The sequence below is a fragment of the Brachyhypopomus gauderio genome, chromosome 1, assembly GCF_052324685.1.
Source record: "Brachyhypopomus gauderio isolate BG-103 chromosome 1, BGAUD_0.2, whole genome shotgun sequence".
Classification (NCBI taxonomy): Eukaryota; Metazoa; Chordata; class Actinopteri; order Gymnotiformes; family Hypopomidae; genus Brachyhypopomus; species Brachyhypopomus gauderio.
Genome location: NC_135211.1, coordinates 33,461,791 through 33,750,148, shown reverse-complemented (window position 1 = coordinate 33,750,148; position 288,358 = coordinate 33,461,791). Strand labels below are relative to the sequence as shown.

At 46.1% G+C, this 288,358-nt stretch overlaps 7 protein-coding genes and 1 long non-coding RNA gene across 21 annotated transcripts in view; 2 read left to right on the top strand and 6 right to left on the bottom strand.

Moving 5' to 3' along the window:
* The window catches only part of tarbp1 (TAR (HIV-1) RNA binding protein 1), a 13,898-nt gene extending 11,329 nt beyond the window's left edge, over nt 1-2,569 (bottom strand). For 2 of the 4 annotated variants that reach the window (XM_077010770.1, XM_077010777.1), the window contains exons 1-4: nt 697-2,569; nt 508-605; nt 327-396; nt 81-232 (exon numbers count right to left, since the gene is read on the bottom strand). In XM_077010770.1, the coding sequence (XP_076866885.1) occupies nt 81-232; nt 327-396; nt 508-605; nt 697-1,648 (1,272 nt within the window). In that variant the 5' untranslated portion in view covers nt 1,649-2,569. The remainder of the gene's footprint in view (nt 1-80; nt 233-326; nt 397-507; nt 606-696) is intronic. The other 2 variants (XM_077010784.1, XM_077010791.1) reach the window with 1 other exon arrangement.
* A 146-nt stretch (nt 2,570-2,715) lies between these two features.
* LOC143518359 (FERM domain-containing protein 6) lies at nt 2,716-18,753 on the bottom strand. 5 transcript variants are annotated; one of them, XM_077010816.1, is made up of 15 exons: nt 18,155-18,753; nt 17,965-18,002; nt 14,570-14,843; nt 14,291-14,381; nt 12,634-12,713; nt 12,169-12,245; nt 9,166-9,361; nt 8,272-8,427; nt 7,579-7,644; nt 6,767-6,835; nt 6,270-6,444; nt 5,616-5,879; nt 4,618-4,749; nt 4,314-4,384; nt 2,716-3,679 (listed from the first exon to the last, which is right to left on the bottom strand). In XM_077010816.1, exons 3-15 carry the CDS (start codon nt 14,645-14,647, stop codon nt 3,431-3,433), a joined length of 1,704 nt encoding a protein of 567 aa, XP_076866931.1. In that variant the 5' UTR covers nt 14,648-14,843; nt 17,965-18,002; nt 18,155-18,753; the 3' UTR covers nt 2,716-3,430. The 5 variants fall into 5 exon arrangements, with proteins under 5 accessions (XP_076866931.1, XP_076866923.1, XP_076866940.1 ...); XM_077010808.1 differs by lacking the exon at nt 17,965-18,002 and adding an exon at nt 15,137-15,246; XM_077010825.1 differs by lacking the exon at nt 17,965-18,002 and adding an exon at nt 15,174-15,246.
* Nucleotides 18,754-20,443: 1,690 nt separating this feature from the next.
* Nucleotides 20,444-44,274, bottom strand: fam135a (family with sequence similarity 135 member A). Of its 5 annotated transcripts, none has more exons than XM_077010719.1 (22): nt 43,930-44,274; nt 43,140-43,222; nt 39,792-39,920; nt 35,955-36,034; nt 33,676-33,815; nt 33,485-33,555; nt 32,953-33,126; nt 32,504-32,630; nt 31,474-31,627; nt 30,319-30,396; nt 29,878-29,927; nt 28,010-28,168; nt 27,829-27,902; nt 27,578-27,732; nt 25,529-27,389; nt 25,126-25,286; nt 23,696-23,787; nt 23,487-23,584; nt 22,593-22,744; nt 22,271-22,381; nt 22,051-22,164; nt 20,444-21,845 (listed from the first exon to the last, which is right to left on the bottom strand). In XM_077010719.1, the coding sequence occupies exons 3-22, from the start codon at nt 39,866-39,868 to the stop codon at nt 21,640-21,642; spliced, it is 4,134 nt and encodes a 1,377-aa protein (XP_076866834.1). In that variant the 5' UTR covers nt 39,869-39,920; nt 43,140-43,222; nt 43,930-44,274; the 3' UTR covers nt 20,444-21,639. The 5 variants fall into 5 exon arrangements, with proteins under 5 accessions (XP_076866834.1, XP_076866841.1, XP_076866845.1 ...); XM_077010726.1 differs by lacking the exon at nt 43,930-44,274 and adding an exon at nt 43,479-43,900 and having other exon boundaries at nt 39,792-39,919; nt 43,141-43,222; XM_077010730.1 differs by lacking the exon at nt 30,319-30,396 and having other exon boundaries at nt 39,792-39,919; nt 43,141-43,222.
* Nucleotides 44,275-50,337: 6,063 nt separating this feature from the next.
* Nucleotides 50,338-72,967, top strand: col9a1b (collagen, type IX, alpha 1b). Its single transcript, XM_077010762.1, has 32 exons — nt 50,338-50,569; nt 51,001-51,060; nt 51,204-51,239; nt 51,349-51,411; nt 53,116-53,169; nt 53,463-53,498; nt 53,626-53,649; nt 53,771-53,824; nt 54,230-54,283; nt 54,508-54,543; nt 54,640-54,696; nt 56,425-56,478; nt 57,684-57,737; nt 57,815-57,868; nt 57,967-58,020; nt 58,153-58,206; nt 58,380-58,433; nt 58,575-58,628; nt 58,726-58,779; nt 63,288-63,332; nt 63,527-63,580; nt 63,663-63,716; nt 64,163-64,216; nt 65,156-65,227; nt 65,679-65,714; nt 65,986-66,030; nt 66,180-66,212; nt 66,476-66,622; nt 67,129-67,183; nt 68,669-68,857; nt 69,376-69,453; nt 71,654-72,967. Exons 1-32 carry the CDS (start codon nt 50,495-50,497, stop codon nt 71,854-71,856), a joined length of 2,046 nt encoding a protein of 681 aa, XP_076866877.1. The 5' UTR covers nt 50,338-50,494; the 3' UTR covers nt 71,857-72,967.
* On the bottom strand, nt 72,898-171,371 carry LOC143518300 (uncharacterized). Of its 3 annotated transcripts, XM_077010748.1 has the most exons (54): nt 171,165-171,371; nt 169,674-169,798; nt 168,622-168,690; nt 168,126-168,225; nt 162,218-162,341; nt 161,784-162,059; nt 161,336-161,416; nt 160,593-160,712; nt 160,144-160,206; nt 155,791-155,835; nt 154,423-154,476; nt 149,322-149,375; nt 144,574-144,627; nt 142,525-142,560; nt 140,603-140,632; nt 140,373-140,399; nt 139,271-139,324; nt 122,696-122,767; nt 113,561-113,623; nt 113,416-113,460; nt 112,712-112,744; nt 108,874-108,912; nt 107,368-107,412; nt 107,212-107,247; nt 106,934-106,978; nt 105,243-105,296; nt 104,974-105,027; nt 103,940-104,029; nt 101,704-101,745; nt 101,023-101,100; nt 100,705-100,740; nt 100,528-100,581; nt 100,118-100,171; nt 98,500-98,541; nt 93,846-93,950; nt 93,593-93,646; nt 93,075-93,128; nt 92,932-92,985; nt 92,425-92,478; nt 91,477-91,521; nt 90,069-90,119; nt 89,423-89,467; nt 88,710-88,736; nt 87,752-87,805; nt 86,758-86,802; nt 86,452-86,496; nt 86,276-86,338; nt 85,809-85,844; nt 83,692-83,736; nt 83,217-83,360; nt 81,143-81,209; nt 80,735-80,875; nt 77,392-77,469; nt 72,898-76,677 (listed from the first exon to the last, which is right to left on the bottom strand). In XM_077010748.1, coding segments are annotated over exons 1-54 (3,525 nt in total). In that variant the 5' UTR covers nt 171,167-171,371; the 3' UTR covers nt 72,898-76,555. The 3 variants fall into 3 exon arrangements, 2 of the variants coding, with proteins under 2 accessions (XP_076866863.1, XP_076866868.1); XM_077010753.1 differs by lacking the exon at nt 154,423-154,476 and having other exon boundaries at nt 171,165-171,370; XR_013132158.1 differs by lacking the exon at nt 72,898-76,677 and having other exon boundaries at nt 77,397-77,469; nt 78,386-80,875; nt 171,165-171,370.
* Nucleotides 171,372-179,738: 8,367 nt separating this feature from the next.
* Nucleotides 179,739-236,010, top strand: lmbrd1 (LMBR1 domain containing 1). The gene is made up of 16 exons (XM_077010704.1): nt 179,739-179,822; nt 182,040-182,216; nt 184,441-184,504; nt 197,803-197,900; nt 200,228-200,295; nt 202,482-202,570; nt 206,477-206,550; nt 213,722-213,847; nt 214,234-214,386; nt 218,721-218,785; nt 219,181-219,283; nt 221,588-221,692; nt 221,937-222,086; nt 223,152-223,236; nt 233,628-233,719; nt 233,852-236,010. Exons 1-16 carry the CDS (start codon nt 179,754-179,756, stop codon nt 233,960-233,962), a joined length of 1,629 nt encoding a protein of 542 aa, XP_076866819.1. The 5' UTR covers nt 179,739-179,753; the 3' UTR covers nt 233,963-236,010.
* Nucleotides 203,313-205,458, bottom strand: LOC143518252 (uncharacterized). Its single transcript, XR_013132119.1, has 3 exons — nt 204,815-205,458; nt 203,862-204,001; nt 203,313-203,710 (listed from the first exon to the last, which is right to left on the bottom strand). It is a non-coding gene; the product is annotated as an uncharacterized LOC143518252 (long non-coding RNA).
* A 32,848-nt stretch (nt 236,011-268,858) lies between the features above and the next one.
* adgrb3 (adhesion G protein-coupled receptor B3) overlaps nt 268,859-288,358 on the bottom strand; it is a 127,641-nt gene continuing 108,141 nt past the window's right edge. The window contains 12 exon segments of the mRNA XM_077020824.1: nt 268,859-269,055; nt 270,576-270,680; nt 271,366-271,401; nt 271,797-272,455; nt 274,685-274,724; nt 275,657-275,752; nt 276,370-276,541; nt 277,034-277,132; nt 278,300-278,385; nt 279,677-279,743; nt 281,135-281,204; nt 283,563-283,713. Coding sequence (XP_076876939.1) covers nt 268,867-269,055; nt 270,576-270,680; nt 271,366-271,401; nt 271,797-272,455; nt 274,685-274,724; nt 275,657-275,752; nt 276,370-276,541; nt 277,034-277,132; nt 278,300-278,385; nt 279,677-279,743; nt 281,135-281,204; nt 283,563-283,713 — 1,770 coding nt within the window. The 3' untranslated portion in view covers nt 268,859-268,866.

The following is a 288,358-nucleotide window of genomic DNA, read 5'->3' as shown; positions in this document are numbered from 1 at the left end:
TCCAAGCATCTCCATTTACTTCAAAGACAATTATTTGGCAACAGCCATTTCTAAAGTCATGAAGTGCACATGCCAGTCACCTTTGACGCAGACAAGGCAAAGGATGGACACTGGAACAGCCACAACCCCAGCAGGTGGTCCACTCCATCCTTCATCACAGCCTTATTCTCACTGTGGAACATGCGCTGATAGACACACAGCAACCAGGACGGGTGTACATGTGCGCCACCTGCTGGAGAGTGAGAGAAGCACAGGCGTTAGTATTGCAAAACGGTAGAGGCCCGCAGGTTGCCTGAAGATGATGATGATGATGGAAGTCCACGCACCTTTATGATCGGTTGCAGTGGCCTCGGCGAGTGCGTCGATCCGGTGGAGCACGGGCCGGACCACATGAATCTACAAATCGAAGTAGAAATGATTTGTCACGAGCATACAAAGTCGTCACATTGAATATTTCTACTAGAGGTGAGCGTCATGAATGAAGATAAATCAGAAAACGCCGCATACCTGGTTTTCTTCAAGAGTTTCTAATACCAGGGCGTAGTCCTCCCAAAACTTTCGGAAAACCATCCTTTGGTCTGGTGCCCATTTGTACAAAACCTCATCTGCGGAGAGCATGTTTATAGTTAATCTAGAGTATAAAAACAGTCGTTTAATGCGGACACTGGACTGAAGTGTGGGAAGCTCCATGATTACCTGCCTCACACATACACACATCTGTATTCAGCACCTCCGACAGCGAGACGCACATCTTCATAAGGTACAGAGCGCGTTTGCGGGACACACCGTCTCGGTGTGTCAGTCCGGCCTGGGCCAGTCTAAAGAACGCCGGAGAAGTTCGTGGGTCGGGCCGGAGAACATTAGGACGATCTCCTAGAAGTTCCTCCAGAGGGAAGAGGTAGTCCGAGCAAGCGGTCAGGCACAACAAGGCGCGACTGGTTACGCTCTCCGCGTCCTCGCCATCGTGCCAGCGCAGCACATGTCCCCATACGCACTGGAGCGCGTCCGCCCGCCTCTCCGCACTGGACCATCTGAGACATGCGAGCCACACACGGACGATCACTTTAGACACCCGCGCGTCTGAGAGCTCCTTGATGGCGTTTAGGGTGCAGGTCAACGATTTCATGGTTAGGGCAGCGTTTTGGGACAGGCTGGGAAGCATGACAGCCATGATTTCAATGGCCACGTCGATGTCGAGCTCGTCCGTGTGTGCACTGCGCTCATCGCTCTCTGAGCCGGTTAACACGGGTAAAACTACACTCGCCATTTTCTCCAGAGTGTCTGTGTGACTCTGGCTTAAACACAGGCCGAGGAGTCCGCACACGGCGGCGAGCAGCTCCTTATTAACGTTTAGTGCATCGCCTCCCTCCCGAGAGGAGAGGGTAGCGTTGGAAATCATCTTTAAAAGGGGGACGCACTGGTCCCATATAATCGACTGCATTTTGCAAACGAAACGTTCCTGCGTCTTAGAGTCTTGAGAAACTTCTACATTGGAGTGAGATTGTTTAATAAGCTCTTCGATCAACGTGGAAAGGGACTCAACCTTTTCTATCTCGGGCCACGAATAACTAGGCCAACACAACATGTCTAAAACGTTGTCGATGTCAGGGCACTGCGACAGCAAAGCGCTCAATAAAAAAGAAGACATGGTCGAACCGTTGCTATACTTTTGCACGAGTTTATTAACTAGCTAGCTTAACATGGCTAGCCATCCACGCCGTCCCTGCGCTCACCGGTGATCCTCACTTCCTGACGTGTCACGTGGATGTTTCGCGCATGCGTGTTGGAGACCGTGACGTTAGGAGGGCGCCTCTAATCCCGATATTGTTGTAATATTTAGTCAACTAACGTGACTATAAAAATAAAGAATCACCACTTTCGTTAAACTAATATATTTTTTAATTATTTTATCGCTGAGCATTGCTGTCTCACAGCTGCAGTGTTCGGTACCCAGCCTGCCCGCCACTTGTGTGGAAGTACAGGTGCATCTCAATCAATTAAAATATCATCAAAAGGTTCATTTATATCAGGAATTCAATACAAAAAAGTGAAACGCATATATTATGCAGATTCATGACAAGAGTGATCTATTTCAAGAGTATATTTCTGTTAATGTTGATAATGGCTTACAGCCAATGAAAACCCAAAATCATTATATCAGAAAATTAGATTATATAAGACCAACTGAAAAAAAAATAAAAATGTATTTCAGAAATGTCGCCCTACTGAAAGTATGAACAGTAAACGTACTCAATACTTGGTCAGGGCTCCTTTTGAGTACTGCATCAATGCAGCGTGGCATGGAGGCGATCAGCCTGTGGCACTGCTGAGGTGTTATGTTATTTCTTGAAATAGGTCACTCTGTTTGTCATGAATCTATATAATACATGTTTCACTTTTTGTATTGAATTACTGTAATAAATGAGCTTTCTGATGACATTCCAATTGATTGAGATGGCCCTGTATATTCTCCGCGTGCCTGCATGGGTTTTCTTGGGGTATGAGCTGCTGTTGTTGGAGTGGTTAGGGTTACGTGACAGCCCCCCCCCCCCCCCCCCCCCCCCCCCATCCTCAGTGGTATTAAAATGGTTTAGAAGGTGAACAAATGAGAAACAAGAGGTCATAAGCCAAGTTCAGAAAGACAACATGACACAGCCACAGTGTTTGGTCCTGCTGAGTTATGAGAGTGTATGACTGCATTATTACACCATCGTCAAAGATTCATTTGGCTTTATCACATGAAACAATGACAAAAATCATTCTGAACGACGTCTACGGTGAAACTGCCAGCCTGCTGTGTTAGTATTCACACATTACACATACATTCAACTCATTTTTACATCAATCCACAGATGTTGACTTAAAAACCCCTGAATTATATCTTTATCATGTCATTGAAAAACCCCCCACAGAGAGAAGCATACAAACATATTCAGCCTGTATGAAAATGTGATCTACATTCACAGATTGTAAAAACAGAGATGAATCAGTTCACAGAATCTTCAAAAAAGTTCCTGCATGTGTGTCATCTAAGATCAAACGAGGCAGTCGGCAAGGTTCCTGCATGACCATCTACGGACATCCTTGGTTTCCGTGGTATTTCATTCACCGGCTGGAATCACACAACCCAGCTGGGCTCCGCGGGGGTACTTTCTACAGCACGCGGCTGACAGGCCGAACATAATACAAAAATGTCGGTTCCCGCCCAAGGCAAAATGAAAGAGTTGCCACATCTGCTGCTCCACATCTGCTGCTCCACTGTCTCTAGCAGCAGTTGCCACTTTAAGGCTTGCCTGAGTGCCGAAGTGCTGAAGACAGGGCGTCCCCACAGCAACACAGAGTCTGGCCACGCCCACTAGGCCTCATCAGTGCATTGCACTTTGGCCCCTCCCACAAAACCCTGCCCCGCCCCCAGCCTCTCCGCAGGTCGTCACAGGAGGAGCTCCATAAGCTGCTCGTCTCCCAGCAGGTCCAGGGCCAGGCAGTTCACGGAGCGCCGCCCATAGAAGGAGGGTCTAACCGGGCCAGAGGCCAGCTCGGCACCGCCTGGGCCGTCCGGGAGCCCAGACATGCTCAGCAGACGGACCGGACCTGCGTGGGGAGGGGGAGAGCGCAACGGCATTTTGTCTAGACTCAGGCTGTGCCGCTCGGTCAAGCCATGGGACCTCCATTTCAGAACCTACAGAGAGAAAGCATGTGAGGGTTGAGCATACATACATACATGCACACACCACACACACACCCCCACACAGTATTCAGATGCTTTTACTTGTTTCAAACTGTGGATTTTACTTTGAATTGACATAACTGCCATTTTACCCACAATTCTCCACTAAACCACCCATAAAGGCAGTCATTATGTTTTTTACAGAGCTTTGATAATGAATCCAAAATCATATAATTCACCAATGTACTCATACCACTTACTCAGTACTGTGTAGAAGTCCCTTTAGCAGCAATTATAGCAATTACAATCCATTACCAGCAATTACAGTTACGACCCAGTCCACAGGTACATCCACAACACAGTGAAGTGTGCAGCAAATATACATTCTGAATCCACTGTGTGTGTGTGTGGGTGTGTGTACCTAGGTGTACATACACACAACACACGTATGAATATGAAGACAAATAAGCAAGTATTCTTTCTGAACTGCTTACTGCTATCTCTCTCCTGCATATTAATGTATGCATATTGGAGGTGTGGCTATTAATATATAATGACATTTGAAAACAAAATATAATTATGTTGGAGAATAAAAGAAGGGACATCACAGGAGTGTCCAGATGATGAGGACGTGCTGGAGTCTGACCTGCTCCACACGGTCCCAGTCGCTGGCTTTGGCCTCACCATCAGTCACATGACCAAGGTTGAAATCTGTGCCTGCAAAGCAACACAATACATTCTCATGTAGCCTGGACATGTAGCAATATTGGAGGATTCTTATATGTGTAAGTTTGGGGGTTATGCTGTGTATAAGTGTGAACCTGTAATAACACAAGCCTGCCACAAGGTGGTACAGTGCACCTTCCTAATATGTATATGCGATGTGATCAACAGTTACTTTGCAAGTAACTAAGAAGACCATTCGCTGAAAATAATTTAGGTATTCTAACCTGTTGAGCTGAAATCTGAGCTGAGGGAAGGGCTATCCACAGACACGCCCTCTAGTAGCTCAGCCAATCGCAGCATTTCCTCAGGATCGTCCACAGAAACCTCTCCAGGTTCAATCACATGTTCCTGCAATTCTAGAACATTTAAATAGGATGGAAATTGAACATCTGACCACTCATGAACTATCTATGTTAATAAATGTGCTTTGGGGTATTGCTTGATCCAGGACTCTTCAGCTGTAGTTTACAAAGACATGCTAAAGTGCTAACAGCACCAATTAGCATGCTAACTGACTAGTCATTCATTAACCACACTGATGTTAACTATACTGCTAACATAGCTCAGGAAGCACACCACGGGTGTGACACAAGGCCTGAAAAGACATAGCTGCTGCTGTTGCATGAGCAACATTACATCTTTTATCTAAATTATTTATTTTCTGTTTTAAATGCAGTGGCAACAACTGACAGTTGCAAGAAAGACTAAAGTAAGAAGAACTCACAAATGCAACGTTCATTTCTTACTGGAAATACATCACAAATCCCCATAACACCATGTAGTATATATGAGCATGTAGAATGTACTAGAGTGTTTACTGCCATCGGTAACGGTTTACGATCATGCTATAAAACCACGAGTTTCAGAAAGACACTTGAGTGCAGCTAATGCTCCCTAAGACCAACCAGCAAATTAAAATAAAAAGGGTTCAGATGTTCAAACTGCTCCAATTGCTGACTGTACCAGGACAACATTCTATTCAGGAAACCGTCTGTCGATTTATCTAGCGTAGTTTACAGGGAAATCTGTTCTTCCCTGTACAATCTTACAAAACATCTTCAAAGTACACATCGCATGTCTTGACATGTTTGGGATTCAGGTTCTTGCACTTGAGACTCCAGCGATCAGGCAGGTGCTGCTGAAGGTTTATGCCCTACAGAAGAGCTGTGAGTGACTAAGCAAAGACAAAATCAGGCACTGGAGACTCCTCCCTCCCTCTCACCTTCCTCCGCCCACTCATCTTCCTCGTTGCGGGCCTTGCCGCCCATGTCGATGCCGGATGTGTGGGAGGAGCCGCGGCTGGCCGTCGAGCCAAAGGGCTGCTCTCCCCCGGGGAGCATCTGGGCGGAGACGCCCCCCCGCTGGGTGTCGGCCTCGATGCCGGAGCTGCAGGTGGAGTGGCAGGAGAGGCGTGGGCTGCTGTCGGTGTATGGAGTCTCTGGCTCTGCGTCGTCGCTGATGTACGACTCACGGTACCTCTTCTTCTCTGGAAAGGGGAAAAGAAGAGGCCTAGTCATTGCGAGCCAAGTAAAAACTAAAATAACGACAAGACATTTTCGACAGTGACACAAAGGCGTTGCAGAAACAAGGGCAGTGTCGTTTATATTAGAGGAATGTGTATTTTGTGTAGGCCAAAAAAAGTCAATGTTGCTAATAATGAAAGTGAACCTTTTACTAGATATGCTGGTCAAAATGACCCACCCTCATTCTTACACTCACGGTCTAACCTCGTGCCTGAACGAGCCTGAACAGGCCTGAACAAGTGAGCAAGAGAAACGAACAAGAACAAGCAATTAAACAAATCGCCTTGCTGTGAGGGCACTAGCCACCCAAAGCACCCCTGGAGGGCTGGGCATGTGGGCGGGGTCAAGCGAACCTTCAGCTTCTTCCAGACGGCGTAGGTATCTGAGGGCAGGCTGCAGGCTCAGGTGGAGACGGTGACTGCCGGTCAGGTGGAGGAGAAGGTGGCGTGAGCGGAAGGCGGAGCCCGTGTAGTACACCAGCTTCCTGGCCGAGGGCAGGCCGTCGGGCTGGATCTCGAACCTCTTACCCTGGAACCAAGCAACCCAAACGCGAAGCTGCGATTACAGGCTCTCTTAAACTACGACTTGAGCTAACCTTTCTACTTTTGTGTTAGCTTCAGTACAGATAATTGCAAAGTTACGGTTATGTTACAGACGTGTCAAAAGTTCTCGGCTCCATCTACTGCCTAAAACAATCCACTTTCCTCTCTAGCCGTAAGCTTGAGTGACAAGTGACAGCCATAATTGCCTGTCTGACACATGAAATGGTCATGTGTTACAGCGGTCTCTGTACAGGAGGAGTGGATAGAGCGGCCCATTGAAAGATCTGGGGGAATGAACACCAAAGTACCAGAAAGGTGAGTCGTCCCACGTGAGACCAGGGGAAGTCGTAAAGCAGCTCCCGCACGTTGTTCATCTCCTACGTGATATATAACAAACATGTGTTAGGTTTCAACGGTGAACTGCTGGAGTGTGACGGAAAAATAATAACACTCAAGAAAGTTCACAGTGATGTGTCGGCGTTTCGCCCCCATCCTCCCCGACTCTGTCAGACTGGGATAACAAACACTAAACGAGATGGGAAGCATTTTCTGTTTTGGGAGGGGATGGGTGAGTGCATCCCACAATGCACTGGGCCTGTGAAACAGTTACACGCAGGGCTCTCAGTGTAATCCAGATCCAGGCTCTTTTGTCAGAGTTCAGAGGGATAAGAGGAAAGGAATGCATCCCGAATCCTGTTTTAAGCTTGATCAACTTGTGCATTCCAAAGCGGCCTGCCGGGAAATATATTAACCTGATGGGCTCTGACACATAGGGAGACAAAGAAAAACAGCCCTGTTCTGACTCATGGGATGACACATACACACCGACACGTGTGCGCACAAGCACGCACGCGCGCACGCACGCACGCACACACACACACACACACAGACACACACGTGTACACACACACACACACACACACACACACACACACACACACACACACACACACACTGAACTCTATCATACACACTCCACTGCTCTTCGTACAAATACAAAATACTTCCTTTTACCCTATCCACATTCAGCAGCATCTGTCCCTGTTGCATGAGTGAACACACACACACACACACACACACACACACACACACACACACACACACACACACACACACACACCTGATAAATGTGCATTCCTTGAAGGGTGAGTCCCAAGAGGACTGAAGTGCTCTCATCTCTCTTATCCTGCAATAAAAACAAAATGATGAATGATTTAAGATAAAAGAGACAATTACTGAATCCCACACGATCACAGTGGGCCGTGATTCAGCGTTCCGGGAGCGGAGGCTGATACAATGGAGATGAAAGATGTCATCATTCATATTTGCACTTCCACCACGGATATGTGTGGGGTGTGTGTGTGTGTGTGTGTGGGGGGATGTTCTTTCTTAATCAAGTTGCCGACTTAACGCATTGATGTATTGACTTTATTCATCCTAATCACCTTAAGCAATGCCCTGACACTGATCTCACACTCACAGAGGTCAGAAGGTACTTGAACTGGTCAAGTAGATTACTAAAGACGCTGTTCTCAGAACACCCCCAAGTTAAATATGTATTAATATGCAGGTGTGTGTGCGTATGTGTGTCTAGGTTTGGCAGACATGCTAAAAGTGTCCTAAATGGATGCCTAAATTTCTAGCTTCAGGACTTGACATACCTAATCCTTTGAAACAGGTCAACAACCCATAACCCGCTTACGACTCTATGACCTCTATGACCCCAGGGCTTTGATGAAAACGCTCTCAGCATCCCCCCCTCCCACATTCCCCAGCTCAGCACGCTTAACCCTCCCCGGCCGTGACCCCCGACCTTCTGGAGCCTGTAGATGGTGACGGGCACGTCCTCCAGGCCGCAGGCCTCCCTGATGAAGATGAGGGTGGCGTCTCTGGAGGACATGCCCCACAGCTCCTGGTGGATCTCGGGCGTGTGGCGGAGCAGGTACTCCACGCCGCGCCTGGCCACGATCTGACGTCACCACATTGACCCGTCAGCCAAGGAGAAGCAGGAGGATTAGTTCACGTTCGACGTTTTAAAAGTAGAATAATGATTAATGATAGTTCACAAAATCTCAGTTATGAACAAATATAGATTCTGGAGAAAATCTAAATTCAACATTCATTCTATTATATTTTTTCTTTATTGGGCATCTTATGAATTCATATTTCGATAAATGCCTGTATTTCGATGTATTATCGTGATGTTGTGTGATGATGTATTACTAATTTACTGTAGTTGGTTTGTTTGTTTTTGGCAGTGTTATTTCAAGGTCATGTGTTTCAGTCAAAATAAAATCACCTCAGGTCTGTGGCATCTATATCCAAATGTGTTATTTCAACCAATCAGATGTATAACGATGGAGCCTCCACTCCTGCGACATGCCCTCGGCCACATTCAAATATTCAAACGTTGTGTCATTCAAACGTTTTGTCATCGCAACATTTCAAGGGGAAACAGAAGTCACTTTTACTAAATTCAGCTTATTCGTTTCGTGCCATTTTCAGGTGTGTTCACTTATTGGTGATGTGTTTAAATCTAACCATGACACGGTAAAGCTGTTTAACAACTATTTCGCTAGGAAGAGTGACAATGTCCAGACATATATTGGAGTTTAACGTCATCTCTTTCATGCCGTGCTTATAACAAGTTCAGAAACATAACATCTCTGATCATTAGGACTTTGTAAGTGAACCAGGATGGACTTACCCAGGGAGGAAAGTAATCCTTGGGCTGGAAGTAAGAGGCGCCTCCATGCGCGAGGTCTTGGGGTGGGCGGTCCCCCCGGTCGGCCTGCAGGGCGTAGCCCGCCAGCTGGAAGTACACAACCTCTTGCTGCCTGCACTCGGACCGCAGCACACGCTCTCTCAGGTCAGCGTAGTAGAGCCTCCGTACCTTCTGCTCACTGTAGTGGAGACAAGGAGACAGAGAGGGTCTGAGTGATGGAGCGAGAAAGAGAGAAAGAATAAGGTGAGAGAGACAGGATCTGAGGGACAAGTGAGAGAGAGACGGGATCTGAGGGACAGGTGAGAGAGAGACGGGATCTGAGGGACAGGTGAGAGAGAGACGGGATCTGAGGGACAGGTGAGAGACAGACGGTATCTGAGGGACAGGTGAGAGACAGGCGGGATCTGAGGGACAAGTGAGAGACAGACGGGATCTGAGGGACAGGTGAGAGACAGACGGGATCTGAGGGACAGGTGAGAGAGAGACGGGATCTGAGGGACAGGTGAGAGAGAGACGGGATCTGAGGGACAGGTGAGAGACAGACAGGATCTGAGGGACAGGTGAGAGACAGACGGGATCTGAGGGACAGGTGAGAGAGAGACGGGATCTGAGGGAAAGGTGAGAGACAGACGGTATCTGAGGGACAGGTGAGAGACAGACGGGATCTGAGGGACAGGTGAGAGACAGACGGTATCTGAGGGACAGGTGAGAGACAGACGGGATCTGAGGGACAGGTGAGAGAGAGACGGGATCTGAGGGACAGGTGAGAGACAGACAGGATCTGAGGGACAGGTGAGAGACAGACGGTATCTGAGGGACAGGTGAGAGACAGACGGTATCTGAGGGACAGGTGAGAGACAGACGGGATCTGAGGGACAGGTGAGAGACAGACAGGATCTGAGGGACAGGTGAGAGACAGACGGGATCTGAGGGACAGGTGAGAGACAGACGGGATCTGAGGGACAGGTGAGAGACAGACGGGATCTGAGGGACAGGTGAGAGAGAGACGGGATCTGAGGGACAGGTGAGAGACAGACAGGATCTGAGGAACAGGTGAGAGAGAGACGGGATCTGAGGGACAGGTGAGAGACAGACGGGATCTGAGGGACAGGTGAGAGACAGATGGGATCTGAGGGACAGGTGAGAGACAGACGGGATCTGAGGGACAGGTGAGAGACAGATGGGATCTGAGGGACAGGTGAGAGACAGATGGGATCTGAGGAACAGGTGAGAGAGAGACGGGATCTGAGGAACAGGTGAGAGAGAGACGGGATCTGAGGGACAGGTGAGAGAGAGACGGGATCTGAGGGACAGGTAAGAGACAGACGGGATCTGAGGGACAGGTGAGAGAGAGACGGGATCTGAGGGACAGGTGAGAGACAGACAGGATCTGAGGAACAGGTGAGAGAGAGACGGGATCTGAGGGACAGGTGAGAGACAGACGGGATCTGAGGGACAGGTGAGAGACAGATGGGATCTGAGGGACAGGTGAGAGACAGACGGGATCTGAGGGACAGGTGAGAGACAGATGGGATCTGAGGGACAGGTGAGAGACAGATGGGATCTGAGGGACAGGTGAGAGACAGATGGGATCTGAGGGACAGGTAAGAGACAGACGGGATCTGAGGAACAGGTGAGAGACAGACGGGATCTGAGGGACAGGTGAGAGACAGACGGGATCTGAGGAACAGGTGAAAGTGAGACAGAGATTATGAGACAGAATCCAGAAGCACATTTAAATAACACAGACAGTTATGTCATGTCAATGCCTTGGACCACCATTAGGTTTATTGTTTTATCAATGGCATAATGACCATATATCTCAGTCACATTATTAAGATACATGAAATATGTTGTCTATAATTAAAAATATAAATAATTATGTATGGTCTTTACACCATAAAACATCAAATATAATTATAAGACTTTTGCACAATACTGTGATGTGCCATGTCCAAGTCACATTTGGATTTCATTTAATGATCCTTATCGACATACACTATGAGATATTTAATACCTTCCTAGAATATAAAGGTAATTAAATTATAGAGACAAGCCCAGTTCTGCCTAATAATGCTGGATTATTAGACAAGGAACCTCTTAGGCAGGGCACATACTTAGCTGCCTTCTAAAAATAGTTGCATTTGAAACTATATTAAACAGCTTTGGATTACATTGAAGTCCCTTGGGTGCACTAGTGCTCATTTAGTGCACAATAATTTGCTCATTTGGCAGTCCTAGTATGCTTTTGTTTTTGTTTACGTCACTGTGTGTATAACCTGTTAGTACTAAATCCATCCTTGGCTTCATTGTAGCGTTGGTGATCATGATGTAGCAGAAATATCTGCAATGACTTGTAATTATAATGTGACCTGCTGACAGAAGGAACTCCTTGGACACAATTTCAATGGTTTCCAGTAAATAATAAATACTCGTACAAACTAGTAATTACCATCCTCCCTTTTAGGAAATACTGTCAATTCCCTCATACAGTTTCTGGCTACCAGTAAAACATATATAAATTTAAAGTTGGGATTTGGCAAACAGCATTGGCTTTATTTTTAAAGGGCAGATACAGTCTGTCTGACATGGACTGCAGAAGACAGCTCAACACAGAATTTTGCTTGGAACTGATATAAAACATGTATGTCGAGTGTCGGTTATGTAAAATAACAGAGGTTCAAGTTCAGAGCACACATGAGAACTGTGCCTATGAACCCCACTACCTAACCGACACTGTTTATCAGTTTAAGTTCAGGGTTAGGGTTAGGTTTAGGGTTAGGGTTAGAAAATGCTGTTTTCCCAGGGTAAACCTGTCGTGAGAACACTTCAGATACTTGGCATGAGATAAAAGGTGTGCTCTCACATGATGACATCATGAGAGACTTGCCAAAAATAAAGAAAGACATAAATAATGCAGCAGCCACCAGCTATCTGCTTGGAGACTTTTAGTCAGGAGCGGTTTGGAGTCTGACGGGGACTTACCAGATCAGCCTGCCGTTCTCCACGTAGTACTGCACTTTCAGAAAAAGAAGTGGGGGAAGCCATCTCTTCTGGGACCCCTGCGGTAACGTCACAGCGGGGTTAACCAGGTTACCACGGCAGCCCCGTGATTATGCGCTCACTCTCACAGGTCATTGGTCATGCAGTTATTAGCATGGTTCTATGGTGTAACCGCCCTACTAACTGCCAGTCCATTGAGGAGCAGGATGACCTGGTGACTAAAGAAACTAGTTCAGAAGCCAGCAGATCCAGATTTTTTCAGAGCATGTAAATAGCTACAGTTTCAGAGTTTTTGTTTGTTTGTTTTTTGTTATACTGGCATGTTACCATTCAAAGCACATACAGAACCTGGAAAGGAACGTACAACTCATGAGAGATACAACAGAACTAGAGCCAACTATGAGAGATACATGAAAGATGTGTGGACACTCGGGACGCTGCACACACCTTTTCTGCATCACGTTTCCATTCCTTGGGGAAGTACTTGGCCAGTTTCTCTTCCAGGTCGAGGAACATATGCTCGTTGTCTGAGCAGTGCCGAGCGTCGAGACAGCCACACAGGAAGTGAAACAAATGCTTTCACACAGTGGACAAAGGCAGCATTAACTCACGCACGAAATGCAGCCGACAATGGGCTCAATTAGAGCGGCGAAGACAAAGGCCGCGTGCCGCTCGAATGCGCGCACACAAGCGCGGCCGGGGCAATCAGTGGACGACAATAACCCGGGAAAAACAACGGCGGAAAAAGAACACGGGGAGGAGGTGGGGAGAGGGGGACTCGTTTCGAGGAGAAAGAAGTAAGAAGAAAATAGGACGATAGTGGAGGATTTATGTTCTGTTGCAAACTGCTGTCAAATATTGTGTGTCTGTTCATCGGTCATGTCTTACCCATAACTCCTCACTGCATCGTTACTGGACCATCGTGGTGTCTCGGGTTTACAGTGAGGCTGTTAGGTGCCGGCCTCCCTCCCCTCAGTGCCTGACACTGACACCATCCATCCTCCACCTGCTACACCCACCCCTCCAACCCCACTCTCTCACACTCTATCTCAGGTCTGCAATCGATGGAAGGCTGTGACCCCTCTAAAAACTCATCTCTCTGTTGTCTTTTCACAACTTGCACTCTTTCTCTTTCTCTGCCTGTCCGTCTCTCTATCTCTTTGTCTTTCTGTGTGTCACTCTCTCACTCTGTCTGACTAACTGCTGGTCCTCCTGTCTCTTGTTGTTGAATGCCCACACACATGCCAGAGTTAATGAAGTTAATATAGCTGGAATTCAGAATTCAGGCCTTACTGGTCACTGGCCCCCTCTCCACAAAAACAATGGAGGTCTTGTGCAAGAGGTGAGCAACACAAGATTATCGAGGTATTTAAAGGAGGAGAAAGCTGGAATGTGTGTGCATTGGGAAGGGGGGTGGGAGGGAAAGAGGAGGTGTGGTATGTTTGAAAGACTGAAATGAGGGAGAGAAGGAGAGTGGGGGGAGAATCAATAGATTTACAGTCAACCGAATTTCCAAAAGTGCAACAGAACAACAAAACCTTCATTTTCCAAGATTAACCCTTTCAAACCTTCCTAGAAACAGTTCTGGCCCCTCAACGTATGGTGCATGTCCTGGCTGCTAACTGTGCAAGTTACACAGACTAAGGTGGAATAGGCAGAAAGCTCTGGCTGTGAGCTTATGCCTGGGAGGAGGGGACGGTCACTGGGAGGAGGGGCTTGTCCCTGGGAGGAGGGGCTTATGCACAGATATGTCTGAGAGTCAGTGTATAAAAAAATCATTCTTATATATATATTTAGATATTAGACAAAATTATGCCAACTTGAAGGCATTTAACAAAGTAGCTATGTAGAATCCCAAACGCCATTTAGTTTTAAAAACTAAGTTTTAAGGTGCACTTGTAAATTGTTGGACAAAGCTAAAAAATACTAATATTTCTAACTACAAAAGAAGCAGGTCTCTCCGTCTTTCCCTCATTTGCAAAATGCTAATTTGTCTCATTTGCATAATGTTTTTTTAAACAAAATTAACATTCATGGTTAAAGTATCTTCATTAATCCATGTCTGGAAACCTGAGGTCAGAGCCTTTCTTGAATAGCGCCTTACCCTTGACTGTTGTCAAGCCGAAGAAGTAGAGTTCTTTTACACCAAGAAGCGCTGACACATGCTTCAACACCTCTTTTCCTGTGGCCTTCAGCTGGCAACAGAAAAGACAAGTTGTTTTTCTTTTTTTTTTTTTAAAGCCCTGCACCATTTAAACTGCGATAAGCATCTCACCATGGGAATATGAATTTTAGGCTTTTCACGGTAGATCATATCCAGAGTGAGTTTCATTATGACATGGCCCTTAAAAAACATGTCCAAGAGAAGACAATGAAAGCTCACCCCCACGGTGATGTCAAGCGTCTCCTTGGAGGGAAGAAGGACACACACTGTCCTTTCGTGTTTGGCTGAGACAGACATGATTTCCCTCACACAATCACTCACTCAGTCTTTCTCTCACAGTGACTCACAAACATGACCGCATGCACGCACATGCACGAACGCACACACACACACACACACACACGCACACACACACAAGCTACGTCTGTCCTGTCTTCGCGCTCCTTCCCTCTTCAAGCTGATTTGCACACAGGTTCACTTCATGTCTTCACATCTAACAACATACAAAGAAAGAAAGCAAACACAAAACATTGCTGGGAAGTTCTTAAACATGCCAGAAGTATGTTATTTCTCACGCGTCACAAATGGGACAAACTGGCCGATTCAGTTCTCGCACCAACCAAGAGGCGGTTGCATTGCAAAATCCGTTCAGAGACGGTTGCCTCCTTCTTGATAAGAGCCCGAGCGTGTTAAGCCTTAAGCCCGGACGTTCGCGACTCGTCCTCGGGCCCGACCCACTCGGTTTCACAAACACAGGCAGAGCGGCAATCAGATAGATAAGCCCACCTGAGAAAACACCACGAGGACACCTTGCATTCCTTACATTATTTCAATCTTTTCTCATCTGCCTGTCGATTCACAGCTCTTTTCCAGATGTCCAGGGGAAAATAATAGGCCTACAACATGCACAGAATAAAGATTTTAAAATCCTGCTTTAGTTACAGGATTGTTGAAGTGCTGTGGAAGAGGCTGCCTCTCATCGCTATCAGACGGCCGCAGGCACCCCACTGTCACCTAGGGTTCCTCTACAAGGCAGAAAGCCACTCACGCGGTGCATTTGCGAGGGGGTGGGGGTGGTTAAACAACACTTTAGTTTGGCATTTCTGAGAGTTGGTAAGCTATATAATGCTTTTCTGAGTTTAGGAGACTTCAGGTTTCAGCAAAGAAATTATGTGGTTAAACTACGCATTACACAGAGAGAATACATCACAGGGAAGCATCACTATGCAAGCCTCGGTTACTGTTACTCTCAGAAGGGCTTGAATATAACTAGCTGTCACCTTTCATAGTTGACTGAAATCTTAATGGATACAACTACATGAAGAAAATGCAGTGATTACGGCACCACGTGAAATAATGCACTGTTTACAAAGAAGAAAATGTACACACAAAATCAAGTCCACCTGCTTCGCTTTTTTAAGGACAAGAACTAGCTCCATTCACGTGGTGCGAACAGACACAAGTGGAGTCCCCAAGCATGGTCCACACGTGTCCTCAGGAGAAGCGGTTCCCGAGATGGAGAGAGACAATAAGGGTTGTCCCCGAGGACCAGGGGTCTCCAGAGCAAGGACAAAGCCAGGCCTAGTACAGCACTAGCATGATTAACGGAGACTCACCTCTCCCGTTAATGAATTAATCATATTAAGGGAAACGGCTTGCCTATCTGATCTCCACTGAGTCTTGGCTTGTGTTGCGACAGTTAACCATATGGTCTGCTGAAAATCTATTTTGTTTTATTAGGTCAGTGGCTTCTGAAACTACAAAATAAAATGACTTAAACTGATGCATCTGGTGATTTTTCTCCCTGGAAACTATCTATATATAATTTCAGTCCTACTGAAACTGCAAGGGCTTATACACCCATGTTTGAAAGCAAACACAGAAGCTAAATTACTCTTCATTAAGGATTGCTCAAAATTGTGTCAGTCGAATTTTCCAATTCAAGATGTGAACAAATTTTGTAATGGTCTAACAATAAGTGCAGGCAAATGCACCTGCTGTATAATCTCAAAGTAGCTGTTGTGCCACTCAAATGAGATTTCAGAACTGAGATCTTATAACAGATGAAGGCCTTGGGATTAGTGAATAGAATAGAATAGTGAACAGAAGGCTCTTCACCAAGCACAGTTCATATATAGCACAGTATACAGTCCAGCAAATTAGTACCTTGTATTATCATGTTGCAGTGTACAGTCCATGTGAAATGACTACTGTTCCCTGATGAATCCTGTCCACATTGAGCTCACTAAGGCAAATTCCAACCACAACAATACTGAATCTTGACTCTGAAGTAGGTGCATTTCACACAATCCAAAATGGGAATGACAGGTTTCCTTCAATGCCAAATTATGAATGCGTTTGAGAATAAAAGATAATGTTTCATTGAAACAATCACATTCCTCGGATTTCTGCTAGACTTCAATTAACTGTTCTCGAAAAAGTCTGGGAAACCTGGTGAGTGAGGGGTCTAGCACCATATATATAGCACCAAGAAAGATAGGAGTTACATCCTCATGGTTAAGAATGTGACTTCTATTGACACTTAAACCACTGCCCCCAAGGAGAACCTGAACTGTCATGGTATGAGGGTTACAATTGAACCAGTTTAATAAGAGAACCAGTTTCATGTGCATGGCTAAAACCTCCTTCTATTAGTTAACTTAATGCATGAACAGTTAACAGAAATTACACTTTTACACTTCAATAATGCAATACATCTTCACCATTTGTGTCACTACCGTCAAATAGTTTATGAGGAATGAAGACTCACTGGTTATGCGCTTTAACTCCCCTCAAGATGGTGCAAATTATAATCCTAATCCAGCCTCTGACATTATAATCCTAATACCATCTCTCACAAAGACACTACCATGGAAAATCACAATGCAAATGGAAATACTTCTTTAGGATAACTTCAGTGTAAACAGATTTTTACACTACATGTTTATTATATTATGTTTATGTTTAGTATTAGTTGTGTGTTCCCTTGTCCAGAGACTGACAGAATTTAAATTAGCTACCTATTTTACTATAGTGCAAATCTCTTCTGGTTTGAGATGTATTTTCTGCATGGCCCCTGACAAAAAACCATAAATAACCATAAACATGTTAATGTCTTGTTTCTATAGATTAAAACAGGCATGAAAATTACTTCAAGGGAAAATCGCTGACCTTTCTTGAAATATTTAACATTTCTATCATTTTACCCGAACACTGGATTCAAACGCTTTCTTTAAAAATAAAAACAGGTGTGTGAACACTGAAGGAACCCTGAGTGTAGTCTGGAAGTTTGAAAACTATATAAAGAAAATGCCATAGTTTTGTTGTAAACACAGACTATTGTAACAAATTATATGTAAATAACGCAGCGTTCCAAATAACTATTTGGCTTTTTAATATTAAAATAAATGCATATATTCACGAGCAGAAGAAGGATGTGGGTAAAGGATATATATACATTTCCTTGTGCTTTTGCACGATTAAACTATACGCTAAATACGTTAATTCTGCAATAGTGTCCATTCGGACGGATACGAAGGTATAGCTGGCAAAGGCTCATCAAAACAGAGTAAAGGACGGTCAAAACAAGATCAACACAGGACGACAGTACTCACAACTCTCAGAGTCCTGTGCTTTGTAGCCAGGTTTGCAGCTGGAAATTAAACACCATTATATGCTACATAAACAGTAACGGTTGATCTTACGTTAATATAATTAATAGCCTACATATTTTCTCAACGTACACATTTTTGTGCAGCTTCATGTGTTAGCTGGTGTTAAAAAATGGAAATAAAATACGCTCACCTTTTAAAGGAAATGTTGCAAAGCTGATTCAGGTAGATGGTCTCCCGTATTTATAATCACGCGGCTATAATATAAACACAAGAGGGGAACGCAGCATCCGAAACGCACTGAAAACTGCAAGTGGACCATACGAAGTTACCCACATGAAGGGGCGTAACACTTATGAATATTCAGTTTTCCAAATATGACACTACAGCTAGAAAACGAAGCTTAATGTGTGAACTCACAAATTTACGAAGCCGTCAAAAGCAAGACGTCGATAGTTCACACTGTATAAACAGGCAGTATAATCCAACAAAATCGCAGGTTCCTCCCCCTGGTCACGAATATGTACAAACCCTCTTGAGCGGTTGAATGGGAAAACAACAGGTGAAACACCCGTAGTCACTTTTGTTCGAAAAAAGACAGTTACTTTCAACTTATCCTTCTTTGAGTTTATCGGGGAACGTTGGTCATTTTGGCCTTTATATATCGCGTTTGTGGTATGACATTCCCTACAAACCCTGTGCTTTGTGTTTCGTAGGTTCTGTGTAACCAACTGACTTTTAAATGTGTTTTTTTCTCAGTACCCCGTTGGCGAATTCAACGTTTTAGGGCGTATTTCCCACATGTGGTTCGTTCGCTCCGGTTTGAATCAGTTCAAGTGTTTGTGGACCTGGAGCGTTTCGCTGGGCTCGGTCTGTTTTTACACGGGCAGCAGCACCACGTGAGCACGTTCTCTCCGCTGATTGGTCAGACCTTTCTGGCGCGGGAGCAAGAAAGTAAATACGCAAATAAGGTCCTTATGTTTTAGATTAGTGTGTCAGAGTGCGATTAACGTACATGTCTGCTAAATTAGTTCCACCTAGAGTGAAAACTAAGCAGAGTCCGGACTAAAAATGCACCCACTTGCGCTCCCCTTTCGTTTACAGAACTGCCTTCGGGACTGTGTCACTAAATTATTGTTGTCCAGTATGTGAATCATTCACGTGGAAGGTTTTGCAGCAGATAACTTTAATGTAAATAAAGGAATGAATTCAAGTAGACACATAAGCTCTTAAACTAATGCTAGAAATCATAAAATCCAATTAACATGAATGTAGTACTGTTTTGAACAGTTAGAATACAGTGTTGTCTTATCAAACAGCAGTTGGATGAAACCCAGCTTGTCTGCCTCTTGACACAACCTAATCTAGGACCAGTGGATTAGTGCAACTAGAATGAGCTCAGAGATTAGGCCAGTCAGCTATTTCTGGGTTCTTATTAACCCCCACCCCTCCCCCTTTTTTCTCACCACTAAAACTACTTTTTACACAGACACAACAGTACACAGCAGTTCCTCATACATATTTATTTCAAATTATGCTGTCAATCATTGGTACCTTGGAGCCAATAAAAATTCAAATAGTGGAAAGGGGGCGTAAAACAAGGGTTTTGTTGTGAGGTAATAATGGCTTCTGTCACCTAATATCTGCAGTGTGTACTGGACACTGAAAGACGTGTGGGGGGGGGGGGGTGTTGGAGATTGGCCACCTGTAGACCTGCACATACTCAACAAGCTGACTTCCTCCCCTCCGTCGTCACCCCCTGTGGTATCTTCTGCACACCAGCCCCTCCCTGCGGGCTCCATTGAGAAGTCCTCAGCTCCCATACAAAGGCAGCGCAGACACTTTCTCGTCCTGCATCCACGCTCACGAGACCTCTGAACCACTGCCTAACGGCACACTGCCTCCCTTTCTGGCCAAAGGAGTTCCCGCGGCTTAGTTTGCCCTCCAGAACGCATGACATGACCCCGCTGCTCTGCCGGACACAGGAGAGGAGGTCAGGAGAAGCAGGGGCAGGGAAATCAAAAGAAAGGCATTCTTTTGGGTCCTCTCATCACCATGGTGATACTGCATTCCCAAAGTCAGCTGGTTTGGGGAAACCATATGCTAGAGATCAATCTACTTTGATACTGGACAAAGCAAAAAATAAATAAACAAGGATATGGAGGCCCATATTCATCTATATTTCGCATACTAAGCTGAGATTTTTGCATGATTTTGCATTTTAAAGATGCAAAACTTGGAAATGAGTCAAAAGGGTTCTGTTGCCTTTCTGCCGTGCCTGTTCATGAGCATCGTCGGTCAAAGCAGTGCAGACACTGCTCCCAAAAACCTCACATGCACCAAGACAGCTGAACCTGTGGACTAGCAACATTCTCATCAGACCTCACCATCTTATCAATTTATTTATAGTGTTTTTGCCTCTAACTTAAGCAAATACAATAAATAGTTTATTGTAAACTGATAAAAGGCAGGCTAGTTTAAAAACAGTTTAAGATGTTTTTAATTGACCATTTTTCTTTGGAATTCCTTAAATATTCCTGTTGTACACCAGTTTACAGAGTAAAACAGAGCACCCTTTAAAAATTACAAACAGCCATAATTTCAAAGCACCATGAACAGACAAGTTTTGATTTGAGTACATTTAATGAAGTCAATGATATAAATGATAGAAAACCATATTTCAACAAATAAAATCAATGTTTTATTTAATTACAATTATTGTTTTTCTGCTTACAAGCATAAATAAACTCCCCACAAGAAATCAAACTTAAATACTTTCCTTTAATGTCTCATCACTAAATACTGTACTAACGTCACCATCTCGTACTCAAACCAACCAAATTTTGATTACTTTTAAATGTGGAAAACCCCTGTAGTAAAATGCTAATATGCTAAGCTAGTTTGTCATACCCAACGCCAGGCTGGGATAATGTTGTGCAGGACATTGCAATGGCTGAACAAGACAGCGTATAAAATCAAAGCTAAAGTCCAAGGCTGTTTGTCTCAGCTACAATCATATCACATCTGGAGTTCATCTGGAAGTGTTTGTCACCATTAAAAAAAAAAGAAAAACAACCAACTCTGTCATACAAAAGTCATGTTCTCAAATGGCAATCGATTTGATAGAAACACAAAGACCTAAATGCAGTCGGGATGCCAGTGAACCGTTGATACGTTGAACTGTTGAACAGTGCAAGTCTCTGTAGACATGCTGGAAACAAGGACTCACGACTCTGCTCTGCTACCCCGAATAAATATTTCTTTTGTATTTTTTTTTCTCCTTTAGCAGCTACATTTCCAGTTCAGCATTAACAAACTAGATGAATTGTACTGTGAAAAGAAACTGGTAAAATAGAATTTTATAGATAAATAACACTGAAAATATACCACAAAGAGACTTACTTTCTTTACCAACAAATAGAACATTAAAATCAATTTTCTTTTAGAAAAATGGAAGTACAAAAATAAAAATGATACGATCCACATTCACAACAGACCAGATAAAAACAGATATATTACGAAGGTAAAGTAAAAGCACAGACACACAGCTCTGTTTACTCCAGACATAAAGGCAAAGTCATATTTAAAAACAGTGAATAAAAAAATAGTGAGACGCTGTTGACAATGTCCATTTGTGTTGTGAGGTATTTGTGTCCTTGTCCCATCTGTTCTTGTAGGCTACTGAAAGAACTTGAGGCCTGCCACCAGGAAGAACTTCTCCAGGAATATCTCGGAGTCAAGAACTGCGATGTGAGCCGCCCGGCCGATCAAGGAGTTGGCGGTGTTGGGCAGGGCGTGGATGACATCGTAGCGCACCAGGTTGCAGTCTTTGTTCTGGAGCACAGGCACCAGCAGGTTCTCAATCATCTCGGCGTACACGGGGCCTGCGAGACAGACGGATGTAGATACAAGAGATACGGTGAGACAAACATGGAGGGCGAGAGAGAGAGATTAATGAGCTTTAAGAGAATGCGAATGCGCGCACGCACACACACAAAAAGTTGAGCTATCTGTGAGAAGCAATGTCAACGTTTAAGCTCAAAAGGAGATGGCTCTCAGGACGGGCGCCATGCGGGCCTGTGGACTCACCGGTCTGCTTGTCCTTCAAGGCCGTCTTGCACATCTCGACGCGGGCCGAATGATAGGGCACGTAGCGATCCTGCAGCGAGCCCACCAGCACCACGTTCCTGAAGAACTGAAGACCTGCGTTGGAGAGAGCAGTTAGTGTCCCGAGAATCAGACCCCTCCCCCACTAAACCAACCGTGTCCGTGGTGGGAGCCAACGCCTCCACCCCACCCCAAAACTCACCCGCTTTCTTGCTCAGCTTGTAGAGGAAGGTCTGGCGTGGGTCTGAGTGGTCACGGCAGGTCAGCTGCAGCAGCGAGCCCGACTTCTTCCACTTCTGCATGAACCACAGTCCTGCGGCAGAGGGAAGCAGAAAGCGCTCAGCCCGGTCCAGAGCCAGCCTGTTGTTAGCAGAGTCCCTCATTTAAAGCTTGGTTCATTTAGCTTAGTTCCCAACAATGTCTTTTGCTATGGTGTGGCTAGGATGGTGCATGCACACACACACACAACACCTAATGACTACTCTTCATTTTTCCCAGGCCCAGGCATGGGGGCTCCGGCGTACCGGTGTTGACGAGGGCGGAGCTGTTGTAGAGCGTGCCAAGGTGGGGTCCAGAGAGCGAGAGGAAGGTGTGCAGCCGGCTGAGGTAGGACTTAAACCTGGGCCTCGTCAGCACGGACCGCACGATCAGGTTCCCCAGGGAGTGGCCCACAAAGCTGGGGGGACAGAAGATGAGAAGGTGGGCCTGACTCTTAGACGCCGTTACGGCACGTTCCCACACCAAAGCAAACACAAAATAATGCAAACAAAACAAAAACGATTAGTGTATGTGGGTGAAAAAGTAAAATCAGTCAACTTGTGCACTTTCTGTGGATCATTAATGAGCTGCAAACGCATTAAACAAAACATGACATCAACATAAGCTGAACAGACAGGGGTACAGATCTTAAAAACTCTTTAGACAATTATTAAATTGTCTAACATTGTGCATTATATAAAAAAATCTAAAAGCATATATAGGTAAACATTACTGAGATACAGACACTTCAAAAGGGAACCAGTTGCAAGATCATACTTGTACAATATTCAAGAGGACGTATTTAAAGTTGCTCCAATGGAAGAAGTACCCTACAGGCAAAAGAAGGTACCCAGCACCACATATTTGTGTGTAAAGGCTCATTCTCATTCTCACAAAGCTTTCACTTGCCAAGAAAACATGGGCTACAATATCCACCGACCGTAGGCCATGGTTGTTCACCAGCACCACCTGCTGGACAAATCCTGTGCTGCGCTGTAGCTATAAATGACTGATATAGTGTTGCACACACACAGATGCAGATGTAGTAACTGGGCACTACCCCTACACATTAAGCCAACATTGTTAAGTAGTGAAACAAGAGTCTGGTTTCCTTCCTCTTTAAATCTGGCTGCTGTTCCGTGTGAATAGACGTGCGTTACCTTATCTTTGAAACGGTGAGACTGTAGATTTGTATGTACTGCACAATTTCGTCCAAAAGTCGGTCGGTCATGGACTCGAAGTCGGCGAAGGTGTCATTCTGAGGAGGTGGACCCCAAACAAGGCAAACAAATGCAAGTGTTTTAGACACACCTTCCTGTCCCCCGCGTGTTGCACTACATAGGACGGGCCATGGCGTGGTCTCACATACCTGGTTGCGTTCGGACATTAGGAACTCTATTCGGGACCCGGGCAGGCCGAGTTCTAGGTAGGTCTTCACCAACCTTAAATCAGCACTGTTGCCTGTCGGGTGACAGAAGAGGGGGAGGGTTGCACAAACGGTTTTACTGTACTGGGTGAATGACAACACCACCTCGATGTTGAACTCAGTGCGCCGTCTTGAGGGACGCAACGCAATGGGCTGAAGGATCTTAAAAGAATCTTAAAAAGGCGTGTGGCTATAACTGCGTGTCCGAACAGGCTGGCCGCCTCCGCATGTGACAAATTTGATTGCGACGGTTCCCTCAGGCAGCCATGCACGCCCATTAGGCCACGTTTCTGGAACTGGTCCGTCTTTCCTCTCCTCAGTTCCTGGGACAAGCTCTTTGGCCAATCGTAACACAACCAGTACTTCAGCAAACCGTTACGTGACCTTTTTGGAGCTTGTTTACTAAAGGTTTGCCTCTTGTAAGCAAACCTGGTCAGGTTTTATCAAAACAAACACTGGAAGTCTTCCACACGCTACACCCATCTCCACCTATCTCCACCTGCACCTGACCGACGGCGCACAGAGCTCTCGAGCTTCTAGTCACTCTCTTGTACATGAACTACTGTCGCCACAGCACACGGCCTGCCAAGAACCTGCCAACACATGCGACTCCCCCTCGATGTAAAGGGCTGTAAGTATGCAAGTATGCCATAACCATTGTAGTAAGTATGCTGTAAGTACGTGAATATGCACTATAACTTCACGGTCACGTCGTAATTTTTCCGTGCCTGTCCCAATTACTTATGCGTCGCAGTTTTTGAAGGGAAACAATGTCCAGAAGTCCCAAAAGGGACAGACGTTGCCACAAGGACCTGTACAAGCTAATAAATTAATTACATGCTACTAAATGGTTCATGCACCCTCAATAATTCATTAATGCTTTCGGCACTCTCTAGACTCTGCTACAAAGCTCTGCTCCACTTTTGAAAAGCTCGAGACCAAATGTGACTGGCTACAGGACGGCGGGACATTTGAGAATGTTTCATCTCAGGAGCGTTGGCCTCTCTGACGGGATTGTGCAACAGACGGCAGTGAAAGGCCCGTTAGCAGGAGATATGGACCGCCGAGTTGGCACGGCCCTGATGCGCGCAAACACGGCCATGCAGATTGGAACCGTGCGAGTACCGTCGAGGTTACATACTGTAGTCCCACTGGTAGCAGTCATCAGACGTGTGATTGGTTTCTGACCTCGTACAGAGTGGTGGACCGCACCGCGCAAACAGCAAGACCAGTGACACGGCTAGTCGACTTTCCCAGGCACGGCGGCGTTCCTCGTCGTTCTATGGGCGTGCGGGGTTAGTGAGCACGAGGCAGCGTGCGTGAGCAGAGGTCTGCGAACTGTGCGGAATGGAAGCGAGGGCAACCGTCCTCACCGTCCAGGCCGTGCACGCACACGATGAGGTGGACGCCCTCCTCGCCGCTCTCGTCCTCGTCCACGCTGAAGTAGGGCAAGGTGGAGGCCAGCTCCGTCACGTCGCTGTACAGGAACCCTGGCAGCCTGAGCTGCTTCAGCTCCTCCCGGCCCTGGATAAACCTGCGATGGGAAGGAAGGCGTAGCAAGGAAAGAAAAGGAGGGATTTGACTAGCTTATGAGATGTGCACTAACAGAGGTGCGTACTGCATCTTGGAGGCCTTTATGCAGCTTTGTCTAGGAATGAAAACATTTAAAATCAAGCATTTCAATACATTTCTGCTTCGCTCATGGCATGGAGAAAAAACAAATAAATCAAAACAAAGGACTGAAAACCAAACAGCACTGAAGAAGAGGAAACTCACGCCTTCATCTGGGCAGGATGGGCGCTCTCGTACCAGCGCAGGCTGCTTCTACTCAGCGCGGGGTCTTGCGGGCGGATGCGGGGGGAGTAGTCCTCCTGGAGGAGCTCCATGCCCAGTCGCTCGTAGAGGAGGCTCCTGGCCTCAGCTCCTCCACCCCCAACCCCCTCCGCGCCGTGCCCTTCGTCTTCCGGTAGGCCGTTGACGTAGACCGGTCCGTCCGTCTCCTCGTAGTAGCCATTCTCGATCATCTCGTGCTCCTGCTCCTCCTCCTCCTCCTCGTCTTCATCCTCTGCCGTGGTGGAGGGTTCGGGCCGGATCCCCAGTGTGACGGCGGCCGTCTCCACGGGGCTGATCTCAGACACGTCGGTACTGGAGCGCGAGCCGAAGTAGTTCTCCACCAGGCCCTTCTTCACCAGGTCCGTGCTGCTGGTGGCGGAGGCGCTGGACTGAGCCGCATTGTGAGTCTCAACGGGGACCTCCGGGACAGGTCCTCCTCCTGATGGGGGGCCAGCCTCGGCGGGCTGGGTCAACTTGCCAGGGGTTAGGGCTTCGCAGAGGGACAGGAGAACGGAGAGGTCGTCGTCTCGGAACACGGACTCGTCATCGGACGTCACCCGGTGAGCGGAGGGCCGGGCCGGGATGGGGGCGGAGAGCGGTAGGCGGATGTCGGCTCCTCCCGAGAAGACCAGGGTCTGCTCCTGCACCACCACGCTGGACTTCCTGCCCGCCCCCTCGCTGTCTGGCTCGTCGTCGGAGGGCAGCGAGTTGATGGACGTGAGGGACGACTGCACACCGCTCACACCGCTGGTGCTCTCGGCGTTGGGTGCCTCTGGCCCCACAGAGCCTTTCGACGCTGGACTTAGCTGAGGAGCCCTCGGGGCAGAGCTCGGGGGCTGCAGTGCAAAACAGCCTGGCTCCGCCCCCGTGAGGGCAGAGAACATAGCTGGGCCCGGCGCCAATTGCGTGGCAGAACTGGGCTCACTCTCGATGCCCGAATCCGACAGGCGCGAGGAGGCATTCTGTATGCAGTCTCTCCTCAGCGCCACAGCGCTTGCCGGGCCTGCCTCCGCGGCCCCTCCCCCACCCTGGATCTTCCCGCTCTGGGGTTTGGGCTCGCAGCAGTCCGTCTGTGTGATCTCGGGAGCGTCCCTCTTGGGGGTGGCGTTGCTGGGGCACGGGAAGAGAATGGTGACCTTATCGCCCTGGTAGGGGTCCTTGTTGCTGGGCTTGACATCGATGCGCCGCAGTCCGGCAGGCCCGACGGCAGAATCGGCTCCGTGTGCTGCTTTGATCTCCATGGCTCCTGCTCCAGTACCTGCCTGGGGCCTGGCCTGTGCTTGCAAAAGATTTGTGAAATTGTCCTTCTGGATACTGGCATGAGCTTGGCTGTCATTCACAAGACTACAGTCTATAGCGAGGGTGGTTGTAGTGTCATTCTGATGAGCATGTTGGAACGCTGAGCATAACCTACTGCTGGGATCCCCCGACAGATCTTCACGCTCCTCTTTCTGATCACACTGAGGGTTGCCTTCTTTGGACTTGCTAGCTGGTTCTCCATGAGGAACCTTCAGGTTCTTGTAGCCCGTGAGGACCACAGAGTCCTTGGAGCTCTGTCTGATCAGTTTCTTGGAGTTCTCAGCCTTGGCATTCTTCTTCAGTTTGATGGACTTTGCCTTGGGTTTGATGGGAGGCTCGTTCTGTTCGGGCCAGGTAGTCAACATGGAGGCATGTCGCAAATCCGGGTAAGGGCTAAGGGCACCTACACCACCAGTGCCCAGCTCCTTTGAATGGGATTTATCTGCTTTACTAGACACAAAGCTACCCCTGGTGGTGTGGAGACCAAGCCATGGACCATCTCGATCTTTTGGGGGGGGGGGGGGAGCATTCAGTCACAACCAATGAAAATACCTAATTATAATCAATAAATAAAAATGTACCATTCAACAGAAGTTACATGTGCTAAAATCATGTTCTCATTTCTACACCACCCAGGCAGAAGCCTGGGAAATTACATTCATCCCAAAGCCTGTTTGCTAACTACATACAAACCCTCTGTAATGGACTCCAGATATCGATCCTCAAAGATGATCGGTAAGGAGTTGACATCGCCGTCCAAGTCTACGCATTCCACCGGTAGGGGCGGCAGGGCCAGGAAGTAGGAGGAATTCTTAATGGCTGTGGTCATCTGCTGGTGGCTGTGTGCACTGTCCGAGTGCAAAAGTGGTCACAGACACGTTTTGGTGCACGAGAGGAGATCTCTGCAAATGCAAAATGTGACAGTCTGGTGTTGAGATACTCACTGCAACTCCTGGAAGGCCAGTGCAGCTTGTCTTGGGTGTTCGAGGCAGAAGAAGGCCTCTGCAAACCTCCGCACCTACACCACATTCACAGCCATGAAGAGCAGCCTTGGAATGCAATGCTGGAGAGAGAGAAAAGGGAGGGAGGGTGGGGGATGGGTGGGTGGGTACCACACAAACTCACCCTCAGGGCGTGGTGCTCCTGCGCTAGAAGTGCCGAGACGCTCTCGTGCAGGGAGACGGCCTCCAGGAACTGGCCCCACAGGGCCATGAGCAGAGAACATAGCTGGGCCAGGTTCATGTTCACCAGCTCGGCCAGCTCGTCTGGGCTGTCGGCCCTCTGCTGCAAGAGGACACACGCGCCCAATTTCAACAAGACAGATCGGCCACGGTGAAGGTCAGAGTTTGTATTTTACTTTAGGGCAGAAGATGCAAATGTATTAGGCTTCGTCAAAGACCTGCCAGTTGCAAAAATTCCAGATTAGTTTGCTTAGAACTATATATTTTGCTTCTAAGCAAATTTAGAGAGTACCATGTATTGCGATAGGTTATAACAAATAAACTGAACACTTGAAACACAAGTTCTGGTAATGTACCATGTACTAAAAGTCAAGAGGGACTGATGTCACTTTCCTGACCAAACATGCCTCAGTCAGACTGAGTGACAAAACATTCTGCAACACGACTGCGAGAATGAAAATAACAATTATCTGTTTAAATTAAGGGCCGCTGGACTAGACAGTGATGCATCCAAATGGCTTAAGAACCAGTGGTTCATTGACATCGACGTGTAGCCAGGAATCGGGTTTCCCGGCATTTAAATATAGCCTGCTTGATTCCACGCCAGGGAAATATACAAAGCAAAACCTGAAGGCATACAAAAGACTCGCGCATTGGTTGTACTTCAAGGTGGGTTTTGTTGGTGAAATTAAAGTGATGGTGCCAGTGGATATCCTAGCGGGATGTGGGTAGGTTTGCACATATATTTATATTTTATTACAACTTTTATTTGGAAAACTATAAACCAGCCTACTTTGTTAATACCTAAAACAGCCTGATACCTTCTGATACCTAAAACTCAGAAATGATAATGTTCAATGTTTGCACAAACAATACAACCTACGACTAAAACTGACTTATAAAATAAACATTTTTATGGTCACTGTGATATTTAAATGTTTCTCCATTACAAGTACAGCTAAGTTCAAAATCTACAAAGTTATTTGGCTGTCTGAACTGGGTCTGTCTTGGCTAGCAAACACCGTCTTCTGTTTCTTTCTTTCATCTGTCTCTTTCAGACATCTGTAAAAAGACAGTTCCGAATTCATACCACGTTGTACAGTTATTCACACACTAGCCCTTTCCCACTTCACAGGTTTGTGCAGCGATCACACTGCACACCAACAGTGCCACTCAGTGGGCGTAATCATAGTGACTACCACCAATTATGACATCACATGTATACCTTTTATGTAATAGTGGCCAATTATTGCATCATCACACTACATCACAGAAACGGTAAAGTACACTGAGGGGTGGGTTTCCTGCATTGTGGATAATCGTATCCTTCCATATTGCCTTTACACAGTGCTGAGGACATGGTCCAGATAGCATCTGTGACTCCAGCGCCATCTCCGACTCACAGGTGGTGTTTGTACTTGCATGTCATGCTACATTCCAGTAAGAGGTTTAAACATCAACAACTACCTCTATGCACCGTTTTATATCTTCACACACTATGGTCTGATGTCTAACCACAACCTCCAGTAATGCAGAAATACCACAGTACGGGATTCTAAATTTGTATTTTGCTTCAGATAGGAATCACTTAACAGTCACTACAGTGTCAAAAAGAAATCAATTTACTTAATTACATAAATAAAAACAATACTTGGATCTCATTTACAAAAGTGAATCATTATGCCATGGATTACAATCCTAACATTCCTCTACACTATTTACGACCTCAATTTGAGTTCTGGCTGTTGTTTCAAGGCACACTGTACAGTAAAACTACTCACAGACAGGTATCCCGAGGCATTTTGGACATACCTTAACTTGTTCACAAAGCTCATGAAGACGGGCTTCCACATCCAGTTTTTCTATAATAAAAAGAAAACCAAGGTGGGGGGGACAAAATCAGAACAGCTTCCATAACATAAAGGGTGCTAGAGAGAGAAATTTGTCTTTCTGAAGAGCTTGTGTTAGAGCACATGTGTTAGGGCAGAGAGAGAGAGAGATAGAGAGACGTAGAGAGAGACAGACATACACAAGTTAGCATAGAGGGATAAAGGACACAGAATAACAGCATTGCTACCAAGAGATGAGAGGTTAGTGACGGGCCCCCATGATTACATGAGAACCAATCACCAGTGCGTAGGGGCCCCCTACCATACTACCAGTCCAGTTAGGAAGAAGATTAGAGGGGATGAAAAGGGGGGAGAAAAAACAGGTACAAAGGAAAGGCGAGGGTGGTCTTTCTGAGGGACATACCTACGGAGACGTGTCTTTGGCTTCGGGGGAAAGGTCTTCTGAGAACTCGCTCATAAAGGACTTGCATGCCGGGCTTGGCTAGTGGTGGGATTGCACATATAGGCATGTTTAAAATGGTCCTTCTGCCCTTTCATGGGCAGAGCTGGGTTGTTAGCCCTCTACATACATATACGATGCCCTCGCACCAGGCGTCAGGTCAAAGGCAGCAGGGCAGTGTGGTTTAGTACGGAGAGGTATTTGAGGGTGAAGGGCCACAGTGATGAACAGCCAAACCTTAAGGATGAGGCTTATGTTTTCTGACAGCGTTTAGGAAGATCCCGCTTAGTTTGTTTGTTTACCAAGAACACATCAGCTAAACTTGTTACAGATATTAATCATTCAAATAGTTTAACTGAGAGAAAAAAAAAAGGTGCCCCACTGTCCTGGGCTCCGTAATCAGCACCCAAACATTTACATCGTTAAGCCATCTTAAACGATCAGGAAAGTCTTCCGTTAGGAGCTGGTGTTCCCTGCCTGTTGGTTAGTATCTACGTCCCTCCTGCAGCCAACTCTGGCCAGTTACTATGGACTGTTAGATTAAATATAACAGCATTATCTACGTCACTGGATCAGCATAACGGCAAAAATGTCATCCTGGTTAGAGGCGATGGGAGGTGCGTGTTAGAATCAGATTTGATCATTCGTGGTGTTTTTGTGCTGCTGGTCTGCAGCACAGCGCTGAATGCCGAAGCCTCCTTCACCAATAGCAGCGTGCACGTTTACATTAAACCGCATCGTGGGCGGAAGCGTTTTTAAGGGGGAGGGAGCAGGCAGTGCAAGACACGCGTGCAAATTAAACCGCAGCCTTGTGACCTAGAGAGAGACTTCTACCACACTGTGCTGCAGAGCTGTAACAAGAGCCATCTGAACAGAAAACAAACTCAGAAAAACAAAATTTCACTTGGATTCCTGCGGTATGAGGTTATTACCACCATTTACTCTGGGACTTACTCTACATACTTAGCTTAGTGAGAACCAACCAAAACCTAAAACTGCTGATGATGGCAGCTTCAGTTTAGATATAGCTTCTATGCTGTGCGAGATGATGCTGGTTTGTTGAACCCTCATCAAGCCCACCCCTCCCCCACCATCACCACCCTCGGCGGATGGACGTACCGAGCTCCATACGGTGGGACGAGGGAAGGCTGTGGGTGAGAGCCATGAAGAAGTCGAAGAGGCCTTGGTAGGCGAGCAGCAGGGTGGCACACAGGCTGTGGTGCAGGCTGAAGGCGTGTTGCAAGCACGACTCCGACACCAGGAACGTCTTGCCCTGCGGATATCAGACATCCTGTGGCTTATAAAGCCATCGTCCACGTTTGGCCGTCCGATCTCATCCGCGAATGCCTCCGAGCGGCGCTTCGAGGAGGAGAGCGGACCCCCCCCACCTCCCCAGGGCTCTGCCTGCACTCCAGAATCACAAGACGTGACGTTGGGGAGTGACTCGATTAGCGCGTGTTCTGTGGGTGCAAGCTGAGCGGTTCATGAGGCCAGCTTTGATCGTAAAAACATAAGTTCTACCGTCTTAAAGCCCATGCCAGAAGCAAAGATCGGTAATCTACCCAAGAACAGATCTGCCCTTGGGAATAGACTCTTCCTTATCTGGTTTACATCTGTTTGCATACTGCTGGAGAAAAACTTGCTTATAAATAAAAAATACATATTTTTTAAAAGGGCCGGATCAGTTCTATGCAATATGGACTCAAGCCTATAACCACGGGCCCATCTCGTCATCTTCACAGTATCAGCTCGAGTCATCGAACTCCGTTATACCCGTTACACAACACAGACAAAATATGAACAGTAGTTCTCAAAATACAATCACCACCGCAGTCAGCTGAGCAGGCCGACACTCTCTGGAGGCACAAACACGACCAGTGCGGTGCACTTATATAATTTCAGTTGGCAAAGACTACAAGCTTTGACTACAGGCATCAAAGAAAACTCATGAGCAGAGAGAATACATGGTCAAGGTTCGTACCAGGCCTGCTGGTTCCACACCTCTTGCCTTACGTGTGTAAATGAGTTTGTCCATTACCAACCATCTAAGCTTGGACTTTTGGACCAATCATCTAAGCTTGGACTTTTGGATGCTACCTTCATGCACATTGGCACACACTTGCATGTGTGTGTGTGTGTGCGTGCTTACGTCGGGGGAGAGCTGCTTTACATAGCTGCCGCCAAACACCACGGACTCCAGTGGCGGAACGAGGGAGTCTTTGCTCTGGGCCGGCGCATTACGGTTCAGCCAGGTGTTCTTCACCAGGCGCGGGAAACTGCACCGTAAATGGTCAACACATATGGTCATTAGCTTAACCTACCGATGCTTTCACACACCAGAGGCCTTTATGCTCATAATACACACACGTATGCATACTGGCAAGTGTTCCTTTATGATTTATTATGTTCATTCATTCAATGCATGACAAAAATGCCACTGCAAGCATAAGGACTATGGATACTGACAGGACAATATGGCGGCACCATTTTCAAGACGCAAAGGAAGTCTGAGATGCAAGAAATGCATAATGCATTCATAATGCATAATTCATGATCTCGTGAACAGTGTGAAAGCAGTGCCCCGCCCCCTTCTCTCACCTAATGAGGGGCTGATGCAGAGCAACCAGGGAGGCGTGGACGGTGACGGAGATGACGGACAGGTGGAAGTAGTCGAACATGACGTTGATGTGCTGGTGGAGGCCTCGGTGGAGGCTAAAGTGCAAACGCAGGGTGCGACTGCTGATGCTCTGCAGGGAGGTGGGCTCCTCTGGACTGCAGCGCGCACACACACACACACACACACACACACACACACACACACTTCAATTGTCTAATCTAATCCTAAACAATACTGCCATTCAGAACATAATTCATGACAGTGGGATTTATTTTGAATCCAATCTGCTACTGTGAAAAGGACTAGAGACAATCGATGTTATGCTCCATAGAATAATTCAGCTATGACACAAGCTACTCTACAAACCTACAAAGAAACTAAATTTAGTTAACGATATTTAATATCTCATTAAACGAAGTCTGTAATATCGGTTTACATCCCGCTAATATTAAACACAAATTAGAATTAGAAACTAGAAAGAAATTAGAAACTTGTAATGGACACCAAACGTACGTGTAGTCGCCGTCTGTAAAGAACAGGTCTAGACACAGCTGAAAGTCCATCTCATTTAGGGCCTCCTCCACCTGGAAAGGAACGACATGCTCAGAATTACGATGCATCCTTCGCGACCGCAACTCCGCTAGGCGTCCTGAACACGTCACGTTTAGACGGTGATGCCGAGTGCTGTTGCTGGAATCCCTCACCTTCTTCTGCTCCACCAGCATCATCACCTTAAATACGAGAACGTCGTTGACAACGATTTCCTCGTTCTTGTAGAGGATCTGAAAAGTTTTGCTGCAGATGACATCATCTTGCACCGAGGCGGGAAAGGCTAGCTCGGAACCTGGGACGGAGAGAGCAGGTTTTGAGCAAGGACCCTGCAAGGGATTGTGGGCCATGGAAAAACCATTTTTCCATGGCCACATGGACACATCACATTGGTCGTTTTTTTTTATCTAAAAGTTCTAATGACTTAAGACTCCTGTGAATCACAGTCGCTTGGAATGGTCCCAACTCCTCCAAGCTTTTACACCCAAGCCATTTTTAAGGCTACACTCAGTAAGATTTATTAGCTTGTGAATGAGCTGCTAAGTGCTACTGACACTACCGGAAAATAAAATCAGAAATCACAGTTTACAAGCTGGGAGAGTCACTGTATTCATGGTGAAACCCGATCTTTCTCGACACCGTTGTTCACTTTTATGAGGTCTGCAGTTCTGTGGAGTATTTTAAGCACCTAGCTTCTCTGGATGGATCTGTTCAGAGGTCCCAAGTAGAAGTTCAAAAGGTAAAAGTCTTACTATGTTTCTGTATTTCCCTTTTTAATTTTTATTATTATAATACAAAATATTAGTGGCAGCTTTTACTTTCTGAACACCAAAGATATTTGTACACTGGACACTGTGACTCGTTCATTGAGAGGCTGTACTGAAATGTTCACTACTATGTGTTCATTTTCAGTGGTTAAAATTTCAGTGAAGTAGTAATAGCTTGTGCACTTCAGTGTGATTCACACTCGCTCACTCTCACTCTTACATTACCTTCCACATGTTATCAGTTGAAAGGTACCGGATATCAAAGCGCATACCGTTTACACTTGATCCATCTCCAAAGGTGGTTTAAGTGATCTGCTTGCAATTTGATCATAATCTGTTCTATGGTGTTTACACCTGGCTGTACATGCGGTCAAATGAAAATTGAAAAGGGATCTGATCACCAAAACCATGATAATGTAAGGTATAAACATTTTATTATAATGGAACTTTTATTGTAATGTTAAGAGACATGCACAATATATCTACGCTTTCAAATGCCTGATTTTCTGTATGAAACAGAACAATAACATTCTGTGCTACGTGCCATCTGCTGCCACTATTTAAAAAAAAAACGAGACCTAAAGCTGCTTCTAAAAATGTTACTGAACTGCAGGGTCTATGAAAGAGATCAACAGGCGTCGCCTGCTACCCAGCCAAACGATCACGTCCTAGCGCTGCGCTAACCGCTACACGCCCCAGTCTCCACTGGGGAGCCTGCTGGGAGTGGGCGAGAACCCCGCGAGAGGCTCCAGATTCCCACAAGCCCACGGTGTGTTGATCTCCCCGGGCCTGCGGGAGGCTGATGCAACGGGCCTGAGCATCTGATGTAAAGCGGAGCGGCCGGTTCCGTACGGAGACAGCAGGTCTGTTACGGGGTGTGGGGTGTTCTGTCAGAGGGAGTCAAACTTTGGGAGAGGAAATGGTGGCGTTGCAGTTCACCCACTGGCTAGCGGGGCTCATAAAACTCGCACGGATGGAGCGGGTGGAATTTGGGGCATGTGACAAATGATGCAAGCTTTACTTTCCTTGGGGGGGGAGGAGGGTACCATGGTTTATTTAAAGGCTGTTTTCAGGATCCATCACGTTAAGGATTCACAGAAGCCTTTTTATTAATTTAGGGCAGGTGTGAGTTAAAAAAGGAGAAAAATAAATAAGTCTTAAATAATCCGGAAAGACAAGAACGCATAGGTACACGTTTGATGAGTGAACGTGACGAGAACTGGAGACCTTACTATAATGATCATGACTACAAAAAATGATCTTGCTCTCAACACAGGTGATATATATGGTAAAGGTCAGAATATGGTAAAATTTTCTTGATTCTCTTGGTTTTTATATCAAATCATATAACCTATACCTGCTCTAATCCTCTTTTCTTGGCATGCACATTTCAAATCCTTCAGTCTTGATAAGGATTAATTAATCTGATGTTGGGAGTCTTTTCAGTTGCTGGAGTCTGCATCAAAAACCCTGAGATATGCATGACTCTCCTAACCTGCTTTCATGTTTTAAGCTTCATTCAATTTGTAAATGAAGGTCTTTTTCGAGAATGGCTTTAGTCTTCTCCAAGTCGCGCTTAAAGAGAGCGTGCTATCTAGTGTTTTATCGGGTATGAAGAACAGCGTTGTTAAATGGGTGAGAGAGAGAGAGAGAGAGGAGGGTCTCACCAGAGGGATGAAGGAGACTGGCCTCCACTTTGTGAGGGACCCGAGGAGGTACCTTCATGCTGCCGCGCACCTGATAAAACCTGTAGGGACACAAGGAAAAGATCCCAGAGCCATCAAAGTAGAGGAAAGTTTCAAAAATGTCATAACATTGTAGATCATCAGGGTTTCATAGCGGAGGGAGAAGAATCTTTCAGAGACTCAGTCCACATTTCTTGACAATGTATATGAATTAATACTCCCGATGAAGATTAGGCCTACGGTTTATTCTGTGATACAAAACATTTAATTACAGTTGGATTCTTTCAGCAGACAGCTTTAGCAATAGTTTTCAAATATGCTCTTCAATAAACTCCCATACAATTTAAATAAACAGACTCTGGCAATGGGAGGAGCTAGGGACAGGCACGAAGCAGACGCCCAGCTAGAGAGGAGCCAGACGCCCAGGTCTCCAGACACATAAAGCACACCGAGCAGCACTTCACTGCTCATGAATCAGTAATCCCTGCTTTCATAACCTCCCGGAGGCCCACGGCTGCTCTACGGCCAGGGGCAGCCCGTCTCCCCACGCCCTTTGCACTCCGCTCACGGAAGGCGACAGGGGACGAGGCCAGAAATAGGATGGAGATGGCAACCGCAGAGAGGGCGTGGCCAGCCTGGGGATGGGGGAGGGCCACAGTACTGGGGGGGCTGTTGTGAGACGCACTGGCCGGTTTCCACTTAATTACATCATGGCAGCATTTCAATAAGATGCAACCTAATATTTTACGACATGAATGATATGCTACAAATGCAATCTGCTACGAGTGTAACTGTCCACTTTCAACTTCTATTTAAAGGCTTCAAAAATGAAATGTTTGCTTTAGATGGGCCAAAAGATGACTAACACATTGGTGATTTGTAGTGGGGAATGGAGAACACCATCTAGTGAGAACTCAACTTTGGTAGTCTGTTGGGTATTTGAAGTCAGAGTTCTCCATGATGTTTCATGAAACCTGATCACAGGCATAAACACCCTTATATTGTGTGTGTTGTAAACATGAGCAGCATCTTGCTGAATAGCCTCTAAAAATACAGTCTGTGTTAAGTAAACACATCACGAGTAATAACTGGTTAAGCCTGACTTTTTTTTTTTTTTTTTTGTTAAATACAGAAATTTTACAATATGAAACCATTGCATATCCATGCAGTGTCAAACCATATTGTGATGTGGTATGGCACTGCACAGATAATCGATACATCAGGAACTTGATCCATAAAAACAGTTTCTAGGTCAGCTATTTATTAGTCATTCAAAAGGAAAGGCTAGGTGAAGTCTGATCCCAGATCAGGGATCCTTTAACAATACATACCAGGCCCACTGAGATGAATCTGTGTGGGACAAATCATAGCCTGATGCAACATGATGTTAATAATAAAAGAGATCGTTAACTGTTCTCAAAAATGTCCCAGACAGGATCCTTGCCTCAACTTGCCTTGACATAAGCATTAGGAATAAGCTGTTAAGTCTTGATGCATGCAGAGAAGCAAAAAAGGACAGAATAGACTTCTAAATGCACAGAGAGCTTAAACTACTTATAACATTCCATCACCGTACACCTCTCACTTCTGTAAGACGTTTATTTATCAGGAACAGCTTGCAGAGGCACAGTTACGAGACTGCAGCTCATCCGCCGTCGTACAGAATTGGTGTTAGACACCCACTGGCTCCATGAAATAGGCTTCTCACAACAGGGCTGCTGCAAAATGGATATTTCAGGGAGGCGGACAGCGTTCAGACCCGGAGCCCGACGCGCTCGTGCCCGCCCTACAGCCCCTTCAGCAGCGCCCACGCCGTGTTCGGCAGACGCGTCCAGATATCGTCACGCTGGCGACGGTCCCGTGGTCTCATCTCGACGGATGGAGACACAGGGAGACGGTTGCTCACGCCTTTAAGAACATTCGGCGTCCTGTGCTAACCGGAGAGACGGCATAACATTTGTTGATCGTTTGCATAATGACATAGAAAGCTGCCCTCTACGGCTCTATTATGAGTCACTAAAGCACGACACGCTGGTATTAGCTGAAGCCGTGTAGGTCGCCTTGCTTGCTTGCTTCTCTTCCCGAGCACTGGTACGGAGAAAGTTGAGTGTAATTCAATTAAAAGGAGAGATTAGACCTGCCTAATTCATTAAAAACAACTAACTCTGTTTCTTAACCGTGAAGAGATGGCCAAAAACCACTTTGGTGTCTCTGAAGTGCAAACTATGCAGCAACCGGTGGAGATTTCTGCAGAACTACTACCAGAGGACTCTACATGGAGACTTTTCATTTCATATTCAGATGTGCTACACGACGGAGGGGGAAAAAACCACTTGCACAACAGCAACGGATCTAAACCACAACTTCATGTTGAGTAAACCAACGATGCAATATCCCCCCGAAAGGGGCGTGCCAGCTTCTGATGTTGAGAAGGGCCTCTCGACGGTCCTCATGGATGCACGGGGCTCCTCTGCCCTGCTCGTGCTTCTTAAAAGATTCAAGAGTGCTGCCTCACGATTCTCAAAAGACACATTTGGTGCGTGTTACACTGTGGTTTTGGGGTGGTTTGTGAAATCCATTGTTTTTTTTGTTTAAAAATGAAAAACAACCTTCCCCAGGCTTTTCAGGGGGTATGAAACTTTGTGGACCTAAAACTGCACAATGTTCACGTCCATTGGTAGGCATAAAGGCAATACAGCATTACACCATTGGGCTACATGCGAATTACAAGTGTTTATTTTAACGCATTTACCTGCAGACCAACCGAGATTAATCCATTAGCTTGATGGCTAGTGGTCTGGCTAGCCTAAGCCCACACACCCCATGGTCCTACATTCCCTGGCTGGTTTGAATGCTGAAGGTCCCATGAGAGGCTGCGCTGGTAGCACACAGCAGTTTGAAGCTCACCTGCATTCTAGTCTTTAATAAAGTTTTACCATTACACAGAAAAAGCTGCATAACTGAGAATACCGTCATGGCCGTAGGAGTAGGGGGAAAAGGCGGAACAGCATGTGCGTGTGAGGCAGGCGGAAATAGACGGAGATAATAGATACAGAGATCAATAAATCTGCAGAGATAGACTCACTATCGAGATTCACTACTGGCTAGAATTCTGCAGTGTGTCTGAAAAAGGGGAGGGGTCTAGAATTACAGTGAGACAAAAACAAAAAACAAAAAACAAACCCAATCTCCCTGCAAAGCCAGCACAAAAGGACAGACACAGGCCAACTAGACTCAGTCTCCCCTTGCTCAACACCTCCTGCACACCGGAGGCGTTTGGGATCGGCTCGTCTCGCTCTCGTAGTGGGAAGCCGATAATACACCAGCTGATAGTTTCCACTGCCATTCTGCATACAGTATCATTTTAATGTGCCTGGGTTTATGTAAACCGCAATATAATAACACCGTTTATAAGAATAGCTCTGGCCCATGTTCCTGGCCCCTTTTAAATAGAAAGATCAAATCACCATTTAGAACCAATTTCTATGTTCAGGACATTTTTTCACAGATACTAAACATGTCAGAGCTCTCAAGGCTGAAGGCGGAGGTATGCTTAACAGCTGACAGATTGGAGTCTCGGACTGATTCTCAGCATGGCCATCTGCTATCCGCTAGCATTTTTGGTTTTTTTTCCTTTGCTGGTCATAAATACCATAGCACTTCCCAGATTATTCATGACACGGTCCATTACGGAGTCGTTATTTTAATAAAGGGTGATACCATTAGCTCTACCATTAGGACAAAGACCTACACACATTTAGCAGCTAAAAGCCCTGCGAACAGGAAGGTTGAGGCAAGTTGTGGAAGAGATGCACTTACCCTCTCTGGAAAAGGTCCACGTTGTAGAACTTGTGAAGCTCCACAGAGAACTCCACCGTGGCCTGGACCTCACTCATACTGAGCTACAGGGGCTTCAGGAGGCCAGCTTCAAATCATCTCCAGCATGACTGCAGAGGAACACGTAAAACAAAGTTAAGGCCACAGCCCGGCAAGATCTTCAGAAGCACCATGACACAAGTTTCATTCCATATCACATACCGAGCCCGTTACTGGTTTGATTATTTGATCGCTGGCCCGATTCTTCAGCCATGCGACATGCAAATTAGAACATAGCTCCAGCTGAGCGACTGGACGGAAAACACAGTCAGCATACCGTCACTGAGTATATGGAGCATAAACCTTAAGTGTGATATTCTGCATTTTAATCACATTTAGGGATGAGTGTTTATGGCTACGCAGCGCAGCCCTTACCCACCTGCAACCAATTAATCAGTTCTGTAAAAATTACATTTCCTTAGCAGCTTAAACTAAAAAAAAAAAAAAAAAAAAAAAAACCAATTAAGATGATGGATTATCTTGCCCACCAAACAAACAACAACAAAATATCTTACAGACTTCAAGAATAATTTACAGAAGACAATAAAGCAGAAGGTTCTGCGATGTGTAAACGTGTTGCGTCGGACGTACATCTGAAACGCTGCAGCATCAGAGAACAGGGAGTGCTCGGTTCCTGGTTCTCAAATACGCATTTAACCAACAGAAAATGTGCACACCAGCAATACGGTGGAAACATGCAGCCATGTGTGGTGAACCTGTCTTGTTACATGCCACAATTTCAGCCAAGCTTTAGAATCTGAATAGATGAGTAGAATAGTGTGGTATAGAGAGGACTCTAGAATACTTTGGTATACACAGGGGTTTGTTCTTGCCTCAACGAATGCATGGTGCCTAGGTCCTGTGGGTGCAAAATAAGTCCATGTCATCACGCCTCCACCACCACATATGAAAGCTGGCAAGAGGTGTCTGTGCGGAAATGCTGTGTTTGGGTTTCAACAAACGTGGCACTGGGAATTATGGCTAAATGTCTTCGCTTTCATTTAGCATGTCTGAAGGACGCTGTTCCAGAAGTCCTGCGGTTTGTTCCGATGAAATTCGGCAAACAAGCTGTGATGCCATGTTTTTTTATAGAAAGAAGATGCATTCTCCAGCCACCCAGTCCAAACCAGTCATACCTGGCTAGTATTTTTCTAATTATGCAGTCGTGAACTTTTAACATTTAACATGCTAACTGAGGCCCGTGTAACTTAGGGCGTTTTTTTGTTTTGTTTTTTCCTTTTGCAACTTCTTGGAGCATTGCGTCGTCTGACCATGGCATGAATTTTGCTTGGATGTCCACTCCTGGCTAGACTGGAAACTGTCATGGGTGTTTTTCACTTGTGAATAAATCTCTCTGACTGGAGAATGACGGGACCTCAAGTATAAACTCTTCACAGATTGACTGGAGGAAACATTTGCTTCTCATTGCTCATGTCTTTCCTCTCTGGCATCGTGTTATCATGCCTGAATGCTCCGGATGTGCAAACTGGCCCAAGTTCTGCCATTATAGAAGCAGCAATCAGTTAATGAGGGGCATTTTATTAGCTGCACATGACTGCTACTAACTCTCCTAATTCCTTAACTACTTTATTTGCCATTTTTGTTCAATGACACCATAGGTTGTATTTATCTAACTTTAAGACCTGCTAAGGATGATAGTTTCTCATTATGTCCTGATATATAATACCATAGAACTCAAAGAGGGTGTATTGTGTTTTTTTTTTTTTTGCATAACGGTACATAAAACCGGGGTTGATATTAACCTAGTGTCTGCCTATTGTCTCTGTGTTCCAAACATGACAATGGTGTTTGTCAATAACAAGATGCATGAAACGTTAGGCACAATTGTACAATTCCAAGGCCACCCGTTGAGAGGAAAAGCTCTACTCCACTGCACCGGGCCACTTGCACAACGGGGCCTGGAGGACGTTGGGATGGCAGGACGTCGGGCCGCATGCAGCGGTGGAATCTACAACTCCAAATCTCTGATCCTAATCAAAGAACAACGGCAACTCCAGCTATTCCATGTGCAATCTTAGCCATGCTGTAAATATCACTCCTTTCCTAATTGGCTGGCCAAACATAGAGGGAGATGAGTGGTAAGAAAGGAAAGGCAATGAATCACTACTCCAAAATAGTACTGAAACAATATCTGTGACCGACACCAAGTCAGACAGTTTAAATGTACAGTCTGTGGAATAATACCCACGTTTTTATTGAATTTCATTTATCTTTGGGTGTACAGGGGAGGGATCTACAGTGATCAAACCGTCTGGTAATTAAGGGACTTATTGGAATCACATTCCATGATATCAGTGCCTTAAGAAAATATTCAGTTGGAAAATACTTGTGAGGAAATTCAGTATAAACAATATAGCAACTTTTGTAAGTCACTCTGTAAATAACTAACAATATAGTGTGGAAAAAGTAGAATATAAACATATAAATGAACTCATATATAGGCAATCAATTGACCCATTTCTGACATTAACCTATAAAGGGAATGCTAGTATATAATACTTATATTAGAACGCACCAACCTACCCATATTAAAATGTTTTTGGAAACTAATTCACTACATTTCATGTGTGATGAGGTCTCTGTTACCACAGTTACTGTGTTGAATTATTGACCTTGAGCACCACCTTTCCATGTTTAAACCTTGCAAACACAGAAACAACTGCTGACTCTGATTACAAACTGAGGCTTGTTATCTGACCACGTGCAAAAGCTCAAGGAGACGTTCTCCTCCTGGACGTGTGTTACCTGGGAAGACCTGTACTCAATACACAGGCCTGGGGAGAATGAGTGGTTCAAGCTCATTTGCATGAACATCACTGTAAAGTAGATCACTTACCTAATAGCCTTGTAAACTTACCAACTTTGTACAACAAATGCAAATAAGAACAAACATACACAGAGTGTCTGACCATCAGAAATAGCAACATGTACTCAATAAACAAAGCTGATCTGTGGTCACATGAAGCGTTTCTCTTGCTCCATGACAACAGGTCGGATTAACAGACCGCAAAGTAAACCACCCGATGCAATAACAAATGGATTTCCCTCCGAACTCACTGACGGGACTAGGACCAACACTTTTCACTTGGCAAGACACCGCCACCACCACCACGCCTGCATAGTAATGGTTGTAGAAATGCAAAGCTTGGATGCATGCAAGAGAGGTCACCTACTGTAGCTTTCTATTTTATATTCTTATTTTGCCAGGAGTTACCCAGTTATTGCCATGGTTATGATGTGGTACACGTGATGGTGGTGATTGAACACTTACGTCTTTTCTGCTACCGTGTCCTTTGCGTTGTGTTCATATAAACCCATTATCGGCTGTTGAGATCATGGCTATGCGTTCATCCCTATAGGGGCGGACAAAAAGGGCAAAACTACAGTAACCTCAAAGCGTTAACAGTTTAACACATTTCCCTTAATTACCATACATCACACACATATTAACATTCAACCTGGCAAAGCCGGACAGCTGTGGTAAGTTTACATAACTGCTCAACACAGGGCATCAACTTTTGACTAAAACAAATCAACCCCATCATCCATAAATAAATAAATATCGAGCAGTAGCTGTGTTTATTTGGTGAGATGTTTTAGATGATCTACCTCTATAATTGAGTAACAGTTAGGACGGCTGCCTCGCTGCCCAACTTAGGTTAGCCAGTGCAGAAGAGACCAAACCTCGGCTGAAGATTTTTAGTTTAATGAGGTAAACTTTGGATTTACCTGCCCCACGTTAACCAGCGTAACATAATATTTTTCGACCGTAAAAATAATTTAAAGTATAAAGTCCTGTACGGCTAGCCTGCTAACGGGCTATCTGCTTAGCTGGTTTTCCTGCTGTGTGTGGTAGCTAGGCTAGCTAGCTAACTTAGCGGCTAACCAGACAGCTAGCTAATTTAGCAAGATAGCTAGGTTAGGTGGCGCAATGGTTAACAGCCCGGAGACGTTGCTTTCCCCTCCATGACGTTTCCTCTTTTATCGGTTAATAAAAACAGCACAGGCAGACATGAATACTATAAACACGAATCGAGTCTTCGGCGTTTTGAACACATACCTTGCACTGATGTAGTTCGGCGCACGGATATGAGATTTGGGGCCAGGGTTCAGGCTCGGTTTATAGGACCGACTCACTCCCTCTCACCACAGATTCTTCTCCCCGCACATCGCCAGCTGCCTAAATCCTGGAACTCCTTTCGGCTTCGTCAACACAAACTCGATTATCCTTTCAGGGTCCGCTTTATTTGTTAAATGCATTAACGGAAGTCCTGTAGCCAACATTAATCAACACTGATTCAAGTCTCAGAGTTATATCTACAACGAAACGACATATATGTGGCTATCTTTCTAACTTCTCCTTTAGGGTGGCGAGCACTACAGTCCAGCAGTGGCAGAAGCTGAATGACAGGGGGCGGAGTCCACTTCTTCTTGATGATTCTGATAAATGCATGTTTCTAAACTTGATGGACTGGAGAAGTTATGCCAAAGGTCATGCCAAAGAATGCACGTCCATTTAATGAATTATTAGTTTATTTAAGTTTATTAAGACTGAGTTGAATCTATTTATTTATCCATTGAACACGGGTGTGTGTGTGTGTGTGTGTGTGTGTGTGTGTGTGTGTGTGTGTGTGTGTGTGTGTGTGTGTGTGTGTGTGTGTGTGTGTGTGTGTGGGCGGGCGCACGCACACATGTGGGACTGTTGATTATGTATTCAAGTAAATTGTATTTAATATATAGCAGTGCTGTAGATAATGATTTTCACTATATAAGGAAACCATATGGGATTTGGGATGACTATTTAAGCCATTTAATGCTATGTAAGTTGGCAAAAAACATGAAATCGATATCTTGACTATTTGACTGTAAAATTGGTCTAATAGATGACTTACTGAAGTCTGTGGCCAGATACCAGATACATCAGCAGATACTGGCATTTTCAGTACTTGCTTCTTACAGGTGCTTTGCCAGGGACTGTGGATTTCACCTTAAGAAAATGTTCCAGCCAGTCAAGAGCATTTCTTCTCAGAAAACTCCATTACCACTTTTGCTGCACTCCTGAGTTGTTCACCTCACAAATGAGCTTCCAGGCCTCTGATTGGTTCCAAGCAGTTCCGCTACACTTCAGAATTTGAGACAAGTGAGCCAATCCTCGTGGCAGGTGGCAGGTATAACCACAGATGAAGTGTCGTTCTTTGGAACAGCTTTGATTCAGTTGTGCCTGCAACAGTGTTTCTCTTTCCATCTTTCTGATACAGCTACATCCTTCATCTTATTTATCCAATATACTCTTCCCCCAAAGCTAGAGGCTTTTAAGCACATTTCTGTAACAAGCAGCAATTGTAACCTATGCTTTCAGTGCTTGAGGTAGTTTGCGACTGATAGTAGCCCCTCTGGGATAGGGTAGCTGTCCTTTTATGCTTTGTTGACACGTCTATGTCTACACCCCAGAGTGCTATAATGATCTATTCAAAAGATTATTCCTAATGATTCAATTATTTTCAGTCCTGCCCTCTTGGGGGCAGTATGTATAAGAAGCCCTGCAATTCCTGCCCTGGTATACAAAATCAAATCTGCACTTTAACTTCATAATCACTGTTTAATTAAAATGATTTGTTACACTAGGGAACCAAAACCTGTAAAACTGTTGCTTTTACTTATGAACTGCACCGCACATAAACAGTATAACTCCATACTATTAGAAACACTGCCATAAACATTTAGGCATTTAAATACAGTTTATAAAGTTTATACCCCATTTACCGAATTCGTGCAAGACAGTCTTCTGGCCCCAGGAGAGCCTTATCTGCCAAGGGCTGATCTGGATGGAGGTTTCCATCCAACCAAGCAGGACCTAATTCAGTCCATCTTCACACAGGCCAAGAGCCGAGTCTGCAGTGCTGCTGTTATAGGGCCGAAAACCTGGGACCCCCCGGCCCTTTTCGAACAGGATCCCAGCTTTTCGTCAATGGTTCATGATCACGGGACGATGTAGGCTGGATAGTCCAGGGGTGTCTGATCCTTCTCAGCCCAGCAGTGATAGATGTTAAAAAACAAAACAACTTCAGCTAGGGTTCTGTACCTTGTGTGCTCCAATACAACACCCTCAACCATGACGCTGCCATGTTACTTTTTACACTGTGCTGAGGATGGTCTATAAATACTCAACTTACATAACAATAAATAAAAATAATATCAGTTATAATAATGGTTGACAGTGGTCCTGTGGTCAGAAACCTGCAACGAGTGAGACAGAGACATGTCCAACTGTCCATAACATCATATGTTCTGTAGTAACTGTCCTCTTTACAATGCACCTAGAAGTTAAGTCTGTCCTAATAAAAAGTGGCTTGTGGGTGTAGATTGTCCACCATACACCCCACAGTAACGGGTCCGCCACCAGGCTCAGCGTGGGTCCAGATGGCAGATGGCCGTCTGTATAGCTCCGATAAATCCGCCCGCTCGTTCCTGTCCTTGTTCTGACTTTCATCCTCACCTCCTCTGACACGCTCGGCTGAAACAGGCTAACACGGATGCTAACACTAAAGGCATCAAAAAGACGATGTGATGAAAAGCTGTTTTGGCCTGTTTGATATAGTACATTTGTGAAAGTGTGAGATGTAGAAAGTTTGGTTGGAACATTTTTTGCACTCATGGTCCCACACTACAGACTACTGAAATGCCACTGATGGATTATGGGCAAATGACCCTTTGTTGCGGTACACAGGGGGCTGTTTGCACCTCCTGCCTTGTGTTAGTAGACCCAGCCATTTTCCATTTCCTTCTGCAGTTTCTGGTGACACTAGAAACACAGTCCTGCAGCACGGATACAGACTCTAAGCTACGTATACATCAGCCATGCCTGAGACGGTGCCTAGCAACACCATTATTAACTCTATGTATTATTTCCCTGTGTGGGGTTTGAAGGTCCTGTTAAGAGTACAAAGCTGATAAGATATGCAGCGTAGATTGAGCTGTGGGTTCACCCGCATATGAGATGAATTAAATGGGACCTAATTGTCATTATTTGTTAATTAATCATCTGACTTGTATTTTTGATTGCCCTCCATGGTAAAGCCATTAAGAAATGGTGATTTGTTTGACATTTTCTCAAGAAAGTCAGGAAATACAAGATGTTTATGATAAACACAAGTGTCAGATGATGAGTTTGCATCAACCAAAAAAATGTAATATCTTATGCTGTTTCACATCGGTTCTCAATAGCTTACGAAACAAAATCTCCATCTATAGCATTGAATAAAAACTTATTCAATGTTGAGCTTTGCAACAACTCTGCAAAGCTCACACATTGAGCAGTTAATTCAGCATTTTTATTTTGCAGTAGGCCTACCCTAATAAGTCAACCTATTTATGACTCTTTATTTCTTATTTCAGTGTAAAGAACATTAGAGTGTTCAATTCTCCTTAGTTGAATTTCCTTGGCCATCGCTATTCAGAAAGCAAACCTGTGTTTAAGCCATAAACCCCAGCCTATAGAAAAGGTCTAAACCCCATACATTTGCATACGTCTAGTAACGGTATCGGCGTGGAATCGGAGCGTAGAGACATCATCATTTCGTCGCGCTGCATGTCAGTGTAGTAAGCAGCAGTAAGGATCTGACGTAGAGTACACTGTTGACGGGATGCTCGTGAGGTAATTTTCTAATATTTTTTTGTCAGTATTTTGGATGATTATAGATGATCTGTGATCTGTGAACATTTGTCTCAACAACTATACGTTTACTATGTTATTTGCAGGTTAACATTATAGCCGTGAAAATCAACCAATGCGTGGTAATTCAAATGTAGGCCTATTATCAGTTAATACCACTGTGTATTTTCCTTTCAAATATTCTACTTTCCAGAGAAGCGGTATTTTACCTATTGTTTAATGTTATCCCACAATGTCTCGGCACTGGTCTTCATGCACAACGTGAGTGTATTATGCTTTATTTACGTTGTTTATTTATGTGAAAATTATATATATGTTGTACGTTAGTATTTTACGCTAAATATTTAGTTGAACATTTTGTATTATTCTTAACTTCGCTGGTCTGAGAGTGAGCCTGGATACACTTAAAGCAGCCTGGAACCAGCTTTTCAAACACAAACTATTTTTACTGACCACACTGTCAACACAGCTTTCTCCCCACGTCCCGGCACACTGAAGGCTGAGTTTACCAAAAACGTGTGCTTGGTACACACACGCACAAGCACACGCGCGCACGTGCGCGTACACAGTGGTGTGAGAAATGTGCTAAGAATGAAAAAGACAGAAAGAAAAATAAAGAAAATACACTGTAGATGTTTTAATTCACAGCTTTTAGTTTTTATCTAATTCAGTAAATCTAAATCTGGATTTCACAGGAGTGCATTTCCCCAGTAGTAGCCTACAAACACACCAAACCATGTGTCCACGAGCGAAGGTCGGGGACATCCACTTTCCAGGTAACAATCAAGCTATAATTGCATCGTAACATTGGATAGAAAGTGATAGTTCAAAGCACTATATTAACTAATTTAACGTGGAACAGGGTTTTATATAATGTCTCAGTTCCAAATCGCCGAGCTTGCCAGAAGGGGAACTGTCAAGAAGGTACCTGGAACGACCTCTCAACATGCAGCCTACAGGATCGGACCAGAATTCAACTTTAGGATTAATACAAGGTAACTCAAGGACTCGGGGAAATCGAGGCTGTCAATACATCGGCGTCTGGCGTCATCTACTGGCCCATCCTGGTATTTTCCCTGTCCATGGTGCTGAAAGAGTGCGCTTGCGCAAGAGCGGTAATGTTGTGTACAATATTTTATGGTAATTTAGTGTATTAATTGTGATGCCATTGACAACACACGTAAACTTTGAACTTTCTCTTAAACAATATTTAAAAGTTTAGCGTTTTCATACAACATATGAGGATTGCACGCAAGTATTCCTACCCAGGGAACTCCAGGGAAGTGTATTTCACGCTTTCTTAAACAGGTGTTGTTTATATTTTTATATTTCAGGTCTGCATACACCATGGGACTGCCTCAAGAGTTCACATTCTTGGCTATTTTTCGGATGGATGCATATACCCTGACTAAAAACTGGAATATTTGGCAAATGCAAGACCCAAATGGCAATATGCAGCTTTCAGTTACACTCAATGGACAGGCGCGTTCCCTGGAATTATCCTACATTACCCCTGAAAACAGAGTTATGACCGCTCTTTTCCCATATCTCCCATTTCTCTTTAATTCTCAGTGGCACAAACTGTTATTAGTTGTGAGAAAAGCCACGGTCTCTCTCACAGTCGATTGCATTTTAGTGGATTCCCAACAGTTGCCAGCTAGGGGAAAGGTGAATTTGGATGGCTTCACACATATCGGGAAATTAAAGGACAATCCTGCTATATCGGTGCCGGTGAGTAGGATGTCTGATGGTTAAAACAAACAAAAGCCCTCCTCTCCATTTAGATCGGTTTTGTGTATATTACCTGATTTGCACTGTTAGAAGGGTTAGACCAAAGGCTTGCAGTGGGAGTTGACTGTACGTGTTTAAGGGGAGTCTGTGCCCTGCCACACAAATTTCTACACATATGTGAGAATATAACAGCAAGGCTCTAGTCCAACAGCAGCTACGTAGCAATGGAGACAGGGAGACATGTTCTACACTTCTAGAGTCTCCTTCTCTGGACACAGATTACATTATGTACTGTTGGCAGTCCTTACCTGCCTCTTATTACCTGTAGAGTAATAAGAGACAGTAATAGTAATTGCACTAATAGATTAAATTATACCTAATAGATTTTTCTGCTTTCAGACTTTCTCAACAAAACTGGATTGCTTTATAAATACTGCTGTATCAATAACTCACAGTCTCATGAAAAAAAGTGGTACCAGTCTGATTTGATCTGTATCTGCCCATATCTGCAGAATCTCTTTGAAAGTGTTTAACACTTTTTGAACGTTTGACTGTGGATGGCATTATAAAGACATTACAAGAGTGCAGATACAATAGAATTTGTTCGTTGTGCAATAGCATTTGGTCATTCAGGCAGTCTACAGAGAAATATATCCTAATGATGTCGCCTATGAGTGTTTGTGTTTCTCATTTCAGTTTGAACTACAATCGATGCTGATATACTGCGATATTAATGCACTACAGAGAGACACCTGTGTCGATTTACCGGCCACTCGATCGGTGAGGTTTGTTATGAAGATTGTGTTGGAATGTGGAAAAACGCTGCGTATTAATCTCGCATACGGACGACCCCTAATTCACTATTCTAATAATTTTTGCCACAGATATCAAACCTGGAATATTGTATTGTTTATCAGTATGTTGTGTCATTGAAAGGTCAGGTGTGACGTCTTCGTAAGGTTTCCCGCTGTAATTTTGAATGCGCTCTGTCAGAGTTCTCGAACCCCTCCTCGCGCTCTCTCGCTCACATCCTCCCATTCTCCTCCAATCACTTCCCACAAAACAATGTCATGAATATACATGAGCGCTCCGCGGTTATGGTATCCTTTGACGTTGAGATAGTCGAAACGGATTTAGTTGGGTGGTTTGGTCGGGGGTCCGTCTACCCAACTGATTCCAGAAATCGGGATTTGTTTGTGCAGTTGTCACTGGTGGGGAGACCATGGCTCGCGCTACAAGTTTGCGCGGGCCACTCTTGGTGCTTTTGATGGGGATAGTGGTCACCGGTTCAGCTCAGGTAAACTGATTTATGTGTTTCGATGTATTTTGCAGATATCCGAGGCTGAATTTAAGGTAAGCATGTGTCTTCGGCACTCTTTACGGACGTTTAATGCACATAACTTTGGAAACGTTTCCCAGGAACAATATAACATCATAAAAAACTTCTGAATGTTCGTGTCTTCATAAACGTACGACGGTACTGAGTTCAGCTGATCCTTCATTAGAAGACAGAACACGGTCCAGACTCCTCTTTCGATTGTTGTTATTTTGGATATGAACAGTGAGTTTGTGTAGGACTGGTAAATGCATCAATTTTGTTATGCACACCTGCTTCTGGAGTAACTATATTTTGCAACTGTATATCAATGCAGTGTGGTTTGGAGCGGTTTTTAGAGTGATTTCTCCGTTAGAACGTGTTGATAATGTTAACCTTTTGACGCTGAACAGAGGAATGCTCCGTCTGGCCCGCCAGGCCCTGCCGGTGTCCCAGGAATCGACGGAATTGCCGTGAGTTGAATAACGTTCCACTTTATACTTTACCCATTTAATCATATGTCGATACAGCGACCTACATTAAGTAATTGGGCTGAAGGACACGCCCCTTTGTTATCACCGCTAGGCTGGATGACAAGATGAGCCTTTTTTTTTAGGGAGAAAGAGGTGATGATGGAGACGTAGGCTCAGCTGTAAGTGCTGACCCATTATTTAATTAGGTCATAATTGCTCTTCGACCGCCCTCTCCCCCAGATAGATGCGTTAAAATAAATTATGTTGTGTTATGGTGTCAAATTGAAGGGACCTGATGGTGAACCTGGCAAACCTGGCTCTGCTGGACTTCCTGGACTACCTGGAGCTGATGTGAGTACATCACTGCTGGATTCATAGAGGGCATATGGCCTGCTATGGCAGATAACTCCCTTATTTCTGCTGTAGTGTCATAGGCAGACATTCAAACAGGTAGAAGGACTTTGTATGAAGGCCCTGTGTGTGTGTGTGTGTGTGTGTGTGTTGATCCTCAACAAATGGGTCAGAAATGCAGGGTATTTCTCACGTTGGGATGAGGTAACAAACCCAAGGATAGCTTCGTTTTGTCCAGGCCTGGAGTCCTGAAGTCTGGACTTCATTAAAGTCTTTACCCTGTGAAAACAGTAGCAGGGTTAAGAAAATACGGCTCCTCTGCACTTAGCCGATCTCCCACAAAGACTGAATATTCTAAATAGCTATATGCTAATATTTATGCTCACTGGAACTGTATGTGTAATATTTTAGCATTTCTAGAAGCCATGAGGCAGGTCTTTTTCTCTTGTGACTCTTGGTTACTCTGAGCTTCAAAGAGAGTAATAAACAGGCAGCTTTTAACTTGAATACACTAGATGTTGCGGTTTTATAAGCATAATTGACATTTTCTTAATTACTTTCTACATAGATCTGAATTAATTATTTTCTGCATAAATTTGAATACATCTTTTCCCTGTGGTTTTTGAGATGAGGTTAGGAGCCTCAATGGTGTCTCATCTCTTAGCTTCATCAAATCAGCTTTGGGCAAGGACGGAGAGAGAGAGAGAGAGAGAGAGAGAGAGCTCTCTGTGTGCTTCTCTTCAGAAATTCTCAGGATAGTGAGGAATGATAACTGAAAGGGGCTTGTTTGAGAAGGTCAGTCAGCATACACCTAAAACGTCCTGAGATATCCAAACATCTGGATCTCAGGGCTGGTGTGTATGGGGGAGAGCTGGAGACAGGGAGTACGTGCTGATGGATCTCTGATGGAGGACGCTTTAGTCCTAGTGAACACTGTTCATTCTGCCCTGTCCAACAAATCACCACTTCAAAGTGGATATATGGCAAATTAATATTCTCTATGCTTAACCCGCTGTACCGAATGCATAATTAAGTGTAAACAATTTTTTTAATCAACTGACCTGAAAAGTAAACAGCTATGGATGGTGGTGTTTGTACTAAAGCCTTTGAAAATATGCCAGCAGTTATTGGTTCTAACGCAGATTTAGGAGCAGCTTGGCAGGACTCACATCCAGTTTAGGTTTTCCATGTTGTATTTGTGTCAGTTTCTTCCTTTTCTTGTGGCCTGCCATGCCCACTTATTTTGCCTGCATCCAGCTAAATGGGCAAAATATATGGATATGGATATCTCAAAGAGTGGATGTCTAGTATAATGTCCGAGGATGTCTAAGTAAATGACTTTGTTGCATTGAATTGCACGAAAACATTACATTTAACAGTATTAAATTGCACGAGAGTGCATCAGCTGAAAGTGTGTAAATCTGTGAAACACATTCAGTCGAGTTTTTTTTTTTTTTGGCAAGCCTTACTTGATAGAAACTGCTCTAAAAAGCTTGATGTCAATCTGTGTAATTGCATCGTTACAGGCTTCGAAAGTTTAAAAGCTCTGAAATAATGACTATGCATCCTAGCAGATCCATCTCGCTAGCACAATGATCTTCTGAACATAGACTGAAGAAGACAAATATCTCCTCGTGTATGGGTGTTGTTACGACCTATTATTTGACATATCTAACTATGTATGAATTCTCTGCTTATCCTCAGGGACTGACCGGCCCAGTAGGAGACGCGGGCCCGGATGGCCCCCCCGGACCAAAGGTGACTGGCTAATAAACCTCTCCACTTTGGAAGTGAGCCAAAACTGTCCCTCTTTGCCCAGTAGAAGGATTTACTGTGCAAAAAAATTCCTCCTGACAAAAACTTAAATGTTAATCCTTTCCTATAATCCCTTTAATCTCTGTGGGGAAACAGAGGACCTATTGTTGGCCCCATTGGCAGTGAGGTTGACTCGCTTTACAAACATTACAAACGTCAGATGATTGTCATTGCCTGAAGTTGTGACAGTTATGTTTGGATGAACCAATCCTCAAGTGAGCTGTGTTGTGATTCAGGGAGAACCCGGGAAACCAGGACCTCGCGGACAAGCCGTAAGTTGGAACATCTGTCCTTCTGCACTGGTTACTGCCATTTCTCACTAACAGCGAAGCACGTCTAGCATGTGCTGGAGTGTACGCTCCCTGTCTTTTAAAAGTAACGCTTTTCATTCTGTTCTAGGGCATGGGCCCTGATGGACCACTGGTAAGTTCTTCTCGCTTGCTTTCTGAACGCTTAGGAAATGGAAGGTTCGTGAACAGGATGTAGATGGTTTCCCACATGTAGGAGGCGCTCAGGAGCTTGTGCGTTGTGTTTGTGTGAACAGGGCCCGCCTGGACCTGGAGGACTTCCAGGTGAGCTCGGCAAAGTGGGCCCCCCTGTGAGTACCTCTTTCACTTCGCGCCATTTATGTATTTGTCATGTTTTGAGCACATTTGGAACTACATTCAACACTGATATTAGGACTTTTTCAGTCCAATAATAACCATAAACGCTGGTCCTACACTCATTCAGGATTTGTACATATTTCAGTCGGGAAATGTATATTTATGTATTCATGCTTTCAGGTTGTAAGGCATGCACATTGAAGTCGAGCCTCACAAATAAGGTGTTTTCAGTTTGCCAGACAGGCAATACCCCAAAGATAACGATGCAAATCCTGCACCGTTTCTGAAGATGGAGAGGCTTATTAGAGCAGAAATGAAAAGGCTTGGAAGGAGCATGTGGTTAGGCAGTGTAATTTGATTGACAGTGAAAACTACCAACTGCATTATTTGTGTTGTAGGGGGCCATGGGTGTCAGAGGGCCACAAGGACCTCGTGGGCCACAAGGACCTCGCGTAAGTGTCCACCCACTTTCCATAAAACCCATGACAGTAGTTTTGAACTCCCCTACTACCATAAAAATTGCATGCAATCCAAAGATATCAAAGTTCACCTCCGTCCTATAATCACACCTCCATCACAACTCGTATAGAAGGTGATATCTGCACTGCAAATTTTTTTGGGGCAATTCCACCAGCAAAGCATGAACCCTAAAATAAATCCCCCTATGTGTTGCTAGGGAGCCGCAGGCATACTCGGTGGGACAATGGAACTGGTGAGGATCCTCTTTGGTGTTTCCTAATCCTGCTGTGTCTTTTGAGTGACGCTCTGATGTGTGTCTCACCAGCTGTGTTTTTTTTTCCACCTTTAGTGCCCCAACGCGTGTTCACCTGGTACATCCGGACACCCCGGACTTCCCGGCATGAAAGTGAGCTGCACAGTTTTGAAAAACAAACAAACAAACAAACAAACTCGCTCTGCCACACAGCCTAGAGTGTAGAGTTTCCTTCATTAGGCACACCTGCGGCGCTGTATTTCTGCTGTTCCTAGGATGGCACTCTTCTGGACCGAGAGCGATGGTGTCTTTTCTGTGATCTGTTGGATCTGTTGGAATTATCGCCCCTGTTGTTGCCGGGACAACCTTGGTGTTCACCTTTCAGTTCCATGTGTTTCTTTTGCTTCTCCTGTTCCTTCCTGAATGTTTCACCTGGGATCACTTGGGACCCATTACCACTGCTGCTTTCCGGTTCTTATCTATTATCACGGTGTCTGGTTGGTTCACTATTACTTGTCTGTCTGGAACTGGAGGTCCCACAGGATCGTAGCCATGTTGATCCCTGCCACTCTATGGCTCCTCCCACTCAAACTTGGGTGTGTCCAGCTTCCAAGATTTGCATATGTTGCTACCACTTGGTCTCTCAGCATATGCTGTCTTGCCACAAAGTGCAGGATTGTCTTGGGTATTGTCCAATGTCATTTACTTATTCAGTCCTGCCTCAGTCACCCCTGCTATCTGTCAGTGGTACATTCCTTAGAGGGGCCATGGCACCTCCACCGTTTCCATGGTATCCATGTCCCCCATCATTTTGATATACTGTCTCATCAGCTCATCTTTTGGAGACCAATGAACTGAGCAATGAAGTTGGGAAACCTAAGAATGAAGAACTGGTCCATACTCTTGGGACTGTGGAACCCGTGGAGGTAATTTAATGATTTCAACACCTTCAAGGTTCCCTCATCAGCTATCTGAGCAAAGTGCTTGTCTGAAACATACTGTTTCTTTGGAAACCGTGCATACCATATTGCACATTTCACTCTGTCTACAGGTTCCACTCCAGCACACTGCCGCTGCAGACACTAGACTACATTACATATAGTCCATGTTGGTGCAAAACCGCACAGGTCCACAGCTGGATGTGTAAGTCCATAAGGATGTAGTTGGAGGTCTGAAAATGAACAACAGATGAACAGTTCAAAAATTAATAGTCCATAAACAGCAGACAAGTGTTAGTGATCAGCACACAGATCTGACAGGCCTGTCTGGAACAGTGAGATATCAGATGGTGTTAAATGCTGATAATGTGTACACAGTGCTGGACTGTGGTAGAGCCAGTCAGCTGATGTACCAGCAGTGGATTCAAATTTACTGTGAAATGAATGGCAGTCTATTAAGCCTGTTAACCTATTGATTCTATAATGTATGTCAGCGTATTAGAGCTACAGCATAGAAATACCCAATATACTCAAATTGTTAAATGTTTTTAAAACTTTAAAAATTTTAAATGTTAAATAATATTCATTTTTATATAGCCTTTGATGAAACTTGTGAATGTTGCTTAATACATTAATTGTAGTAGTTATATAGCAGATGTCTTCTACAGTGAATCATACATTTAAGAAGCATCCATTGGATTTACTCCAAATGAACCTCCGGCTATAACTACCACATGTGTTTGTGTTGTTTCAGCAAATGAAGTTCAGACATTAATTTATTCAAATGAAAACATCATTAAATAGCGTTTCACTGCATTTTTAGAAATACATTTTTTCCCCTGTATGGCTGAGCGACTGTAGTTTGCTTGTTGTTCAAGAGTAAACATAACTGGGGTTTGGTCAAATTCTTTTTTTTAATTTTTTTATTTTTTTTACTTGTCAGGGTCACAAAGGTGTGAAGGGCGACGCTGGAGAACCGGGTAAACAGGGACACAAGGTGAGGACTCATCAGACCCTCTGGCTCTCTGTAGGCTGTAGGCCCCCAAATATAACTGATATGATCTGGTACACGAGAGATAATAAAGCCTTCGAGACTCTGTGGACAAACATAAAAAAACTATCGCAGAGATGTTTATCAAAATCTATATATGGAGATAATGGCTTCAACCTTTAGTGTCGGTAGCTAAAGGTCAGACGGAATGATCTGCTGACATCATCAAAGGGCTTTTCTGTGATTGTGATCTTTTGGAAATTATTGTGATGCAAATTCTATCGTGCATTCATTTGTTTTGCCGCCCCCTCCCCCTCCCCCACAAAGAAAACAACTGCCACCTGCCAACACAAATTATTATAATTGAAGTTTTCTGGACATTTTGAAGTCTTGCTGTGGATTCAATTACAGTGCCCTTTTCCACCAGCGATCTCATCAGCACAGCGGGGAGCAAAGCTTATGCCATCTTTGCCCGTATAGTCGCTTCACCTGATGCATAACTCTGCACACCTGCTATTGTCTGGTTGCAAAATAAAGGCCTATTATGTTTGTATGATATTGCATATGGTGTCAAAAATATATATTTTTTCTCAAAAAACCGCAGCGAATGAGCGCAAACCCCAGCCTGAAAAGATCCATTACACTTTCGATGTTTTCCACTACTTTGAGTCTGTAGTAGGTGTGTGGTATGATTGCACTCAGCCCCTGTTGTACTTTTTCATTTGAACACCACATTCTTCGAGAACCCCAGCCTGGACAGCACATGGCGCTGCTGGGTTTGAATTGTGAGTCATGTCTGAGGATTGCTGAGGAGAGCTTTTGTTAGATGCAGTTTCTCGACCCCTCAGGGATGTGGAGAGCTAAAAACATGGCGACCCATGACAGGCAATTGGCGTTGTTATGAGAAATCTTCAAGAAGCAAAGTAGACTTACATTATGTTAAACTTTTACCTCTGAGCGTTTAAAGTCCTGGTTCAGTCACCGGTTAGACAAGCTTGTTTTTATCTATCACTGAAGGATCACACTCTTTAGGTAATACACCATAAAACTGGCTCTGATCTCAATTCAGGCATTGTTTTTGCACTTCTGTCTGAATCATTTAGAATCATGGGACATTAATGTATGTGTGAAAATAGAACCACTCCATCTCCAAATAGCACCGCTCAATCTGGCTGTTATATTAAACATAAAGTTTCCCACTCTTTTGTCAGGGAGAGGAAGGTGACCAGGGGGCCCCAGGAGAGGTTGGATCACAGGGCCCAACTGTGAGTACTTACAGCACCTTTATGCAATTGGCTTTTTCTTGAAGGCTGTGGCTGAGGGTTCTGTTTTGTCTTTACAGGGTTCCCAGGGAATTCGGGGGGCAACTGGAATGATGGGTCAGAAAGGAGAGATGGCAAGTGGCAGTTTGAGATGGCTGCTGACAGCTCCTTATGTGGTTTATGTGGTTAGTGGTTAAACTAAATCACCGAATCCCTTTGTTTTTTCTCATAGGGAGCTCGGGGCAACGATGGGAACCCAGGTACTCAGGGTGTCGCCGGTGCTGCTGTAAGTTCCACTCGTCCTACTTCGCAGAATCCAATTGGCCGTCGTCTAATCGTTGTATTAACAGCCGTAGAACGGCCCACATTGAGTTCATTGAGAATTGTGAGCTGATGCAGGCATGTTCCTTTCCGGCAGGGGGATCGTGGCCAGAGGGGCCGGATGGGAGAATCTGGCCCTAAAGGCGAACAAGTATGTATTAAGAGCAGAGAGTCCTACTCTGTCCTGTTCCCGAATCCATGATATAGTATCCAACACAAAGCCATTACAGTCGACAGGGTTTGAGAAGTGGATGGCTAAAAGAGCAGGACTCGTACTCGTTTGGGGTGGGATATTGGATGAATGATGCTAATCTCTGTTTCCAGGGGCCTCAAGGATCCAGAGGCATCACTGGCCTTCCAGGTCCTAAAGGGAGCAGTGTGAGTAAATGTTGGACTCTGCAATTGACGCTTGTATTACCTGTGTCCTTATTTGGATTGAATGCACTCGAGCATGGCTTCATATTTGTAGAACATTTGTTGTTTAAAGGCAAAGCCATCTGGTTCATGATTGGTTCTTAGGGCTTGCCGGGTGTGGATGGGCGTGAAGGCATTCCTGGCATGCCTGGAGCTAAGGTACAGTAATGGGCAATAGTGTTTTGAGGTACAATGTATAGCATAAAGTTCTGAAGAAGTCATTCCATTATAACCAAGAGGACTCCATTTCCCACAGGGCAACCCTGGAAAACCTGGTTCCCCTGGAGAGGTTGGACTACAAGGTCTTCCTGTAAGTTTGATGCGTAAAGGCCCTAAGAGATCCCCACAGTCTTGCCATTCTGGGTTTATTTCTCAAACTTATTTTCAAGTTGGAAATATTTAACGACAAACAGTAAACACATAAAGGAGGCCTCTATTATACTTGGTAATTTTTTATTGTCAGACATTTGCTGGAGAACATTAAGAATTGTTTATCACTGAACATTTTATTATTTTGAGATATATTCATTCATAATTATGCCTTGCTGTCTCATTAAATGACATACTAAGTCATAATTATGAGATCTTTTCTTGACTCAGTGACATTACTGGCAAGAATAATTAGAGCTATTCTCACTGCTTACTAATGGCCAGAAACAGGCTTTCATAAATAGTTTTATGTAAAAATAACATCGCTAAAAGAGTCCTCGAGGACGGGTCCTGCGTGGTGCGCTTTCGGCCCGCAAACTTTACTCGTCTTTATGGACGGTGGGAGTGTGTGCAGCAGCATGAGTTCGAAATGTTTTGAGTAACTGTTCAGACTGACCACCTGAAAGCTCGCTACGTACCATGTTACCTGGCAGCAGGCCAAAGGTCTAAAACACACTCCTAAATATTCTCGAGTCTGTTGGATTAGGGCACGTTCATCACCCCGTGCATTTTCCCTTGCGGCCCATTTTGCTTAGACGCTGCTGTATTCTACGCTTGCCTTGCCATGCCTTGGCTGTCATGTTATTTAATTTCATGCTTCTGACAGTAACTTCGGGGTAAGGAGTGTTTAGATATTGTTTTTGCAGTTTCTTATTGTTACTCATCCTGATTTTAGGACCTCAGATTTTAGGCCAATCAGGCACACCATCTTTTGCTGGAAGAAACATGTACGTGTGAATAACGGACATACGGTATATTGGCCTGGTATAGCGGATCTTAGATTGGCCAGTGAGAAGCTGTTTGATTATTAAGACAAGTAGATTCTGAAGTGAATCTTGCAAAAATGCAAAAGTTTTATGCTTTAGGAGCAAGTTGTAGCAGAACAGACCCAGGAAAAAACTGGGATGACTCAGGAAAACAAACATCAAAATGAGAGAGGCTAGAGGCATAGCTTACAGTTGTAGTAGACACACATGGGGAGGATGAAGAGGGATAGCAGTGGAAGAGGTGAAGGGTCATCGCCATGGGCCCCGACGCTCCAGTCTCAACAGACCTGAAGGTGATGGGGCGTCCCTGTTGACACTGTGTAGAAAGACAGAAGGAGAATGAGAGAGAAGGGCAGGTGAAGGTCCATCGAGCCCAAACAGAAGTGAGAGGGTCCAGTGTGTGGAGCAGGGGGTAGATCCGTCTCCATAGGCTGGGGTGTGCAGATGCCAGCTTCTCTGCTCCACACCTCAACATCCAGGAGCAATCTGTGATATGAGGAAGCAACAGCAGACGATGGGAGAGGTGGTGCCAGATGCCCTAGACACTAGAAATCCACAATGATCCCATGTGAACATCAGCTGCCACTGTATATCTGGAGAATGGCATGAGTCCAGGAACCAAGCAGTGGCAAGGATGTGGCATCACTTCCTGAAAGTGCTATTCTTGCCTTTAAACAAGGTCTCAGGGATATAAAAGCCATAGGAGGAACTAAGGAGCAGATTGGACCAGACCCTGGCTCTGGAGATACTAAAATGGCCATGCCAAAAAGCCAGTAGGGAGTTGAGGTTTGACTCCTCGGGCTTCTCATCAGAATGCGACTTAGCAGCAGGAGAAAGGAAAGGCCATCTTGGTCTTGGCTTCACTTCGGTCCTGTTTAGTGCAGAAGTTGCCAATTTGTGCTCTCTACTACCCGCTGTGGTTATCTTACAGAATGCTTTAACCTCTTGGTACATGGGTTCCGTCTGAATAAGGAGTACCATATGAGCTACTTAAAGAAGAGAGTCGCTTCCCTGTGTTGTTTCATGTGTGCCACATAGAACTTTGTGATGGGTGTTTTTCATATGTTTAGATCCTATGGTTGTCTTGTGCAGTGCTGCAGAAAGGTTTGTTAGGAGTGGGCAGCTTTCTTTAACACGACGAATCTCAACCTGGGTGGAGTTTTGACTGTGCGGTGTGTTGTTCCTGCTCTGAACACCCGAGTTTTGTTTGTGCATCAATGTTCTTCTTCGCGTTGTGAGAGGAAGAGAAAGGACAGATGAACAGGGCAGGTGTATGGTGGCAGCAGGATTAGAGAGTGCAGGTGTACGGTGGCACCAGGATTAGGGAGTGCAGGTGTATGGTGGCAGCAGGATTAGAGAGGGCAGGTGTATGGTGCAGGGTACCCGCAGGTCCTTAAAAAGTCTTAAAATGTCTTAAATTAAATTTTACATATTCAAGAAAATGTCTTTAAATGTCTGGAATTTTAGGAGGGGAGGCATTAAATAAGTGTGTTGCTCAGTTTTTCTGTTTTATTTTACCGATGTATATCCTACAATAATTATCATTTCCGCAACGGCCGTATACTCCGCCTGCTAAATGGCAGTAGTACGTCACCTAACAGGTGGAAACAGCAGAACAATCAGGGTTGCCAGGTCCTACAAAAACATCCTGCACAAAATCAGTGTAAAACCCATCCTTCAGCAGCCTAAACTAGCCCAAAGCCCAAAGTTGTTGACAGGGGGAGTGGGGGTAGGGGATGGCGAGTGAAAGTTGTCGAAAGTTGTCAAGTTATGAACTTGCCAAAAAACATTCAAAGTTGGTACAATGGGCTGTAAAGCGCTGGATTCTCATATGAAATCTGAAAAACACAAGCGATATGATAGCACTCGTAATAGTAATATGCATATCAAGTCATTCGCTGCTAACTGCAGTTTAACTGTAAGTACCAAAAATGATTTGTCTACTGTGTAGTGCGACCAGACGTCCGTATTTCCCGGGATGTATTTCACCCCCCCCAAACCCCCCCCCCCCCCCCCCGTCAACAACTTACGGTCCCCCCCCCCCCAAACAATTTACACTCGCCACCCCCTCCAGGTTAAAATCTCACTCCAAGCGATCTTGAAAAGTTGGCAACCCTGGTATTATTTTTTCTTGTGAGAGGTATTAAAAAGGTCTTAAAAGTCATTGAATTTGAGATTTAAAAATGTGCAGATACCCTGATGGTGGCACCAGGATTAGAGAGGGCAGGTGTATGGTGGCACCAGGATTAGAGAGGGCAGGTGTATGGTGGCAGCAGGATTAGAGAGGGCAGGTGTATGGTGGTGGCAGGATTAGACAGGGCAGGTGTATGGTGGCACCAGGATTAGACAGGGCAGGTGTATGGTGGCAGCAGGATTAGAGAGGGCAGGTGTACGGTGACACCAGGATTAGAGAGGGCAGGTGTATGGTGGCAGCAGGATTAGAGAGGGCAGGTGTACGGTGACACCAGGATTAGAGAGGGCAGGTGTATGGTGGCAGCAGGATTAGACAGGGCAGGTGTATGGTGGCAGCAGGATTAGACAGGGCAGGTGTACGGTGACACCAGGATTAGAGAGGGCAGGTGTATGGTGGCACCAGGATTAGACAGGGCAGGTGTATGGTGGCACCAGGATTAGACAGGGCAGGTGTACGGTGACACCAGGATTAGAGAGGGCAGGTGTATGGTGGCAGCAGGATTAGAGAGGGCAGGTGTACGGTGACACCAGGATTAGAGAGGGCAGGTGTATGGTGACACCAGGATTAGAGAGGGCAGGTGTATGGTGGCACCAGGATTAGACAGGGCAGGTGTATGGTGGCACCAGGATTAGACAGGGCAGGTGTACGGTGACACCAGGATTAGAGAGGGCAGGTGTATGGTGGCAGCAGGATTAGAGAGGGCAGGTGTACGGTGACACCAGGATTAGAGAGGGCAGGTGTATGGTGACACCAGGATTAGAGAGGGCAGGTGTATGGTGGCAGCAGGATTAGAGAGGGCAGGTGTACGGTGACACCAGGATTAGAGAGGGCAGGTGTATGGTGGCACCAGGATTAGGGAGCCACGCTTGAGTCCTGGCTAAAGATTCATGGCTAATTACTGGAACCCACTGGAGTTAAGCAAGGAATGAACACTGGCAGGGACGGGACGTGTTATTAATGTTATTAGAAACACCTACGCTGCATGATCCCTCACTGATGATGTTATTAGGTTCACCTATCAAACAGGCACCTTCAATAAATGTACGGCTGCAGGTTAAAGATCATCTATTGGTGCAAACTGCTCGTCAGTCAACCCATCCCTCTCTGCTTAGAGGTCACAGCATCAGTGTTGACTGTATGATTTGGACAGAGGATGATTTTAAACATGGGATTCCCACTAACACAGCCAGAAACTGAGCAATAATCAGAAACTGAGCAATAATCCGGGGCTAGAGGTTGGCTAACACAGCAAGACAGGCTTAAGTTCACTAATACAACATACAGGAAAGGCTACTGCATGAGAGGTGTGGAACTGGACATAACAGGTCCCTTGTATTTAGTTTTTTTCGTTTGACAGAACAAAAACAGAGTTTGGAATCTCATCCGTGCATGTATTGTTTTGGTGATGTCCTGTATGTGTTTGTGCAGGGCTTACCCGGCGTTCCAGGACCGAAGGGAACAGGTGGTGAAAAGGTAGGTGGTGTAGGTCGGCCGTCTTTTGTGACCCATCGATGTGACGTAATTCTGTTCAGGTAGGTAGAGTCTGTCGACTCTGTCAGAAGAAGGCGCGTCACAGATATCTCATGTTGATGAGCGGTGTAGTACGAGCACAGGAGTCTGCAGACCCGGGCATCTGGATGCTTTCAGGACATTTGCTTTGATTGCAGGGCGGAGCAGGGCAGCCCGGTTTCATCGGGACTATGGGATCTGCAGGGAGACAGGTGAGTGGCTCATTAGCTTACAGCTCAGCCGTCGTAGATAACGGGCAAGATCAACCGAGTCATGTTTCGTGTCTTGAACCAGGGCGAGCGTGGAGAACAGGGAGAGGTCGGACACAACGGACCCATTGGTTCACCCGTGAGTGTTGGGCCTGGTTTCTTACTAGGGATGGGATAGTGGCTGCTTTTAATGATATATTGTGACATAAAAGCCAAAGGTAATACTTCTGTTTTGGATTTTAGTCATTCCAATAACGAGCATTACCTTTGCAGTGGATATGCATAAAATGCTAAGTGTTCATGGTTATTTGGTGAAATGCATTGTGGTTTAACGATTATTCTGTGCACCTAAAGGAGCAAAATCTAAAGTGCACATGTCTTTTTATTCAAAACATTTTTGAGTGAGGTAAAATTAAGTAAAAGTACAGTATTGCATTGATTTGTTGTGATTTAATAATTCTTCACAAACATTTACAAAATATTTGAACTATATCAGCATTTGTAAAAAGTGTTAAACCAGTCAATAATATACATGTTGTCATCACATCTGTATTGGCTGGTGCCTACATTACTGCTTATGTTTAGGGGGAGAGAGGAGAACAAGGGCCATCTGGTCCTATGGGGAAACCAGGAGCCAGGGTAAGTGTGTGTGTGTGTGTGCATGTGTGCATGTGCGCTTGTGCGCGTGTGTGTGTGTGTGTGTGTGTGTGTGTGTGTGTGTGTGTGTGTGTGTGTGTGCTTTTAAGATCTTTCATTTTCTTTGGTCACTTATTATACCACTGTTGTGTCTTGACGCCAGGTACCATATATTTCACATGATTTATTACCAAAGAGTCGACTATACTTGTTTGTGATAGGATAGTTCCCAGTGCAGAAATTCTCACTTAAGCTTTGCTACCACCTGTGTGGTAGCAGCTTAGGACCCATAGCAAGAGGTATCCGCTAGCTAGCTAAGAATTTAGCAGGCAGGGGGAGATGCACTGAAGGCTGGGCAGGGAATACCAACACCGCCGTCTCTAGAGACCGCCTCGCAATGGGATTGCACCACACACATTTTTTCACAGTTACGGGAAGCTGTCTTAAGGCCCTGTCCTGTCAAAGAGGCTTCTGTTCCTTTGGTATTCTACACACACATGCACACATACACACACACACACTTGCAAGCACTGAGAAAAGGGATAAAAGAAATGGCAGTGTATACACAGACACCCGGGCAAGGTTCTGCATATGTTTGCTGGAATGTTTCCCCTTCTGGGAGTATGTCTTCTACCCTTTAGGAAGCTCAAATGTGGGTTCAGTTCATTGTTTACGCTTGAAATGCAGCATCGTGTCACATAACTCCCTTATCAATAATGAATCCATTAATGAATCGTATTCTGATTTCTAAGAGTGGCAGGATGTGACCGCTCGCGGATGTACACCACGTCCCCTCCCCTGAAATAACCTTGAAACCTCCGAGCTCCCCCTTTAAATTCCCTTTCAAGCCGAACACCGCGAATCGAAAGGGAATTATCTACCACAGTCCCACAGAAATGGAAACCGCTCGTCCGTCACATGCAGTATTAATGCCGTTCTCAGGGCCCTAAAGGTGACCTTGGCCTGCCCGGACTTCCCGGACCCCCAGGCGTTCCTGGAGAAAAAGGAGAAAGGGTGAGTAACTGGAACTTCAAAGAACTCTGACTTGAGAAAGGAGTTTGCACTTTGATGTTAGCTTGAGTGATGGGAATTGCAAACATTACAGCCTCAGTCGCATAATTGGCACCCAAAACAATGGAGCCTTTGATTCAGCCATGGCGACGAGACCTGTGTGATTGTTTATGCATGGGTTTCATAATTTTGCTCCCACGTATCTCTCTCTGGTGTTGTAAAGCCTGCAAGACAAGTGAGAGTCCATAGCAAGACATTCTCGATGTACTTGTAGACAAGTGTGTATGAACAAATCAGTCATTTTTACTCCTCTAAACAACCAAGTAATAAAGATGTTTCATCATAAGCATGTTTAATCACTCGGAAAATTAAAGATGTTCTCCTCAGCAGCTGTCATCTGTTTAATTAAGGTTCATTACTTCATATAAACACATTCCTGTGTTTGTCTTCCCAGGGTGTATCTGGTGAACCTGGACCGAAAGGGGAACAGGTGAGAGCCCTTTCTTCACCTCACCTCACCCCATGCCAGATCCACTCACATGTGTCACAACATTCAAGTGTGTTTACAACTGATTCGGACCAGAACTGGTGCCCGAACCTGAAAATAGGTCACAACTACACATCTCACCACATCATAGGCTCCAGACTTCATGACTTCAGTCATCATAACTTAGGGCTTATGATGAAAGACTTCATATAAAGCATAAAAAAACATGGTGCAAAATGACTTCATGTTCTTCCTCGTGGTATCGACTGCCTAGGGGGATCAAGGAGCGGAAGGCAACCCTGGAGATAAAGGAGAAGTCGTAAGTAGAATCGTTCTAACTGGAGCAGAAGAAAAGACTGCATAGGCCTCAAAGTGCCACGTGAGATGTAATTGGTCGTGCACGTGCACGTTCAGAGATTCGACGGCGTGAATAAACCTGAAAACGTGGTGTGTTGTGTTTGGCTTTAGGGTGCTTCTGGAGAGAGTGGGCCGAAGGGGGAGGTAGGTTTCTGATGAAGAGGATGTTACACCATACTCCTTATGGCCTTCTGGATAGATATAAAATACATGTACCGTGTATACATGTGCAACTGAAGCCTGCATTTTTAGCCTTTTTTTGGGTAATTGCATCATTCTTGGCAACAGCCAACCTTTGCAGATTCTCTGCTTGAGTCGTGAGTGATTCAACATTCTTGGAGCTCCAGTCTGTTAGATTTGTCAGGTCTGAGTGGCTTCTGCCGGGGTCATTTTTCTGCTGATTCCAGACAGGTGTTCCAGGAGAACCCGGCCACAGGGGACCAGAGGGCACACGTGGGCAGCCCGGCATCGAGGGGCCCCCCGGCAGCCCTGGCCCCCGCGGCATGCAGGGGAACAGGGGGATACCAGGTGCTCGTGGCTCCCAGGGGCCAGCGGTGAGTGTTGGACTCTGCAAAAATGGACGTTCGATTAACGATCAGACCCTCAGGAGGTTTGGTCCACACTAACCCTAACCCTAATGACCACATAGGTTTGGCATTGTTCTTAGACTTAAAGATTGAATGAAATGCTTAGTGAATATGTGATGTGTTTGAAGGATCCTATATGTAAATGTACACGGTTTTACCAAGTGGGGGCGATATAACAGTGGCATATAAGCCTCAGAATCTTATTAATATCAAAACTGAAATCTATTTTTTCCACTTTATACTAATCTTATCTAAGTGAGTGAGGAGAAGTGTCTGAACGTTGCTGCAACAGAAGGATTAGCTCTTGTTTTCATTCCCAACACCACACAGCTCCTGCTGCACATAGCATATCACTTTTTTCAGCACTTTATCCGAAATCGTACACTTCAGATTGTTTGAAGTGAGACTAACTTTTGTGGTCAAAGGAATGTCAGTGTGATTTAACGTGAGACAAATTCCTCCCATGTTCCCAGGGAAAAGGACCAAGCGATCAGAATATTAAACAGGTTTGCATGCGGGTAATACAGGGTAAGTATTTTCAACATATTACTATTTGGAATAAATTCGTACACATATACATACACACATATATACTTATATGTATGTGTGCATATGTATACACACACACACACACACGCCCATATATATATATATATATATATATATATATATATATATATATATGTGTGTGTGTGTGTGTGTGTGTGTGTGTGTGTAATTACGTGTGTGCGAGTGTGTTTGTGTGTGTGTATACACACATACACACACAGGAACAGCTCAGATCTCGTTTCCACCCCCTAAATTGCCTGCTGTTTGAAGTGTGGTGAGACCTCGGTGGAATATAGACACCCACTCTGTCAGAACTCCAGACAAGGCAGGCGGGAAAAAAGAAAATGGAGGGAAATGAAAGAAGAGGAGCTTCTGTTTTGTTTGTGGGGTGGACGAATGCCTCTTTAATAAGGCCCTCCTCCTCCCCAACGCCCGCCCTCTCCTTCTCTACTTCTACACCTCATTTGTGGTCTCTCTATCCTCCTGTTTCCATCCGTGACTCCACCCCCTCCACCCATGTCTTTTTCATCCATGCTCGGCTGAAAAATTCATTTTCCCCCATCGGGCTGAGCAGCACCAGCAGGACTGAGGTTGACACCCCCCCCCCCCCCCCCCCCCCCCCCCCCCCCAGACGGAAGTGGTGGCTCAGCTTGCCCATACAGGCAGCGACACCTGCAGCGCCGGTTTTTGCCCTGTCCGCCGCAAACTGAAAAGGAAAACATGGTGGTGGTAGTGCGGCTGGGGGTGGGGCTTGACAGTGGTTGGTTACAGAAGGCGGGGAAATTATACAGTTTCGGTTGAATATTCTAAATGCCGCTTGCCTAATGCACTAGCGTATGGCCACTTTACAGGGGATGTAAGAAACTGCAAGGCTGGTAACTTTTGAGCGAGACCGGCGTGATTTGCCAGCAATACCGGCATGGTGTTTTAGTCCTATCAGCATGGCGTGACATGGGTCGGGGGTGTTCAAGCATGGAGGCATTAGGGGAAATGGCTAATGGAGAATTACAGAATTATTTTGCTTACTTTATTTAAGTGCTTTCCAGTACATTATGCACTGTAGCTATAAATAAATACAGCAAATGTGTAAATGGGTGTAAGATATGTTGTATGAAAGCATATTAGACATACCCATAGGTTAGGAGTTCAAATGTTTGTACACTGTGAATTCTGTGTTTTTGCCTACTGATGATACTGAAAATGTACTAAAATGTAAATGTTAATGCAATAGTGAAAGAGTGCGAAAGGACCCGGGATTCATGTAGGCTTACTGAAACATACCACAGAGCAGTAGCCGATGTACAGAGCCTCCCTGTTTGAGGTGGGCTGAACTGGGATGAGGTGTAATGAGATGTGATGAACTGGGCTGGACTGGGCTGAACTGGGTTGAGGTGGGATGAACTGGGCTGAACTGGGCTGAGGCAGCGTCAGTACTTACTCTGCTCTTTGTTTCGGCTTCTCCAGAGCAGCTGGCCCAGTTAGCGGCCAGTCTGAGGAGGCCCGAGACCGGTGCCATCGGCCTGCCAGGCAAGCCCGGTCCCCCCGGTCCTCCTGGGCCCCCCGGGGACAGCGGCTTCCCTGGGCAGGCTGGAGCAAGAGGGCTCCCTGGCCTCAAAGGACCCCTGGGGCAGATGGGTGGTAAAGGGCCTAAAGGTACGTGAGGGTGATCTGTTCTGTGGATACTGAGAATACTGTTGTAAGCTGATCTGCGAGGTCTTGTAAGTTCTAAAAATACTATGTTTAGTTTTAACAATCTTAATGTTTAGGTTTAAACAGTGTTAAAATTTGTGTTAATATTTAGGTTTGAACAACATTAATGTTTATATTAATTAATGCTTAGGTTTTAACAATGTTAATGTTTAAACACGATAAAAATTAGTCTTTAGGTAATGTTTCAATTTTAACGGCAGTATTTAGGTCAGTCTTAACACTGTCAATGTCTAGGTTTTAACAACGTTATTGTTTTGGTTTGAACAGTGTTAATGGTTACAGTTGAATAGTGTTAATGTTTAGGTCTGAGCAGTTTTCATTTTTAAGTTTGAACAGTGTTAATGTTTATGCTTTAGCAGTATTAATGTTTACATTTGAGCAGTTTTAATGTTGACGTTTGAGCAGCATTAATTTGTAGGTTTGGACAGTGTTAGATCATCTCACCTCTGTGTTTATTTCAGGGGAAATGGGAGACAGAGGAGACCGAGGGCCGGCTGTGCGAGGGCCCAAAGGGATGCAAGGACCACCTGGCCTGCCAGGTTGGTGCCCACACACACACACATACACACACACACACCACAGCCCCATAACACTAGGGTGCCATCGTACTGTTGCCTACTCCTGGCGCTGTGGCATTTTACAGTGGATTTGCTTGGTATTTATTAATACAATGAAACTAATATGCCAGTATCAGTATGATATTTTTATCTTCGTTCATAAAAAGAAAAAAATGACAGACCTTGACAGGAGCTGCCATGTTCCACTCAGCAATTAAAAACAGAAAACAACTCATCCCTTCCCCTAGAATGAAGCGTGAGTTATGTTGGGGGGGGGGTGTTTGTGGGGGATTGACACTGAGCAATATTACCCAATCGAAAACTGTCAAATTCAGTGATGCAGGGGCCTTGTTAGAGTACACGCGGCGTTGTCCGTCACTAGCTGTTAGTCCTGCTGTCACTCAGAGTCGTACGTCTGCATAAAACAGCACCGGGTGGCACTTGCACCCTGACTTGATGAAGAATGGCGGAACCATATTGGAGAGGAAGCAACGCAGGGCTTGGTTTCTTTCCTCCAAGATCATAAAACACCGGATCAAGCTCGGGCTGTAATATGTCAGCGGGACGTGCGTCTGAGCAGCTGAAGTTGCTTGTGAGAAATCACTTGTCAGCTTACGTTTATTATGCAGTCTGACATGTCTGTAAAAGTATGGTTATTTCCTGAAGTGGTCCGTTTGAATTATGAATATAAAAGGGCTTTAGGGAGTAGTTTCCCTTCAATACTGAACAATATTATAAATGTTGTTCATATAGTAAACGTTGAAGCCTGTACTCTATGAATACATATAAAAGGCATAGACAGATTAAAAGTGCACTTCAATAGGGTCAACATACATATGTCCAGTGAAGGGTAACAGAACCCTCTTAGACTCTTAGAATTTTTCAGTTTACTGACCATTTCACCAGGCACCATCTGGGTGTTGTTAGGTGAAAATCCGCACACTAAACAAACACTTCAGTAACAGACGCTTAAGCTCCAAGTTGTCCAGCTATCTAGGGCTGGTGCCCAACTTAACAAAGCCCAGTGTACTGGAAAGGATGTAACTGCACACCAGTGTATGAGTGGACAGTGTTAGGTACAAGATATCAGGTAGATGGACACTCAGAGTTTTTTTTAAGTGTTTTCTTAAAGAGGCTGTGACATGCATCAAACATTTCCTTTAACCCTCATCCTTGTTTTTAACTCTCAAACCTCACACTCCAGGGCAAACTTCAGAGCTGTGTGAGATAACATGACACACACGCCACATGCTTAGTACAGCCGTACAAAAAGGCATGAGATGAGTAATACGACTGGCTATGAAGACAAACGAATCACCGCAGCCTCCAAATCAATCACCACACTAATGATTCTAATTAATGAATTAATTAACTGACACATCTAATTAGTACACTCCATTGATCCACTTTGTACACAGAACATGAATCACGTGCAGTTCTCGGAATGAAGATACTTTAACGAGATGCTGTCCTTGTGGTCTTGTGACAGTAATTGGCCAGAAGCCCAGTTGTGAAGATTGTTGCGGCTGCCTGACGGCGAGAGCTGCAGTACTGCTGAACAGCCTCCTGCTCTGAACAAGTTCGTTTAGCTTGTCTGATTTGTTTAATTTAATCCTCACAGGGGTTTAGAAAGCACGACCCATGGCCTGTTCAGCTTTGCATGGTTTCCGTGGGCAGAGTGTTTGATGAGAGCGTAGATTGTTGAGGGCAGTTCGTGTGCAGGTCGGTTTTTATGGCTCCAGACCTCGGACCTGACAGATATTCGTTTGCTCCGCGTTTGGTCCGTTTGTTTTTACTCCATTTGATTTCTCCATTGATGACTTTTGTTTTAGAAAATTCTTTCTTTCTTTCTTTCTTTCTTTCTTTCTTTCTGTGACCTTGTTTCTGACCTACAAAGACTTCCTTCCAATACAAATGTGCTATCGTTGTTTTTTTGTTATGCAATAAAGGTTTACGACGTAATTATTTTCTCCAGTATGGAAGCATTAAGTGAAGGAGGATGATGTCACGCCCGCAGCTGTTTTCTGCAGTCAGATTCAAAGTGTCATCAGCACTCCCTGGAAAATCTGAATTCATCCATGAAAACCAGCTTCAGCAGTTTCATTAGTGTGCCTAATGTAGCCTACAGGTGCATTCACAGGTGGGTTCAGATGAATGACCTACTTTCTCCTGGTTCCCGCAGGAGAACCTGGCAAACCTGGTTATGGCCAAGATGGCCGTGATGGGGAGAGAGGCCCCCCCGGCCCCTCCGGACAGCCCGGGGTCCCGGGGCCACCAGGCTCCGCCGGTCCCCCTGGCTACTGCGACCCATCCGCGTGTAACCTCAGCCCAGGAGTCGCCCAGCAGGGCCTGCAAGACAACGTTAAGGGACCAGGAGGCAACTGAGCTCCCTCCAAGGACACGAGGGGGACATGGACCGAGGCAGAAAGACGGGTGGATGGCCCCGCCCCCACGGGGCCCATAGCATTCCTTACCAAAGCATGCGCCGCTGTCACCATGGTGATGCAAGAAGGCACTACCCCCATCTAGAAACAATGACAAACCTTCACAAGCACCAGAGCAAAGTGCATTCGGGAGTTTTATTTTATTACTTCTTGTACTTCATTCAGTTGCAGGGAAACAGTTACTCTTGTCAGAAAATGCTCTGGTCACTTGGTCTCTGTCTTTTAAAATGTGTACCCTAGTTAGTAATTGGCCCCCACAAGTAATTTCCTTTAGACCTTCCAGAGAGCCCAGATGGTGTTGTTTCAAACAGCTTTTGGTGCGAGCTATACTCTTTGAACTCACAGAATAATCCCCTAAAGCAAGGAGACACGCCATCAAGTGCTTCTTCGATTTCTCATTTGTAACAAATGTACTCCACCCTGTGCTAAAGATAAACTCACTGAAAAGCCTGCCGTTTTTAGACTGTACAGAGACTTTACAGGACCGATATTCTCCTGAAATAAAGAAGGGGGGGATGAAGTTTTGAACGAAGAAATGGGCCTGTGCTGCAATATCTCCCAGACATTTCTGTAAAGGTTTTGAATTGTGGTGTTGTATGAAATTCTTGTTTGCAGCTGCGTAGAACAGATTAGATGATTTCTTAGCTGTACTGACAAGAAGCGATGTTCGGTCTAGATTACGAGGGCAAAGATCTGCAAAACACCCAGATATAGGATTCCTTGGGATTAGTATTTATTTTACATAGGTATTATATTAAAGTTAACACTGAAGATTGTACAGAGTGACAAAGAAATTCACATTTAAATAAATTTTTGAACTTTTTTGTATGGATTCTAAACAAAACTAGGCCTTACTATGTGTTTCTAAATGTAATGATTTGCAGATGAATATGATAGGAATTTTTGACCTAGCACAAAAGGATATGTGGACATTAGCAAACAGAAACGCGTTTCAAGCAATAAAAAGGCCAGCCAGCCAATGTCATTCTTTTCCACAGCAAGCACACGTTATTTTATTGTGTATGTTTGACACAAAATATAGTGTACACATGGAAAAGATACTAAAGAAAACATCAAATGCTATATCAGGCATTAAACAAAACATTAAATAAATATGTTGCTACAACATAAACCTTAGTGTTAAAACATAATATAATGATCAAAACAGAAACTTTATTTGGTGAAGACTGCTCAGTCTGAACAAAATACACAGGTTAGGACAGAAACACTCCATTCCATGTAAAAAAAATAAATAAAATTAAAATAATGTAATGAGAAAGAAAAAGAATAAACTCTTTTGAGTGACAAAACACAAATAAAACCCAGTGGGTAAACTTAGAAAACTGAACTGAAAACATTAGCACTGATTATGTACATATATGTTACACTCATTAGGTTAACAATCTAGCTTTATCATTTGAATATTTTTAACATGCTAAATAAGCATACATTTACATGGGTAATTAGTAAAAGCATGAATACAAACACAATCAATTTAAAAGTCACAATACATATTAACAGAGCCTCTTGGAGGCTTCTATATGAAAGGATCATGTTCCGAAATTATATGGACGTTGCCACAAACATGATCAATTCAGGATCATGCAGAAACACATATAAAATGGTTTATATGCATGATTACAAAAAGTCATGATCAATAAAGTAACCACCATGATGGATTTTATTAGTATGGTGCAAATAGCTTTAATCAACCCAACACTTCCATGGATGTACAATATCAACATGAGGACAAAGAAAATAAAATCTTTAAACGAAAATGAAAACCAGTCTGTTTTAGCAACATAGTGCTGTATGTTTCTGTAAACATGATCTCCATCACAAAAATCACAGAACATATGATGCTATTGTCAATTTGTTTGGCACTAATCTAAACCATTACTGAAATATCAAAGCAACGTCGCTCAGGGTTAGATGTAATTTAGGTCTCCCTACACTTGATGCTTTTACTGGTTGTATTCATATGAATCATATAAACTTGCCATTATTAGTAATGACATTTAGTGAGCTGAATAACAACACTACTCTTTTCCATGGGACCATGTGAAATGGATTATTTTACACCTTTTTACTAGATACTGTGATAAAGTATGTTGGGGTGGTCAGCTCTCATAATACACAGTTCAATAAATTCCATAAATTCTGCTCTGATTCAGCTAATCATCAGGTATTTAGCTAGAACTGGGATAAGACTGAACTGTACTAGTCCCCACCCCTCCACAACTAGTACCTCTTTAGTATACACAGGTGCTTATGGGATAAAATATCATTTTATACTTGTAAATTGGCTATTACACCAGTTATTAGCTAAGTGATGACTAAAATGCAGGTGAGATTTTCATGATAAATGGAGAACTTGGAAATTCAGATTGCAGGCTGTCTTAGCTTGTCTCAACTCCTAAATCGAGACCAGTGCACGTATAAGCCTGTACAAGAATGCTGATCAATGATCAGCCCTTTTCTTCTCTCCATTATGACCCACGTGATTTAATGATCTAGATCTAGAATCAGAATTCCTGCATCTGCAGAACTCCGATTTGTTGTGAGCAAATTTGCACAAATGCAGCCCACAGAGGTACATCTTTGGTTTGGCGTGTAAACCAGTACTGAAGACTGAAAGGCAGAAGATGAACAGTCACTGGGTAATGGATCCAAAACCATGGCCATCATCATGACCACACGGGTCACTTCAGAGCCATCGGTGACGGACCTGACTGGGTTTAAAAGCAGCCCTCCAAACTCTTTGGGCACAGAACACCGCACGTTCCAAAACCCTTCCAGAACGTTCATAACCCTTCGCATAAATTTCAGGTAAATTTGCAGGGCCATCACAGCGATCCTGAACCGAGATGTAAACTTTAGAAGACACACATAAATACACAGTCATCTCTGACACTGCAGTGCATCTGACAATAGACCTGAGCCTGTTCCACTTGAGAGAAGCAGCACCCTGATACGACACGCACGACCCCAGCTGAAGCACAATGGAGTTCTGCCTTCTCCCACTTTAGTCTTTGGAGAACAGTTGAAATCAAGAAAGCGTGATTATCAAAATGGAGGCTCAAAAAGAGGAGGAGGGGGGGATCAAAGGAAAGTCCTCCAGTGTCATACACGCCACGCACATCGTGGATTTAACGCCCGTGTCAGTCAGTGCCATGTTGAAGGCTCAGGAAGGCAAGGCGGAAAAAGCAAAGGCCTCAAAGAAAGCTCACTGACTGATGCGCACACTGCTTGAGCTCGGTGTTTCAGAAGAGATGCTGGGGTAAAAACACACACACACACACACACAAAGCCGAAATACACACATCTCTGAAAGGCTGCTTTTTAAATTAAAACACAAAATGTTGCTAATTCCTAACCTGTTGCAAAATCAAAGCGCAAATAAATAATTTATACAGAAGTATGCGCTTAAGACACATTTTGCGTGTATGTAGAAAAATGTTCAACAGTGGAAAAGAAATAAAACATGTTTGAATTGTGTAAAAATTAGAAAACAACCAAACAGACCCACCAACAGAACAAAAAATGAATTTAAGTACCTCAAAACAGTACCCTCACAGAAAAAGAAACTTCATAAATACCTTGAAACAATAATAATGCGATGTTAAAAACAAACCACGGGGTCGCAGTGTTCACACATAGGAAACAGGCACATCAAAATATACAGTACATATCAGTGAAGTATTGAGTGTCGTACCAGTAAGGTGGGAAATCACAGATCTGTGATCCACTGTAAACAACTAACTCTCCCCACCACTTTTAAATCAGGAAAACAGTCCAGTGCAGTGTGGTCTTCGCTATAGGCCTAAATTGCTGGGTTAGTCATTCCAATACTAATGCCACATCATACATCATTTTCCACACAACATGCTTACACACCCTTGGGTCCCTGTATTCTGAGAAAAAAATGGTTATGAAAAGAGAGAAAACAAAAATATAGGCAATCGAGTTTAAGCAGTGGGTTCCATAAGACCCACAGTAATTGCTTTGGCTGTAAATGAAGGATGTGTTGTGAGCACACTCATGAACCATGAGGGTGAATATGTAGCCATCACCCATATCTTTCAAATCGAATGTTCTGCAGTCTTGATACAAACAAACAAAATCATATGTACATTTTGAACTAGATCTGCTGATATTTTGCACAACATTCGTTATTATACACATGCTCTTTTAAAAGTTGCATAACTCCTTCGCAATCTAACCTAAACGACAAAACTCTTCTTCTCAGCTGGCCAAAAACAAGAAAGAGAGAGAACTGAGGTAAGTAGGATTTGCTGCTTCGTCTAGCTTACACACCCTTTACAAACAGAACCAGTAAATATGGAATGCATTTGTTTGCTCGAAGCGGAAACCAACGCAAATCTGTAAATCATTCAGTTGTAATTGCAGTGTGGGCCCAGTGATGCAGCCTACTGAAGGGGACCAATCACTGTGCAGGATGGAGGGTTGTAGCTGGGCTTGGAGGCAGACATGCCTGTCTCCTCTGTCAGTGGCTGCTCAGAGAACGGGTTTGACCCCGAGCTCGAGGAGGAGGAGGCCACGCGTGCTGGAGTTAGGCTGGAGAGATGCAGGGAAGGGGGCGGGGTCTGGGCGGGGCAGTGCCCTGAGAGGGGCAGGCTCTAGGCATGGCGGCGGGCACGGGGGAAGGCGTGGGGCAATTGGTGCAGGCAATTGGCTGGGTCACACCGACCAGGCGGGCCCTGGGGCCCCGGAGGGCCAGGCACACCGGTCCCTTGTGGACCTGTGAGGAAAAACAAGTGGAAGAAACATTGGAGTGTCAAGTAGGGAATCACTCAAGGATATATTTTCTTTTTCTTTTTTTACATTCTTGTCATGTTTTAACAAGGCACTCAATTTATTTTTTTTAATTAGCTATATAAAGCATTACAGTGGCCATGTTTACAGATTTTGATATGGCGTATAAAACATTGGGGGTCCAAGCACTTTAGCAAATGATCAAAGCAAATTAGAAGATTCTTGCTATCTAAAAATAACCCTCACATGGTTATGCCACATTCATGTTAATGCAGTGAGCACACACACATTCTCTCTCTCTCTCTCTCTCTCTCCCATTTGCCTCAAATAACATGACTTTTCCTCTAATCTGTGACCAGATTTAGGCCTCATGTGAATTGCCGCCGGCAGGATTTTTGGACTTTTCTAACACGACACACAGTGCTCCAAAAACGATCTGGAAACTTCTAGACTTGTTCTATTCATTCATCTATTCACATCAAACACTTTGTTAAAAAAAAAAAACTCGTTTGTTAATTTTTTTATTTTTTAACAAGAAAGCTCATGAAGAAAAGAGGCTCCCGGGTGTGTTTAAAAATTCACCTGAGGGCATCGTCTCCTCACAAGCGTCCTCGCCTGAGGAGAAGGACGTTTAGGAAGACTGTTGCATTTAACTTCAGTTTTGCTGGATAGGTCTAGCTTAATAGGAAGAAGTGTGTACCTGGTGCACCTGTAGCTCCTGGATCTCCTGGAAGCCCCAGGCCCAGCTGACCCCTCTCACCTTTCTGCCCTCGATAACCTGAACACAAACACAGTGACCCCAGTTACACCAATCAAACAGCACACTTTACACTCTGGACAATCCCACATACATTAGCCATACATTATACGAGATACAGACAGACAGACAAACAACTCCCTTACAAAACTCACCCTGTCATTACCCAGCCTTAGGAATAGTTTATCTCTAAATTATAATTATGTAAACAATTAGTGGAATTAATAACAATTAATGGAAGGAATAACAAAGTTGACTGACATGAAAATTGAACCGAAATGAAAACATTTTCTTTGCAATATAGTCAATTTGCATAAAACTGTTACATTTTTGAGTACATTTGAATACATTTTTGAGAGCAGATGGGTACTGTGGTATGGCAACCACCTTCCTGATGACCCCTTTAGCAAGGGGCTTCTGGTCTTTAACCCTTGCCTTTCCACACATGACCACAACACTACTGCAGGTGCAAGACACACAAATGAACAAACAGTACAGGCACAATAACAAACACAAACAAGGAATAAAAAAAAAAGACAAAACAAATGAGCAAACGCAGTCCACTACAGTATCACGCACTACCACGTTGCTATCCCAGCACTCACAGATAGAGGGACTGTGAGCATGCAGCCTACAAGTGTGACAGTGCCACTACAAAGTGTGAATCTGCGCATCACATCAGTCCCACAAGGCCACAAGCACGTTCCTCGCTGTCTGTTCAGTGCAGCATCTCCGCACGCACTACAACAATGCGTATGGCACCCCTAGTGGCCTGGAGGTGAAACGGCACCTGAACCATTCACTTAAGTTACTCTAATGGGTCACATACACACACGCGCGCGCGCACAAACACACACGAGTGCGTGCCTATGCTGGGAGCACAATGAGGCACATTCAAAGAGAGAGATGACATTCCATGGGGCGATCAACACTGTACCTTCAGCATTAAGTCACGGTTCCCCGCGGTTGCACAGACTGCTTGAGACTCGGGGTGGTGAGCAGGGGGATTGGTCAACACAGTGGCTGTAAACTGTGGCTTTGCTGTTCTCTACGGACACTGGACTTTTACTTTAGATTCATTTGTAAAATATATGTACTGTACATTTTCTCCTCAGCTTTATGGGAATAAATGTGTATTTTTCAAATGCTGCTACACATTATTACCATATTAGCACACAGTTCTTGTTTACTGCCAAATTAACCCAGCCAAATTTATTTACATGCGACTGTTATCAGATGGATGAAAAAAAACGTGAAGCATTTCAAAAGTGAAGCCTGGTACATTGCTTCTCATGAAATCCCATTATCTGATATGCTACAAGAAACACTCAATTAAGTCCAATACATTTAGTTAGATGTATTCCTGTCATGCAGGGAAAACTTCAGATGATGAATGTGATATGTTTGAATTAAGAGTATTAAGAGTAAATGTGGTAAAATAAATAATCTTAATACCAAAGTTATATATACAAAAGGATGAAAAAAAACATAAGAATAAAAAAAATACAATTATTGCATAAATGGGTTTAATTTTGTAACATTGTAACAAATAAAACATGCTAAAAATATGTCTATATATGTATATATACACACACACACACGTGTTTTAAAAAAGTTAACAAAAAAAGTCAACAAATTCAAACAAAAAGAAAATACACATTGAAAAACAAAGAATAAAAGTAAAGAAAACAGTTTAGTTGAGATATTAGAAGATGAATTAGACACACTGCAGACCAAAAGATAAAAAATCACTCAGAAACAAAGAGAATTAAATAACAGGTGTGGCATGTAGCATGTGAATGTAAAGCATTATTTACAGTTTCCTAACAGCACGGCGGCCATGTTGTCAAAGAACAAGATCCTTTTAGACACTGAAAAAAATGGCTTATACAACCAATACAACAGAGATCACAGGAAGGTGCATAGAGACCGCTGAAGTCTGCATGTCTGAGCCAGGCTTACTTCACAGCTGACCCAAAAGCCAAACCACAGCATTTCTGGTGCAAGGAAGACCATAAATATCATTTTTCTCCATAAACTATTGAAATTGGATTTTCCAAGACAGATCCAAACCCGGTGAAGGATGTCGAGGAATAATGAGAACTTATTATAACCCACCTCAAAGTAATAAGTCAACAAAAAATGCATTAAAAATTGTTAAATTACCGACGTAGCAAGGGACTAAACTTTCTCACCAAGCTTCTTCTCTGCTTTTGTTTCCTCTCTATTTACTCCAAATACAACAAAGCATAAAAACAAAGGAAAAACAACCCCAAGAAGCTCGTGAGGTCAATGCGTGAGAACCTCGATGCCTTCACACAGCACCGGACAGCCTGGCACACCTTCTAAGGGCAGCGCCTAGCTGTACCATCCAGTACTACACACGAACACTGCAGGCTTTCACCACGAGGTAGAGGGGTGAGCCTTCACGTTCATCACAGCAGACTAATTCTACACTGCTGCGCATGCAGCACAGGTCGCGGGGCCAACGGCGTGTAAGCTCGCTAACGGGGTCGGCCCTCGCCATCCATGATGGATGTGCTGAACGGGCATGGAGGACACCCGTTCAGGAGGGAGGTTGGCGGCCCGGTCGACCCAGGTCTGGGGGACCACTGCTTTGTTTATCTCTCTTTTCTCTTTTTTTTCGCAGTTTCTGGATCCAGAGTGAGATATTGCTGAGATATATATATTTTTTTTCTGGCCGACGTTACATTTTCCCTCTGCTCCCTGTGTTATTCTCAGGCAGTTTCGTCATTTGTCTTCGTTCCCTCTGGACACTCGGTGATGCTCTCTGCTGTGACGCAGAGACTGGCAGGGACCCCGGGATAATTGCGGGAGGCGGCAGAGGCTCCGTTTAAAGTGCTCTGACGGATCGATCCCGGCGCCAGACCTCCGCTCGCGAGATGGCGGCGCCATTTTTGAAGTCCTGTCTCTTCCCTCCCTGGTTGAGCTCGGGTGAACATGGAGCTACAGGCACATTTCCTGCCTCCAGCAAGCCGACCTGGAAGAGCTTCGGCAAGGCAACAGACCGAGGCTGCCAGAACAGAAGCTCTCTCTCTCTATATATATATCTTTTTATCTCTCCATATCTTTCTCTCTCTCTCTCTCTCTCTCACTCACACACACACACACACACACACACGGTAGATATGATCTCAGTTATCAGGAGCTTTGCTAGACTTCTGTGAGAATACTTGAAGGGATTCTGGGTAAGGTTCTCTCGTGTTAGCTGGCAAGGGAGTAGACAGGGTCACAAATCTTCAGTCCGATGATTATCGGCTCCTACCTCGAGGGCCCGGGGGTCCTGGCTCTCCAGGGGGCCCCGGGGAGCCATCGTTGCCAGGGGGCCCCGGGGGACCCTCGCGACCGTGTGCGGCCAGTATGGCTGCTGGCGTCTTCTGCAGTGTGCCGTAACTCGACAACCTCTCTGTGAAATTACCATTAGGGATAGGTAAATTAAATAAGGTTTATGACATTAATGATTATAAAAAATATTTTACAATTATAATAAATGTAATGAGCAGTGTTAATAACAACTAACTGCAACACCAGTATACATTTCACACATAATTCCAAGCCCTTTAATCTTCTAGTGAGCTAATGCTTATGCACAGAGCATGTGATGCACAAACAGGCAGACGTCCAAACGGAATCGCCCATCAGTCGAACAAAATGGTGGGCGTGACATACGCACCTTCGATAATGTGCACCACTTCGTTTTGGATGAGCTTTCTGATTTCCTCCACGATGCTGCCGTCACTCTGCAGACGCACGACAAAGCGCAAGAGGCGAGTGTCAGCGTGACGGTTGGCACAGATTAAAGCGAGGCAATCAGTTAATGACGAGAGCTCATGTTTTATTCACAGCGGGTACGGAGGCGCGAGAAGCTGCGGCCACATCGGTCTTCTGGGTGGCACCTCGCAGGACCCCGTTTATCGTCCGCACGGGCGCAAACTTTGAGGTGACGGTGGAACTGCTTGGTTAAAAACAGGAAGGACACACCTCCACCCATCCCTCCATGTCGATACACACCGCTTTATGTTGAAGCATACGTTCTGATCTCTAACGTCCAGAAGCCATTTTGTGAATGATTTATAGTGAGTTGTAAACAACTTTTAGGCATCCAGTTAAATTGCCCGTGGCTATGTGTGTGTGCGTGGGGGGGGGGGGGGGGGGGGGGGGCAGTGTTGGTGTGTTTGTTTATGTCTTCCAGACTAATCTGGCATGATAGCAGAGTCCTGCTCGAGTTCTTGTGGTGTCTAAGTTTCCTGTTCCTCTGCTTTAAAACACCATGTTCCATTTCTGACATCGTTATGCAACACTTTTCTCTGAATGTGAATATGGAGGTGGTGATGTTTGGGGAGGGGGGGTTCGTTACAGAGTGCCAGACACCACTACGCACCCACACACAGACGTGCCAGACTCAGTCACAGGCAGGCACACACACGCACCACCCACACCCAAACAAGCCTCCCTCCCCCTGACCCTGATGTACACCTGATCGGACGGAAGGTGGGTGGTCTACAAGTCCCATACGCCACTGGGGGGGTGGGGGTAGCTGTTGGTAGGGGTGGGGCAGAATCTCCGCACCACCCAAAAAACCCCACAAAGCTTTAAAGGCACAAAGAACGAGATGCCAGCCTCGAGTAATTGCATAACATCTCCCAGAGGCGACGGCCTTGTGAAGAACGCGTTTCTGCCGAGATACCAATTATTTCTTCCGGAAAGTTCACGGGTAGCCCGCCGCACGCGGGTCCATCAATCACGCCGCGGAGGCCCTCCCGCATCCCGCCGCGAGACGCCGACGCGTCGGGCGGAGAACGGGCGGTTTATTAAGCCGCCGAGCCTGACTTCAACCTTCCGTCCTTGCGCAGCGTATCGTAATAATTACTGGGCTCCAGCTTCCGGATGAACGGCCACCTCGGCGAGTTTGCAATCATCAATCAGACTATTACGATTTAAGGCTGCTCGCGCGCCGCTCGTCTAGCCAGCACGGTTTCCCTTCACCCGACCGCCTAATTGGCCGGTTTAATTAACCGGCTTCCTGTCCCGCGCAATCTGATGGAGTCTGTCGGAACCCTCGGCTACGCTGGTACAGCACCGTGTCTCCTCCTTTCACATATCTGCCTTACTTCAGCCATGATCGGCACACAAGTGCACCAGGACACTGCTGCGGCGTTTCCCTTACGCCGTCATTAAAAACACGAAGCGCCGCTTCACGATTTCGAGTCAATACAGTGTCCTCGCATCTGTTTTTAGCAGGAAACGTCTTTGACTCGCAGTCTGCTAAACCAGACCCACCACACACACCGTGTGATTCTAACCTCAGGGGTGTTACTGTAGTACTGTGATGCCTGGCGGTTATTCGGGTTGTTGTGCTGATCACTTCCTGTCTGCTTCCTTTTGCTTTTGCATCCACCCACATACAATTGGATGATGATCATTTCAAACCTGTTGCAGTTGAACAGGACCGCCAACGCTGCATAGCATCAGCTTTCAGGATTATACCATACCATAATATTCATAATATTCATAATATTCATACCTTTAGAGTCACAGGAGTTATTTTCAACTCCATCATTTTAATTGTACATCTGAAAAGTTTCAAACAAATATATTTGTGCATGCAAGTTAGCTTTGACTCATCTTTCTGTTTACATTAATTATAATATACAGTCATCAACAAAAGGACCTTTTTCATCACGTATTGCTTTTTCAAACCATACTGCTGCCACGATGTCACACAAGTCATAACATGGGACACATACCAGTGGATTAAATGCCCCCAGTAGACCAGGCAGGCCCGGCTCCCCTCTGTCTCCAGGTGGCCCCTGCAGTCCGGAAGGGCCTCTGTCTCCGGTTCGTCCCCTCTCTCCCTGGACGCCCCGCTCGCCAGGAATTCCCGGATCACCCTGCAAACATCAACAGATGGTCAATTGGGTTGGGGGGACACTGGACGTGGGGCCTCTGCTGGCCCTTACTCCGACCGTTTGTGGTGTTTCGGTGGAGCAGACGTGGCCTTCCCGCCTTGCTTGGGATCTCCCTCTCCAGGAACTGCTCGCTGTTCTGCTGCGGGACATTTTAATTACCACCTGGCGCGCTGCTGGGATTCGGGGAGGCGGGATAGATGGCGTGGGAGTGCAGTGAAGAGAGTGACGGTTTGCTGCTCCTGAGAGCCCTTATCTGGGCTGAGTACCGGGGCTTTGAGGGGAGGGGTCGGCATTACCGGGGGCGGGGACTTACCCGTTCTCCTTTGGGACCTCTGTCGCCCGGTCTGCCGGTGGCCCCCTGTGGGAAAGAAGGAAAAGCAAAATGAACTGAAGGTGACGGAGCATGGGCAGAGCCGGTTGACAGAGGGGGCGGAGTCTTGAGAAAAGGTCAGCCCCTACAGGGTATAAACCTTTCTCCTGTACCTCTGCCTTCAGTGAAGCAGGTACGAAAAGCTCATCATTATCATCCCCCTGCACAGGCCTCTCCACACTGCTAGTGACCTGCTGCTGGTGCTGAAAGTGTACTATGCTCAATAGCCCCGCCCCCAACCCCACCTATCCCTCTCTCCCATCCTACTTCCCCTCCTCTCTCTCTCTCTCTCTTGCTCTCATGTCAAAGCCCCTACCGTGGCCTCCCAGAGCATGTCTGAATCAAAATTCTCTGGCCCCATTACAATAGCCACAAAGCAGGGTGACCGTGAACGTCCTGTTCTCCCCCCCCCCCCTCTCTATCCCCCAGCTTCCGATGGAGGGAGGGGGCTTAAGCCCCTCGCCGTGCCTGGTCAACAGCTCTTCCCCCGGCTGCATTTGCCTTCTCTGGCCCTGATTCATGACGAGTCTGCGGAGAACCTTCCTGCTAGATGGCACTGTTGTACCACCGAGAGGGAGAGAGAGATGGAGCGAGCGAGGGAGGGAGCGAGGGAGGGACTGGTAGGGGCAGCGAAAATAGAGAAAGAGAAAATCTTGATGAGAGCCCCAGAAGCCCGTGAGCACAGAGTCATGCCATTTGAGAGGAGGATGACTCAGATGGATGTGAAAATAATGCCAAGCCGACCTACAGTCAATCTTGGTCTAATAAAGAGATAGCCACCACACCTCCAACATGGCCTCCACGCCGCTCACCCCGAGTTTATCTCATTAGGGTTTGTAGATGTAAATACAGCACATTTAGACAGGCTCTCTGTTTATCGCTCTGGCAAACACATCAGAGCTGAACACACATGCATGCATTCATGCTTTCTCTGCCCCTGTGCAATGCATCTCCATAGGTTTACATGTATGTGTGTGTGTGTGTGTGTGTGTGTGTGTGTGTGTGTGTGTGTGTGTGTGTGTGTGTGTGATCAGCTCTTTGATATGTCTGCCAGTCAGTAATATGCTGCAGTAGCCATCCGACTGAATGCATCCACCTAGCAGCATAAATCTAGCATCCCAGAACAGCCCGTTTTACAAACTATACAGCAAGTTACAATTTCCGATTTGGCATCGGAACATTTAATTAGTGTCGAAGTGCATTACTCATGAAATACTGCCCTGTGTGGCTAACACTTAATCCCCTTAAGAGAGTGTTAGAGATATGATTAGGGAGGAAAGTTAGCATTAAAAGCTCTGGAAAACTAATAACTCATGTGGTCTCAAGTGTGGGGAAAGTCTCACCAGCCCAAAAACAGCCCAAAGTTAGTGAGATCAGTACAATCCCCTCCTTGGTTCCCAGGCAGTAGTTTCAAACTGCTTCTACTCAAGAAAGCAGTGCTTCAGCAAAGTTACATCAGCACACACACACACACAGAGTTTGAGTTTGTTCTTCTTTGCTAACTAGCAACGCCGCTTCAGACACCCAGACACGACTCAGAAGTAAAAGACATCGAATCACAGTACTACAGCTTGGATCAGGTGCATCTTTTCTTTCCATCCTGATCAGAAACATTTTCCCCTCCCAGCACACTATTTCACGAACTACATTCCCCATAATCCCCCTATTCGCTCCCAATCCCCTATCTACTGAATTCCTCCGTTGTCCATTTCCTGTGTGATTTCTCTTGTTTGCCAAGTCTCGTTCAGAGTTCTCTATTGTTTTTCATCTGTCCTGTCTTCCCTGTTTTGTTTAATCTTCTGGGTTTTGACTCATGGCCATGTTCTCCTGGTTCTACCTTTGTGCCGTGCCCTTGTCTGGTTCATCCGCCTGCATTGTTGGTGTACCTGTGTATGGCCATTGGCCTGCTTTGTGACAGTGCAAGTGTTTTTAAATATTTTAATAAATACATAGTATAATAAATAGTTAGCAGCTGTGCATGGCCTTATAGCTTGTGTGAATACATCATTCACACAGATGTCTCCTCTTTTCTGCCATATGTGCTGTCTAAAGCCTCTCACCTCATATCCAGGAACTCCATCTTTTCCAGGTCTTCCCTGCAGAAAGTAAACAACACCATCAGTCTTCCTACTTTTGATCTACTTACACACTCACAACGAGCCAATGGGCGGCAGTTAGCGTTATGCAAATCGGGTTATGCTGATTGGCCGTCACTGTTAGCGCCGTGAACATTGCTGGGTAAGGTATGGCTTCAGAGATCATCCTATCACATGCGATCTGAGAGCCAAACGGAGATGAGGACCATAGCTCGGAGCTCCGATTCTCATTCCCAAGGTCTCAGGATTCCTTTCTCTTTTATTTGATTTATTTGTTTCATTTGCCCTGCTCTAAAACACCTGATTCAATCCCTTTGTGGGAGAAGTGTGTTAGAGAAGTGGAAAAAGGGCCCCCAGGCTGGTGTGTGTGCGAAGCCCCGCCCCCTGTCACCGGGGTGGGGGTGGTTTCAGAACAGCGCGTAACCTCTTACAGGCGTGCCTGGTGGGCCCTCGGGTCCAGGGAAGCCGGTCTCTCCCACGGGCCCTCGCTGTCCCTGGGGGGAGACAAAGGAGACAGGAGGAAGCGTGATTGAAGTGGAGCTTCACAACCCCTCCACGAGAACTTCCAGAATCTGGCACACGAGAGGCGGCCGCGAGCGAAGCTCACCGGCTCTCCGGGGGTCCCCGGGTCTCCACGGGCGCCAGGCCGTCCCTGCCAGCCGCGCACCACGAGACAAGAGGGAGACACAAAGGGAGAAACAGAAAGAGAATGCAAGGAGACAAAAATTAGAACAGGAGACGGATCAGTCTAGAGGGGCCATCCGTTCTTCACCATTCGAGCTGTGTATTGAGGCAAGATTACACCATGTGCTGGAGATGAACTCTCCAGTGGACTGGTTAAAGGCTTGCGCCATCGGTCATGGAGACCAAACAGGACTATATAGAGCGTGGCGTATATGTGAAACACACTCACAGCAGGGCCCGATGTTCCGGCTGGACCAGGCATTCCCATCTCTCCCTGAAACAAAAAATAAAAAAGTGAGTGACCACTTTTCCTGGACTTCCTTTGCTGGTGTGGTCATGGCGGGGGATCGGCGTGGTGCGATGCCACACCGCCAGCTCCTGTTTGCTGTAAGCCACTATAGCGTTGTGAGGCTGCGGCGTCTCTTTAATAGCAAGCTGCTCCCGGCTTCCTGTAGCTTAACCTCTCGTGCTCCACAGTCAGGGCTGCACTCGTGAAAGCAGACAGGCTGTCAATGGGCCCTGGGTTTATACATATAAAGCTGTAAAAACAAGTCTGAAGGGGAACGTGTGTATTTACTATTAGTTCTTCCTTAACCAGTTATGCGTGACAAGCCAAGTGTATGTGAGTGTGTGTGTGTGTGTGTGTGTGTGTGTGTGTGTGTGTGTGTGTGTGTGTGTGTGTGTGTATGTGTGTGGGTGTGTGTTCTCTCCTCTTGTCTCCTCCACTCTGAATTTATGAACCTCTCTTTGGGGTTCTGGTGACTGTAAACAGCTCTTGTGGTTGAGATCCGTGACGCTTCTGAGTGTTCCCGTGAGCTCCTGCAGGGAGGATCAACAGTGTGGCAGCGAGGGGAGGAGCTTGGAGTGTGGCAGTGAGGGGAGGAGCTTGGAGAGTGACAGCGAGGGGAGGAGCTTGGAGAGTGGCAGCGAGGGGAGGAGCTTGGAGTGTGGCAGCGAGGGGAGGAGCTTGGAGTGTGGCAGCGAGGGGAGGAGCTTGGAGTGTGGCAGCGAGGGGAGGAGCTTGGAGTGTGGCAGCAAGGGGAGGAGCTTGGAGAGTGGCAACGAGGGGAGGAGCTTGGAGAGCGGCAGCGAGGGGAGGAGCTTGGAGAGCGGCAGCGAGGGGAGGAGGCCGTGCGATCTCACTCTCTCACCATTGCTGTCTCATTGTGTCACTCACCCCTCCTGTAATGTGTAACCCATACACACGAGAGCATGTCACGTACCTTGGCGCCTGGCAGTCCTTCAAGGCCCGGCAGTCCCATTGGCCCAGGATCCCCCTACACAAAGAGAGAGGATTATGCTCACCCAATCAGCCAGACATGGACTGCGTATGGCTGTGCAGCATGGTGGGGTTTGGGGGATTAGAGTGGTGTGGGGCGCCCTTGGAGCAAGGGATCGGGATCTTAGAACAAGGAGTGGTGGATATTTGGAGCATGGAGGGGCGGGGCCTAGGAGTGTGACTCTGGAGTCACGGGCCAGTGCGTACGCAGGGCCCTAAAGACCACCCTCTGCATAGTGAAGAACTAACTGTACACAGCAGGGCCTCAGATGCCATTACTACTGCCATCAATAATGCTCTTTCTTTATTAATGTCATTTTACTGTAAATTTGTTATTAGTTGTATTATTAGTAGTAATAGTATCAGAACTGGATTATGCAACAGTGCCATAATACTTTTTTATTGTTGTGTTTTGCATTTTGTCTTTGTAACTGAGAAAGCTGTTCATCCCAAATAACAGCTCTGTAGACAGAAGGGTGTCACAGCACAGCTGCGGCTGTAGGCAGCAGGAGGCTGGGACTGAGGCCCGTCTGACAGACAGGCCCCGAGGTTCAGCTCCACGGCCATAAGGACCTCCCAGGGCAGCTCGGCGAGCGGGCGGGGTGGAGTCATATGATGCCGCTAATTATCACGCACGGGTTCCCTAAAGGTTTCTGTCCAGAGAGTTTTTCTGTGCCATCGGAACAATACATCTGTAAAACCCGCTTTGTGATGACGTGTTGTAAAAAGGAGCTACGCGAATATGTTTGATTTGATGGACTGGTACCACTGGGATCCTGCTCTCCGTCCCGCTGCGGGACAGACGGTCACTGGCCCAGCGAGGCCTGCTGCGCTAAGCTGTCCAGTCTGAACACACGACGGCAAGACGAGGGAGAGACCAGGAAGAGAAATCGATAACTCACCACTCTGCCTTCGTCTCCTTTGGGCCCCTGAAAACAAAGCAAAACCTGGCGTTACCGCAATCAGACAAGTGCGCTGGCACTATACGTCTCCCTCCACGTCTCCCTCCACATCCTTTCAATTGGATGGAACCACCGTGCCGTTTGATGAATGCGTTCTAAAGCTTTGTAGTGGCTATTTGCATGCAAATGGATGGCACTCGAATACAACATCCTTGAACCCATGCTCCATATGTATGCAATCTATATGCAGACTAAGGTAACTGCAAAATCATAGACGCTTAAACAGTAGTTCTTCCCTCTCTTACAAATTGAGACTGTGACCCACAGAGAGATGGTATAGTATAGCCTCTTCCGATCCATGTTAATGAAGGCTTAAAAATTCATCAGCGCTCGTACCTGAAAAGTCTCATATATATATGCTTGCGCCCTTGAATAGTCAAAAGAGCCATTTGTCACAGGTAAGCTAAAATGACACTAGCCGTGTAGGCGACGGGAGATCAGACGAAAGCTCGTCTGCGGCCTAGTTTCCCGCTCTTTTGCACAGAGCGCATCAAAGCGGCATCCTCGAAGGGAGACGTCACGTCAGACATCTGGCGAGGTCTAAAACGCTGACGGATAACGGGTCCCTCAGGGGAGACCTACACATCCAGATGCTTTAGAAACGTCTCGCCCCTCATTTTTAAAACAAACTGTAGTCTTTATGTGCCACATACCGGAGGTCCTGGTGGTCCTGGAACTCCTACTGTAGCTCCTCCACTCTGTTAAAAGCACAGCAAAATGTACCATCATATTTTTGATCATTATATGCACATTACTCTATAATGCATTATATATATGCCATATATATATATATATATATAGATAGATAGATAGATACACACACACAAACATATATGTATATATAATTAAATATGTTCAGATTTTAATGAAAGGTTGGAACATTCAGAGAAGCCTTGTGTCTAAAAAAAAAAAAACAAAAAACTTTAAGACAGGAAAACAAACTTGTATCTCGCACTATTTTGACCCAACTGACAAGCACTTAAAGGAATTTTTCTTTTTAGCTCCGAGGGATTGTAAACAACCCGCGCTATGTAAAAGAGGATTCAGTCAAATGTGAAGGCAAGATTTTCCTGGGACTCTGATGATATATACGTGTCAGCAGAATGCAGAAATGCCTCTGCAAATGCAAAAAAAAAAGCAGGTGACTTTGGGACTATATCAACAGCGCTTCTCTGAACCGGTCCACTGAGCTAAAGTTCTTAGTTTGAGGATATTTTCCACTGCATCTACAGGCCGACATAATGGAGAGAGAGAGAGGGAGAGAGAGAGAGAGAGAGAGAGGGAGGGAGGGAACGTTACCTGGAGTTTGTAGATACTGCTCATCCCGTTACCTTCCACATAGGGCACACCCTGCAGGGGAGGATAATTACAGTCAGCCACCCACAGTCTCTCTTCTCTCAGGACGGGGTTTGTAACGACCCCACCACCGCCTCCTACGTGTGCTTACGGCAGAATCGCCCTGTTAGGTCTTAAAGACGTGGCGAGAGATCGATATCTCAGCTGTCGTGTAATGTAACGGTGAAGAAGTTGAGAGAGAAAAAGATTTAAAAACCTGTTGCCTTAATGAGGTCGGTTTATAACACTAGTATAGAAATGCAATTCCAAAATAGAAACAAAAAGCCAAACAATGTATTGATTTCTGGGGGGAAAAAACAGCAGAAGGGATAAGGGATCGATTTCGTTTGAGTGTTCGAAGGAGCTGGAAGACGGTGGTCCGGGTTGCTGAGGAGGAAGTTACGAAATGTTTAGTGAGAGACTATCAAGAGCCATTGGAACCCAGCATGGCCAAGGGTCTTACACTCCTGGAGAACGCATCTCTTCTTCTTGGCACAATGGTCTGTCCGTGAATCCGTCGGTGGGAGCAGTTTATGGAGAGAACGTTTTGAAGATGATCTGAGAGTGGGTAGAGGTTGTACGAGACGTACACCAGGACATTTGGCTTTGGGCTCAGGTGCCTGAATTACTATGGTACATGTGTATATAGGTAAGCGTGCTGGGAGATAATACATTAGAAAACCTCTGTATACAAAGGGGAGAGGTCAGAGGTCATTGGGCCAGCTTAGAAACCCGCTTTAATTGCACCGCATATGAAGAGATGCAAGTAGGCTTTCTACAAAGCCTTTTCAACAAGGCAGACTTGTACTGGACTTGTGTGTGGGCGTATTCCTGCGTACACGTGTGTGTAAAGACTGGGAGGGTACCTCTAGGGCCAGAAGATCACACACAACGTCGTTTGCTAGATGCAGTGGCTACAAAGAGTACAACCTTTAGAAAGGTCCCCGCTGAGTTCTTGATGAGCTCCTGAAGCTAGTTCACCAAATGAAAAACCTTTTGACCTTATCGGAGGTTTCAATGAGGCCCTCGCAGCCTGGAGAATCACCAGCTGTAGTTGTAGTAATACAGGATGTGAAGAATCGTGAGCTTATAACTACCTCTGGAGGTACTGTTCTCATAATTCTCTCTCCCATTATTTTCATTATGTAACAGTTGGAAAAAAACAAACAAACAAAAAAAACTTTAGTTCCAGGGAGAACGATTGCATGAGGGATGTTTTTGAGTTTTTGGCAGATGGCACCATTCCATGAGGGCTGTTTTGAGGTTTTGTGAGATGGTTCTCTAGGACACAAAAAAAACAAGGTCCCAACAGGAGAACGCTGGGAGAAGTTCCACATTGTTCCAACCTTGAAGATCAACTGAAGACACTTACGGGAGGTCCAGGAAGTCCAGGCATTCCTGATGGTCCCTCGCTGCCCTACAAAACAAACACACACACACACACACACACACACACACACACACACACACACACACACACCATCAGAATCATCCTCTCCAGCGCACCCACACTCCTCCCTCCCCTTTTCATTCCAAATTCAGCGGCGTCTGCAGACCTTTCTGTTATTTTTGAGACTGTACTGCACGGGCACGGAGGTGTCAGCTTCTCAAGCACTGTCTGCACACCAGGTGAATTCCAATGAGCTGTCAGCCGAACGGCCCTGGAACTCCGCGGGGAGACGGGAAGTGTCCCTGCTTCAGTGGGCTGACACTAACGGTTAGAGGATGCCTCTCTTCTCTTTCAAGCGCAAACGTGCTCCCGATCCCATACACCGAGAGGCACATTCAATTTCTAACTCATATTTTTCCGGGAACATCATACTTGTGTGCGCAGTTCATTCGTGAGAGGGCATAGTGCGCGTGAGCCGCTTGGAATACCAAACAGTCTTCAGACTGGAGATGAGATTTAAGAACAGACTTTAAATCTGAGATGAGCTTTAAGATCTACCTTTAAACCTGAGATGACTGCTGAGCTTTAGAATTACTCCAAACAGCAGCTGCTGTGTTCTCAACTTGAAAAAAACTACTCATCTGAGCACCGAATTCAGGTGCATGGCCTTTTTTTCTATGGTAATTACTGAGGCGTTCCTGCATATTTATGGTGGAAGTTTAAAAGTTGGAAGTTTATACATGTCAATTCAAGGTTAATACACATTAGTTAAGTCTTGAAAGCTACGTGAAAGTCGTGTAAAAGCACCATTTCGTTTTTTACTGTGTAAATCGTCTGGAAATTTGCCTGTGGATAAGTCAGTCTTGAAACCAAAAATAATAGAGGCTCTTGGAAGTGTGAGGTGATGAGGAGACCCGCACGGGTGCTTACCCTTTCTCCCTTTGGTCCAGCAGGGCCAGGGGGTCCCGCTCTACCCATGGGGCCCTGGATAAAGGCAGGTGCGGTAAGGCAACGATTATGTACAACATTTAACAGTTTCGAAAGATCTTTTAGCTGTAGTTCCAGGAAACGCATTAAGCCTTGTCGCTTACAAAAGAGCAACGTTGTCCAGAGGGAGCAGGGAGACTGAGAAGTGACGGTGCAATTTGGTCCGAGCAGAGGACATGAGGACAAGCTGCCAGTGGAGGTCCCAGCAGGACGGCCAGGACGCTAACGAGTTTACTCGACTCGGCTGCTGCGAGTCGCCGGTGTCACCTCGAATTCACTTACGTGTCAATCAGTCAGAGACGCATAGAGCATACGCGACGAACGAAAGCAGCTGTCGTTAGAACGCTAGCACGACGCGTCTCACTGCAAGAGCGGACGCAAGCGCTACGCGGAAGGATCTGGATGGAAACGCGGCCAGCTGAAAATGATGATGAGAATGGACGGACTTACGGGAGATCCGGGCCTTCCGACCGCGCCCGCAAATCCTGGGACGCCAGGGACACCCTGGGAAGAGACGCCGCCAGGTTAGACTTAAAGTGTCTCGCACTCTCCGAGAAAAGCCGCAAATGTGCGAGCGTCTGCGCGAAACTCACCTCATCGCCTTTGTCCCCTATGGGGCCCGGGAAGCCTCTCTCCCCCTTCACACCCTGCCAATGAAAACAAACCAGTCAGAGTACGCTGGAGTAGGACCTGCGCCAACCTGACCTATGACCCCTGCCCCCTGGCTCCTCAGAGAAGAATTACATGCATTACATCACCTTCCCTGCAAAATTCCCCCTGCAACCCCCCCCTTTTTCCTTTGCTTCCATGGCAACAAGTGGCAGGAATGCCCGCTCCTTGGTTAATGCAGGGTGCGGTGTGGTAGATGCAGTGTGTGTCTCTTTATAATAAGACAGCATGCATAATCTTAATGACCCATAACAGTGCAGACCGCCTGTGTGCTTTGGTTCCTTAGGAGGGGGTGAGCAGGGGGTTTCAGATTTCCCACTTTCTGACGTGTTTTTTGATATAAAAGGCAGAAGAGGAGACAGACACACAAGCAGCATCAGCTCTGAGCAGCGTCTGTGAGACAGCCAGCCCCAGACCCAGCTGTCCCACTGCTGGCATTCACCTTGGGGCCTTCTTTTCCGGGATTACCGACTGGGCCTCTCAGTCCCTGATCACCCTGTTAAACCCGAACACACACACACACACACACACACACACACACAGCACAGTGCAAGGAAGGTGTGACATTTCAATATATTATTAGGCAGTAACAGAGGACTAGCACGTGGTTACTCGTCAGTCTGTTGCGAGGGTGAGTGTGTGTGTGTGTGTGTGTGTGTGTGTGTGTGTGTGTGTGTATCTTGTCTGTCTCTTACTTTCTCTCCTTGCATGCCCTCTAGTCCAGGTAGTCCAAGAGAACCCTTCTCTCCTTTCTGGCCTGGCAGCCCTGGTACTCGTGTCTGGCACAAACTGCAGGCATTCTACAGACGCAGACACACACACACACACACACACACACACACACACACACACACACACGTACAGAGTTGCATCTCCATGAGCTTCAGCACTACACCTGCTCTAGTGAAAAATACTGCAAACATTGCATGAGAACCACTCTGAAGTCACTTGTTCTACTACTTTAATGTCACACCTCCATCAGATCTTCCATCAGACCTCAATCCTCCACCACACTATGTTTATATTTCCAAACTCCTATGCATTGCTGTGTATACATTATAACCCATCTGACCCTCTCCCATTCATAAGCTGTGTATTAACCCCCGAGAGACCTGCTGCATGCCCATGGTTACACGGTCCCCGCTGGAAAGAACCTCTTGTAAATAAAGTAATTACGAGCCTACAGTCAGAGCAGCGTTTCTGCCTCTGCCTCCACCTGACCGTATCTGCAGGAAGAAATGGCACGCATTAGCCTCGCGTCACCGTTTCCTCCAGTGTTTGCACGGGCACTGACCTTGCTGGGCTAATGCACTCACCACGACCCCCACCCCCCCCTCTTTTGGATGGTAAGCGCCCCGCTGTCGGTAACAGCCCTAAACAGCCTTGGCGGGGGGGGGGGGGGGGATACGTGCTCTTGTAAGCCCTGGCTGTCGTGCACGCATAATGCGACGTAATGAAGGCTTCTGGGTGATAAGTGTGAGACAGGATGAACGGTGTTGGCATGTCGCAGTGACATTTCACACATTTCGCAGCCACTTTGGAAGCAGGCGTTTGCCAGGTCGTCAGGCGAAGGCCGCGGAGGAGACATCGGGGCTGGCGCGGGTGGAACAGGCACTCAGAGAAGCTGCAAGCCGCCTTCGGAGGCGCTCACAATTAGCAAAATTGCACATGACCGCGACAGCAATGGAAATATGACAGATCAGTCATTAGGGAGGTGCTGTTGTGGAGAGAGAGAGAGAGAGAGAGAGAGAGAGAGAGAGAGAGAGAGAGAGAGAGAGAGAGAGAGAGAGAGAGAGAGAGACTTTTATGTGTCTTAAACATTTCGAAAGGTTGCCTTCACACTGAGAAGGAGATGCCTTGGACATAAAAAGTTCAATTTTGTTAAGTGCCTTGAAGCTTCCGTTTAAGGCAGGAGAATATTATAAAGCAAAAAGAAAAAAAAATGAAGAAATGTATATAAAAAAAACCTTTAAAGTGAATCCCAAGGAGGCTGTCAGTCAGAAGAATTCACAGTCATCCTTCAGATTGACACATGTCAACAAAGTTGCACTCACTGTCAGATACTGTGAAACTGTAGTGTCACCAAAACCCGACTCTCCCTCCATCTCTCTTCCTCCATCTCTCTCCCTCTGTCTCTCTTCCTCCATCTCTCTCCCTCTGTCTCTTTATTTTGGTGTCTGAGCTCATTTTTCTTCTGATGGGAAAGAACACACATCCATTCTTTGGTTCTTCCTCTTAGAAGATTTCCATCAAATATTTCCAGCCTGCGTCAAGTCGTGCATGTGACCCAGTGTGTCTTGTCCCCTCAACCCCGCCCCCTCCCTCATGTAACCTCTGCGGTGCTTTGTGGGGTCGGGGGTCAGGGGTCGCTGTGATCAAGGGTTGTGTTTTGTTCTTTAAGATGCAATCGCCGCCAACCGATGGCATACCCAGCCAGAGCAGATCTGGTGGGGGCGTTTGGGCACCTCCGCCCGAATAAAGCCCTGCTGACGTGCCATGGAGCTTTTGCGAACAGGAAGCAGCATAGTGACTGCGGGCCTGGAGAAAGGAACCCCAGAATAACTCCGTAACAGAGGAGGCGTAACAGAGGAGGCGTAACAGAGGAGGTTACGGGGGGGAACAATGGCAGCCAGACGGCCGCCAAAACGCACGCCCGCTCGGTCGGGCCAGGCTTTCGACACGTTTGCTTCCATCCGCTTGCAGTGCAGCCGTGCCTCCTTCGGGAGGCGCAACAGGACTTTGCACGAACCGCCTCGGATTGCCCCCCGCCCGAACCTCACGGAGGAGTAAAATAAATAAATAAAAATCGACAAAACAGAGTTCTCAGGCTCACTGGAACTTTTTGTTCTTTGAAGAGGCGCACAAAGGCGTCTCTCTCGGGACATGAACCAAACACCCAGAACTGGAGCGCGGGGAAGCCTGCGACAGAGACCTTAACGATCCAAAACGCGTTAAAGATTTGAGACACCGGTACCTGTCAAGGCTCCTACCATCAGCAAGGTTTTTCTTCTGCGTATGTAATGAAAACACGGTGGCTAAATTCATCAGTGCGTCTTGCATGTACTCCACACGTCCTTTGGGAGCCTTGAGAGGCTTTTATTTTGACGTTTAATATATCTTATTGTAACTGGTGCTTTTTTGCTTCTTTTTGAAGACTTTGGCATTTGAATGACCTGTGCTTGGACATTATACTGTGAAAGATCAGCTCAGTTTAAAGAATAAATCAATGTAGTGAAATGTAGTTAAAGTAAAAGAGTCGGTTATAGACTCTACAAGGAAAGAGACTCTACCTTCTTCAGTACGGTTGGTGGATGTCATAAAAAATTACATGCACTTCTAAATATGTAAATTTTCCATTTGTCTGAGCACTGTGTGTGGAAATTTGAATGTCCGAGATTAAACAGCAGCGTAACCTGTGAAAACCTGACAGAACCTATAGTGACTCTTTAACTCAAAACAATGTTAAGTGTCAGACACGAGCTGTGGATATAATTATTATATATGATTATTATTCATCAGATATAGCTATATAGAATAACGTGTAAAATGGTAAGCCAATAACAACAGGACTGTGTCCTATAAATAATAATAGAGCAGAAGAGACCAGACTATTAAATGCAGTGTGCTGTGGATAAAGATGTCTAGGTAGGAAAAAACTGCAGTGTAGTATAACAAGGTTTCCAGAGGAGCCTGAGCTCCTTCATCAACTGTGAAGAACTTTGCTTGCGCAGCCGATGAGGGACCTGTGTCTGAAATGTCTTGTTTGCAAACCTCGTGTGTTACAGTGAAATATTTACTACCTCTACATTACATCTCTCTCTCAAATATATATGTGTTTGTGTGTGTGCGTGTGTGTGTGTGTGTGTGTGTGTGTGTGTGTGTGTGTGTGTGAGATATATATTCACCAGACAGACCAACCTGCGCCCTCTCTGGGTTGACAAGCCAGTATATGATTCAATGACCCACACAGATTGTGCAGTGATTGTGGCTGTATAAAAGGATTCTAAGAGCCTTCATCAGAAACCCAATGGGGCTGTGGACGACCACCCCAGAGACCAACAAGAGCAGGACGAACCAAAATGATGCCCTGTTCCTGCCACAATGCTGTGGAGCGGATCGTCCATTAACCTCCTCCTCTACATGGATGGCATCAGGCGCATGTCAGACGTGAGCATGCCTGTGACTCACTAGACCATCTCACCAGCGTTTTACAGGAAGCACATCGGAATGGCATTCGGACTGGATTAGTGTGGTCGGATGACTGCAAGCAAAGAGACAGTACAACAAGATGGTAACAGATCTTGAGGGCAGCTATGGACAATATGGAGAAAATCCTGCCATTGGTCAGTACAGGCTGGGATCTACCACACCAATCAGGAGCCCCAGAAGCAAACTGAACAATCAGACAGTCCAGCACATAACAGCAGGGTGCAAGTGTCTAGCAGGCGGAGCATACATGGATCACCATAACCAAGTGACTGAGAGAATGGGTAAGAAGTTCCAAGATCAAGGTTGGACACGCCCGAGAATCATATGGCACTTCAGATACAGACTGACAAAATGATAACGACCTACCCACCGGACACTGTGGTGATGGAGAAACAGAAGAGGGCTTTTGTGATAGATGTAGCGATCTGACAGCAACATCAGGACCAAGGAACATGAAAAGCTTGAGAAATACTGAGGGCTGACAGAGCTAGAAAAGATGTGGAAGATGAAGGCTACAGTGGATCCCGTAGTAATGTGAGCACTAGGGGCTGTGAGCCCAGAACTGGTTCTAGCAGATCCCAGGGACAACATCCTAGATCTCCACCCAGAAGAGTGCAGTCCTGGGAACTGCTGAGATACTGTGCAGGACCCTGAAGGTCCCAGGACTCTGGTAGGGGACGCTAGCTCTCTAGCTCCAAGGATAAAGACAGAGTGGGCACTTTATATACATGTGTATGCTTGTGTGTGTGTGTGTGTGTGTCATTAAGAATGTAGTATAATACTAATTTAATAGATAATATGATAAATAAAATACTAAAATATACTAAATATAATAAGACAGTACAGAGAAGGGAAAGACATCTCATATCCTGTGCAATGAGCATAATGCAAAGGTCAGACTTTATAAATATAAATGTTATGCTACTTTATTATTCTAATTTATCTTATTTAATTGTTTTGTTTATAGTCTTATGTTCCTATTGCAGTTTTATTACCCATGTTCTGAGCATATAGTTACAATTAATTTCTCTTATAGAGCAATAAAGTTGACCTAGACCTTGGCATGCATGTTGATATTAAATCAGCTGTGATATTAAAAACAGTTGTGTCACAGTCTGGGAGGCCAAGAGGGACAAGTACCTTCAGTAACGTGCCCATGTCTCCGACGATCGGCAGTGCCGTCTGGAAGAAGAAGACATGATGATGCGTTAGCAAGTGCCTCTGCGCACACTTCCATCAGTCCCGTCACAGTCCCGTCATAGTCCCGTCACAGTCCCGTCACAGTCCCGTCACAGTCCCGTCATAGTCCCGTCACAGTCCCGTCACAGTCCCGTCACAGTCCCGTCACAGTCCCGTCATAGTCCCGTCATAGTCTCGTCACAGTCCCGTCATAGTCCCGTCACAGTCCCGTCATAGTCCCGTCACAGTCCCGTCACAGTCCCGTCATAGTCCCGTCACAGTCCCGTCACAGTCCCGTCACAGTCCCGTCATAGTCCCGTCACAGTCCCGTCACAGTCCCGTCATAGTCCCGTCACAGTCCCGTCACAGTCCAGTCACAGTCCCGTCATAGTCCCGTCACAGTCCCGTCATAGTCCCGTCACAGTCCCGTCATAGTCCCGTCACAGTCCCGTCACAGTCCCGTCACAGTCCCGTCATAGTCCCGTCACAGTCCCGTCATAGTCCCGTCATAGTCCCGTCACAGTCCCGTCATAGTCCCGTCACAGTCCCGTCACAGTCCCGTCATAGTCCCGTCACAGTCCCGTCACAGTCCCGTCACAGTCCCGTCATAGTCCCGTCACAGTCCCGTCATAGTCCCGTCATAGTCCCGTCACAGTCCCGTCATAGTCCCGTCACAGTCCCGTCACAGTCCAGTCACAGTCCCGTCACAGTCCCGTCACAGTCCTGTCACCTCTGACCACAGCATTGCGGTGGTTGACGTGCTTCGCTTATCAGTGATCATAGCAGGAGACTCTGAGACGACCAGAATACTGTTCTCTTATATATCCTGCCAAAATAATCCCAGCCCTAATCTCAGTCTTAACTGGCACTCGTGCTATTCCCCAAACCTAACCATTGTAATAACCGCAGAGATATGTAGTAAATGTTAACATTAAAACACAGATGACCCACCATGCTAAATCATCCCAGTTCATTCACTGGTAACTCCTGTTCATGCATGGTTTGGTCGCCGTGCCATAAATTGCTTCTCACGTTTGTTCAGGATGATTCTGGGTGTGCAGATTTTTTTAATCTGTAGGATAGCAACTTAACCTCTTCCATCTTAATAAGCTCTAGGAAAGCAATGAATCCACCTGGGAGTCTCCAATCATGAGCTATTCACCTCATCGAAAATGTCATCTATTATTTCAGCGACCATCTGACATCGTTTTTTGACTTATTATTTATCATTATGACTAAGATGCCAAATACGAAGATGCCAGGATTCAGTCGCCAAAATCCCACTTTTCCTGAGACTATGCCGGCTGCTCCAGATCCACACGGAACCTGGCCTGGGCGGATATTCCATCAGAACACTCGGCAGTGCGCCGTCTTTCCCCAAGACCTCGGGCACCCAGGGGAGCCGGTGCCTTTTCCTGTCTGCTGGATAAAAATTCGTCCATGCCGATGCAATCATTTCTGGGAAGGGTGTGCACTCAGCTGCCTAAACATGGGAATGTTTAATCCCAGGGATGACCAGACCCAGGACTACAGACGCAGTATGGTGTCTGAAACATATGAATTTGCACACTAAACTCACCGGTTCCCCAGGGGGTCCTGGAGGTCCTGGTCTGCCTTCACGACCTGGAGTCCCCTGTAGGTAATAACAAGAGGACACAATGGGAAAGACATTCACAGACACATATAAGCCACAGTTACAGAGTGGAAGCTGTTTGTAGAGAAAGGCAAACCGATATTTTCACAAATCATATCAAAATCATTTTTATGGATTTCTTAACCAACTCATAAATCAGCCTGTGCAGTTAAAATTGATGCACTTTAATTTAGGAAATTCAATGCTGGGGATCGTAGCCTGAGAGAGAGAGAGAGAGAGAGGGGGGGGGGGGGAGACAGAGGGAGAGAGAGAGAGAGAGAGAGAGAGAGAGAGAGAGAGAGAGAGAGAGAGAGAGAGAGAGAGAGAGAGAGAAGGGCACAGCAAAGATTCCTCACCTGGATTCCTGGGATTCCCGGAGGGCCTTGTAAACCCGGGAGTCCACGCAGACCCTGAGACACAACAGATATCATTCCACACTCCTCTACTGTGTCTAGCTTTGTTATGGATCATTGTCAATATTGCGTTGGATATAATGAAGACAGTGGATAAAGGTTTTGTCTTTTGGATAGTACCTCCATTCCAGGCTCACCCTTTGGTCCCATGATGCCCTGAAGATACAGCAAAAAATATATAATAAATACAAAAACCACACACTTTCTCCACACACTCCTAACAGAATATGTTGTAAGACCATTCCTCTAAAGGTGCTCTCTTCTCTACGCCTGTATATTTATACCAGTCATTGTATTGTGTATTCATCATCTGAAATTCCTTTCTACACAAAGTCACACAATGCACATCTTTGGTACTACCGACTACAAATGGCCAGTTTGCAGGCGTCAGCATATGACAGAGAAGCAATAAGATGAATCATTTGGACCATGACTCACAGGAGGACCGGTGAGTCCCACACCCTGATCTCCTTTTTCTCCTGGTTCCCCTGGTAATCCCGGGACTCCCCTCTCACCCTGATGAGAAAGAAGAGAGGAATGATGACGGCTTAATCCCAAACGGGTGCTGTGCAGTGTCTCAGACCCCAGTCCTGGACGGAGAAGGTTCGCATAATCCCTAGATTAATGAACATGCTCTAGGGAGGAGCTTCCATCATCTCTGGAGGAGTACACATCATCTCACCTAATCCGTCACGCAGGGGTGCCTGTTTAAAATGGGTTCCTTTGTGTACAAACAAGCAGGAGTTGCCTGATACAAGACAGAAGACATGACGGGCCACTGTGTGGCGGCTGCAGGATTTATTTGCTATGACATGTTTTATTAGTTCACCAAATGAAAAGCTGTGTAGGACCATTTGCAGCAATCATTTTCCCCATTGAACAGCTGGCAGTCTAAAGTCTACCACTCTGCTAAAATAGCTAAAACTGAATTGGAGCCCAAAGAAATCGCCCTTGATCTAATCTGTCTGCAGATTAGAAGCAGACAATGACGTTCAGATCGTCTCCGCGAGGATGTTGATGGGGAGAATACAGGGGAAATATTGCAGGGCGAGGTGTATTCTGGAAGCTCGCCAGCTAAAGCATCACTGGTCCACTCTCAGAGAGGCTGTTGGGACTGACCTTTGCCCCCCGTGACCCTCTTGCCGCCGCTGCACCCTCCCCCTGCCAGAGAACAGAGAAAACAGACAATCAGAGGGAGAGCGAGAGAGAGAGAGAGACCATCAGAGATACTGGGCAGAGACAGATCCTAACCAAGTACAGGCTCACTGTGTGCACAGTCCTGCTATTGAAAAGGGCAGAAAGAGACAGACATGTCTGCCCAGAGAGGAAAGATATGGTGACATGACAGGGGAGGTGGGCACAGAGGCACTTTTCTCTTTTACTGTGAACATTTCAAAGCTTATGCAACATTTTCACATAAAAAATGCAAAACATAATCCCAAATTTCAATAATATAACCCAACATGTTTTTGACTTATTAAAGTTATATCAAAACTGCTTTGGCAATATTGTATTTTGTACATGCCAATGTCAAGCCAATAAGGCCATCTTGAGAAAGAAAGAGAGAGAAAGAGAGAGAGAGAGAGAATGAAAAAAATTAGAGACAGAAACACAGAGACAGAAACGGTGAAGGAGAAAGAAAGTGAGGGAGTAAAAGATTTAGAAGGACAAAACAACAGAAAGAGAGTGAAAGAGGTTTAGAGAAACATGAAAGAGTGAGAAATGGAGAGAGAGAGAGAGAGAGAGAGAGAGAGAGAGAAAACCCACCACCAAGCACAGGCGCTTGTGGAAAATGGGGCTATTAACTTTCTTTATACTTCGACGCAGGCTGCAGACATTTCCAGCCCTCTCTCTCTCGCCTTGCACCGATGGAGCTCAGAGCAAACATTTTTAATAGTTCCCCTGCTGTGAAGTGCAAGCATGATTTTCCCAGGTTGGACAGCAGGAGCCCCTAATTGTCAAAAAGAGTTACAGTAAGCATCATTTAATGTGTCCCGCTGATGGGAAATTAATTTCTGTGATCAGCATGTTGCAAGGCTGTAGGCGGCATCGGGCGGCCCGCGCTTGGCGAGCGGGTCTGCTCGTCGGATAATTGCGCCGCGCGGTCGAATGTGGCGGAGTCTGGCTGGCTGGGACCGTTTCCGTCGTCTGGCTGTCAGCACGGAGTCCTGCCTCACCTTCACGGCCACCCGGAGGGGCCATCCGTCACCTCCCTGGCTACGGCAGGCAGCTAGCTCTGCGTTTAGCTGGTCCAGCGACGTCTAATAAATGTCTTACTAATGGTGGGTGCTGGAGAGGATTCGTACAGAGGGCAGCGCTTTACCGGATATAGTGGTAGGTAAGAGGTAGTTCCACTGTGATTTTGGATTCATCAAAGAGGTCGTAAAGCTGTATCAAGACTTAGCCGATTTAGAGACTGCACGCGCTGCTGGTAATTAAATTTTAAATTGCTAGGAAAAAGGATGTCTGAATCCCTCAATTTCTTTCTGAGTCACTAATGAATAATAACTATGAGCTATAGTGTGTCAAGATGGATTCAGTAGACATCAATAGACCTCAATTGTATTACCAGGAGCGTAGCTTGCACACTACCCAGCATGCTTGTGCACCTGTTCGCACGCACGCACGCAGCTTTGATAACCCGACTGAGCCCGTCACCACCGCCCACCGAGGTAGTGCGGCTCATCTCTCCCGTATTTGAACAAACAGAACAGCCTGGAACGGGGTGGTGGTGGTGGGGGTTAACACAGAGTGCGGAGACACCGTCCGATCCCAGTCAGGCCCGGTCGGGCGAGCCGGGCGTCTCTGGAGGCTCCTGTGAAGGACGGTGATACGGCCACGCCTGCAGGAGGCCATCCATAACGCTCAAACTGCGCCGACAGCTGCAGAATGGAGGAGACCTGAGGGGCGAAGGGTGGAGGGGTGGGGGGTGGAGGTGTAGGGGGTGGAGGGGTGGGGGGAGGAGGTGTAGGGGGTGGAGGCGTAGGGGGAGGAGGTGTAGGGGGTGGAGGGGTGGGGGGAGGAGGTGTAGGGGGTGGAGGGGTGGAGGCGTAGGGGGTGGAGGGGGTACTGCTAGCAAGCTAAAAGCATTTCCTGTAGATAACGGCAGTGTCACCTATGGAGTAGGGGGACCACTTAATGGCTGCTTCTGCTGTGTGTTTGAGTGTGTGTGTGGGAGTATCTTCAAAATTTTTGTTCAATCTACTGCTTCCTAAATGCCCAGCCAAAACGGTACTTTTCCATGGGGCAATTTCTGAGTTCCTGGGACCATGTAAGTGTTGGCGATGGTTGATAGTGACTGAAAAGAAATGTGGCATTTCTCGTGAATGGCATCCTGAGCAGTGCTTTGACTTACCATTTGACCAAGGGCCCCTAGACCAGGGTCTCCAGGCTCCCCCTTGGGTCCTGGTGGCCCCTGTTGGCCTGGGGCTCCACCTGCATCACCCTACACACACACACACACACACACACACACACACACACACACACACACACAAATGTGTATAAGAAAACATACTGTCCCCAAACCTCTTTGCATAACACCACAGATGTTGAGTTGGGACTGAGCAACACCCGCTCCACCAACAGCAACCTGGTCGTGGCGCACCACGCCTGTGAAGCTCTTGTGCTAATGCCAACTCTATTATGAGGCGCGGTGCTCCCCGAAGCCCTGAGGAGAGCGTGTCGGTGCGTGAGCCCACACACTGCTGATGAGAATGTCTAATCACGGGTAAACAAACACACAAGCAGCACAAGGAGAAACCGGGAGGCGTGGCCTGAGACTCAGTCGCTGAGAGGGCATGGCCAACCCGAGCGTGGACCCACTAAGGGTGGAGCTTTGTGATCTCAAGCCTTTTAATCTCGAATTGACATACTATATACTATACTTTTCTGTTTCTACATTCAGAGTTTTCAAAGCTCACTGCTGTGAGATTTTATGAACCTGGTTTTTGGATGATTGCAATGACTACAGTCATACAAACTGATACATGCATGAGCACAATGCTAATTTTGTACACAAATCAACTTACTAATTGATTAATTAATTAATCAACTGAAATCCTTCCTTTAACAAAACGTGAGAAACCGGGGAAGCAACTTATTGCTCCAAAATGAGCAAAGCAATCTGGGCCGGATCAGGCCGATCCATGTCAGCCAAGCTGACGTACCCACAGTGCACCTGACGCTAATTGAACCTAAATGCACCTTAGAAGGTAGAGCGAGAACATGGCTGAGTGCTCATCAGATAAGAACATCTGAGTGGAGCATCCGGTCTACTGAGATCATCTTGACCTTTGATGTAATGCATGTAAACACGCAGAGCTTTTAGAGACAGGCATGCGTTCGAGGCTCAGGGACAACAGGCGGCTCCCAGCCGTCGGTACCTACCTTCTCTCCTTTGGGCCCCTGCATCCCAGGCACTCCCGGAACTCCGACCGAGCCCTGCGAATCATAACAGGTCGAGCAGTCTGTCAATCATAGCTCGTCCTGGAGCGGTCCGGCCCCCGAGTCAAACTTCCTTGTGATTTTATTTTTCACATGTGTGCGTGTGGGCTTCCAGATGCTGCTTCATTACGGTGAACTTGTTCAGGCTACCATCCTGATTACACAGCCAACGTGTAGATGCGAGAGAGCAGAATGAACGCGCATCCTCTTACCTTATCTCCAGGAAGCCCGAGAAGTCCCGCCGCTCCCGCTGGCCCCTCTTTACCCTGAGAGCGAGACAGTTTGAAAAGCCATTAGCCATACCGGAGTGCTTTTAGCATTATACGTCTGCAGACGAATAACCAATTACACATTCCTCCCGATAACCTTCCTCCGTGCTGCTCTGTTGTTGCGCGTCCCATGACCTTTCGTTCATTACGGAGTCAAATGTAATGGCGGCACACTGAAAGCGATGCTCTGGGAGCCTGACAGTTCTGCTCGAGCTCGTTCTGAGAGGAAGGAGGCTTTTAGAGGAATTGCCGTGGCGCCTTTGATTTCTTCCCAGCTGTGAAAATTGTGGCGATCTGACCACTGGTTGCCGGAGCTCAAAAGGAGGATGAAAAAAAGGTTTTTTCAACGCCGGTTGCATGTCACGACTCTTCAAAATAGCGCAGAAATGGTTTCAACGAGTGGCCTTCAACAATAATCTGTAAAGCACCGAAAATACAAAAAAACCAAAGACACTCTCTAGATCAGAGTGTTGAGACTAACGGTTCTACTGGGAGAGCAAGAAGCATTTTTCCGTTTTGTTCTCAGTTTTAAGGTTTCGTTGTTGCAAAACAGGGCAGATAAAGCAAAGGTGTCACTGACTGCAATGAAAGTGTGACCTCAAACAGATGAAATTAAATAATGACTACGAGTTAAAATGGAGATGACCCAGTTTCATTTGAGGGCAAGTACAGGCCTTTTTCCCATTGTGAAGTACCTCATTGACCTGGCTTCTCTCTCTCTCTCTCACACGCAACATAATTCAACATAAGGGGCTGCTGTTAGTGTTGAAATAGTTTTGGTGCTTCGCATTAACAAGACTGTATGTCCTTGATAGGGGACCAAAGTTGGAAGGACAATAACTACTTAGTCACTTTCTACAATTCCAAGATCTAGAATTGACTTGTCTGCTGACATTTGTATTTGAAAAGTCTCTTTATATGATAACCAAGGAAGTGTCCAGGCAGCAAAAAGCAACAGAGCACACCATAAAGTCATTAGTTTCCATAATGAGGTCATCAACTCATTACACACATTTGTTGTGATGTCAAACCAGACTTTCAGATGCGAAGAAAGCCATCTTCAGCAATGTTTTTTTTGACAATGGCAATCACCTGACTGTTCCTGCCACTTTCTGCACTGATGACATTTAGGGTATTTAGCAGATGCTCTTATCCAGACCGACTTACAAAGTGCACGGTAGTGATCACTAGATGACTGTGGTACCCTAGCCCAGTGCAAGGGGAACAGTTAAGTGCCTTGCTCAAGGCTACTTCAGTCATGGCCTAGGGCCTGGGAATCGAACCCACAACCCTCCGGTCACAAGACCGGTTCCCTAACCACCAGTGTCTAGACATATCTGATGATAACACATACTAAAGATTTTACTTAAGGCTATTTTAATTTGTACAACTTGCACAGACACTACATTAAAAATGGTTTTCATGCTTACACTATTATAATTTCACATTCCGAACTTTAATCTCAGTCTTTGTTTTGCTTTAACGTGATGAGTCAAAACAGCAGGAATTGTGTTGGTATATAGTTTATGGGCTGTGGCATATACAAACGACTATGATGCTGAGGCGTTTGTCCATTCATCACTCCGAGAGTGAACAGGAAATGAAAACCATAAATGAGGTAGGGAGACACATACCTGTGGACCTGGATTCCCCGTCGGCCCCGGCAACCCAACGGTTCCCTTTACAACGGTGGGCAAGGGTCATTGGTTGTGAAGATGAAGAAACAGCAACAGCGGTGACACATGAGGACAGTCCCAGAAAACAGAGCGGTTTGTTTATCGCTAAAATCACAGACTAGCCCGCTTAGCCGACTGAGTTTATCGAGGTGATGACAGCTCTGCGCCTCAACCAGCCCTACGTGGCTGGCTGTACGCACTTCACCTCTTGCGTAATAATAATCGGTTTTGTGTACCTGGATGCCCGGAGAACCCTGAATCCCCTTTTCACCCTGGTGAGAAAAGGAGAGGGAACGATGGTGAGCAGAGCGAGTGATTCCCACGTGGTGATCGTGCTCGTTTGCCCCACGGAGACGCTATGATTGGACGGCTCTTTTTCTCACGCCACTCACCTGCTCTCCTTTTTCTCCTTTATCACCCTTCTCTCCTGCTTCAACCTGGTGGTAGAAGAGAGCAGGAACAGTGGTTAGTCATTGGTCTGCAACACGTTGAATTTGAACAAAGATGTTTTGTGTGTGTTGAGGTGGCTCTATTTTCTAACTGCGAACAGCATGTCCAGTTCATAAACAGAAGCCCCCATGATGTAAACATTAAAGCAAGGTGTTATTATTGCATAAACACCAGCCTTGTACTGACCTGGCTATTTGTAATGTTGAGATTTGTTATTGAGTTGGCACGGAGAAAGGACTGTTATTTGCATTTGCAGCTTGGGGATTCATTTTTACATCAGAACCAAGCCCCGTCATTCAATAAAGTCCCAATAATGCACCATACAAATTAATTCACAGGACAGTGTAGCACTGAATGTCTCCAGCTGAAGTGTTTATTTAAACAGTGATGCACAACTAATGCACAGGTATGCATCAGGATGCTCAAGAAGAATACAAATGATTAAAATGGGGAAGGTGAAGTCTAGACCTAAACCCCAAAATGATCCTGTGGCAAGCTGTGTGGGAACCAAGCCACACTCAGAACCCCAGAATAGCCACATAGTGCAAATGTAGCGTGAAAGACGTTATCTCAACCTGTTCTTCATCCCCAACGTTTCTCCTGAAAATATCAGTGCAAGTTCTTCAGCTTGAAAGTGTTGAGTTTTGAATGTCATTACTGAAATAATGTATGCGTGTATTGTGTGCTCACTTATATGCCTAACAGGAGGAAACATTTACAACAATATCAGGATCCTAACAATTGCTGCATTTTATGGGAACATCTATTCTCTAAATTTATTCCCAGTGAGGAATGTTTTGATATCAAATATAGATGAGTTTTCCTATTTCATAATGTAAACATACATAAAAGTGTCATTAATGAGGTTAGTGCACCTCCTCACACCCAAAATAAAACACCATAACAAATCACATTGATTGTAAAAAATTAAGGACAGGTTCACCAATTTTTCAAAATCTCTCCAACAGTAAATAGCGAAGGCAGGGTTTATAAATGAGCATTGCCTACAGAGTTCGGAAATGCTCCATTATTTGTTGTTTACAAAATGGAAATATAGAAGAATGATTTCTGATTGGCTGATATGTTCTTATACCTGAATATCTGCCTTTTGATGTTATGCTACAACGGCCCCAAGAGTGAGAAGAGCCCCTCTGAGTTATTCCTCCCTGCCTCTATTACTGCCTGATACTGGAAGCTCCACTGGCCGTTATCTCTTCCTTAATGAGAGCATTAAACGTCTCGCGGTTCAGGACACCGGGACAGAAATCTTCGCCCCCCCCCCCCCATTAACTAGTTTATGGTCAGGAAAAGGAGAAAAACTGGTGACACTATTGCTTGCTATGCATGCTAGTAAACATATGACATCAGACAGTAAGACCACACACTGTGTTTAAGGGGTTTTTGCAGACTGTATGTCCTACTGTATTAGTACAGAGGATCAAACCTACTGGTCCAGAGAGGTGTCCAAGTCCTTGCGTGCTGGTCGCCTGTAAGGCAACACAGATGAAACGACTCAGACGATAGAACCATCATCTCGGTATTCTCTCGGGGAGAGGGACACATCAGGCTCGCTGAATGCAACGGCTCTTTTAAAAAAAATAAAAATAAAATAAATGCTGTGATCAATTACGCTAGTCTCTGCTCTCTGACGGAAAGGCGATCGCGGTCCTGCTTGGCCTGCCGAAATGTGACTCAAGTCTCTCAGCGACATTCGCACAGAATGGACGGGCCGTTCTTTGACTATCCAAAATGGGCCACGTTACTTGTTGCAGACTTTAAATGCGCAAACGCGCCCGCGCTCTTGAAACAAACGCAGGAACATGAAACATGACGCGTGTTTAGAACCGTGCAAACCCTTGCGAAGGTGACGGTCTGGTGCCAAAACCATGTTGGCCTTGCTGCCGACATGGTGAACCTCTGTTAGAGGTTCAGTTCCAGCTGAGCTCTCGGTTGTCATCTCAAGATAAAGCTCGTGAACCCTTTTTGAATGCCCTGGATTTCTGTGTCTAACCACATGGCATTTTACACTGCTGTGTCTTTATTAGTTATTGTGCAGACTGTCAAGGTCGCTGGTGGAAAACAAACGTGAACCTCTAGGGAACTGACCTCTTTAAAAGGGTAATTGGAGTCAGGTGTTCCAATTAAATTGCAAGCGAAATTGACCCAAGTGCCGTTTATAAACCGCAAAACACAATTTTGGCTACACCCTCTGTGCGGCAGAATGCTGGCACTATGTGTAAAATACTGAACCATATGGACTGATTGGTAGGGACTGTGGAAGAGGACATTGAAATAAAATAAAAGGTGAGGTTGATAAAACAGGAAGGAGGTTTCTAAAAGTCTCCCGCCGAGTTTGCAAGTGGGAGAAATTTGGCTTCTTTGCTAGAATATTTCCTAGTGAGAATTATAAGGATGTGCGTATGAAGGCACTTGTATCTGTATGTGTGGTGTGTAGCCCAATATGTAGTAATCCTAAGAACTGTTCGCTGCTAAAGTCCACATAAGACAAAAGTCGAACTGTCGGCTACATGTACAAAACCTCACGTTTGGTGACACTAAACATCAAACGCTGCACAGCAGCAAAAGTGAAAACCTCACCCCAAGCGTGAAGCAGGATCAAGGGAATATAATGGTATGAGGTTGCTCTGCCTGGATGAATCTCGCTCAACAATGAACTCAGAGCCGTACGAGGAAATTCTACAGCAGAATGTCAGGGTGTCTGTCTGCCATCTTAGACTGAAAAGAGGCCATATGCAACATGACAATAATCCAAAACACAGGAGTTAGTCAACGATGGAGAGAGTTCACCACAAGGGGCGCTGTTAGTACCGACATACTCTGGTCCATTGGCTAGGCTCTGACCTCAGTTCCTCAGGTTTGGTTGAAGTCACTGCCAATAAGCTAGAACATAACTAAATATAGGTTGTTGAGATTTGTCCATAAGTGACTGCATTGTTTGTTTTATAAGTGTAACTTTGAGAAAACTGCATTTTCGGGATGTTTCAGATATCCAGGTTATTCAGAGTTCATAAGCTTTTTGTTAACTGTAGGGGCACCGTGTTCAGAGACAGAACAGCACCCATGTCACTGTGGCCATGCAGCTGGACTTTTGTGCAGGTGTCCAGCATTGTGAGTCCAACACAGCAGAACCCTGTGGGGTGGCAATGGCAACAGCCTCTAACAGCTTCGCCCTTAATCAATTACAGGCTAATGTCGCACCTTCAGGAGCCGTGGCGAAGTGTCAAGGCTGGGAAAGCGACAGATAAGTGAGTCTTGCCCCCCCTTGCGGCCGTCTATCTCTGACGCCTCGGGAGTTCAGAGTTCAGCGTTAATCCACGTCTCATGGCATTTAAAGTAGCGAGGTCATGAGGCAGCATGGCTCTCCGGGCGGCCCTGGAGATGAAGGATCCTCTCTCTCTCTCTCTCTCTCTCTCTCTCTCTCTCTCTCTCTCTCTCTCTCTCTGCAACTCCCTGTTATCCTCAACACGTTTTTCGTCTGGGGAAAAGGGGGTTGAGGGGAGGGGGGTGCCATCCCAGTGGAAGGACACGCCTCCCAATGGCTAATCAGAAATCAGCGGAGGTTTAAGGAAGCCGAGAGCAGCGATCCAAATGCTGGGGGCCCTGGGAGAGTTGGTGTAATATACTGTCAAAATCAAAACACATTTTCTGGCCATCACATGCTATATACAGCAGAGTGGCTCTCGGATGCAAGTCAGTGCCAAGAACGCAACTTCTCTACTGGCGCACTTCTCAAATGCCTTGTAATGAGGGTCGGGGATTGGGTATTGAGAGAGCTATGAATGGTGCGAAGCACAGCAAACACGAAGCATGCTGCTATAATTCAGACAAATGAGACAACACCGGGCCTGGACGCCAGCTACAGCGAGGTTGCAAGGTTACTCCGAATGGGTCAAACACAATGGCACATTGATTGCTTTTAGTAGCCGTGTTCCGAGGTTCTATTCAGCTCAAAAAAGGTATCTTAATAAGCCAATTAATGGATTACAATTAAATCCTGGAATTGGATTTAGGCTTAAGTTCAAAGGCATGTGACTGCATTAACAAACCCTTTCCATAATTAAGTCGTTGGGACTCGCATGCATTCAGCGCAAGCTGCAATCAAATTAGACACTAAAAAGGAGGAAGCAGAGTGACTTAACGAGGCTCTTGAAATTTGGCTCTTGAGTCACAGGCTTTTTAAATCAAAGATTAGGGTTTTTTCCAACAGGAAGTAATGGGTGCTTTGGTTTGCCCAACCACACAAGACACTGCTTATCATTTCCTTCCAGTTTCTTGTCAACGTCAGTATTACAGAGAGAGATGAGTCCATTGATTTGGGCCTGACCTGTTGACTTAAACGTCACAAATCAGACATAACATGGAACTAGAGAGCAGAGCACAGACGAGTAACCAACCAGAGAGCAGAGCACGGATGAGTAACCAACCAGAGAGCAGAGCACGGATGAGTAACCAACCAGAGAGCAGAGCACGGATGAGTAACCAACCAGAATGCAGAGCACGGATGAGTAACCAACCAGAGAGCAGAGCACAAACGAGTAACCAACCAGAGAGCAGAGCACGGACGCCTAACTTCCAGGCTGTAATCAACTCTGACTGTGCCCATCAGGAACCAATCACCTGGATTTCAACAGATTTCATATGAAGTGGAGGTCATGAGCTTGTGATCTTAAGGTTGTTAGTCCCTTCAGTGTATTGCACAAGGCCCAACAGAAACATTTGTGATATTTATATTTTAAGGCGTGTCCAAGCCTGGGTCCTAGAAGCTCACGGCGGTCCACCGTTCAACGTTTTCCACGATCTTTTTCAACCCATCATCTAATTATCGAGGCGCTTGAGAACTGAATCGGGCTAGTTAGCCGGATCAGAGGAACGATTATACACATGCATACAAACACACACACACACACACGTACAAGCACTGCCTGGGGGATGAGGGGAGTTTCAAAGCTGGATTCAAAGATCTGTAAACAAATTCAGAGTTTTAATTCAAAGTGGTGAGCTGAGCTCTGGGCTAGCTTCAAGTTAACACTGCAACTCTAACACAATAACACAAGTGTAGAGATCGTTCTGGATGGCAAGGACACACGTGACAGGCAGGTAAACACCAAAGGGACGACATTACAACTAGACCAAGGCCTGATCTGGGAGGGGCGCTGGAAGAGAGCGACTATGGAACAAGGTAGCTGGTATGAATGGTCAGTCTCCCCCGGGTCATATGGCGTGTGTGAAAGGTCCCTGAGAGGGTTCTGACTGCAGGATACTCACAGGGCCTGGAGGTCCTCTTGGGCCAACATCACCCTAAAAAATATAAAACATTACATCAATCAAAAAGGCAAGGGAGGGTTTTTAACACATAACTGGCAACCACAATAACAGAAATGACCACGGACGAGGTACGGCGTCGGAACATGGCCTGAACAAAACCTCAAGGACACCACGGAGCTTAGCGAGACGTTTCAGGGGCATCGCGGGCAAGCGGGGTATGACGGGGATGGTTCCCTGAGGATGGTTCCCAAGCGCCTCTGTCTCTGGCCCGGCCGTCACGCGATGTACTAGACCCAGCGGTTATGGATATGGATGCCCCCTCGCCGGGACTCGCCACCGCTTATGGAGGACGACGACGAGACTCACATGGGCTCGTTTGGGATTAATCTCCCTCTTCTATTTTAACCAATCTGTTTTGCCGCACTTAAACTAGAGAGCGCATGGAAAGTGCCCTCATCTGCATTCCCATGAATATGGTGATAATGTCCTACAGTCTATTTATTCATTTGTTTTTAATTTTGAGTTTTGAATTTAGTTTAGTCATTTAGATCATTCCATAAAGGTTTTTGTGCAGTGAAGTTAATTGACTGTTCTCTTTTTTTATTTGCTCTTTATTTAAGAGGAGCCACACACACACACACACACACACACACACACACACACACACACACACACACACACACACACACAAACGAGTGCTGTACCTTTTGTCCTTTACTTCCACTGGTTCCCTCTTGACCAGGGACACCCTGTAAAGGAAGTTGGGGGTGGTAACATCAGACTGACACCAAGGTAGCACAGAGCTGTGTGTGTGTGTGTGTGTGTGTGTGTGTGTGTGTGTGTACATACAGCATCGCCTTTTTCTCCTTTTTGTCCAACCTCTCCAGTCACACCTGTTTCTCCTTTCCCCCCCTGAAAAAATACACAAGGACAAACCACACACACACACACACACACACACACACACACACACACACACACACACACACACACACACACACACACCATAATCAGATGCAGAATAGCATCTCCTCTGTTGCAGTAAGTAAAATTACAAAATTATGCTCCTCATCAACCCCACATTCATAACCCCCCAAAAACCAACTACCCCATGGCCCACTAACGATACAAACATCCAATCAACGCTTGGCTTCTCTCCTTCAGCCAGCGATGGTGCACGTCCTCGGCCAATAGATGGCACTTTCTCACCGCCCAACTGGCTCTGCATTTGTTGCCTCACCGCTGGTCTCTTTCTTAAGATGCTTTCTGCTCGGAACCCAAGCAAACTCGTGCGTCAGCGGGCAGTAAACAGACTACACTCTTCTCCTAACCCGCGTGTGAGTCAGTGCTTCATGAACGCCGGAGAGGTAATTCGGCAGTTTGTTCAGTGGAATTTGGATCGTCACCTCGAACTTTCCAGAGCACTGACTCATAATATACGCGTATGACACACGTATGCGTATGTAAACATGTACTCTGGGTAAATGGATTTGGAAAAACAAAACAACAAAGTAAAGTGAACAAATTAAATAGATAGAATAATCCATATGACTCATATGATGCAATCAGATGCTGGAGATCTTTTCCGTTTCCTGTCTCTGCTCATTCCGTTGTAGTTTTTTTTTTTTTTTACCATTCAGGTCTTTAGAAAATGGAAGGTCAGTGGGCTTCTCCCTGGACGAATGCCGTGGTCTGTCAGGAGCACCACACGTTTGACCGCCGAAAAACCCACAGTCACCTTGGGGCTTGGCTTTCCGCCGCTGTCGGCACCCTCGTCGTGGGTAACAGAGAGCACGCCCTACACGTGACGTAGCGCGCCCTACACGTGACGTAGCACCTTTCGGGTTACGTGCTCTTCTCTCCCTCTCTACTTCTCCTGTGATGTCACCCCAGCCAGAGCAAATCTCTGTTGCGTCCACCCCATAAGGCTTTGCTCCAGCCTGCTTCATGGCAGTTAGCGTCACATTCATAATGCCCTGGATAGAGCTTCTGCTCTATGTTCCTTCACAACAGAACGTGGTCTTCGTTCATCCACTACTGTTGCTTTCCATGTTTTCTGTTGACAAGCTTATGTGCTAATGACATAAACAGTTGATTTTAATGCACCCAGATGAGCATCTGCTTGGTTTATTCTGATTTCTTTGGCCACATGATCAGTTATTTGAATGGGTGCTTATATAGTCCTTGTGTTGAAAAACAACACACTCCAGATGCAAATTCCCCATCTAGAATCAGCATCGAGACCTTCGGATTGCTCTTTTCTGCATAATTTTATAACGCAACGATGCACAGCTGGCACACAACAACAACAACAACAACAACAACAACACATCTCACCTCATCTCAACATGCTCATCTCATTTCTGCTCAACATAGTTTGTACAAATGTCCTGTAGTTCTAACCTTTACTTACTTTTACTTTCAGTGTGTTTCAACTGAAGCAGTGTGCTGCTTTGGTAATGTCATGTATGGCTCCATCTCCATCTCTCAGTCTGCTTTTCATGTCTTGTTTAGACCCTGCTGTCTGTCTGTTTTGGTTTTCCCATGTGTTTCTCTTGCTACACCCTGTCATTTGTAACCCCGCCTCTCATTATTGGTTCAATGTGTTCCTAGTTTAGTTCCATGTTCGGCTGTGTATTAATATTCTGTGTTTTGTCACTCTGGTTGTGGTTCATTGCTCATGTTCTTTGTTCTTAGTATCTGCTGGTCTTGCCATGGAAACTGCCCAAGTATGTTCAGCCATTTGTTTTGGTCTGTTTCATGATCCCTTGTCTCTGTTTCATTTTAGTTCTCTTTAGTATCTGGTGTTTGCTTACTTTAAGTCATGTCTCTTCATCTTGGTTTATGTTCTGTGTCTGATCGCCATCCCAATATGACCCTGGCCTGTTATAAGGACCATTTTTGGATTTGCCCGTAATAAATCTTGCTCTGCTCAGCATATGCATCCGCCTACTTATTGCTCAATGCCCACGGCATTACAGGTAACTCTAACCCTAGATTGCCCTAAACTATTTAAGCGTTCACCTTTAGCCACCAGTCTTCTTATTTACCTTATGTAAGGAATTTCGTGTAGTTGTAGATATTTTTTGATGGCAGCTCAGTATAGGAGGTCACACTAATGTCATATTGATGTCACGGATTGAGATAAAGGTCTGGCTTGTGTGTTTTCACACTTTGGACCTACGATCTTAAATATGGCCCAGAACCTAACCATAACTTGACCTTATCCTTAACCTGACCTTAACCATCCCCCTCACATCTCTTCTGTGCTCAAAGCATAATGACCACTGACCTTCTGTAATCCTGGTCTACCCCTAACCCCCTGCTGCTGTGACATTCACATAGTTCCTTTCGGGTGCTCCAAGCACCGTCCGCTTCATAGGCTGTGCATCCACAGACACACAGCGGCGAGACGTCACACAGTTCGGTCGGCCCGTCTGTACGGCAAGGTAAGACGACGGAGGGGAATCTGGAGCTTTGGCCAGACTGTGTCATTAAGGACGTCTGATGGCATTGGGGGGTGGTGGGGGGGAGGCTATTTGTGGCCTGTAACCTAGCCTTGGCTGACAGCAGTCCGCCATTTCTGCCGTGTCATCCCACCAGCTGCTGTCCACAGGGCTTGCAAACCCGGCTGGCCCCATCAGCCCTAGACAGCCTTATAGAGGTGCAACCTAGACAGGTCGTCTCTCCGTCTCTCCCTCCGTCTGTCTCTCCGTCTGTCTCTCTCACGCTGCTTTTTTCTCCTTTAAGTATCGGTTGTTCACAGTCCACCGACTATGCGTCAAGAGAGGGTTGAATCAACACACACACACACACACACACACACACACACACACACACACACACACACACACACACACCTTCCTGGAAGAGCATACTGTCATGCTGTGAACACCCATTCCTTTTTGTGCGAATTCGGTGATGCACAGAGGCAAATGGGTTTGTCTCAGGTCGTTTGGGCAGGAGCCTGCTCTGTACCCCCTGTGGCCCACATCCCTTTAGGAAACGCTCTTGGAAGCATCACAGGAAGCCATCTTTAACTGCCAGCTTAATTAGTTAAACGTGCCACATATCATCAGATGATGGCAGTAATAATGCAAAAATTTCAGCATAGTCTCAGCACTAGACACCGGGCACTGCAAATATTCAGTACTTGTGTGAAAACTTTGCTGTGTTTGAACACTCTCACAGAACGTACCATAACACATTCCTTTTTATATAAAACTGCAAACGGAGGTTTAAATATATATCGGTATGCTTCAAGAAGAATTATTCCTTGGGTTTAAGGGTTTTGAAATCCCTCTTGAAAGATGCTTTGGTTTGTTCTGACCGGCTGTTCCATAGAGCTCAACGTCGCCTTTGCGTTGTCCAAGCTTACGGAATCGCTTCGCCGCACAACGCTAACACTGTTCATTAACACTTTTCGCCTGTGCTCCTCAGCCTTCTTTCGCCGTCAGCTGCATTAACACCAGTCAGATTCCTCTCATCAGGTGCCTGGTGTTGATGTTTGGCAAGGCTATGCCCGATACTTCTATCACAGTCACCGTTAGATGATGGGGAACACAGGGAAGGCATCCTCTGGTATTCCGAGAAGCCGGACGTCTCTAACGCGCATCTCCTGGCGTTGGAAGGAGGACACAAATACAAAGCAGGAGGGTTTGATGCGGTCTGACATCCTGTTATTTCAGCCATTAGGCTCCCTGGACTTTAAATGACACAAAAGAAACAATCCACTCGGACAGCAGCGCCAAAATGCCAGACGTATTCGTCACCGCCGGCCTGGACGACGGCGCAGATCACTCCTCCCTCCAGACACCGCTCGTGGAACATGTCTACACGAATACAGGAAGGATTATGGGATGGGAGACGGTATCAGGGGGCCGGCCAGATGTAACCCTCGATTTCGAGGTCCCGTCGATTAAAGGTGACGAATTTTTATGTCTTCTTTATTGATGCAGCGAGCGCGTTTGTGATGTTTTCCGTTTTTCGTCTCCTCATTAGTTCTCTACGCCGCCTGCCCCATCGCCCTTTGGTGCTAATGGGCAGATCTGGGTGGATGTGGGAAGATGGAGAGAAAAATGATGGAGCTACTGTATCTGGTGTGGAAAATCAGCCCTTTTCCTTGTCCATCTCGCATTTGCATGAAAAGCCCAAACGATATATATATATATATATATATATATATATATATATATACAGTTGTGATCAAATTTATTCAACCCCCACTGAAATAAAGTGTTTTGGCCAGTTTGACATTGATTTTGATCATTTCAGTCATCTTATTTACAATTATATCAAAGAGGCACTTATAAATTAGACAAACATAACATAATATTTATGATGGAATAACCACAAATGTCTTTACTGTGCTCACATCATTATCAGTTTTATTCAACCCCCTAGTGACATTATTTTTTAGTACTTAGTACAACATCCTTTTCCAGTTATGACAGCTTTCAAGCGTGAAGCATAGCTTGACACAAGTGTCTTGCAGCGACCTATGGGTATCTTAGCCCATTCTTCATGGGCAAAAGCCTCCAGTTCAGTCACATTCTTAGGCTTGCGCACTGCAACTGCCTTCTTTAGGTCCCACCAGAGGTTCTCAATTGGATTTAAGTCTGGTGATTGCGATGGCCACTCTAGAATGTTCCAGCCTTTCATGTTCAACCATGCTCTAGTGGACTTGGATGTGTGCTTCGGATCATTGTCCTGTTGGAAGGTCCAACGTCTCCCAAGCCGCAGGTTTGTGACTGACTCCATCACATTTTCCTCCAAGATCTCCTGGTACTGAAGGGAATTCATGGTACCCTGCACACGTTGAAGCTTTCCTGTACCATTAGAAGCAAAACAGCCCCAAAGCATAATTGACCCCCCGCCATGCTTCACAGTAGGCAAGGTGTTCTTTTGTTCATAAGCCTGGTTCTTCCTTCTCCAAACATAGCGCTGGTCCATTGTCCCAAACAGTTCTAATTTAGTTTCATCTGACCACAGTACACTGTCCCAAAACCTTTGTGGCTTGTCCACATGACTTTTGGCATACTGCAGTCGACTTTTCTTGTTCTTTGGAGTCAGCAAGGGGGTGCGTCTGGGCGTTCTGGCATGGAGGTCTTCGTTATGCAGTGCGCGCCTTATTGTCTGAGCTGAAACTTCAGTGCCCACATCCGACAGGTCTTTTTTCAGTTCCTTAGCAGTCACGCTGGGATTTTTCTCCACATTACGCTTCAGGTAGCGCACAGCAGTCGCGGTCAGGATCTTCTTTCTGCCACTACCAGGTAACGTTTCCACTGTGCCCTTTAACTTGAACTTCCGAATGATACTTCTGATAGTGTCTCTTGGAATATTTAACAACTTCGCAATCTTTTTATATCCATTGCCATTCTTGTGAAGAGCAATAACCTCTTCTCTTGTCTTCTGGGACCATTCTCTTGCCTTCACCATGCTTGGAAACACACCAGTAGATGTCTAGAAGGAGCTGAGTATCACAGTCCTTTTAAATCTGCCTAATTGGTGCTTATCATGCTTGATTGCTGCTCGTTGACATCCACAGATGTTTTCAATACCTGATGGAAAACACTGGAATGAACCTCTGTTCTTAGGAGTGGTAGTCGTAAAGGGGTTGAATAATTGTGTCAATGAAGAAATCACAAAAAGGCCATTTAATACTTTATGACAAAAAAAATTGATGCTATCTTAGTTGCATTTAGTTCTTTAACAAGTCCTTGTAAGATTTCATTATGAACACAATTACAAATGTGCACTGAATTCCATAAAACCCTTCGCAGCATTGGGGGTTGAATAAATTTGATCACAACTGTATATATATATATATACTGCATATAATTTCAAGGCTGAATTTCAGCACTTTATACACCAGTGGCCTGTGCTGTGGACAGACTCCCTGTTCCCTTCATGGCCTTGCCCTCTCTAACAAGCCCATGTGGCATGCGGAGCTCGCGAGACCCACGTTCTGCTCACGGAGTGCCTGTCAGGCGGGCGAGTGCGCCACAGGCTGATGCCTCCCGTCACCTCGTGACCCTCCTTGTTGCTATGGCGCTTGTCCTGCATCAGTGAGGATGGCGGTGTGGATGCACGTCCTGACCACGATCTGTCTCTCGCTCCATTAATACGTATATTTTTATATATGTCCATATTTACGCAGCTCATGCGCCCCAAGTGAGCTACTACACCCCGGGGCTTCGTAAAAATTATTACAGACCTTTTGCGAAAGCACTGCACATAATTACCATCTGTCAGCACAGAGTGAGGAGTGATTCAGTGTGTGTGCGTGCGCGTGCGTGTGTGTGTGTGTGTGTGTGTGTGGCGAACTGTTTAACATGCAGGTAGAGGAGTGATCGACGGAGGGAAGCCAATCGTCAGGACAACGGAGTGTGTGTCCTTCTCTGTCCTTAGAATGGTGGATGTGGTGTAGACTAAATCTCTTGTGTGCATCAGTTCTGTTTGTGTGTGTATGTGTGGGCACACACACTCGCACGCGTGTGTCTACAGCACAGGCAGCAAAGCAAAGCTGTGTATTAGAATTAGAGCGTAATATGGATACGTGTAACGTTTTGATCTGTTTAGTCAGTCAAGTTAAAGAGGAACGAAACTGGATGGAACTGGATGAGACCACAGGGTGCATGCTACGCCATTCAAGCAGGAGCTCATTCACCTATAACTCCAAAACACCTCCGTAATGGGTGCCTGCCTATTCCTTATAACCTCACTGTACCAAGCCAAGCGCTGCGGAGCTGCAAAGGCCCGTGGAGTGGAACAAAGCTCACCTTGGTGCCCCCACCTTCCCATGACCCTGGAGGTCCCTGCATTTATGAGAAGGCAAAGAACCATTAGATATCTGTCTCGTGCAGTCGCACCCCGGAGGCCTCGGAGAGAAAGAAGGGAAGTGTTCTCTGCTCTCTGTCAGGCATGGACGCGTTAAGACGAGAGCTTCTTTCATGGACAAACATCATTTTGAAGTAAGCGAGTGAAACCTCCACAGCTGAATTCATTTTCGGGATGGTTTAGGTTTACAGGGGGAAAGGTACTTCAGCAGGAGATAATCTGACACCTTGACTTTTCTCATGTATGGTAACTATTCTCTAAATTCATCTGGAAACTGTTTTCCATAATCCGCTTCCTTAAAGCACATGGCGTGGGTTCCCCTGTGCTGATTGACGTGCGTTACGGTGGCTTTAAACACCCGGGGCAACGGCGGCGGGGGCGACCGCGATGTTGAACGCTCTCAAACGGCGAACACAACGTGGCCAAAGCACGCAGGTGGAATCTGGAGTCGAGGGTAAGCGAACTCGTCAATTGCCTATGGCTGCTGTGTGGAGACCCCTGCCAAAACGTCCACGTGTTAGTCACCCTGCGTTAAGCACTGTTCCTCCCGCCCACATGACCAACATCTACAGGGATCTGCTCTTCCGGCTCTTAAGGAAGGTCATCTGACACGTTGGCTTTTTCGCTCTGGATTGATAAGGGCACGTGGAATGCAGGGTAGCTGATGGGGTCGTGGGGTAAAGCCGAGGGCAGAGGAGCGGCCCAACTCACCCCCCACGTCCCCGTCGCACTCCGGCGTGCCGGGACAACAGCGGGCTCCTCACAAATGCCAGGTATTATCGGGACTCTGCGATTTCAAAAGATGAGAAATGTCACAGTCCGTCATCCGTCTGGGCCCCCTTCAAATCTGATGAAGCACAATGAGGTGGAGGATGAGGGGTGACGTGACGGTGATGGAGTCACACGTGCATTGGGGGGGATTCGAGGCACGTTGGGGGCGGGGCGGTGCCCACCAGAGCGGCCCACTCTCCCAACTGGTGAAAGGCCCAAACGGGCCGAAGCAGCAAGTGCAAAACTGAGAGTTGTTTTGAGTAGCTGGGGGGAGGGATGGGGGTGGTTTGGGGTTCGAGGTTTGCAACAACACAAGAGGAAGCGGCCCGGCGTCGGCTTCTGCTTGCTGACGCGGCCCGTTTCTAATTCGCACCTCGCTTTTCCATATTGATCGCAGGGGCCTGATGAGAAGACCATATTTTTGAGAGTGTAGCAGGCGTCATCAGCGCCATCAATAACAGGCCGGCCCGAGGAGGCCAGCGGTGGGCACCCAGACTGTTCCGGCTGGTAATTGAACTTTGCAACACAGCGTGTGTGATGGATATGGCATTGCTGGTCAATATGCTACAGCGAACTCCCCCAATCAGCCATTGTACTCTGAGCATGAAGGCACCAAGAACTGCCACCTCCTTTAAAGCGTCTGCAAAGCAACGCATCTCATGTGTCATAGCAATGAATAACATGCCTTCTATCTCTCTGTCTATCTATATATACTGTGTACAGTGTCTACATCTTTGACTATAGTACACTGCTGGCTGTTATTCAGTGACTGTATATATTCTGTGTATATGGATATACACTACTCACAAAACGTTAGGGATATTTGGGTATTGGGTGAATAGCCCTTCAGTGGGATGTCATGCCCACTTGAAAAGCAAGAGATGTCGTTGTCAAGCTGTAATTGATGCTCAAGGGAACATGACAAGTTATTGAGACATTTTTGTTGGGGAAAACCCACCACTATTATGGCTTTTGTTTTAATAAATTGCTTGAGTTGAGGAAATCACTATTGCATGCTTAAATACTCGACTTGTATGATACTCCTTTAGCGTGAACTTTTTACATTTTCTATACATTTCACCCAAAAACCTAATATCCTAACTTTTGTGAGTTGTGAATAATGTGTTCTGTAAGTCAAGTCAAAAATCATTTAATTTTGTTTTTCATATGGGCTCCAAACACACATTGTTTCATTTTTTAATGATTCTATTGATGTGAAGGGCCATGAGGTGTGTTGAGAACGGCAGTAAGTTGTCATGTAATCTCACTTGCAAAGCTAATGTGAATCAGCTGAGTAATACTGCCTATTAGATGACAATGGAATAAAGAAAAACTTGGAAAGCCATCGGACATAACGGCAGAGGAACCTCTTACCGGTGGTCCAGATGGGCCCGGTGGTCCTGTCGGGCCCGGTGGTCCTGTCGGGCCCGGTTGTCCCCGGCGGCCCTGAAAGGCAGAGGGAACGAATGTTACAGACAGATGGCAGACACACACACACACACACACACACACGTGCAAAAAGAACAACAAAGTAGAAACCACAGGCTCACACCGGCACAGCCGGCCCACACACAGGCACCGGCAATTAGAGGCAGACGGCTCCTCTCGGCACAGCGGCTAATTTGCCTTTAATTAACGAGAAGGAAAGGGATTAATTGGCCAGCCTTTCCTTCACGCCTCAGATTGATCACCTCGTGGATGTACACCTGCAGGGGCCACATCACTCAAAGCCCAGCCAACAGGCTCAACCAAGACCGGACCCCTCTACTCAGCCGGGAGGGCTAGCCCAGGAACACCAGACCATTCACAAGCACAATTACCACTGCTTTGCAGTTAACCCTAGAACTATTTTACTGCTGCTAATAATAATCCTTATTTATGCTGTACTTTTCAAAAGGTAAACAAGCACATTTTGAATCTGAGTTTAAACATATAGAACAGTGCATTCTACACTCTAAAGTAGTTTAAGTTTAAGCAGGGTACACGAAGGATGACGCTCACCAATCTAGACAGTGAAAGCCTGCTTATGGAGGGAAGAATACATCGTACTTTCAAAAGGTTTCTTGAATAGTAAGAGGGATCTTTAGACATTATCCTTATATGCGGGCCATTCACAACACATAGGTATGAGGGGGGGAAAAAGCTTGTTATGTATCGCGGCCGCTCTAGCATAAGTGCAGGCCCTTGATGGAGAGCCACTCAGACACAGATCGTCTGAATGATTCTATTTTGTGTGTTTCTCTGGGTTGAAATACAGAGACGCCGGGTCGTCTGTGGCAACAGGTCGAGATCGGGCGTGGTGTGACAGGCGGTGGGTGGAGCTAGCGTTTGTTGTGGGCGTGTTCTAGCGGCTCCGGCGCATTGCGGGGGCGTGCGGCACGCAGAGCTGTGGCCTCTCGGCAACCTCCAGCTCCCGTGCTAGCAGAGGCTTTGATTCCACGCAGCCCGCTTCAGCCTGTAAGAACAGGGCTGCCTCTGCTTTTAATCATCACACAGCGCGCACCCGGTGTGTGTGTGTGTGTGTGTGCGCTCGCACGGCGTGTACAGCGCAGAACACAGCCAGAGGGACTCGTGCAGCAGAAAAAAGCACGAAAGGCAAATATCAACCTTAATGACGACACAATGCAGCCGAGGTGTGCGACTTCAAAATGTCCCGACCTGTGTGAAGCGGGAACCTGTCTGGGGCTCCCGTGCGCTTTCACAAGGCATGACATAAGAAGTTCTTTCCACTTCCTTTAACATCCAAACATCCATAACAACACTGAGAAGATCTGTAATGTCTGATGCGCGAAGAAAAGGGGCCTCAGACTAATTCTCTTTCACTTTAGTTTAACTTCTTCTTACTTCTTAAATCTTATATCCCCAAATCATGTCTTTAAGCACATAATTTTCTTTCCATTTTTCCATTTGACATTCCCACAGAAGATTAAACAATCACATATTGCTAGCATGCGACGTTAGCATGGTTTGGTTTGGTAGCCGTGTCAACCCAGGATAAACCACAGCCTAATGCAGGAGATCACTTTGGAGCAGCAGGTGGGGTTACCTAGGCTGCCACAAAGCCCGATTCACTTAGGCGGTGCGCTAATGCCGCTTAAAGCTACGCTAAGCTCTGTGCTAAGCTGTATGTTAAGCTGTATGCTCGGGGGGGCGTGTCTCACGTGTATTGCTCCTCCCCTCACCTCTGCTGCTGCCCACTTCTGAGCTTAAGACAATGAAGCACAGGCAGGAGAAATTCAAACAATGAATATTTCAAATGCCTTTATTCCAGTTCAAGAAATGAAATATGCATGTCTGAACGGTCCTCCTTTGCCTCCTGGAGCCCAGTTTGGAATTCCTCGCATACTGTCGACCCCTGTCCTCCATACGCAGAAGAATTTAAACTTGCACAGCAGAAGGTGAATGGCGGGAATGGAAATGTTGAATGTGTATAGTGAATAGACGTGTTCAGTTACAAATGGACGTATAGACAATCATTTAAACACACACACACACACACAGACACACACACACACACACACACACCTCATGCCTATCTGCCTAACCATGAAAAAGCCATAGAGAACCATATAACATCTACCTAAATAATACCCATTAGCTTTCACGCGTTAGTGACATTAGTTGCTATCAGTGACAGCTGCACTGTGCGGTACACCATTCCTTTCACAGCAGGAAGCCCGTCTCCTCAGTGCTGACCAGAGGTCCCATGGGGTTCCAGCACGGGTGCCCCTGTGCACACTCTAACGTCGACCCTGTAATCCCGCGCGTGGCGGGCGGTCAGGAGCGCGGGACAAAAACCGCCTGGTGCTGGAACTGCACGCCGAACGCTGGAATCAGAGGGAGGATGACTGCAGGAGGAAGATCAATGCCTGCGAGCTGTGGTCACGGTTGCCAAGGGCGCAGACCTCTCTACCGCGATCGGCTCCTTGATGCTGCATCGCCGAGACAACCTCGGTTGCTATGCAACGCCGGATGGCCTATAAATTTGATGATGTCCCAGGTTTTGATTATTATTTGAGCACCTGTGGCGAGAAAGTTCTCCTGCAGGTAGGGGGCGCTGAGGTGCAGAGTGAGACAGTGGGTGTGGGAAATGCGTGTGTGTGTGTGTGTGTGTGTGTGTAAAACAAACACTGCACATGTGTTAGCATATGTGTGTGTATGTGTGAAACGTGATATGTGCTGGTGTGTGTCGCAATCAGTGCAGGAGCGAGAAGAAACAGAGAGGCACCACTTGAAGAAGAAGCCATGCAAATCAGTGAGGAACCAGACCCCGCCCCCTTACCCCAGACCCCGCCCCCACCCACAGGTTCTCACCGCTGTGGCGAGTCTGTCCAACACAAGCGTGAGAGCCAGAACCTGATACCAGAAGAACAGAAATGAACCACTGTGCTCTACACCAGATTCTGGCTTTGCCTCCCACACAGTGGGGCGGGAGAGGGGAGGTGAAGATGGGGGAGCAGGCGTCGCCCCTTTGCACTTGACAAGGAGGCGAAGTAAGGCTCTGGTGGCATAATCCTAATCCCAAATGTCAACAGTCCTCTGAGAAGTGGAGGTTTAGTCAGGAGGAGGAGTTTGCAGGGGATGTGTCCTGAAGACAGGGACACGGAGGGGCAGAGCCAGCATTTCAAACACTCTCATAATCCAACACACACACACACACACACACACACACACACACACACACACACACACACACACACACACACACACACACACACACACACACACACACAGAACCCTGCCAGAAAGAGGTCATGCGATAAGCCAGTGCACCAGCCTATAATGTATGCCATTAAGGCTGTCTAATCCTATACAAAGAGGAGGACTCACACACACACACACACACACACACACACACACACACACACACACACACACACACACACACACACACACACACACACACACAGACACACACAGCATGATCTGCTACAGATGACTCCACAGGAGATCTTTTGTACTGCAATGTATTGCCTGAGATATTCCTCTGTCAAAATCAATGTCACACAATTTGTTAACAACAGAGAAAAATGCTGTACTTCACACAGATTTGGGGGATTTGGGTGGTGGGTCCTGTTGGGAAGCATCCCATTCATCTAAATGACATCCATTCGATGTCTAGACAGACTTTTCCCCCAGTTTTGGGAATGATTAAATAAAAGCTCCTGTGCCTGGAGAGTGGAGAAGATATGCTCACAGACAATGAGATTTTTTTTTCAGTACAGTTTCCATAGTGATTGAGATGGTGGTTTGCTACATACCAGTGCCTTCATTTCCCTCATGCCGTTTTCTCTCTCTCCTCTCTCTCTCTTTTCCCTTCATCTCTCTCTCTCTCTCTCTCTCTCTCTCTCTCTCACTTTCTCTCTCTCCCTGTGTCTTCCGGACACCTTCTGTGTTAATGCCAAAGGACGCAGAGAAGGTCAAGCCACAATCTATTTGCTTCATGATCGAATCGATAACCGAACACGGCACATTCCGTGGCGGAATGGATTTAGCTGTTCAGTAACCAAGTCCCCCCACCCCCGCCCCCCCCCTCCCCCACAACCCCTTCCTCCCATGGACACTTGTTGAATTTCCTGGGACTCTACTGTGATCCTCTGCGTCTCTGACATGCCCACGCGGTTGTGGCCAAACTCGCTCAAACACGACGCGAAACCCTGGGAGACGGAACCCAAACCAGACCTGACAGTCACCGTGCGGCCGCTTGTCTCCATGGCTACGCTTCCGGTTGTGGGATGTTTTTTTTTTTTTTTTTTCGCCTTTCCTTCCCCAGGCGCCACCCAACGGAACGCGGCGCCGTTTTGCGCCAGTCGATCTTTGGCTGACGGACAGACGGCTTGAGCAGGACGGCGAGGCTCTCGGGGTGGGCGTGCCCTCCAGGCCCATGCATGCATGACTACAGCACACCGCTGAATCCTCGACAGAACAATGTTAAAGGCATTCGGGCCTCGGAGGGAGACTGTCATGTGCAGAGTTCTAACCAGCATACAGATTTACATAGTGAAGCCTTCTGCAGTACTGATATCGCAAAGGGCAAAATCGCGATAACAATTAACAAGTGATATATTGTCCCACCCTATTGTGTCGTACCTCCTCCAATAAAATAGTGCACGTACAAACAAACCAACACACACACACACACACACACACACACTCACACACACACACACACACACACACACGTACAAACGTCTGCACAATAGCCGCCAGCAGCAGGCAAACAGAGCCACTTCACTCCACAATGAAGATTCATTCACAGCTCCGTCCACGTCTGGACCTCTCAGCCCATTTATTGGGCCTGGTCCTCTGAACTCGGCCAGATTCTTCACATAGTGCCAGTTCAGATTACAGCAGATGACACAACAAAGAGGGAGAAATGCACCAGCACAACAACAGAAACATTGAAGAAAACAAGAACAAGAACCCCAGCAGGGGGCAGTTCAAACACCAAAGGGGTACAGCCTCTAAACTTACAGCATGTAGCAAGGCTCCATGTGCTCTTATATAAGCAAATAACCATTTGGAACCCAAATTACACTCTGATAATTTAAGTAGGTATAGAAAAATAAGAGCATTTTAATTTTTTTTTTTGGCTATGCACTTGAAGGGAGGATTTTTTTTTTGGAATGTTAAGTTCAGCAGTGGGTTACGATAGTAACTATGGCTTGTGGAGCAGGCTGACAGACACAGGATCTTACATTACGACATTACAGTCACCAACATCAACCACGACAAAAACAGCTCACAGACTTGCTTACGCACCACATAAACAAATCCTGGAGAAACGACAACGCTCAACGGCCCTGTCAAAGGCCACCGTCTCCTGTCATGCTACCTCTGTGCTTGTTTACAGCACGGGCAATGAAACGTGGTAAAATCTGGGAGGGGCCATCACTGATGTGGGGGGGACTGATGTTGTGGGGGGCTTTTACACTGGTGGTTTGAAAAAAAAATACAAGTGAAAACTCACTAAGCAGTGGAGGTCACGGGTACCATGGCACGACAGAGCAGCTCAGAGAGGGCGAGAGAGAGAGAGAGAGGAGAGAGAGAGAGAGAGAGGGAGAGAGGGAGAGAGAGAGTAAGAGAGAGAGAGGGAGGGCGAGAGAGATCTACACACAACAGCTGCCTGGCAGTCACTCAAGAGCAGCTTAAGGCTCTCTCGCCGCTCTGAGAGGCTCTGACAATTCCAGCATGGGCGCGCCCTCCTTATTACACTCCTTATTACCCTCCTTAGAACAGCAGACGTCGGTGGGGGCGGGGGAGGGGAGGGGTTACGGGTCAACCCGGCCGAGATTGCAGTCGTCCACATCCCCCCCACCCCCCGCAGTCATTCCAGCCTTCATGCCGATGCAGCAAGGCGGGCCCGGATTCAGCCACTAGGTGGCGAACCGATCCCACGAATGAGAGGCAGGGTTCTGGAGTAGTGCACAACCAGGCAGCAGGGAGCCAATCTCCACACATGAAATGCAGTCGCATATTTGAAAGATGGCCATAGCAAAGAGTGCGGTGCTGGGATGGGTCTGAACCAAAGACACAAGCCGGTATCCCATCATCTGCCCCGCTAGCAGAGTGCGTGAGTACAAAAGGATCACTAGGAAAAAGACCGGTTAGAAACATTCCACCACCGCTCACTTTTATCAGGGCATAATGCAGCCATAGCACGTTATCTGTGGACAAAAAAAGCTATTTTCAGTTGCTGCTTTCTCCTTTGTTCACCATCTCCTGCTTTTACGGTGTTACAAAAGGCCTGGCAGAGGGAGAGGAAGTCCGTCACGGCCCAGGCTGCCTCTGCATGACCCCCCGACAGCTTTCTAAGAGCCCACAGACACTGACGAGTCACATCAAGTCACCGTGTGCTAAAGGCAACAAGCAAAGCCAGTGTGGGAAGAGAACTAATCTTTCATTTAGTGCCAAGTCCTGTTTTCACCCCTAGACTCAATTACGACAAACTTCCCTCCTCTAATCCCAGCCCTTGCTTATGGGTGTGACTGAAGGGCACGCCCCTCCCCCAATTGGTGCACGCTCCTCCCCCAAACCAATCACATTGGAGAGTGTAGCACAGCAGCGTCATCTCACCTGACAGGTGTATTTATTACAGTCCTCTGGGAATCTGTGCAAGGGGCAGCGGGAGGATGTTCCATCCTGCTGATTCACAAGCACCGATCGACCCCAACCACGCCACGCCACGCCACCCCACGCCACGCCACGCCACGCCACGCCACGCCACGCCACGTCACACCACGACCTCCTCGCTAAATCAGCTGGGTGCGGCGAATGAAGATAAGTGCTAATTTGTATGGGGCAGCGCCCATGCCGATCCCGGGAGACGCACGTCCCGTGCCGCTAATAAGCCGCCAGGCGTAGCAGATTAAAGCACAGTGCGTCCGCCATCTGGGTAGCATTCTGCACCGGCCCCAGAGATCCACAGCGGTGTGCTAGTTAAAATGCATCTTCAGCCCTCAGTGAAGAGACGCGAGCTGGCTTCTGTCCAACGGACTGACGAGGGGCTAAGAGTTCAGCGTTTCCTTCTGTGTGTGTGTGTGTGTGTGTGTGTGTGTGTGCACGTGTGTGCAATGCTTTTACTTTTCCATGTGCAGACATGAAGCCACCGGTCAGACGATACATCTTGGATCACGCTGGGCTGTTACAACCTATTCTTCAAATGGCAGATATAAAAGTGACATACTGCTTAATATGCAGTCAGTACATGGGCATGAAACCGAACCGCTGCATGTAAACCCAATACTCCGAGACGTGTCGCGAAATTCGATAGTCAGATTTCATTAGCATGAGCGCTAACACTCATGTCACTGCTGACACCTGGCATTAGCTGACACGGTGTTGTCGGAGATTATAAAGTGGGCCAGCGTGACTTCATGGGAGGTTCAAGGAAAATGTCATCCATCTGTGTCTTCGGCAAATACTGCCCTCACTGCGGCTTCATAGCGAGACCCCCAGACCCAAACCGGCTGAAGGGCTTAAGTCGCGCCTAGCCAGACGCCTCGTGCCCCTGGTGCCTTAGGGGCTGTATTGGACCATGGCCTCAGGTTCGTAGGTCTAGTATCACAATGACCAACAGATGCCACAGCAAGGCTTTGCTGACCTTTACCTTGATCCTAAGCACACATGGCTTTTTTTCACAACTATATTCAGTGTATACAACTGTATGAATATATGAATACAAAACTTGTTATTGTGTAGTATGTATGCATTTTAAAACCCAAAACATGTAAACGTGCTAACATGCTAACGTACGGGTAAATATTCTCGAGCTGTAATCCAGTAAGCCTAAACCAGTAATGATTTCATTCCCAGCCAAGAACAGGTTAGAGAAATGCTGATCCTAATGAATTAATAAATACATTCCTTTAACACCACATGAACAGGTACTCAGTGACAGACTCAGAGCAGCTTCTCAAATTGGGCTACAGGCTCAGGTGACAGAGTTCACTACTGACTGCTGTCACCTGTTTTATCCAAAGCCGGTAGGCGAAGGAACACCGTATTGATACCAAAAAGGTCAAAGAAGGCTTTGGCTCATGATGAGTGACATACATGACACTGACACATGACAGTGACTCATGATGAGTGACATACATGACACTGACACATGACAGTGACTCGCTTAAAACGTTCAGGCAAAAGCAGTTAGCATGCGGCCAAAGATTCGGGCTAGTTCGAGACTAAATGGAAATTACAATGAAGAATTAGTGTACATAGTGTAATGTGTTTCTGAGAATAGGGTTGATGTGTTTTTGGGAGTCCAGCCCACGAAGGAATTAGATGAATCTGGCTCTCTCACAGGGTTGCACTTTGCATTGAATGAGTGTGTGTGTGTGTGTGTGTGTGTGTGTGTGTGTGTGTGTGTGTGTGTGAGGCCGGGAGATCCACATCAGCCAGGACCTTCTCTCTTGGCTGAGTTGATATACACACATGAATTCACTCCCAGCTGAGCCGTAGTCATTCTTCGCCCGCGAGCCTCATGGCACGATCACGCGCACATCCAGCGTGCAGACAGCACCACGAGAACCTCCAGCTCTCATAAGCCCCGCCCACCCCCTCCCCCGGCACCTCCTGTAATTAATTGGCCGCTTAATGTGTGTTTATACCACGCGAGCTCATGCAGCCTGTGGCCACTCTGGGAACGAGCGGAGACAGACAGATAAATCATCGCTCCACACATCTGTCCCCTCATGCATACCCATCCATCCCTCCACACTCTCTCTCTCCCTCTTCCCTTCCCTCCATCTCTCTTCCGCCCTCCGAGACCAAACTCCAGCTCTTCTTTCAGAACCCCCCCCCCCCCCCCCCCCCCCCCCCCGGCTGCAGCAAGTTTATACCGAGCATTTGCATCCGCTGCTGGGGCGATGACCACGAGGGTCACGGCATGAACTTTATGGCATTAGGGATGCGCAGCCTATCTGCGTCCGACCACGGCCTGTTGCAGTACGCCGCTCTTTCGTTCTGATTCAGGATCAGTTTCCCCTGTCCAAATCTAGGCCCAAGCCATTAGAGACCTGACATGGGGTCCGAATAAAAGCGTAACACCCAGCAGCATCTTCAAGCTACTTTACATGAACTCACAATGTAAAACCACGATTAGTTCCAGGCTAACGGCCCTTAACTACACACTTCTGAGGCGTCAAGCACAGATGAAAGGCAGAAGTAAGCGACCACAGAGAAAATAGCAGGGATGCTCCTTTCAAGGAGACTGCGTCCCCTGCGTCACTAAGGCATAAACAATAGGTGGTCTGCGGCATCGTTCTTAGAATCCGCGTTATAAATAGTGGGCAGGAATACAGAGCATGTTGGTGCTGTTCAAACGTGAATATAAATAGCCATAGTTCCGGTGTTGCTACCCCAACTTCAGAGTACAGCACTTAAATGAAAGGACATTTTGATCATTATGCTAATGCCACCGGGGACGTTAGAAATGCTAAGAACATGCTATTCATAAAATGCTTTACGTCTTTTTAACACTCGGGTTTAGTCGGTGTGAGGAATGACACCTGTGTCCCTGAGGAAGCCTCTATCCGTCACACAGCGTATCCTGGGCCGCAAGACCCTCACAGACGTTTGTGCGAGGCTGTGACAGCCCCTATCGCCAAGGTGGCACGCTCACTAAACGAGCAGCGATTAACACACTTCCATGCGTGGGGGTCCGTCTCCGTGGTGACGGAGACGGGTGGAACAGCCACAGGATGCCCGTGTAGTGGCCTTGATCACCATTCACTAGTGGTGACTGGTCACTAGCCATAACTGTAGTTCTGTGTTTTACACCGTATCAGACGTCTGTGCAGTGCTATATACATCTGGAGCTGCGATCTGCCCCAGGGGCCATGGGACTGCGTCATTGGGGGGGGTTGTTGCGAGGCTGAGCGTTGGATAGGTGCTTTCTGCCCTTGGTGTTTGGCCACAAGCCTTCCCAGGGCAGCCGGGCACTTGAGCACTGAGAGCAGGAGTTCTCTCTGTCAGCACTGACCTTCGGACACCTCGTCTACCCACAGAGAATCCCAAGAAAATGGTGTGAGAATCCGTATTAGTTTCTGTTTCCCCAGTCGGGAGGGGCCGGGGGCCGGGGGTTCAGCGGGTGGGTGGAGGTCGAACATGAGTTCCGCTCCCTGAGGAGACACACACTCTACAGCCTTTAAGTGGTCCTCATGAGCAGAGCGTCAGTGAGACACCAGGAGGGCAATGTTTAAGACACATGTCAGCGAGGAAGCAGAAGTCTCACAAACACACATCTGTTCTCTCTCTCACTCACACACACATACACACACACACACAAACAGCTGCCATGGAGTGGCTGGGTCACTCTGGACAGCCAGCTAGCACCGCACTGTAAACACCAGTGTCAGAACAGCCATATACAGTTACCATTCTCCTCTCTGCTCGGGCGACGAAGGCCGCCAGCTCCGCCCTGACGGGTGGAGCAGCCGCCGGCACTTTGTTCTGCTCGTAAAACAAGTGTCGAGCGCAAGCTCGGGCCGCAAGAGTAAAAATGGCAAAAGCAGGAAAATGGCTTCCTTAACTGAGATGAAACGAGCCCCATCATTTACACTTGCTGCAAGCGAAGCCAAACGCGTTTCCCACCAGGACGCTGCTCCATCAGATCTGGGCCGCGGAGGAAGGGGGGGGGGGGGGGGGGGGGGCATGGCATGGCAGACGGGGCTGTGGTCCATCCGTGCCCCGCCGTCTCGCCCCCACCCCCACCGCGACCGCGCTTACGATCAATTATTTAAAAGGGCACGGTGCGATGCCCCAGCTGTCCGGCCGCCTCGTTACGGGGCTGATATTGTCTTACGGGGCCCCCGCCACCTCTGCCCGACAGCTGGGGGGGAGCTGTCCTCGCACGAGAAGGAGAGAAGGCGGCCCGGCGGCCTGAAGCCGCACACGGTGCGGCTCGGTCACGCTCCCCTGCCAGACCTAACAGCATGTAAACAGGCACGTCAACCCGCCTCCAGCTGTTATCAGACTCAGGGGCTTAGGAGTGTTAGGAGTGTTAAGAGTGGAGGTGGGGTGGGGGGGAAGGTTGCATTGCGCAGTGGATGAATGTCGAGGGTCTGAGCTGGACACGCCACACCTGGTGACATTTAGTACAGCTCTGCACTCTAAGAAACGAGCCCCCGAAGACTCAGGTACTCAGGGTGAAACCTCAGTGATGCATGTGCCTTCTGAGCCTTGTGATTCTAAGCAGACGTTTTGAACTAGTGAAGGTCCTGCACTCACCAGGACTCATAACTTTGTTTGGGTCATTTTATACAAAACTTTATTCTCAAAAGGGAGGTCTTAAAAAGTATGGGGAGGGCTGTTGATGAGGCAAATATCCTTCAGATGTGTCCAGCGATAATCTTGATTGAATTGTCACTTTGTTGGTGTAAAATTAAATTAAACCTGAGTAGGCTAAGTCATTGTTGGGACAGCAAGATCTGACTACATTCAGTCCCCTTCGTTAAAAAATGTGCTCAAACAGTTGTGATTATCATAACATAATTAAATAAAAGGAAAAAATAAATAAAAGAAAATGCTCAATGTCGGAAACACAAGTTCATAACACAAACTCTCAGCAGTTTATATTAATTTATGGATTATTTTTATTTAATGGATCTAAATCTCTTGTGAGATTTAAAACAACGGATATAAACCTTTCAGGCTTGAAACATGAATAAGACTGAATGGAATGTCACCTGCTCATTCACAGAGGACATTATACTAGTGTTTATGGAGATGAAGCAGGTCAGACTCGCTCGGTGGCTAACTTGGGAGCTAACGGCTTAGTTCCTAACTTCATCATTTTCCGTGAACTACACCATTAAGCAAATCTATTTTTATAAAAATGATTCATGAAGCCTCCATAAAGGCTTTTTCCGACTCTTCAGAGGGAGCGCTCCTAATTTTGGTACATCCATCTTTGGGCCTGCCCCCACGAGCATTCAGTAGTCGACTCACAGACGAGGGTGTCTCAAGGGTTAAAGCCAGAATGCCAGGCCGTGACAGAGGGGACCGTCTCTTTGGAAAAGGCCACGGCACTGTCAGGCATGCCGGCATCTCTTTGTCTCACTCGTAACGTCTCTGTCAAGCGAGTGTCAGACTGTAGATCACACCGGCGTTCAATCGTGCCGCCGCTCCGGGGGAAGGCCGCGACCTTCTCTCTCTTGTTGTCACCTGAAACGCCGTCTCCCGAAGAGGGGGGGGGGGGGGGGGGGGGCTCCGGGGACGCCCGAGGACATGGCCAGAGGGCGTCCCGCTTGACGGCTGACTGAGACGGGCCAATTCCCACGGCAAAGTATTGACATCCATTAGGCGCCCACACGGCGGACCTCGTGTGAGCGCTGCTGCGCTCCTTCTGTAGCGCTCAATCTTCATTACCCCTCTGACTCCACTATAATTAGCCCCTAGAACGCTAATTACATGCGCAACTGCAATTAGCGATTCCATTATGCCCCTAATACATTATGTAGCACGTTCTCCAATATTGGAAAAATACAGTAGCGAAGCATATGCAGTACAATTACAACGTTATTCCCGCCATCAGGCATTCTGGGATGGTGTGGAATCCTGTTTAGCTTTATGGGAGAAATAAAACATATGGATCTCCAGCACATAATTTATCGGCCTTATGTCTGTTTCTGGATGAGCTGAGTTGTACCGTGTATTAACTGAGCATGGTGGGAACCTAAAATTCATTCATGCATTTCATTACACAATGGCGTGAATGGTTACAAACACCGGGGTGTGTATGCGGGAGTGCGCGCAGGCCGTGGATCTCGCAGGCCTGCAGAATGACCGAGCGCTCGCGTCCGCGTCCTCGTAGCCTTGTAATGGTAAAAGTGGTGTTTACAACACGTGGGGTGATGGAGGAAGGGGTGGAGACTTGCTTTAGTGACATATGAATAAGGGGACAGCCGGCGCGAGTGCCTTGCATATGAAAGTCTTGCAGCGGTCATCTTGAAACGTGGCTCGTGTGCTTGGTAAGGGGGAGAGCAGGGTTCTGTCTAGGGACCGGATTGGGCCTGGAGTTTGTAATGAATGGCCTTGGGTTGCACCGTGCATAGATTTTGTTCAATAACTGTTTACAATGCGGGAAACCCTTTTGGGAGCAAAAGGCACGTGTTAAGTGTTGAGCTCACAGTTAAAGCAACAGCGCTGCATGTTATTACCAAAAGGAACGAATTGAAGTGAAGCAGGAGTCTCTGTCGAGGTTAAAATCGGCAGGCTCGCATGGCGAGGCCATCTTCCACCCCCAACCTTTTAGTCCAGCAGGTGATCCAGCAGCGTTCAGTGTTGTGCACACGCAGGAGCACATGGACACGTGCCTGGCACTGAGCACACGTCCATACCGAACACACGTGTGCGAACACAAGCACGTGCAGGTGAACGCACACCCGGCACGGAAGCGGTGAACGCCGGCGCACCTTGGTGGGAAATAAAATGAGAACATGTTCCGCATCTTGTTTTGGCTCAGGGACAAACACACCGCTGATACCACATGCAGGCTGTACAAGGCATTTTTCTCCCTGCTCCTAATGAGACGCGCCAGGAAACCATCCAGCGGCAGGGTGTTACTATGGACGTCTGTGACCTTTAACATGACTCAGGCTGCAGGAGGGAATGCGTACGCATACGCACGCACATACAAACACATACAGGCATGCACACACACACACACACACATACACACATACACACATACACACACACACCATAACGCCACAGACTAGCTACACAGGTGGATGGGTGCTAAAACTAACAGCTGGCAGTTGGTGGTAAAAATTCACTAGTCCTCTACATCGCCCTCTATTAGGCCCTGCAGCCAAAACAAAACAACGCAACAAAAGCAAGACTGCAGGAAATGGTGAAACAGCCAGTGAAACAGTCAGTGAAACAGCCAGTGAAACAGCCAGTGAAACAGCCAGTGAAACAGCCAGTGAAACAGCGTTAAAGACACTGATGAATTTCAATGCCGCAGGAAAGGACAGAAATTCTCAGCCCCGCCTCAATCCCCTTCCCCCTCCTTCCTGTATTATCTCTGTCGCATGCTCCTCACAACTCCGTCTCAGTCCTCCGTAATGACATCTCCCCTGGTCCAACACTGTACTATTTGAATTAAACTCAAAGCAAACCTCCACTCATCCACATACCTTCTCCTGGCGTAATTAACACGGGCATTCGAGCGAACAGTGGGGTTTTTTTCTTCATTCTCGATGTGCTCTGATGTAACAGTAATGGGATTGGGTTATTATGCTCCATAACTGACGCGCGGGGGTTATTAATTAAAAGTCAACGTGGCGGGGTCAACCCCCTTGGCCGCTCCAGGGCGAATGCTCGAGGACCGCTTCTACGGAAGCTGTGAACGAGACGTAGCCATTGCGGCTCCAGGTTCGGGAAAGGGCGTGGTTTTAGTTGTCAGAGTAACAGTGGCAGGAAGCAACAGGCCTTTTCTGATTGGCTCTTGGCTTTTTTCCCATTCTGCTTGGAGGCCAACAAGAGGACAGAGCCGGGGTATCTATGTGGTGCCGGCGGGTGGAGGCCGCGTGGTGTAGCGCTGGTGCGAGACGCTAAGTGGGGGGGGCGGGGGAGCGTGAAGTGTGGCCGGCATCGGCCAGACCCTTGGCGAGGAGGCCCAGGATAATGATCAGTGTCGTCTTGCTCCTGAAATAGCGTCCAAGACTGCAGTGAGACACCGCTCTGGTCAACAACGCCCCCGCACCCCCAACCCCCGCCTCGCTCGACACCCCCATGTCCATGTGACTTGTCACCAGCCAAAAATAACCGAAACCGCAGTACCTCCCTGGTCACCAACAAGCAATGCAGCCATGAAAGAAATCATGTTAATAGAGCCAAGTTATGTATTCTGCAACGAAACAACATTGACACTAATTTAAATTGCAGGCTATACAGAACTTGCTCTTTCCACTTTCCCAACGGGCACAGCGATCTGGAAACCGCTATGAATGTTAGCATGTTCCCATGCGGGCCGATGGCACCAAGAGCTTAATGAACTCATGGTGCCTTCCAGAAAACCATTACAACAGAGCAGTTGGACCTTAAACAGTCTCCTCCTGTAGCTTTGGCCAATTAAAGAAGGCTCATTTGGGTAAAGCTGACAATATCTTAAGATTCCCCAGGAAAAGGTCATGGGGCCATTAGCTAGCACTTCCTCGCTGTTCCCACAAGGTCAGAACACTGCAAGGATTCTGTTGGATGAAGCGTGCCTCTGAAATTCAACTCAAGCAAGAAAACCATCTCCAAAGGCCTCAAGCCCTACGGGCTCTCCAATTAAGTTTGGAGGCGGGGGAACGGAAGGAGCTCTGCAGTCATTGGAGGTAACGCCGCAGTGGCTGGCAGAGATAAAAGCTCAAAACGTGGTCCAGATGTCCAAGGTGTTGTGTGTCTCTCTGACCCTCCCAGAGGGCAGAAAGATCCTGGGCCCTTCTATGAGTGGTGCTCTGCAGTCGACACCAACCCGGGCAATGAATATCCCTCCAGCCAGTTAGATAAGCTCACTGTTCCCCTCCCCTGTTCTTACCTGTCCTCTTCGGGGGAGTGTTCTCCAGTAGCAAAGGCCCTACTTGGCACATCCAAGGGGTGTGACGGTCAGACCCATTTGCGCATGTAGAAAAAAAGCCAATGACAGTAGGCGCTGAGTTAGAGTCAACAGGTGCTCGGCCGCAGCGAAGGTTCCTAGCGTCGCAACCAATTACTCAGCACTGACGGGGATGCAAAGCAGAACAGGCTGAGATCCTTTTGACCTCTACACTGAATTGTGCTGATCTGTGAATAGGTGCTTCCAAATGTACTCTGAGCAATTGGAAGCATTGAATCAAAAGACAGTAAGAGGTGTCGAGTTGGTTAACTTGGAGTTAACATTAACCAAGTTAGTTGTACTGTACTGAAAATACTGAATTGGAATTTTGTTGAGCAACAAAAAGGAACAACCAAATATCCAACAAGTCCTGAAATTCATGAGTTTGCCTACAGGAAGGTTAAATTAAGTCACTTGGCCCCCGCAGCTGGAAACACTGATCACGCTACTTTAGAAACATGGCATAAAATCCATATTGAAATACTATCTGTTTTTCCAATACATTTGCCCCCATTTGGCCACAGACACTAAATCACCTTTAGGACAGCTCCCTGCTGGGATTGGCCACGTGTTCTGTCAGTCACACTCTTGAAGTCTGACCCAGGCCATTCAGGCAGGAGATTCATTGTCAAGCTATTAGCATTCCCACGGGGACAAAGCCCAAACAGAGACCCTCCACAGCTTCCGTTCAAGCCGCCTCCATCTCTCTCTCAACGCGCTGACAAACACACTCACTCGGAGAGCAAAAACGCTGGCAGTTTCTCTCTCCCTATCTCGCTCTCTCTCTCTCCATCAGCCGTTGCCTGGCTACTGCTGGAGTCACACGCACTCTGACCTCGGCTTGACGGCCCCTGCTGACTCACCCTTCTGCCGTCCTTTCCCTGGACGCCTGGATTACCGGCCACCCCGGCTTCTCCCTGCGGAGCAAAGGAACACATTTAGAAGAAAAATGCATTGGTATTGGCTGTTCCACTCTGCCCATGAATGGTGTCTTCACAGTCATCGTTATTATATTGTATCTGATGACACAATCCATTGATTATTTTGTTACCACTCTAATAAAAGTGTTGGACATTCAGTGAGCCACTGATGTGTTAGTTAAGAAGGGTATAGTTACAACCTTAAATCTACACTACAGTTAAAACATTTAAGTACAGCTAATTTAAGTATTTTTGTTCAGAATTAACAGTATTTTTGTTGGTAAGGTTTTTTTCATGCAGGTATAAAAACAACCAAGTATCAAAGTGATGTTTCGAAAATTTCAAAATTGCTTGAGTGCTTCAAAACAGCCACCAGTTGTCTTAACAACCGCATCAATCATGAGGCACTGGGTTAACAAGTCTCAGCGTGAAACCAGCCATCCTGTTTTCCCAAAATTTCAGCTAAAATAAGCTTAGAACTGAAATTCTCTTACTTCAGTTAAGTTTACAGGACATCTGTCTATTTTAATCTTTTTTTATGCTGAAAATCAAATGTAAAGCCACTTTTACAAAGTTTACATGTCACATTAACATAATAGTTATTCTTTGCGTCATGGGAACAGTCCGTGCGTTCATTACACTGGCTCCAACAGTTGCTGCACATCCATCCTTTACTGACGCTTTGTGGAACGGACAGCAAACGCGCTGCGGAAAATCCGATCAAAGGATTTGATTGTATGCGGCGGGAAGCCGAGGGCGAACGTCGCCGATCGAGGGCCAGGTTCTCTCCACGCCCGCTCCCTAATCACACCAACAAGCCAAACAATGCTTCGTCCCTTCCAGCAGCGCCGTACGAGTGAAGGCAATGTCTCTAAATTGCTCGGTTGTAGCCGGGGCAGTTTACAGTGTGTTGCTTGTTAAATGGTGGGTGACAGACCTTCATGCCACATGGCCTGGATGGGGGTGGGTTGGAGGGGACATGCGAATGGAAATAAAACACAAGACAGTCAGAAGTCTCGGCTTCCTTTGTGCTGTTAACACTTACCTTTTCGCCAGCGATTCCTGGGGGCCCCTGTGAAGAACAAATTCGCTTTGAATTCTCTGGGCACACGTCTGACGTGCAAATTTCTAAATACACATTACACTGAGTCACGCGAGGGTCTATGGAATTCAAACTCTAGTTGAGTGCAGGAGTGTTTATGATTTATGGTGCCAGTGTAGGCATTTCACTTGGCAAATGTTACATGGCCACTGGAAAGGACGAGACTCACTTACCCGATCTCCCTTCGGGCCTTCCCTTACAGTCTGGAATGAGGACAAGATCAGACGTGTGAGGTCAAATGGAAATTTGAAAGTTGTTGACAATCAACAGAGATCACTTTCAGAGAAATGCTTTCAGAGGTAAAAGATGGAGACAGAGAGAATGCAAAAATGTATGGGACCATGCGTGCTCTCCTTGACAGGCTCACAAGGACCCAGCATCTTGAATTTCGTGTGTTATTTACTATACCCACTATCATGTTCCTCAGGAACTCATGAACTTGACATTGACCTTCTGTGATCTCCTACCCTGATGTCTGCAGTCCAGCATGGTCAATACTCCGCCTGGACCAGCATCACTTATAATCCCACTTATGTCCAACCACATATATTTTTTCCCAAAATGCCACCGCCTGCCTGCCGTAGCCCAGGGGAGGATGGCTTCCCCTGTTCAGTCCTGCTTTCTCAAAAGTGTCTATGTTAAAGAGCACTGAAGCCAGCTGAACCGAAGGAGTAGCATTCTCTCCTTTAGGCATATTCACAGCCACATGCTTGCACCACACACACACACACACACACACACACACACACACACACACACACACGAAGAATGCCCTTTCCAATTGTGAGGGGTGTCACCTTTCATAAATACTAACACTTCTCGGGAACAGCTGTAAAAATAGCTGCTTGCCACATGTGTGAACGCAGGCTTAGTGTGGCACACCCCTGGTCAAAACCATGCACGCACAACCATGCCGCCATACGTAAGGATTATGAGAACGGTGTATTGATTAATTCAGCTCGGTCCTGGTTGCCACTATTTTGAGGCTCGCTGTGAGGAACTGTGTGTGCAAGAGCAAAAAAGCATTCAGAACGGGCGCCCGAATCACAGGCATCTTGGCACACCCTCATCAATGTAAAATTACCGTGAGTGAGCGTTCGTCCCACCGTGACATGATTACAATGGGTTTAGTAACTGTTCCAGTGGTTAATGAAGGTGGTGGCACCACACACACACACACACACACATCGCCCCACTGCTTGATTAGAAATGGCACTCCTTGCTAACAGATGAAACGCAGGCTAATTAGCTAGCCACCCGCGGTACATTTGTAATCTCCTGTGCCTGTGGACTCCCCCTGGCAGAGGATGTCCCCCCGGAGACTAACTCCACGCATCTCCCTTGCTGTCCCCGGCTCCCTGAGGTGCTTCTGGAATTTGGAGACAAGTACGCAAAAGGCACTGCACCAACCGACGTGTTCTCCAAGCAGCGGAGGGGCCTCTTGGGAAAAATCACACTCACAGACGATCGAGGCCCAAGCAGACGGTTCAGGGATAATTTTTTTTACAGTCCTCCATCCCAGGTGTGTGACCAGTTCTCACTGCCTAGGGGGTGGCGTAGCAACGGGGTCCCTCCTCCTCCTCGTCCCACCCAGCGTTTGCCTCGCTGTTGCCGGATGAGGTTATCGTTAAGGGATTACCTGCTCACGAGTGCTGGCTCCCCAGCTGTGCCAACCAGATGTCCTTAAACCACCTCTCCACCACTTGAACACAAGTGTGCCCCCCCCCCCCCCCAAAACACACAAACCAAAGGGTCACACGTATCGAACGACTCACAGAGCACACGCTGATCTCGGATCAGTTTTCAGCTCCACGTCTTAATGAGTATGACAGCACTGTCGCTGGATCAGAACTTACGCTCTCAACATAAGTGGGCGCTCAGGCTGAACATTCAGGCATGCAATAAAGCAGTCAGCCTGTTAGTTTAACCCCTTCCAGCTATAGTGTACTGTATCACGTAAATCAGATCATTCAGGCAGTACCTTTCATGCTTCCATTCCATGTGGAATGCGTGGAAAAGCAGTGTCAGTCATTATGAGGGGTGATTTAACGTCAAGTCACTAAACGTTTTACCGAACGGTGAAAGGGATACTTACAGTGAGCCCTGGTTGCCCCGGGAGACCTGTATCACCCTGCAAGAGAGAAAAGTCATGAGTTTCAGGTGCTGCAGCGGGGACATGGTGAAAGACGAGGCCGAGGAGGCTCAGCAGTGCGGAAAGTCGCAGGACGCTCACTGGCGCTTCTGACACTACGTTCCAGATCTTTCCCGCACTTTCAATGGACATTCTTTCTGCGAGTTATTACAAAAATGGCTGGCGGATATTTCTGGAACTTCTGCGTGCCGAGGAACTGGAGGGCACCCCCCTTGTAAAACTCAAAGGTCAAAGGAGTGAAATATCACCTGAAGAGCAAAGCACAGACCCCCCAATCCCCCCCCCCCCCCCCCCCCCCCCCCCCAGGCCGGCACGAGCATCAGGGTCCTGGGGGGGAGGGGAAGTGACTCACACGCCTTTGTCCCATCGTGATGTGTAAGGGTCCTTCATGGACGCCAGGCCCAATTCGTGGGCCGTAGAAACCCCCTAACGTGAGCAGACATGTCGGAGAAGATGCGGCTTTGAAGAAACGCCGCTCTGCAGTGCCCCGCCGAAGACAGCAGCTGGAAAGGTGCCGGGATCAAAGCCGTCGTTAGGCGCGTTAGCCCTCAGCAACGTCAGACCTCCGCCTGCCGCTTCGTTTGAAAGCTGACGAACCGCTGCGCTTGGGCCGCCGGTGTCCAATTACTTACGACCTGCGTCTCAGCCTGGAGGTTTGTAATAGGTGCCAAACCGAGTGGAAATGCCACAGGCTACTAGCCAGTCTCGGTATGAGAACTAAACGAAGTCAAACATCATCACCAAAGCAGCGTCCAGCAGCTGGAGTTTTTTTTTCACGACGTCCGTGTTTGTCGGCGCTCAGCTCGTCTCCGGGACGCACCTCGCCTTAAGCCAGCCTTTTGATGGAGAATTCAGAAACTCATTACTTTCTGGGCCAGGAGCATGATGGGTAATGGGTGACAGTCAGATTTAATCCACACAATGCCCCCACCCCCCACCACCCGATCTATGACCAGAAAGTGAGATGAAATAACTGGCGAGCCTCTGGCAGTAACGAAGAAGGGCTCGTTAGAAGTGGCTCGTTAGAAGTGGGCCGAGGCATGGCTTGTCCGCAATTAGGCTCGATCCCGGTGCCTCATCAGAACAACAACAACAACAACAAAAAACAATAAGCTCAACAGGAGAGAGCTCTGAAAATAACTAATTAGATACATCAGGGAGATAAATGTGGTAAATGATACCCGAGTCCTGCGTTTATGTGTGTGTGTGTGTGTGTTAGGATAGAATATCATTGTTTCGGTGTACTTCAATTTTTAGAAGGGACTGATGGATTTCATTCAGATCTCTATTGTGTGACAGGTTCATTAATAAACCCAGCCATGGAAGAGCAGAACCGGGCATTCTGTCCTCCATTCAGGTTCTAGCTCTCTTTTCAAGGCAACACTGAATAGCCAGAAGTTATAGCCAATCTTCAGAAACACTGAAACACTGCAATACTGAAATATTTCTATTTCTTAAGCCCTGAAATCAATCCTTTACAGTGGTTTCTGGGCGTAAATGATGTCATGCTGTGGACTGACAGAAGATTCTAGAACGTGGCCTCAATCACGGAGGGTCCGTTCTACAAATGGCATCAATTGTGTGACAATTACGTCCACTTTCCTTATTGAAAAGTCAACCAATTAGAAACTAAAGATGAAGCATGCACAATGTACCTAGATCCGAGGAGAATACAAAATCTAATGTGACTGGGTACTGTGAGGTTTATGCCAAAGATATGTGCATGCACTCTGTCCTATGCATAATGATATGTTCTACGCATAATGTTTTATGCATAATGTGACGTTTTAAGCATAATGAGACTTTCTACACATAATGAGATGTGCCACAGTAATATGAAGTGTTCTATTCGACATGTGGTCAATTGTGGTCTTCGGTTAGAAAAACTGCACACTCAGATGTTGGGCAGAGAGCATACAACCAGAGCATGTGCTCGTACTGTATTTGTGAGTGCGTGTATGTGCGTGTGTGTGTGCACGGGCAGTCACGTACCTTATCACCTTTGGGTCCAGGTGAGCCCTCGGTCCCGGGGTCCCCTTTCAAACCCTGAGCAGGAAATGAGACATGTAGTGTCAGCAGAATGAACGGCCTCTGTATAATTCATACGTCCGACTTCTGGCGGAGCAGCAGAAAGGATCTTCTTTTCCACACTTTTCCCAGTTGCCTTGGGACTTAGGAAAGTATACATAATGTGACATTTTCAGCACCAACATGTTCAGCATTTTGCAGAGGTTATTATCCACAGCTCCTTATCTCTCTCTCCGTATGACAGCACATGTGCTCTCTGGGACTGACGGTGCTCGGCTGCACCAGCCACTTTCTCCTTCCTGCTCCAGCCGCTGTAGCATCACTACAGCACGGTTTTTCCTGACCTGGTCCACACCTGGTCCCAGGACCCACCAGCTGGTCCATGTTTTTGCTCGGACCCAGTTTCCAGTACCCCTCTCACAGGTTTTTGCTGCCCTGAAAGATTGGTGTCGCCATTGCTTGGTTCATGTGTGCTGGAGTTCGGGCTGGAGCAAAAACGTGGATCGGCTGATTTGCTCCAAGGAACGGTTTGGGAAATACCCTAAAGCAGAAATGTTGGTTAAATACTGGAGTTGGGCAGAGTGCCTTCTTTTACAACAGCTATAACAACACTGTGCAAAGTGTTTGTAGTAAAATTTCAACAATAGTTGGACTGGATGCTGTTGTGAGTACAGCCTGCATCCCTGAAGGGGAACTAGACCCTATGACATCAAGCTTTCGATTTGTGCCAAATTAAAAGACTAATTAATCATCTGGTCATAACCCAGTCACAGATTACTTCAAAAACTGTAACAGATGAGGGTTAAAATCGTACAGGTTAGCTCAAGCTTAAATGGCCATGGTATACTACTCTGAACGTGTTAAGCCTATCAAATCCTGCAATGGTATTGTTGACAGATGTGCTGTTAGGAGATAGCATGCCATGTACCTATCTCTGCCCAACCAGGCCTTAAAAACTACATCCACACCCTCGCCACACCCCCAAGTCCCATACACACGCACACACACACACACACACACACACACACACACACACACACACACACACACACACACACACACACACACACACCCCACACACACACACCCCCCCCCCCCCCCACACACACACACACACACACACACACACACACACACACACACACACACACGCTTTCTCCCCCTGATCCTCTTTGGTCACAGGCAGGATTAGGAGTCTCCATCACCTCAGCCACAAACACAGGCGGGACGTGATCGGAGATGGAAGGGCCACGGGCAAAGTCGAGGTGCTCTCAGCAGCGTGGTGTGAGAAATAAGGAGACGGGCGAGAAAGAGCTCGGGGGGAGGGGGTTAAAATGGAGGGAAGGAAGAAAGAGCTTCGTGGCTACGAAGGCTGATGGATGAGTCCTGACGCGCATCGACAGACCAAACGTACTGTGGCCCTTGTTAGGTGTGACACATGGAGCCAGCCAGACAGAGAACGAGAGAGAGGTCTTTAGAATAAGTCAGAGGGTAAGAATCGGAATGGACTCCGAACAGTCGTTTGTCTTAGTTAAGCGTTTGACTGAGAAGGCGATTACCGCTGAATTATACGGGCCGCAGACGAGCGGCTAGACGGCCGCTGGGCCCTGTCTCGGAGTTCGCGGGCAGACATGCGGGACTAATTCACTATTACAATTCGGAGAACTTGTCAGAGATGGACGGGTCGGCCGAAGATCTCTCGGAAAGCGGCGTGTGGAAGAGAGCAGCCGCATCGCCGGTGACAACAGCTCACGGCCATGACCTTCGCTCTGTTTATGAACCCAGGATGGTGAGCTCAGGTGATGCTGGATTTGGAGTCTTGTCCTCATCCCAAAGCAACTTCCATGTTGATATGACAGAATATAACAAAATGTCAGTATTTATCAACTGTGTGTATTGCAAACACGGATAATTAGGACCTGCACAAAACACTTTTCCCCATGCAGAACAGATCCTGCAGATCTTGCACCTACACTCAGGAATTATTTTCACTTCCTGAGTCCTGCCTGGTGGCTTGAATTACACAGGCATTGGCGGATCAATAAAAAACATAAGAGTGAAATTTGCTTGCGGATGACTGATTATTTCGTTAACACCCTTAGCCGGCTCTTAACGTATGATGCTGCATTCCAGGCAGTCGATATTTACGAGGCACTTCATAAACAGGAGAGGTCTAGCTTGACTTACGGTTATGTTCTTGAGCTCTCAGAGACGTTTCATTATGCCTTCTGTCCAAAAAGATTGCTGCTTTGTTCACGCTCCTTGTTTCACAAACTCCCTCTTGTATGTCTGGGTACGCTGGTGCAGTGTTAACTTCTCCTGTGAGAAGTTCATTCATCAGTGGGAACGAATCGCTCCCGAAGGATTCCCGTTTCCCATAATGCTCGGTTTCACACTGCCAGAGATCAAATGGCACTGCGGAAAAGCCGTCGATTTCCAGGTTTGCAGTCGGTCGCTGAAACAAAGTGGAAGGAAGAACGCTGCAGATGTGGGCTGATCTCAGAAGAAACTCGGAGTGACTGGGTGGCAATCGCTCCCAAGGCAGCCAATGAGTCATCAAATCTCTGTATGATCAGACTGGGCCCACAGCAGACAAAACGAGTAAACCACCCATGGAACAGTGATTTACCACTACGTCTTAATTGGGATTCATGCACTGGGAAGATGTAGGGCAGGGTGAAGAAGACTCTGGTTGAGGTTGGATGAAGGCTGCTTTTAAATGATGAATGCTGTTGATCATCTGTGAGAGCCCCTGCTTGGTGGTGTCTAATGACCCCTTTAGGGACAGCGCGGCTGGTCGCCATGTCGGGCCACCTCCCTGGGATCACTTCGGTTAAGTCGGTCTGGCGTGGCTCCATCCTTCAGGGAAATCCCTCGCTCGTAGGCCGGTCTGACCTCGGCGAGACCTCGGCGGGACCCCAGGGAAGCAAGTGCGGGAAGGCTGGCGATATCGTTAGCCTCTTTCCCTGCTCAGGGCGTTGTGGCTGGAGGGGAGGGTTTGAGCGGAGGGTTCAACGGGAGGACTCTCTTACTGTCTCTCTTCCTGAGAAACTGTCTCCATCTCTCTCTGTCTCTCTGCTCTACAGCAGCACAGGTCACAGCGCTGTAGGGAACTTGGCCCAATCGTCTGCTAATTATGCACTGGAGAATGCAGCCTGCTGCTTACAGAGCAACAACGCTGTTTCACATCTCACTGAAGATCTGGGTGACCACACACACACACACACACACACACAAAGTCATCTTCCCTTGTTCTTTGATGGTTTCTAACCAGCACAAAACATATACTGTATGGGCAAATTTAAAACTCACTCACAATAAATTCACTTCACTCCACAAGCTTTAGGGTTCAATGATGAAAAAGATGAAGAAAGTGTTAAGAAAGAGTCTGTGTGCCCAGAAGGTGTGTTGGTATGTTGAACATCTGCAGAGCTCCGTGGAAGAAGATCCAGCAGAGTAACAGAGATGTGTCAGCTGATGTCTCGCGGATGCCAATGAAGTCACACCAGGAAGTGCTTTTCATGGCTTTCCACTTGCTCAGCCTTTTGTGCAGATGTTTGTGGCCCAAGAAGACGCCAGCCACGACAAATTCAACCTGGCACCGTGGGGCCACAGTCCAAAGGCACCAAATGCAAGACACACCAAGGACCCATGATGGCACTCTTCCTTTCTGTAAGCTCAAGTGAAGGGTAGATAAAAACATTGCAAGGCTTGATATAGAACCAAATACCTTCAGCGAGGAAGTGGAAAACCTTCTTGTGTAACTGAATATGGTGGTATGCGTTTGGGTGTGAGGGCTCCCATTGCTGAGCTGAGGACAGAAGGTCCCACCTAATCTTTACGACTACCCAGAAAGCCTTTCCTTCAAGGACTTTTAACATGCTTCTTTTTTGCTAGCTAAAAATTAGCATCTGGTTTACTAGTCAAGGCTAGCACGACTAACACATAACAACAGTGCGAAGCCGATTGTAGTGATGTCGGACTTCGCACGCCATTCGGTGCCTTCTATAGTAACTACAATGGTGGCTGACTATTTCCAAACGAGACGTTCTACACTGGGCTTGTGGTGAATGCTTTGTCTGCTAGACGTGCCCCTGTGCTCGAGCCAATGTGCTGCCTTCACGTTTGCAGGACATTTGCCCAGGACGAGCATAAATCACGTCTGAAACGCCACTTAAGAGATGGAGTGCCGCAAAGTGTCGTCTGAATCCCCCGGCGGTCGCCAAGGCAATAGCGGAAAGCCTGGAATACGTGGCAAGGAAAGCCAGTGGTCTGTGCATCCTATGCACCTTTTTATAGCTCCTGACATGTACACTGAAGTCATGCAGGCGTTAGCTGAAGATGGCCGATTCCTGCCACGAACACAGCAACATGACTAGAGGTCTAGTCTTATCTTCCCTTGCTGCTCTAAGACACCACGTTCAAGAATCAGGCAGATACAGAGGCAGACAACGGTCAACAGGCCTCAAAGCAGCCACCCCTTACTCCTAAGGACAACACACTGTTGAAAACAGGACACCTGAGCCCCACAAGGATGCACACACTGAGAATTCCCCCGTGGGCTTTAGAGATCAAGTATCAACTTTAAAAGACATCAGATTACAAGCTTGGTGTAAACACTGAATAAGAATTTGGGTCCATTTCAAATGATGTCCGTCCTGAACCTGATTCTGAATACATTTAGTCGAGACATCAAAAGTAAGATATCTTACATTCAGTCCAGGTGTTCCCATGGGACCAGTCTCTCCTGCAGCTCCCTTTTCACCCTGGGAAGAACATGGAATAAAAATACATTAGACAAAGAGAGACACTGAGAGAGACCCTGAGACAGACACTGATACAGACACTTTGTTTTTCTTAAAGGGGGTCCATAATTTAAATCAATCAGAGCTTGGATCAATACACTGCAGCATGGAGACATTTTAAAGAAAAATTGGATGTTCCATCCTCACACAACAGGATCATACACATCAAAAGCATGAAAAGATTATACTGGTATATTGGTGAGTATACTGGTGAGCATTACTGCTCTTCACCCAGCACTTACAACAGCACCTAACTGAAATTCATGCCAAATTAACTTGAGTGTTGCATGACATCATGACAATATCCATTGTTAGCAGAATATAATATGTGAGGAACCGTATTACATAAATCCCGCATTAACCCTGCTTTTCAGTACAGAAATAATTCCAAGCTACTTAACATCCAATTTACCAACCACGAACAAAATTAAAAGCTTTTTCAGACAAGAGTGTTAAATACCAGCTAGCTAATTGCTAACTTAATTTAGTTTTGCTATGAGCAGGCAAGTGAACTCCATGAGCAGTGACCTTTGACTTCTGGAGCACTCTGTGCCAATACTGCATCAGTGGTTTTAAAAATTGAATCACTGCTGATTTCACCATCTCATGGAAATACATCTACAACTTGTGTCAGCTCTCTTGTTTCAGTGTATATGGTGACAATGGTTATGTTCTATTCAGATCGCTTGCAGTGATGTGAGCAGCATTATATTTAATGAAACTAACCCGTTCAAGGGGAGCGTAAACCTCTTAACGCCATACATACAGAGCATTTCATCCTAAAATTGGGCAGTCTCAGAAGGAAAGCAATATCAATAAATGCAGTAGTAATAAAGTGTTGAAATGTGCTATTGCAGTTTGCTGGTTTAGCTCATAAAGTGCTGTATTTTAGTGCAAAGTTATACTGTTGAAGTTTTATGGACACATACAGGAATTAAGCTTTATGTGTTTTGGTGTCTTGTTGATCACATTTGAGTATCATGTTTCATTTCATTTAATAAGGATTAAACTTAATTGTAAAAAAATGGCAGGGCTAGAAGGATAATGCAATCCATTAAACTTGTCTTGATGAAAATCACCCAGACAGGTCATCTCAAGCGTTCCCATGTTTAACAGTGTGCGACCAAATGAAAGGGTCTTGGCTTTTTCCTTATCTTCAGTGGCACTGTCAATCATCTTCATGAAATGTCCATTCATTATGGTGGAGGAGAGCTCTGCTCTGACCCAGTGGCAACGTGAAAGTAGTCTTTGTGTGCTGCGTCTGATATTACCCACCCACGCCATGACACGGTTACGGACCGCCTTCCCAAACCCGACGGCTTTCGGCCGGCGTGTCCCGTCGACCTACGCAAGAGGTGCCGCTCAACCAACATCACGCTCGTTTCCATCGCAAAGCGCACGTTACAGACTCAACGGCGGCGGGAAGCCTAAATCTCCGCAGGTTCCTCAGTGATCACTCGAAGCCACTTGCGCAGAAGCACATGACCTCAGCGTGGGTCTGATTACAGCTGAGGGTCCATGAGAGGGGCAGCTCGGTTACGAAGGCGTGAAGTCATTAAAAGCCCCTGAGCACATTTAGCGTGAGGAGGGATATAAATTAAGTATGCCCTATTCTGTGAATCACTTAAGCATGCCAGTCTGATTATATCCAAAGTAATATTTGTCACCCAGTGGAATAAATTAAATTACAGACAAGTGGTAAAAGAGAGAAAGGGGACTCTCCAATAACGGAGAACTGCAGGTGACAACTGTGTAATTCCACATAAAAAGCCCTGATTCATTATTCTAAACACTAACACCTCTGTGAGTTAGAAGCTTGTAAAATCTGAACATCACTGCCTGAAATGATGTTTTGTGGCACTCCAAAACCAGATCCATAACATCTTGGCCCAAATAGTTCTTACATGCTAAAAAATCACATGATGACAAACTATGATGGCACAGCTTTCAAGTTGACGGCATCTCCTGCAAATCCCTCAAATAAAATACCAAAGAAAGTACATTTAGAAAATTACACCCAGCTCATTACAATGAAAGGACAAATATCCCAAACCCTTTTCTCTCCTAAAGCACGGGTAGCATTCCTGAACATTCCCACTACAGCATAGAGGATACCGTGCTGGCATCATGCCTTTTGAAAATAAACATTTTTAAACAAAGGAAGAAAAAATGAATTTTTCATCAGCCTTCATTAAACGTATACCCCGGGGAATGTCAAAGCTTCCTGTAATGATAAAACAAACATCAGTGTGTTTCATTTTATTTGGCATTAATTATGAAATTTCCCATAGCCAGTGGTTAAGACGTGATTATGGTTGTTTTTGTTTTGTTTTTTTAAACAGTCTAAAAACCCAGCAGTGTTTTTAAACATGTCCTGGTCCTCAGGGGCGACATACGTTTTCCTGCTCTAAGCATTTAAACCTCATGGTAATTAGAGTTGAGACAGGTGTGGAAAAGGAGGACTGGGGACGTAGCACTAAAAAACTTTCCGGCCAAACAGGCTGTGCCAAAATCGCAGCTGTACACCTAAACACTGGCACGGGGCAGGATGCAGCCCTCCAATTGGTTCATTTAACATGTCAGTTTTGCAAGTAGCTCACCCTCCAGTCCAGTCTATATACCATGGTGTCTGTTTCCCATTTTCACGTGTGAGGTCTGCTATCTGTGAGCCGCTCTCTGACAGTGTGTTTGCAAAACACACTTAATTGATCCTGATTAGCAATAACAATATGCTAGCGAGCTTGTGTTGTTTAGCACACTGCTACAATTATTGCCCAACTCCCTGTTACAACCTCCATAACACCCCCCCCCCCCCCCATACCCCTCTGCTCCCTGCTCTCCACCTCCAAGTGAACGCCTTGTTCTTTCTGTCCCAGTCGCACGATCCCTGATTGCTGGGAGATGATCATGAGCAGGGTGTTCTTAATTAAGGCACTCTAAACTGCCCATCTGCTTCAGGATTCGCCAACGAACAAATGAATATGCATGTGCATCGTCTGCATGGCTCGTATCGCTAGCGGAGCTGGGAGACGAGTCGAGCTGCTGCTCACGGCCTCTGCAGACGCGACGGCCACGGCGGCCGACGGCAGCTGTTTAATGTCAGAGCTGCGAGAGCGTGCCGTGTCACTGTATTTGTCTTCACAATGAGACCCATACATCACTGTCTGCATCACAAAAGCGCCCGGAGCACAAATCACGACGCTGCCCGCCCACTACGGCGAAACGTGATATTCAATGGCGGGCGACGAAAAGCTTTTTCTGCCGAGTGCCACAAACGTCCACAGGCCATGTCTGTGACAGACCCGGGTATGGCCGCCACGACAGGGAGGCGGGCTTTACTGAGAGGCAGGGCCTAGTTCTCAGGAGTGTGTTTCTCTTTAGCGGGGTCCGTTCAAAAGTCCTCACTGGTCCCCGTTACGCACATTTGGACCATCTGCGCCACACTCTCCGTACGGCCCGGTCTCACCCTGTAATGACTATAAGGGAAGAGTAAAACGGACCGACCCGAAAGAGAGTCAGCAGGAAACGCTGGGGTTTGTGCAGGGATGTGTGTGATTATAGGCAAGGCATGCAAGACATGGTGCATTTACAGATGGGCCCAGTGAGCCCGTCCCTGTCAGACCAGGACACCCTCACCCCTATCCCAAAGGCCCAGTGAGTCCGTCCCTGTCAGACCAGGACACCCACACCCCTGTCCCAAGGGCCCAGTGAGTCCGTCCCTGTCAGACCAGGACACCCTCACCCCTGTCCCAAGGGCCCAGTGAGTCCGTCCCTGTCAGACCAGGACACCCTCACCCCTGTCCCAAGGGCCCAGTGAGTCCGTCCCTGTCAGACCAGGACACCCTCACCCCTGTCCCAAGGGCCCAGTGAGCCCGTCCCTGTCAGACCAGGACACCCTCACCCCTGTCCCAAGGGCCCAGTGAGTCCGTCCCTGTCAGACCAGGACACCCACACCCCTATCCCAAAGGCCCAGTGAGTCCGTCCCTGTCAGACCAGGACACCCACACCCCTGTCCCAAGGGCCCAGTGAGTCCGTCCCTGTCAGACCAGGACACCCTCACCCCTGTCCCAAAGGCCCAGTGAGTCCGTCCCTGTCAGACCAGGACACCCACACCCCTGTCCCAAGGGCCCAGTGAGTCCGTCCCTGTCAGACCAGGACACCCTCACCCCTGTCCCAAGGTGTCATTTCTCACAGGTGTAGTTCCATCTTGCTGAAACCACATTGCATTGTGACTCATATAAAAATAAGCCTGCATGCAAACCTCCTTCTTTGCATTATCAGACGTCTGGCTGAAATGATCCCTGAACACCTGAGCACGGGGCCCCTGTTATCCATTACGGTATATTGTGGCATACTGTGCCTTCGCACAAAGAAGTCATAGCAGGTTCAATCTGAAAGTATAGCACTCCAAACGCGGTAAATCTCGGATTAAGGGCAGAGTTGTCCCCCAACGACCCTCTTCCTTGTTTAAAGCCCCATACATCCTCAGGCCACCTCCATGCTTGGCTGCATTATTTCACACAGACCCCACCCACCCTCACCCTCCAATCCCCTTTAGAACAAAGCAACATAAAAGTTTCTGCCAGCGTGTTATGATTTAAGCAGTGCTCCCGAAGCTTCCGACAGATTAATGTATGTGTCACAGAAAGGAGCTGTCTCGTAAAATTCCAACTTCGCCGGTTGCCAGGCAGAGGAGACCGCTCTGATGGTTCACAGTTGGACTTAAAAAAAATGAACAATAAGAAAAAAGACAGAGAGAAGAAAGAAAAAGCTTTTGGGGTCCTTGATGGAATTTGGAAGTCGGTTGTTGGCGCACTCGGCGAGGTACAGTGTCATAAGTTTGTCAAGCTGAGTACGTATTTTTCCCAAGCTATTTCAGGGTGCAACAGAATCCATTTGATAGATTTCAAAATATTATTTGGGGGCTGTGGGGATGTGCTGGAGCTCGTGGGACATTTACCAAACATGTAGCGCGCATACGAGGAACCATCTATTAAACGACACCCACCTCATTCCCCGGCCGTTCGTCTGACCCAGGAGAACCCGCAGAACCCCCGCTGCCCTGAGGAAAGACGACCAGCCTTAAGGGGGGTGGGGGAAATGGCAGCATTTATCAGACGACTGCTCTCCCCCCTCGCATCGAGGTAACGCCACTTTGAGTAAACACCGGGGGCGGCTGTTTAACAAAAAGATGGGTCTGCTTAGGGTTCGAGGAGAGCGTGTTCTGGTGGGTGAGTCTGCATGCGCTTAAAGCACAGGAACCCATGTGCAGACACCACGTCTTCATGATGTTCCTGTTTCGGTGGGCCAATATGTCAACATGTGCAGCTATATCAACACCCATAAATTATTATAACATCCGGCATAACTCACAGTTCTGTTTATAGAAGACATGACTTGCAAATGCTAGGTTTTGCTGAGGATTGTTTGCTGAGGATATATATGTATATATATATATATATATATATGCTAAAATACTGTATATATTAGTGAATATGTATATTTATATATAATTTACATCTAAAGGCTTTCAAGTAGGATGTTGCCCAGAGCACCACACCACCTCCACCAATGACCCAGATGTCCACATGATGTAAAAGAGAATGTGATTTGTCAGACCACACCTCCTTCTTCTATTGCTTCATGGTCCATTAGACCAGAGAGAGGAGCCTTCTCTTCTTGCACGGATCAGTGAGCCTTAGGTACTCATGACCCTGTCACCAGTTCACTGGTTGTCCTAGGTACTAACCTCTTCAAACTGGGAACAGCCACTCTGATCCAGGTGGGTATCTAACACAGTTTGGCCCTTGTCAAAGTCACTCAGAAACTTGCCAGTTTCTCCCCCGCTTACAATAAATAATCAAGAAATGAGCGGTCACTTGCTGCCTGAAGTATCCCACCCCTTGACAGGTGTGAGGTAATCAGTGTTATTCACTTCACCAGTCAGAGGTTTTAATGTTGTGGCTGATTGGTGTATATATACATATTCAGAACATTATGCTACATGTATAAATTTCCTGGTGCTCTGTTTTAATACGAGACATTACCTGAGGCACAGTTTAGCATCCAAATTGGGCTACAGCTGTGACATTCACTTTCCACAGTAATTTCGCCTTGGTTTTACCACGCAACAATGGTCATTGAGGATACCACTTTCATAACACCAGTGTCCCTATAACCTTCAGAACACCAGGTGTAAACATAAATCCACACCCAGAATGTTACTTTTCTTTAGTAGCTTGGAGACACGCTCTAGATTAAAACTACTGGGTCCTTCAAGGACACCCAGTAGACCTCCTTGTGTGACCAAGCATACTACACTCCTATAACAAGCCTTTTTTGTCGGTGAGAGCCGTTTGCTGGGATTGAGACGTACCTTCTCTCCGGGAACACCAGAAAGCCCGTTCTGCCCGGGGTCCCCCTGTAGAAATAGACAGGCACTTTAGTGACTGATTCCTTACACAGTTCAGGTGGTGAGCTTTAAGGAGCCAGTGCAGCAGGCGTACACAGTTGCTGAGGGCCTCTTTCTAACACAGTAGCCAACAGCTGCAGTGGCGGATAATATTACCCGATAATTGGGAGCGTACAAATCCCAGACTAGTGCTAACCTTGTTGAAGTATAGCTCGGTAGGGGGGAAGTCGCTCGACGTTAACCGCACCAGGGATTTCACAAAATTCTCCCCGGCACTAACTTGCTTTCTAACTCCCAGTCAGACTAGCAACTGGCCTGGACTTTGCATTCCTCTGCAGGTGAAGCAAACCAGTTATTGCAAATGGTGAGTTATTTAACTAAGCCACAGCTCCTGACTTAGTGCTTCATATAGCCATGACTAGCAAAAATACATCAGCTCCATGACTTGATGACTTCATTACTTGATGGGGTTTATATATGTGAGATAAAATTCCATCTGTCTTCAAAAATACTGCAAAATAGGCATGATCAGGACAATTTGACTGTCCACCCAAATATTCAGAAATTCATGCTCCTCATGCATGTCCTCCAAAAATGGGAAAACACTGGAAAATTAACCTTGAAATTTCTCTTCCCTTGTGCAGCTAAAAGGTTCTTAAATAAATTACAAAAGCATGTGTTTGTATTGAGTTATGGATTTAATGTCACTGAACTGCAAGGACACTGACAATACTGTCACAGTCCAGAATAATCTATACATTTCAGGAGACTTTTTCTTAGCCCTAATAGTTCTGTAACATACATCAACTTGGGCTGTTTTAGAACACTGAAGCTCCATCTAGTTCAGCTTCATGAACACATTTCATGTTTCGTCATGCAACGACACAGCATTGAATGTTGCATCTACAGATGCTGAGATTTCTTGAGCACTTCAAGCACCACTTGAGCCCATTCCCTACCTCCAAATCCTACCACCCAAGTCCATAACTGGCTCTGGGTTTAATCCCCGACTGATGGGAATCTGGTACACCACCACATAATACAAACATGTCTATCTTAGGAAATCAAACAAACAAACAGCCCCTACATTTTGGATAGTCCCACAGAAAGCTAATGCTGTAGGCTGCTAACAGCTAATGCTGCTGTTGACTGTTCACCCATAAGGAACATTCAACACCTCTGAGTCTGTAAGCTAAATGGTGTCAAAGGCAGCCCATGCTGACTCTTACTCATAACCAACCCACTCTTGAAAATGAACGTGGCCTCTGGTGTTAACCAGCCACTTAATAACTGTTGATTCTTTGTCCCATTAGCTCATTGTCTAGTGTTTTTTTTTTTGTTTTTTTTTTTGTTTTCGGAGCAAAGTCATGTGATCTATGGCTTCTAACGCATGCTGGCACTGCTGTCAGCCAGTCGAAGTGAGGGTTTTCCCACAATGCCAAGCTGTACACATTTAGCCTCTCTCCCCGCTTACATAACTCAGCAGGCTTGACATCTGCCTTTTTTCTAAAATGAAGAATGAATGAATGTGTGAGAATGAATGACGAGGAGAAAATTACACCTTTGGTGAGGGGCACAGAAATACCGTTTGAGCCCCAATCGGTCAGCTGCTGGGGATATTCAAATGTCATTTTTCCTCTTCTGGGATGTAATGTTGGAAACACAGGATGGGCAGGTGGTGTGCTGTGGGAGGGGAGGAGGGTGGTGCAAATCCCCGGTAGGCTTGAAAACGTGCACGTTCCTTTCGAGCTTAATATGTTGCCGTGACAGGGAATGACGAGAACGCTATTTGCGAATTCCCACACCAAGGCAAATGTGGGTCAAACTACTTTTTTCTGAGAGCATGAGATGAACCTCCAAATGTAAACTGAAGTTAACTGGCAAAACTGCATGTGCTAATAAAAGGCAAAGATTCCTGAGCTATATTATTCAAGCATACTCTCATACCATGTAATAGGCTTATATAGGGGACTCCGAATATTTTACATAACTCTCGCTTCTCAGTTTATGATATTCATTCTTATTTTTTTTTGTTTGCCCAGAAAAGTGTGCAATGAAGTAAGATTTTCTCTTCGTAAAGCTTCTGCAGCCTTACGGCTGATTAATAGAGATGTTATCGGCTTGGGGATGAAAACATGGAAGAGATGTCTATTTTGATTTCAAGAACGGTGAAGGGATCTATTACATGCCCTGTTGTGTCCTGTTGGCTTTTGACCCCCTTGCGAAAGGAGATTTAATTCTCTAGAGGGATTGAATCCGATCCAGCTGTATACCAAAAGAGCTGTCTGCGTACACTCCTGGCTATGTCATACATTCTTATATCTGCTTCCAGAACACACACTCATAAGCCCCACTGGAAACTACTGCTATGGGGAATATGAGAGACTGGCTAAGCTCGATTAACAGGGTTACAGTAAGAATGCCTGAGCCAGCTATAATCTTGAGTACTATCCACCAAGAAGGTACTTCAATTCCATTTTCCGTCTTCTGTTCAGCCATTAGGATTCAGCAGTGACATTAAGGCTTCAACAACTACCCTAATTGTATGACAAGATGGTGTCATTTAAAGCACCGATGATCCAATGCTCACTAATAAGAAAGCATCGCGTTCTTGTCGAGATTTAACTACGCTCACCCGATCACACTTGAGCTGTGCAGAATTACAACACGCCATTCACGGTGCGCAACAAATGAACACAAGATGCCCATGGCTGTCCCTTTAACAGTTATCTCCTCAGGTTCCGGTTACAGAGCACTTTGACTAATGAACAAGCCTTGGTGGAGTCAAGTCAGCTCCGTCCCACGCTCCTCCGTGCGTGAGCCAATCACAGCATGGGGGAGGGAAAACCAGAGGCAAAAAGTGGTTATTTGGGGAAAAACCCAATTAATATTGACATTTTTAGTGACACTAGCTTATTAATATTGACATTTAATACACAGTGCAATTTGGTACACCTCTCACAGATACAGCAGGTTACCACCTGACAGTTCTCCACTGTAAGGTATTTTCAACACAGATAAATTGGTGTTTAACATCGGTGCTGCACATAACTGCTGAAAAGATCAGCCATATTAACTTTGTTGAAGCTCCTGCTCCAGCTGGATTTGAAAACAAATGTCATGCCACTTTCTGGAGGAGACCATACTAATTACACGGAAAACTGGGCAAACATCTCAATTCCTCCGGCACGGTCTTTGGCCCCGCAGGCGTCGTGATTTAGCGGCCAGCGCGCCGTCTCTCCCGCTAGGAATTCCTGAGGGCCTGCCACAAACAAACACAAGTGGCTGTCCACGAAAATAACCCCATCCCAAAACACAACACGGTAATTAGTCCATTGACCCCAAAGGCCATCTGGCCTTAATGGGCATACTGCCACCTGTTCCTTGTAATGGATGACTACGATTCCGCCTGTGCTAGCCCATACTCTCTCCATGTGACACAGAGGCCGGAATGACGGCACTCTCCATCCTAAGAATTCACAGGCAGGGGTCTGTGCTGTGTTGCGCATATGACTCTATTACGTCCACTGCAAAAAATGTTAGTTTTGGTGGCTAGCATCAGTGCTATACAAAAGTTACCAAGGCAATTGAAAAATTATGCCTTTTTTAGTAATGCAAAATTTCTATGTGTGTTATATTAATTCCTCATTTTAAACAAGTGCATCTGAAACCATTAAGTACTTAAAAGGTACGCAGCTGAACACTATAACTCAATCAGTTATAGTCGTTTTTATGTTAGCCGTCCTCCAGGTGGTCGGGCTGTGTGTCCAGTAGTTCATTGCTGGTACAGGCCCACATTTCTTGCAGCTTGACAAGCCGCATTTGAGCCTGTAGTGACACTGACAATTTGGACCAATTTGGTCTGCAGAACCCGACCTGCTCACACCAGTGTGACCCCTGATTGCCACGCCGTCACCATTTGAAGGTCACCGCTGTACCAGGATACAGACATCCACCCATGTAATATCGGGTCAGTGGTGGGCCTGTGGTCCCACACCGAGAGGGTGCTGTGACCTTGCATGCAGCATCAGGCGAATTTTAGTCTATAATTGTACTTATTTTTACCTTAAAAAACGGGGCACCCAAAAAAACTGGGTTGCCTGAATATCGGCGCAAGGTAGGTGTTTCTAATAAATGGGGAGGGAGGGGGGGTGTCTTCATCACATAACGAGGATGTTTGAATCTTTTCAAAGAATGGAAAGAATGTTTGAATCTTATTCTCACCAAAATACACACTTATATGCCAATTTATATCACATGACAACAAAGCTTGAAAATCAATGTCATTTAGCAATGTGGACCGGCAGCAGACGATACCTTTACGCCTTTGTCCCCCTTCAGTCCGGGAAGTCCCGCCACACCTGGTAGACCTGGGTCTCCCTTCACAGCAACAAACAACAAAGTTGAATGGTGCGACTTAAACAGGACAGAAACACACATCCATGCTCATTAACCCTGGAAAGTTGTGATCTAAATTCAGAGAAGCATTGCTGCTTGAACTTCAACATTTTGTTCTTCGGTTGAGGCCATAGAAAGATCCCAAATGAAAAAGGGCGTGTCTTCAAAGTGCATGCCCCTCTGCCAAAGTGCCGCTAATTAGCCTTTACCCCTTAACTCTCACTGTCGTCCCAGAACACTGGCCGGCATAAAACGCACCCTAATTGGTTTTGCATTTGCATGCCACGCCAGTTCGCCATTGGCTAGTGAGAGAACCAGACAGCTAATTCCTTTGTTCGAAGGCACATCTAGGCTCCTGCTAGTGTTACCTTGACAGCCGGGCACTGACAGTGGTCGACGGGCGGCTGGGCCGCGTTGGAGACCATCTTGTGGAGGTAGCCCATGATCAGAGAGGCAGCGGTGGGGCCTTGGCTGCCTCTATCCTCACACTGCCCAGACACAAAGAACATGGAGAGTATGATGATTCCTCAGGCCATTCTAGCTGGCCTAATTCGAAAACTTAAAGCTGCAAAACCACGATCAAATATTGTTGGGTATTTGACATAGAAATATATAATTGATCAACAAAACTATGATTATTCTGGGTTCTTTTATTTAATTTCCATTGAGTATCCTTTATGGAATCTTGCCTCTAACACATATTGAGGTGTAATAACATACCACTGTAACACAAGCCTGTATTAGTGAACAAATCTGGCTGCTTTCTATAAAGGATTCAGTTTTTCATTGATCCAGTGCTACTGATAAGGGCAACATGAACTAAGGGCATTCCTAAGGGCTTTAGACGCATTAGAGGGAATAAGAGGGAGAGGAGCACACTAACACTGGACACTAACACAGTTTCCTACTTTTCCTACCATTCAGTGCTGGTAGCAGTTGGACATTTGGGTCAAAGTGAACAACTGGCATCAAACAACACATCTCTTCATAAACAACTGACCTGTCTTCCAGAAGACAACAGCTACTGCCCCAACTACCACAGCATAATTACGAGACTGCAGGAGTGGGGTTAATTTAATGGAAGTCATTACCGTAATGATCTGAATCTTACATTGGCTCCTGGCGCACTGCAGCACTGGTCCTCTTCCGCCATGCTGGGGTCACAGAACACCACAATCTCCTGAAGCTCAATCTGGAAAAACAGGGTAACTCCACAGTGATTCCGATTTGGCATGAAAATACCAGACACAGCAGGTTAAGCTGTGATGTGGTACTGAGTACAACTGCCAGCCCCTAAAGTGCACAGATGTCGACGTGGAGTGAATCTTCAGGTTTGTTTTGTTTACAGAAGTCTAATCATGCTACGTCACCCTTGTTCTTGTTCTGTGCCCAGGTGCACTTTTCATTATGCAAAATCCTGTCAAAAAGTGTCTTCATGGGGTCTCCTAATAGTTCACGTTAACCCTTGAACAGAGATTTATGCATTAGCATATAACATGTTAGTATCCTTCCCCCACAGAGGAGTGTAGGGTCCTCTCTGGGCCCGGTTGAGAACTCACGTCCACTGGTCGGCCGTCCTCTGCCCTTGTGGCGATGAGGGTGCGTCCGCTCACGTCCACGGTGTCCCTCTCATCGATCAGACGTCTCTCGATCAGCCTGCAGTCCACGTAGAACGCTACAGTGTTGCTTCGCACGGCCAGGCCGAACGTGTGCCACTGGCGGTCGAACAGGGGGTGCGCGTCCCTGCTTTTGAAAGCGAAGCGGAGGCTGTTCTTCAAAAGCCCCACAGCTGAAAACTCCACCGCTTTTTTGGCACCATCCACAACCACGGACACCTGGGAAGAGAAGAGAGTCACATACGGCCTGCGCAAGGGCCCAGCGATGCCACGTGACCTTATTAACATGAGACACAATCGGCTACAATCACGGTAATGCCGCAGCGGTGCCAAACGCCAATGGGATTCAATTGTGGTTCACAAACGTCTTCCCGTACTTGGGGATCTCCAGCTTGATCGAGGACCTGCCAGAGGAACCAGCGATCCTTCTTTGTGGTTTTGCGTAGCCGGAACGTAGCTACCAGGGAGTATTCACGGGAGAGTCCGGATGGAAACACCAACCTACCATGGGCAAACACACACTTGAGCAACACAGCAGAGGTAGCCTGACATTTCTCATTAGTTAAAACAACTTGTGTACTTAATGCATCAATGCGACTCCTTATTCACAGGTAGAGAAAGAGATGGAAGCATCACCTTTTATACTGTTATTATATGATGAAATAGGATGGAAAATGTATAATTAATTGAAATTCATATATTTTAACTTCTGGGGGTGATTTTTGCTTTCAGCGTGCAGATAAAGATGGAGCAGAAGTTGGATTAGGTTAACTTCAACCTTTTCAATCTTTTCTGTATTCTGTATTGCCATATAAGAATGCTGTATCATACCAGAAGGGTTTGCTCAATACTTTGGCTTTATGGCAAATATGATCCATCCAGCCTAACAAAGGTTGTTATGTGCACCTCCAGTATATTACAGCTAACAAAACAAATTATTATTGATCCAGACCTTGAATGGATTTGGCTAGTCTAGTTTGCAGTGAAGTAGTATAACGGTCAATACAAGCCTCGTGCTATGGGGCAAAAAAAATCTATGAATCAACTGCATAATAAATACAAAATTTTTCCATGTTTAAAAGGCATATTCATGTGACTTAAAGCATCCAGATTCATTTGCTGTAACATTTGTAAAACTCACAGCAAGTAATTAAATACTGAAGGAATCAAATTACACTTATAAATGAATAAGTGGACAATGCGTGTTCTGAAAACTGAATAACCTCCATTTCTCTCCGTCCAGCTTGGAGAAGCGCTTTCAGCACTTTCATAAAGCGCCTGCATAATTACCTGGAATGTTAGATCAAGTTGGGGAAAAAAGCCTTTACAGCTATAACTGAAGAACCAAAACACAATAAACCATAATCAGCAAAAGTAATAATGGGAAAATCTAATCTTTGAAGTCTATAAAGGGGAGTGAGGGAGTGGGGTAAAGAGAGAGAGAGAGAGAGAGAGAGAGACAGAGAGAGAGAGAGAGAGAGAGAGAGAGAGAGGGAGGCACACATGAGAAAGAAAAAGTAAGAAAGGAAGAGAGAGACTATGGGAAGAGGGAAATAAAAAGCAAGAGAGAGAGGGGAAGAGAGAGAGGGAGAGAGAGAGAGAGGTTGAAAGGGGAGAGAGATACACAAAGTGAGAAAGAGAGAAATATAGAAAACAGAAAGAAAGAGGGAGAGAGAGATAGGGTTTACAACAGACAGGCTGGAAATGAGTTTCTGCTCTAATACATCATCCTCTATTCTGCCTGAGCAGTACCTTTCTGCACAGTGCGTCCCCTCCTTCCACAGTGACCGCGGGGAAAGTGTACATTATTAAAATGACACATGCGCTGACTTTACACCAGAGCAGGATCAAATGCTTTTGTGCAGGGGAGGCAGACAGGGGAAGGGGTAAAAAAAGGCTCTGGGGCTTAAGGCAAACAAGCACAGATATCATATAGGACAGTGGTCAGGTAATTTGTTGGTGCAACAGCATTTTATTTTTTTCTAAACCACCTTCATTGGGATTCTGTCCTACAACTGACTGCGGAGGAAACGGGTATCACAGGATTTGAGTCCAAAGCAATGCAAAGCCTCGATGTTTTCAAGTCTGCTGAGCCGTCAAGTTTTATGGACACGACCCTTTCAAGTGAACCGGAATCAGATGGCGCGGTTCCACGGTCTAGACACCAGAACGCCGCTATGATCGGAGCGACTTCACAGAAGACGTGACCACAGGTGCGTCTCAAGGCCCCAGCTGGACTGCATTTATTGAATGTCGTCAAGCCATCAGCCAAAAACTTTTTTTTTTTACCACCGAAATGCCGCACGTGATGCCTCGCTCTAGAGCACATATGTCAAAGTCAAGGCCCGCGGGCCAGATCCGGCCCGCGAATTGATTATCTATGGCCCCCTGGATGATATTTAATTACTATTAGAACCGGCCCGCAGGCCACAGCCGCCCGATGGTGTTTTGCACGCACAAACACTACATTCCCCACAATGCAACGGTAGCCCGTGAAGTCACTGCAGCGCACACAAGCGGCGAGGGTCTGCGCGGCGAAAATGACGCAATCGCAGTGGCTCCGCCCGTGCGCGAGGGCGTCGCACGCTGTCGATTCTCAAGGTCGTGCACCTCTCGAATTTTGTAACAGTGCGCGCACCAGTTAAACTTAATTAAGTTAGATATTTATACATATAGTCGAAATAATTCGAAATCATTCGCTTTTTTATTCACATTATTTAATGGTTATTTTCAAAACGCCCAATCTTAACGTCTTCACGTTCTCTCATGTTTTGTCCTGGAATTACAAGAGGCTCGTATTTGTTAACGTAATACATTTGTTGTGAAACGAAGTCGTTACAATTTTAAGCATTTTCAAGTACTTTAGCCTAAATTCCAGCACTTTTCAAACCTTTATTACTTTATTAATTTAATGTACAGGACATGTTTTATTTGAAGGAAGTTTGTTTTTATCTGTTTGCTTGTTGAAAAATGTTTTCACTTGAAATTACTGACAGATCCATAAGAAAATATTGCTTTATTCATTTAAGCATTAAATAGTATACACTGTGTTGGGTCTTGGTTCAATAGGCTATGTGCAATCATTTCAATATGTTTTAATAAACATTGAACCAGTCCGGCCCTCGGCTTGTAGCAAATTTGGTTTTTTGGCCCTCGGTGTATTTGACTTTGACATCCCTGCTCTAGAGTAAAGCTGGAGAAGTATTTACTGCTGTCTGAAGAAACCCACCACACTGCCAACGAAGTGGAAAAAAGGCCAAACAGTGAAGATCTCCCATAATGCAACTGCCACACCCGATACCCAGAGGAGGGATCCGCGCATGGCCAGGAGCTCGCCGAGCCACGCTGCAAGACCAATGGAACCCGATCTGGGGGCGCCGGGCCCTCCTTTTCCATGGAACGCTATGAACCAGAAGCCAAGTGCAGCCAAATACGATACTGGTCCAGCCGAAAGGCGAGCCCTGCTGCCCATCCCGCGAGTAAAGTGAGAGATGTTTGGGGATCGCAAGGGGCAGGAGGGAGGGGGGGGCTCCACTGCCACACCTCGAGACTCAACCGCACCTCCAGCTGACAAGCACCATCACCTGTCAAAGCTCGGCCGTGGCTGGGAGGGGAGGAGGGGGTTTGAGGGGGGTGGGGCGGAATCCGCCATCTTTGTCTTGCGGTCCACTGCAGGACTGGAGTCTCAGAGGTTTGTCCTGCCGCCACCCACCCCCACCCTTCCACCATCTCTCTGGAAACCAACAGTATTTATAGTTGTGTAAGAAAAAAATTTACAAATCTAAAAATATCCTTCCCATTTCGACGTAATGTTCTCTCTCCGCTGGTGCTAAGCGTGAATGCACAAACATGACCCAGCACCGTTTAAAAGGTCAACACTTAGTCAGCAGGGGTTGTTGTAAACAAGGTAAATGACGGTAAATAATAGGTAAACTCAAATAATACTTAATCAAGCCGTCCCATGCATATCATGAGGTCTGCAGTTGGGTCGAGAATCTTGACATTGACACATTGGGTACATTTCTGATATATTGGTACTGTTCTGGTACCAAAATGTAAAAAAAAAACAAAAAACTAAAAAAATAATAATACAATCCATGCATACATAACTGAACAGTAAAAGATGCTATTAGAGCTCAGATAAATATCTGATATATCCACAGAACAAGCACCAAAAGTGTCATATGTATGTAACTGTAACATGGAAGACTACAGTATGGCCTTCTGACAAATCCATCGACCACACTGAGAACCACAGCTCAATGGCTACGCGTGGACGTTCTTATGTCACTTGTGGGCGGCGCATTTCGTTCGCCTGATTACACTCACTCCTTGGCCGAGTTGCTATCTCATCTGCAAATGAATACCAGGTAAATGAGTCAGCATCTCACGGCTCACCTCGCGGTTTACCCTTAATAGCTGACACGAATTGAATTATCCCTGTGAGCTGGCGATAAGTGGCTCATTCCATGTGATACTGTCAACGAACCAGGTGCTCGTGGGCCAACGTATTCTTCCGACTCTCAGCTAAACGGGAGGCAAAGTTATACCCTGAGAAAATACTGGTTGTCAGTGTGGAAGTTTTATGCCTTCGACCCTCGAAAAGGCAGGTCCCGAGACCCCTAACGCACCAAGGGCAAAGGTCCGAATGACTGTGGCGTTACGACACCATGATTGGACAATGCTTTCTTCACTAAGATGCAACTCATAAAAAAGGCAGCGCTCCAGAGTGATTTAAATATGCCTTCATTAATTAAGAAAGAGCCAGAACATCACTGATGTGGTTTGCCTTCAGATGCATTTTTCTTACATATGTGCTTATAAATGTGCTCACATTTAAAGTAGCAATTCACAAACTATGTTTTTACAAATTATGTAGGCTGACAAACTGATGCTCCTACAGTAGCATCCCGGGACAAACAGCTATTCTTAAAAACATAACGCTAAATACTAGTGACGCAAAATAAATGCATGGCAGAGCTGCAAAATATTTAGTGTTGTTACAGTGCACAAAACAAAGTTATCACTATGCTAATGGCTGACATGCAAGTGTTACAGGTAAAAATAAAATGTAAATGTGCCATATTTTTCAATTGTGATTTTTCACTGCAATCAAAATCTGTCCTCCGCATTCACCTATCTGTGTAATTGAACACACACACAAACACACACTAGTGATTACTAGGGGACTGTGGTGCACACATGCCCAGAACAGTGGGCAGCCCTAGCCCGGCGCCCGGGGAGCAGTTGGGGTTAGGTGCCTTGCTCAAGGGCACCTCAGTCATGGCCTCAGGTCTGGGAATCGAACCCACGACCCTCCAGTCACAATACGGGTTCCCTACCACAGGACCATGACTGCCCCAATGGGAAGCAGTTCATCTCAACATCTGACATCCTCCTTGCAGACTCAAACATATATGGATTTTTTTTTACATGTTAATTTTATATGAGACATGGAAATTTTATGCCTTAAGCCTCACTGTGCACCAGCCAATCAGAGCAGGGCTCATCAAAACATTCATGAGCTAAAATAGGAACAGCTTGTTTCATTCCAGGACTAAGTCATAGGGTTGTAAATGAGCATGTAAAACTGCAACTGCTGAATTTTTGCCCTGACCAAAGTTACACACCTACTTATGTAGAACAATTTTAAACACTAATTAAATACATCTCACTGCACCTTTAATTTTGTATTTTCTGGAAAGCTAGAAACCATGTTTTTCCTCATGCTCAATGAACCCTAGTCTTGCATATATTGTATATAACACTGACTACACTGCTTGAATAGCACATGCAGTATTTGCTATCAGTACAAATGTCCCACAAAACCACGTCAACCACATAGAACCAGCAGAATTTCTCTACGTGTCACGACCCCCATGTGTCCCCTCCTCCACGTGTCCCCTCCTCCACATGTCCTGCCCTCCACGTGTCCCGCCCTCCACATGTCCCACCCTCCACGTGTCCCCTCTTCCACGTGTCCCACCCTCCACGTGTCCCCTCCTCCACATGTCCCATCCTCCATGTGTCCCACCCTCCACATGTCCCATCCTCCACGTGTCCCCTCCTCCACATGTCCTGCCCTCCACGTGTCCCGCCCTCCACATGTCCCGCCCTCCACGTGTCCCCTCCTCCACGTGTCCCCTCCTCCATGTGTCCCACCCTCCACATGTCCCATCCTCCACGTGTCCCCTCCTCCACGTGTCCCCTCCTCCACGTGTCCCGCCCTCCACGTGTCCCACCCTCCACAGTGCTGAAAACTTAGAGCTCCAGCTCCTGACTTACACAGTGCTTTTGATGAGAGGCTTGCTACCCAGTCGGAACAGAGGCCTGTCATCTGTAGCCACTCCTTTCCGGAGAAGAAACTTTTCTGCCAAATCAAATCCTAAAGAGAAGAAGCAGGAAAGGGCTATAATTTGTTGTCCCAGTGCCATCAAAGTATTTGTGTTTTTCTGGCTTTTTGAAATGATGTTCTTTTGACACTTTTAAGATGCAGGGAAATACATCAGACTGGAAAATGCATTGCTGAATAAACAACATTAAGTAGTTTTATTACTGTGCATGTCAACTAACCAGTGAGTTTTCCCTTTGAGTCACATCTGTGGTGTTTTGTGGAAGAACAGAGTGCTTCAAAAGTTGTTTGGGGATATCAAGGGGATGGAATATTTTTAACCTTATTTGCTGTGACAGATTGCTCTATATGCAAATGTGTCATCATCCTCGACTCCAAAGCTGAAGTGTCAGATGGTAGTAAAGAGACAACAGCATTTTTCAACCATACCTGTGTACTCATGATGGTGGCTTATGTTGCTGTACCATCTTTCCTCCAGTTTTAAAGGTGGACATGGATCTAAGAAAGGATGTTATAAATTAAGATTTGTACTAAGCAAAGAATTCTCATAAGTTACAAACATTTATGACAAGTCTGAAAGAAATAAAAAGGATATAAACACACATGATATCTAGCCTGACCAAGCCCAAATGTAACGTTTTAATTTCACATAAAATGTACAAATGAAGGAACTGTGAGTTCAAAGCTGCAGTAAAAGTTAGTTCCTTACAGGATGTCCACATTTTCAGCTTGAAGCTTGAAGAAAACTTCCCTAACCTTTTTCATTGATTAGATGCTGGCAGCCTTGTTCTAGATTAGCAGTGTCCTAAATTACACTGTGGTGTAATTGATATTGAACGGAGTCTCTTCTTAAAATCTTTTTTATATTGCAAAAGAGCTTGCATCTTGAAGCGAGACACTCACTTTAGAAAATGGATGCAAAGGATGACCGTCCTGTTCCTTCTAAATAGAGGTTCTCTGTTTCGACAGCGTGTCAAACCACTGGTGCAACCGTGACAAAACCAGAGCATTGAATGACCTCTACCTACTACAGTCATGGAGTCATGGAGTCCATGTCGTGAAACCGGGGCCAAATTCTTGTTGGTGCCTTACAGGGGATGCCGCAAGTCTCTAGCCAGCGATGACTCATTTGCACACCTCGATTCTGAACACGAGTGCTAAACAAGTGTCAATAAAAGGCTGTGGGAATAGGTGGCAGGAGGCTAGAAGCATTTGCCACAGCACAGAGGTCAACTCTGCCTTCTTCTGCAGCACGCGCGAGCTAAACTGGTAACCTAAGCAGCATGTCACAACTGAAACAACACCAGGGCCCACAGTTCGGGCCCTGCTCAGTGGTAATGAGTAGCCGTAAAAGCACAATATAAACCAGTCACCTATGTTTGATCTGGGTCTGGAATAAAATTAGCCCGGCAAGTAAGAAGAGTGAACACCATTTGAAAGGTATTCTGGCGGTCCGGGTCACATGCCGGCAGGTTACATACCTGTTCTCTCGTTTACAGCCATGCCAAACGTAGAAGGAACGGCATTTACTACCCAGAAGAAAACAGTCCATCTTAGCCAGTGACCCATGTCTTCTTTTGCACATGAGAAAGGGCTTCCTGAATGCCTAAAATAGAGTACAATGTCACTTTTCAGAAGCCTTTAAGGTTAACCAAAGCATGCCTGACACATGATAATGCCAAAATAATCAAATAAACATGAAACATAAACAGATAAAGGGGGTAACCAAATTAATTCTTTAAAAGAGACATGTCCAACCTTAGAATGTAGGCCGGTATGTTTACTATTTTCATAATATGAAAAAGTTTTTTTATATCAAATTTCAAATTGCTTTATGTTTAAAGACATAAGTATACGCTTGAATTACAGACTAAAAAAATATCTTATTGTAAACTGCACAAAGTTTACAGTAAATGTCGCACTTCTGGGAAATAAATTCTCGGGTGAAACGAGCTGCTGTCGAGAAGTAGCAATGCGTAATGACGGACGTCCTCAGACAAGTGCCAAATTCGAGTAAACAAACAGCCTCGCCGGCTACCACACGGCTTCTTCTCATGCGTGAAACTAATATATATATATATATATATATATATATATATATATATATATATATATATATATATATATATATATATATATATATATATATGACCACCAAAAGTTGATATTTCGCGCTCAATACGTTTTTTCCACAGTTCACCACATTAAAACAGTTGCGTCATATGCGTAAAATGTGCAGCTGACCTGTATTTTGAACTTGAACCTGACACATAACTAGGGTGTCTTAAAATTCGTCTCGGATATGCAGTAACATATTCCATTAATAAATGGCGATCAAGGATCACGTGGATCTAGACTCCGTGGGGAGAGCCAAGTATCCGTTAGTATGTCTATCATCCACTTGTGCCAACGAAGGTGTCACATCAAGTAACAAACACCGTTTTCGTAATCAATAAGAGAATTACAGGAATCATGTCGAAAGTAAATTTCGTCTCGAACAATACTCAAATATGCATGATCTCCTGTTATATTTTATTCTGCATTGGTGTTAAACATCTTAAATAGTTTGATTCCACGCTTCGAGCATGCATGATCTTCTCTAATCCACCATGTAAAACGTCGCCTGTATTACATACGGATGCCAGTTACATGACAGTTAAGTAATCTCAAGATTGTACACAAAAACAAGCACTATCGTTACCGAGAAGTCCTTCGACCTGTTCATTTTCATTCGTAACGGAATGATTATATATTAGATGTCGCGGGCAGTAAACCTTCCCCTCTCACCCAAGTAGGGCGCAAGAAGACTTTATAACGGACGCGCAACTCCGCTGACAGGACGCCCACCTCAAACGACACATAAAAGCTTAAAGATTTATCATCCTTTATCAATGACATCGGTGGGAGGTTTGACAGCTGGAAGCAAACACTAATCAAGAAATAACCATGCGACAGAACGTAGCCTTACTTACATCTGCTGGAAAAGTTTTCTTCAAAGCACAAAAGGGCACTCCTTTACGCGTTATGAGCGCATGTTAAAGGCGACTTCGGTTGCAAACCACACTTGCAAATAAAAGTGAGAATGAGAATGAAACCTCATGGAGGAACAGTGTCCTTATTAGTCGTACCGACTGACCCTCCCACTTACACATTAGGGTACTAAAAGACATTAGACAGGGCTACCACAGAACCATCACTCAGAACTTCCATCGCGAGGAGATGGGTATCGCTTTTAGGTGTGATTAGTGGGCTACGTTGTAGAATCCCACTCGCGTAATTATTATTATATACTCTATAAATCAACACGCACGAGCAGTGGTGTTTAGTGGTCTGTTTTATCAAATTAAATGCAACATTACTGTTGCATCTAAATCGCTGTAGGCTATACTGATCTAACTCGGACATTCATCCGTAATTCCATGTGGACCTTATTATGTTCACAAAATGTTGTTTTTTTATATATAACAAAGCTGATGCAGATTTTCAGCTACAGTTTTCCCCGCGCGCACACAGGAGTTCCAGATATCTGTTTTTTTTTATCTGTCGTCCCTTCAAAGACCATTACAGACTGGCTCACAGTCTAATAGGAAGCTCTGCAGAATGAGTAAACACTGCGTTATAGTGAGATTCAACTTGTAACTCAGTAATGTTTGGAATTCTTGCTACCGCCAGTTGAGACTAAGATCACATTGGCAGCACGACCTGCTGTGAGCAAACAGAGTAACTACATACTTAACAACCATTCTCACAGCAGGCTAGTTTATACAGTGGATTACTCATTTTAAAGCACTCATTAGGTGAACACATTTTCAAAGGTATTTTTTACTTCAACACCTAGAGTTAACTGTCTACGTGTTTATGTGGTTTTGTGACTAGCTCTCCACAAATAAGTTTCTATTCCATTTTATTTTTTAGTCATATCAGCACCATTAATAATTATGGCATTAGGTTTTTTTTTGTGTGATACTGAATTTGTAATTAAATACTTTCGTACCACTTCTATGCATTTTTAATACTTTTTACCACCATTTTCACAGTCACCCTCACATATGCTCTTCTATATGCTTGTATTTTGAAGGACAACTATAATTCAATCTGCAGCTTCAAGAACAGAAGCCTAGTACACAAGTTATTGTTATATTTTCATTAGTCATTATGACCACTAGCAACCAGGAAGGTGTCACGTTTAACCCTTAACTGTTATTAGCTCTGTAGGTCACATAACATAATCTTCTACACTTCCTCTTCCTGACGTTCTGATGCCATCGATGTGCAATAATCTGCTAACAGATGATAATCCAGAGTTTATTATAAAATGTAGTTGGACGTTTAAAAAATCTCGGTCCACAAATGTCAAAGATGGCGAAACAGATATGCTCCAGTGTAGTACAAGCACTACATGCAAAGTTTGTTTACTATTACTTTGGTCTGAGACAGATCAGGTCTCAACATAAATTGGAACAGCTTTCATGTTGTCGTGCATTTACCGAGTGAGAACTGGGCAAAGAAACATGTTTACGCCTTAAGTTGATCCTGTACGCTTTCTTCTGTGCCCTAAAGGGAATATATGGTCAAGTGAAAGTCATCCAATCATTTACGCACATGGTCTTTTTCAAGAGCAGGCTAAAATATCCGCGAGCGCAATCACGTTTGATTGAACCACGGTCTCCAGACGGCCACGTGAGACTTGAAGTTAGCAAAAAGATTTGTGGTTTAGCTTTGGGCAGGAGGACCAAGGCTGATGTTAAATGCTGGGTTTTATGGCTCCCTTTTCCCAGTAGGCTATAAGATGCCTAAATATGAGATCAAGAGGATGGCAGGTGCTTTGGTGGCATTAGAGCTCCGGGGCCCACGTCACCCTGCGGCCCCGGGGTCACCCTGGAGCGCTGCAGCGTTTCATGGCCGATGGCAATTACCTTTCGCTCTCTATTTAGTGTTCCGAGTTGATTCTGAGTTGTGTTCTCTCTTGCCCAAAGACTGCACAAAAAGCCATTTTCCAAAGCAAACAAATCTGACGTTTCCAGCCTATCAGGCATGAGCACCTGTTCCCCTGCACCTGTCAATGCACGAGTACTTATTTTGCACTATTTACATTATTCCCTGAACTTCACATATCCTGAACCCTTCTCAACGTATTTCAATACCCTGCTGGCTGTATGGGCTTTGTTACCCTGCCTCGCTGAGCAAACCTTGGGCAAAAAAGCATGCTGTATCTATCTAAAGTGCTTCCCAAACAATTGCGGTGCCTCGCCTTGTGTTGTCCGATTCTGCGAGTGGAACTGGATATGGCGAACAGCTGGAGAAGAGAGGCGGCACAAAGGCGCATTCACGCGCCTGCCGGTGGAGAGCTGACGCGTCATCAGACTCGAGCTGGAAGGCAGTAGTGAAGGAAAGACCAGGGACTCCCTCTCCCACATCCACCGCGCTGGAGTCCGGCGCCGCGCTCCGTCTGACCCCCACAAGGTGAAATCCAGCACTGAGGGTTGTATTAATAGAATTCCGCAGTACCGCTGGCTACAGATTCGGCCTCGGTCGCGAACTTAACGCAAGCTGTCTGAAACATTGGACGTCATTAGTCTCCTTCTAGGGTATTGGATTTTGTGTTATTGACTTTTCAATTTTCTCAGGTTTCACAGCGTGGATATTAGGTGGAGAGGCAGTCTTTTTTTTTCAAATAACAATTTTAGAGATCAGTAATGAGTTATTTAGCTTGGAAAGAACAGAGCGCAGTATCTGTAATTGGTTGAAATATATTCTGTTCGTGTTTGAAGAAATTTGTTTGAGGTGCAAGATAGAGGTTATTTAAAGTCATGGTAATCAGACCAACTAAAGAACAGTGCAAGACATTCTGGGACGTAACTGACACATGATGCTCATTGTCATGTATTTCAATTAAACAGATTCAATCCAAATACAATAAAATGTGAAATGAATAGATGTTTGCTTTTAAAATAAAGTTCACCTGCTTGGCTGCTATATTTATATTTAAAATCTATATCTATAAACACACAGTTTATACAAAGGCAGTAATAGGCTATATAGTAGTCTGTAGCCAGGTGTTTGGATATATGGAAAATCAAACACATATAGGAAATTGCTCTCAATGGATTTGTCCACGTTCTACTGTCCCACCCACAGCAGAAGCAACATACTGTATACTGTGGTTAGAGAGTTTGATGATGATATGAATGTGTATACAGTCATTTCTGAAAATGTAATCAAGTCTGTATTTTGATTTAGTCTTTCATCTCACCATTCACAAAAGGTAACCTGAGAAAATGAATCGATTTGAAACATGCCAACAAGGAAACAAATAAGGGAGCCGTTCAGCCACCTGAGTGGATCCAAATGTAAATTACAATAAAAAATGAAATCTCATCTCAATGAAGACTGTGGTAACTCTGAAGACTGGACTGGGCACTGACTGTATGTCTGTGAGTCATCGCAGAATGACAATGTGGATTCCAAAGGGCCTACAGGACCTACTGCAGAAGGTGAAGAGGTCTTTCACGTCTGGAGATCCGGTGGAGATCAAGTTGGCAGAGACAGGTGATGGTAATGAAACAGGTTCAGGAACGAATTGGGAGCAGGAAAGGACGCAGGACATGTTTGTAGCAAAAGCGGCAGAGTAATATGAAAGAGCTGGTGAGGAACAAAGAACATCACTGGAATAAAACAGGCTGGAAACCTGTGCGAAAAGAAACGGGGCTAAAAACGGGACAACGGTGCCTTTAAAGAACACACATTATGGCTTCACACATTATGAAGACCTTTCACCTTTGGACTTGAAGCAACTTCATTCCATTGTTAAAGATCATCTGGCCCTCATGCAGCTGCCCTACCTGGCACAGATAGGTGTTGATGATGCGTGTATCCACATACTCCATAGAGTCTTCTCATGCCTGGACAGAGCCAGATAATACCTTCTTTGATTTCTCAGCCAGCACAATCTGGGTGTTAACTCAAGGTGATGTCACATGGATAAAGGACTACATTACCCACAGGCCCCAACTTGTAAGGTTTCAGGTCTGTGCACGAGTGAGCAGGTCTATGGCACCCCATGGAACTATCTCACCTGCTTTCTTCCCATTCTGTCAGTATAGAGCAGACTTCCAGTACCTCACCAGTTAATCCCACCATAAGAAGTTCACTTTTTTTAATTACTTCACGATTGCAGAGGGCATGGGCAGTGTAACTGAGACAGAGTACAAAGGGATGGCAGAGGACTTTCATCTTGTGGAGAAAGTCACCTGCAGCTAAACATCAGGGAGAAACACAGGAGCCGTAGTGGGATTCTGGCACAGTGGGAAGTCTCTGAGACCATCCTGGAGGAGTATGAGGAGAAGTTCCAGACATAGTAACAGGACTTAGTAATTAACTGTAGGGTCTAGTTGAACTTCTGGGATGGACTAACATACCTGTTGACCAACGGATCCTGTCTGACTGCAGCAGGGTGATTGGGTTATTCTATAAGTCCATGGTGGCCAATGGCCACTCCTTTGCTGTAGCCTGTTAGGGAATCAACACTCCTACACCTTAATGACTTGATTAGAGTGGTGGCTTCACAGGACTAATCCTGCACTAGAGTCAGGGATAGAGACGAGGACAAACCTGGAGAATGTCTCAATCATTTCTGTCCATGGTGTGAAATGTTAGAGCACTTTTAGCAACCAGTTCACTTCACCATATTTCCCCATGAGTGTTACTGGGGATTTTTTTGGCAGTTGCCAACACATTCTACAATGGCAATCTTTTGGCATACTGCCTCAATCCTAGCCTTTCACAATATACAATTAGCCTGTATATGGGTTCATAATGTTTACGAGAACAGAAACCTTATATGAGCACATCAATATTGATATATTTTAATATCGATATTAATTGCATTTTGCCTATTTAGCAATCAACCATTATATTCTGTCTATTGACCTTTCACCATTGCTGTTTGTGTGCCAGCTACCCATGCCTCATAATGTGTTTGATGTTCTTCAGGCTGATTGTCGTGACCTCTTTATATACATATGTCATCACACTGTGTGATTAAAATCAAATCTATCCTTTAAAAACTTGAGTGGGTTCGCCTTCAAATGTGGTAATTTACCCTTAAATGCATGGAGATTGCATCAAATATTTCTACGTACTTTGGGTCATACCATGGAGCAAAAAACGATTTGCAGACTGTCATGATAATGCTGTTCAGTCATGATGGTGTTGTTTGTTCTTCACACTGACTACAAATGTAATTATACACATGACGAGAGGTCAAATATCCCCCCCCCCCCACACACACACACACACAGTACCAGGTCCACTCGTGTCATACCCTCCTATAACAATCCTCTACCTCCCCCAAAGACTTTCACGGAGATCACCAGGTAAGCACCTTCCTTCATCCAATTAAGCCCACGTATGTCGAATGATTTCACGGTCGCATGTTAATTACAGAAGGAAGCACATTACCTTATTATATTTTCACATATCAAATTGTAAATGTTAATTATTCTCCCCCTATCTGTGTCCATTTCCTGCGGCCCTAGTTTCAGGGTGTAGTCAGTGGCATACGGAAAGTGCAGATTGGCCATGCCCTGCAGGGGATCTTCAGCTGTGGATCAGGAGGTGATTGTAAATAAAGCAAAAACTAATTAAAAATGCTCCTTGTGGCTTGTTTAGAATTTTTCATTCTAAATGTTTCAAAAAGTGTTGAAATGCTGACAATTCGGTTGTTCAAATATTCTGGTAGTATCTAAATTCAGTTTTGAAGTCTGGAAAACCTTAGGAAGCCTTTTGCGAATGTTAATTTAAGAAGAGCTTTCCTTCTGATTAGAGGGCCTGTCTGTCATCCTTTTGTGTGAGATCCCTTCTAAGCGTTATCTTGTTGTGAACATTATTAACTCGAACCTTTCACACTTTTAATTATCTTTGTTAAATCTGACCGTGTTCCCTTGGCTACTGTAAGACCCAGATCATCTGAAGGACTTCAAAAAGTAACTGAGAGGAAAATAGTGAACGGATTATGTATATAATGTATGGCAACAGAGGAGTGTGCTGAGTTCAATCCTTTCTGAAAGTGAGACCGTAAAGAAAGCTCAATTTACTGATTTATAATGAGCTGGATAAAGAAGTATGTGTGTGTGTTTGTGTGTGTGTGTGTGTGTGTGTGTGTGTGTGTGTGTGTTTGTGCGAGCATGTGCATGTGTGCGCGTGTCTGTGTGTGAGTGTGTGTGTGGACAAAGAGGTGGTTGTGCTTCATTCTGGAGCTGGGGCTTAATTCAGCATGCGGGAGGGGAAGCGTGCCTCTGTGGGTGACACGCATTTGTGACTCAGCGCCCATGATTAAGGGGCCACGGGTGAAGGAGCTGGACTCATGAGCTCTCACTGCACATGTGACCCTGGAAAAGAACCTGACAATTATCCTGCGTTGTGAACACATCACCTATGTGAAATGACTTCACCTTCAGATGAATTGAAAAAGGAATTCATTTCAGGGTGCATACGAAAGTTCCATTGGTGCAAAAATTGATGACACGTGTGGTATTGTATCCTCTGAAATGTCCTGATTTGTCAGAATAGAGATTGGTCACATGGCATTACCCCTTCACAAGGAAGTATATTCAGTATTTTTGATGGGCTCCAAAACTCACATGACACCCAGTGCGTTTTAACCACTGTAAAATCAGAATTTCCCAAAAAAGATATCCAAGAGAACAGTCAGCGCCATGATGACTATTAAACATCTGTGGTAGGCATTTTTGACACACAAAAATAGCTCTCATTGTCTTTTACTTGTCTCGTCAGTGTAGCCAATTTAATTTGCACTCAGATAGCTCACATTAGGTGCCCTACAGGAAAGAGGAATGTTAATCAAAAGGGCGGCGTGAAGAAGGCTTCTGTGTCGCGTATGCAGACATTACTCGCCAGGTTAGTGCGCTTCAGAAGATCGATGTCCTCTAAGGACAGTGGTACATGCCACTAAAAGGCCTTTAAGACCATTAAGACATTTCTTCCATCCTGGCTTGCTTTTTTATTTTTGCTTTCGGCCTGTCTGTCTGTCTCTCTGTCTGTCTACCTGCCTGTCTCTCAATGAATTAATTACTTACAGTTAGAAATAAAAAACCTGAAAAAAATGGCTCATGTCTCATATTGACTTACTTTGTTACTTGAAACGCCCTAAGGGTCTTACAGGATTAACACTTAGACATGGAGGTCTAGACAAGACGAAGACCGTATCAAACTAAGTAGAGCTACTCAAGCTCTCAGTGGCAGAATGTGCAAACCTTCAAAAAATCAAACCAAAGTTCTATGGTACTAACTGAGATTTATTCAAATTGTTTCAAAAAATCATTCTATGGATGATGCATTAATCATCATAAAAATACTTTTTTGCATCATAAAAGTTTTTGCATTTTTGCATTACTTTACTTTTTATTTCACAATTTGGACTTTTATCTTTGGGAAGCTAGGACCACTAAAAATATGGTTTACAAAGCTACCAGACACTCAGCACAAGCACACAGTACGAGCATCTGTAGAGAGCAGTCACACTGAAGCTACTTCATAGAAAGCATTAATCACTGAATTGCAGCGTGCTTAATAACAGCAGAATGCCACTGGACTCTGCTGTAAGTGAGCACTCACACTGGACCACCCACGAATGCTCAAGAGCTTCATATGATGACACACACGAGAGCAAAGTTTCCACTGGACTGTGATTTAAGTGCTTGCTGCTTTTTGATGGACTTGTTGCAGTTGCCACAAGCAGCGTGTGACATAGCCTATTTAACGCCTGTAAGTTTGCAAAATAAATAGACTCCATGAGACTTTTCTGGCTCGACTGAAACTATTAAACATAGTCGGTGACTGCAGTAAACATAGCGTGCAACTCAGAATTGTGCAGCTTAAAATAGAATTCCATACAAAAGACGCATTTGAATTTTTTTATCATTTGTTGATGCCATATTGTAGACCAGGCGTAAAGTCTGTTCTCAAAGTATATTTTAATTTAAATGTTATGTATAAAATATGAATATATGTATATATGTTATGCTGTTTGTTGAGTATTTAAATGACCACTAACACCACAGATAGCACCTGATTTCCTTGTACTTTACAATATTGTATGTCTATTTATGTCTATGTTTATTTGCACTTCTAATTCCTGTAGTTTAGTAGTAGTCTGGTTCTAGAGTATCTTGAATTCTGACCTATCTACACTACTATCTGGGATGCATTCTGTGAACACTTTGTAAAAGTCACTCTGGGTGAGGGTGTCTGCTAAATTACCAAAATGTAAATGTAAATGTACATGTAATACTCAAATTTAAATAATAAATAAAAAACCAATAATAAAATAATCATAAAATAAAAATAATACAAACAATAATAAAGCAGGTAAATGTTTATTACATTTTAGATTGAACTGTTTTAAATAAAATAATACTTTAAATATGTACTGCACGTCTCCTCTATGTCAGTGATAGCCTGTAACGTGTTGCAGGTTTGTTTCCCCAACACTGCGAGTGTTGAAATGAAACACGTGGTTTTGTTGCAGGAAGTGAATCAAGATGGCGGCCTCTACAACACTGCTGTCCGAATCTGTGCTCGGATGGTCTATTTTCACCCTAGTACTGCTGGTAAGACAAACGTGTGTGATGAGACCTTATTGTGTGTGTTTAGGCTACTCGGTAGGTACACTGACTGTGTATTTCCCCAAACACGCTGTCGTACGGCTCCTCAAAGTTTTGATTTGCTCAACATGTTAACGTTAGCTAGCTAATATGCTAGAATTTAAGCCACTTGATGTTAAATAAAACGAATGTACAATTTATTCACGGTTTGGGGGATGCAAATACGCGGTATATTTTCCTTGTGACAGGGCATGTATTTATGAAGTGTGTCCATATGTAAGCTTAGCTAGACTAGCTAGCTGGCAATGGTAGATGTATGTTATGTAAGTACATATGCGATTTATTTAATTAACTACCTTAATAATAGTGTACCTGTCTAATAGTGTAAAATACATGCATCTGTTGTTTTATTAAAAAATATAAACGCAGTACTGCATAGTTAGCCGTTGTTATAGGTTTTGAGTACATCATTGTCCTGAGCTGCAGGAAGTGCAGTTTAACTAAATACAATTATAATGGGAGATCTTTAACGCGTACGTCTGGCTTTAGAAGTAGCTGCGCTCTCCCAACATCCCCTCTGATTAGTTTGAACTAATTACACATAACCATGTTGTGCGATCAGTGATCGATTTCATGTTCTCATCTTGGTCGACCTGGAATCCGAAGTCCGAATTGAAGTGCACGCTTAACGTTTCACACGCAGCGCGTTTGAGTCACGCAGCTCGCCGTAGTCCTGCGCGTGCACGTCCAGCACCGAGGCTTTAGCGCGAGGCCGTTTGATTGATCCTGCACCAGCACTGCACTTTTGATCGGGCGCGCGCGGGGTTAACGCGCGCGGAGTGTGTCTGGAGCGCGGCCTGGTTGCACGCGCGTGATCAGAGCCGCTGGTTTAAATGCCGCGTTTAATGAGACGGGCCCGTCCGGAACCGTCTGGCTCCTGGGACCTGCAGAATGAACCCTGGCGCTGGATTTTACTTCTGGAAGGACGGAGAAAGACACGTTGCACATGAATTATGTCAAAATTAGTGGTGGTTAATCCGAATTTTAAAGGTCTATTACTGAAACGTTGATTGGTTCAAAAAAGCAAAGTCATTTTTTATTTATTTGTAAGTCAAACTATTGTGCTCTTCTGTCTTTATGTTTTATAGAAATAAGACTAGATATATAATGTGATTATTGATACAGACTGAAAACTACACATAAACACGACATTACAAATTAAATGTGTCTTATATAGACAGGCTTAAGTTAATCTTTACAGGTGATTATTGTAACAGTGTTGGGATAATGTTACTCTGCTACTGCAGCTCCTGAGATAAACACTGTTAGGCCCACATGCACAAGTATATCTCAAAATGGCGACACCCCGGTCCTGGATGGTACTGGTATCAGTTATTAGACACCCCCTGCTGCAGTGGTGTTGTTGTCACATTGAGGCTCGTCCATGTATCTGGTCAGCAGCGGTCAGACACTGAAAAGTGGCAAATGGTGTGAAAGATGGCCTGCAGACAGTGCACAGTGAACTACAATCTTTAAAAGCACACCTTTCAAATGAAACAGCAGGCACTTATAAAACATGTGTGCCTTAGAAGTGAAGATGCACAAATGTTTAATCAAGTCGGTGGAGAGAGAGCGTGTGTGTAGCACAGTTCTGCATTGGTCTGCATGTCATTAGCAAAAGTCTTTGCCATTTTATTTTTAAGAGATGGGACAATATTAAAATTAAATTTTATGTAATCAGTAAATTCAATAGGCTATTTGATTTTAATGTGTACTAAAGTATGTTAAAGTATTTACAACAAAAGACTAACGTTGAAAATGAATGACATCACATTTATCAAATTATTGTTGTAGGAAATATTATAATAAATATATATTCACTTTGTTGGGACTTGGTTACAAAATGTCTTGAGGTAATACCCCTTTCGGAGCTGCTTTGCCAATTAAGACAGTTATTGGGATTATTAAAATGTGAAACAATTTTTTGTAATCAGTCTATATGAATTATACTGCAGTATACGGAGTTTCACACTCTAGTATATCCCATCCTTAATGTCTTTATGAATATGGTATCTTTTCATTAGAAGTTACCGTAAAAAAAAGTATATATATATTTATATGCATTTCACATTTCTCTTTTATTACTTCATTTTCTCTCAGTAAATGGAATGACGTACCTTGTAAACTTAAAAGCGTAAAGTCCTGTTTACGTCCCACTCGCAGGTGATTCTGGCCTTCTGCTGGGTGTACGTTCGGAGGTACCAGAGTCGTCAGGAGAGTGAGGTCATATCCACCATCACAGCGATATGCGCTCTGGCTGTCGCCCTGATCACCTCCGCTCTCCTCCCGGTGGATATCTTTCTGGTGTCCTTCATGAAGCACCCAAATGGAACTTATAAGGTACCAGCTTTTTTTTCTGGATTGCTTCGCCATCTTGAGGCTCGATGAATGTGGATGGGGAGAGCTGACAAATGGGGGTGTTGCTCCCAGGAAGAGAAGCTTTCTGCTAAAACTCTGGTTATGTGACGGCTTCCGATATGGTTTAGAAGTTCTGAGACGTATGCGGTAAAACATGATGGTTTTGGTCTTAATGGCTAGAACTGAGAAGATGAAGGAATTCTTGTATGTCTTTAGAGTACTTGGAGCCTTAATGATAAATGCTTTGATGCACATAAGCTTCCATACACATTTTCTACTGTTAATAATATATTCGTATTAGTAAACCACAATGTCCTATAAAGTCTTGTTGGTTTCATTTGCTTTGATTAGAGGCGATAACTGAATTCATGTGTGAGAATCAAGGGACCTCAGGAATTAACTGAGGTGGAGGGATTTTTCCTGACCCAGATTTTGAGAGAAAATGCTAACTGTTGTCCACAGTTTGTAGAGGACTTGATCACGTCTAGAACTCCAGCCAAAATCTATATATTACATTAAAAGGCCCATGCCAGGAAAATAAAACTGACAAAAAACCCCCACAAAAGATGTAATTTACAAGTAGAAATATGGGTTTGGTGTGTTGGAGAGGGTGTGTGTGGTTTCCTCCTTCTCTGTAGACCAGAGCTTTTGCACTAATCATGTCAATGTTGCACCAACAGGATAAGTTATGTTCTCTGTGTAGGAGCTTAACACTCATGCCTAATTGGAGGTGATGTTTTCTTTCTTTATTGTGAGCATGATAATTGAATTTTGGGTTGTGAATGGTGAATAGTTTCAGCCAGAACATTTGCTTTTGTTCTATCTTTCAACACAAAAATAATGGTGTACAGATTTTCACAACATTACAAAGGAGGACACACATTCCTACATAAAAAAACAAAACTGAAAAACACTGATAAGCTGAGAAAAATGAGTGAATATCCCTCCACGAAACCCCTCTATGAATATTCCTCTAGTCAAAAGCAAAACACCTCCTGGGGCCAGTTCTTCTTCTTCTTATAGGGCGTAGTAAACGGAGGCCACAGGTGTCTGGTGTTGCCCAGTGGGGCCTGCTTGGGGGGGCGTGGGCCTGCTGAATAAACACAGATGATACTTGAATAGATTATGGGCAGTGATCCACTCCTTTGACGTCGGCAGCTGTGGTAATCCGTTTATTCTCGCACGGATGCCCTGCAGTTTGTTTCCCTTCCGGAGCAAACGGCCGAAGGAGCCTTCCACAGTGAATGTGACAGGACGGCGGGATGCCTGATGGCCTGACGGAAGCTCAGTGCTCAAGGAAGAGCACGCTTGAACCAGCCCAGGCCTGATTGGAGCGAGGCACGAGTTATCAACAGGTGTCCAAACGTAAGCTGGACCCAAATGTTGCAGATCTTTGGTTTAGTTGACACAAAATCACTCGTGTTGCAGGAGGATAATTGCACAAAGCGATTATTGGGTCATCCTGATCCAGGTTCAGAGTGCAAAGGATCTTCCAGAGTTTGTGTTCCAATTAGTAGTTCAGTCTTTTAGGGTGAGAGGGCGGGGGAGGGGTGTGGGTCCTTGGATAAGGGTTCACCGTGAGGCCCGCACCACAAAGAATGATTTACCATCCACGGGTAGACGGCAGTCCGCCCTGGCATTTGGATCAGTTTCGATAACCTATGAGTCATCAAACTGTCGGGTCACTTTTTTGATAGGATCTCTATCATCACGCTCGCTCGCACGCCCGCGTGCAGCGAATCACCGAAGGAACGCTAGTCCTACATCTCCTAGTATATAAAGCCTGTCGCATGTTGTCATCCAGGCTCCACCGTACTGGTAGGTGGCAGCTTCTCGATTGGTCTGGTTGGAGCCCTCGCCTTGTTCCTGCGCTGTAGCTCGTATCGCCGTGCAGGTGGATTGTAAATGCAGGGCACATGCGGGGAGTCTGGCTGGCCTTACGTATAAATCTGGCTGTGATTTATTGCACGTTGACTGCGCCATCATATTCCACTCGTGCACTGTAGCGAGACTCCAGTTTCCGTTAATGAGATGGAGTTCTGAAGGACACCAGCGCTCACAAATATATGAAATATTAAAACAGCAATCCATATTCTTAAGTGGTAATTTTTGGTGTAAATGTGCTCTTTTTAAAATAAATGAATAAAACCCACCACGCACGACAAAAAATATAAATAAAAAAAGATCCCTGTTTTCTCAATTTCAGGACTGGGCAGCAAACAATGAAACCAGGAAGCAAATCGAAGACACAGTTCTGTATGGCTACTACAGTAAGTATTTCATCCCAGACACCTTTCTCTACCAGATAAAGTGTGACCGATGAATTTCAGAGCCCTCCGCTCATGTGGAAACTGGTACCATTCTTTAACCTCTATCGTCTGCCCCCCCCTCCCGTCGTTCGAACGGTGCCGGAGCGGCTGGTGTTCAAATCGGATGTTTCGTATCGATTAATGGATGCCGTAAATTGCTCCACGCATGCAGTCCGCCCTCGGGCCTGGGAACGTGAGCCATAAAGTTGGTGGATGAGTTTATTTGCGCGGTTCAGCTTGGTTACATTGAGCAGGAGTGACCAATGGTGCCTTCTGCGACAGTGTATCCTGGCCAGCTAAGAAACCTCATCGGTTGGCCATTACATTAAAGCTGTTGCAAAAGCTCACGGAGCTTGTGAGTATTACACCCTGTCCTGTGTCGTACATCTCCTCGCTGTGTATAGTTGAGTGGGTAAATTTACAATGAAATGTATTTCATTTTGCACAGTATATTTGTAATATTCAAAATGGCAAAAAATTAGATTTAATTCAATTTAAGCCTCTATGCTTTGAGACGTGCAGAAATCACACGCCTTTGCTTATGGACACCTCCCCCAGTTAAATGGGGGACCATAAGTAATTGGACAGCTCAGCTGCTTCCTGGGCAGCTGTGTGTTTTTGCATCATTAGGTCATGCACAAGCGAGCCAACGTCTGGACTGGATTATGTACGTGGCCTATGCATCTGCTGCTGTCGTATCTCCACCGTCCCCATGTGGGCTTTTCAGAAATGGTGGGCGGAGCTTTGGGTGTGGCCCATGGCCCCCCGACCCTCCAGGGGACTCTGGATTCTGGGGCCTCGATTTGGAAAGGAGATAAAGCAAAACAACAACAAAAAAACATTTGACCCTCCCGACGGCTGAAAGCGTGAATCTGGGGCGCTCTCGAGGTGCGGATCGAAAGACCTGATCTGCATTTGTTTTATGGCTAGCCAATCCAATCATCCCTGTGCCGAGAGTCTGGGTATGGAAGCTGAGCCAGCATTTGAAGCGTCCCATCAAACGAACGCTGATTAAAGGAAACGAGTGCTGTCCCTGTACTTGAGACCAGCAATCAAGGAGACTAGTCCAATCACAATGCTCCAAATTGTTTATTGACAAGCGAGCCTCGGAATCTTTTTGTTGACTCACTATTACTTCTACTAGTCGATAGATGGGGTCTTGTTGAAGTGGCAGGCACATGTTGCAGATCTTTTTAATCTTGTGTTTCTTTTTTGTGACACCGCGACACCACTTTGGTGGTGGAAGCTATTTAATGTTTAAACGGGAGGATGCCGCTCTCGGCTCAGGAAGGCAAGACCAAAGAATCTTCGATACCAGCAGAGCAGGCGCTTCCTGAAATGAAGTCATTGAACCAAACAGAAATGGGTGCGTTACCAGGAAAGACACTTCAGTATATTTCAATTTACAATTGTCAGTGAAAAGCAGGTTCACATTTAACATTTGTTAGTGATTAATTAATTATTTAATCTCTGCTGAATGATAACCCTATGTCAGTTACCATTTAACAATGGGCATCATTTTGATAATGTGTTGAGCGTTATTAATCAAACTAGGCTGCTGTTTTTTTTTAAGAATCAGTTCATCGATCAGCAGCAGTGTATGATGCCCGTGTTGCCAGACTGTTCGTGCTGTGTGTGTTTGTGAGGCGGTCGGGACGTGCAGGGGTGGCTGATGTTGAAGTCACGCCATGATCACTGGGTCCTGAGCGGAGTCTGACAGGTCAGAGGTCAGCCCTGTGCTGCGGGGGGGTTTGTCTGGTCTCCGGGTGCCAGAGCACGTTGTGGACCCTCAAAACTCATTTTATTCCCCCTCCTTCACTTTTCCGTAAATGTGGGGGGGTAGGGGGTCAAATAAGAACAATATCAGTATCTCGTATCAAATCAAAATCAAGTCGAGCAGAGAGACTTTCCGTTTTTTTTTGTATTTGTTTGCCTTACAGAAAAGATGGAGGTTGTGTGTGTGTTTCCTCTCAGCTAACCTGAGATAGTAATTATGAACACTCCTCCTATACTGCTTTTTTTTGTCACTGGCACGTTAAAAAAAGCAAAATGACAACATACTCGGATTGTAGTAGAGGAAAAAAATATATATATATTTTATGAAAATGACTGAGAGTGGGCCTCCGTTTCCCTGTGATACAAGTATCCCGCTTAACAACCGTGTCCAAATAGGTGTTTCACACCAGCAGGTTCGACAGCCCCCCCCCTCGCCTTCTCTGCCTTTGATCATGTCTTCCCCTCTGTGATTGCTTGTGTTGGGGGTTTACATTCTCATCTCTCTGCTGCGAGGGCACAGAGTAGATGGGAATATTGGTCCCATCATTTCAGAGGCTCCTACCCTGCACGCTATTCATAGGAGGCTCTTCGCCGGCAGATGGATGTATGGGTGGAGTGGGGGGGGGGGGGGTGTGTGTGATGTGACCGTGATGTGGTGCCCCGCCGTGATGCACTGGATTTGATATGCTGAGTGACGGGTGAGGCGTCCAATGAGAAGTGAGAGCACGGGCGCCCTGCCCCTTGCAGTACGAGTGGATTAATGGTAGGAAGTGGAGTGTCAGCCATGGACGGCACCGCCAATGCTCCTCTAACCTCTGTCCAAGAGAGGAGGAGCCCCGGGGTGGAGTGGGGGGTGGTGCCGAGACCGCCCTCCAGAACTGGATGGTTTAATAACCGGGCGTCTCTGCCCTGGTACCCACAGGCATGTCATTTGCATCACAAAGGCTGAAGGCAGCGAATGCTGTTATAGTAATTAATAGATTGTCCTCTGGTCAATGGCTTAGTTTGCAACATAGGTTGGTCTGTGTCATGTTGGGAGTCCCACACACACACACACACACACACACACACACACACACACACACACACACACACACACACACACACACCCTCCTTCATGGATGCAAATCCAGCAGCTCGAAATGAAGCAGCCCTGCTTATTCGCTGCCTCTGCGTTGTGGCCCTTCTCCCTGCTCTGTGGTTCACTGTGAATTAGACTCATTGATTGCCTGAACACCCTGTCCCCACACACACACACACACACACTCAACCAACACTGCCACCTCCCTCCACTGCAGCATTCAGCAAAAATGTCCCCTTCACCCGCCACTAGGTGGAGCTCCAGCTCCGTGCGTGTTGGCAAGGCTGAGCCCCAGATATTTGACGGTGCCACAATCTCTAAAAACCTTTACAGGGCTGTGCTCAAAGGCAGAATCTGACAACCCCGTCCGTCCATGTCAATGCAAATGGAATAATTACAGGGCTGACAGCGAGATTGGGCTGCTCTGCTGAGCGATATTTTTATTTATTTCTTTTTTGCAGGGAGAACTGATTTGTTTTCAGCCCAGGACCCATTTAATGGGCGCTCACGTGCCCTACATCGATGGGCGAGCACATCTCTAAAAAGGCTATTTGAATCCAGACCCATTCACCCAGCACTTGGCTGTAATTATTTGATTGCTCCGTATCGCCTTTGTTTAGGGTGCCGATCACCCTTGATTACTGATGTTTCAGGGCATCCTTTAGCTGTCACAGACCTCATTCATGCCACAGTGTGCAGCGTACTCCGTGACTGGCTCCCCGTAACTGGTATCAGGATCCACTTGGCGCTCTCTCCCCGCGCGCGCGATGCTCGTCGACGTTTACGAACCGTCCGCGTTTGATTTTAATCAGCCTCCACGAGGCAATCATCGGGTGTTTTATAGTTGTTTTGCTGATAATAAGAGGCTTATGGTCCATGATCGCTGCTGCAGCACTTGTTTGGAAACACTAGAACGTGAAACGCCTCGATTCTTCCGGCAGTTTCTGGGCAATGCAGTGCTTGGGAATACATCACATTATGCCAATATAGGGAAATACAGGAGTGTGTTCTTCTGCAGAGAAAACAGTGCTGACAACAAACAGTTCAGACAGGCAACGGTTTCCTCTCTCTCTCTCTCTCTCTCTCTCTCTCTCTCTCTCTCTCTCTCTCTCTCTCTCTCTCTCTCTCTCTCTCTCTGACTAAATTGCCTGGAAGAAGGCTCCCCATTATTTAAAGGGTGCCGTTGAGCGTCTAAAATGGCTTCCTCTGATCTCTCCTGATATTTTGAGATCCCTCTCCCAATGTGCATCAGTATCCATTTGTACATCTGCCCTCACTGTGCTTCATAGCCGCAAATGCATAGAGGCCCAGAACCACGATAAAGACACCCCCCCCCATGTTAGGGAATAGAGTGCTGGGTGTTGTTATGCACTCCACTCTGTAGGCTGTATGTGGTGGGGCCTGAAGACGAGGTTAGAGGTGAGCAGGCTATGCTCTTGCTCGATTTTCCACATAGTCAGCAGGGCTGAGTCCTTCTGACCCGCTTCCCACTCGCCACGCCGCCATTGACAGATTGAGGCGTTATCGAAACGGGCGGCTTCCCGACCCCGCCCTGCCAGCACCTGGGCTGCAGCCTAAACGAGGAAGAGGATGAGCGAAGGCCCATCAAACTGGTCTCGGGCTCCGTCGCAAAAGCCAAGCGTGCCTCGTGGCGTGAGTTTCTGATCATCGGTACAAGCGATGTTGAACATAGATGGACAGTGATTAAAGCCCTGTCCGAGGCCCACTACATCAGCGCAGATTAACCTTTCAGGTTAAGCAATTAAAGGGGAGATATATTTTCCTGACTGGCCTGGTGCCAGGTCCCCAGCCAGCTTTTCCATTTAGCATTAGTGCTCTGCGCTGCCGATTGGCCCAGACTTTGGCCACAGACCGCAAGGTTAAGTGGGAACGTACAGTTGAAGGAGGCAGAGATGTTCTCCAGATGGGCCCCATATTTTCAGATGGGGCTTTAAAGGCCTCCCGTGAGAAGCCCTAGGTTCGTTACTAATCCGGTTGCGTTCGAAATGTCAAGAACGCTTCAAAGCGCGAAGCTTCTCGCAAAACTTCTTAAGCGGCACTTTTGAGATAGAGGGTGCTTGAGATTTTGGGCTCAGATGAAGCAGAGGAAGAAGGAACTGTTGAGACGACGGTGGGGCACCAGCCGCTGTTCACATTCAAATTGAAGTGTCAAGACTACCTGCCTTGCTCTTGGTTCTTCTGCTCACACTCCACTGCATTTATTCACATCTTCTCGAACGTGTAAGAATCTGCGACAGTCTTTTTTTAGCCAGGCTTACCCAAGTGCGTCAGGAGCCGAAGATGACGAACACGAACCCTTCGGGAGGTCAGCGCACGTAGCGCTGTCTTCGTTTTGTTCTTCTTTATTCCGTTTTGCTCTTCTCCACATTCCGTTGCGTCATTGTTAATCTTCGTCTTCTGAAGAAAAACAAGTGCTCGTGAGTCGTTTACCAATTAAATACCGCCGTTGGGCACATCACGCTTTGGGGAGACGATGCCTCTCCTCTTTGCGTTTGAGCTGTTTTCTCGATGTTTCTAAGCGTTTCTAAGCGCTGTGCAATGGCTTTGAGGTCACGGGTCACGCCAGGAATGAACTGTAAAAAAGAAATCAATTAAGATAACTGTTCGGAGCGGCAGCCGTCCAGGTCGCTGCCTTATTTCATCATGTGTTGCATAAACACGACCTTCCTCTCCCTCGTTACCTCGCATTTAATTTGACGTTCGCGACTCGTGTTACGTGCCCACTTCATGCCCAGGAGAAATTGCTGCCATATCTCCTCCTGTAAAGGCAGACGAGGAAACCCGCGGTGTCCGCCTACTCTGCCATGGCGGGGGGAATGGCGGGGATAGCACTTACTTTTCAATCAGATATCAGCCATGCTCCACTACAAAGCAGAATCAGATGATGCCGTTCGAGTGCTGCCATTTTTAAATAGCGCTGGAGACAATTTCTTTTCTTTTTCTCGCCCGTCCCAAGCACCGAGTCAAAAGCGTACGGTCTGAACAGCCATTGTTTGGGTTCATCGAGTATCTTCCTCATATATTCCACATTCTGGTCTCTCCTCCTCCACTTCTGCTGTCAAGGCTACCAAACCGCACGGAGGCCGTGAAAGCCATGGTTATATGAGCGCTGTACAGCGCCCAAGGTGAATGTCTAACGACTGGGTGAAACCTTATTAGACACCTGCTGCCTCCTCTCTGCATGTGTCTTATTCAGAGATCAGTTTTTCTTAATCTACAGACAGGCCTTTTTTGACCAAGTAAAGGACTGGAATCACGTCGTAGCTCGTGGCTATGTTCACGCGATATTGATTTCTCCTCCACTATAGCCGGGGCGATCGGGGAACGCGTCGTCCCTGGTCCTATGGTGTTTTATATACATCAGTATTCCTTTGCTGCATTTTTCGGAGGCTGATGAGCCCTCGGGGGGCGCAGAAGCGAGAATCCAATACGACGGCAAATTATCATCCACCCTGATATTTAATCGTCCTGGCCCTGCATGGTGCAAAGGGGTAATCCTCCAGTAGTGGCAGCCTCTACTGATTTACAACCCTTGTGGCAATCAATCGCAAATTTGGCCTGGCCACCTGCTATCAGTTATATATACAATTTAAGAGACCTCTCCAATTTTTCTCTTAAATCAGCTTCTCCGTATGTAGCTGTGGCATCCATTTCTTTCCAGTGTCTGTTGAATTCCCACATTCGGCTTAATTAATTGGTGTGCGAATAGGTGATCACTTGAACCAGACTTGACGTAAACAGCAGCACGAAAGACCGCCAAGACGCAAGAAAGCTGGGATTGCAAATCTGGGTTATTCCACCAAGTATTGATCCCTAAACTTGTCTTAAGTTGAAGCCTTAGTACTGTGGGGTTTAAATTTTAATTACACACAGGACGGATGTCGGATGCCTGTATGTGTATGTGAGCAAGGACTTTGCAGGACGTTTCATTCTGAAATCAAATACAGCAGAAGACCGACATCACAAACGAGTGCTGCACTCTTCCTTGTGTGGAAATGATGTGTGATACAGGGCCTAGCACAAAAAAGAACATGAACTTGTTTTCTTTGCATTGTTGGAGATCTGAAAACACTGAATCTTATTTTGCCCATTTGTAATTTTCTGCAATAAATGTTCTAAATGACAAAAAACATTATTTGGGAGAAATGTTTTCAGTAATTATAGGATTAAATGAAAACGTTTGCCTAAAAACATACCTATAAATAGTAAAACATGAGAGTGTGTGTGTATGTGAGAGAGAGAGAGAGAGTGAAAAACAGAGACAAAGGAGGGCCAATGGAAAAAAAAGTGAATTAGGCCCAAATGAAAGAGAAACATTTGTACAACGTTGTCATAACCTTGGTCAGTCTTTAGCAGTGATTCTCACTGTAGGGCTTTGAAGAACAGTATGGCAGGAGCCCTGGCTAGAAAGAAAGATATTCTTTACAGAGCCTCCAGTTCAAACCTGCATAAAACATTCATTTAAATCCGAATGATTTCAGTGGACTCCGGCACAGATATAAAAAAAACTCATCGGGAAGACTTGACGTAACCGAGCCAGTCTCTCACGCAGTCTGTGCTACTGTCTGGGCAACCATGAGCTTCAATAAAACACTGGTACCTTATTTCCAGTGGCAACACAGCATTAATGATTCATGTCACATCGAGATTCTGGATGGATCCGTGGAAATTCAGAAGAAAGAGTGGCAGTGGTGGCGTTCACAGGCTGCAGAGCGAGCCGGCGGAAGCGTCTACCAACGCTTAGTCACATCGCGCCACATATTTGTTTCCTGCCGTAACGTTTTCCCATGAAAGGACCATGTTTCCTGAAAGGTCCCCTCGGCCCGGTCCCCTCGCCACAGCCTCGGTCCCCTCGACACAGCCCCGGTACACCGCAAGACTCCAAAAGATCCACTGGGTCTCTCACCGGGGTTCTCAAAGCAACGCAAACCGGACCAGGGCCACACGCAGTACGCAAGTCCACTTTGGCGGAGTTCCGTCCCAGCGCTCCGATAAAAGCCAGGTGGCGGGAACAAGGAGCCGCATTTATCCGTGTCGTTAGGACAGAACTAATGAATTAGCTGCAGAGTGATTTGCTGTGGCAGGCTAATTTGCAATTCCAGGCACAAAGTTAAAACGTAGCGTGTTTGTCGCCGTGATTCGTCTGGGCCTTAGAAACCGATCACAAAGGCCTGTTGTGCTATCAGTATGTATGAAATTAACCGGCCGCACAAACAGTCTTTTGTTTTAAGTGCTCCTAATTGTTTTTCCTAACACAGTTGGCATCCCTGTCTAAGATGCGCAAGGTGTTAATGCCAAGCACTGGTCGTTTTAATCAGAAGTAATAATTTTGTAATTGTACTTTAATACCTTCTAATGGTTTTCCTACCTGCTTCCAGGAACAACAGCAATAGCTAACATGTTACATGTAGTCGTAACAATAATATAGTCTAATAAGTCTATATTCTGTAAACACTACAGACATATTTGGTTTTCTGTGTGTTTGGTGTTGTCACTTAAGCAGAGTCCTGCATACTTCCAGCCGCAGGAAGGAGTGTAATCTCTCAGCGTCTAGTGGGCAAGCTTACACCTTTGCTGGATGCTTCAAATTCACCTAGCTGGTGATTCCTGAGCGGTTCTCAGGGCTCAGCCCGGATGCGTGATTCCCCCCCAGTCCCCACCCGACTGTCAGGAGGGGCGACCGGCGGAGAGCTATAAAAGGGGCCAGAGCCTCCGATGGGCCGAGCTTGGCCGTTTAATTATTTAGCCCCCTTTCCACTGTGTCGGGGGAATTAATATGCTAAACTTCGCTCCACGGTCAGGTGCTTTCCCTGGCATTAGATCTGGTTAGAGAGTAATGGATGAACCGCAGCGACAAAGTGCGGTCCAATCCCCCCGCCGTGTTAATATTCATGCTGTTATGATTAATATGACCCATCGGTTCGGCACCGCGAGTGTGCGGGGCTAGCAGGGGACTGGCGGCGGCCACCGCTTGCCTCTAGCAGTCATTTGTTAGCGGCACGCCGGCGTGGAGTCGACTTGGAGAGAAGTGGCCGTCGGCGCCTGTAGGGAAACCACCGTCTCCTGAGCGATTAGACGGCGTTGCGGCTTATTGAAACTAATGCCTTCCTGCCGTCGCCCCCTGCTGGTCTGGAGCTGTTCTTTGGTGATTTGATCTAGATAACGACTTTGGTCGTGGGCTGGCAGGTGCGCGGCGTGTTGTGCGGATGCTTGCGGTCCCTGGCCAATGTTCCATCCGCAACGTTACGTTTTTTAAAACGCCATCCTGAATCCTACTCTGGTAATGGAGGCTTTTTGTGACAATGCAACCTGAAGTGGTCTGATTAAAGCTTTTTTTTACCTTTTGATCCATCTCAAGTGATCTGATCCTGAGTGAGTAGCCGAAACTCGTGGCTGATTACACCTGCCTTCTCCGGCGCTACCGTCTGACGTTATTTCTAACTCAAAACAAGGAGACCGGTTTGCATCGCAGGTTGTGGTGTTCTCATCTTCACAGAAATATAGGAGATGTATTTGCCAACTTTCGGTACAGAGCTAATATTTTATCTGATTCCATGTTATCTTCTCATGCCAGTCACATGAGAACAAAGTGTACAATTATAATGCAAAAAGGAATTCATCTGATATTGGAGTGTGAAATCAATTTCGAAGTATCTCTCTACTCTGTGGCTTCTGGTGTGTGATGCAATGGCCATGCTTGAGGTTGTCCAAGGCTCAACGTTTCTATTAAGTTTCCTTCCTTTAAGCAGAGTTTGTGGAGAGAGGTGAGGTCTCATTGGATGGTGAGCACTAGAGGAACCCCGCATTAATAAAAGTGCTCAATTTGAGAATGGAGGAAAAAATTGCTTTTCTCTCTCCTGACTGCTTCATTCATCTTTATCAGGACTCTATTTGACTGATGAGTCACTAGTGAGGCCTGTAGCACGAGTAATACTCCTATTTAAAGCTGCATCGATTGCGTGGCGGCGCACACGGGCGCCGTAGTCCAGACGCCTTCATTGTTTAGCGTTGCTTTCCCAACTTGTGCTAACAAATTGCATTACCGTGCGAAGGAGATGTGATTCTCTCCTGGAGTCACTGGTCTTTATTAATGTCCTTTTGGTTTAGATAGGAAGTAACCCTGCATCATGCCTGCAGCGTGGCGCTATGCCGTCTCCTGCGGAGGAGTTCATCACACCTCGCGCTGTTTGAGAACGCTCACTCCTGCAGCAAGCGAGGAGAATGGAGGCTGGAGCAGCGTGTGGAGGCATCTCCTGGGGGAGGCGTGCAGAAGGAGGTGGGGGTGTGGGGGCGGATGCAGAGGTGGAGAGTCCAAGCGAGCTCCTTACAAGGAGCTCCTGACATATCGCAGCCGGCTGGCGTTAGGACAGAGACTGATTCTGGGTCAGGGTTCAAACTTCTCTAGCTTATCGGTTGGTGACGTGATTTAAAAACGTTCACTGGTTCAGGCGTCCGATATGTCCTGGGGTATCGGTGCCGTCCTCTGCGCCCTCGAGAACGCTACAGACGGCCCACGTCTCGTAATTTGGCTCGAGGGCGAAGGTCATATGGCATCCATCCGAGAGCCATTTGCCATATGGCTGCGTAGCGGCGGGCATGGTGCGGTGAAACACCCCCCCCCCCCCCCCATGGCTGCCCGGCCCTGCAATGGGGAGTGAGCCTGCTGAAAGCTTCACACTCAGTGCATTGTGCTCACTTCCCCCAGACACGCTTTTATCACACAGCGACTCTGGTAAATAAATAAATAAATAAATAAGTGCAGCAGGGCGTGCTGGTCATCTGCCACTGGGGAAATAGCGCCGGCTATGCAGCGGGAACGAGTGTGGAAGAGCATCGCGAGCCCCTTTGATCAGACGTAAGGCTGGATACAAGGCACCTGACACTGCTTTGCAAAAACAAAAAAGAGAAAGATCTCAAACGACAGCGCTATAAAAGGCAATCAACGAGTGCTCGACCAGCTGCCGAAAAATCGCCATATCTCTGCTGTTTGGCTCACAAAAAACAATGCTAGCAGTTTCCAGCGCGTTAGATTTTGTTTTGAAGCAAAGCCCCTCACACCCCTCCCCCCAACCACCACAACTCCTTTGCCAAATGCCCTAAAGGTGTCGCACAGTTGCAGCACTAATATGTTAAAAGCCTTCGTGTTCAGACTGAAGGAAACAATGTGATTCATTTCATCTACCGGTGCTTCTCAACTCAAATCAATTATCATACAAAAACATATGCCCACATTTTGGAAGAGCAGTTTAATTGCTTTCCATGGTTGTAGAGAGGATTTATTTATTTCTTTAGCTTTATTTTTAACCAGCGTGCTGTAATTGAGGACAGGAAGGTGATTGAAAACATGGCGCCATAGTCCTCTGGGGGGCACAACTTCATTTGCAGTGTTGGTACTGCAGCTACAAGCACAGCGGGTTTGGATCAGTACCGAGCCAGTTTTTTAATATAGAAGCAACGAACCTTAAAAGTCTGCCAATGCCAAATACGAATGCATGAAGTTTCCCATTAAAAAAACCGTTTCTTACATGATTGGGGTTGATTGTAAATTTCAAAAATAAGTAATAACGTTAATAAGTACACTGTTAGTGTAATATACTGCAGAACTGCAATGATAGCATATGAATGCAGATAACTCATCGTTAAAAAACATGACAGGCTATCAGGGCATATAGTACCAAACTTGCTAAACGTCGGTACTTGCTACACTATACTGTAATAATTCTGTAGTTACACTGCAATATTATGGTATAATGACTGGCTTCCCAAGACTAGTATTTGAAAGTTTGGTAGTATTTCACTGAAGTGTGCTAATCCACCTTTACCGAGTGCTCACATCCGTAAATCAACATGTACACTTGGAAACTACTGCAGATTATCACTCTCGGCCTCTGTCTGTAGGTCCTGCCAATGTATGTGCTGCATAATCCCATGTTATCAATCTGACGGTGATTTTTAAATCTAATTTCTCTGTGTAAAATGACTGGTAATCAGGTTTCAGAAGAACAAGCCTTTAGTTATAATCCTTGACATTGCTTTCGCCCCATCTCAGAGTCGTGAAGAATGGTGCTGATGCAGACATGCAATTTGCAGGGTCGCACCAGGTGATCCTCTCCAAAGCTGAAACGGGCCAGACAACTCTGAACAGAAAGAAAACCAAGGCTGTAATCGTCTCATGCCCCGTCACTCACATTCTGCTCTCTAATCAGCAGTTCTTACCAGACGAGAGCTGAGGTAAAAATTAGCATGGTAAACGCAAAACGCAGTCAGGAAAGTCGATCTCGAGTCTTCGGGTTCTGCTGCCTGCGCATCGCAGAGATATGATGGCCAGGGGCGGTGAATGGCTATATGTCGATATGAATATACATAATATACATTGCCTGAACAGTCAGACAATACTCGAAACGTGTTTCGCAATGTTACACCACCCCTGTGGCCTCCGTTCCTTTTGAACGACAACGGGCCGCGATCCGTTAGAGACGAGGAATGAGATCTTGCCTGAAATATTGCAGCCTGCTAGGGCCTGATCCCCCATTCCTCATCCCCAGGTTTAACAGTACAGCACAACCAAACGCTGCTGAGGTGAAAATGAAATGAGATAAATTGAAAACTGGTATAGTCAGCTGGCGCTAACATTATCTGCCTTGCAGTGTTCCTGTCTGCGTGAATCCAGAGTTAGTAGCTTTTTTTTTTCCTGGAAAAAAATCCCGTGGGTTTACACGGGCCACAGGTAGCCTGATCTGGGGGATAACTCAAAGAAGGACAACAAACACTGGACCAGCATGCATGATGTTGGCATGATGTTTAGCCAACTTTAACATTTTGTTTATTTATTTTTATTTTGTAGCAACGTCAAATCCCAGCACTTCCATTAAGGACAACTACTCTCAAGCCAGAATTGGGTTCATGATTAAAGTTCTCCATTCCTAAAAAATAAGCCCTATTTTAGCAAATTTCAAATGTGCATAATTTTAAAGTACATTTTGATGCCTGAGTGCTGTTTTATAGAGCTTACTAGTTTCCATAAGAAGATTAAAACAATATAGTAAATACCGCTCATAGTTAAAACAAATGAGTCAGATGGATTTAAAATAATAATCCCATCATTCATATAGGCTGATTGATATAGATTTGCAGGCATATTATGCTATATTCAGGTGACAGAATACCTTCCAGTGAACATGCGACTCAGTAGAGCAGAGCAGTCAGATTAACCGAAAAGCCTTTGTACGTTTTAATCAATAGTTCTTGGGTTTCATTGCAACTGTTAGTTTTATAGCTGCGCTGTAGTGACTCAGTTGAGTGAAGACATTAAACAGGGACGTTACACTCAGCAGGTATGACTGAGAGTTTTTTTTAATCGTTATTATTTTCTGTCCAACAGCGTTATACTCCATCATCCTCTTCTGCGTGTTCTTCTGGATTCCGTTCGTTTACTTCTACTATGAGGAGAAGGACGAAGATGACATCAGCAAGTGCTCGGTAAGATTGGCTCCTCGGGAGGTGAGCGCCGCTGCTCTGAGTGAGTCTGGCCTCTCTCCCTGAGGGAATACTTTTCTGTGTGGCTCACACAAGAGGGCTCCCATTGTCTGGTAAATAGCCACACAATACCGCGACCTATAGCGAAATGTAATATCACCAGCCTTTCCAGCTTGCAGGTAAAATGGAGCTCATAATCAAAAGCTGGGGAGAATGTTAAGCTAATCCTATTTCACCAATGAGGTCTTACAGATATATTTAAATTAGTAAAAATTGCCTGATTATAGATATGACAGGCCTCCTATATTAACTCCCGCGAGCTGAGACTACCTCAGCAAAAAAAATGGACCGTGGCGAGGTGGCAAAGCATATGAAAAAAGGCCTTTTCTTCTCTAGCAGCGGACGCTCGCGGAAATTTCAAATATTTGTCTCCAAGGACAGTATAGTGATGTGCAGATTACATACTGAGGAGCCTTCGCCTCTTCTGTAGTGTTGATTTAGCGCTGACAGGGTCTCTTTCTCTCTCTCTCTCGACCACTCCAACTCCCTTTCTCTCATCAGTATCTCAGGAGTATGGCTGGCACCACTAAGTCTCAGTTGTAGAGAGATGACGAAGGGCTGCTTGTTTCCTGAGCAGCATTTGCTGAAAACGGCACAAAATAAAAAACCCAAACCCACATCTGTCCTACTTTACCGTATGTTCAACAGGGCCTGGTTTCCCAATTCACGGTGGAAGCATGCAATCGATACAGCCTCGGAGCAAAACCTTTTGCTGCAGAATTCGGAGGACGACCTCCGGATAGATACGGTGCTTTGTTCCGAACTCATCTTCAATTTCCCCAATCATCAAAGCAAATTTTGTGCGAATATCGTATTGATCCCCTGCACTATAGTTAGAGCTTCCTTCAGATACGAGTAACCTGCGCACATGTGGGTGTACTTCCAAATGTTGGCCCCCTGATTAATGTACCAAGGCCCTCCCAAGAAAATAAAGGAAACATATTACTATCTATTTTCACTGAAACTGTTCAGCAAGAAGTTGCTTGGAAGTTGGAACGCCTATTAGCTACCTACTAGGGAGAACTCAGTTGCATTAGAAAAGGAACAGGGTCTCTCCCTCGGTGAGTGCGGATGCTTCTGGAACAACAGTGTGCATTTTTCAAGTTAGTTGCCAGGCCGAAACTTACTTTGCTGGATTATGAAAGCAGAAACACTGCTGTTTTAATGCTCAATTGCTGCAGTAAAACAAGTCTTGTGTGTCGCATTTGTTACAAATCGCTGCAAATGTAGCTAGCTAGCTTAGCTTAGCATATGCTAGCATATATAACTATATTTACTGTTTGTTACTTTATGCTCATCTTTTTCCTGAAACAAACGCATCATGAATTAAATTCACCCCCTTTTAAATTCTAAGATTAAGGTTTTTGGTTTCATTTTCACTATGCGGACAGTCACTAACTGCTCTCTATAGCAAACATACGTTATACGATGGATGCGTGTGCCGGATCAACCACTTCTCCTTTTGAAGCTGGTGGGATTAAGGAAACAAGAGGCAGATAAGCAGAATTGTTTTCATGCACAATGCAGTGTCGTATTGTTTATTGCTGCAATAACAGTATGAAAATTCAAAACCAAAATCAATTTATTTCCAAGGATTCTAGCCCCCCCCCCATTCAGGATGGGCCCTGTTTAGTCAGGTATGCCATTAACCTCGGTCTGATGCGTTCGCACGCACATATTAATATTTGTTGTTGTGTATGCATCTATAAGGATTCTATTAATTCCACAAAATAATGCCCAGTTCTTATTGTGAGGGCCCAACATGTAATCTGCATTAACAGGAGATTAACAAATGATTTAGGATCACACCAGTATAGCTTATATAAGCTATAAAAGGTAAACCCTCTCTACAATACAAGCTATAAAATCCACTTTTTTAAAATGGTGCTTGTAGTCGTAGCATGTTTTTATGACTTTATATACTTTATTTCTTATGGCTGTATCTTTTCCTAAGACATCTTAGTAATTGGCATTTCTTTATTTGTGTCCTTCTTTGGTTAAATGCTCAATTTTTATGTTATTTTAATAGGTAGTGATCGGTGCCCAGGCTGTGTTTTCTGCCAGTGTGTTGTTGTGGGAACAGCGTGGATAAACACCTGTGCTCACCCTGACATTTTGTGAACCGAGCATGATAAATCTGCCCCTTCATTATCCCTCTTGTGCATCCTTAATGTGGTACCACCGTGTCCATACTGTGACCTCACGTCCCAGCTGCAGCAAATGGCATTATTGCCTAATTGAATGTCGATTCATTTCCTTTCTCATTACAGCAAGTGAAAAATGCCTTGAAGTACACAGTCGGGTTTGTCATCGTCTGTGCCGCGCTTCTTCTGATTGGGTAAGTGCAGGGCTCTGAGACACGCCCCTTTTGGGAGCTTGTTTATTTGAAAGGGACTGCTGTTTATCCATTTTCTACATTAAATCATTTCAAATGCCCTCGCGTCGCCCTTTTACATCCGTATGTCTTGGGGAAGCTCTTAACGGAGTCACGGCGTCCGTTCTTTTGAAAGCGCGGCTTTCTTTATTGGTGTGGAAAGACTGTTGTATTTTGCTCGTTTTAATGTCACTGCATTCCACTTGTGGCGTTAAGTTCCAATAGAGCCCTAAAGCTCCGGGACCTGGGGATCTGTGAGGTGCTCGAGACTCGTGCACTCAGCTAACGGTCCTAGCTTGAGTCGCAGCAGTCGCCTCGTCCTTCGTTAAGCGCCTGAACAGATGACTCGATCCACAGATCTGCTGCGACTGGGCTCCTGTGACACGTGTCCCGTTTAACCTCGGGTTTACTCGCCCGCCGCTCGTCCTGCACTTGCGCTGGCGCAAACATAATGGATTTCCCTTTCCCCACACATACCGCGCGTGTGCTCCTCGGGTCATGTAATTTAATGTTCTCTCAACCAGTAAATGGCGCTCTCATAGGACGGGATGCCTTGATCAGGGAGCGGGGGGGGCATACGAGAGAGACATGAGACACGGCCTAATTTAAGAGTCAGGACGGGGATGCGGGCAGGAGCAATTTGGCCTCCATTTTCCCTTCCGTGGTGGCCCGCTGCCCCTGTTTACCGGCGGGGATTGTAGCGTGGGTCCCTCGATGCGCAAGGACATTATGGGTTTTGTCCCCATCAAGCCGGAGACATCAGTACGTCGCCTCTGCTGATTGGCTGTGGATGGTGAGACTGAGCACTCTTGCCAGACAGAGCCTGGGCCTGGCAGACCTTCTGTCTGTGGGGGAACCTGCCCGAGCCAGGGGTCCCAACTCTTCAACTCCTCGTCTAGCTCTCGCGCCGGGTGAATTTGTCAAACACAGGCCCAGAAACACGGTCTGCGGGGTTCTGGCGTTCAAGGGGAACAAGTTTACAACACTTTGGCTGCAGCACTGTAGTATAATATTACAGCTGAATATTGAGTCTTGTGTACAATGGACATAAAGCTCTGCATCCTTCGACCATCCAAGGGAAGTTATTATTCCTTAAAGAAGCATTAAAAGCAGTTCTGGGTGCCTGAACATGGGTGCCATGTTCTCTTATTCTTATCCTCATTTCCCCCTTTCCAGCCTGTTACTAATGTAGACGCTTGTGTGCACTCGTGTCATTTTGAGTGGCATTTTCGCTAATTAACCTGGTCTGCGGTTGTGGCTCCTAACCGCTGGAAGCAGTGGAACGAATAACAAGGCGCAGTCTTCGTTCGGCAGAATATCCCTTTTCCTGTCCCTGCTCTTTAATAAGAGACATTTAGAGTGGGGAAAGTAGACGGTGTACTTAAATCCACTTAAAGGGCTTTAGCTTCTGTCCAGTGGCTATTTCTAAAAGCGCAGCTCTGCCGGCGAGCTCTGCATCCCAGGGGCCGAGGTGGGAGATAGGCTCGGAGTTTTCACTCTGCCATATGCTTTTTTTTTTTTTTTTTTGACCCACTCCAGACTTGGATACCACACCACCTGTGGGCGTTCTGAGCTCTGAATGCGCAAAGCACGGTGGATTGAAGCAGCCGTGTGCTATATGCGGTTTTGGCAGTAGATTTAAAGCTAATGCGAAGCGCGCTGTATTACTGTATGCCTTCGCGTATCCGTCCTTACTGATGCTTTAGTGCTTGAGCCCTAGGGCCTTGACTGGAGGATCATATGTGATGTGAGGTAAAGCTTGTGGGTAGGATGTGAGTGTTTGAATAGTGTTGCATGATCGTTATCGGTTCAGTAACACGCGGTATTACAATGGGTATAATGTGCTATGCTGCAAGCTTACCGGATTAGCCAGTGCTAAATATGATGGCGTGTTGGATATGGCTTCATTAACAGCAATCTGTGCTCTACAAAACACAAAAAATAACTCTTTGAATGCCTTACTAGCACTTGGGGCTACATTGTATATTTGCATGTATACACTTAAGTGCCTCATGTAAAAGCTTTTAATATTAAGGTTGGTTTTAAAAATTTTTTTCCAATATTAAGACTGAATTTCCAACTCTGTGTATTAATCATGACAGTTGAATCATACGGTAATGGTGAATTTCTGCTAATCTGTCATCTCACAGGGCATTTGTTCCACTTCAGCCTCCACCCAGGCAGAACTCCACCCAGTGGGAGAAGGTGCAGTACCTGTTCGAGGAGCTGGGCAGCAGTGGTAAGCTCCGCCCCCCTTCCATCTTATTCTGCCACTGTTCTATATGAACCAATCCTGGGCCAGAGCAGCCACATAATCCACAATTTCATTTCGGTTCCATGTGTACGCGATGTCATGCTTGTCACAGGTGACTGTCACAGGTGTGCTGGGGGGGGCGTGTCGGAGAGGCTTGGGGGCGGGGTTATGCGTCTCTTAGATCCTCTCAGGCGCCTGTTAACACCTGAAGATCCGGTGATGAACGGCCGTACCTGTCGCAACCTCTCGACTCCCTTCCGTCTTCTCTCACCACTGAGTTCAAACTGTAAAAGAGAGAACCGTCTTCTTTTTTTCTTTCTCCAGTTCTTCGTGTTCCTTTATGCTCTGCTCCAGTCAGGAGGTTAATTGAAGGAAGTGACATGGGTGATTGCCGCCTTGCAAACTCTTCGTTTGTGCCCGACGCGCTGCGAGGTCGCTGGCTCATGCTGCTCTCTGTGGGTCTGTGCGGTGCCCCTCCCCCCCACCTTCGCCTCCAGTTCAAACACGTCTAGAGGTTCGGGCGTCATTTGAAGCCCACGTGTGAAGATGGGTAATGCCCCGTCACGCTGCAGTCTAGTCACCGCCCGCGTGCCTGGTTGCTTGGCGCCGGGCTGTTTGAGGACGTGGGAGCTGCGGCTCGTTATCCGGGGTGACGCCTTCGCCTCGCCGGCCGGCCTGTGGGCCCTCCGAGCAGACGGAACCCGTGTCCTCCGAGGCCTGTCGGAGGTGTCACTGACATCCCTCGCCGCCAGTCACCTGCTTTTAATGAACAGAGGCCCCTCACTGATGGCTCAGAGGTGTGTGTGTGGGGGGGGAGGGCGGAGAGCAGGAGTGACGCATCTTATAAGGGAAGGCCTCTTTGTCGCAGCGGATTGGCCGAAGGCACTGCTTTGCTCTTCAGAGATTGGAGGGCAGTAATCGAACACTTCTTCCTCGGTGGTGGTTCAAAGCACCGTGGGAAAGCCCGCATGCCATCCTTGGCCCTGGGACCTCCGAACTGAAGAGCTCTTGAAGAAATCCCCCGGTGGCCCCGTTTAATGGCTCAGAACGTCCCAGTTAAGCGGCGGCTAAGTTCGGCGGACACCGCGCCACTGAGGCCCACTGCTGGCCCCGCCATTCTCCTGTCTGAGGAGGGAGGGGATGGTAAGGCAGCTAATCCCCGAGAGTGTCCCAGTGGGCGGGGCCCGAATGCCCAACCCTTCCTCGCAATGATGGGTTCGTGAGTGCCATGGTCTATTGAAGAAAGAGAGAGAGAGACAGACAGACAGACAGGCACCTGAATATTGCGTGGTGCGGCTGGGATACAGCCGGGTTCGTCTGCTCTTCTTTATTCTGCCAGAGCTCAGACGCAGTTCCCCAGTCAGACAGCTCCTCTCTCAGTCTGCGTCTGGCCTCCTGCCGAGTCCCTTCCACACCCTGGGTGAGCAGGAAGCAACCAGAAATAACATCATGTGAGCACCAGATAGCGTTGCAGGACCTCTCCAAACCTAATCTGCCCCCACCCCTGCAGGCTCCTCCCCCCACTCTCGCCGGCCACACCCCCCCACCCTCATTAACTTTTAGATGCTTTTCGCTCTTGGCGGCATGTGGCAACTTTCAACAGGCCTGCATTTGAGAGGCCACAGAGAGAAGACTACAAGCCCCACGTGCAGACTGAAGCTCTTAAAAACACCGCACCGCCACCCTCCAACTCTCTTCTAGCTCTTCTGAGTTCTTTACAGCGCCGCCACACCCAAGCGCCTAACCCCAGACTCTCCCAGATTGAGTTTAGTGGTCCGGGCGCTTATCGGCGCGGGGCTATCATTGGCTGCTTGGCGTGGTGGAGAGGTGCGGTTAAGAGCTGGCTTAATAAACATCTCCCGGTGCCAGCCGGCTCCGAGCCCCCCGGGGGACTCCAGTCGCACGGAGATAAGGGCCGCCCCACCCCCGCAACAACATACGCCCGGGAAACCTGTCGCTCCGAAAATCCCTTCTGATAAGGGTGCACAATGCGCCCAGCCCCGCCCGATCCCCGTGGAATCTTAACCCCCACCCCACCCACACACACACACACACACACACACACACACACACACACACACACACACACACACACACACACACACCCCTTGCCGTGCAATGGCTACGTGGCTGCCGGCTGTCTCCACCACTGAGCTGCGTCTCTCGACAAAAGCCCGTAGGGGGAAAAGAATCACCTATTCACATGCTAATGTTCCAACCCCAAAGCACCTTTTTCTTAGACTTCCCACGTGCCCCGGTACAGTGCAGGTATATAATCCGCTCCATTCTTCCCTTTGTTTGCCTCTGAGTATTTTATTTTATCTTGTGTTATTTTGCGAGCCGGGATGCCGCGCTCACGTGTCCGGACCTCGTGCCTGCGTCTCGGACGACCGAGGAGGAATGTTCCCGAGGGTTGCGTGATGGAAGCCGATAAAAAGTCGCGGCGGGTGTTTTTCTGTTTGTTGCTGTTGCCGTTGTTGTGTTGGTGCGCCGACGGTAGGGGGCGCTCCGCATACAGCTGTGCGAGCGGGCGGAGGCGTTTGCGGTTGGCCGCACGGGCGGATGCTCCTCTCTGCAGCTCCGTGTGACAGGTGGGATCCCGGCGGGGCGTGTGGTGACGCTCACGTCCCCTCAATATGCCTCGCCTGGCCTCTGATCTGACAGTTGGCGTTATGCCCTCTGTCTCATCTTGTCGTCTCCTCTGTCTCCTCCTGTGTCTGTCTCTTTGTCTTCTCCTCCTGTCTGTCTCTTTGTCTGTCTCTTTGACTTCTCCTCCTGGCTTCTTCTACTGTCTTCTCCACTGTTTGTCCCTCTGTCTTCTCCTCCTGTCTTCTCCTCTGTCTCGTCTTCTCCTCCTGTCTTCTCCTCTGTCTCGTCTTCTCCTCCTGTCTTCTCCTCTGTCTCGTCTTCTCCTCCTGTCTTCCCCTCTGTCTTCTCCTCCTGTCTTCTCCTCCTGTCTCCCCCTCTGGCTTTCCCTCTGTCTTCTCCTCCTGTCTTCTCCTCTGTCTCGTCTTCTCCTCCTGTCTTCCCCTCTGTCTTCTCCTCCTGTCTTCTTCTCTGTCTCGTCTTCTCCTCCTGTCTTCCCCTCTGTCTTCTCCTCCTGTCTTCCCCTCTGTCTTCTCCTCTGTCTCGTCTTCTCCTCCTGTCTCCCCCTCTGGCTTTCCCTCTGTCTTCTCCTCCTGTCTTCTCCTCTGTCTCGTCTTCTCCTCCTGTCTTCCCCTCTGTCTTCTCCTCCTGTCTCCCCCTCTGTCTGTCCCTCTGTCTTCTCCTCCTGTCCTCCCCTCTATCTTCTCCTCCTGTCTTCTCCTCTGTTTCCTCCTCCTGTTTCCACCTCTGCCTGCTGCAACACAGGCAGGCCACTGTAGACCACCCACTCACACATATCCTGTCCTGCTCTCTCGCTCCCTCTCTCTCTTTCTCTCTTCCTCTCTCTCTCCCTCTCTCTCTTTCTCCCTCTCCTGGCTTGTCTCTGCACACGCACGGTTGTCATCACCCGAGCTCGCCAAAGCACACAGATATACACAGACACACACTCACAACATACACGGTATAGTACCAGCCCACAAACATATGCATTTTTTGCTGAGAGTAGCTGTTTGGGGAACATTTCCGTTCTCTCCTGTCTGCGGTAAGAATTCATTGATGATCTTTATTTAAGGGTGACCTTAAGCAAAATAACACTAGACTTAAAAACAAAGGGGAAAATGACTGTGAAATGGAGAGCTATGTTGTCCATAGGGGACATGGCACCCTGACAAAGCCAGAACTTTATATATATACTCTCTCTCTCTCTCTCTCTCTCTCTCTCTCTGTGTCTCTCTCTCTCTCTCTCTGTCTCTCTCTCTCTCTCTCTCTCTCTGTCTCTCTCTCTCTCTCTGTCTCTGTCTCCAGATGGCCTGGCTGCACTCTCCTTCTCCATCAGCTCCCTGACCTTGATTGGCATGTTGGCAGTAATCACATACACAGTGAGTAGATGGGTGGATGTATGTAGGGGTTTTGTGTGGCTACGTGCGTTTTCATTCTGGGGCCAGTGCTATGCTGATACCCGCACTCTACTCAGGTCATGAGAAACTCTGGTCTTCTCCATCTTGTCTGACTTGAAAACCCCTGGGCAGGTGGACTTCTAGAAGGTTCTGCTCTAGCATGCAGCACAACTTCCTCCACCCATCTTCACTCTCAGCTGAAGGGGCCATGCTTCTGCGAGTGGAGTGTGTGCCCCGAATTAGCTCTGAGTTTTCTTTACGTAATGGAAGTTTCACCACTTCAGACCTTCTTCCTTAACTGGTCAGGTATTGAGCTCTTGAACTGCTATTTGCACCCACAGTCACTCTCACTCACGCTCTCTTGTCTCGGCGTGCATCGGTTTCAGTGTTGTCTCCAACAAGTCCATTTGGGGCGTCTGGGTTGGCTTCTTCATCTCGGTGATCCTCCCTCTAATGTTCAGGTCTCAGCCTGCAGTTAACCCCTCCCCCCATGCCACGCCCCTCCTCTAGCCCCACCCCTCCCCCAGGCTGGTCACCTCTATCCTACATGTGCTTGTATACCGCATGTGCCACATGCACGTCATCCGCCCCGGATAGAACGGAAGAAAAAGTCTGAACACCCTTCTTGCTGTAATGCTCTCTAATGCCTTCCATCTGTCACCGCCGCCTTCGCGACCAGCTGGGCTCAGACTGTCGCCCCAGCCCGGAGAGATGTACCGGAGAGATGCGCAGGCTTCGAAGAGGCCTCCAGATTTGCTGGGCCGCTGTAAGGAGGCTAACGCTCTTGGCTCGGTTCTGGACCCATGCTGGTGGAAAGGCTCTGAGAGCGGCCCAAAGGAGAATGTTTGCCCACACACCCCTCACCCCATTGTTCCCATCTCTCTCTCTCGCTCTCTCTCTCTGTCTCTCTCTCTCTCTCTCTCTCTCTCTCTCAGGCGGTCTTCTCTTTTTTTTTTTTTTTTTTATATATCTACACGTGTGCATCTTGCGTGTCTGACGTACTCACTCAGTGTCCCTGTTACGGTGTCTGGCGAGGACGTTGTTACAGGCGTGTGCTGCTGCTCTCCTTCTGAACCCGTGTCGTCTTGTTGACAAAAACATCAGGCGCCGATGCCGCCAACACGGGTCATTCCACCACTCCTGTCGCATGCATGTTGTTCTGGTGACAGGCGATTTATCTTACAGGCCCGTGTGTTATTATTATGCGCGATTAACCTAATGGAGTCAAAGTGACGGGGGCCCGGATGGAGCGTCGACATAAGCCGCGGCCCGGCAGGTTCATTCATCACCTCACTTTGTGCCGAGATGGTCGCTCCTTCCTAATTCAAACAGCTGGCCGGGCTGTAAACTCTGCACAGCAGGCTCCGCGGGCGTCCGGGTTCAAAGCAAATTCAAGAGCGAGCACTTCTGACCCTCCTAGCCCGGTTGATGGCTCTTCCTTTTACCCTCCGAGGAACGTTCGGCCGGAGTGTCCACCCTGCTAGGCCCTTCTTTTTTTAACCCCTTTTCTTCCTCCTCAATGGGCCTTCAAGGTGCTGTTCGTCTGAGGCGGATGAAGCCGGCCTACCTGACGAAGCCCCGGTGGCTCTCGAGAACCAGTCGTGGCGGGAGGGCTAAGTGCGTGCACGCTGAACCGCTTTTCCCATTCCCCGTACCGAGGCCCTTTGCGACTCTGCCCTAGAACGAAGGCCGTGTTTATGCAGGCGGCAGGCATCAATCAAACGAGGCCCGCGGGCCATGGGTCAGCTCCCTGGACTTGTGGACCAGTTCCGCAGGTTGCCTGTGGTCACCTGCGTTGGTGCGTGTTGCCTCAGAAACGCAGGCCTCCCGGATGTAGATATATCCAATAAATCGGTCCCAAGGAATGTCATAAAATCACTTAAACCATATAGTTGTAACATCTTGTGACTTAATAATGGTGTAAATATTCAGAAATGGCATAATTTAATTTCTAAATAAAGCAACTGAAATCAATTACGGGTTCCGTTGGCATTTATATTCGCTCGTTTGGCAAATGGTCTCATCCAGAGCTACTTACAGCAGGGTACAGTAGCGGCATACCAATGATAGACGACTCGCGCTGCTACAAGTGTCATTTTCTGTAATGAATCAGATACAAGGGTGTGTCAGATGAGGAAAGCAATGGAGTTATCCTACATGTCAGACACTAGAAAGTCCTTTTGTCAGATACCGGACGTATATTTTAAAGTGATGTCGAGATGGACGAATAAGTGGACGAAAGAAGAGACTCGTCTATTGAGATCTATTGACTCACAGAACTCGGTGGAAGGGAACAAATGCGCTTGAAGGTTGTCGTTTTATTCTGAGTCACTGTTTAGCTAAAGACGCACAAATTGCTTGATGAGAGAAACGTCTGTTTGGGTCGTGGACGGTTTGTAGAGGATGTTAGGGAATCTGTCTGCGGCTCACGCTTTTGTCTGACTGTAAAACGAGACGTATGTGGCGCACACTCGGTGTTTGAGGAGAGTGGCAATAAGGCTTGACGGTACAGTGCAGAGAGTCATTGCTTTTGCAGGGTTTTCTTTTTTTTAACCTTTTACAGAAACAATGCTGACTCATGTGTATGATGAATACTCTGGAGTAAAAAGAAGATTGCTTGCCACACCATGGAGAACACTTAGATCACTTCGATAAATGCATTTTGGCTTTTCAAGCTTAAAACGCTTAACCAACGGTGGGTTTAACGAGCACTTAACGTGACAATATGAACGCAGAAGGAAGTAATATGAGCCTATTGATGTTTTAGGCAACACGTTAACGTGAGACGCTGGTGTAGCGATGTGCGGTTGTAGCTGTGTGGATACACGCTGTAAACGTGTCTGTGTGTTGCACCATGCGGGAAAGAGTGAGCTATGGTTCACAATTGAGTGTTTAAAGCAAGCTGGGATGAGGCGTGATAGGCAAACCAGCGTTAAGAGAGAATCCTGCCGTGTCTTTAACTCTAGTTTTTGTGGAGGCACAGAACATTTTAATCTGGAGATTAAATGCGGTCGCCCTCGAGCGGCTTCATTCGTAAACGTGTTTATTTAACCTTTTTTTAATTCTGCGGCAGAAACCTTCGTTTCGGGCCAAGCTTAGGCTTTTTTTTGTTCACCTCTAACCTCATTTTGAGATAAGTGGGATTCATCCGCGTTTGCTAAACGTTTCTGACCCGAGACGGCGGCTGCGAAGGCCGGGCTTGTCGTGGGGGACGTGTGCGCAGGTGCTGGGGTCGGTAATCTCTTCTGTTCGACCTCCACCTTGAACTGTCCGTCTCCGACACGCTGACTCTGCCATTTGAGCGCGGGGGTGGAGGGGTGTATTGGGATGTTCATGACCTTGCTGACATTCACTCAGGTTGTTTTGAGCCGTTGCGGTCTCTGAGGTAAGGAGACGTTGTCAACCACGTGAGCACTGAACCGTTTTCATAGCTCTCACAGGCACTTCTGGAACCGCTTATAATGTGGCCACAAGTAGATTAGTGGGGAAAGTCGCAGTTTAATTAAATAAATGTGTTCTCCTTTCTTTGTCAGTAATAGGGGGGGAAACATCCCATTCTTTTCAAGCACTACACAACTGTGTCAGTTTTATATTGAGGATATTTACGCATGCAATGAAACCTTGTAGAATAAACATATTGAACATAAACATATCACCATTCTTCATGATTCCTAACATGCCTGCCCAGTGCGTGAGTGACATAGACAAACTGTGGTTGTCCAATTAACTACAGTCCCCTGAAAATGGATGACTGTGCTTAAACAAGGGTTTAACGCACGTCCCCTTGAAATCAATTGGTTCTATAAGCATACGGGCAGTGTTGGCCGGCCACAGGAATCAGCCTTCAGCGTTGGAAGTTTTAGAGTTGCAGTCAAAGTTGAGATTTACAGAGTGCAGAGTGACCATATGTTTTGGGCAGAGGCCCTTTATCACATGTGCAAGCACACAATTCTGCTTTATATATATATATATATATATATATATATATATATAGAGAGAGAGAGAGAGGTGGGTGGGTCTGTTGCATTATTCTTTCCCCTCTGTGATTCCACTTGTTGACCAAAGTGATGGGCTCCAGTTTTCTGTGCCTGTTTGACCTTTTTGACCGTTCTCATCAGATCACACTGCTCTGCTTCTTGGGCAGAAGCCAGCCAATCACATCCATGCTTTTCATTTGAGTCCAACTCTGTCTCCGTTGCCTGACTGCAAACGCCCCAACGGAGCGAGCTTTGGAGCTCCAAACGAAAGACCAAGGGTCGTTGTTGGGGTCTCACTGAAGGTGCCAGGGGTCACAAGGTCACCAGGGGTCGTGCTGATGGTGGAGACGTGCTGGACTGAGGTGTGCATAGTGAAACAGGCCTGGGGCCGCACTGTGGCTTTTGCCCTTCCTTACAAACCGTCCACCCGAGTAACGAAGTCGGCCCTGATTGGATGATGGAATTAGAGAGTGTTACGATGAACCAATTACGGCTTGCGCGGATGCTAGCACGCGACCGACTGCATCTGCGACTTTTGCTATGTGTCCGCACCCAAAGGATTGATGGGCGTTCTAGCAGATGAAACACCTGGTCCTTAAGCTATCAAACACAAGGTTGAACTTCAGAGATTGTAGACTGTAAATCACAATATATTCCACCTGCTAAGAGTCGTAGATGGTGGAGATGGCGCGGGCGGTTTTGATGCACCTGGAAACCTTCAGCTGATCTGCTCAGGTTCCTAGTCTTGGAGCACACAGCTCCACCTTCTAACGGCTTCAACAACTCAACATCAGTGTGCTGTATTAAGGCCTGAACTAATCTGCCCAAGGCAAATGGCCAACAAGAGCAGGGCACCCCTACCTTACACATTTTCAGTGTGAATATGGCTCTTTTCTAAAGGATTATGTTCTTTTCAAACTCCTGTTTTGGTGCCTGTAGGTGTTATTTGTATTTGTGTTTTAGCTGGTGTTATTTTAATGTACCATGGTTATTAAGGCACCACGTATTTGCATAATTGCACTTAGTCCTTTAAATCACTCTAAAAAGAAAAAAAAACACATTTGATTTGGATATGTACTTGATTATCTCAAATGCATTAGAGGTAATGTTAACTATATTTGATTCTCAGCAAGGGAGGGTCAAAGTTTTGCTAATGTAGCTAAAGAATATTAATGTAATCCATGGATGCAGAGTGAATAATAATTGAAGACATAAATAGTGCAAAATTACCAGACATGGCTGTAAATAAATAATTAAATTTGTTAAGCACGTGCGCACACACACACATACACACACACACACACACGCTTACACTTTCTCATGAAGCCCAGAGAAGACAGATCTCAGCCTTGTGTGGGGTGGTTTGTGCCTCTACGTGGGTTGTTTTTCCTCACCAGCTAATCCCTTCCTCTGTTTATCTTTCTGCTGGTGATTCTGCTCTCTTCATCCCTCTCTCCGTTACTCCGTCTCCTCAGCCTTCCCGTCCCTCCCTGTCCTCCCCGTCCACCCCGTCCTCCCTGTCCCTCCCTTATCCTGGACCCAGTCCAGGCTTCCCGGTCCACTCTTTCCATTTACCGTTTCGCCGTTCTGCCTCCCCACTTTTAATCTCATTTCTGTTTACATCGTCTTTTTGTTTTCTGTCTCTCTCTCTGTCTGTCTCGCGCTCCATCTCTGCCCTGTCCTTCCATTCAGCGTCTCACCTCTGGTCTCCTTTTCCAATCAGCGCTCAGCACACCTGGCTTTGTTCGAGCTCAGAGCGTCTCCCTCCTTCTTATTTTTCTCATGCTTGATGGACCTCGAGCAGATGAAAGGAGGGAGGGAGGGATGAGGAGAGGCCGGGGGAGGAGGGGGGGGAGGAGAGGAGGAGGAGCAGAGGGGGTGTGTCTCACTGGGGATGCAAGACAGATTCCTCCTTTATGATGAGCTCTTGGTATTCGGGACATGCACTGGCCTTAAGAGCCTCATGATTCATGGGGAGGGAGGGGTGGGGGGTAGGGGGGGCGTGGCCAACAGGGGCCCATAAGAGCAGTCCACAGCAGAGACTAATAATAGTGCACCGTGTACCCCCCCTCCACCCAGAACTCTTCTGCAACACTGCTCTGCCCTGAAGAAAGCAATGGAGAAGTTGCTTCAGAACAGAGTTTTTTTTTTGTCTGTGTTTCTCCGAGAAGATATAAAAAAAAAGGTCAAGCTTGTTTTTGGCTGGTTTTGAAGGTCTAATTGTGCTTTCTGTATATGTGGCTGAGCGCACTGTGTGTGTGTGTGTGTGTGTGTGTGTGTGTGTGTGCGCGCGAGTGTGCACGTGCGTGTGCTGTCAGCGTGCGTGCACACCCCAGACTGTCTCCTTTATTCTCTGCATGTATTGATTAGCCTCCACATGGGTATTGAAGACGGTCCTCATTTTTAATTAAAGTTCGGACACCTCGGAGCGGCCGCTAGCACACTGGTGAGCGGCGCCTCTGCTGTCTGGCAGTCCGTCGGGCCCGCCCTCCCTCATGAAGGAGGAAATCACTATTGATGTGCACCAGGGTGGTTAAATTACATCAGATGTATAGCATTTTGAGGCCTGCACCGTTCAGGGCCTTTGTGATCAGTTAAATTATCATACTTTCTCCCGACTTGATATCAGGTTTGTTTGTTTTGGTTTTTTTTCTTCACGGTGTATGAGAGTGGTGTGTGCGCGCGTGCGTGCGTGTGCGCGTGTGTGTGTGTGTGCGTGTTGGCTTTCCTCTTTGGGTAAGAGCTGTCACATGGGGGCACTGTTTGGCTGCAAACTGGTCTGCAGAGATGGAGTCGTACTCACAGTCACAACCACTCAAAATGGTTGCTACACACACACGCGAGTTTCACAAGTAAAAACAGGCATGCACCACTCACTCTCTCTCTCTCTCTCTCTCTCTCGCTCTATCTCTCTCTCTCTCTCCTTTACTGTCTTCACCTTTCTTCCTCACCCTCTTTCCCTGTCTCTGTATCATGTATAAATATATATATTTAGTTAAACTCCGTGTTCCCAAACGCTCCTGCCTGGAAAACAGAGGGCCTAATGCACATGGTTAACTCTTGTCCACATGTCCAGGCATATGTCTCTGTGTTGTAGAGGGGGGGCATAGTGTGTAGGCCTTTCAGGACGCTGGCAAGTGAGTGTAATTGCCGTGTGATGTCTGGTCCCCCCCCAGGCCTACGGGATGTCCGTGCTCCCCCTAACACTGATCAAGGGCGTGCGCAGTGTCCGCTACGAACGCCTCGAGAACACGGAGGATAAGGAGGAGGTGGAGCACCGCATCGACAAGCTCAAATCCAAGGTGCGTGGTGATGGAGGGGTGTGCACAGGTGCGTGGTGATGGAGGGGTGTGCACAGGTGCGTGGCTGGGGGAGGGGTGTGCACAGGTGCGTGGTGATGGAGGGGTGTGCACAGGTGCGTGGTGATGGAGGGGTGTGCACAGGTGCGTGGTGATGGAGGGGTGTGCACAGGTGCGTGGCTGGGGGAGGGGTGTGCACAGGTGCGTGGTGATGGAGGGGTGTGGCTCCTGCGTTGATTTGTTAATGCAAACCAAGAGATTTTTGGCTTTCTTTCCTCTCTCCGCATCTCATTCTTTAGTCACTGTTGGATCCACTTTACTGGTATGAATAATAACAGCACGTTTGAGTTGTGAAAGTGTGTCTGATCAAACCCACCCACCCTGTGCAGTGTGAGGACGGCAGGCCTCTCTCAATGCGGGACCGCAGGACCCTGCAGGACCTGGAGGCCAAGCTCCTGACGCTGCAGCGCCGGGCACGCCACCTGGAGGTGGCCGGACGGGACTGCTGTGCAAAGGCGGGCGGAGTCCTCCGTCCTCTAAAGGTACTCAAATGGGGCCGGTCCTCACTTAGCAGGTCCTCGTCACACACACACACACACACACACATACACACACACACACACACACACACACACACACACATATACACACACACACACACATATACACACACACACACACACACACATATACACACACATATACACACACACACACACACACACACGGCTGCCTGCTCTCCGCTCTCCCCTCGTTCTCCCGGCCGCCTCCCCTCCATCGCTGTGATTTGCTGAGACAAAGGAACAGGAATGCTGGCTTGTAAGCAATATCAGTGTAGCAGTGTAAAAGAACCATTTATTTTGTCACTCAGTCGTCCTTTATTATTAATCCGCCGACCACACACACACACACACACACACCCACCCACACAGTTACACATTTAGACATGCTCTGATATTTCAGCTTATAAATGACCACACCAGTTGAAGTTATCCCTTCTAAATCTCATCCCTTCCGAACCAGAACGTTCTCATGGGCCCTCCTCGTCTGTCACGTGCCGTCCTACAGCGCTATATTAAACTGATCGCCAAGGATAATAGCAAGTCTGACTCTCTTCTCTGTTGTGTTATTGTTTTCGGTTTTTTTGTTTCCCCCGAACCTCCCACACAGCTGCGCTCGGCCTTTTAACAGTGTGATGAGCGCGATGCTTCGTGCTTTACCGCAGTCGTAAAACCTTCCGGCCCTCCTACGACGCCCTCGGCTCACCCCCTCATGGCTGGGTTTGGGCTGGAGCGGTGTTTTGAAACGCCATCATTTGTTCTGACCCGGACCAGCTCGCCCGTGAAGACCCGTTTCAGAGCGGCGGCTTGCGGCGCTTGCGAAGGGGGAGGTGTGAATTGGAATTAATTTTTCTTTGGTGGCTTTGAGGTGGCACTTGTGCGCTGTGCGAGCACTTCAAGGAAGTTATTCGCTGTCTCTCTTTGGCTGTCTCTCTCTCCATCTCTGTCTTTTTACTCTTTTTCTGTTCCCTCTTTCTGTGATTATTTTTTTCTGTCTCTTTGACTTCCACTTGCACAGTGTTTTATCAAATGAGCTTTTTTTCCCTGTGCGTGTTGGTGACGACACACTTTGATTTTATTGCCCGCCTTTAAGTTATGCCTTCCTCTGCCCTTCTGTAGACTCTTGAATTCCTGAAAGCACGCACAACACCGGCAGTTCAAGAAACGGTGCGGCAGACACTAATGTAACCACTGTATGTTGAGGCACGCATTTCAATCCCGATATGACCATTTCTACCTACAGTGTGCGATAACGAGGCGTTCTCCGGCGTGTGACATGCACTCTCAGAGTAAGCATAATTCTTATCCTAAAGACGTTTTTGATGAGCTGTGTGGTTCGTTGGGGGGGGGGGTATTGATGCTCGGTTGTCTTCTCCACACATCATAAACTACCAGGGGGTGGGGTGGGGGGTAATGGTAGCCCACTCCCCAGGGCTGTTCGCACCAAAGTGTAATTTTCTCACCTCTCCACTCTGGCAACCAACACCAAAATGCCACTGCTGAACATGGAGGAAGTGCGGCATTCGCTCTCGAATCCACCGCCATTCCTTGATTGGCCACCACTTTAGCGTTGCTACTCTCAGTAATCTTCAGGGGTTTATTGCAGGTTTGCTTGTGATTTTTGGTTTAAATATAGAGCCTTTGAGATAGTAGCCTAATTAAAGGAACCGTAGTGCAAATATTAACAGATTTTTTTGTGTGGGTGTGTACACGCCTCACGTTTACATAATGCGATGGCTGTGTGTTAGCAGTTTTGCTCTTTCACAAAGTATTCCATCAAAGCCATCTTAGACTGCTTCTTTTTGCTGCCTTGAAAGCTTTGCAAATGCTTTAATGACTCAAAGATTGGCTCGGGAAAGTTATTGTTTGAGTAAGCTGGATGTAAAACACTCAGTGTGGCGGTGGGACCTCACACTACATTCATACCAGTCTGAAAAGATAAAAATTCATTTAACTCCCAAAATGATTCAAATTTAACAGTGAACTACACCGGGGGTTGAGTTTTATTCAGTCCAACACAGTTGAGCATTGAAACGCTGCTGAAATGATACTAATGCATGTATGCAGGTGTGTGTCACCTGCTCATTTTCGGGTTCTAATCACAGGTGTGGCACAAATGACGTATGGATGTGTCTAAGTGGATGGATATATACAGGTGGTGCATTTTCTCACAAACAACATGACAATAATCAACAAACGGCGGTCTGCCATCCCGTGATTCCTAAGCCTGATTTACGTTCGCCGGAATGGTGCCGTGACCCTGGGGGAGCTGTTGCGAATGTCCCCTAGATCGGTGGACCCCTTCCCTCCCTTGACTCGGCCCCTTGTTGTTGGCCAGCTCGCACGGGGAGGTGCACGTTTACCGCCAGGCTCTGACGATACCATCAGGAGGTGAAAGAGCTTGATAGTGCGCTGAGATGAACCTTGCCGGCAGCGGTGGCCCTGAAGGAGCTCATGTGACAGCTGGGGTTGCTCTTGCACAGGGGCGGAGTTAATTGTACCTGAATCAGACCAACTGATTAAATTTGATTGATTTTTTAATTGTGTTTATCATCCAATCCACCACGTAAATTGGCTCGGAAAATTAAAAGTGGCGTTTTGGAAGTGCATTAGTATTTTAGGAGTGCATAGGTGGTTAGGTAATGAGCTGCTAACCTATTTAGCCCGTTAGTGATCGTTCGCCTGGCCAGTACGATACCCCATCCTGCATTTCTCTGGTGTACTGCCTAGTCAGTTTGCACTGGTCTGTTCTGTGCTCCAAAATGCCTGATCTGTTTAGCGTGTCATATTTGCTTGTCGAACTCTGTGTTTTCGATCCAGTCACCCTTGTAGTCTATCAGTGTCTTATGGGTGCAGAGGTGACGCATGAAAAGTGTCAAAGTGAATCATGGCTTGTTGGCCTTTCCTCAAGGGAAATCTCGTCCCAAACGTTTGTCGTGGCCCCGGGAGAGTGCTTGCGGAGGACAAATATTTTATATTCCATTTCCTCCAATTCTTAGAAGCTTGTTACGAGTTCACTGCAGAGTGGAACTCAATTACAGTACCAGACCAGACGCTTGGTCAGGGACGACCTCCACCTCGCCGAAGGATGTTACCGGTCCTCCAGGTACAACGTGGTAGCACTTTCCCGAATGCAGCTGGCGGAGAGCTGAACGGGTTTCTACGACATGTCCGATCTCTGGGTTCTCTCTCCCCTCAAAGTGGGTAACATGACTCCGGCGCCAGGCCTTGTGCATAGGGCAGCACGTCTAGGTCTGTGTTCGGCAGGTAAAGGAGGGTAAGACGGCACGGGCCGTGATGAATGATCTCGCCCCGGCTCACGTTTCAAGAGGGTTCAGGGTAAGCTGTCAAAAGTGGTCCGAGAACTACAAAACCCATCTCCCCAGCTGCTTTCGGTAAAAGAAAACGAATCACACGTTTTCTGCCTGAGAGGACTTTAGGCCTGAGATAATGATTCCAATGCTTTTTTTTTGTCCAATGTGCATTAACCTGCAGGCTTGGAAAAATCCGGATTGTCCATTTATTAAAATCCTGATCTGTACTGGACCGTGACCCAACCATTACCATAAATGAGGCAGTGCAACACGCGGTATAAAATCCCCCACTGAGGGAATGGCGCTGGCGGTAAGAGCCATAGATGGGCCCTGCAGATTGCCCGGTGCAGGTGCATTAGCCCGTGCCCGCATTACGGACTTCAGGGCGCGCTGGTTAAGTTGGGGCTTATTACAGGAACGTGCCTCCACTCCAGAGCCAAAGTCACCGGCCTATATTCCCCACTCATGCAGCTTAATGTACTCTTTCTCTCTTCTTTGCTTTACTTTAGCGTGTTCCTTTTGTATGTTCTTTCTTTTGTCTCTTTTCTGCTCCTCCATTCCTTCTCCTGGTGTGTGTTTCTCGCTCCTCTCTGCTCTGCAACGTCCTTTCTCGCGTGGGTCTGTATTTTTAGACAGTGCTGCTGTCTGCTGGAGGTTGCTCTCTCTCTTTCTCCATCTCCCTCTCCCTCCATCTCCCGCTCTCCCACTCGTTTTCCCACTACAGGCCGCGAGAAAGCAGGGGAGATGTGCGTTTACCCAGCTAACATCCCTGGCCACCAGCCACACCCCCGGATGCTGGCATTAGGCTGACATGGGACGGAGCACAGGGCTGAGCGCCCCCTTGTGGGCAGCAAGGGAGGGTGGATATAGATACCCCTCTGCCTGCATCGTCAATAAGGCTCTCTCTCTCTCTCTCTCTCTCTCTCTCTCTCTCTCTCTCTCTCTCTCTCTCTCTCTCTCTCTCTCTCTCTCTCTCTCTCTCTCTCTCTCTCTCGTCCACAGATTTTGCTGGGAGTTTTCTTCTTCCTGGTGGCGCTCCTGTTCGTGGTCGCCTTGTTCATTTCCAAGTAAGCCAAATGTCACACACTCCCACTGCTGCCCTCCATTCACCTTTCCCCACCAACACACACACACACACACACACACACACACACACACACACACACACACACACACCTGCCCTTACTCAGACAAATGACTCAACAGAAAGAAAGGTCCGGCCAGTCAGTAGCCACCTCACATCTCTTGAGCACTGAAGGGCACGGTGATTATTGAGTCTCAGCTCGATGGCAGCCATGTTGCCTTACGTTGCCTTCCTACCCCAGTCACACCTGAAACGCTGACATGGAGCCTTTTCACACAGCTCCTCACGCATTATGGGCCGCGCTCCGAGACTCCGGCAGCTGTCTGGCTTTCCTCCGCATTTCTTGGCATGATGCGGTTTGTGTTTATCTCGTTTCAGCCTCGACAAAGCTTTGCACTCGGCCGGAATCAGCACTGGATTCATTATCTTCGGCACCAATCTGACGAACCCCCTCAATGAGCTGCTGTTGGCGCTGCAGCCGGTGAGCGCGCCGCCATATCTAGATCCGTATTTACGCAGTGTTGGGTAATAGGAAATCCAGGAAGATCAAAAGCCGTTTGCTGGTTTATTATATTAGCAAACCCAACATGTTGCTCTTGGGGTGTGATTGGACTCACTGCTGTGCACCCAGTCGTGCACCGAGGAGCCAATCTTGCAAATGTTATTTTATGGTTATCACGAAACAGAACCATAATCTACCACAAGATATATTACCATGAACATGTCAACAGTTTTGAATAATTGGCTTTGGCGTGTAATATAAGGATTAGTATGCAGGCTCTGCATGATCCCACGTGGGCTGGCCACCTCATGAAGAAGATTGTTCTCTCCTAAATCATGGGACGGGAGGACATGACGACCGCTGAATTAGATGCAATTACACATCAGCAATAACCGCGCCATTCATCACGGGAGCCGTCCTGAATCCGTGTAAAACCCCTACGTCTCGTCCAACTGGCGGCGTGGTCAGCCGCACCGCACCTGAATAAAGTGCGATGGCTCTGCTAAGCCGTCGTCCAAGAGCACTTGATTAAACGAAATTGTTCGGAAGCTCCGACCATCGATTTCCCACAATTATCCCGGGCGGTGGAGGCGGCGGGGGAGGTGTGGGGTTGGGGGGGGGGGGGGGGGGGGGGGGGGGGGGGGGGGGGGTGCGGAATGAAAAGTAGCGCGTCGTCGCAGTGCGGCGTGACTCCTGAGACGGTCACGTGATACTCTGGCTCGAAAGACGACGGCCGGGGGGGGCGGGTTTGAGGGGGGATGGTTTGTCCCCCGCCCTGTCGGTCAGCAGCCCCAGAGTTATGGCCATCAGTCTGCCAAAGAGGGGGTGGGTTGGGGGGGGCATTAACGTTCCAAAGGAGTGAGATGGAGCCAAAGACGCTAATAAGAAGAGAGGAGAGGGCACGTCCGCAGCTTGACTGAGTCCACCAGAGAACTTTCTCCTTTGGAACATTTCTCAGACGCCGCGTACGAAAGAGAAGGAGATAGAGAAGAGAGTTTGTGTTTTTGTCTTTTTTTGGACATTATTTTTCAGGTTTTTGCGAGAACAAAAGGTCTCCGCCAACCCTGCCAACAATTAGACACTGTTATTATGCTAATGAATGGTCTAAAGTACATTTTGCATTGCGCTTTTACACTCCTGTTCTCTACCAACACCCTTGTAAAGGGCAGGGCACCTCACCAAACAATGCCTTCCCCCAACCGCGATAGACTCAATTCTCAGTCACTCAGTACCAATGCCATCTCTGTATTTATAGTGGTGCGAAGTATTTGACCCACTTATATTTGCCTCTGGGTGTCGAGACTGATGGTGCAAGTCCCTTTGGTGCATTACAACACGATTCCTTTATACAGGTTTTATTAGAGCTGCAAAATCTTGTGTGTGCATCTCCTAGCTGCCGCCCCTCACCGCCTCTAGCATTTTGTAGTTTGCACAGGCCCTACCAATTAAAATGCGCCATTAAGTTATATGGAGGAGGCCAGCAAAGACCACGATGGTCTCAGGCACCTGACTTTGCACTGCTCAGCTGTCCTTTTGAATGTCACTTGGCCCACTTTTCTTTTGTTTGTGTGTGTAGAAGCAGTAATTCTCTGTCTTTCGGTGCCTGAAAGTGATGAATGATGTGTGTGTTGAGATTTTAATAATGGGAGGATGTAAAGAACAGTTCAGCCAATCACATGAACTGACAGCATTTAACTTTCTGGAGACAGGGTGTGATTGGTTAGTTGAAGGGGAGTTCCTTTGAATTTACATCAACCTAAAGAAAAAGGTTCAAGAGCTGTCCAGTTGTGTAGAACCATTACCTTTATGTAATCACAGCACCCTGTTTGGGTTTTATTACAATAACGCAACAATCGGTTACCAAAACTCCATCCGTAATGTTCCCGTTACTGTCCACATGTGATCTTTCGCGTCTTATTATCTGTTGAAACATGATAACTCAACGAAAACAGTGCGATTGTTTATGCTCTTTGAACGCTTAGAAATAACATGTTGCATTTAAGTCCAGTCTTTGATTGGCTTAAAGCATGAAGTCCAGCTTTATGATTGGTTTAAACCATGATGATCAAAACATGCTGCTAGCTAAATGTTAGACAAGTAGACATTTCCTGGTCACTATGCGTGCCCTCGTATTCCACATCGTTTTCAAACAGGTCTACAGACAGATCTACAACCTGTCACAGCTTTTGTGCGTATGAGAAACCTGAAACATGTTCATATGTACATGTAAACTCAACTCCCCTTTAATGGAGATGACCCAACAGTTTCTGTGATGCTTTACAGGTGTTTCCACTGGACTACGTGCTGATCACGTTCATCACCATGTACTTCGTGTTCACATCTATGGCCGGCATCCGAAACATGGGCATCTGGTTCTTCTGGATGAGGGTGAATGCCTTTTTTTTTTGCTTATGCTTAACGTGTCTCCTTTTATGTAAACCATTTCGCACCTGATTGGGCTGTTTCTTGGGGGGGGTATGGGTGTCCACTCCCACGTTGTATCCTCGTTTCATGTACTCCAATAGAAAGTGATCACAGTTTGCACCATGGATGAGGTGTGGTGTGGGCATGGCTTATGACTCCTGTGTTTTTTTTTTTTGTTTTTTTTTTGACCGGCGGCGGGGGGGGGCAGCTGTATAAGATCAGGCCTGAGAGGACCCGGCCGCAGGCCCTGCTCTTCCTCTGCATGATCCTGCTCCTCATCGTCCTTCACACCAGCTACATGATCTACAGCCTGGCCCCGCAGTACGTCATGTACGGCAGCCAGAAGTACCCGGTGCAAGTAAGAAAGTGTGTGTGCGTACGTTTGTGTGTGTCTGTGTGTGTGCGAGCATGCATTTTGGAGATACGAGGAGCTTTAGGTCTCTGGGATTATGCCACTGTGTATAATGTACACTCTGGCATCTGTGGTGTAACAGGGCAGGGATTATGAGAATGATCTTCAGAGGGCGTGAGACTGTGCACACGTGGGTGCGTGCGCGGTGGATCTGCCTCTGAAACCCTACGAACCCGCTTGATTTCATCCTCCTACTCACTCAGTCGCTAGTCCAGCCAGGCAGATGGTTTTTTTTCTTTCTTCTTTTCAGCACACAGACTTTGTTCTCCATCAAATTGTCAGCTAGGCCTGCTTAGTCCAGTTGAATGACAATTTGTTCAGAGTCGAGCTCGCAGCCGGTGATCCGGCCGGGGGTCCCGTCGCCTGCGGGGGACATAAAGGCAGGAACATGACTGGTGCGTGGCAGTAACTAGCCTCCTAGGGCATCCAATAAACAGCCCAGCGTGTGCCTGGGCTTCACCAATTAGCAGCGTCGGACTAAAACACCCTCTCGAGGCATGCCTGCCCTGTTTTGGCTGTAGAGTTCAGATCACATCTGCTCTTATGCGCAGCATAAGGTGCCTGGAACTGTAAGGCGTTTGTAATGAGCCGTCTTTTGAAGCATGCTTTTAAAGGGAGATGTATAAATCAACAAGTCCTTTCAGAAATGTGCGTGGTGTAATGTTAAGGAAGCATTTACAGCTGTTAAGGCCATTAAGATCTGATCTGGAATGGAATCTTTTCAGTAATGTAAAATGGTGGTTCTGTCTGTTGTACCAAATTGGTCTCTCTGTACTGTCCTTGAAATAGTAAAGATGTTGAGAAATTTGCCATTAAGGGTCCTTAAAATATTCTAAAACTGCTTGAAAAAATGACTTGGAATGCTCAGAATAAAATAGTTTGGAAAGGGTCCATTGCAATTGGATAAATGAGCCACATTTGAATAAAATAAAATATGAGCACATGGCAAAAGTTGCTGTTGAACCTGTATGTGTGAGTTCAGCAGTTGTTTGTCCTGTTCTTTGTCCTTAGACCCCACTAACAACAGCTCATCCCCTGTGGGGGAATCATAGCACAGTGGTCAACACCAAGACATGTGATGCAGACGCCCCTCAAGGTAGGACACCTGTCCTCCGTCCACTTTCTCCACCTGTCCCGTTGCATCTCGTTTTTTTTTACCTGAGAAATGTCCCGGGGTTTCATTTATTCGTAGCCCGCCATTGGTACGAGATGTGTCAACGCTGAGGTTCCTGTGGAGTCTTATTCCAGAGAGTTAATGGTTTCCTCTCAAGTGCTCATCAGCAGTTCGGCGGAGCTTGTCCGGAGACTTCCTGTTATTAATGAGGAGGGCACAATGTTTAGGAGGGGGCGGAGCTTGTCCAGAGACTTCCTGTTATTAATGAGGAGGGAACAATGTTTAGGAGTGGGCGGAGCTTGTCCGGAGACTTCCTGTTATTAATGAGGAGGGGAAAATGTTTAGGAGTGGGCGGAGCTTGTCCGGAGACTTCCTGTTATTAATGAGGAGGGCACAATGTTTAGGAGTGGGCGGAGCTTGTCCGTACCAGCAACAGTCACGCCCGTCAGCTCCACCCGCCTCCATGTATTATACTCTCAACCAGTGATTATTGAGAATGGCTTTTTTTTTCTATTCTGCCTTAGCTTGACCCGATCTCATAGTGACACAAGGCCCCACGGAAAGAGGGCAAAAACAAACAAACAAAAAAAACAGACAGATACCAGAATGGGAGGGGTGGCGTCGAGAGAAACCCGAGAGAGATGGATGGAGTTACTGAGATCAGTGGAGTGGTAGGTGTGGCCACCGGGGCAGAATCACTCCACCCAGCAGGGCACCGTCTGCCATTGCTGGCCCACGAGCATAAGGGACAGCCGGTGTGGCGTGCACGTGGCCCCGTGGCCCAGCTCCAGACCTGGCTACCGCCCAGAAGGGTCCCCGCTGAACCTTGGATGGGTCTGCTTGATTTTGAAGGGCCTGACTTAGAATCAAAGAAACAAAACATCATTAGAGTAAGATGTGCATACTGTAGAGGAGAGAATATGTGGTTATATTTTAGTACATTTTAAAATTTCTTTGTAATTTAGCACATTCACCTTCAATGGCATTGCATTTAATGTAACTTTGAAACTGCATACAGGGCACACAGACTTTACAGAGTAATGTCTGCGTGCTTTGTAAAGTGTGCGTGGTCTGTAAAGTGTGCATGCTCTGTAAAGTCTGTGTCCTGGAGTCACAGGACAGTCCTGAGTGAGGACCTGCAGGGGGAGATTACTTTTGATCATTTAAGGATATTGGGTTCATCCAGCAAAACTGATCACAGACCTTGAAGGTTTGGGAAAAAAGAATTCTGGGTCTGCGCTTTATAAATGATGCGTCGCAATTTGACTGATCACTGTTTGGTGCTGCTAGATTCTGTTTTAGCACCAATAAATTTCTCCTGTGTGCAGTGTTGGGCCTTGAAACGGCATATTATAAGAAGTATTACTGGACGTAGGTTTTACTGCCAGTTGGTAGATAATTACATTTAAATAGTCCCCATTGAATATTTGATTATATAAAGGTTAATCCAGATGATTTGTCAGTGGAGAACTCCTGCCTTCTGGTCATCTGCCCATGCATGTATTATAAATGGATTTAAGAGCAAAGAACACCATGCTCCAAGGAGAAAACCTTTATTAATTAAAATGTGGGCAACAAGCGCTGGTAACGAGCAAAAGCATAATTACTAACTCCGAGGTTAATTGTGACCGTGCATTTGCAGTTCGCCGCCGACGAGGCTGCAGCTTTCCTGGCGGCGTTTGAAGCGTCCGCTGAGTCACGTAGCGTTTTAATTAGCGGACGAGAGCGAGGTGCGAGTCAGGTTCGCTAAGCACGTTGCATAAACACTCGCGCGAGGGGCTGGGGTGGGTGCGGTACCGGTACCGTTTCTGTGGGCAGGCAACAAGTCGCAACACCTGGGTCCTCGTAATGGAGACGTTTGCGGACTCCGGCCGTTCAGGGTGTAGTGGTACTTTTTGTCGGCTTTTAAATATTCGGAAGCTGATGCTGAATTGAAGAACCGCCTCCATTGCACTCAGCTGTTTTTGTTTTAAACAAGCTTACCGCTGCTGGGTTCTGGGTAGCCTGCATAAATGTGCTTTTAGTATCAGCATAATGTTTTAGCATGAGCACCAGCAGTTCTCTGTTTTGAGGTTGTTACTGGGTCATTTGCAGTACTGGTAGCATACCGCATCTTAACTTTCATGAGTAGACGAGTAGATTTGTTTCATTTCTCATGATGGACTGTGGCTGGATTATAATACTGCTCTAGATCCAGAGGAGGGCACTCTGATCTAGCACTCCGATCTCACTGGAGGACATTAGGATAATAGTGCGGTCACACTCGTATTATCTATTTAGATGAACAAGCCAAGGAGAAGCTCCTTCTTCTTTTCTTCCCTCTCACGCCAGAGAAGACGTCGTGCCAGCAAAGAAACCTCTCGGTAGTCATCCACTAACCACCGCAGCCTCACATTCGCTTGCCGGCTTTGTTTGTTTGTTTGTTTGTTTGTTTGTTTATTACCCTGGCCCCTCCCCCTCCATCAGACAAACTCTGCTGTCCAGCTCCAGTATACATGTGACACATCACAGATACCAGAGGACTCCCTGGCCGATGAAGGCAGGCCCTTGATGATCTCATTTTGAAGGCCGTGGTCATGGGAATGAGGGAAAGGGGGAGTTTTGGCCACAAATGCTAATGTCCCTGTTAATGACCAAGAAGCGGTAGATGCTAATTAGCATTATGCAAATGTGAACATGCCCACTACTGCCTGCTAGCCTTAATTGGGTAATGGGCACATTAGCATTTTTGGGTTATGGTCTTTTAGGAGGTTTAGACTTTGTCTGCTGATAGCAAAGAAGTGATGCTGTTTGCTAGTATATAAAAGCATCTGATTCAAGTTTTTAGTTTGCACTGTGCATCACCAGTGCAAAATAATGATTCTGTTGGTGACTAACTATATTCACACATATATTCACGTGTGTGTGAGTATTTAAATATGTGGGGAAAACAACACACACACACACACATGTATACTCATATATAACTTGATATTTGATCTGCTGTTGTGCACGCATTGCCCACAAGGCATAAATACTGTTCTTTACAAAACTGCATGGCTGATAAGTCAATTTTGAGCAGGAAAACAAAGTGAAGATTCCCATTTCATCAAGAACCTTGGAGCTTTAACATGTCGTACAGTTCGGACCGAGTTGAAAATGGACCCTTAAAGATTACTACACTTAAAGGATTAGTAAGCCAATAAAACCTCGGCTCCTTTCTCCACTAAGACATAAAGCATGTGGAGAAGAACTAACGTGGGTGACTATAAAAAGCAACACATTTCTCTTAATTAAATCATTAATCGATTAAAAGCTCTCCCCAGCCCTCCACGGGACCTACTCTTTTCCCATTAACTGACAACCACACATCTAATCAGCATGACCACCAAGCACTCAAGGATATACTCAGGCTGAGTACCCCACCCGCACCCCACCCATGCCCCTCCCGCGCCCACGCAAGGCCAGCCCACCACCGTTCTAACGAGGGTAGTCCGGCAGACGGCAGGACAGACCTCTACCGTAGTTTCTTTTTCATGCATTCTCGTGTATCTACAGTATAGCAAAGCATCACTCTTTATGTCGTGGTGACTGTGCACTCTTTAGATTCAGCAGGACGTGGCCACGTTCCCTCAGTGGTTTATGGACCTGCATGGAACATCTCCAAGGGAAAACAAACAAGCATGTCCAGCAGGGAGGAGACGTGTGGCAGGGAGGACTTGTCTGCCCCAGAGGGGGGTATTGGGGTAAAGAGGGGGTAGGGTGGAAGGGGCTGGTTGCACGCTCTTCCTCGGGCTGGGAGAGAGGCTGAGTGAGCTGCCCCCAAACCACCATGGAAAGTCAGAGTGAAAAGTGGCAGATAGTCTAGGATTTAATGCCCCAGAAGGCACAGTAGGTGCCTTCTGGGGCACCTACCGCTTGATCTGTTCTCCGTGGCTCTTGTAGAAAGACGTAGTCTCTGAAGGAGTTAGGAATAGTCTCCCAAACCCCTGGATCCATGTAACCGTCTGTAGTGTTTGTTCTCATATGTCTGCAAACTATCACAGAAGCTCTAATAAAAGAGCCCTTAATGCTGTTCTACTCGTCCCTGACCCCCGACCTGCATCTAATACACGCCATCGAGAGTCTTTAAGCGCTGCGGAGAAACCCGAGGTTTGGAACATTCTCGTTTGAGACGTCTGCTGCGCACCTAGTTGGGTTTTAAAAAAGCACATATTCATCGTGTTTTTGAAAAATTAAGAGATTTTTCTGATTTTCACTTTGAGGGAGAGTGGCGTCTTCTGCTGCTCCCCGTGTCACGTCTCCTCCTCTTCTGCAGAGCCACCTAATGATGTTACGTCTGTCTCTTTTCCCGGACTAGATAGATGCACTGTATCTGGAGGATCAAGTGCTGTTTCCATGGCGACGCTGCACCGAGTCACCCACCTCGATATTCCGATGTGCTCTGCAGCTGCAAATTAAAATGGAATTTGCAGTGTTCCCCAACCCGTGACTTTACACACGTGCCAAGCGCAGACATTCCCTTCCTGTAATACTGATCTCCAGCTCTCTGTTAAAGGCTGAGCGTGTGGAGGTCTGGGGCGACTGCGATGGTGGGAGCTCTATAAGAGGGAGGCATGAGCCCATAGGAGCCCATAGGCTTCTGACTGATCTGCACAAACGTTTTCGTTCTTCTAATACGCGCATTCGCCTGCACGACGAAACGTCGCCTTTTCGAGTTCAGCGAGACATCGGTTTGTTTTCCGTTCTGCTCCCTTGAGAGCATTCGGTTCTGGCCTGTCGTACTTCGGACACCCAGCCCAGCAAGCAACAAGTTGGCCAGAATGAAATATTTATGGTCTGGGATCCTACGTGACCCTGCCCCCACCATCGGTGGTTAATAGGAGCAAGTGTCTGTGTGAGGGAGTGAGTTTGTGAAGCAGTAGGTTAATCACATATGCCCGTCTTCCGGCGTAAGCGATTCTGGGTGACGCGCAACAGTCCGAGGCAAAAAGGCCCAGACACACAGTACAACACGCAACACTCACATCCCCTCACAATACCTTCCAAACCTGCTGCCCGTTGTATAGGTTCCTGATTGGGGCGAAAACAAGTTACTTTCCCATTTTGTTTGCCGTCTCATTCTCTCCTAATCCACAGCTGTTATCTGATCAGGCATAATGGGCAGTCCTCCCTATCTGCTTTACTGGTGTACACCGGGGATTGAAAGCCACAGACAGTACCATATACACACACTCCCGAGGGCAGGCCACTTAACTGACAACAGACCTATTATGGGATATCGTAGTGTGCAGAACCGACCCATGCAAACGTTAGTTTAGCTTGCAAGCCTTCCACATGAGCAGTGCACTACCTGATTTTGCATTCACTTGTTAAGAAACTGGTGGGATGTTTGTCAAGTGCTTAGCATTTTGGTTATGTAAATATATTGCTTCTCTTGATTGGATGGACGCCATACAAAGTGGTACAAAGAAAAAGAAGGAAATTAAGACTGCTGGCCCTTAGATCTGTGGGTAATGGAGTCATTGCTGGACATGTTGAGTGTTCCACCAGTCCTACCTGTTCCCTAGCAACACTCAGTCACAGCCTGCAGAACAGTGTTTCGGAGACGCGGTAGCACATCTTTTATCATAATCGCACCGGAGGCTTTGAAGGCGACGACTCGTGTGCGAGCGCGTTTTCCTCGAGGTGATATCGCTCTTCCTGCCTGAAGTCCATTTCAGCCCTGCTGCAGTCTATAGGAGTTCGTTTCAGTAGGTTATCATGCAAGACCCCTCAGTCTTCGTGCTTGGAAGTGCGGCCCGGTCTTCTCTCTCTCCCTCGTGTTGAGGAGCAGGGTTCGGAGGCCCTCCCTCTGTGGTGATCCTGTCGGTCTCCTCTGGAGTCTCCTCATCTGCCATGATAATGGCATAGGGACACATTTTGATCTCTTAATGCTCATATCTCTGCCTGCTTTGAGTCCGGGCTTAAATTATTCTGGCACCAAAGTGATTTTATGAATATATAAAGAGGGAGACCGAGAGAGAGACCGAGAGAAACAGAGGTAGCTGATGGTAATGTAGCAAGACGGTAAACCGAAGATAATGACCTGCTGTACAAGCCCAAGAAAGACACTCCTGTTGTATTGGCCTTTGTTTATCAAATGGCTCATGGATTTGACCCCGTACCACTTTCTGTGCTTGAAAGGAGAGGAAACCCATGGAGGCTCCACCATCTGACCTTTCGAACAAAGCCCACGCAGCTCTCTCTCAGAACATTCATTTGGATAAAAGTGCCTGGTGTCCTCGCCCCCCCCCACCCTCTGTCAACTGGTCTTCACAGAATCTCACCTACTGAGAGTGAGATGAGCACGAACAGTTTTCGTGTGGAAAGTGTTTTTTTTCCTCAGATGTGTGTGTATGTGTGTTTTTTTAATGGGCATGTACAAAAGAAAAGAAAATCATTTCAGCCCTGTAGTTCTCTGGGCCTTGTGTGTGTGTGTGTGTGTGTGTGTGTGTGTGTGTGTGTGTGTGTGTGTGTGTGTGTGTGTGTGTGTGTGTGTGTGTGTGTGTGTGTGTGTGTGTGTGTGTGTGTGTGTGTGTGTGTGTGTGTGTGTGTGTGTGTCATCTGTCATGTTATTTGAACTCCATGTCACTGTACAGTAGTTTTTTTTTTTCCAGGCTCTTTATCTTGCCAGTGGAAGACAACGCAGATGTTATTAGGTGGTATTTAGAGCCAGTGATGGCAGGTGAGGAAGGAGCAAGTGAGGACGTCACTGGTGTAATTGCCGACCTTCATCTTCATTTGATGGAGGCAGGGCTCTGGTTTGAGTGGAGGACTTGTGAAGGTGCAAACGTTCTCCACAGATATGGACGCAAGCCGTTGATGGTGAGGCGAATCGGGGTAGTAAGTCAAGGTTCTGTGGTGCAGACTGGTAGGTGTAGTACAGTACCGGCAGCCTGGACTGCCACGCAGCTCCACAGGGAAAATCCCACACGCCAGGAGGGCAGAATTGAGAGTACGCATGGTTCTAACTCTAGCCATCGCCTTACAGCCTCATAGCGTTGCCCCCCCACCCCCTAACCTCAGAGAGCCAGGTAGCTCTACAGACCAAGCAGAAGTGTGGTGGGGCGTAAAAGCCCCCTTCTCCCAGGGCCCCAGTGCTTTTAGCAAATGGGGGGGACGTGAAAAACCACCAAACGAAATGGACGACCTGAGAAGGAAAGAGCCCATCTAGTCCTGAAGATACGCGGTGAGACAGAGAGACCGAGAGAGAGAGGCTTTCTTCTTGTTTCGCTTTTAGTGGCCTTGGGCCCTGCGCGTCAGATGAACGGTAAGGAAGTCCCCATTAATGATGGATGCTGCAAAAGCAGAGCCATCTACATAGCTTTCTCCCAACGACCCAATAAACCGCTGTGGGATTCGGGTTCATACGTGGCATCGGCGGTTTTGTGCTGTTCCAGTCGATTCAGTGGCATTCATATAGAACTTTTTTTGGCTCAACAGAATCTCACGTCCTCTAATGAGCATGCCGAGGGCCACAGTGGCGAGGAAGAGATCACGGACAAGGCACGATGTAGAAAGAGTGGTGCCGGCCTCAGAGACGCGGACCCACGTCCCCCGCGGCATCACCTGACAGTCGGGATTTTGATATGGAAATTGCAGTGGAAGGATGAAAAGGCTAATATTCCTAACAAGGCATGAGAGCTCGGAGCTCCTAACTGATGTGGTATAACCTACGTGCTGAAATCATTACGCTATTGGATAACAACATCAAATACTTTGGAAGTACTGTATGTATGAACTTAAGACCTGGCCTGGTTTATTAACGATCTTGGAAGTGAGTGGGGAAAGCTCTCAGAAGTGTATGCTGCTGTGCCTTTAAAACCAGCGTCAATCAGGCTGGGGCCTTGAGCCATGAAACTCCGATTGCAGTTTTGGTGTCCATTTTGTCTTCTGGCGAGCCCTGTCTGTTTTCAGTGGGTTGGCTGACCTCTGGCCGATCTCGGTATGACCCCCAGAAGAGGGCGACGGGGCTCGTGCGATGGCAGGTCGGCCTCGGCCGTCCAGCTCTTTGCCTGCCGGTCTGGGCCGAGACGTTGAAGGTGAACCGGGTCAGCGGAGTGCGCGATAATTTGTTTAGGCAGGACCACTGTTGAGAGCCATCTGCGAGACGATCAGACAGCCCCGTAATTCAGTTGAACAACTGGAGAGCTACAGATGGCAGAGAGAGAGAGAAAGAGAGAGAGAGAAGGAAGGAAGCAGAGGTTGGACGCGTAGGCTAGCGAACAAGGTCCGCTACAAGCTCCGTGCTTCATCCAAAAACCAGCAGGGCAACATTTTCTCTGCACCTTGGCCTCCGAACCTCCATGTCCACCTCCTTCCTCCGACGTCGTCCTGTGGAACCTCCATACCCCATGGAACCTCCGTCCTCCAGGGTCTACTATGCGGCTCCTGAGTGGGTATTTGTTAGGTGCCCTTTTCGGGCTCCACATAGGCATGCCGGCCTACAGAGCAGGTGTGGTACCCTTATGACGACAAAATGCTGGGGGTGCTGATCTTGGCTGATCTCGGAACACAAGTTTTTGTGTCGTACTGTCGTGAAATCAAGACGAATTAAGAAAATGTTACACTTTTACACACCACACACACACACACACACACACACACACACACACACACACACACACACACACACACACACACACAAACCCCCACCCTCTTTTTTTGCTGATTGTTCTGCAGTGGGCACAGTAGGCACGCCAGCATTTCCAGCATGGAAGAGTGAAAGCGACAACGCCGACTCTAGATCTGAAAGCGAGTTAAAACAGAACCAACCTAAACTGCTTTGCAGCCTGCTCACACCCGATTCACATTTCAACAGATCAAATGGAATCAAGTCTCGCCTAAGTGCTTCTGTGAAGACTGAGAAGAGAATTATAAAGCAACACTTCTACCAAAATCAAACTTTTATTGAAAGCAAGTTATTACCAGTTTTGTGCCATCTCATTTTCACCTTATTAGTAAGCCTTTCATGAGCTGAAATGAGGAAAACTTTGTTGGAGCTGAATAATTCTAGTCAAGCCACTAGAATTGCTTTACATTTTTGGCTTTTTTTTTCTTTTTTACTCAACCAAAAGATTTGCACATCTGTGAGAAACAACCGGAGCAGCTGCAACAGTCTGAAGTGTTTTACGAGCGCAGCGCCGTCGCCGGTGTTGTTTTACGCCGTGCCTCCTTTTCAAACTACCACAGGTGTTTCTTTGTGTCCCGTAGTTCTGTGGTTTCATTTCAAGACACCTCGCTAAGGACCAGGAGTGTTGTGACGCATCTGCAGAGAGGGCGGTCGCCCCGGCTTTTCCATTCGTTCGCGTGCCTCTGCAGAAACGTCACCCGTTCCAGAAGAACTTTCTGTTTCGGCTCGTTTAATCCCTGACGTCGGAGCTCTTCATCTCCGTCGGCACCTGTGTGCTGCGTCTTCCTTCTCTCCTCACCGATCTGCCTGTGTGTGTTAGCTTTGGTCTCGCTGACCTGTTTAGTTCAACCTGCTGAAGCCAGCAGAGGTGAACAGGGAGAGGCTCTGCCACCTCAATCAAGCCGCGGCCAAAACGAGGACAGTGAAATAGGCCTGAAATTAGTGGCTAATCTTATTTTGATTCTAATTTATTATTATTTGTTATTCCCCCAGCTCCCTGGCCATGCTTGGATCACATTAAGTGTTTCATTATGATTTTAATAGATGCTGCTTTTTTGAATATTAAAATCCATGTCCCCGGAGAGCCCTCCGCAACGTCACCATCCCCGTTTCGTTAAGGTGGTGCTTGGTGTTCATGGCGTGCGGGTGTCCTCACTCCACCTGGCTGCCACTGTCCGCTACAACGCAGGCAATGATTTCTTTCAACCGCAACGTATGATTTGGTTCGGCGAGAGCTCGAACTCTCGTTAGCCTTCTGGCCGGAAGAGTGAGCTCTGTGGGTGTGGGCGACCCCTTGGGGTAACTTTCATACGCTGAGCTTCCCGCGGGACCATCCGCCTTCGTTAAGCAGATTATCCGTCCAGTGTCTTCTGTGTAGCACAGAGGGGCCTGTGTTTGGTTTCAGCTATTATGGATAAACACACTGTTGGACAACAGTGAACTAGTTAGAGAAGTTCAAAGCTTTTTTCAAAATATTAGGATGAACACCCGGCATGTAAAACCCTTTGAACACCATCTGTATCCCGAGTTATCAGTAAAATGGTTAATCTGACAATGTCTCTGCAACTGTACTGCATTTTGTAAGAAGGAACTAAACCGTTTCAGCATGGTCCAGGTACACCAACCAACCAGGATGCTTCCTTACATAGAGATGTAGGTGGTGCAGGTACTGACCATCAGATACAGCAGGTTTAACTGTGATGTTTTGTTCTACATCCAGACCAGTGCATGATGACCAGATCATACCTCTTCCTTCACAAATTCTGGTTCTTCAGCACCATCTACTACTTCGGCAACTGGGCTTTTCTTGCAGTAAGTACACTCCTTATTCCCCCGTTACCCTGTTAATGGCCAGTGTTAAAAAGTCTAGTGTGAAGACGCCACACAAAATATGACGTATCGCGAATGAACGAGTTTGAATGAACGAAGCTTCCCGGGCCGCAGGTCTTCCTCATCGGTTTGACGGTGTCATGCTGCAAAGGGAAGAAGTCGGTGATCGAGGGTGAGGTGGAAGCAGACGACTCGGATTTTAGTGACGAAGAGTATGTGCACTGATCAGGGCACGAAAAGGCTCGAGGTTGTTTATTTACACACTGTGTCCTTTCGTTATATGCTGTATGTCCTGTCTCAATGATAACGATACCAAAACCGCTCCAGATAACTTTTTCTGTTATAAAGTGTGCATGGATGTTCTGTTGTTTGTTTTTTGGGGGTGGGGCCTGTATACACATGCTAGACCTAAATCTTGTTGTGCGGGGTTCCAGCGCAGCTTGCAGACTGAACGCTCCGTGCAGTCCACAGACTGCTGGCTTTGAGCCTCTGTTACTATATCCCAGAGCCAAAAGGCTTTAAAAAAGTACAACAAAATGAACATGCTGTGTCACCGCAGGGATTTCATAGCAGTGTGAATCAGTCTGATTGTTTGGTCCAAGATGACGGTGTAACCTGTTAAGTCACTTTTTTTATGCTGACGTACTTATGCACATGCTGCTGTATAATTTGAACTAAATTATAAAATCCAGGTATTTTGTAAGCCTCGGCGGATAAGTAAAGCAGATCTTACAAATTCTAGCCTAAACCTCTAGCTTTAATCTCTTACAGATGCTAGCTTTAATCTCTTACAGATGCTAGCTTTAATCTCTTACAGATGCTAAGTTTAATCTGACCTTGGAACACACCCACATGCAGTCTGAGGCCTAGCAAATGTCATCATTCTTTTTCAAGGACTATGGCACTAAGGACAGTGGGGCAGATGACCACCAACCATGCCTTGGTGTTGTTGCTTAGTTTAGTTCACCTTCGTATGCTGATTTATTTACTTTAAATACATCCTGGAAAGATATGCATCTCTCTAATGTTTGAGTGTGTCGTTACAGTATTCTTATGCAATAGGCAAACTAACCAATTAACTAAGTTGCCTAAGTTGTAAAAAGCAAAATGCAACCATTGTGCAACATGCTGATCTAAATGCCTGGTGACATCATACAGAGATTGATACATCATACAGGGCATTTTGGGGGTGATGATGCCATTGCTATGTAAAGGTACATGAGAATAACAGTATTTGCCATTTTGAAATTTCCCAAATGTCTGCATTAAAGGCCTTTTTGAAGCATCATCAAATAAAGAGCAAAAGCAACGTCTGTGTGGTTTTGCATTAAAGACAATTCTGTGTCCTGTACCCTTAGGGAAGTACAGGCAGGAGGTCATAATTCCAAAATATGTGCTGTTATAGTTCAGGAATCAGGACCCTAGAAGGTCAATGAGGAACAGACTTCCATGATCCTTGCATGACCAATGACAATCACATGATCCAAATGGCGAGTAATAATGTAAACAATGTGAAGATGAATTGGGGCATCCCAGTAAGCAAACGGTACACGCAATTTGTCATGACCACAAAGGTAACCTTGCTAAGGTAATCTTGGTATCTTGGAACTATAACCGTTCCCATCGCATACATTATAAGGGAAGTGTCAGGGTCAACCTCAGCCAATGGTAAACACGTAATGTGGGATTGCTGCTGAATTAAAAAGCCCACAATGCCCCTGTTCACACTGCCTCTGTGTACCTCCACAGTGCAGTAAATGGAGCAGTCAAGCCTGTTAAACTCGCATACCACAAAAATGCCAACTCTGGTTCACCACCCATTTATTTCCATACTTTCTAATTTATTGTTCTGTTTTATCAAAAAGGTTTAAATGCTGTAATTATAAAGAAATTGAACTGTATGATTCATGCATTATTTTCGGTTCGGTTTTCTGAGATAAGCCTTTTTTTTTTTTTTTTTTTTTTTTTGAAATGAGTCGGTTTTAGCCAGTAATTAAAACACGGGGGGAAAAATATTATAATTTGCATCTTTTAACATGTCTCCTTTGTAACATTAATGTTAGCACTTCAAAATGCAGAGAATGGGACAAAATGTTACTGCAATTATATTGTGATTATATACATACACATTGCAATGTATTAAAAACCCCAGTGGTAATACTTTGGTGTTTGGTTAAAAACTGACCTGTATTCCTTTTCATTAAATTGTTGATACATGTTGAATTACTGGTGTGACACCAAATTTCAGACAATAAAGCAAGGGGAAACGTATTTTCTTTATTTGTTGTAATGTTAACAACAGCTAGGGTTAGGGTTAAGGTCTCGCATTATGTATTTCTGTAATAACTATGAAAATAAGAAATCTAAATCCTAATGCTGATCTAATCCATTTATTTACAAGGCTTCTGGGTTCACCCAGGGTCCCTTCCTAGTCAGGCCTGTGCTATAAGTGATTGGTCAGTATAATTACAGCACACGAGAACCGATGTGATGAAAATAGCTGATTAGCTATCAGTGTTTCAGAGGCCTGTGCTGCATGATCAGCGCACCAATGTGATCCTGACACAGTACTGCAGGTGCACATATTTACTCCCCACATACCTGGTGACGTCTAGGAATATATGCGGTATGAATTCAGATTCTCAGGCTTGCAGGTAAATACACTAAAAACGTTTATCAGGCTTGTCTGGTATACATACAGTATGACTGACTTTCAGGGTCCCAGGCAGACCAGCTGCTCATGTAAGTTCCTGGGAAGAAAATCAACACAAAGCATCTCTTTCCTTTCCATGATTGGCCACAAAGGTTAGGCAACTTCATGTGTTAAATTTTTCATCTCCTTCATCTTGCCTATTCGCATTTGCGTGAGACTCGTGGAATGCAAACGTTCTGGCGATACAGTACAGATGAGATGTGCTGTGCTCGTGAATGTTTGAATATGTTGAGAGTCTGTGCCCACCTGACGGCTGAATTTGGTTGATGCTGTATTGGTTTGGGTGCAAGCAGTTTAATATGAAACACATGTTCTTTGAGGTTAAAATGACCTCACTACCAGTAAGGCGAATGGGGGGGTTGGCATGAAAGGGGGGGCTCCATCTTTTTCTTTTTTCCGCTGTTTTAACCCAGCTCAGTTTCAAGAACACACTGGGCTTTTAATAATTCAAGCCGTGATGTCGGCCACCTTTGTATATCCATCCTTTCCATCTCCAGAATGGATATGTGTGGTTTATGACCTTGGGGGCTGGTGGGGGAGATATCTTTCTTAAACATTCCTAGCACCTTTACAATGACCTTGCACAGTGAGGGGATGTGCACTCCATGCCTTTCATTGGCTAGTATTGATTGAATAATTTAAGGTTTTTGCCAAAGTATATTTCTTTTTCCAGTGACATTTAAAGATGAACTCTGTGTCGGTTTCATCTATCGGGTGTAATGAAATAAAAAAAAAGCTAATTTAAAATAAACCAATTTAAAATAATAGTTTAAGGGTATAAAAACTAAAATTCTTTGGGAATTTCAACATTCTGTTGAGAGCCATTTTCCTCTTTGATGATCCAAGCATTAAAGCAATTTTCTGACTGAAGACTCATCTATTTGTGGAGTACTTAACTGACCATTATTCCAGCACCTATCAAAATTGTATGCTACCATTGATTAAACACTGTAGCACTTATTGTTTGGTATTGCAATTATCGTTGTTTGATATAGACCTCATGCTTGTTTTGCACTTCTGGGTCTCCGCATTGATTCTTGTATTTCAGCAGGTTTCTAGTCCAACAGTACCTTGGACTGTAACCTACTATAAAATAAAATATATTCAATCAGTAGATGACAAAGCACTTTTGTAAGTTGAACTAAATAGCGAGAATGTAAATGCGATTACATCATCATGCTGTAGTAACACCTATTTGTTCCAACCAAAGCTTAGTGGACACTACCCCTATTTGTCTGTCCATCAGAGTGGTTGCCATGGAAACCCTATATATAGGGTTTGTCAGTTTGTGGTCTGCTTATAGTACTCCAGATCTGGAAAGATGTAGCAGGACCTGCTGATCCAAAGCTGAGAGATGTGTTGGAGGAACATCTCCCACACTGCTATCATTTACTTTATCATCATTTCTTTATGCAATAAATCTTTCCCAAGATTGTTGGGATCTCAGCCACTTTATGAATATTAAAATCTTGCTTATTTTGTTGGGCAGCACAGGAGTTTATATTTAGGATGGGTTTAGTGGGTCACGAATCTAACTGACCTCTGTCATCCTACATGGTTCCTTTGGATCAAATACTGCATATTTACCTTCACATTTCACATTTCAGCCCAAATCATTGCGTTCTCACGACTCCCAACACTGAATTGCTACCGGCTTGCCTGCTGGCCTCGTTGCAGCATGGGGTGGGGTTATGGAGGAGTGGGCGTGTCCAGAGGGAGCATTCCAAACCGGGGCAGTCCCAAACTATCAAAAGGCCTCACCGTCAGCGTCCTCCCCATCCATTGCATGTACCGCCATGTACCGCCCCAGGGCGGAGGGAAGGTGGTAATGGGAAGACGGGGCTCGCCGGTGGGGCGGGAGAATGCCTCCACCCATGAAGTGACTGCACCACTCTGCCCCGAGCACTTCTGTTTCTGACACACTTCTGTAAGAACATCCACACATCTTTTCTCTTTTGGTCTTGATGCCGAGACCAGTCCTCTATTTCCCGTCAGCGTCTACCCTCAGCTCTTCCAACACGCCTGCTGATTGTGTTCCTCCGTTATCTGCGCCACGCTCAAGACGTGGGAAGATCTGAGAAGTTTGTTTTCATCTGTTTCAACAATGATTTGGACATAAATTGATTCAGATTTGCCTTTTTACTCTGTAATTGTGGTTCATTTTGATCAGTCTAACCATGGTTTACAAAATGTCTTCCATTAGCATATCTCTAGTATAATTAGAAAATACATAGGAAATAACCAGACTGAAATTGTAATAACATCTTTCCACTGGGGACATTTCTTATTCCCCTCCCGTGCCTATGACAGTAAACACATTCTGATTTCCCGCCATAACTTGGGTAAGAGGCATGAACAAAGGCAGAATGCGACAATAATTAGCAGCTAATTATAACTACAGTCTCAACAAGCTAGTATGGACTGACAAAAGGCAATCATTACTACTGTCTTGTTGTACAATATTACCATTAGTTAATTAGTTAATTTAATAGTTAATGATTGTAAACATACTCCCTTGACTTCATTTACATATTTATAAGAGAAGAGTCCAATGTAGCCAATAACCCAAGGAGACTACAATTAGCATTCTTCACTCAGGGCATTTATGTATACTGTTCATTGAAGACATTTAAATGTCAGTGTTTTCCCATGAAAATATTGTGCATGCCTAACGAGTAAAATTATGGGTAATGTTTTGTGTAAACACAAAACCTGAATTGATTTTCATGACAAAACATGTAAATCGTGCGTGTGATATCAGGAGCAAAAGCGGCCTCTAAACACAACTGTATGGTCGCTCGGTTGTTAACCAGTGTGTACACGATTGTGAAAAACTGCAATGCATTGTGGGAATGCAGAAGCGATAAATCATAGATTCTTCCTTCCTTTTTTCTTCTTTTCCCCATTCGGGTGCGTTTCCCTTGACGATCCTGCCTGAACTCTAGTTAAGACAGCCAGGGCCAGAACAGCGTATGCTGACAGCTTCCGGGTTTACACCTGTTTCCTTGTCTTTCCCGGTCCCAGAAGCACTCGTGCTTTAAGTGTGTGTGTGTGCGGCGCACCCTAGGCAGGTTAACCTCTCTGCTCTACTGCACTCCTCAAGGAGATGCCGTATATGCACCCAGTGAGGAATGGTTGGCTCTCTGTCTAGAAGAGCTGACAACTTAGTAGTGCATGGTATCTGTTTGTCAAGCATGTGTTTTGCTGTCTAGCGTTCCATCTCCTAATTCAGTACATGCCGGGAGTGTCGGAGCAGGATGCGTACTGAAGGAGAATTCATCAAAACTGTGTAGAAATGAGCCCAGATACGAGTGTCGGGGAAATTGACGTAGAAATATGAACTAGCCTAACTCGCATCTGAGTCATGAATTCCAGCCTTCCGAAACTGACATCTGACAAAACAGATGTCCTACTTGTTGGCCTGAAAATGTTCGTCTCCGGGGTTTCTGAATTTGTCATTGGTATTGATGGCGTGACTGTCAAATACTTTCCTGTCACTCTGGACCTTGGGCTCAAAGTCAGGATGGGGTGAGGAGAAACTTTGAAGCCTCAGGTAAAGGCGTTCACTAGTGCTCCTACCCACCATCTTGAGGGTGTTGTGGTGTCTTTGTTCTGTCTCACTCTCCTGTCTCACCCTGCTTTGCTTATTCTGATCTGATATGTTGGCTGGGTAGGTAGGTCTTTAACCGTGGTGCTCCTTAAACCCTGGGACTTCACCTGTGTAGCACACTCTTCCATCTCTATTAAACCCCATATTAAAACGTAGTATAACACACTCATTATAAAAATACTTATTAATTATAATAATACATCACATCACTTGCATTGAATTCATTTTGCATTGGTTTGTCTTTGTGAAGCAATATAAATGATTATAAATCTTATTTTTATTGTTGTTGCTGCCAACTTTTATGTGCAAGCTATTAACAGATGTTTTCATTTGAAGTCAGATTGTTTTATTTTCTCTGGGCTTATTTTCAAACAGCATTTCATGTCGGCTCACAGTATAGTGAAATTGTACTGAGGTTGTGCTTAGTGTATAGACATAGACAATCGTTTTAATTAAAACGTCATGAGAGCTGAGAATGATTTGAAATAGAGCCCTGTGAATACCATAATGTCATGGAATCCAATATTACTCATAACTACCACACCTTTTCCTCACCCATTATAGAGATAGGCAGAGCAATATTCAAGCTACAATGTAGTGGCATTTTATTTGATGCCTCCTGGAGTGCCGTACTTAGTGCTAGAAGGCACTGTGTGTGTGTGTGTGTGTGTGTGTGTGTGTGTGTGTGTGTGTGTGTGTGTACACGTATGTACGCTGAATGGCCTGAGGGACCTATATGTTCCTCCTCCACGCCTTTCTCTACATATTATTCATATCTAATACGGCAGAAGCTGCATGATTAAGGTCTGCTGCCAGCAAAGCAAAGTGAATCAGCTAGACAGACAGTGAGGGCGTAAATGGCTAGTTACATGCAAATGACATTTAGCTGATTGGTGGATATTAGCTTATTTTCACTGTTAGCCTCGTTTGCATTTTTTTCTTCGACTATTACTACTGGAGAGCTACCGGATGAGAAGACAAATGTAATTTGGGCAGAGGCCGTATGCTGCTCAGTACTAACGTAACGTAAAGCGTGCTACACACATCAATGGCATTCAGCACACACACACACACAGGACGATGTCTGCGAGGACGGCACGCAGACAGTGGGCCGACAGGCTGTGGATAGCTAGTTAATAACAGTTTGGTCTCGTAGATGCTAAAGGCCCGTGAATAATGTATCATCTTGGACACAGTCATTTGAGGAAAGTGTATTGTTTGACATGAACAAGAAAACGAAGTAGAAAAAGAAGAAGAAGAAAACAGGCATTCTTCTGGTGTAATTGGATCCATGTCAGCCATAGCCAGATTCTATTTCCAATCTTGTTTCCATTCTGTCTTTGACTTTACCGACTAGATGCTGAAAGCACTCCGCTTTCTCCTCAGGCCGCTCAGACAAAACCTGTCCTTGCGGCGATAATAATTGCTTAGTCGGTGGTCACAAGAGTAGAGATTGACACGTACCAGGTGGCCTGTTGCTCCAATCTTAAGCATTGTTAAAACAGGTCTGTGAGCAGCATGCGTGTCAAATGTCTTCCAATAAGATGGGGGGAGAGGGGTTGTTCTCGAGGGAGCCATTTGAATCTTTGTTGGAGGTAGTTTACAATGCAATAGTTAAAGTCTGCGTGGGGACTCAAATGTGTGCTGAAATTGAATGTGTGTTAATTACCTGAAGTATTTAAGGTGTCCCTTCTTGGACCCCGGTGCTGTTTGTATGTATGTGAATATGAAGCTATGTTACATCTGAGTAATGCGACACAACAAAACTGCAATAGAAGTGGGAGGGTGTTGATGAGAACCACAGGTCATGTTTTACACTTTCAGTGGAGATGTGGTGCTGTTTTGAGCAGGGGAGAAACCTTCCTACGCAGTAGCTTCTACACAGCAGGTCCTGCTTGGTTTGGTGACCTGAGGTGAGCGCAAATAATCCGAAAGCGACATGGCCGCTTTCAGAGGCATAATCAGAACTGGTTTGGCCAGATAAGAATCACTTAAATGGATTTTGCCTCAGTAGTACTGTGCATTAAAGGAATATTTCCACCAGAAGAACATACCGCAAATGTAGCCAGTGAGATGTCTGGTGTGTCGCTTTTGTTTTTGCACTTAGGTTATGAATCTAAAACACAGTAGTAATACATCAAAACAATACACCAATTATGGATCATGACCTTCTGAAATCATCACACGCTTGCTTCAAAAAACATTTGATGTCTATGTAAAGCTAGCCAAGTTTACTTTTACAGCATATTTCATACATAATGCAATACAAGATGGTTTACAAAATAAAATATTTGAATAGAAAAAGATAAAGACATAAAAATAAAATACACTTAAAAAATCAAATAGACATTTGATCAAAAGAATAAAATGTATATACAATGCCCTCCACAATTATTGGCACCCCTGGTTAAAATATTTACTTAGGCTTATAATAAATTCATTCTTTTTCAAATATAGGATAACAAAGCAAAAAAAAGAGAAAATCCATCCTTTAATTCAAGTGCATTTATTAATTGGGTAAAAAAAAAGCACATTAAGAAATAATTATTTTACATGAAATCGTGTGTGCCACAATTATTGGCACCCCTGAGGTTAATACTTTGTACAACTCCCCTTTGCCAACAAGACAGCACACAGTCTTCTCCTATAATGTTTTACAAGATGGGATAATACAGAAAGACAGATCTTCCACCATTCCTCTTTGCACAATCTCTCTAAATCATTCAGAGTCCTGGGTCTTCTCCTATGCACTCTCCTGTTCAGCTCACCCCACAGGTTTTCAATTGGATTAAAGTCTGGGCACTGGCCATGGGAGGAGCTTGATTTTGTGTCTGTTGAACCATTTTTTAGTAGATTTGGCCAAATGTTTAGGGTCGTTCTCTTGCTGAGAGACTCAGTGATGACGCATCTTCAGGTTTCAGGCCGAGGCCACCAGATTTTGATGTAAAATGCCCTGGTATTTCAAAGAGTTCACGATGCCATGTGCCCTAACAAGTTTGGGGCCTTTGGAAGAGAAATAGGCCCACAGCCTCACCCATCCTCCCCCAAACTTCTGGTGCTTCTCCACATCTTCTGTGTTACACTACAACCCACTTAGTGTTTGTTAACAAAAAGCTCTATCTTGGTCTCTCATGACCAGAGTACATGTTCCAGAAGTTCCAGTACTGTGTGGCGACCTCCTGATGTTTGTGTTTATGTCTGCTTAGTGAACCCCAGATGTTTGTGTTTGTACGTGAGAAAAGGCTTTCTCCATGCCTCCCAAACAGCTTGTTGGTGTGTTAATAGCACCTGATGGTTGTTATGGAGACTTTGTGAGCCAAAGATAGTGAGCCCAGGTTTATTTGTCAAAACCTATATTGCTTGTATTTTCTTATAGCCTTTGCCTGACTTATGAAGGTCGACACACGTCTGCCTTACTTAAATTGTGTGTTCTCTTGTTTTTCCCATGTTGAAGAGTGAAGTTGAAGACAAACAGGCCTCTGTGTCACATCATATTTATACCCACAGGGAAACAGTAAGTGATTAATTACTAATTAAAGGTTACTGGATACGCTGATCAAATTTATAAAGTACAGTAAAAATGACAGAAATGCTTCAATTATTTTCTAGGAATCATTAGGGGAGCCAATAATTGTGGAACAGGTGATTTTTTGAAAAAAATGTTTTTCTGTCACAGTGAGGCGGCCCCCTACCGGTCGCCTCTGTCCACAGCGGCTGTTATTGTTGTTGTTTTGTTACGTCGTGTGCGTCCCTCAGGTGGGTGGAGCCCGTGATCCGTCTCACCTGAGGGTCGTTTGTTTGCCTATATATGTCTTGTCTTTGTTGACCGCTGGTCATTATATCCTTAATTCGGATCTACTCACAGGTTTTTGGTTTGCGCACTTCTTCATTAAACCATTCTTTTTCCCTGAGACTTGGCGTGATCGCATCCTTTTTGTTCGCACTCCCTGCCCGTCACATTTTCTTAGTAAGGGATTTATTTATTTATTTTTTATAAGTCACGGGTTAAAGGTGACATTTATTTACAAAGGCTTTTAACACATCTTAATGTCCTCACCTGGGTTGTTTTATGTAGGTTTTGTTTGTGACCTTGTCCGTCTTTAGTGTTACGCTAGTTTCTTGCATGTTCGGTTTCGTTCGTTTATGTAAACTGTTTGATTGGAGACATTTGTTTTCCTTTATTTTCTTGAATTTTCTATATTGTTCTTCTCCTGTGGCATTTGGACTTTTGCCTGGATTGTTTGGTTTCTTGTTGCTGTCGTCTTGCTTTCGGCTGCCCAGACGCTCCCTGATATTTGATATTTGGACTGTTGATTTTGTATTTGGTCAGAACTACTCTGAGCCCTTCACCTTCATCAGCCCAAGTTGCTGTGTAACAGTGAAACTAATACATGTATTTTTAGGTTGATTTCCCAAGTCTAGGGTGAGGTTGCTAGGTAGCAAAGTCCCTGGGACTTTGTTAGTCAGGCACTTAGAAAAGTTTGCCTAGCTACTCCCCAGGCCGAATATGGCCATAAGGATCAGACTGGGGAAAAGGAGTTTCAGGAATTTGAAATATTTGAAACGATTGTTTTGTAAGCTGGTTTGTTTTTAACACTTGTTGTCAACCATTTCCTAGCAAAGCTATTTGTGAGATTCATAGATAGAAGTATCCAGATTTGGGTGTGAGTTTTAAAGTTTTGTTTGTTTAACCAACTGAGATAAAGTAATCTCAGTTGTAGTCTTGTACAGTGATTTATGACATTAACATCTTACTCGATACATACTCTATATTGCCAAAATAATTCGCTCACCCATCCAAATGATCAGAATCAGGTTTACCAATCACTTCCATGGTAGACAGGTGTATAGAATTAAACACCTAGGCATGCAGACTGTTTTTACAAACATTTGTGAAAGAATGTGTCGCTCCAGCATGAATTCCAGCATGGAGCTCTGATAGGATGCCACCTGTGCAACAAATCCAGTCGTGAAATTTCCTCGCTGCTAAATATTCCACAGTCAACTGTCAGCTGTATTATAAGAAAATGGAAGTGTTTGGGAACGACAGCAATTCAGCCACAAAGTGGTACGACACATAAACATATGGAGCGGGGTCAGCGGATGCTGAAGCACATTATTCTGAATTCTGTAGTGCGAATTCAATCACTACAGACATCCAAACTTCATGTGGCCTTCAGATTAGCTCAAGAACAGTGTGCAGAGAGCTTCATGGAATGTGTTTCCATGGTCGGGCGGCTGCATCCAAACCGTACTTCACCAAGTACAAGGCAAAGCATTGAATGCAGTGGTGTAACTAGACTCTAGAGCAGTGGAGGCGTGTTCTCTGGAGTGACCAATCGCACTTCTCCATCTGGCAATATGATGGACGAGTCTGGGTTGGGCAGTTGTCAGGTGAACGGTGCTTGTCTGACTGCATTGTGCCAAGTGAAAAGTTTGGTGGAGGGGGATTATGGTGTGGGGTTGTTTTTCAGGAGCTGGGATTGGCCCCTTAGTTCCAGTGAAAGGAACTATGTATGCTTCAGCATACCAAGACATTTTGGACAATTCCATGCTCCCAACTTTGTGGAAACAGTTTGGCGTTAACCCCTTCCTCTTCCAACATGACTGTGCACCAGTGCACAAAGCAAGGTCCATAAAAACATGGATGGCAGAGTCTGGAGTGGATGAACTTGACTGGCCTGCACAGAGTCCTCCTGACCTAAACCTGATGGAACACATTTGGGATGAATTAGAGCAGGGACTGAGAGCCAGGCCTTCTCGTCTAACATCAGCATGTGACCTCACAAATGTGCTTCTGGAATAATGGTCAAAAATCCCCATAAACACACTCCTAAACCTTGTGGACAGGCTTCCCAGAAGAGTTGAAGTTCTAGCTGCAAAGGGTGGACCAGCATCATATTGAACCCTATGGATAAGTGAGATGGGTCACTTAAGCTCATATGTGAGTCAAGGAAGGTGAGTTAATACTTTTGGCAATATAGTATACATCAAAAGCATAATACGATGATGCCTGATTTGTTTGGCAAAGAACAGTATGCCACAAATGTGAGGAATTATATTAAGCAATTTCCATTTGGGGGATTTAATTATATTTCAAAATTCTATAATTGGCAATTTGACCACTTCAAAGGCATTTAAATTAAAACAAAGCCTTTAATCACCACAAATGTCCAAGGGTCTCCTTCATTCCATGTGTCTTTATTGTCCTTTATATAACATTGGCTGACTGATGGCGCCTGGCATACCAGCCAACCAAGTTGAGGCTAAGTCAGAAAAATGTGGCTTATGTGTCACACCGGTTTTCAGAAAGTACAACATTGTTACCTGAGAAAATATAAAGTCTTCCAGGCCACCAGTTGGCACCATCAACACCGGCTGCATGTGCACATCCATCTCAAATGCATTTTCCATTCCAGGTCCACACCACCTTTTCTCTGCTGTCTGGAGTGGGCCACAAGGAAGACTTACTCAATAAAAGGGAAGACGGTGGCCAGCAATGGCAAGTGGCCTCCAGCGTTTCCAGTGGCTGTGTCACATCATGACGGGGTTTTTTTTTTTTTTTTTAAGTCAACACTCCCAGAATGGCCAGGCGGTGCTGTGAAGCTGGCAGTGAGGCAGCTTCCATCAGAGGTTCACAAGGCATGGCTTTCAAAGTGCCCTGTCTTTCGTAGCACAGAACTAGACCTCCCCTCTGGCGTTGAGTCAGGTGTGAGCCCCGGGGGACTGGACAGCAGGTGAGACGAAGAAAGAGTGAGAAAGGTGTAGAGCTGGGCTCCCCATCTCCACACGGTTTCCTCATCCATCCGCACCTCCCTGGACTGGAATCAGTGGATGTCACCGTTCCTTCTCTGGGTTGCGTAACACTTGAGGGCCAGTACGTAACCGTCCTGGCTCTGCGTCCTGCCCTGCGGCATCATCGTGCTGGGGTTGTGTTCTCAACCCTAACCCTCTGGTGCTCCCAGAAGCCGCTAGCCACACAAGTTGGATGGGGCATTCCGCGATAGCTGTGAGCAGTCAGGAAAAATCGAAACACGATGTTTACTATTGTTCCCGACGTGTCCAGTATACAAAGACGCATGATTCTATTGAGTTCCTTATTTGGAAAAAATAAGATTCAAGGGGTGGGGCTGAGGGCTGTGACACCTGGCTTCACGATAGGGTGCAGTTGCAGTACGTACACCATGGACAGCACCTCAGCACCACGGACAGTGACCAAAAACCCAGCAGCAGACCCAAATGGCACAGAGTCATGGTGGGCCCCAGCAACTTTAATGAGTCCAGCTGCTCCTGCCCTGCAGCTCATCACCAGAAGAAGAAAAGATCCACTTGGCTGTGAGCTCAGACCCCAGCCTGGCAACATCACCTCTACCTGGCCGCACACCGAACTCCATGACACAAGGCCAGCCCTACATAAATCTTCTCTTCACCTTGGACTGTGTTTCAAAGTCAGTAGCTGGAGAGGAATGGTACGTTTCTTCATTCTCAGCCTGCAGGGATGGCTGCCTTATACACAGTTACAAATGATGGAAAACACACATTTTAATGACATCTGGTTTAAAAAATATATATTCATGAATCTACTTGCTTCACTTCCTTAAGTTAATTTATGTCAGTGTACAAAACACCACAGACCTCTTAAGATATGTGCAGAACTCTGCTAGAAATGTTCAATGCTTTTTATACTGCCTTCGGGGCTTTATATTTATATTTGATAATATAAATAATTTTTTATACTCAATAATTTACATCGGCAGTGTTAAAAATAATTTGGGACCCAAACTCTTGGGGAAACTGTTGAGAAAACTACTTGTCTAATGTGTTATGAAAAAAAGGTCTCTTACAGTCACGCACGCTCTGCGACATTTCTCATTCCGTCTATCGATTGCATCACTTCCATTAGCATCATTATCTGTACTGCGAATATGATCACGTGGACGCCATCTAGGTCTCGACACCTACAGCAAGATGGCTACATATCTGGAAGTTGTCAACTATATATAGCTGTGCTTTGTCTATTAATTTCCACCTTGTGATATCTGCTTACCTAAAAGAAGGCAAGAGTTAGGATGGTTAGGGTAAGGGTTATGTTTAGGATTATGATTAGGGTAAGGGTTATGGTTTGGGGTATGTCTATGTGTCATTGTGGATGCTATTAAACATCTTTTTTGAGTTGTGCCCTCTTGATTGGCATTTTGGAGATGAATTCCGATCTGAAAGTGAGCTTTGGGGCATCAATTAGACAGATTATATTATACTGAGAGTTATGTGTCTAGTTAAATGCTCACCATATACCTCATTAATAACACAAAATAGGAGCTGGTATTAGACTCTTGGTGTTATTACCAAGGTGGGCAGGGCCAAAAGAAACTGTAGCTACTACAGAGATGCGATTACCGCACAACTGTCACACATCAGAGATGCAGCTTCTCCCATTCTCAGCCCATTATCATATCTTCCATTGCTGTCTAGTGTATACCAAGCCAGTGGAGGGGCCTATTTGAGAAATTATTTATTCTGACGCTACCTGACACTTTTCATCTCAAAAGTTTTGTTTTTTTCTGAAGGATCTAAGCAATAATACTGTTTAGCTGTTTGTCAGGGCACATACCACGTGCCGGGTTTGGGTGATTTGAGTAGCCCCTAGCCAACAACCTCAAACTGAGGGACCATTAGCACATTTTCTGCCATCAGAGCAAAGGGCTAAGAGTGGCTAAAGTGAAAACAGGTCAAGTCCTTTGGTTTGTAGAACTCTTACTGACGCATTAGAGCTCTCTCAACTACGGCAACTTTTCCTTGAAAACGGACGGGAGCTGTGGACAGGGGCAGCATTGTTTATACAGCACATCTGCACATCACTGAGGTTATTTTTATTATTATTATTTAAAAAGACAGTTGATTGACACAATTTTGTCTAAACATTTACATTTCAGTATAGTACTGTACAAACGCTTAATATAAATACATGCATATTATTAGAAGAAAAATGAAGGAGTAAAGTATTTATAAAGGTCACCCAACAACACCAAAGACATCTTTTTATATATGCACTTGATTCTTCTGCTTATATTAATAGATGAATATTTAGCATGTTGCATTAATAAATATGCAAAATGAATGAATATAACTGGAGTTATCAATGTGTTAATTATAATGGGCCAGCTAAATATTCACATGCTCTCTGCTCAGCCATGTGTGTCTGGGTCTGTTCAGCCTCTGCCACATAGGACCCTCACCCAGAGAAACCAAGGGGAAGACCTGCAAGACCAGGGAGGATTCAAACCACTGTTGGCACGGCGCCCGTCGCCGTGGTGTTTGTGTTCGCATCCTCATTAGCTGTTCGGTCCGACTCCGTCAGAGGGCTTGATGCTGCAGAGCATCGTTCAGCCCGGCGGGGTGGACCAATCACAGCCCGCGACTGTTCAAATGGAAAGCTGTCCGGTTGGCCCCCGAGGCCTCATGGCCCACCCTTTTTTTCAGGGGTTATTTAGCAGACGGTGCAAACAATGCATCCCTCTCCTGCGCCTGAAGCCTGCAGTCTCAGACTGGATGACCCATTAGTGCTTGCATTAAGACCGCTTCTGTTGGTATGTTGTCATGCACAAGACACAGAGCTACACACTACCTACCTCTCATGGACAGCTTCACAAACACAGATCTACACGCCATCTGCTTCTCAGACTACTCATGTTACGGTCAGACCTGCCATACGCTATGGTCCTTGTGTTCTGTGTAAATCTGTAATCAGTACATACTGAAATAGTGAAATTACTAAATATGCAATATTTTTCAGTGTGTGCTGTTTAATTTGTACAGAGTGTATGATGTTGATGTAGCAAACTTGGACTATTTTATTTATGTGATAGTATTTTCTCCTCTTTCATTCATTTTGTGTTACTTGTTAGCATGTAAAAGAAGTTTGGTCCAAAAAAAAATCCTTTTTTTCTAAATGACCTCCAATTAGTCACAACCACAACATGCACGATGTTCACATGACTTATGAAATGTACACAGCACCCTCCAAAATTATTGGCACCATAAGGCAAACGCACAGCACCTGGAATGGGCGGGGCAAACAAGTCCAATAAATACATGGTGAAAACTTAAGCCACATGCTTTATTGGGGGCTACTGGCATCACTAAACCATTCGAAAATAAGCAGGACAAATAAATATAAATAACAAATATAATATAAATATGATTACATCAGATTAGCGCACAAAAAAACTTATATAATAAATGTACATACCAATCAAACAAATACTGTGAGTTCAAGAGCAAAACTTCAAACCACTTTCAAGTACAATCCAGCAATACCGAAGAAGATAATAATAATAATAATAATAATCTTTATTTGTATAGCACCTTTCATACATACATGTAACTCAAAGTGCTTTACAGTATAAATAAAAAGAAACATTAAAAGGAGATAAGACAAAAAGAAATTAAAGATAAAAACATTACAACTGTAAGCCCTTTAATAAATAAACAAATAAATGAACGCAAACATTTTCCCCATGGAAATCTTGATTGATTTGAGATCCTTTAAAATTCGTCCTGTTCACTTTCTGCCAATGTTATCTCTTGAAGCCCGACACAGATGCGGCAGCACCTCCAGGGTGCCACGCACCCTCACAAGGAGCTCGCCTCCCTCGGGCCACGCGCGGGTTGCCATGTTGGCACCTCGCCTTCGCTCGATACAGTGTGGCTTCTCCTCAGATTCGTCAAGCTGAAGGGATTCGGTCCTCTCAGACCTCAAGGACGCAGGGTGATATGTCTTCATGACATTGATTAAACAGAACAGGGAAAATGTGCTTTTGTGAAGTCGGGTAGCTTTGACTAGTTATGAATGATGATGTGCCTGCAATTGACAACCCTCCCTGGACTAAAATTTCAAACATATTCAACACATGCAACATTTTATCAATGGATAATAACTATTTGAAAGCCTTATATGATTTAAAGGATTAAAGAAGGGAACTTATGCTTCTGGTGTCTCTGTAAAGCTGTTGAAATTACAAACTACACTGACAATTTTATGTTGTTTATTTAAACATATCATCCACATTTATATATTATAAATCACAATCAGTATATATTAAACCTATTATTGGCTGCCTTAATCTGAAAATACTGCACTGCATTTAAGAATAACTACTGTCTGCCAGTAACACTTAAATTAACACTTACCGTAGCCTCTGCTAAGGTAGCAGTAACACTTACCTTGCACAACACCCACGTTGCTTGTGGGTGTGGTGTCTTGTGGGTGTGGTGACTTGTGGGTGTGGTGTCTTGTGGGTGTGGTGTCTATGCAGACGTGTTCTTCCCTGTGTTCCTGGCTCCCAGTCTTATATTGTTTTCCATGTTATTCAAATTTCCAATATTCATCCATGTTTTCTGTATGTGTCTTATTAAATGCATGTACACCCCTTATGTTTGGGGAAAGACTCCCCTCTGAAAATTAGGCAAGGCTGTGACGGTAATAATAATTACAAGGAACATTAAAGGGAAATTCTTGTGTAACGGCTTCATGTCCAACAGCAACTCAGTCGATCACCATAGACAAGTGGTTTGACGTCTCTGTGTGCATAGAACACAATGGAAACAATTTAAATTAGTTTCACACACACAACGGCATATGTACGGGTCATACAGGTTGAGTAATCATTACCATAAATATACTTAAAATACTAGAACATATAGCTGTGAGATTCGAGTCGTTACAGTTAAATCTTACAAACGTTCAAAGGACAGACGGATAACTGAGGCTGTTAACAAGACTGTTTTATCGCAGTAACCCCATCTCTGAAAACTCCTTCTGGTTTAACACTTAAGTTTCAAATATGTTTGACATAATCACAAGATTGCCTTGCAAAATATGTGTTTCGTGTGTTTTTTTTAGATGATGTATTTTATGTTTATGTCTATTTGCAATACTTGCAAAAGTTAGCCTGGAATATCCTGTTAAAGCCCTAAATGCTTTGTTTACATTTGTTTATAAACACTGGTTTCTAAAATCCTGTTACTCTGGCATGCCAATGTATGAAAAGTGTACTTGGCAAATGAGGATTCTTTTGAAGAATCATTGAGATATTATAAAAATATGATGTAAACAAAAACAAGTCCATAAGTCCCTAATTGGGACTTTTTCAAATATTAATTATATTGTTGTGGATCTATTCTTTCTGAGATTTGCTTGTCTGCATTTTACAGTGAGCATGTCCTCAATACTGAGACACAAAGGACCCAGGAAACATGTGAGGGTCTATTTGTAGGTTTTATACTGAAAAGAGAACAAAACTTTTGTGGGCAAAAAACCAGCAAAAGTACCAATAGTTAAACAGGCTTGGAACGCAGATGCAGTGGACTGGCAATACTTTGCAAAGACTGAACATGACAGAGGGAGATATATACCATGGATGATTAGAGTCAGCAGGGACCAGGCAAATATAATGAGCTGCTGTGGTAATAGCCAACACCCCAGAGATAAAGAGCTCTGGTGGCCATAACAAACGGGCACTCCTGACACTCCTTGAAGATGCGTGGAATGTGAGCAAGATGCAATAGCTTGGCAACAGCAGGATATATTGTAACTTGCAGTGCTAGCTGGTGGCCACCAGAGGGAGGCAATGAGCCAGTAATTAATTAGAGATCATTAGCCAATTGCTCCCCAGGTAGCTACAGATTACAAAAGCAGCTTTGCAAATGCCTCTCTTTGTGAAGTTTTGGTGTATGTTACATATATTCAGGCTCGCTGGTAAATGGTATAATTTGTTCCCGAGTCTACTTCTGTGATTGACTGTTGTCCTTTGTGTTTGTCCTCAAGTTGTTCTATCCAGTGGAAGTTACTCCTGTCCTTTTTGAGTTGCTTCTTTGTCTGTCTGTCTGTCTTCTCCACTCAACCTCCCCCACCTCTGTGGTGGGTTAGTGGTTCCTGTCAGGGCACACAAGTTAGACTTGTTCGATTCTTGATTATGTCACAGGGCCCACTTGTAAACCTGTCCCACCTGGTTGGGTGAACCACCCGCCCCCTTCACTTCTCTACCAACCACGTCCTTCAAATTCCAAACATCACTTGTCCCCTACTGTAGTGGGCTGATCCATGTACCCTTACCGCCTGCTTTCCTGGTTCAGTTATCATTGCTCACTTTGGTGTTCCCTTCCATCTCATCGACATTTGGTTCCCGCTATGAGGGTCTCTGTTCGAGTGAATAGCCCCTGGTCACCCAAGCAGCCCTGCTATCGCTTGTATACACAACGCAGGGTTGAGCTGCTAGATGGCTTTAAAGGGACCAGTGTACCGATGGACGCTCTGATCTGGGTGGAACGTAATTGCTAGTGCTATGGTGTGTTAGCCTGCTTGCTATGGCGTTGGTCTGCCTGTGATTTCTGGCAGTGGATGGTGCACTGCAGATGCAAAGGAGCCAGCAGTTACATCCGATGGTTCACCTGACCAGGGTGGAGGGAAAGGGTGGAGGTTGGTAGCCTCACCAGCAGTGGGATGGGGTCATGCGGGTGTGGGTGCCAGTGTTCTTGTTAATGTAATGTGTCTTGTTAATGGGAACCAAGCAGTAAGCTTTAGGTAAACCCAGAAGAGGGTAGATCTACCCTCTAAAGTCTACAGTGATGTGTGACCAAGGTCTGGTGGGAATGGTGGTGGTTGTATTAGTCTCATGGGAAACTGATGAAGGACATTGCTTTAAATCAGGGGTGGGCAATTAATTTTTACAAGGGGCCACATGAGAAACCTGAATTGTGTCAGAGGGCCACACAAACAATAATGACGTCATCACAGTGGCTCCGCCCACCTCACGCAAACTTTATACTTGCCGCGTCACATTCTGTGCAGTGTTCTCCGAAACGATGTGTGTTGGTATAAAGAAACACCCCTCAAAAACAGGGGAAGGAACATTTACCTGACCAATTTTAATGTTGCTTTTTGTTTCAGATTTGAAAAGTGCTGGAATTTAGGCTAAATACTTGAAAATGTTTGAAATTGTAACTACTTCGTTTCACAACAAATAGCCATCTGAATGAACAGTTTTCTTGTATTACGTTAACAAATACGAGCCTCTTGTAATTCCAGGACGAAACATGAGAGAAGCGTGAAGACATTAAGATTGGGCGTTTTGAAAATAAACAACAATTTAAAAAAGCGAATTATTTCGGATCATTTCGAATATATGTATAAATATTTAACTTAATTAAGTTTAACGTGCTGGGAAATATTGAAATGGACCTTGAAAGTGCCGTACAAGTGCTTGAATTCCACCTTATAAAGGTGTATGAACCCTGCAAACATGACTGTTCATTGCGCTGAAGCGCGTCACGCGCGCGAAGTTACAAAATTCAAGAGGTGCAAGACCTTGCGAATCAACAGCGCGTGAGGCCCTCCGACACCACGATTACATAATTTTCGCCGCGCGGACCCTCGCGACGCGTCAAGTATAAACCTGGCTTAAACCTAGCTTTAAAGCACTTCTACGGCACTTTCAAGGTCCATTTCAATATTTCCCAGCTGACTCAGGTTCTCTCTAAGCTCGGTTTCTGGAACGGAAAACCTGAGCTTTCGTTAACTCTGAGTTTACTTACCCGCTTTCTGGAATACCCCCCTGTTCAGTCAGCTATTTGTTGTGAATCGAAATACAGTTACAATTTCAAGCTTTTCAAGTACTTTAGCCTAAATTCCAGCACTTTTCAAACATGGAACACAATGCACAATTAAAATTCGTCACGTAAATTTTCCGCTGTTTGCGGAGGTTCGCGAGAGGTGCAACGTTCACTCCCGAAAGTATAAATCCAGCCTTAACTTGTCGCTGATCACCTACAGTGTGTACGTTCCGTGTGGACGTACACACACGCAGGTACGTCCACACGGAATTAACACAAACGTAGCGCATTCAAAATAAAAGCGTCACAGTTGTATTGCACGCATGACATAGATATTTGTTTCATTTATGATTGGCCTCTTGCGGGCCGGACAGGGAAGCACAACGGGCCGGATGTGGCCCGCAGGCCATAGTTTGCCCAGGTCTGCTTTAAATACAGACTTGACACATGGACTCTCTTGACATAGCTCATAGATATAAGCGAACAAAGCTTATTCTGCATGGGGGCTGGTGTTCACTGGGCACTAGCGTGGGCTGAACTAACGAAGGTGTAGATCCTCTGTGTAGATGATGTTGGCATACACAGAGCTAGGGACATAAACTTTGGCTTGAGGACAGTTCATAGGGGTTGGCTAAATGGCTTGTGATTGTTGGGTCATGTCCACGATTTCCAATTGGACCGGAGCCACAAAGTGGAAATGATAGTGACTGTTGGTGGCTTACTGGGCTCATGCTTGTGCATGCAAGATCTGCCTTGCCATTTTTTAACCTGGCATATAGTTGACCAAAGTTAAAGCAGGTAAATAAACAAAACCGTTTGCCATGCCTGTCTTGGGTTATAGCACTTGGCCTCGACGTACTCCAGCTTCCTCTGTTCAGGACTGACCGAGGAATGGAAAGCAAAGCTCCTCTAACTAATGCTTTAACTATTGTAGCCCAGACTTCATGGTCAGAAGATTAACATTTCCCACATTGTCATTCTGTCCAGAACGAACCGAGTTTGAGAGAGTAGAACGCATGTGGATGGAAGGTTCCTTTTCGCTGTGTTGGTACCTCCCCAATGCCCCAATGCATCTGCTTCAACCACTACTTCAACAGTAGCGAATGTTTCAGGTGGCAGGTCACGGGAGCGGTGACAGCGGCCCAACAGTCCTTCCAGGTCCTGTGCAATACGGGTGTGAGCCCAGCTTGGTACCGCTTCTGATTTTATTGTTATTCGTGTGCAACCTAAAATATAAATACCAAAACAGCGGAACTTTTCTAACTTCCCGTATGACTAGGTGGCCTCTGAGACTTTGGAGGACTTTACACAACATGCTGTAGGTGTTCTGGTGAGGATTCAGTGTAGTGAGAGTTAAGAAAATTACATGACATAACTAAGTATTTGTAATTATCTGTTGGCAGGGGGTAATAATATTTCACTATAATGGCACTGAGACCTTAACACTCTATACAAGGGCGGAGACGTAAAGTTGATGGACGTAAGTAGCTTAGCGACTGTTGCAGCTGATTTTACAACCTAATTATATTTCCACTGTGTTGCTAGTAATTTGTCAGTTCTTTTGCATCTGACTCATTTGTCTCGCCATCATATTAGAATAAGAAACCTTTACATGCTGGATTGTCTGTTTATTTTTCCAATAGCTTACATCTTTTAATCTCAATTGTCGCTCAACAAGACCGATACGGTCAAAACACCCTTTGCCCATTCCCTACCTGTTTCATTTGGAGCCAACTTTAAATTACCCTTTGCCCCCTAGTGAACCAACAAAATATATACAGACAATTAAATGGCTCCTACAGCGACAAAGCCCATTGTATGTATTCTTCCATGGCTTCAGTTTCAGGAATGGACAGCAGATGAACTTTGCCCTTGGGGCATAGTGCAAGGCAGCAGATCAAGGGAACGATGTGGTGGGGAAGTGGATAGAGTATCTTTAAAACCCAAGAATTCTGGGTGCAGAATTCGACACTAATGTTTGGGCTTTCCACTGAGATAGATCATGTGGAGATGGACTGGCAACTCAGGACCCCGGTGTTCAAATTCCTTTCTGAGCGGGGAAAGGCAGGATCGTGCCATGAAAGCCAAAAGTACCCTAGTGGGTTGTATGAGGACAGTGACCAAGGGAAGCGTTTCTCTGTGTAAGACCCTAACAGTTGAAGAAAGGAAGATGGTAGACTTGGTTATGTCTCCTGAACCAATAAGTCTGCTGTTAAGACCCTTAACTATTAATGCTGGCTTGTGAGCTGTGAACAGAAACCCCCATTCATGAATCAAAGCTCGGTCAATAAAATTCCCAGCTGCCCCTGAGTCCTCTAGCGCTGAAACAGCGAAGCACACAATATTCCATCTGACACATGCAGGAATTAACAATTTCCTGTTTTTAATTGCGGTAGTGCAGGTGCTTCTCGCCCTCAGGGTTCTCTACAGGGTTCTGTAGAGCTGGGTAGTTCCCCTGGAAACAGCCCGGACTGACCACAGCATAGGCAAAGTCCTTCCTGATATCTCCTGTTCTTGTTGAGTTTTGGTTACCTCCTGGATTGGTTTGCATGGGGTAGTCATCCTTAGCAGGTGATTGGTCAGGTGGATGATATCTCCTGGCCCTGATAGGGTTGTCCAGTTTGATTGACATCTGGATCGGCTCCGACATGGGCAACTGGTTATCTGTACAGGCCAGTTTGGGTTTAAGAGCAGCGTTAGCCCCTGGTAATGCATAGCTTTCAATGCCTCGTATTTCTAGCAACCTTGTGCTGTAAGGGTATGAAATGTCACACACTAAGTGTTTTTCCTGGACTTGGGAGCTGAAGCAACTGTTCACCTGGGTCTTTTCCACACTCGTGGTCAAACAAACCCGAATAGCATCTCCGATTGTGACGAGGTTTGCATATCAGGGTGTTGAACGAGGGTGTTGAACTGTAGCCCAGTTCAGCACTTTACCAATGCGCAAAGCTACAACAAAAGCTACTTTGGACGACTCTGTGGAAAATGCACTTGACGTATGGATAAAATATACAGGACATTGTACCAAAGAGTCTTTACACTGACTAGGTGGGTCACCTGACAGGAATGGCCATGCCGTAATCACTGGGATGGAGAAACAGTGTTTTACTCTATGGTTCAGCAGTGATCAGGAACCTCCCATATCAACACATGCAGGTGTGCTTGCATCCTCTCCACTGTGCCATGAAGGACACACCACATTGCTTCTCTTTGACTTCAGCATTGCTCTGTGTCCAGGAACAGGGGGCCGGCTTGCAAACCATGGATGTTCTTTCCTACACCACCTATAAAACAGTGTAAAGCTTCACTTATTAAATTCATCATCCATAACCTGGCTGTAAGTGAATTTTAAAGGAAATTGTGTCTAAATATTATTGTGTAGTGTCATGTGTATAGCTCTGTAATGACCCCTCCTAATCTCTTTTTCAATTACAAAGCTGGTATAGAATCACCTGTAATGTCTTGTTTGCATTTAATATTGTCCATCAGTCCAGTGGGCTCCAGAGGGGATTAAAGTCCATTTATAGCGCTTGTTAATTATATGAATTAACTGCAGTATATTTAAAAAAATAATCTCTGTAAGAGTTGCAGTGCACAGAAATGTTTCATTATTACGAAGGTGATTCATTTTCTCCTACTGCCTTCGCTGCCTGTAGGCTTATCTCCTGCGTCCTTTCAAATGATGATTATGCAGATGCTGTTCATTAAGAGAGCAAAATTGTGTGAATATTGAAATAATATTCTATTTGCAAAAAAGATAGTAGAAGGTCTGAACATGGTGGACTTCAAACAAGCAAGCAGATAACTCAAACCGGCACACGCAACATGCTCACTATTGTACATTTACTTTTCAGTCAGCACAATCTACCCATCACAATTTCCGCCCGTTGCACGGCTTGTCATATTTATTTATTTATTTATTTATGAGCATTTTTAAAGGAAACGCAGAACAGTCGCAGGATCACAAGCGGCAAGAGTTAAGAGATTATGGCAGGAAGCCCCAAAGTTTCGGAGCAGCAGGGCTGAAGGGTCTGTCACCCTCAGGAGTTCCCCCTGCCCCATGTCAGTCCAGTTTGAGGCACAGCGAGAAAACCAGACAGGAAGCTAGAGGGACGGAATACTCCGCATGAACTCAGCAAGATGGAGGGGGAGTGAGATGGTGAAGAGCTTTGAGAAGTCAGAGGATTTGATAGGTAATCCGGGAGATAACAGGTAGCAGGTGCCGCGGCTGAAGGACAGGTGTGGTGTGTTCAGCATGTCTGGTAGATGTGAGGGCTTTAGCTCTACCCAACTTTGGATGTACTGAAGACGGTTGATCGATTTAGCAGGGAGACCGTGGAAAAAAGAGAGTTGCAGTAATCGATGGGGGGGAAAAAATGAACGCATTCATCAGCATTTTCGCATCATTATCGCTGAACACTGAGCAAAAAGCATCGCAATACTGCGCAGATGATGAAGTGCAGTTTTTGTTGAGTAACTTGACATGGGACTTAAAGGTGAGTGATGAGTCGAGGAGACGCCCAAACTTTTTAATAACTCAGGCAGACCCAATAGGATCAGCAGCACCATCAACAGTGAGGTTAGAGGAACCAGAGAGCAGGCCTGGAGAAACTTCAGTTTTATCAGCAAGTTTCAGGTAGTTAGTATGCAAGTAGAGTTTCAGATCTGTGATATATGAACTCTCCAGGCATAACGTCCTTAAGCACTGCTTTCCGTGTGTAAAAGGCAAGCTGTCTCAGCGGCATCATCCTTCATCTGTCAGTGTCTCCCAGGCTCCCCGGCTTCATAACCAACATGTACTCTAACATCGGAAAACCCAACCACCACACCACCCCCGGCAGACTCAATTTGCCCCAAGACAATGTAATTCCCTCTCGGCTCATGTAGCCACAAAGAATCATGTGGCGCATGACACCTAGTGTGCACCGACGGATATAATCTGATGGACTTAATCTGAGGGGGACTGTGTAAGTGCAGCCATACGCAGCTGACAAAATGGTGACATACCTAAGAGCAGATGGTGTTCCTCCTGAGATTTATCCCTCTATGGCTTGTCACATGTTCATGTTAACGTTGTGGCGTCTGCATAGATCACACAACTCCCATCACACACACACACACATTTGGTCAAATTTACCACAGCCATAATATCCCGAACACGGTCTGATGGGTTTACAACAGACTTTAGCTGGAGGACCAGAGGACACTCAATGCAAGGTTACCCTAATCATTCCTTTAAAGACCAACTTATCTTTAAAGGACATTTAAAGGGGTCGGCCATTACTTACCAAGTTTCATCCACCCTTTTTGCTTAAAGCAACACTGTGAAAAGACCAATTTGTAAAACATGACATGTACCTATACAGTGTGTATATATATATATATATACACACACACACACACACACACACCCATACACATAAATGCAGTCCTAGACTCCTATATAAACCGTGTCACGAAGAGTGGAAGTCGGGCCCAGGTTGACGTATGTTCCGGTCCTTTCTTGAGTGGGCCCTCTACCTGCTGAGTGTGCAGGTGTAGGAGAGTGTGGAGGCCACTCCCTCCTTCCATTCTACCCATATTAAGTCAATGAGCACCTGGATGCTTCTCCAAGCATGCATATGCACATGTGAGCTGATGCGTTAGCTTATGCCCCCCCCAGAGAGGCGAAGGCACCAGCGAATTCCCTGCCCACTAAAACTCTCTCAGGCCTCTCTCAGTACTGCAGAACTGTATGTGTTACCTCTCTGTGAGCTGAAGCGTATTTGGTCATTTCCACCTGCTGGTTAATTTGACCGACGTACAGTGACAGTCAAAGGATGATGCGGTTATTTTTGGTCAGAACTGGTCTCCATGATTGGTGTGTGGTGAGTTCATGTGTGGCCAAGAGTGTGTGTGTGTGTGTGTGAGAAAGAGAAACAGAGAGTGTGATGAGGGCCAGGTTGCGACATTTTGCTGAGCAGATGCTGTATCCTGAGACCACAAACAACAACAGAGGCATAAGTTGGCCGATCTCAAGCTCCCCGGCACATGTGGGTGAACCATTTAAAAAACGTACAGGCCTGGGACCACTTGATCTCTGTGGGGATACTCATCAGGGACCTCATGTTACTGCAGACTGACCACACAACCCTCCTGCTGGGCTTAGACAAACAACCTGTGGACCTTTGGGTGGACGCAAGGGAGGATTCTTCCTTGAGATGCCTTCCTCTAGGAGAGGGAACTTTCATCGCACAACTCTTATGTAATAAAGATATACAGTTACAAACTATGACATGGTACAGTCACCAGTGGGGACTGTACAACATTTAACTCATGAAAATCACTACAATATACAGTAATGTGTCTTAACATGCTCCTTTGTGTTTCAACATGCTTAACTGTATTATTATGTGTAACACCTGGTTATCACTGTGTGATGTCCCGCTGAATGTGCTCTGTCATTGCTTATCTCTGTACACTGTTGTGCTGTACTAGTATATTGACAATGTAAGTTTAATTCTTTGGTTGCTTATCATTTTAAAGTGGTATGTTGAAGTTAAAGAAAAAATGGTATGAATGGTAAGAAGTTGTATGGTATGGTACCCATGTCATTACTAGAAATTGTGGGATCTAATATATACATTTAATTTTGCAGCTATAATCATGTGGACATTATCCTGTTCAATCCTGTACCAGAATTTGACTTTTGTTTCTTACTGTACTATTCAAATTATGCCAGCTGTCTCTCTCTAGTGACAGATGAACAACTTCTTCAATTAGTGTATTACTTTGTCGTGGGAGTAGAAAGTGTAAGAAGGAAAGGGACGCAAATGCAGGTCTCATATTCAGGTTTAATGAATATAACGAGACAAAACTGAACACTAACGTTCACTAACAGGAATAAAAGAAAACCAACGTAACGGTAATGAGGACCGACAACATGGCTTCAAATAGAAACAACATGATACGCTGATAAGACACAGGTGGTGCAGCATATGAGGCACACACACACACACACACACACACACCATTGGAGGAAGGTATGGCACATAACCAAAACTGCCACACTTGCAGTGCAATAGCACCTTTCCTGGTCATGGTTTGAATTACAGGGTGGACTGGAGAGGTCTTACCTTTCTAATTTAAGTCTTGGACCTCCCCAAAGAGGTTCACAGGGTCAAAAAGCCACACACACACACACACACACACACACACACACACACACACACACACACACACACACACACACACACACACACACACACACACACATAATTCTTACCTGTAATTATAAATATTACAATATATTTCCTTGGGACAAACTTGACCCCCTATTGTTGTCACTATAATTTGAACCAGGTCCCTGGTTCATGTTTTCTTTGTCTTCAATATATTCAAATCTTATTTAAATAATGACATGAACATGTGCATGTAATGATCAGTAATCTAGTGATTGAGAGTGTGAAGTGACTGAGATTTGTGGTTAGTTTAGACTGGGTGCTGGCCAGAGTGTAACACTGGGACCAGGTGCGAAAGGGTTCAAAACGGTTGATGGTGCTATCAAGAGGTCAGGAGGTTTACACAGTAGGATAGATGTGGTCTCAATCTCAAAGGGGAAAACTTTTGAGTTTAATACCATTTAATGAAAAAAGCACAACGAAGTTTAGACTTCTTACAAAATGAACCAATCTTGTACCGAATGCCAGGGGATTCAACTATGTACAAGTTTGACCCTTTTAATAAGCATTATAGGGATGGGACTTCTATAACTCTCTAGAGATACAGAAAAGTGACTTCTGGGGGCTTATCAGACTGTTGCTCTACTAGTCCCAGATAACAGTTTGAGGCCATTTGTTGAAGGTGATACCTCTGAAGGAGAACTTTGTTATTTTATGAGACACCTGTGTGATCTAATCCAATGCTAGAGATGTCCTGCTTTGAGGGAGGGAGAAACATTCAGCCTTGCTGTTTCCAATAAATAAATCTAGAGCCAAAGGCCTACTGAACAAAGAGGAAAAAATGAAGCAATCTTTACTGATGAAGAAACCCCTTGAGAGAGCTGTATTCTTAGCCACTTTCACCTAGTGAAGTCTAATTAAAGTTTATTTTTGCAAAGGCTTCCATACCTTTTTTGACAGTTTCCCCTACAACATCGGATTATATTTTACACTGGAAGGTAAATTTATTCTTACTATAAACTTTTACCCTTTCAAGGTAAGCCATTGTGCCTTGTGCTGTAACTTTTAGTTTCTTTTTCTCTTCTGGAAGGCCAGTGGTGCATGTTTGTGGTTAGGCAATCCAACACGCTTTCCCCTGCTTGTCAGCTGATGGACTCTCAGAGAGAGAGAACTGATCTTCTCAAACTTTTAGGCTGACAAACATCCCGCCCAGGGTTCCCATTGGGTCCTGGTCTGGCCATCATCCATAGCAGCCTTGTAACCCGCTCTCACCACTCTTCTCTGCTTCTTCAAGGCTGGTCCCATCCCAAGCTGCTGTTCAGAGCAAGTGTGAGGGTATGATATCTCCGCTAGACTCTGAAGCAGAACTAGCAACATGCCTTGAGAATTCATGACTCTGAAGTGAGGTGTTATCACAGTTACGATATGTTATACACAGTCCTCTTCTGGTTCTTTTTGCCTGTCTGGACAGATGTTTGACACCTCAATGGATTTTCTAGGTTTAAACCTAAAGATTCATAGGACCTGCTAAAATTCATGTACTGGGTCTATCAGAAGGATCTGTTAGTAGGTTCCCGCTCCCTCAACCCAGCTGTTGCTCAGACTTGAGGCTCTTCGCTGTGGATTAAGCTACGGGAAAATGTGCTTGTTTTGCTGTAGGTGTTACCTCAAGTGCTTAGTAAACATCTGTGGCCGTAAGAATCACCAGATAAGTCACAGCCATTTTCCAGTTGTAATCTTTATCCGGTAAGCCTTCTTTAGCTTCCTGTTGAGCCATCGGGTCTGACCTAGGCGCTGCCAATTGTCTAGCTGGGGTGCAGGCAAATACCTCGTCCTTGCTGCCAGCAATGGATTAGGACACCCCAGGCCTGGCCGGTCCATCTAAAACTTTACGCCCAAGAAAGCCTAAATGGGTGAACCCATCTGCTAGACATGACCTACTTCCAGGAGAGACTCTTATCATAATCTGACTGCCTAACAAAATAAAAGACTCTGTGACTTTTACCCAATGCGGGGGAACAAAAGTGATCTTCAGTGATGAAACACTCTGGATCAAAGCTGCAGTCTGAGTCGCACAAAGACATGAAGGGAGCCCATTGTTCCGTTTCCTGTCCTTTGGTGTCGCAGTTCCCATGGTGATGGGCAGCGTGCATTTCTCTGTTTTGGCTTCAGTCTCCGCCTCTTTGTCTTGTTTGGTCATTCTACACACCTGAATGTTCCCTGCTATATATATTTGTGTAACTCGTGTGTGTATACAGCTGTGTTTTTACCCCATTGGTTTGTAAGTTCTGGACCCTTCCTGGATGTTTCCTGGTTTCTGCTCATTTTTATTTATTTTGGTGTGTTTTGCAGTTTTCTCTCCTTGTCTTTTTCTAGTTTTGTTTGGTTTTTTGGGTAGTTCTGCCTTTTCTATAGCCCATCTTATTAATACCTGAACCACTCCGGACTCTGCATCACTGTGATCAGCGTCACACCTTTGCGCAGACGTTCTATCAGATATCTGAAATGATATGGCCACATAATGTGAATTCAAAACTACCAGTATACTCCAACTATAAATGTCTTATTTTACACTCTTACAGAAAATGTTCTGATGTACGTTCATGTGCATGAATGCTTCATATCTGAGTATGCTCTCTTACTCAAGGTGCTTTATTTTTCTAGGGGTTCCACTACTTTTCCAGAGGGATCTTTGGTAGAGTTAATGCTAACCTATTATTATTCTGATCAAAGTAAATGGTTAGGAGGAACTCATTACCACAAACTCCTCCCTCTGGAAAAGAAGTGGAATTCTTGAAGGACTAAGTGCCTAGTACTTGATTATCTTCTAAAGAATATTTATCAACCAACCTAAAACAGTGAACATTAATGTAATAGTCGAATATACCCTTGTTGTTGATACAATTGTAGTCACAAGGGCCATTCTTATTTTTTATTAAAGATTCTCTGTAACAGGGATTCCCGAGAGGCCCCATAATGCGTGTCAGTCAGGGAGTGGCACTCTCCAGCCTTTTTCTGCCTGGCCAACACTGACTTTGAGTTTGGCATTAAAATCCCTTTGAACTCGCTGGCTCTCCCTTGGTCCCATCTGTCGTTACAGTGGCGTGATCAAGACCAGTCATCTCGCGTGACCGTATTAAATCCGATCCCAGAGCGCCATAAAAAAAAAGGTCTGTCGTGGGTCGTCCTGGTATTTCACGAGGGGATGGAGGATATGCGCGTGTCACGGGGGCTTGTGTGGAACGCATCGCTGGGCCACCATTTACTGGGTAGTCAGGGGCTTCATGCTCACTTAACATGTCAGGTCCAGGAACAACGAATGTATCGATAATGCTAGCCTACCGCCGCCGCTGCTCCCCTGGGGCAGATTTTTTTATTGTAAACAAGTGCTCGTTTTAAACTCCAGGACACAATATTGTCCATCAAAATCCGATTTTGTGATGATTTATTCAGAAGACAACGCCACCAGCGAGGGGCAAATACTGTGCGGTTCTAAAACATTAATTAGATGAGATTTAAATTGATTTCGGTTCCACACGTTCACTAATAATGATTGGGATTTTACTGTTAATAAAATGTGGGTATTTGTTTGGGTTCCTTCAGAGGAGCCTCAGTGTTGTTTGAACGAAGCAATTTGGGCAGCAATTTCCTTACAGCAAAAGGATTTGGGAATGGAACCATGGGTCAGCAGAGCAAGGTGTTCACTGCCAAGCATGGGGCAGATGGGGCAAATGGGGCAGATGGGTCTGATGTCACAGAGCAACATGGTACTACAGTGAGGCCCTTGTCAAAGTCTTTGTGCATTTTTATCTAATGGAGACAGACATGGTAAAAAATGGACCACATCAAGGTTTAGGTAATAAGACCAATGAAAGTTCTTTTACTGATCACTGATGAGCCTGTCTGGCACCTGAGGTGTTGCCTTATGCTAAATGCTTATTTTACTATTATTATTATATTATATATTATTATTTCTAGTTATTCAAACAAGTATGTGAAACTGATTACTTTGGTAAGGGAAATTTAAATGCTCTTTCTTTTAAAGAAATCTACATCCATTTAAGACACTCAGTTTGCATTTAAAGTGTAAATTTGCTACTCCACTTAAAAAGTGGGTCAATTATGATATATATTTAATTTGTTTGCATGTATAGTGAATTTTTTTCCCTCTAACCCAGTTCTAGGGACTCGCTATGTGCTTAATAATTTTGCTCTAACTTGGTTCAGGGATACTGAGAGATAAACTAGAACAAAATGTGGACTGGCTGGAGGGCCATGAACATGTTGTGTGGTACAGTGTACTACAATAATATCAGTCTTTTCTAAATGTATTTCTATAGAAGTTCAACAACAACTTTTCATCTATTATAGAAATGCTTGAAATTCAGACATGGTGTGAACACGGTTCACAGACTATGAAACTACAGAATCTGTAGAAAGACTGCTCTTACATTCAGTGAAGTGCCATTACATTTAAAATATTTCACATTTTCAGCTTGTTAATGGAACATCCCTCACACTCAGGACCATGTTGTTTAGATGATATGGGCACTTAGCTTAATCAGAGCACTTTTAAGGTCAAATTCCAAACTGTGTGGACCTAAATGAGAACAATGGCCTCCTGTCAGTTTTAAAGACATGCCTTGTCTGAAACTGGATCAATTAACTACTTTTTCTTCTGCTCTTAAGAGCAATAAACATGTTAAAGTATGAATGGGTTTTCTAGATCACCCTGTCCTTCAGAGAAACCCTGAAACAATTAAATATGTTTAACCCTGTGAGCAGAGTGAATCCTTCACATAAATCATACAAAACGTGGCCTAAAAACTTATTACATGGCCTAAAATTCGACCGAAAATCACACAGTTTTTGGTGCGTCCTTTTTGTTCACATCCGAGACGCTTATGTGTTCCAAAAAAATCCCCGACAACCCAAAACAAAACAAGTTAGCATCCTGGTATCAGCACTTAACCCTTATTGGCAGAGAAGTGAAGCGTAGACACTGACGGTGGAACCCGACCACGCCTCCACGCTTTCCCCTTAAATCGCGCGCGGCTCCCTGACAGTGCTGTAGCCTATTAGGTAGGCCGTACGTATCCAGCTGTCCTGCTCCTGCTGAGTGTGGGCCGCTGCTGCTCTATGTTTAGCTCCGCATGGCTATTTTAAGCTCCGGCCTCATATAGTACCATCTCTTTATTATGCTCTTGACGCGGCAGCTGGGAGGCGAGTCCGAGTTCTCCTTGGCAGCACGGTTTGAGACTGCATGGGTGGTGGAGGGGGTTATGGGTGTGGTTTGGGGGGGGGGGGGGGGGGTTTCCTGGTGGAAGAAGGAAGTCACACTCATGCTCAATCAGATTACCACCACCATAATACTGAATGTTTGTGTAGGGCAGTAACTGTCAGTACAGGAGTGAATGGTGCAAGAGGTCGCGTGAGCTGATTTAGAAGAGTGTAGGTGTATTTTTAGTAGTTCCAATGCAACTATAGCCTGTGGCAAAAACCTGTATGGATATCACATAAAAAGCCTCATTTCTCTTGTGAAATGTAATGTACAGTAAAACATTAACTTAATTCAGTAAGAATAATCTAAAAAGTACATCTGTGATTTTTAAAGAAATGTCCTTTTTTACAATTAGAAGCAGTTATTAAAAATGAAAGGTTGTTTGCCAGTTAATAGTGTCTGTGGGTGGACTGACTGTGCAGCCAGCAGACGTGTCAGTTAAGTGACCATATATATAGAAAAATTAGTTATGACATGAAGTGTGTGGTAATGTGAAGTGTGTGGTAATGTGAAGGCTTGCAGTAATGACAGAAGAGACTGCACCTCACTTCTTGCTGTAGTGTCATGCCAAGCCACTTTCAATCAACAACACTGAACCTGTGTGACTTAAAAGCAGGAACAACACTACAGTTGGACAGGAAGACGACGGAGAACCTTGTGGATAGAGTTGACACATCTTCTGAAGCAGTACGAACATATTTCCTCTTTTATTTACATTCCTTTTTCAAATGTTAACATTTTTCGCTATAACTCTCATCAGATCGCCATTTTTTTTTAAATCTCTTCTCTGTAAAATAAACTTGGCACAAGTAAAACATATGTAGACAAAAGTTTTATTTACACCATACAACATTTTTGATTTTTAAATATTTTATACAGGGCTGCAGATGAGAGAGCTTGCCGAGTGCCTTCAAGCAGTTCCTGCAGTATTAAAGTTGTGAAATATATTATTCATATAAAAGTGAGTATTACCTTTATTGCATTTAAAGCAATGACCAATGTAGCTTGACAAACATTCATTTTTTAAATGACAAAAATCCTCTTTGCCTCTCTCAATATATTTTTTTTATCATATTATAAAGTAAAAAGTGTAGTAATGGCCAAACTGACTTGTTATAAACTTTTTAAAAACCTGCATAAGTATGTACATTGTGCTCCTGGACTCAGTCACCACCGAACTAAAAAAACCGAGTCCGACGAAGCTTGCGGGTCAACGGAGCGCAGCGTCACTGTTTCTTATGTTTGAGATCTCACCTTGACACATACACCTTTGTAGACCCAATTCTCTCCACCGGGGACTTTTGAAACACATGATGGTCATATTGTACACCTGGCTTGCCCCCCACTAAGTACACTAGTGAGAATACAAAAAGAAGAAAAAATAAAGAAATTAAATAAAACCAAACGAAAAAAAAAACCAAACAAAACAAAACAAAACAAAAAAAAAAAAACACTGACGGTTTTTGTCTTTTTAGTCATTTTCTCCTCCACAAGTCCTTTTTTCTTTTTTTTTTCTTTTTTCTTTTTTCTTTTAAATCTTATTGGCACACGACGTCCCTGCTATTCTCCTAGATCCAGATATGTCTCGCCAAGGCTGCATGAAAAGGTTTCCGCATTTGTTTGTCTTTTGTTTGTTTGTTTGTTTGTTTTCATTTTGTTCAGTGCAAAATACGTCCTCCCCCAACCGTGTTCCTCATTAGCCCTCCGTAGACCCCAACCCCCTTCCCGCCCCGCCTCCCGCCCCGCCCCGCCGATTCAGACCTCCGTTTGGAAGTCTCCCTCCTGCACGTCCAGCGGGAGGTTGACGCACTTCTCCCACTCAGCCGGTGTCATCTCTAGCGTGTCCTTCGGGTCCGACTCCAGTACATTCATAGCGGCGTAGTTCTGGTATTCGCAGGCTGGGTTGTAGCTCTCCCAGGGGTTCTTGTTGGGCATGGCCTTGTCCTGCAAATTAAAAAAAAGGAGGAGGGGGTGTTGCTCGACACTGTCAGAATCATCGTCTTTCCTTCTCTCCGTCACAGCTCCTTCACACTCACGATGCTAAAGTGTCGTTGCGTCTGTATGAGGAGGGGAGCCCCTAAATGTCGCCGGTCAGAGCACGTGCTGCTCACATCACACAGAGGTGTCACCTTACTATAATGGACATGCCAGTCACTTAGAATACCAGATTCCCAGTTTGGCTTCAACAGATATCTCTTTGGGGGGATTCTCGGTGGTTTCTCATTTTACATTTTCACCCTTCGGTGGAGATTTTTTTATAATCCAGAGTGAAGTGCATATATTTAGCACGTGTGCTCCCTGGCAACAGAGCCACTGACCTGGATACAGCAGCAAGGCACCTTCCTTTACCTGCGATACCAGGTGAGCTGCAGGAATGCTCTTGTTTCAGGACACTGATAAAATTAGTGTGGCTATTCTGCACAGAGGTCTAGATTAGATTACACTAGATTAAGGAGGCAGGCTTATTGTTTTCAATAAAGCTGTCCTGATGGTTACTAAACAGGAAACTTCATCATGCTGGGCATTGCGTGCTGACTGAAACGTGAGTGAGTAGTATGTGTTAAAAGGACACATGGCCACCATGTGAAGTCACAAGTCACTTTGTGCCCGTGTGTGTGTGTGTGTGTGTGTGTGTGTGTGTGTGTGTGTGTGTGTGTGTGTGTGTGTGTGTTTTGGATGATTCAAAAATAACAAAGCCATTACCATATTAAAACTTCAGGAATAAATAAAGTGCCTTGGATTCATGGAATCACTCGAAAATGGGCTTAAAATAACAAATAACTGGTCTAACAAGTGGGTGAAGCTCTCGTCTACAGTCATACCACAATGAGAACTTTCGCTGCTTAAACAATCACACTGACTGTGCAGTTACTTCTAATTGGGACTGTATAGCACAACCCAATAGAGGAGCCCTGTAGGGGAACCAATAGCGGAGCCCTGTAGTTGAACCAATAGCGGAGCCCTGTAGGGGAACCAATAGTGGAGCCCTGTAGGGGAACCAATAGCGGAGCCCTGTAGGGGAACCAATAGCAGAGCCCTGTAGGGGAACCAATAGCGGAGCTCTGGAATGTCTGAGAGCAAGCAAATCAAGTGATCTTTCATCGTGCATCCGCCAAGCAGTGATTAGCCAATGGAGAAAGAAATAATAAGCATGTTAGAGACTTATGGCCTAGTGAATGAACATGACTGTGATCTCTTCAACCCCCCCCCCCCTTCTTTTCTCCATCGTTACTTCTATTTCCCCCGCCCCAGATTTTGGCATCCATGCTGGGAACACTGGCTGGGCATCTATTAATTCCTTTAGTCACTCACAACCCAATGCCAAAGACCGGGGCACTGCGAAAGTGGATGTCTAAACGCTTCTAAATCTGTTCCCCCCCCCCCCCTCTCTAAAATGGGCTGCCCCCCCCATCCCCCATCATGCTCTAAAATGGGCCGCCCCCCCAATCACACTTCTTACTCACCATGCTGCCCATATTTGGTATGTCTCGAAATCGGTCCAGGGTTTGAAATTTCTGATTCAGTTCCTGGAACAGCTCCATGTGTCTTTTCCTGGTGTGCATGACTTTCTGCAATGGCAAGGAATGGGGGAGGGGGGGGGGGGTGGGGATTGGAGTTCAATCAAGCTGATAACCACACTGTTTCTTTCTGGTTTTTTCTCTTTTTTTTATCAATAAAACTTTGCCTCCTGCCCTCTTTGGAAAAAAGCATTTGTCACAGTATGAGAGACTCTTTGCTATAATGTACCTTTTCCAAGGTTTTAAAATAGAAGCAACCTTCCAGATTCGTTGGCTAAGTGCTATGACAAGGTTGTGATAAATGGCAGAAGAGACTGAATGAACCAATAGGAGTTTGGTCACACTTGGGCTTCACTCCTCCCCCCTCCCAGTTTTGCTGTTGCACAGCGCCAAAACACAAAGGCTTGGTTAACCGTAAGGGGTAAAAAATGTGTTCGAATAGTTTCGTTTTTTGATTTTCAGCTTGAGATCTGTGAATGTAAAAGGGGTAGAAATGGGAATGGAAGACTCTACTCTGTGTGGCAGCCGCCAGCATCACTCTGTGCCCTCGCGGCGAAGCGCGCTGATAAATCACGTCTGTGTCAGGACCACAGCACTGCAATAAGCTTAAGTGCTACACAAAGTAGTTGTAAATTAAAAGGGTAAAATAAAGAAATAAATAAAACCATCCAACAAAGCAAGGAATGTAACGGAAGCCTTACGCATGCACTTCGCCAAGAGAGATGTTTCTACATACCTCAAAGTCGAGGTCCTGGTACCGTGACTTTCTCCTCTGTATAAGCAGAAACAAAGGCGTGATTTAGATTGCGACACAGATGTGACCCGATCGCTAAGAAACTCTTTGATCTTACCTTGTCATTTTACTTTTTGCTTGGCTGTGCAAACAATTTTGCTCTGGTGTAATGTCTTCCGGGGTGTTAAAAGTCAGTTTGACGCGTACTCTGATTAAAGCTGGGTGTGTTTTGGTGTTGGTTGCAAGTTTCATTTTTGGATTTCTCCACCTGTAACTTAGCTGTAACGTGTTGCTATCCTAAACCAGCACTTGTAAACGAAATCTCTACTGCTGCTGGCATACTATTTTATTTATTTTGCTGCGCACAGCCGCTTAAATGTATGGTGTGTACGGTGTGTTTCCATGACGCTGTCTGCAGGGCGCTAGGTTCTCACCTCTAGAGAGCTCATGGATGTGGTGGAACCGGTCTCGCTCCGCGACAACCCCCCACTCTCCTCCATCTCGGCCAGGAAGTTCTTGACGGCAGTGCGCGGCTCGAAAGGAAGGTTCTGCATGTGCTCGGAGGCACTGCTGAACTGCGGCTCCACGCCCATGTGCTCCATGGCCGACGGGCCCAGGCTGTACTCTGGCCCCACCTTGTAGTGCAGCAGCCTTTCGTGAGGCAGCGTGTCCATGCCGATGTTCATCTTGTCGTCCTTCAGCAGGCCGGCCATGCCCCCCTGGCCCCCGCTGCCCGGGGCCACGCCCGAGCCGCGCGGCATCACGATGTAGTCCGTTTCCATGGCGCCCTGCGACTGGTGCCCTCCGAGCTCCGCCTCGCCCTGCCGGATGGCGTCGTCCGTGCACAAGTAGACGGGACGCCGCAGGTCGCCCGCACTATCGCCGAGGCAACCCTCGCCCAGTTCTCCCATGCCCATGGGCATGTGCAGGCCAGAAGGCTGTTGGATGATCACCTTGGAGATGATGTTGCCAGGCAGTGTAGAGTAGTTGAGGCCCTCTGGGCCTTTCTCCTCTTCCTCATCGTTGAGGGAGATGCGTGAGAGCGTGCCAGTGATTGTAGCGGCGCGACATGACCCCATGTCTTTGTGGAGAGCTACAAGAGAACCACAGAGAGCTACAGCGCAACACTGCTGTTAGCATGCTAACCAAAGCTAAGGCTAAAGCTAATCACAGAGGATGAAAATGTTCTTAAACCATGAACAATGCAATATCATCAGCATATCCACCGGTCACTAGACAAGCCACAAGTCTAATGTACTTAACAACCAAAATACTATAGGGAGTAAGTTAGCATAACTGTATTAGCAAAATGCTAACTCCATTCACAAATAGCAGTGTTAGTTTTTATTTCATTGTTTATTAGTTTGTCTGTGTAGCAATGTCATTTTTATAATCTGTTCTTTGCACACAAGAGGCAAGCAGAACAAGAAGAACAAAATAATGGGCACTTGTTTTCCCAAACCCAGGCTGGCCCAGCCTGGCTGGCCCAACCCTGGCTGGCCCAACCCTGGCTGGCCCAACTCGGCTGCCCCAACTCGGCTGCCCCAACCTGGCTGGCCCAACCCGGCTGGCCCAACTCGGCTGGCCCAACCCGGCTGGCCCAACTCGGCCGGCCCAACTCGGCCGGCCCAACCCGGTGCAGGGCAGCATCCCGATTTAGCCGGGAGCGCTAAGCTCACCTTGGCCATCGCGAGACATGCAGGCAGATGAGAGTCTCGCTGAACAGTAAGAGCTCCCCTCAGCATGGGGAGGATGTGACGTTCCCTGCTCTCTCCAGAGGCGTTTGGGGGAGGATGGGGGGGGGATATTTAAATCTCCCCCCACAAAAATCCATGGGGACTTGAGGCTTCGGGTTCCCAACTGGCTAGCAAAGAGAAGTGAAGGACAGGGCGAAGCTCTCCCATTGCTGGATCACAATGGGGGAAGGCAAGAAGAAGGCCACAGACACCGTCAAGAAACACTCGCTCACTCAGACATTTAGTCTGGGCAGCATTGTGGGCGGGTGTGCGGTGTTGACTTTGGAGCGGTTCTCCTGGAAACGGTCATGAAAGGACCACGACAGGAGCTCACAACCGCCTTTTTGAGCTACAACGAGCACTCTAGTCCTCAGCTGTCGTCCAATACTCTAAGATCCCACCTACACATTCTCAATGTTTCAGTTTCTTTTTTTCTTTTTCGTGATCGTCCACCACCTCTGGGTTCGATGGGAGTCACCAGCAATCATTATCTGCTGGAGGTAAACAACCCGTAAAGGTCAACCCACACGAGGGTGGTTTTGTATGCCCAAAACCCTGCACTGTGGGCTAGGCTGGCCACCTACAATGGTGTCCTCAAATATCGTGGTCTCATTTGATTTGGCTCTTTTCTCAGTTGTATGGGGAACTTTTTTCTGTTGCATTTATTTTTAGCTGGTTTGTTCTGACTTACAATTTCAAATAACTGAGAATAAATTTATTACCCATCATGCATTGAAAGCATACAGGAGCTAGTGAAACCAGAAACCAATATCTGAGCTGTATGTTGTTCTCTATAAACAAATCTAATATTAATTATTTATCAGATAAAAATAATGTACGGGAATACATGTATTAGTTCTTTCTCAGAATTACTATGAAGTGATGTATATTTAGCTGATTACATTAGTGAGTTTGAAACAGTTATCTTACAGCTGGGATCCTATTTTAATAAATCAAACCCACTTTCATTATGTTCAGCCATTGCACTAGACCATTATTTTGATTGCTGCTGGAACTGATGTGAAATGACAGCTAAGTCTATGCTACATTACGCCAGCATGTACTTCCAGTCACACACCGTCACCGGGCACCAGAGTGACCAACACGGGGAGTAATCTCATTTTGAAATGGTTGAATGCTGAGCATTTTTGGGGCAATTCCGATTGGGGCCCGTCCTGCCCACGGGGCCGGGTCTGCTTCAGGACCCCTAAGAATATACCACTGGATTTGTACCGACAGCGCCGTTTCACTTTTTTTTTCACTTTTGTTTTCAATGGAAAAAAAAGATAAAGGTGTATGAATAATTCCGAGATGTTTTATGGTGAAAGTTGAGTTCTGCTGTTGGAAACCCTTATCTAGAATATGCGTCTTTTATCTGTCCGATTGGACCTTGGGATGAAATTGCATTTAGATTTAGCTTGAGTGATTGTTCTTAGCTGGGACAATCAGCCAATCATTCATGTTTTTTTCCCCTGAGGTAAAAAAAAAAAATATTAGTTATGTTTTTGTTTGTTTGTTTAAACAGTTCCTGGTTTTGGCCCCCGAAAGGTGCAGTAATTTGAATCTCGTCACCATCTGCTCCTTACCTGATCGACAGGCGATATCCACGTCCTTTTCAAAGTCCGTCTGTGAAAAGAGAGGGAGCACATGTAACACCCAGAACAGACCCTGAGCCCTGGGGAGGGGCCCAGCCAAGTTCCCCGTCAACATGATGAACCAGGAATGGGCTGTGCAATCATTTCTATTATTACTGTATTCTGCATTAACAGTCATAAATATTTTTACTGGCTTTGCTTTCGGTAATTCGTGTGAGCAACCTGTTGCGACAGAGAGACGGTAGTCAGGATAAGTGATGCAAAACGGGTAGGAAGCCCTGCGTTCTGCGATTGTCATCTAGGTAGCAATTATTCATCAAATAAACCTGGGGGGGGGGGAGGTGAAAATGTGCCTTTTATGAGTCCCTGACACCCCATTAAAGCGTCAACGCGACATGCCGTCTCAGAAGCCGTTTTGAAAAACTGCCTCCACAAAGCAGGAGGTGAAGGATTAAAGAACGTCTGTGAAAACGTGATGAATCTGCTTCATCAACGCATGGCGGCTACGTGGTCCGAGGGAGGAGAAGAAAAGGAATGTGTGAAGAATCGGCGCCATTTGCTAGGTGAGGAGCTACTCCATGGCTTGTAATTACAGTTTAACCAGTGGGCTGTTTGCATAATGATGAACCCTGCTCTAGCCATGCTTCATTCTCAAAGCAAGCATACAACATTAGATATTTAAAAGTGATGAATTACATTAGGAGGACCATGTTAAACACAGGTCAAGGCACTAGAAAAAACATATGCCAGATCATTAATAATATGGTATGTATTACTAAGCTTTTCTAAATTACTACTATGGTTAATGGTGTACAATCCAGAATGCGTAACTAACCCCGTTGCACATAATGGAAAGTCCCTCTTACTGTGATCCTGCAGCAGTTAATAAACACACTTTGGTATATTTTTGATATTCCATGCAGAGGGGGAATGACCGTCTTCCCCGGAGCCGAAGTGGCATACCATGATCTGCGCATGTCCGTTGGGGAACGTGCCAGTCGCATCAGCGCTGATGGGGTCTTGACAGTTTCTCAGTCGACATCTGAAGGCATCTTGGACCTATAAGATTGATGTTGAATGTGAAGGTCATTCCTAATTGGAGTATCCAGACCCCTCCACAAAGATACACTCACAAGACGGTGCCATGCTTCACACTGGAGCCAATTTAGAAGAACCCCTTTAAAAACAGCTCACAGACTTATCTGTGTTTGCGGGGCTCATGATAAGTCGCTAGGCTCGGTTAGTGGGTATCGTCAGCGCAGACTTTACATAATCGCACGGGGGCATTTGGCCTCTTCTGTGCTGTAGGGAAATCCACACATGTAAGCCATGGGGTTCTTTTGCACTTAAACAATTACAGAGGTCACCTCAGCCTGGGGAAGGGCTGAGGGGGGGTTGACAATCCAGCAAAGCAAATGCTTTGTGGCCCTGGCCCAGTCAGAGCAGAGGCTGTGATTATGAGGAGAGGGACGCCTTTTGTCTGCGGCAGATTATGGACGTATTTGGGGGTAAGGGGGGGGGGGGGTGTAAAGACAAGCAGGAGGGCAGCAGGACTCCACCAGGGGGGTGCCAAGGAGGATTAGGATAAGTGTGCTAAAAATTGGGGGGGGGGAGAGCAGAGGGGGGGAGCAGAGCCTCCACAGGAGAGCAGGGAGAGCGGGGGGGTCCGGTTGTACCTCCCGGCGGAGGATGCAGTGCACCATGACAATGACGAAGCCCTGGAGCGAGTCGAAGACTGCGAACAGGATCTGGAACAGGATGGAGCGCTTGTCCGTCATGGCCAGCACGGCTGACATCCAGGTGAGCGCCAGGAGAGGCAGGACCACGCAAGAGCTCCACAGCGAGGCCCTGGGAGGAGCGGAGGAGCATGGAGGAGGGGTGGGGAGAGGAGAGGAGAAAAGAAGGATGTTGGGAGGGGAGAGAGAGAGACATGATGAGGAGAAGTGATGTGGGGCACTCGTGTGGTTTAGCAGGACCGAGCTGACCCGCAACACCACAGCGTTCAGACCGTGATGAATGGGTTGGGTAGAGTGCGGTTCACACGGGTGATCAGAGAGCCACGCAGGGGGCACAACCTGGCTTGACATCAGATGTCTGGTCACGAAAGAAACCTTAGCTCGTGGCATATGGCTTCTAAAGATATTAAATATTCGTCTCCATTTCTCTCATCAGAGCAGCACAGCCTCTCGAAGGGAGCAGTTGTATTCAGGAATGCCAACTGTTCTCTTTACACCTCTGCTAATCCCTTCCACCCCCTGGGATGAGAGGAAGGACACACACACACGCTCTTGCACGTGAATGCGGTGCGACCGCGTTCCTTGGAGTGGGCGGGGCACTTACATGGCGTTGCTGGCGGTGGTAGCAGACAAGGCGGTGGTGGAGACGACGCCACACTTTGCACACTTCAGGGTGAGTCCTGTGTGGGGCTCGCTCATCTGCCTGCAGGGGGGGGGGGCGGGCATGGCGGGCAGGGCAAAAGAACACGGGCACGGAACTGTGAAATAAACCCTCGGAACGATCTGGATTTCCAAATTAATCCGTCATGAACTTTGATGCACCGGTCACTAAAGCAACAAAGGCCTTTTTAAAAACGAGTCCACAACACACCTTTCTATACCTTCATTGAACAAATGCTATATGACAATGAGGGGAAAAAGTAACGTATAGGAAATAACCTTTGAACATGCAAATGTCAACTGTTCCACCTTCTGAGTAGCCATTGTTGTTTGACTGAGCTTCACAACTGAATTCTGTTTGGATAATAAGAGTCCTGATTGAAAGAGAATTCCTAAGACCTCGGTTATAGTGAGGAACTACCAATGGATTGAGCATGCTACAAAGGTGCCTCGTAGATAACGCAGACATCAAAGAGGACAACTGAGGACAACTGAGGCTTCCCTCGTGTTTGTTAACATCTGCGTCCCCGAGCTTACAGTGGAGGAAAATCACAGAGCCAGAGACGTGCTTGTGGGAGGTCCCCACAATGCTTGGAGGAAAACAAACAAACAAACAAACAAAAAAACACACTAAACACCAATACAAAGGAAAGGAAAATCTGGCTGAAGGCCACCTGTACGTTTTGCAGCCCTACAGCACCATGGAGCGGAAACAGTTGTTGGGTAGGGTGTTGTGTTTGTGGCCTGAGGGCAAAGGCCTGATGGAGGTCGCTGAGCTGTGCGAGGGCGTGCGAGGGTGTGCGAGGGCGTCCTCTGGCGCGACCTCCGGGAGCACCGCAGGATTCGGGTCGCGCAAAATTAACGGCGAACAGAAGCACGGGAGGACAGTGAGGACGGAGTGGCTCAAAGAGAAGACGGGACGTGCCAAGCCCCCTATCTTGGTCCTGCTGATATCCCACTGTGGTGTGACTTAAAGCGGGTCATTTGAACAGGACGGCATGTGAATATACATGAACTGGGTACGTTTGTAGAGACGAAAAACTCACAATCCCCATAATTGCTGATTGGGTCTGATGGTCAGCAGGGGGTAAGAATCCTCCCCCCTCCCATTATGAGATGTCACAGCAGGAGGAGATTTTAAAAAACAGTATAAGTGTGTTATGGTGTCGTTGGTGATTGTGTGTGTGATTGGCTGCCACTCCACACTCACCCTGCTCTATGCTTCAGTTTCTTGTCCAGGATCCCATCTCTGGAAACCAGTTTGTTGAACACCAGAATGCCAATCACCATATTAACCTGCAAACACAGGGCCAGGCAGATCAAGCTCCGTCTTCTGGATGATGCCAACACAGCCAGCATGCTCAAATAGCTAGAAATGGATGCAATATCGATAAAGGCTATAGCTCATTTTGTGCACCGATGTTAGCATGACTGCTTAGAGCAGCAGTCCGTGCGCTGAAGGCAGCGAGTGCAAAGCAGTGGGGGGCGTGGCTTTCTCGACAGCAGGCAGCCAATGAAACGCATGCTGTGTGTGTCGGAGCTGAACGTCCTTCACTGCAGCCTTCTGAGCTAATGCAGCTCGACTCTATTCCGGCCTGAAGCCGTCGTGATCTTGGTGGGTTTTTCCCTCTCTCTCTCTTTCTCTCTCTCACACACACACACACACACACACACACACACACACACACACACACACACACACACACACACACACACACACACACTTTTATGTCTTGTTTTTGCTGTGACCTCCACGCGTATGCGTTTTAACCCAGCTGCCTTTGTGAACCAGGGGCCCAGGTTCTCGCGTCATTAGCCCCGTTAGCACCTCCCTCCAACCCACAGGGAGGGGGGGGGGGGCTGTCAAGCGGGCCATACGGAAGAGGAGGAAACTGCCAGTGTTCCGTAACCGTGGCCGCAGTCCATCCACTCTGAAGCATGTTCACTTCAAATCCGGCTCGATCCAAAGCGGGTTAATTGCAAGGCTCATCACTGCCATTCGAAGGCAGGACTGCGTGCGTGTGGCAGTGCGTGTGTTTGAGACCTGTAGGATCTGTGGCAGAGTCAGGCTCCACGTCCCCTGAAGCAATTCCTACTCGACGGTTCACCCGAAAAGTGACTTTTTTCGAGTCCGAAGCGTTAATGCTTCTATAGAATGATTCATTTCTTACAGAAATGTCACAATTACCCTTCATGAGACGCCTCCATAAATGCTGGCTCGCCCCAAGCGTCAAAGTGTCATCTTAACTCATTCCAGATTGAATCATGTTGATTCAAGCCAAATTTGTTCTCTTATAATGTTCCATCTTGAGAAAACTCTTGTTTTAATACAAGAAAAAGGCTGATGTATAGGCCTGCCAGCGACTAGACTAGAAACACATGCACTCACTTAATACATTATCAGACAGACCTCCATTACAGCTGGAGAGTGGCTGATTTGTTGTGGTGGACAACGGCATTACGTGCAACCCCATTCGCACGTCTGGTCTGGGATCAGCTCTTCTGCGCCTGTGCATGTTGCAGAGTGCGCATAAGACCTGATCCAAGATCAGCACCCCGAAACCAGGGAGCGGGGAGTGGGACTTACGAGCACCACGGCAGCAGCGGGTCCCACGAAGGCGTACAGCAGTCCTCCCTCCAGGGAGAGCCAGCAACTGCACACGGTGGAAGAAGCAACGTCAGCAAAGCAGCAAACGTCAACACCGAATATCAAGTTAACAGAGTTGCGGCGGGAACAGGTCCGCCCCCCATCGAGCGTGCGGCGAATTATGGTCACGCGGCCCACGTGAGGAGTGTGGTGAGAACTTGAGAACGTGTTTATACCCACGTATCCTGATGGGACCAGAGTTGCATATACACTATATTGCCAAAAGTATTCACTCACCCATTCAAATTATCGGAATCAGGTGTTCCAATCACTTCCATGGCCACAGGTGTATAAAATTAAGCACTTAGGCATGCAAACTGTTTTTACAAACATTTGTGAATGAATGGGCTGCTCTCAGGAGCTCAGTGAATTCCAGCGTGGAACTATGATGCCACCTGTGCAACAATCCAGTCTTGAAATTTCCTCGCCTAAAAAATTTCCTTTCCTAAATATTCCTAAATAAACTGTCCACTGTATTATAAGAAAATGGAAGTGTTTGGAAAGACAGCAACTCGGACACGAAGTGGTAGACCACGTAAACTGACAAAGCGGGGTGAGCAGATGCTGAAGCGCATAGTGCGAAGTTAATGACTAGAGGCATCCAAACTCCATGTGGCCTTCAGATTAGCTCAAGAACAGTGCGCAGAGAGCTGCATGGAATGTGTTTCCAGGATCAAGCAGCTGCATCCAAGCCATACATCACTAAGTGCACTGCATATCAATTCCATGCTCCCAACTTTGTGGGAACAGTTTGGAGCTGGCCCCTTCCTCTTCCAACATGACTGTGCACCAGTGCACAAAGCAAGACTGAGAGCCAGGCCTTCTCATCCAACATCAGTATGTGACCTCACAAATTCGCTTCTGGAAGAATGGTCAAAAATTCCCATAAACACACTCCTAAACCTTGTGGACAGCCTTTCCAGAAGACTTGAAGTTGTTCTAGCTGCAAAGAGTGGACCAACGTCATATTGAACCCAATAGATTATGAATGGGATGTCACTTAAGATCATATGGGAGTCAAGGAAGGTGAACGAATACTTTTGGCAATATAGTGTATGTGTATGTGTGTGAGAGAGAGGGGTGTGGAGAGTGGAAGATATCTATATGAGAAGGTAACAGTAAGAAGAGGTCATTCAGATTATTCAGATAATTCTCTGTGTGCATGCGTGTTTGTGTGTGTGCATGTGTGTGTGCATGTGTGTGTGAGTGTACATGTGTGTGTGTGTGAGTGCATGTGTGTGTGTGTGTGAGGTCCGCGTGTGTGTGAGTGTGCCTGTGTGTGTGAGTGTGTGAGGTCCGCATGTGTCAGACTGTTCTGATAACTTATTTCTGGATGTTCTCCACCTTCATGCCAATGTTCTTTAGTGGCAGTAGGAGTGGAGGGGAAAAAGCTCTTACTACTGGGGTGTTCCGTAGCCCTTTGCTTTTGTGAATCCCATTGAGATGGCAACCACTAAAGCAGGCAAACCTGAGAGAGAGAGAGAGAGAGAGAGAGAGAGAGAGAGAGAGAGAGAGAGAGAGAGAGAGAGAGAAATGATCAGGCAGAGAGCCCTCCAGAACTCTCCCAGCGTCTGGGGCCCGTCTGTCTCTGTCCCAGGCACCATCGGACTTTAAAACCATTTCTGTGGTGGCGCTCGGCCGGGAATAAGCCATGGGTGTTGAGGAGAGGAAGGGCCCGTGGGGGGGCTGTGCAGAAGGGCCGCTCTCTCTCCCTCTGACTCACTCTGCCTTCCAGCTCCAGTGTGCATCACTGCGATGAAAGCCCTCGCCCTGACGGCGGCGTGATAGGAATATCAACACGCCGTCCCCATCCCTACTTATTGATGCAGTCGGTGTGCCCACAGTGACTGGGCAAGACTCAGACTCCTTTTTCTCTTCCCCCGCCTTGCCATGCTTTCCTGGGACTCTTAATGTGGCGGATCGACCCCGCCTCTCATCCTCGCCCCCTCCCCCATGGCGTTAACCGGGGCGCACATGCCAGCGAAGGTCGTGGCGGGCGTCCGGACGGTCAGGGGAGGGAAAGGGCGCTGGCCCCGCTAGAGGTCTGAAACGCGGGTGTTCACGGGAAACGTCCGAGCCGCATCCTCGGCAGGTACATCCCGAGACCAAAGCGCGGCGAGCACGCCGGCCTCCGAGTGTAGATGGTGAGTTGGTGCTGCGTGTTCATTTGCGGGGTCCTTCTGGGGACTGTGGGTCAGCCGACTGAATCGGAAGTCGTCCTCCCTGTCGTTTCCTGTTCGGGGCGGAGCCAGAGCACCACGCTTACCCTCCCCCTTCCCCTCCGTCACACATCCGCTCACCAGCGACCGTCGTTAAGGAAACGGTGTGGTGGAAGGAGCGGTAGAGGCAGGTTCGCCCGTGTGGCCATCGGCCCAGAGTCTAGCGTCATTACCGTAAACGACTAGCAAAGGAGACGCTAATGCAGACTCGTTAATGCCCTCTGCTTTGCCATTACTTCATATTGCTCTGTTTCACCTCTTAAAAACAACACAAAATAAACTTAAGAGTACAATTAATGAGTAATAGCCTCGGGCTCTCCTCCTTTGATAAAAGCCTCTATGTGGGACAGATATACTCCAGCTTATTTATGTATTTGAACGTTTTTCCCCCCCATACTCCTTTCTCCTCTTCAAGAACGAAGCAGAACACTGCAGTGATGGAAGGACTGCCTTGTTTGTTGCTAGGGAACCAGAAGAATGAGCACAAGCTATTTTGTAATGAATTAGATTTTTTTTAACTTAACCATTTGAAGAAGCTCTACATTGAGGGCCCTGTGTCCAGCTTCCAGAGAGCAGGACTCATATAATTAATGAAACTAATTCAGTTATCAATTATGGAACATTAAAAGGGCCCTTCCCGACACCACAATGGAAATCTCACCCCACACTAGCCATTCAGAGCAAATACTGGTGTAGTGGAAGATTTTAATTGGAACAAAATGGACCATACGAGCTGTTGGATGCGTCCGGTTGTAACTGAGAAAAACGTGACTTCAAAAAGTAGCCAGCCTCTTAACATGGCCGATGGCCAGTGGTCCCTGGGGTTGTCCATTCACTAGGTAGAACAGGTCTGATCCGGCTGAAGTGGTGACCTCAGTGGTGACCTCAGCCGTCACCGCAGAGCGGCTATTTGGAGAGAGCCGTGCGGATCGGATGATTAGCTACTCGTTGGGCCTTGCTTTGGCTCAGCCGTCCTGATGGACCTGAAAGGTACGCCACTGTAAAACGTGGAATGTTTTGCATAAAGCGTATGTTTTGGAAGATGGGTACTGCTGTGCTGTTGTACGTGTATGGTTCCTCCAGCATAGCCACAGCCATTTATTAATACGTAAAGAAAAGGTACTTTAAAGATGTAAAATATAGAAAAGATCAACAGTGATAAAAGGAAATGCTACTGTGTAGCAGTTAGCTAGATTTTAAATCAAAAACCCAGGCTGTTGTATTGATCATCATGTCCCTGGTCATATTATGCACAGTTCAAGAGATAAATGTCAAAAGTCTTAATCTTCCATCATACCAAGTGATGACTGGTGACCTTCAAGGCTGAGCAGGCAGTAAAAACAGCATTAACAAATATGCCATACTTTCACATTTCAGTCAACTTATTTATGAAAATAGAAGAATAATAATCAGGAAATCTGAATGAGAGAGGGAACATGTGCTGTGACCTGCTGCTCCTGCTCCACCCGGGAGAGAGAAGAGGATCTCCAACAGAACCCACACAGCCAACCGGAGGACGTCCAAATACTGGCAGGAGCACACTTCCCATGGAGAGGGAGAGGGGGAGGGAGAGAGATGGAGGAAGAGGGAGAGAGAGAGACACTCACCCCATCCCAGGCAGAGGAATCGCTTGCGGATCAGCCTGGTTCGCACCTTCCCCGTTACGGCCATGTACGACTGCCACGCCTCAGTCAGGACCCAGCAGAACGACGCCAGGAAGAAGAAATGCAGGAATGCCGTTGTCATCGTGCACACGCCCTGCCAAGGACAGAGAGAGAGGGACAGAGAGAGAGAGAGAGAGAGAGAGAGAGAGAGAGTTAGACCTCGTAGCCAGACAGATGTCTGCGCATGTTAAACGACAACCTGCTGTAGAAGCGTTTTTTTCCGTCGTCTTCATGATAAGCGCGTTAAGTGGGTTAAGACCTTTGTGTCGGGCCTTTGTGTCGGGCCTGATGTGCTACTACTGTCAGCGTTTCTAAGCATGTGTTCATTTCACCCGAAGGACACGTGATAATAATAAATACAGGTTTAAAAGGTCTGTCTTTAAAGGTCGGAAACAAATCTGAAGTGCTTGCTGTTCTTTTAAGGCAACGAGGCGCAACATTGTCACCTTCTTGTACTTAAACCGACCACAAAACAGCCCCATGTTGCGTGCCGGTGCCTCACAAGCTACCGCTTTATCTCTCAGGCTACGCTTTTTAATTGCACCCGCAGGAGTGTTGGCGCAAAGGAGGAGGGGCTGGAGATCACGCCCCAGCCTCGCATTGCTATTGGATGGAGCTGGAGCTGCCTCGATGTGCTATTGGATCACTCTGCAGCACCCGCTCACATCTCTGGCAGTGGGGAGGTGGGGGAGGGGTCAAGGTCAGGTGCTCTCAGTATGATGGGAGGCGGAGGCCTGGGCACACCGACCAAACAAAGCGTCTCGCCCCTGCGACAAAGTTCAGAGTGTGTAGTCATCGTGTGTATGTTAAGGAACAACCCCAGAAAACGTCTCCGGGAGCATTATTCTACACTCCGTGTAGAACTACAGAAAGTGTCTTTTTTCGACTTTAGAAATGCTGAAGCATTAAAGTATTTTTCACAAACAATTATCTAAAGATCTTAGACGACTTTATAGACAAACTTTCGTTTCGTTTCTAAAGTGCCTTCATTCAGTACTTTGCGTTCACAGAAGTAATACGCTCCATTCCGGGCTGCCTGCCCCAGCTGAAGTAAGCCCACCGCTTAGCCCCCGGATCCCTTTCAGCTTAGGTAGCGGAGACTCTGGGATAGAATGCTAGCTCTGCGCATGTTTTTAAAGTCTGGATTAAAATGAACTTGGTTAGGCTGCTTGGTATGAGTTATCATTTTTAATATGGCTTGTCCAAACTCTAAGGTTTTTTAAACCAAAATAACAATGTTTTGCATACAAAGACCGTGGTCTGTTTGTGCATCACATTTCATTTTTCTTAAAACCTGTAGTCCTATATCAAAGACCAAACATGTTTGTCCATTTAGGTAATGCTAGTATTCAAATCACATCTGCAAAGAACTTTGTGCCGCACAATATACTGTACAATACCATATATGGTTCACCTTTTTGCAATAACTATAGTACCACAGAAATTAATTAGAAATGTGCTTGAACAGCAAAAGAGGATGAAACGCTCACGGCTACTTCTCAGCGGCCCTCTCAGAGCAGAAAATGATAAAATATGCACATCAACTTTAATTGGAGGGGAGGGGGGGGGGGGGGGGGGGGGATGTTGAAAAACATTCTTTAGTCTGAAGTCCAACAAACAAAATCTGAAATGAACTCAAGAGAACTGTGTTAATATACAATAACAAGAAATTCATGGCAAGAGCAAAAAAGATCTTATTTGGCATGGGCTTAAAAAAACATTTTTATTTTCTTTCTGAAGATACATTTTTGTCATCGTGAGTGTTCTGTTTGTGGGGTGTGTTTCAGTGACGGACGGATCCGACCCGGCGCGTCAGGCCATGACTACTCCTACTGCGGTGTTGACTGGAGGGTACGGCTCACGTTACACACCCCACCACCTCACTGCCATATGGTGTTGCAGTAATTACAGATGGACTACAACTATAGTAGTCCATTTCTTACAAATCCCGCCAAAATAAAAGCGCCGCAAGCAGCGTTTAACTGCATGTTTGGTTTCCTTCTGCTTCTGAAAAAAGCGAATGAACCCGAGGCCAGTTTCATCCTTTTAACGGTGCATGAGGGTTTTGGCGTGCCCATTACGGAGCTGAGGGAGGACGGCACCACGCATCCTGCACACAGTGAGTGTTACGGTATGACAGATGCCTGCCCACAGAAGGCCAATTACAGTGCAGCCAAACAAGAAACAGCGCCCATGTGACAGCAGCGCACACGCGGGATAGGGTACAGGGTCATAGTTCACGCACACAAGGGTGCACGCACATACACATACACACACAGCGGGCGTAGCGCGTGTACGTAAAGACCTGCTACGTGCCCAGGTGGGCGTGGCTAGGGCGTACGAAGACCATTCTGTGGTCCACGTTGGGGCATGGAGAGTGCACACACCCTTGTAAAGCTTTAGTCTGTGTGCCCAAGAGCCAGACGGTGAGATAAAGTTCCCGTGGGAGCACTGGGCCAAACTGGAGAGCTTCTTTCTGTACCTCTCCATATGTCCTGCACAGACACCACAGTCTGGAGACAATAGTGGACCTTCAGCCAGTAATACGGTTAGAATCAGACTTCCCGCTATAGTCCTAACTGGACCTTTTCTCTTTTAGTCCCACCCACCTTTAGGACTGTCCAGGGGGTTGGGGGGGGGGGGGGGGGGGTTCATTCGTGGAAAATAGGACTGGGTTATGAAATTGTGCTGTGAAGAAGAGGTGGTAATGTGATGTCACACTGTAAATAACACCACACACACACACACACACACACACACACACACACACACACACACACAAGTGGGGAACGCGTACAGCACTCGCGTGTGAGTGGGCACAAGACGATACAGTGGAGGGGAGCGCGGCAGGTGGGTGTGTGCTGGCACTGCCGGGCCCGGGCCCAGAGCCTCCTCTCAAACCCAGAGTGCACACTGCCGGGCCCGGGCCCAGAGCCTCCTCTCAAACCCAGAGTGCACACTGCCCTTTGCAAAGGCAAATTGCCGGATGGTGTTGAGCCCACCGTGTCTGTATCCATGGCAACAGAGGAACGAAGGAGTTTGGGAGCGCCGTTAAAGTCCGACGGCGGCTGACGTTGGGGAAAACGGGGGGGGGGGGGGGGGAGTGGGTGGGAGCGCATGCAGCAGTAGAGATTCAGCCTGTCTGATGAATAGGGAGGGGCCTGAACAGCTCATTTGGTTATAAGGCTGATTTTGGCCAATTATGTTTGCATGTATATGCAAATGGCCACTGGAGGTCTGCCTATTATGCATGTAACAATTCAGATAACAGTGACGCTGGACCTTGAAAAACTAGTGTGGCTCGCAACCATCCCGAACCAAAACAAGACAAATAAACAAACACAACAGATCCCTGCGCACGAGTCACTCGGGCGCAAACGCGAAGAGCGAGCTGTTGCGTCAGCAGCCGGGGAGTCGCGGTGCCAGCTGACACAGGAACAGTGTTCCCAGGTTCCTTTATCTTCACGTCGTCTCCAGCCCGAAGCACCAGATTCAATCGGCGTGACCTTCCCTTCGAGAGGCAGCCGGCCGACTCCGTTCCGTCCGTATTCGTCATCGGCTCTACTGTTGGTCTGTTGCTTCCGATTTCACCACCCAACATGAAGCGGAATGTAGTTTGGAGTCGCCCCCCTCAGTAATTACCGTCATCGCGGCCTAGCATGACGCACATAGGACCTTGAGTTTGGTCCTGGAGCACGCCGTTCTCACGACAACAGACTACACAGCAAACGCCATGGGATGGCACGGCAGCGGCGAACCGCCTCGGTGGTTAAGCAGGTCGCAGTCATGCAGGTCCGCTTCAGTTATCATGCACAAACAAATGCATGGAAGCTTCGGGTGAAAATGTTTTTTTTATAAAATAAAAGTCTCTTGTCTTGCATAAAAAATAAAATAAAATAAAAATCTGGCATTTCACAAATAAATAAGAATCATAAAAAAGTCTCAGGGCATTGCTCAGTAAACTGCACACGCTGCACATTTTACCTTCTCTGCTCCAACACACTTGATTCAAATGATCAAGCATTTAGCAAAAACATGGTGAGTCAGGTGTGTGGGAATGAGAGATCGGCAAGTGAACGACTGCGTGGTTCGACCCGAACATAACAAGGACGGGCTTCTGGTTTCGGAGGTAGAGCTTCAGAAGATCTCTCTCAGCTCTGGTCCTACCGCACAGAGGACCCGAGTGCACTTGGACGGCGGTATACTTTTTACGTAACACCATCGGGCAGTCAGCCAAAACAAACTCACGAAACCTCTGGACCTCTCAGTTTTCAGATACAAAGGCGGTCCTGAGTTCTGGTCGAGACGATGTCCTCGACCGTCACAGACTGTTCTCGCTGGGCTGTCAAAGCTGTCACCAACACTTCTCCCTTTTTTTTGTGACTCGCAGAGAATGAGTTATTAGGTTGTCGAAATAATTCTGCTCTTGCGCCATAATATGATGAATTCCTTTTTACCTTAGGCTTAGTTACAAAGAATACCTTCAAATATGCATATGTACAAACACACACACACACACACAACCCTGTGCTCATTAAAGGAGGAAATGGAACAAATGCAGAGAAGCTTAATTGAACTGTAGGAGAACTCTGTCTAGATCACAAGCTTAACCTGCCATTTAGCGAGGCCAGCTAAGAGCTAGCGTTATCTGATTAGCATTAAGTCTTTGATTTAAGAGCCTGCGCTCACAGCTCTGCTAAGCTCCATGTTCGCTTTTAAGAACTGTTCAATTAATGCCT

Coding starts and splice junctions, on each gene's coding strand:
- LOC143518359 (XM_077010816.1), bottom strand. CDS start 14,647: ATGTCTGTCTCAGCCAAACACGAAAGGACAGTGTGTGTCCTTCTTCCC. Junction 9,362..12,168: donor GAGAACGGCAGGCTGATCTG/GTAAGTCCCCGT, acceptor TCTCCACTACAG/TGAGCAGAAGGTACGGAGGC. Junction 7,645..8,271: donor CCATCTACAGGCTCCAGAAG/GTCGGGGGTCAC, acceptor TTTTTATTGCAG/GATAAGAGAGATGAGAGCAC.
- fam135a (XM_077010719.1), bottom strand. CDS start 39,868: ATGAGTGAGGTCCAGGCCACGGTGGAGTTCTCTGTGGAGCTTCACAAG. Junction 32,631..32,952: donor CTGCATCAGCCCCTCATTAG/GTGAGAGAAGGG, acceptor TTTACGGTGCAG/TTTCCCGCGCCTGGTGAAGA. Junction 23,585..23,695: donor TAATGTCCGAACGCAACCAG/GTATGTGAGACC, acceptor CCACCTCCTCAG/AATGACACCTTCGCCGACTT.
- col9a1b (XM_077010762.1), top strand. CDS start 50,495: ATGGCTCGCGCTACAAGTTTGCGCGGGCCACTCTTGGTGCTTTTGATG. Junction 53,825..54,229: donor TCGGCAAAGTGGGCCCCCCT/GTGAGTACCTCT, acceptor TTTGTGTTGTAG/GGGGCCATGGGTGTCAGAGG. Junction 54,697..56,424: donor CCGGACTTCCCGGCATGAAA/GTGAGCTGCACA, acceptor TTTACTTGTCAG/GGTCACAAAGGTGTGAAGGG.
- LOC143518300 (XM_077010748.1), bottom strand. Junction 160,713..161,335: donor GCAGTGCGCCAGGAGCCAAT/GTAAGATTCAGA, acceptor GTGTCTGGGCAG/TGTGAGGATAGAGGCAGCCA. Junction 107,413..108,873: donor TTGGACACCTCTCTGGACCA/GTAGGTTTGATC, acceptor TTCTACCACCAG/GTTGAAGCAGGAGAGAAGGG.
- lmbrd1 (XM_077010704.1), top strand. CDS start 179,754: ATGGCGGCCTCTACAACACTGCTGTCCGAATCTGTGCTCGGATGGTCT. Junction 214,387..218,720: donor GAGTCCTCCGTCCTCTAAAG/GTACTCAAATGG, acceptor TCTCGTCCACAG/ATTTTGCTGGGAGTTTTCTT. Junction 219,284..221,587: donor TGCTGTTGGCGCTGCAGCCG/GTGAGCGCGCCG, acceptor GATGCTTTACAG/GTGTTTCCACTGGACTACGT.